The sequence below is a fragment of the Halictus rubicundus genome, chromosome 1, assembly GCF_050948215.1.
Source record: "Halictus rubicundus isolate RS-2024b chromosome 1, iyHalRubi1_principal, whole genome shotgun sequence".
NCBI classification, from domain to species: Eukaryota; Metazoa; Arthropoda; class Insecta; order Hymenoptera; family Halictidae; genus Halictus; species Halictus rubicundus.
In genome coordinates this window covers 31,151,046-31,439,403 of record NC_135149.1, presented here as the reverse complement: position 1 = coordinate 31,439,403, position 288,358 = coordinate 31,151,046, and the positions used below count along the sequence as shown (strand labels likewise).

Here is a 288,358-nt window from a genome sequence, read left to right as displayed (position 1 = left end):
CAGACTCCGGCGGTTAGCTACATCCTCGTACGGCCCAGCGCGGGTTTGCTGTTCCCGGCGGTGGACTACCTGAGGATATACTTGATAGAGCACCTGGCTAACAATCAGCAGAAGCTACTGAAAACCTTCAAGAACTCGAGAATCGTCGTGCTAGACTGCAAGCATATCGATAAAATTGATTTCACCGCGGCGCAAGTGCGTAGAACATTAATTATTGATCCTGCGTGTTCGTCCCTGGATCTTCTGTTCGGAAACTTGTCTACGATCTTCTCTGATAAGAACGAGAGATCGATGATAGAAATAAGCGTATCGTTTCTCCGCGGTATCGTTGTCGAATTCGACCGCCATTAGACAGAAGATTCAGGATCGATTTCGAACATGTTTCCGGTGGTATCGTCGACTATATTCTGTCCTCGGTGATGTTCGCAGGGATTGAACACTGTGATAAGCGACTTCAAGGAGAAAAACCATAAGCTGATCATGCTGCGCCCGTCCGCGGAGATCCTGAAGAGCGTCCAATCGCTGTCCGACGAGATCATTCGAGTGGCGCAGACGGACGCGGAGCTTGTCGCGATTTTGAAGGAGTATAGTTTGAGCAAAAGGGTCCTGGAGTTCGACGCTGAGCTGATCGACGTGACGAACATAAAAGCCGACAACAGGCCGAGGGACGAACGCGCAAGCACGAATCTCTGAATCACGTCGGAAAAATTTAAGAAATCAATTTTGACGCTTGATCGTGCCGGACAAAAAATCCTAGAAATTCTGCGTGTCTCTTCTGTTTTTTCTTCTTCGCGTTTTCTCACTTTTTTTCTTCTTCAATACATATCGAAAATCGAGTTATAGGACTATCAACGATATCGTATAAAATCGTAATGAACATTAACACGTATTTACGATTATATATGAATTGTATAATAATTCGTACGGTTTTTTTCTGTTTTGTAACTTTTTACCGGTAATTGATATAGATCCATATGAAAAATTACTTGCTTCATCTTCTTCTTGTATTCTTATTCTTCTTTTTTTTTTTGTTTTGTTTGTTTGTTTTTATTTTGTTTTGTTTAAAGAGAACTCTATTGACGCGTGCAGTTTCTTAATATAAATCGAAGGAATAATACTGTGTTGGTTATAAATGCGTACCAGAATATGTCGAGAGAAAGAATATATATATGTATGTATGTGTGTGTATATATATATATATATATATTCTAATTAGTCTATATAACATCTACCAAGTACGGCAAGTTCAATGTTTTACTTTGTAAAAACTTGTAAGTCCTCGAAAAATAAACTATATGGTATTTCTTAACAATATACGTAATATTTGAACAAAAATAAATCGTTATATAAAATGCTTTTGCCTCCGAATCGGTAAAGAAAACTAGAGGAAACGGTAGAATACGAAAAACGAAGGAAAGAAAAAAAGTTATAGTCGTGGCTCGACGTTGGGCCACGGGGAAATTAAATACATCAGACTTGTGTGATTCGCAAACGGGTTCGAATTACAGTCGACAAATCTTTGTGTCAAATCTTTCTCCCTCTCTTCTCTCCTCTCTCGCCGATCTTGCATTTTCGGTTCCGTTTTGTCGAAAGGAAACGTTAATCAAAAGAACCAAACGAAACTTTCTTGCGTGACACGAACTAAACACTAAATCGTCGTACGATAATACTTTCGATCATAGGAACTTAAAAAATATATATATATATATGCTCCCGAGTAAATACCAAGAGTCCGGATACAATATTAAAAAGATACGCTTTTCTACGGAAATCCGAGTAACAAGTAACACTGATTTAAATCTAAGCCCATTAGACTGGCCGATAGAAATGTCCGAAGAGAATCTAGAAAATAGATCTGCTACTTTCACACTTGTTATCATAGGAAATAGAACAAGATGAGGCTATCGCGTAATTGGCAGTTACAATGTCGTAAAATCCCTTTAAAGCTTCTCAACTTTGAAAAAAGAGTCTATCGCTAAGTTGATGCCAAACATCTATGTAAGTACGATGCACGTGAAATATGTGTGTCTAAAGTAGATTAAAAAACTTTCATATCTCCCACAACTACAGGGTCAACCGTGCAACGCCGCCGCTTCGAACTATCCACTGTACGAGAAGACATCTTGAACAAAAGTTGCATTTTCAGTATCTTTAAATTCGATCAATATTCCCTTGAAAATTTCTAGAGCTGTGCGAGAACCCCGGTCGAAAGACGAGTCTGATTCTCGAAAATATTCAGAATTCCCGAGAATAATCCCAAACATTCTCGGCCGGTCCCGACGCGATAGGTGCTCGCACACCTCTACCAATTTCAATACAGTATCAAAAGTTACACAAGAGTTACCACGTGAATTAACCATAGTTAACAGTTCCTGCGGATCCTTCGCAAATATCTCCTAAAAGTCCTAAGAATTCCTCCTGGTGAATACAGAATAATATCGCATTTATGCGACACAAAGGGAGGTCCGCAGGTTACAAGTTTTCCACGCAACTCTCGTTAAAAATGTCTCCCCAGCCAACAATTTCCAACCAGTTCGAAGCGATCGCATTGTACAGTTCATACAAAGACAACGACGATGCGAAAACGGCCCGAGGGGCATATGAACGTGCAACGATTTTGTACGGTGTGACTGCAACGATCTAGCTCGTAAACAAGAAATGCATTCTGCGCCAGTGGTATGCTAGTTACTGTTGCTACAACTCTACTGCTCCATCGTTTTGCGAATGCCGCGGCTGAAGGTCGCTCTGGACGCGAGCTCCTTAGGCGACGCGTAATAATTCCCGTTCTTATGATACTGGGGGGCATAGGTTTGCGGATTAACGCCAGCCATGTACGCCATGGACTTGTTGTCCGAGTGCAGAGTAGAATTTTGAACTGCATCCAGCTTCCTGGAGTAGTTCACTCCGTAGTACATGCATTCTCTCGGCGAGACCATGGGTGGTGTGCACTCTGAATCATTTTTCGCCTCGTCCTTCCTGTTGCCGAGGTCCAAATTACTCTGGAACGATGAACAATACTCGGGCATCCTCTGGTAATTGGCAGTGGCGCGCGGCGCGTATTTCTGCCCGAGCAGGTGCACGTTCGTGGACGCATTCCTCGCTGGGTCCATGGAGACCCCGTAGGAGTACGGTCCAGTCGCCTGGGCATCTTGAGCGCAGCCTTGATAATCGTTCGCGAGAGGAACTCGATATTGGCTGGATCTAGCGCGAACGTCCACAGCGTTGTCCTTGATCTTGACGTTCGACTTGCACGCTTGCATGCTGCCGATATAGCTGTCTAGTTTAACTGGCACGGAGTAGCTGGGATTGCTCTCGAGCTGCTGCACCTGCTGGAACTGCTTGTAAGGATTGCTCTGCATCGACGTCGCCACGGAGCAATTAATCGAGTCAGCCGTGGTGCTCGAAGGCAGCACTTGATTAGGATATGCGCTGCAGTTGGTGTACGGCGCGTTCTGGAACAGAGGCGGGTACTGCATCATCGGATTCCAGCCCTGCATGCACAGCTGCGGCACGTAGAACAGAGGAGCCTGCATGTAGCCCTGCTGGATGCCGTTGTAGTCCGTGCTGCATACGTGTCTCGAGTTCTGCAGCTGCATGTTCAACGGGTGCGCCGAGTTCATCACGTTCCCGTAGAGCAACATATCTGGAAGTGACAAATTCCATTGATTATGCTGCCCGGCCGCCGGATGGCTCTGATAACCCGAGGACGCTGGCAACACCGAAGCCTGGCTGCTGTGCATGAGAATGTTCGAGGGTTCACCTTGCATTATACTCGGGTTCTCCATGGTGTAGGAGGAGGTGCTCGGCACCAGCCCGCCGTGGGACACTATGCTGCTGTCGGTGGTCTTTCGCGACGTGTTCTGAGCGTTATTGTACTGGTTCAAGTACACCGGGGACACGTTGTGGTAGGACATGCTGTTGGCCATCGCAATGCTGCAGTTGCTCTGCTGATCCGACTTCTGGTGGGACATGTCCAGCAGATACATGTTGTTCCTCTCGGGGTTCTGAACGGAGCTCGTCATCTGAGCGGCCCCGTTGTCGAAGTAACTCTTTGTTTGTACACTCTGGTGACTCTCCAGCTGTTGTTGAGCGTTGCTCACGCTAGGAGTGGATTGTAGATCGGAGTAATACGAGTTTGTAGCGAGTTTATGGTGCTGGGTTATGTTACTAGTATGCAACGATGGCGCCGAGTGAACCGCCGTATTCATCTCCTCGATGCTGTCGGAAAACTTCACCGACTTCGCCTCCGAGTTACCGATACTCGTCTTACCGCTATTATTATTATTACTAGTGTGATCTTGCTCAGTCTTTGCGAATTGTACTTCAGTTCCACTGCAAGGGGCGACTTGCAACAGGTGCGACGACTCCTGCGACATCTGAATGGGCGCGCTTATGGTTGCGGGATCTTTGGTACCGTTTGAACAAGAATTCAATGATCTCGTGGACTGCTGGTTATTTACAGTTGAATCGGATGTGTCAGTCTTATTTTTGGTAGCACCATTAACCGGCTTTAGCGGGCATATGGTTATCCTCGAGCCCACGGATTGGCTCGCCTTGTAATCCTTCGACGAGTTGTCAGGAACAGCTTTCTTGTAGTTGTCTGGCTTCTCTTTGCTCGTGTCTTTCGGGAAAGGCTGGAACGTGCCCGAAGAACGTCTGTAAATTTGGGAATCTTTCTTGAACTTTTGCGCACAGCCCTGATGATCGTCTTTCCAACTTCTGTCGCTGCTGGTTTTCGTGTGTGACAAATTTTGATAGCTTCTTCTGCATGGCACAGAACCGGATGGCTTCCCCATGGGTCTTTCGTTCGTATTGCATTCTGAAACGTACAAATTTTGTACAGTTTTCCTCGTGTTTTTTGAGAAAATTGTATATTAGGTCAGTGCAAAAGTTCGTGCCCGATTTCATACTAAAATACAATGAATAATGGGGAACGAACTTTTCCACTGACCCAATAGATCGCTCGATTTCTTACTTGTTTCACATTTTTTCTTCGATCCGGTCTCGGCTGAATTAGCTGAACTAGCGTTTTCGTTGAAACCAGTTGAATGATGAATAGAATTCTCTTCCTCCTTTGTTGTATCCCTTAAATATTGCTGCTGCGGCTTCACCAACAGTTTGTTTCTATTGTATTGAACATTATATGATTGAGTGCGATTTATTTGAACTTTGTGACATTTCTTCGGCTCGTCTGTCTCATTACTTCTTCTCTGAGACCTGTTCTTCTCGTCGAATCCTTCCGTAGATTTCCTTCTGTCACCGCTATCGTTATACGTAGAAAAATTTTGCTTATAAAACTGCTGCTCCTTCACTTGCGTCCCCTTTCCCATAATTAATTGCCTATTATATCCGTTCACTTTATTACATTTATCATACTTAGATACAGGTACAGAGATTTTTCTAGAGTCTGTACTGGAGGTTTTCTCATTTTTGTATGAATGCAATGAATCATCTTGATCTTTGGAAACCTGTTTCGTACAAGACTCCTTTATCGAATTTCCTGCGAGAAAGAAAACACGTCAGAATTATATTTGGTGATTATTAGACTGCAGATTTTGCGCATTTAAGGAATTCAAAAATGCTATTGTATTGTCCCCATATAATAGTGACTGTTAAGAAAAGAAATAATGTCTTAATATTTTGCATAAAAATCCGCAATCTAGTGTTTAGTGTGTTAGTTCATCTGAGTCTCACCTGGTTGTCTCCTGACCTTTTGATCATTAGTTTTGTTAACATTAATCTTTGAAGTTGATTTTTGCATACCTTTCTGTAACTCTGGCGCAGTTTGAGCTTTAGATTTTGCATTGTTGTTATTATTATCATGGCATTGCTTCGAATTAATTTTATTACTTTCGTCGTGCTTATCTGTCTTTGTTGAGTCAGGCGTACCATGAATAGTGTCCCTAATTATACGCATAATAAGTCACATGAATTGTAATAACAAGTCATTATCATTAAGATTACAGTTGTCTGCCTACCATTTATTAGATGCTTCATTACACGACTCGTTGGATTTAATTTTGTCTTCCTCCTCGAGTCTGAGACGCTCCAGAGGAACATTAATGATATTCTCTTGCGCATTCATCTTTTTCATCTCTTGAGAATTTGGCAATAGGGAGCTAGCTATATTAACATTTTTATTCCAAGCAGTCTCCATAATACTTTCCTCGACCTGGTCGACGACTTTTAAAGTAGGTTCAAGCGTATTGTTATTTGTAATGATATTATTGTTAACTATGTGCCGATTCATAACGCAATCATCGTTCTCTAACGGAGGATTGTTCGCAGCATCGTCAGCTGACACAACATCGGTACTGTCTTTTGATCCTTCGCTTGTTTTATTAGTTACTGGAGTACATACTAATTCATTCCCATCTGGAAATACTTTTGTGCTATAATAGAAAAGTTAATTTGTAAGATTAGAGACAACCTTTGCAAATTCATTTTCTAATATCTTATCTTTTCTTTGGGTGTAGAATATTTTACCGTAATTGGTAACGAACAATGTTCTTGTCTTTTATCGGACACATTGATTAGAATATTTACAGCGAAAGAAACGATTACCAAAGCAATGAAATGAAAGTTAACTAAAATATATAAAACAGATACAAACGTACTGGCCTGAGAACTGAGAATTACTTTTCAGCCACTGCATATTATGCATCTTGCCAATTACGGCCATCTGCTCTATATCATGTTTCTGTTTTAAATCGCTATCAGTGGAATCCATTTTACCTATTACAAATGCATTTACAGAAACTAAGCACATTTAATAACAAAAAAAAAACATAACTACTTAAAATTATCATGGACGGAAATAATATAATCTATCTCTCGAAACGATACGAAAATATAAAGCACGATTCCAAACAGCAACGATTACAACCATTTACAACGACATTGTCAAACAGAAAATGGTGAGCGTACAGCATACATTAAAAACGAAATAATATCAATTCTTCAGCCACGAGTCGGAAATTTTTCGATCGTTTCGACAAACAATTAAACGAAAATACAACGCAACGATCACTGTGCTCGATCGAGTCGTGTTTAAAGTGCACAACCAAAGCGAACGAACGAACGTAATAACCGAAAGCTATTACTACGAATAAAATATATATATTTACGACGCAATTTATATCGAATTAATACATCATTCGACCAACATGCGATCTTAGAACTGTACGGTTATCTAAAAGAATGATAATATAATTTGACCAGTTTACCGTAGGCTTAGACGTTTAACGGCGATGGCAATGTTAATTGAAAATCTGTCGCAGAAATAGTTTCTTTCTCTCGGTCAACATATAGATATTAAGAACAACCGACCACCATAAAGGTCGCCATAATACTGATGAACGAGAGGATGCGCAAGTGCAAACAGACGAAAATTCTACGGGTCGAATTGAAAAATAATGGAACCCTATTAGTGGATTCATTTATTCAGAATAGACACTGCGTAAATCGATCCTCTAGCTGCACAGAATTCACTTACTTTTTATTTTCTGTTACGTTCAGAAATTTTTCGAAAGATAAGAGCTTTAGAAAAATTAAAACCGCGTGATTACTGGGACTGCTAAGTTGGTAAAGAGAAGATGGAAAAAACCAAGATGTAAGAAAAAAATATTAATTTATTAAGTGGAAATAGGAAATTAGGAATAAGGGAAATATATGAGGCTATAGGTACGATTAATAATAAAACAAAGTGTACAAGATAAAAAAGACACAAAAGAAGAAAAATTAAATAAAGTAGAAGGGGTGCAGCCTGAGTTGAAGATAGAAAGGGGATTAAAACAAAGAAATAGAAGGAGGACGGTTTGATCAAATTCGAATAGGGCATTCTGGAAAGAATTAATTGGTCGGGGCAGGCCGAGCCCACGAACCGGATTTATTAGTTCTAAATTACCGACTGCACCGAGGAAATGCAGTCCCTCTGTTGACAAACGTGCGAACTGCACTTTCTCTCGGGACAGTCCGAAATGCCGGTTTCCAAGTTCAGTTTATGGCGAGAACCTGGTCGAGGCGCGTTTATTCATTCGATTCTTCATTCCCGTGGGACGTGCCAGGCTTTCTGGTCTTCGATTTTCGTTCACGATCCTTCAATGAAACAGTTCGAACAAGTACGGAACAGCGTACTAACTCGTAGCAGCAGGTTATGCCAGTCGACGAGCGTGATCGATATTTCCGTAAAGAAAATGACACGTACCAGCGGCGAAATTCTCCGAGCTAATTGATGGTTCGTTTTATGTGATAGTTCGCATCGGAACACCGGAAGCTCGTTATCGTATTTATGCGGTAAAAAAATGGTTGTGCATTTCCTACGGGGACGATTGTGTGAGTGGCCGAGGTTCGATCGCCAGCAGCAGGATAAGAAAAATCCTTGTCCGAAACGGTGCTGGTTTTTCTTGTTTCTCGGTGCACGCACACTGTCGTACACGCGGCGATCGTTAATGGGTCAAGTAGCCTATGGCCCTTTAATCAATTTGCTTAACAGAAACTGGAGCCTCCGAAGGTCTATTGGGAAACATGTCGTGCTTTAATGGGCCAAGTGTTCAATGATTCGTAAAGCGACAAAAAGGACTGCGTTAGATCAGCGTTGCCGTTGAAAAACACCGGCGAAATTGAACCTGGTGAATTTCACGCGTTCGGATTATGCAATTATCGAAGTGACACGAAGGTTAACACACTTGGCTAACTCACGTGTTCCCATTGCGATTTTTGTCTCGCCAAAGGGGTCGGGAATGTTGGAAAAAAATTAGAACGTCGAGCAATTATACCGAGGAATTTCAATTCGCCAACTTTTTGGTCTTTGCTCTTATTTTTTTGCTTTGCTTCCGACGATTACGTTCAACTTTCTTTTTTCGGTGTCGTTTTTTCTTTTTTATATCGTCGTAAAGATAAATATGTTTTCGCCAGTAATTTCAATTATCGAATTAGGGGAGTATCCAGATTATTTCTGCCCGCTGGTACATATATCCTTACCGTTCACGAAGAATGTATATTGTTCGCGATTCGTGCAAAAAGTATGAAGGCTAGCCGCGACTTTTCCTCCACTAACGTGCGATAAAATTCGCGCTCTACCTTAGGTATATAAGCGACCGAAAGGCTTCGGTTTCTTTCAGTTCTGCGCCGTGTCGCGAATAGCGAATGCTGTCAATTTAGACGGGTATTATCATTTATTTTTACCTTTTTTTTTAATCCATGCCACCGCAGTATAATTAAAGAGTAACACACCCGTCGAGAAGCTCCGGCGCTACGGTGAAAGTCGAGACTTTCACAGGTAAAAATATTTCGCGCTTTTGACCGACCACAGTGCGCACGAAGTTATTTCGAGAGAAATGGACGGATTAGATGTTTTATTTAACAATTGGTGAACACGCGCTAACGCAGCTCGCACTGACTTGGCACTCTTCGAGTTTTATTTATTTATTTTATATTTATTTTACGACATTCGAAAGCGGTCTGATTTTCTTAGAAAAATGCAAAGAAAAAGGCGCTCGTTTTAAAATGGTCTACTTTAAAAGTGCCTCTAAAATTAGTTCATGATCCTGCTTAAAATTTTCAACAGTTATTTTTTTTTTGGTAAAGTGTCTGACCATCTCTTTCGTGATAATTTCATGTTTTTTATTAGTGGATATTAGCGTTTCAAATTACCATTTTTTGTTTGAAAGAATATTCTATTTATTTTACGACATTCGAAAGTGGTCTAATTTTCTTATAAAAATGCAGTAACGGAAAATGGCGCTCGTTTCAAAATGGTCATTGATACTTTAAAAGTGATTCTAAAATTAGTCCATGATCCTGCTAAAAATTTTCAAGTTATTTTTTTTTGGTAAAATGTCTGACCATTTCTTTCGTGATAATTTCATGTTTTTTATTAGTGGATATTAGCGTTTCAAATTACCATTTTTTGTTTGAAAGAATATTCTATTTATTTTACGACATTCGAAAGTGGTCTAATTTTCTTATAAAAATGCAGTAACGGAAAATGGCGCTCGTTTCAAAATGGTCATTGATACTTTAAAAGTGATTCTAAAATTAGTCCATGATCCTGCTCAAAATTTTCAAGTTATTTTTTTTTGGTAAAATGTCTGACCATTTCTTTCGTGATAGTTTCATATTTTTTATTAGTGGATATCAGCGTTTCAAATTACCATTTTTTGTTTGAAAGAATATTCTATCTATTCTATTTATAATTAATAGTAATTAAACATCATTTTTTTATTCTATTTATTTTACGTCATTCGAAAGTGGTCTAATTTTCTTATAAAAATGCAGTAACGGAAAATGGCGTTCGTTTCAAAATGGTGATTAATATTTTAAAAGTGCCTCTAAAATTAGTCCATGATCCTGCTAAAAATTTTCAAGTTATTTTTTTTTGTAAAATGTCTGACCATTTCTTTCGTGATAATTTCATGTTTTTTATTAGCGGATATTAGCGTTTCAAATTACCATTTTTTGTTTGAGAGAATATTCTGCATTTTTTCTAAGGTGCATATTTCTCGATCCACAATGGCCCTGAACGCGATAGATCGAAAATGGCGGTCGAGAGATGACAAATTGAACAAATTGAGCAAATTTGTTAGGAAAAGGATACCGATCGTTCGTTGGCTGCCAACATACGATTCAGATAAATTTTTGAACGATGCTATCGCCGGCATTACCGTGGGTCTCACTGTGATGCCACAAGGGCTCGCTTATGCTACTTTGGCGGGCCTAGAACCACAGGTTCGAATTCGTTTATTATTATTTCATGTTAACACGGTCGAGTAAAATTAATAAAACCGTGACGTTGCAGTATGGACTTTACTCTGCATTTATGGGCGCTATGGTGTATATAATATTTGGATCATGCAAAGACATCACAATTGGACCAACTGCTTTAATGGCACTTATGACGCACGAATACGTCCAGGGCAGAAACGCCGACTTTGCGGTATTGCTTGCATTTCTATGTGGTTGTCTGCAAATTTTAATGGCTTTCCTACGTTTAGGTGACGATTATTCATTAAATTATTAAAATTATAACCGCTGGCTCTGATGTAATTTACTAATTAATTTGCAATATTTTGCAGGAGTTCTTATAGATTTCATATCAATACCAGTCACAGTTGGCTTCACATCCGCCACTTCCGTGATAATCGTGGCCTCCCAGCTGAAAGGACTTCTGGGACTAAAGATCTCCTCTCAAGGATTTCTAGACACTGTGACAAAAGTCTTTAAAAACATTCATAAGACTAGTCTATGGGATACTGCGATGAGTCTCTCTTGCATCATTGTTCTGTTAATGTTTAGGGTAATGTATATTGCTTTCTCCCAATGAACTATATCTGATTATCAGTTTCAATTAACGATTAATGCTTATAGTCCATTGATTTCAAAGCATTAACGAACCAATCCAATTTTATTGCACGCTTTAATCGCATCGTTTTTATTCCACAGAAAATGAAAGAAGTGAAATTCGGCTGTAACAACCAGAAGCCGAACAAGTACCACAGAACACTGACAAAAATAGTATGGCTGATCTCGACGGCTCGAAACGCTATCATTGTCATTGTGTGCTCGGCTATTGCATACAAATTCAACTCAACGGAGACCGGCTCTCCGTTTATTCTCACGGGCACCGTCAGGTCCGGTCTTCCACATTTCCGATTGCCTCCATTCTCCACGCAAATCGGGAATCGCACGCTGGGTTTCGCCGAGATGTGCTCTGAACTAGGTGCGTCCATAGCACTGGTCCCCATAATCGGGGTCCTCGGCAACGTGGCGATAGCAAAAGCTTTCGCGAACGGCGACAAAGTGGACGCCACCCAGGAACTAATCACCCTAGGCATTTGCAACGTGCTCGGCTCTTGTGCGAGCTCGATGCCGGTCACTGGCTCGTTTAGCAGGTCCGCTGTGAATCATGCTAGCTGCGTGAAAACGCCGATGGGTGGCCTGTACACGGGAATATTGATATTATTAGCTCTAAGCCTGTTGACACCTTACTTTTACTACATACCGAAGGGTAACGCCATTCTTTGCATTTATATTCTCGCGTTTAGATGACACAGGTCTGACGATATTGTATTGCTTCACCAGCTTCCCTGTCAGCAGTTATTATCTGCGCAGTGATATACATGATCGAGTATCAAGTCGTGAAATTGATATGGAAGACCAGCAAGAAAGATCTGATCCCAATGTTTGTCACATTTTTATTCTGTCTCACTGTCGGCGTGGAGTACGGCATACTGATGGGCGTAGGCACAAATCTCGTATTCTTATTGTATCCCTCGGCACGCCCGACGATACATGTTGACAAATGCACCGTGGGTATTTTATAATTGATTAGATTTAGATTAGATTTCATGCATTTACAACGACAATGAGTTCATTTTCAGACTACTTCCGGAGCCGAGTACCTCCTGGTAACGCCTGGGAACAGCCTCTACTTCCCCGCTGTCGATTTCATTAAAAAGTCAGTTGGCAAAGCGGGAATAAAACAGGGCTCCTGTCAAGTCCCCGTTGTCGTTGACTGCAGATACGTCTTGGGAGCGGATTTCACAGCTGCCAAAGTAAATGTTGCTATTAGAAAAATGTTGGAGACATCGATGTTACATTGTTCTTTCTCCGTAGGGGATCGCAACGCTGATAAACGAGTTTAACAATCGGAAACAGGGCCTGTACTTTTACAATCCTCGGTCAGACGTGATTGCAGTGTTCAAAGGAACATGCGGGGAAGAGTTCCAATATATTTCCACCCAAGAGGAATTGTCGTACTTGCTGTCAACGCACCAAGGTTTAAACACTGATTATTCTATCGTACGTTATCGCATGTGTGCTAGGTCAGTGCAAAAGTTCGCGCCCGATTTTATGTTAAAATACAATAGGGCGCGAATTTTTGCGCTGACTCAATGTCTCTGTGATGTTCATTTTGGAGCTATTTTTCAGAGAAAACGTCGCAGCAACTTCTGGAGATCGCGCGCGACAAATCGCACGAACCTTTGATGCTGGGCAGCCCGGAAGTGATCCATCGCAATGGACGCTCGTGTCAGGAGCTCAGCGAAGTGACGACCACCCTGTTGCATGCTACAGCTAGTTAGGAAACGAGAGACGGCACAGTGTTGTTACGTTCGAAAGGTTGAATTGAATATTTTTCTATCGACCGAATATTTTCCTTGTGCCTTAGATGGAACGAAGCGCGTCTTCTTTGTAGAATTTTATCGGATGTTTTACAGTATTAAGTAACTTGGTGTTCGTTGCTGCGAAATGACAAATATTTATTCAACGCAAGTTACTAGAAGCGTCAGATTGTATCATTGTCGATGAACGGTAGAGAGCGAGAAAAGAACAAACTGTAAATATGTATATGTATATTTTTGTGTACATAAATCCTATAATTGTTGTATCTCTTGTTTTTCTATATGTTTGTTGTGTTCATTGGAAATAAATACTATGGTATAATTTCAGTTTACTCGAATCGGTTCGAATGTTATTTCCCTCGTGGAGATAAGGGTAACAGCTTTTATTTGAAGAAGATAATTACAGGCTCGTTTCGCGAATACATTAGTTATGAATAAGTTAGAAGAGAGCTTGAACATATCGATAATGATTATTACAACGATGATAACTCGTAGACTGATTTCATTGCCGCCTCCTCCCGTATACTTTGTACACTCTTTTTTTTTTCCTCGGGCCGTTTATAAATTACAGTGTTCGCTCGGACCGCGATATAATTACACAGGTCTGTAATTGCGTCTGGTCAAAAATAATATTGCACAATTCGTCAATAGTGTGACACTCCATCACCGAACACCTATCATCGTAATGCGAACGGTTACATGTTCATAGTTATCGGAAACGTCGCGTATACAGGGTGACTCGAAAAATAGTTCATTAATTAATCGATTCTTCAAAATCCGCCGATATTTCTCGTGAAGAGTAACGAAGCCTATAAATAGAATCATAGTTCTTTCCGCGGTAGAGCAAAGTCATCGTGACGCGCTCGATAATAAATGCATGCTAAATCAGGACGTGCTCGGTTGCAGCAACGGAGCAGCTGATTTTCATATTAAATTACAGAATGAAAATATCATTTACTTTAAAGGTCACCCCGCGCATTGGCCACCTCCATTGTTTATAATACTTCGAAGCATCGGGCTCGATTAGCGTACTCTCCGTTGCGATAAGTGGAGCGAATTGAACGATATACAGCCCCGGACGAAATGATAGCACATGCGTGCTATTTTTAATTTCTTGAAAATTACTTAGTATTTCTGTATGTAGTACGTAATATCGTAATTGTTACGATCTGGAGAGACGAAACATGTTAGTAAATAAGGTTGACCTCGCTGGCTTTCTGAGCGAGCAGAAGAAATACACAAATGCTTAGGGTGAAATATAGTACATTTGTGCTTTGTGCTAATATCTTTCAATACTTTGCGAGTTGCCAAGCAGTTGACCCTTTGCACTCGAGTGGTGACTCTGAAGCACCACTAGAAATTATTGTGGCATTATTTCAAAGAAATTACAAAAAATATTACAAAATATTTGTTACATTACAAAATTTGTATTTAATAGATTACTAAACATTGAAATATTTTACGTGGAAATCGCATCAGTTTCGTATGAATAAAATGAAAATATTCTAAGACGGAAGAAAAATTTAGTTTTAAAATGAAAATAGCGCCGAGTGCAAAGGGTTAATAGCAAGTGTCAAGTTTTAAAACGTCGACATGGGCCGCGGAAAAAAATTAAGTCGAACTGAAATCGCAAGGATTATTGAACGAAAAAGTCAAAATGTTACTGTTTCCGAAAATTCAAAGATTGTTAAAAGAAGTCGCAAGGTAGTATATAATTTATTAAGAGATCCTGCAAATTATGGAAGGAAAAAAAGTTGTGGGGACCGCCAACATTATCAGAACGGGATAAAAGGGCTATTATTAGTATTGCTTCGAACTCAACATTGACATCATGTGAAATTGCTCGAAAAGCAGTCATCACTGCAAATGTCTGAAGTGTTCGTCGTGTTCTTCATACGTGCAAGTTTATTCAAAGATTGCAAATGAAGCAAAAACCTCCGTTAACAAAACGTCATAAGGAGCGGCGATTAACATTTGCAAAAGAACTTATTCACTGGAAGAAGAAATGGAGACATATTTTATTTACGGACGAAAAGGAGTTCAATATGGACGGCCCAGATGGATTTTCATTCTATTACCACGACTTAAGAAAAGAAAGAACTGTGAAAAAACGAAGACAAATGAGTGGGGGTGATGTGATGATCTGGGTCGGAATTGGATACAAAGGTAAAACAGATGTACAGTTTCTTGAAGGAAAAATGAATAGTCAGAAATATATAAATCTAATCTCGCAACAAATTAATGAACATGCACAACGAATTACCAAAGATAAATTTATTTTTCAACATGACAATGCTGTCATTCACCGAGCTAAAATCGTAGAACAATTTTTTCAAAGAGAAAATGTATCAGTTATGCCATGGCCTGTACACTCCCCGCACCTGAATATTATTGAAAATTGTTGGGGAGAACTCGCACGAGTTGTATACAAGAATGGAAAACAGTACGATAATATTCAACAATTAAAAGAAGCTATTAAGGTAAAATGGGGTAATTTGTCGGAAGATACAATTAAAAAGCTATATAAATCCTTACTAAATCGGATGCTCGAAGTAGTAGAAAATAAAGACGGATACACCCATTATTAATTTGCTGTTAATTATTATATAACTTTCTTTTTTGTGGAAATACATACATGTATAAATTTTGTAAGTGTGCTATTATTTCACCATTTTTATATTTCTTCTGCTTGCTCAGAAAGCTGGCGAGGTTAACCTTATTTACAAAGAGGTTTCGTGCGTCACAACTAGACTGCGGATGTTTATGCAAATGCATATTTATATAGAAAAATGATAAAGGAATGGGATTTAAACAGAAATATGTTTTGCGATTAGAGGATTCTAAAAATATGTTTTTTATTTTGCACTTTTTGCATAATGCATATGTTTTGCATATTTCTCTTGAAAAACATATGCAATATATTGTTGCATATGTTTTTCAAAGAGAAATATCTAAAACATATTATTTTCCGTGTATATGCGTATCTCATGCTCATATGAAACCTTTATCTTGTTAAATTTATCTATTAATAAGCACTCGTAATATAACCGAATAGCGTCGATAATAGTGATACGCCGATATAATACTGAAGAAGCCTCAACAAGTTATGATGATCCGACCTTATATTGCTTACTGAATCAGTTCTAAGAACACATGTAACTGTTGGTATTTAGAATTCGAACAGTTCAGTTTTATCCTCGAAGTGGTAAGGCGAATCTTGTGAGAGTGCGTGCGATCATTATTAAAATGCCGAAAGTTCGGAAAAGTAGGGTTTTACTGATGAAAAGCTGGATCGAAGGCGATCCCAATTTCATTATTGACGAAAATAATGAAAATAATATTTACCATGAAATGTGCAATAAAAGTATAAAGTGCGATAGAAAATCGCAATTAATTCAACGTATTAACACTTCCATACACACAAAAAATAGTGGTCAAGCAACACGGGCAGCATTGTACGAATTTTATGCGGAGAATTTGTACAAGATCCAACATGTACGCCACAACACGGTATAAGTAACTTTAAATATGCACCGATAACGTCGTGTGGTGGGGAGCGGTCATTTTCGGCATATAAATTAATTTTGACCGACAAACGAATCAGATTTAGAAAAAATGATTGTAATTTATTGTAATTCGAATTACGATACTCCAGTGTAACTGTGAAATGTCTGTTAATACTCAATATTGTACCTAACACTTAATGTAATATATAATTAATATCGGAAAAATTTGCATATTTTTCGTGCATATTTGCATATTTATCGTGCATAAACTTCCGCAGTCTAGCCATAACAATTATTATGTGTTACGTACAAAAATTCTAAGTGATCTTCGAGAAGTTAAAGATAGCACGCACGTGCTATCATTTTGACTGTACATTCTATTTTTTCTTGGTACACGATAAGCCAACGCGGATATCTAAACAGAGCTGAACGAATGTCGTTCATAAAGCTTTCGCATCCGAATCGTATATACAAAAATATCTCTAGATATCTGATCCTTCGAAATCTACATAGAACCGCAGTGGGGGCCTGCTTTCAGTAGAGTCCGGAGACGACGTCGGTCACTTTTCCGCGGTTTCCGGTCGCCGAGGAGGTCGTGTTTCTCCTTCCAACGGGGCTCTCCTTGATCTGCTGGTTTCCGGAGTATTTGCCAGCATTGAACCGATTCTTTCCGAGACCGAAAGTGTCGTAAGTTCGCCCGGCGAATATCCCGGAATCGTTTGGCCGGAATCTGTTCGCCATGTTCTCCTGTTGGCCGAAAGTCGACGAGCCGTGCCTGGGCCCGTTCTTGCCGATGATCGTCGGGGCGCAATCAAAATCCAATTCGTTCCTCTTGGCGGAATTCAATTCGTTTTGACAGTTCCACTCGCGGTTCCTCTGCTCCTCGTAGAGCTCGTCGCTCCTCAATTGTTTGTTATTCCCGCTGACGTTATAGAACTCGTCGTTCTTCAGATGTTTGCTTCCCTTCCTGCTCTTCGTCTCCTCGTGGTTTCTCGAGTCGTCGAGTCGGCTGGATTTGGACCTGATCAGCTGTCTCTCGTCCCTCGTCTTCTTCTTCTGATGCTTGCCGGCCGCCGCGTTCCATTGGCTCTTCTCCTCCGTGATCACTATGTCGACCATCGAGTCGAGACCCTCGTCGATTCTGTCCAGCGACTTGGTCAACAAGCTCGGGGATTTCGGAGCCTCGATCGACCGAGGTCTTCGGGTCAGCAAAGGTTCCAGATTGAAGTCGGTCACGTAGAAGAGTCCGCTGTCGCTGCCACCTCTGGACGAGCATTGCTCCTTCTTGGCCACGTGGGACACTTGATGAAAGGACTCGGACCTGCGCATCCTGTTCCTCGAGCTGTCCTCGAAGAACTGGTGCTCCTGCTTGCTCAGGTTCTCGGAGCTGCCCGGCCTCCCGTAGCTCTGCAGGCTCCGGTGCTCGTCGAACGAGTTCAGGCTCTCGAACTTCCTGATGTGGCTCTCGACCCGGCTCCTTCCCGACCTCCTCGACCTTGGACTGGACGCGCTCGACTCGAGGTAGTCGTGGCTGGTCGACCTTCGGAGCAGCTTCCTCTTCTCCACCTCGCTCCTGTACTTCGAGTTGTGCCTCTGCACGAACCCATCCTGCCTCGGCTTCGACTCGTTCTTCGACCTGCAGGAGCTCTCGTAATTCCGGATCGTCTTCTTGTCCTTCTCGTCCTCGAAGTGTCGTAGATCGTCGAAGCTCTTCTTCAATTTCCCGTCCTGCTCGTCGTCCGTGTTCCTCGACTGCTTCTGAAAATGATTGGGATCGGTGTTGCTCCTGATCTGCTCCTCGTAAGTCTGACTCTTCCCGTTGTACTTCAGCCTGGAGGCGCTCAGCAAGGAATCGCTGCCGTCCCCTAGAGTCTCCTCCTCGATCTCTTCGTCGTGGGAGTTGTAGGTCTCCTCGTGGTCCGGGAAGTCGCAGTGTCTCACCGCCAGGATGCTCGACAAACATGGCGGCGATCTTCTCGGTGGTTGAGGGTGCAGGATCGTCGGGACAATGGCGTCCTCTATGTCCGGTCCTTTGATCACGATCTTCACGCTGCCCTCGACGGAGGATTTCGAGATCCTCCTCGCGTCAGGGTTGTTCAATCGTCTCTGGCTGCCCGAATCGGTGCTGTAGTCTCGCTCGTTGCCGAAGTAGGTCACCTGCTCGCCCTTCATCACGCTCTGCGAGACGGTGGAGCCGGCGTTCGACAGCTTCGGCAGCTTCCCGTCGGACTGTTGGTCCCTCTTCAGCACCCTCTCCAGCAAGTAGGACTCCGAGCTCTTGTGCACGGAGTCCTTCGGACCGGTCTGCACCATTCGTTCCTTCTCCTCGCGATTCTTGTCGCCGAACTCCTGCTCGGCGTCCTTCACGATGATCCTCAGCTCCTCGATCACGTCGTCGATGGTCGTCTCCTGATCGTTGTCCGGCGACGAACTATGCTTCTGGTGACCCCGAAGCTGATGCTTGCCGTTCTCCGGGCTGCTCGATCTCTCCGAGGAGCTGATCCCCTCGTCCTCCGCGTTCGAGGACACCTTCGGCGACTGATTAGGCCCGAGCACCGTCACTTTCTCACGGTCCTCCAGGTTGTAGTTGTTCAGCTTCTCCACTTGGAGCTGCTGCAGCTCCGCCTGCAGGGCCGATACCTTTTTGCTGAGAATTCTACAGGTTTCCTCGGCCCGTACCACTCGCCGCTGCAGCGCGTCCACGTCGACGCAGTTGTGCGTCCACTTCTGCACCTCCTTGTGCAGAAGCTCGTTCAGGGCGTCCTCCTCTCTGCCGTCCAGCTCTTTCAGCCATTCTTGAAGGACCTGCGGCTCTAGGCCAGCTTCGCAGGCTTCGGCCTGCCGCAGAGAAACCGACTGTTAGGACAAGCGACAAGGACAAGCTCGGTTGCTCGAGCTTTCAGGACGTTCTTCAGGGTAGTTATGACTTCGGGAAGGCATTTTCTAGGTTCCAGGGAATGATGGTGTTCCGACGGGAAACGGTCCGGGAAAGTCGACACATGGTCGTCTTTCAAGGCAAGAATTGGTTAGTATGTTATACAGGGTGTCCCACGCAACTGGAACAGGCTGTACCTCCTAAACGGTTGGGAATAGAGGAAAATGTTATGAGAAAAAGTTGAATCAGACGGTGCATAATACGCAATTAATTTTATGCAGTCTTGTGCATCAGAAAAATGCAACTGGACTTTTTATTTTAATGGAAATCTACATTTTTGACTGCACCAATCGATGCAGTTTGGTGTGCTCTACGTAAAAGTACTAACATACTTATGCCCTAAACTTATTCGTTAAGAAGTTAGCGAAGCTAAAAGTTCTCTCAGTTTTTGCGGTCGGTCGGTATTCTACGTTCTTAAGAATCGCATAACTTTGTCAATATTGGACTATACTACTTCAATTTAGTAGTTACTCATATCAATTTAGTGAAAAATATGTTTCATCTAAGGTTATGTTGACTTTCGAGAATTGTAATTGTTATGTCGATCAATAAACGAAGCCAAGGCAACAACTTGCAAAATTATCCTGAATTTACGTAATTGTAACCGGTCCGCAATTATTTATGCAAATTATATTGTGCACGTTTTTAAGATTCAGTAGATGCAAATAAGAATCGCGTAGAAGCTGTTTATAGTACATGAATGAATGTCCTTTTAACCTTTGGTCGTTCTATCCGATTTCTTTTATTATTTATTATACGTTTCTATTTCTTTCTGTTATATAAAAATGAAGTACTACTTTTCGTATTTAACATACGCTCAAAGAATTTGTTCAACAACAATCTCGTTAATTTTGATCGACTATTTTCTGCCAAAGGAAAATCTTACAGTCTAAATTTGTTTTCCCTCTGGATTTTAGAAAATTCTGGTTTTCAGAAAAGCCTCAGTGCCATTTTCAGTTGCGTTTTCAAAACAAAATGAACATATCAACTAATTCGCTATTCGTAAGTGACACCATTTTGAAACTCTGATTCGACAAACGATCGCACACGCGAACTAAATGATTACCGATGGAAATCTTAATCTTAGTAGTATTAGCAGACGCTCCATGTTTACAAACATTGTAATATTACATTCTAATGGATAACGTTAGGATAACCTAACGATAATGGTACTCCGGAACACTTGCCGAGACCGAAATATTAGGTTGGCAAGAAAGTAATTTCGGTATTTTTAGGTGAAATAAAATCCAATTTTTTTATCAAAGCAATGAACTTTAATCAATAAAATATTTTCCATCTTGTTCTATGATCTTTTGCCATCTTTCTGGTAGCTTCATAATTCTTCCTTAAATAATTGATCCTTTTCGATGAAAAACTGATCCAAGTGCGATTTCAGACCATCATCATTAGTGAAAGTTTTACCATTCAAAGAGTTTTGTAAACTTCGGAATAAATGATAATCTGATGGTGCAATGTCAGGGCTATATGGTGGATGTGACATCGCTTCCCAACCAAGCTCCAATAACTTTTCACGTGATACCAAAGATGTGTGTGGCCTGTGCGTTATCATGGTGGAACACGATTCCTTTGCGATTTGCCAATTCTGGCCGTTTTTCTTTGATTGCTATGTCCAGTTTTGTTAGTTGTCGACGATAAACATCTGAATTAATCGTTTGGTTCCTTGGGAGAAGCTCTAAATACACAATACCTTTGTAATCCCACCAAACTGACAACATGATCTTCTTTTGGTGGAATTCAGCTTTCGGCGTGGTTTGGGCTGATTCATCACGCTTGGACCATGATCGTTTTCGAGTTGTGTTATTGCAAACAACCCATTTCTCATCACCAGTGATGATTCGCTTCAGAAAAGGGTCGATTTCATTTCGTTTGAGATACATATCGCATATGTCGATGCGTTGCGTTAAGTGAATTTCTTTCAATTCGCGTGGAACCCAAATATCGAGTTTCTTAACGATTCCGAGACTTTTTAAACGATATTCTATAGTTGTATGCGAGACATTTAACCTGTCTGCAATCTCTCGGACAGTTATATGACGATCCGATTCAATAATGGCTTTCATTTGGTCATCATCAACTTCAGATGGTCGACCAGAACGTTGGTCGCTTTCAAGTGAGAAATTTCTAGAACGGAATTTTTTAAACCAATTCTGGCACGTGCGTTCTGTTAAGCAATCCACACCATAAACTTCACATATATCTTTGTGAGCCTCGGCAGCTTTTTTACCTCTACGGAAATAAAAAAGCAATATGTGCCTGTAATGTTCGTTTTTGCACTCCATGTTCAAATTGACACAGAACTAACAATGTTAATCAAAATTACGTGTAATTTGCTTCAAAAGCAACCTAAAAGATGCAGTTATGAAATGTCAGAAAGAAAACAAATGCAACGTTAACAGAAGTCAATCAAACAAAACATAAAGCTATCTATTAGTGAAAACTGAAATTACTTCCTTGCCAACCTAATATTAACCCTTTGCACTCGAAGCTGTTTTAACTCCAAAACTAGTTAACTTCTTCTGACCTAGAATATTTTCCTTCTATATATATTTTTTCATGTCATACATACGAAAATGGTGCAACTTACTAGTATAACACCGAAATGTTTAGTAATTTATTAAATACAAACAAATTTAATAATGTAAAGAATATTTTTAATAAAGATCAACAATTTTTAGTGGCGCCTTACAGTCGCCATTCGAGTGCTAAGGGTTAATTCAGTGAACTTTTAGCTTCGATGACTTCTTAACGAATAAGTTTACGGCATAGGTATGTCAGTACTTTTATGAAGAGCACAACAAACTGCATCGATTGGTGCAGTCAAAAATGTCGGTTTCCGATGCACAGAAGTGCATAAAATTAGTTGCGTATTATGCACCGTCTGATTCAACTTTTTCTTATAACATTTTCCTTTATTCTCAACCGTTTAGGGGGTACAGCCTGTTCCAGTTGCGTGGGACACCCTGTACAGGACTCATTGTCAATGAAAGTTGTCAGAGGACAGAGTGGAGTGGGAGTTTAATGATTTGGAGGCATAGTTCGACTCACCTGAATGTATAGCCTGGTCTGCGTGCGCGGTGCAGACTTTAGGAAAGCGTTCAGAAAGGAGACTCCTGCGACTCTCAGCGCAATGGCCGCTCTGGGAGCGAGGAGGGCGCCGGCGAGGAATCGGAATCGTCCACCCTCGCCGTACTTGAGCCTCAAAGTGGAGACCGCTTCGGAGACAGCTGCGTGGCCACCCGGAGCCTGGCAGACCTTGGTCAGTAGCTGGAACACAATAATGAATTCGTGTGCAGGAGTTACTCGGAGGATGGGAGCCAGTAGCAGGAGGAGGATATTTTCATGGCGGTCTCCGGCCGGCAGTTAATGCCCTTCAACAGTTCCCCCGGCGGCCGGGGGACGAAGATAACGATCTCTTTATTCTCATTATATCCCCCTTCGAGACTGGCAGGTTTCTGTGATCACGTGCCGTGGAAGTAATTACCCCAGTTCGGTTAGTCAACGTCTCTGATCGTAACCGCGATGCTCGCCTGCGCTTCCTCGCTGGTAAATGGGAAACGAGTGAGAGGAAAGAGAGAGAAGAGAGAGAAGAGAGAGAGAGGCCACGTTGCATGAGTTTGCAAATGAACCCGGCCGAATAACGTTCGGATAGATGATAAAAACTGGTTCCGAGGACGGACACTCTCGAAATAACGGGGCCCGGAGGCCATCGAGCGGACCCTGCTCGCTGGACCCCCGAGTTTACGAGCCTCTCAATGGGTCAGAGATGCCCGGGATACACCGCGATCGACAAACACCGAGACTGACCCACTATAAGACCCCACTGTAACACCCGAATCGTTTCGACGACTCTTTTTAAATTAACCGTTCTGTTTACAGTTCGAAAATGCGAGTCGGGAAATCGTGCGACGTCCGCCCGAGCACCGTTGACGAAGGTCGAAATAAGAATTTACCTTTCCACGAACATAATCAAACACAGTCATATTACTCCCGATTCAAACGAACCGCTCGGTCGGACCCCTCTTCGAAAAAATTGAAATTCAAAGGAGCATTCATCCATTCTGGTTGAAGTGTTCACCGAAGAATTCTTTACTCGGTTTTATAAATATTAAAAAACGTTACATTCGCCGAATGTTCGTCCGAATACATAATTTTGGCGATTATTATAATTATATTATATTAACACTGGGTTTACGGAGCACTAGAAGTGACTGTTTTACATTACTTTATAAAAATAACAAGAACATGTGCTTCCGAAATTTCTAGCCATTTTTTAAAATAACATATACCCAAAGAAATCAATTTGTTGAATAATTCCTCATGCATGTATCTTTAGAATATTAATAATTGTAAATTAGAAATATTAGAACCCGTCGTTTTGACGGCTCCCGTAAACCTAGTGCTAACCCTTTGCACTCGGCGTTCTTTTAATTCTAAAACTAAATTTTTCTTCCGTCTTAGAATATTTTCATTTTATTCATACGAAACTGATCCGATTTCCACATATAATGTTGCAAATTTTGTAATGTAACAAATATTTTGTAATATTTTTTGTAATTTCTTTGAGATAATGCCACAACAATTTTTAGTGGTTCTTCAGAGTCACCACTCGAGTCCAAAGGGTTAATACATTCGCTCGCGTTCGTCATTTAACCCTTAGCCCTCGAATGGCGACTGTGAGGCGCTGCTAAAGATTGCTGTATCATTATTCAAAATATTTTCTATTAAATTTGTTTGTACTTAATAAATTACTAAACACTTCAGTATTGTACGAGTAAATTGCGCCATTTTCGTATGTATAAAACGAAAAAAAAAAAATATATAAAGGGTCAAATGAGCACGAATTTGGGGGCTGAACGAGCATTCGTTCGTTCGGTAGAAACGCAGCATAACGCGAGACTCGCGATTCAATCGATACAAGCGGTAAATCGTTTGTATCCGCTTCAGCTTCGATCGGATCGTTTCAGGAACTCTTTAATTAACCGCTCCGTTTGCGGTTCGCAGATACGAAGAATTTGTCACAGATACAAAAATAAAGCGGGAATCCGTAGAACAAACAAACCACGAATGGAAATTTCTGAATCAAACGGCGGTCCGAAGAATAGATAAACCTTGAATGGAAGTTTCTGAACCGAGCATGTTTCTCGATAGTACAGGCTTGTCTGTGATTCGATCGACAAACTCATTTGTATCTCAGAATCAGGGATAACGAAGTGTTTTCCGTATTTAAACAATTCTGCTCGAACTTGCGTTTCCTTGAAGAAGATATCCGCCCTCATCCTGGTTTCTCTAAAATGATCGGCGAAACTGAAAATTTGCATAAAGGTCCGCCAGTCTAATAATTACAAACGAGAAAAATAATTCATCTAATTCATCTAAATCCGACAATCTCGTCTCCAGGGATCCCGTCGCAGCGAGAGCTAATTGTTAATCGGTCTCCGGAGTGTTATGTCATGCGTGCACGCGGCATTAACGTTATTATGAATGACGAGGAAGCGATGGCGCCTCGATAAGACGACCGGCCAAGGTGTACGTACTGGTGCTACAGATATAATCGGTTTAGCGGCGTTAAAATAAAATGCGTGTTGGATCGAGTCCGCGGCGATGGGACACGATCGTCTATCTTTGCGGATCTACTGAAGCTGATGCGCGACGGGTAAAAGTGCGATAACACGCGGGAGAAAATCGTTTCTCTCTCTCTCTCTCTTTCTCTCTCCTAAGGAAGATAATCCGAGAGCATAGGCGAGATTCGTTCGCGGAGGACGACGAGTTTCTTTTTTGATTAACAGTACCGCGGCGCTCGGAGAACGGAAGTGACGATTGTTACCTGCAGAGCTAGAACCCGGGACCGGTTCAAGCTACTGGTCAGACAGACTGCCAGCGCGAGAAGACCGGGCTGCGCCTGCACCAGCAGTCTCGGCGCATCGGTGCATCTCTCGGCGCACGCAGCCAGACACTCGACGCATCCCAGCTCGTCCAGAGCTGCTCTTCTGGTGCCGACACGCGGACCCGTGTGACCGGAAGAGGGTGGAGAACTTTGAGCAAGCTGCACACCCCGGAGGGTCTCCAACAGCAGCGTGATCCCGTCGGCGGGCGGCGAGGCGAATTCCTGGACGAAGCTGCAAATTAATAGCAACGTTCGCTTTACATACAACTTTCCGTCATCGATTCGAGGTCACAAGGTCGAGACGTACAGAGAATTCTCGATACACGGTGACGAGCAAACGTGTAAACACAATATGATTAGTAGACTGCGGATGTTTATGCAAATGCATATTTATATAGAAAATTGATAAAGCAAATGGGACTTGAACAGAAATATGTTTTGCGATTAGAGGATTCTAAAAATATGTTTTTTATTTTGCACTTTTTGCGTAATGCATATGTTTTGCATATTTCTCTTGAAAAACATATGCAATATATTGTTGCATACGTTTTTCAAAGAGAAATATCTAAAACATATTATTTTCCGTGTATATGCGTATCTCATGCTCATATGAAACCTTTATCTTGTTAAATTTATCTATTAATAAGCACTCGTATTATAACCGAATAGCGTCGATAATAGTGATACGCCGATATAATACTGAAGAAGCCTCAACAAGTTATGATGATCCGACCTTATATTGCTTACTGAATCAGTTCTAAGAACACATGTAACTGTTGGTATTTAGAATTCGAACAGTTCAGTTTGATACTCGAAGTTGTAAGGCGAATCTTGTGCGAGTGCGTGCGATCATTATTAAAATGCCGATAGTTCGGAAAAGTAGGGTTTTACTGATGAAAAGCTGGATCGAAGGCGATCCCAATTTCATTATTGACGAAAGTAATGAAAATAATATTTACCATGAAATGTGCAATAAAAGTATAAAGTGCGATAGAAAATCGCAATTAATTCAACGTATTAACACTTCCATACACACAAAAAATAGTGGTCAAGCAACACGGGCAGCATTGTACGAATTTTATGCGGAGAATTTGTACAAGATCCAATATGTACGCCACAACACGGTATAAGTAACGTTAAATATGCACCGATAACGTCGTGTGGTGTGGAGCGGTCATTTTCGGCATATAAATTAATTTTGACCGACAAACGAATCAAATTTAGAAAAAATGATTGTAATTTATTGTAATTCGAATTACGATACTCCAGTGTAACTGTGAAATGTCTGTTAATACTCAATATTGTACCTAACACTTAATGTAATATATAATTAATATCGGAAAAATTTGCATATGTTTCGAGCATATTTGCCTATTTTTCGTTCATATTTGCATATTTGCATATTTTTCGTGCATGTTTGAATGTTTTTCGTGCATAAATGTCATATGCATTTTGCATATTTATCGTGCATAAACTTCCGCAGTCTAATGATTAGTGTTCCTGATTTCTCGACATTCTTCATTTCGCGAGAAATGAGAAACAAGACTACATTTCTCGATAATTCTCGATAATTCTCGATCATTTTTAATAGAATAAAAAAATATTGGGAAACTTTTACCAAACTTTTATCAAGTGAAACATTACGCTTTTCTTTTGAAATGACTTCTTTAGAAGCATAATGCGTCTAATGTAGAATCAAACAATCTATTTCTTTTTTTTTGTAACAAAATCTGTAGCCGTAGAAAAATTTCTTTCATTTTGTGTGGATGTTGGCTTTATCGTATACAGAACGTCCAAAAGTTGCTGAAGTTTGGGTGTCCTTTTTTCAGTGGACTAAAAAATTTGGAATTCCTTTGTTAGAGTCCGGAATTTATTTTCCTCTGCCGCTAAACTCTTGACACTAAATTCTTGAAGGCTATCTGCAATTTCTAATTTTAACTGTTTTTTCCAGTGATAGTTCCTCATTCTGAGAATCTGAAAGTTTTTCACTATTTTCATAAGAATCATTGTTATATTTTCCAAAAAGTCTGCTTAGAATTTGTTTTGCCATTTTATACGTATCTGCCTTGGATGTTAAATAAAAAAATGTATCTTCTGAATCTTTTTGCAGAGACTCTGGATTATGCAGATATTTTATAAGGGATACAACAATCTTGTCTCTTCTTTTAGATATTTCTTCTTTAATAATGAAACGTGCTAAACTGTAAACATTGCTTCAAATCCTTATTTTTGTAAAATATTATATATATTGTTAATATTATCTAACATGAACTGTTATGTTTTGTTTACCACATTCGCCATATAATTATTATTATCAAACTGATGCGTTCCACGGAAACCACTATAGTGGCGTATCGTTCAAACTGCTGTTTTCTACTGACGCCACTATAGTGGCGTACAGTGCTTAAGAGGTTAACAATCCGAAGAAAAACTATTATATTACATTACTGGGGATACCGTTGAAGAATTAGGAAATCATCATTAGACTGCGGATGTCTATACAAACGCATATTTTTAAGGAAAGTAGGCAAAAATTTAGATAGACACATTCTTGTTATTTTTTTAAAGTACAAAAATACAAAAATTACAGAATAGTCACTTTTAGAGCTCGGTGAATCTACTGTTTCAATTCTATCAAAATTCTACTGTGCTGTCTCGAACTACACCCATAGGTGTCTGCAAAATTTTATAGTAACCTAACAATTTGTTTATCTCATAAATCTAATGTCCTCACTTCTACCGTCCGGTCTTCATCCGTCAATTTTCATGGTAAACGCACATAAATTTAGTATGACTCTGAAGAAGGTTCCCGGTGCGAAGAAAGGAGATTGTCAGGTGCATCGGGGCGCAGGTAAGTGTAAAGAATCGTGAGTGGTTTTTTTCCGGGCGTGAGATGTCAAGTCGAAAGGGAGTCTGTCAGGACGAAGCGCGAGGTTTTTGTAATTGATTTCAAGCGGCGTTGAAATCGGCTGCCCGGTTGTCGTATGTGTTTTGCTAAGTGGCGCCGTGATTGACTTAATTCCCTAATTGTATAGAGGTGGACCGGAAGCATCTGTAACGGTACGGGAGCGCGGCCGTGACGGCCGGTGCCGTCGGAGAGGAGCCATTGAACCGCTGACAGAGAAAGAAAAAACAGTAATTACATAATTATGGGACCGGGCGATAAACAGAAAAAGGGTAATCCGGTTTTATAAGGCGCACCGGTAAGCGAGTTCCTGCGCGGTTGTCAACGGAGCGATTATGAGTGTGACGGTACAAGAACCGGGCAACTATTAACGAAGTTAATGCCGAGGAAGAGAAGAGGAAAGTACGGTTCAATTAAATTACACGGTCGCGCGGTCGCTGAAAACATCATTATTAACCAGAAAGAAAGAGAGAGCCGGAGCAAGTTTCGCCGAAATCATGGCCGAAAGTCGACAATCTTTTCTTTGTTTTAATTATTTTTATCCGTTACTACTTTAACACTAAACCTACCGAGCTTTAAAAGCAATATATGTTGTCTTATAAAAATGACAAGATTGAATTTATTTGGATTTTCTGCGGTTCGTATTGAAGTACTTGCTCTACTAAATACAGTCAGTTCTCGATATATGTCAACAACACGGGTCTTGTCAGAGTCTTGTATCGTACAGGAGATATACCCGAGCCGTGATATGTTTATCATCCAGGCCTGGGCGACATATTAATATTCATTTAATAATTTCCACGAAGTTATCTTTATAATTTCAGTAATCGTAAAATAAAAAATCTGGAACCGGTCATTTTGACCGGCGCTGGCAGGTTTAGTGTTAAACATTTGACATTCCAACATTAAAACAGTATTCCAGAGAATTGACTACGAAACTCTTTAAACTCTCTACCAATTTCTTTAAGATTCCTTCTGCAGTAAATTAATTGTTCCAACTCCAAAAAAAAAAAAAATAAAAATACGGTCCAGAATAAAAAAATTTGTCTAATTAAGACTGTACCAGCTGTGACTGTAAAAATATATTACTTTTGACGAGGATTGCGGGGAAACTTGCCGCTGTGGCGGCTGATCGGCGAAACACGAATAATCCGACGCCGATATCGATTCGCCGATCGATAAATGAAAATTCCATCGTTTGTCCGCCGCGGCGGATATCGATGCTCGATTGTCAGCGAGAGTCTCGGATGTCTATCGACGTCGTTATTGCTGTTTTATGCGCGATTGTTCGAGCAACTGAGTCTCCGCGTTACGATATCGCTTTACCAGATATATCGTATTCATCGATCGTTCGCGACCGGCAAGACGAATGACACGATCGTTTCCCCTGGTTTACCTGCGTGTACGTGTGTGCGTGCGCGCGCGCAGTACACCTGTGTGACGGGTCTTTAGGGCTTCGCGGACGGGTGCAAGGACGAGGAAATAGATATTATGACTGTCAAAGGGAGTGACGCGACCACGGAACGAAGAAGTTTGTTTCAATGCTGGCCGCGGGTTTCTTCTGCGGACAACGAGTCCGCGCCCGTAATGGACGAGTGCTATCTCCGATCGTGTCACGTTAGTTTCCTTAATTATACAGCTGAAACACGTGTAGCATGGTGCACCAGCCGGTCTGTCAGCATCGTACGACTCGCAGCAATCTCTCTCTGATCGGAGCCGTGAGAATCTTCTTGCCGAGAGGCCTTTTGTCACTTTCTAGAACCTCCTTTGTTCCCTTATGCAATCCGCTTCGCGAGCTAGTCTCGTTGTCGGCCCCGTCGTTCGTCGATTTCCTCTTTGGAAAAACTTTTCGAGTCGGACTTTGTTCGTTCAGCGTGCTTTCTTCTTGGTATGGTAGAGAGAGCAAGTAACTTTCTAACTGGGGATGACGAGTCACTTCGAGTCGCTTTTCAGAAAGATTTAATTATTTTTGTAACCCTTGACACTTTATCAAGACTCCGTAGGTTCGTGATAAGGTAGAGCGACCACGTTACCGACAAAAATAGGCGAAAAATGGTTTCACGGGCGTCAACTTTCCATCCTTGTATCAGAATATTTTTCGCTGTGAAAGGGCTCATTTGGAAGAGGAAGGTTCAATCTAGCGTCCAGTAGCTTCCCTAACAATTTTAAAAAAGCCAGCCAGTCATAAGAGCCAAGACTCCGTAGATTCGCGATAAGGTAGAGCGACCACGTTACCGACAAAAATAGGCGAAAAATGGTTTCACGCGCCTCAACTTTCCGTCCTTCTATGAGAATATTTTTCGCTGGCAAAGGGCTCATTCGAAAGGGGAAGGTTCAATCTAATCCAGTAGCTTCCGTAACAATTTTAAAAAAGCCCGTCAGTCATAAGAACCAAGACTCCCTAGATTCGCGATAAGGTAGAGCGAACACGTTACCGACAAAAATAGGCGAAAAATAGTTTCACGTGCCTCAACTTTTCGTCCTTATATGAGAATATTTTTCGCTGGGAAAGGGCTCGTTCGAAAGAGGAAGGTTCAATCTAGCGCGCGCTGGTCACGAGCTGACGAGATTATGCAGATATTTGGTAATATAAGCGTTAGAAGTAGGCCAAAAATTGACGATGTGCATGCCGTGGAATCCGAGCATTTTTATGCCATTGGATGAGTTTTCTGGATGAAATCGAGAGTAGCGCGAGCTAGAAAATATCTCCTGCTACAAATCGAGCCATATTTTGTCTTGATTCTCTGCGAAATAAAGTTAAATAATTCATATTTAACCTCTCGGCGCAATTGTACGCAACTCCATTTTCCAGGTACGGCGTGCTTGACCGCAACTGTGTCTCCCAGGGACGGCGCGCTTGGCCGCGGAAGGCACAAAAGCCACTATAGTGGTTCGTACCGTTCAGACTGTTGCGTTCCACGGAAGCCACTATAGTGGCGTATCGTTCAAACAGCTGTTTTCTACGGAAGCCACTATAGTGGCGTACAGTGCTTAATAGGTTAACAATCCGAAGAAAAACTATTATATTACATTACTGGGGATACCGTTGAAGAATTAGCAATTAATCACTAGACATGTTTATGCAAACGCATATCTTCACAGAAAGTAGGTAAAGTTGTAAGACCCGGACAGAAATACGTTTCGTCATTAGGACGATTTTATTTTGCATATTTTGGATATTGCATACGTTTTGCATATTTTATTTTAACGACACATGCACAAATATAATGCCTATTACGTGCATACGTAATGAATGTACGTCGTGAAAAATACGTTTCATTTATGGTCGACCTCTTATACGATAACATTTACTAATGCAGACAATCTTAGCAGAACAATCTACAATCTTAACATCGCACATATTAGTATAAAGTAAGGTCTTTATTTTGCCCATCGATTCGACAAACAAGTGGCACAACTATGACTCATCAACTAGGATGGGGGCCAAAGTTTTGGTCACAATATTTGTGTATTCTGTTCGCCGAAGTATTATCTAATCTACGACAGACTATATTCCGCACTATCAAACGTCTCGATAAAAGCCGATCCGGGTTTTCGGTAGATTACTCAATCTCTGACATATTATTTGTAATCTTCCATGATCCGTTTACGTGCGAGAATCGTAACAGAAAAATAACATGTAACAACGATAAGCAGTCAACGACCGATCGGGACATGTGCTTTTCCATTGTGGCGTTAAGTATTCATTCCGAATGTCGTGGTAAACGTGTCCGGATTAGTCTGTCAGTAATAACGTGTCAGACTCGTGATAAACAATTCAATCTACCAAACAATCGCTTAGAAATAAAATAAAGAAACTTGCATAGTCAAATGTTCCCATTCTCCCAGGTGGTTTCGCGTAACAAAAAACTAACGATCTCCGCAACTATAAGATAAATCATAGCGCAAGGGCTTAAGTACGAAAAATCGTTCGAGTGTCTCGAAATTTTTGCCGGCCGCTTGGACAAACAACCATAAATCATGCTTGCCTGTGTCCCGGCACGAAGAAAGGAATAGATGGAGAAAAAGTAAATGGTATTCAGAGAGACGTTCGGCCAGACGTCGACTCTATAAACACCGTGTATAAGCGCCGTGCACGCCGGTTGAATGCATGCAAATGAGTATTAAAACGTTTTCTATGTACCCGGGCCGCCTATGTACTCGTCGCCTATTTACCCGCGGGTAAACAGCCGGGGAAAGAGAAAGAGACAGAGAGAAAGAGAGAGAGAGAGAGAGAGAGAGACTTCCCTTCTAACAATAGACGCATTATGTTACCGGTCGTATTATGCATACCGTGCCAGAGGTATCGTGATGGCCGGCTGTCGATTCGCGGCTGTGTGCGTGCGCAAAATACACGACTGCGTCGCCGATTCACACCGTAGTTCGCTTTTGTTGGACGCGCCTTAAAAATCACCGTGGACTATGCTGTTAGAAAACGAAAGCTGAGGAGTGTGACGAGCATGGACCACCCTGGAAACGCTCCGGGCTCCGACGGGATTCAAACTTTGCCCCGGGAGCAATTTCAATTGCCCTCCGGGGCATTAGGCATTGGAGAAAGAAACGATACTGATCGACGACGACGACGACTTTTGATTGGAGATTATTTGGGCCCCGTCAATTCTTCATGTATGGGGGCGTGGTCCCACAAGTGGGCGTGGTCACACCAGTGGGCGTGGCTCCGTTGCTCTCGATTTTTGCAGGGCCAGAGCAATGCCTCTAATCTTCTATTCTAAATTCTTACTTTTTCGTGAATACAGTTGGATTTTGATCTTTGATGAAAATCTATTGGATAGTCGCCAGTATGTGTAGATTACGCATGAGCAGCAAGTATCTTTATTAAACTAAGAGCAGTCCAGACTACTTTTCTGGGAGAGTCCCTTGACGCACTTATCGTCAAACGAAGATAAAACTGTTGATACAACAAGCGTGGTCCTCATTTCGCAGTTTCTGTGTAACGTGGGCGTTGCCAGGACCGAGGGGGCGTGGTCCCATAAGTGGGCGTGGCTTCATTGCTCTCGATTTTTGCAGGGCCAGTGCAATGCCTCTTATCTTCTATTCTAAATTCCTACCTTTTCGTGAAGACAGTTGGATTTTGATCTTTGACGAGGATCTATTGGATAGTCGCCAGTATGTGTAGATTACGCATGAGCAGCAAGTATCTTTTTTAAACTAAGAGCAGTCCAGACTACTTGCTGAGAGAGTCCCTTGACGCGCTTATCGTCAAACGAAGATAAAACTTTGTCGATACAACAAGCGTGGTCCTCATTTCGCAGTTTCTGTGTAACGTGGGCGTGGCTAGGCCCGAGGGGGCGTGGCTCCCCGGCTCCGTTGCCATCTACAGACCTGTCCCCAGCGTTCACAGTGTAATCTAAGCTGCCTAGACTAAATTATCGTCTATTTCACAGAATTTTTAGGGGAAATCGTGAGCCGACGCATTAGCACCGCAGCTCCCAACGAATGTAAAATGCGCTCTCTGCCCGGGACAAGGGTGTAAAAAATGTAGTCTGACAGCGGACGTCTTGATTGGTGTGAAGCGGTGGCTGGTGGGATCGAACAAATAAAGCTGACCGCTCGAAGGGACCATGATCGTTTCTATTTAAATTCGACGCCCCGAGGTGTATATATAGTCCCTAGTCCGTGGCTATGAGATTTGACGGGGGGGGGGGGGATCGCGTGCGCGAACGTGTCCGTAGGCCAATGAAAAATCGCGTGCCGGATTCGAGGTGGACAAAGAGGAATTTTGTTCCAAGGCCAGCGACTCCGCTATCGAAAACACGCTTTCCTGGAGACGTCATGCGATGCCTCCACCTCGGCCTGGGCTCCGGCTGGGCTCTGACCGGCATCGGTGCATTATATTACACCCTGCATTATGCAGACCACGCGGCGCACGTAAGAATACCTTCGCCGGACGGGGCATGCATATCAAGCGTTCGTTATTGCCCGGCTCTGTGTGGGCACACCCTAAAATCCACAACGAGACGGACGACCGAAGAAAACGAAAGGACGCGACGACGACGACGACGACGACGACGATGATGATGGGCGTGTATGTTTCTCTTTCACGCGATACTTTCGGGCTCTGCCGTAAATGCATTGCATAATTTACTGCATCCGTCGCATTTTCCCGCAGTCTCGAAGCTAGCAGAACGCTCGGGTTTATCGGTCCCGTAGAGGACGCGGGACGAATTAATCCTGCATCGGGGGAAACTGCGTTTATTCGAACTATAGGCGAGGTTTATTTATTGCCGCTTTGTGTACGGTTGTTGATTTGAAAGGTAACCCTTGGATTTTTTGGTCCTGGGCATTGTAAATTATATCAAAGCCTGCAGGTTGCATATAAGGCATTTTGGGAGGAAAAAGATTGCTTTTTTGTAGGTTAGTAGACTGCGGATATTTATGCAAAAAAAAAAATCTGTGTTAATTTGCAGGGTACAGAAACTGCATACACATTTAGTTCTTTTTGTAGTAATTTGAACAAGTTGGTAGTAGACTGCGAATTTTATGCGTTTATGAGAAAAATTAGTAGGCGTAATTTTAATACTAGAACTACCGAACCAGACAAAATGACTGGTGGATGATTCCGTCTTTCACGATTACTGAAACTATGAAAACGTTTTTACGAGAAATTTTTTAATATATCTCTTCTTTGGAGTACATGTTACCATAAAAATCGCATGAAACCTGAGCAAATTCAATCTTACTGTTATTATAAAGGGATAAGTCTGAGTCACGTTTGGGGCTCGGTAGTACTAGTGTTAAGTATCAAAAATATTAGAAAAATTTAAACGTAATATTATATTATTTTCAATCTGTTGAACATAATAAGGAAGATAATACATGTTTCACTATCTATTTCACTTCATTTCGTTGGAATTCAGGTGAAAAATTTTTATTTTGCATAAAGATCTGCAGTCTACTAACAACATAACAGTGTCTTTAGATTCTTCAATGCCTTTGATCTACTCATTTTTATCATAATCGCATAAAATCCGCAGTCTATACAGGGTGTTTCACCTAACTCGAGCATCTAACATATCTCGCTTCTTTCTTATGATAGAAAAAAATTGCAGAGGAAAGCATTAGTTGGTTCAGAGGGGCAAATATTATGCAAAAAAATTGATTCAAGGTTATATTTTTCGAGATTTCAAGGTCATCGAAGTTTTTTTAAATGGAACGATATATTTTTATTATCGCTATATGATAGCCGAGGTCAAGACGAATCCAACGACCTGTAATATTATGACCTTCGCGTGACCTTGAGCACGAAAAATTCATCGTAGTATTTGCCCTCCTGAACCAACTAATGTTTTCCTCTGACATTTTTTTCTATTATAAAAAACCGGCGGTAGTTAGATGAAGCATTCTGTATTATTTTTTAAATATTGTTAAAAATGTGTGTAGCTTGTTCTTGTTATTTTTATAAATGATTGCAAAATAGTCAGTTTTAGTGCTCCGTAAACCTAGTATTAAACCTAATATTTACCCTTCAACCTTTTCCTCTGACATTTTTTTCTATTATAAAAAACAAGTGAGATATTTTAGATGCTCGAATACAATGGAATGGCAGTGTCTTTTGTTTGTGATCTCCGGCTCAATTCAATTCCGAAAGAACACAAATTATATGAACAATGTGCTAGCATCAACAGCGATTTACGTTCGAAAAAAATATACGTTTCGTTCATCTCGCGCGCCCTGTTGCAAAATTCACACAGTGTATAACTAGGTAAGACCGTTTCTAGGAATAGAAACACAGCCGCAAAAGGACAACGCCTTGATCCGCGATAATTGCGAGTTCATTACCAATCCAAACCATTAACGATTACATGTTAATCAGTGCACTAATTGCCAATGAGCAGAAACGGTGCCGGAAGCGAGCTGCGTCCGCCGCAGGAGGATCAGCCCGGGTATCGTCTCACTTTCCAATCGAGACGAATAAAAGTGAATGCTAAATGAGGATCTGACTCAATTAAAATTAATTAAACGAGCATCTCGTCTCAGGAAGGGCGGAGTCTGCTGTGTGGTGGAGTCTCCTTGCCAACTGTCATCGATCCTAGGACTCTCTTCTGAAACGTTCGGTACAGTAAAAACTTCCCATGGGAATAAAAATCATTTGAACCTAAGTGCTCGCAGAGTATAAAGCCTGACCTTTAATTTGAGCCCTGAAACGTCCAAAACTTCCCACGGTAACACATTCTAAAATGGTGCCGAAGAGTCCCCTCGAGACGGAGTCGATTTTGCCCGAGCAGACCGGTCGCGATTTGTCTCTTTTCAATCATTAAAATCGATGACTAACGAGAAAGAAGATGTAGAGTTTGATGCAAGTTTTATCCGAGGTTCTCCCGCAAAAAGGACTAATCGCGAGAAGCGCTAAGCGACCGATATCAGAAGCGTCGTTGATGGCGCAGCTAGAAACAGAAACGGGATCAGATAATCGCGCGGAAAAAGAAACGAGACTTCCTCGGTTTCCATTAGGTAGGAAGCGGTTACGCATTCGCTGTTAGGCGAAGCGGAAGCATCGTGTGGTATCGCGGGTTCGGTGGCCGGTCGAGGCTTCTTCCCCTGGCCGGTGTTGATATTCCACACCGGGGCCTGGCTGTCTATAAAATAACCGCGTTAACTCAGCAAACATGGTTTTCCGCAGTCGGCGTTGTAATTACTCGGTTCAAGGTTCACATTAATTAAAATCCGCCGTCTGTAACTGCGTCTGTCCCGCTCGACGGCGCGCCGCGAGGGACTTCATTATGCACCTTACCTCGCGAACGCATTCAGAGTTGCAGCAGACACTTTCAGACGATGCGCCGGTGATAGTCATCAACATTTGCGGTCGACAGTTATGTTATTTTCATAGCGTTATTTAGCGTCTACCTTCTCGACTCGATCTCGTACGTTGATTATACTCCATTTTGTAAGTTTCTCCCGGAGTGGACAACTAACCAATAGGAAATCGCTCGTGTGTTCGTCACTTTCTGGCAGTGTATCCTCGGATCATGCTAACGAAGAGGAAAACTGCTCTAAACGCGACGTACCTCCATTATGAAGTATTATACCGTGCGCTATCAGACGACAAGGTGAAATAAAATGAATTCGATCATCTTCGAGCACACCTGCGAGTCTGTTCGCCGTAATAGTACTCGCAAGAAAGAAGCCTCGTTGAAAGAGCAACCACCCCCACCGTAGACTATAAAAATATTTCGTTATCCTGTGGGAATGCCGGTCCATCCTGTACATTGTATCTCGGCGTGCAATAAAGAAGGTATAATAACGACGATAATGGCAAGTTCGTTTCGTTACGTGTTCCATAGCTCCCATTGTGAGTCAGGTGAAATTCGTTCCGGGCATACAAAGCTGCTCAGGTGAATGGAGGCAGGGATCCATTGAGGCGGGCGCGTCAATCGAGGGCGAGCAGATTTTAAAGGGGCAATGATTGACAAAAGACACGGGCCGACGTGGAATATCAACGAAAGCGACGCATGATTCGCATGACAAGGACCGAGCGCATAACACGCTCACGTGCGAGCAGCACACGTACACTACCGGCCAAAAGTTTCGGTACATCAGTGAATTATTCTTAATTTATCGTTAACACTAGGTTTACGGAGCGCTAAAAGTGACTATTTTGCATTGCTTCATAAAAATGGCAAGAATGACCAAATTTTTAGCCGCCATTTTTTCTTCTTTGATATCATATACCCAAAGAAATAATAATTTTGTTGAGTACAGCGAATTCTCGATATAAGTCCCTACAACAATTTGTTAAATAAGCATTGTATGGTTCCACTTATAGAATTTTCTGATACAACAATTTTTTCAACAATAATTTTTTTATTGTTTAAAAAAAATTTCGTTTTTGTTTTTTGTCATTTTGACATCAGATTCATATTCGCCGGCCCGAAAAATATGGGAATACTAATTTTCAAGAAAGTCCAATCATTTTTGTACGCATCCGCGATACTGAATCCGCCATTTTGTTTTTTGTAATTTTTACATCAGATTCATATTCGTCGGCCCGAAAAATATGGGAATACTAATTTTCAAGAAAGTCCAATAATTTTTTTGGTTACGCATCGGCCAAATTGAATCCGCCATTTTGGTTTTTGTAATTCTGACACCAGATTCATATTCGCCGGCTCGAAAAATATGGGAATACTAATTTTCAAGGATGTCCAATAATTTTTTTGGTTACGCATTCCCCATATTGAACCCGCCATTTTGTTTTTTGTAATTTTGACATCAGATTCATATTCGCCGGCTCGAAAAATATGGGAATACTAATTTTCGAGGATGTCCAATAATTTTTTTGGTTACGGATCCGCTATATTGAATCCGCCATTTTGTTTTTTGTAATTTTGACATCAGATTCATATTCGCCGGCACGAAAAATATGGGAATACTAATTTTCAAGAAAGTCCAATCATTTTTTTACTCATCCGCCATATTGAATCCGCCATTTTGTTTTTTGTAATTTTGACATCAGATTCAAATTCGCCGGCTCGAAAAATATGGGAATACTAATTTTCAAGGATGTCCAATAATTTTTTTGGTTACGCATCCGCTATATTGAATCCGCCATTTTGTTTTTTGTAATTTTGACACCAGATTCATATTCGCCGGCACGAAAAATATGGGAATACTAATTTTTAGAAAAGTCCAATAATTTTTTTGGTTACGCATCCGCCATATTGAATCCGCCATTTTGTTTTTTGTGAGTTTGACATCAGATTTATAATCAGCGACCCGAGAAACCTACGAGTATCAATTTTGAACTAAATTGAAGTCCTCCTTCCTAATTTGGCCACGTTTTGGCGCTTTTGGCCCACAAAAGTTGGTCGACAAAAATAGGTTGAAAATAATTATAACAATATTTTCAAATTCTTTTAATGGTTCTACTCTTTTAAATTACTCGTTTTTGTTGTAGACCCGGCGAAAAGTTAAACAGTTTGCATTCGCGTGTGAGATAAAAGTGCAGCAAGTGCACCGAAACTTTCAGCCGGTAGTGTATAACACGCCTAACACGAGCATAACAGAATCCTCGGGACGTCACGGAGGGAACGTGCTCGCGTGCTGCAGTTTCCGTAATTCTTTCGACACCTCCCCGCGGAGCACGAATCGTTTCCCCGGGTGAATCCGCGAAGCTTTAATTCGAAAGGCACACGAGTGTCTAATTAAATGTGCCCGGCATTAATAGTCGATAACGACTCGGCGGTGTTCCTTTCGTTGTTTCTTGCTTCGCTGGATCGGCGCACGGTTTAATAGCACGTCAGTTTTCATCGACCGTCTAGTCACTCTGGGTCCCAGGTGGGCACGCGAATGCGAAGATGAGCGATCCAAAGGATCGAGATCGATCCTCGTCCCGAAGAAAGTGCGCCGAGGGAAAGCGACTTAACTCGCCGCTGCTTCGCCGACGATTTCGTGTAATTGACGGCCATCACCGGGAATTACAGATTTCAGGATCTGTCATTATTTCCTTCTTCGATTGCAATCGACGATGCTGCAATTTCCGATTCGATCGTTCGGGGTCTCTGGGTCGCCAATTACTCGAAATCTTCAGGTTTCGTTTTGCAACGGTATCCTTTGATGCGGGTAATGCATGCTCGTGGTGCAGTTTGCAGTTTCTACGATTGTCGGGAACAATAAACGAAAGAAAAGTGTGTAAACGTTCCTAAATGCCTCCGACGTGTTTGCAATTTCGTGTCCTGCCCGCTCATTCGTCAGAAATGCACGAGATCCTCAGGCTAGCAAGTATTATAAATGCCACTGGCGTTCGTTTGTGTTGAGCACGGTGGCTTTTGAATTAGTTTGCACGAGGAAATTGTTCATCAAAAGTTCCACAGACTGGAAAAGAAATTTCGTACCAATGACGTCTAGTTCCCTATTCATTTCTGCTGTAAATGAGAATCCTTGGACTAAGTAAATTCCACTTGCAATCGTTCGCGCGAGGTGGTGCAGATTATCTCTCGAATTATTTACACAGGAGATGGTTTGCAAAAGCAGTTTGCGTGACTAAATTCTGGATCCTAAGCTGTGTACATACAGTGACGAGCAAAACACACTTCGCCGGTGTGTAAACACGCTTCGCTAGTTTTACACAAAACGTGGTAATACAAACTATTTTTCAAGTGAATGATACAGCTTAGGTAATAATAATTATATGGCGAACGTGATAAACAAAACATAACAGTTCATGGTAGATAATATTAACAATATATATAAGACAGAAGATAATATTGAGGACTTTCCAGGAAAATAACCAAAATGTGTTGCTCTAAAAGAAAGATGTTATAATTTACATATGATGTATATACAATATTTACAAATATGCAAAATGGTTTATTAATTACCCAAAAGAAAGAGAAACGACAATTAAAGTCTATTCTCCACAATTACTCCTAGATCTATTATTTTATTTATCACTAATTATTTCATCATCTCTCTATATTTTGATCTCTCTCGTTGAGCATCGATATATATCGATTAGAGGGCGCGCTGAGCAAATAAAGCGCGGCTAATTTGAATGAAAGAAACTATCCTTTCTTTACATGTATATAATATTTTATAAAAATAAGGATTTGAAGCAACGTTTACAGTTTTGCATCATCATGTTAAGATAGTACACAAATGCTAGGGAAAACAAAGTAAAGGAAAATGAAAAAAATATTAATTTAAAGCTTTATTTCGACGAGCACAATTAAAGTGCAAAACTGTAAAAATTGTCTTCAATCCCTATTTTCGATAAATATTCCGTATATTATTAATATTAACGAAAATAAACTGCTGTGTTTTGTTTATCCTTTTCACTTTGTAATTATTAGTAATCTTTATCATTCAATTGAAAAATGGGTTGTATTATCACGTTTTATGTAAAACTAGCGAAGTGTGTTTACACTTTTGCTCGCCACTGTAGATTCGAAAAGAAATTTCGTTACAATACCGTCTAGTTTCCCATTCATTTCTGCCGTAAATGCACCAAATCCTCAGATTAGTAAGTAAATTTCACTTGCATTCGTTGCTGCGAAGTGGTGCAGTTTATCTCTCGAATTATTTACACAGAAGATGGTTTTTAGAAGCAGTTTGCGTGACTAAATTCTGGATTTAAAGCCGCACGATTTAGAAACGAATCATTCTACTTTCCCAGACATTCAAAACAAAAAGAAAAACAGAACGCGCTAACCTTCGGCGATTGTTCCGGTTTGTCACGACTTGGTGTCAATAAAAATGTGAATGCAGAATACGTTTCTGAGAATATTCGTGGCTCTGGCAAAAATTTCCAGCCAGTCGCATAAAGGTTCGACGTAGAGACAGAGCGGCATTCGAAAGCGTCGAATCTCGTCGGTTCTCATATTTGTTCTCCGGATCGCGTGCACCAGTTTTCAAGGCGCAGAGGCACTCGGTGCTATTTGTATTATTTGCGGGTTTATCATCTCCTAATGGCGAATGCGCGCGGTAAAGACGATTTGTTATTATGATCACTATTATTTCGTCTGGCCGCGCCTCGGCGAGCCCGTTTTTCTACAAGTCGAATCCACGTGCATCCGCTCCAGATACCAGCAGCGATCCGCTCGAGCCCTGCTCGATGTGATCGTTCGACGACGTAATCAATCCCGACAGGCAATTATTAGCCTCGGCTCGAAAATAAATCGATTCCGTCAGGTGGCACGGAGGCGGGCAGAAGACGGCGGCCGGCAAAAAACCGCCTCTAAACGGTCTAATAAGATCTCGGCGAGTGATACACGGCCCCTGGATCGCCTGGGATCGAGGATACGCCTCGTACAGATCGATTTGCACATCGTATACAGTTATCCGCTGTATCGGGGTTCGTTTATCCCGGACCGGTGGTTTTTAGCTTCGAGAGGTGTTCCGAGAAGTGTCCTCAGCTTTTAGAGACGTGCGATTCCCTCCTACTGAGTGATATTGAGAGCTGCGAGGCCACGCCCACAATGCACGCCACTCCCATTATACGCAGAGCGACTTGTTTTACTCTGAGCTTTGAAAGTTTGCTGTGAGGAATATCTACAACGAGGGTCAAAAGCATTATTGACTGCACTGGCGTCCTCACCCTCATAGTATCACGCCCACTCGGAGCAGGCCACGCCCATTCAGAGCACCCTACGCCCATTATACGCAGAGCGACTTTTTTTACTCTGAGATTTGAAAGTTTGCTGTAAGGAATATCTACGACGAGGGTCAAAAAAGATTATTGACTGCGCTGGCTTCCTCACCCTCATAGGGAGTAGCAGTACCACGCCCACTCGGAGCAGGCGACGCCCATTGAGAGCATGCCACGCCCATTATACGCAGAGCGACTTGTTTTTCTCTGAGATTTGAAAGTTTGCTGTGTGGAACATCTACGACGAGGGTGAAAAAAGTTTATTGAACTGGCATCCTCACGAAGGACGAAGCCACGCCCATTGTACGGAGATAGAGCGAGATAGTCTCGAAATTCCCGAGAAAAATCTGAAGAAGTTCGCGGCGAGTGATACACGGCCTCTGAATCTTTCGTGATGGAGGATGCGCTACATCCAGATCGATTTGCAGATCGGGAACGCACGCCGGCCGGGCCGAGACAGTTATCCGCGATACATCGGTGTTCGTTTATCCGTAGACCGGTGGTTTGCCCGGTTTACCGGTCTCCACGCGTTATAAACTGTGATCGTCCGTATGTGGGACAATCGCATTTGCCATATGGCGGCGCGTTGCCGGACACCTGGGATCGTAGAAAATCCCCGGGACGAGGTGATGAGTCGCGAAAGAAACGATCGTCGAGCGTCAAACGGTCGTCCTTAATCGTTCGTCGCGTGTATAACGGCGCCGCGAGATCTTCCACCTAGATCGGGCTCTCTCTCTCTCTCTCTCTCTCTCTCTCTAAACCGTTTATAATGCGCTCTCGTAGCGAAATCGCCTCGGGCAGCGATTGCAACTTTAATTTTAGAACGGCCGCCGACCAACGGCTCACAAATTACGCGGCGGTCGCGTGGTTCAGCGCATTCAACGCGCTGTTATCCCTGCGCATCCATTTTGCGAGCATGACGAGACACACGTTTTTATACTCTCCTTTTTTGCTCCTCGTTCCCTGCAATTCTCTTACCCGGGGAAAAATTCGGAGCTGCGAAGCCCCGCCTACTCTGCAGGCCACACCCACTTCACATAGAGCGAGGTTGATTCGTGTTTTCGATGAAAGTGCTCAAGATCAGGATTTCCTTATTTGACTTATGAGATTCTTTTGAGATTTTGAGAAGCTAAGAGTTTATTGACCCTTTGCGCTTGGATGTCCCCTCTAAGGGGACATTATGAGTCTAGGATCGATGGCTCCGAGTGCAAGGGGCTAAAAGTAGATTAGGATTGTTCTAATTGGGAGAGAAAAATTTAAAGTGGACGACCGCAGTGACCTTCAGAGCTGAATTTTTAGAGAGCCGAGAAGCCACGCCTATTCGGACCACGCCACGCCCACCTGGACCACGCCACGCCTACTCGAAACGCGAAAAGCAAGCGGACAGGCTTCCAACGCCCACTAAATCGAGCGAAAGAGAGTATTTCACGTCCGATGCAGTTTTTGGGTTGCGATTTCTTGCGGCTCAGACTGGAACGCATCCCGTTCACCGCAAATTGTTCGCCGATGCGTCCGCTCGCGACTAAATTGCGCTTAATAAGAGCGAACGAGCGCACCGATCGAGCTGGAATTAATTCGAGGGCATCGGCTCTGATCCGTGGTTTCTGGTCCCTGGAATTTCGTTCGGGCTCCCTCGGCCCGTCGAATCGAATCGCCTATTTTCGTAACCGATCGCGGTTAAACGGCTTGCGGCGAGGGGATTTTCGATCGAGGTTTATCGCGAGGTTGCGTGAGATCGGCAGCTTTTCAGCTGGGTGGTCCGAGTTAGGTTAGACGTGCCGCCCGTGCACCGTGGAAATTTATTTAATTTAAAATTCCTGCCTCGAACCAGCCACCGTACAATTAGTTCGCCTCGGATCTGTTTAGTTTCGCAGAAACGGCATTTTGTTCGATCGTCGAGGAAATGAACGTTCTCGCCGGCGTGCAAGATCGGCGATCGGTTTTGCGTTCTCATTTTACGGATCGTTCCCCGATCTCTTGCCGATTCGAACAATTTATCCATACACTTTGATTTAAGATAACGACAGGTAAAGACAGGTCTTGCAGTTTTTACCGAGTAACAGTTCTGAAAAAAAAATCTGCAGAAGTTCATATGAGACCTCCGAACATTCTGAATCGCCACGGTCACAATTTTGACGTGGAAAATAATTTACTAAAATATTTGATGTAGTAAATAGTACGAAGCAAAATACGCGAATTATTTACAGTTCAAGGGTCAGCTCAGAGTTGATGTACACATGTCAAAATTGATGTGCGTATGTGTATAGTGACGTAACGAGTGATCAAAGTTTCATTGAGGCCTAACAAGGTGTGAAAAAGTTAAATGATGACTGCAATAAATCTCGACTCTCCAGTTCCCGTTGAAACAAATGAAGAATCTACGACAGATTTTCGTCTGAATCGTTTACAATTCTTCAAGTACGAAGGTTTTCGGCAAGGTAACGAGCGAAGAAAATTTTGCGAGGATCACCCAGGTGCAGGGCGATTATTCGCGAGAGCGTTCATTAAGCGAGCAGTTTGTGGGACTTCAATGGTTCCTGGCAGTTAAGCGTCGATAAATTGCGAAATTCGATCCCGACACGTCGCACAGTGTGACGAATGGCCTTTTTAGCTGGACAAAATTAACTTTCAAATAAACGAGAACTAACTGTGACAATATAATCTAAAATAACCACGTATTAAAACCCTTGAATATTGAAACTTAAAATTCTTTTGTTGTATGTTTACAGAGCGTGTAAACTTCACCTAAAAGACGAACACCTAACCTATAAATGAATGGGCACATTTCCATACGCGCTAGAAATATGTTAAAATGTACTAAGGATTGTTTAAATTTCCTATATATGATGGATATAACATCTCAAAACATGTATTTTCACTTTAGTAATTCCAAATTGTCGATAACATTCCTCTATTTTTGTAAATTAAGTGTCAAAGACGGTACTTATTTTTCCACAGAAACGCCCATGTTACTACTCTTCGTTAATGAATTAGTATATGGTCCACGTCGGTCCACGCGATGATTTTTACATATAATAAAGTAGAGATTCTCGACTTTATTTCAATACCAAGATTGGCTTGCAGAACGTTGCAGAACTATACTAATTTTTACAATGAAGTTACGTCGTTTTACGTACACGCTCGTGACAATCACGCCGATGCCGATGGCCGTCGCCATTTAGCGGTTTGTTTAGTCTACTCGTTGAAACCTATGGATTGGTCTCATTCATTGTATATTGAAGGAATAAACAATGATAAGATCCCCGAGTTTTCCTCTGAACTTTCTTCGTATGAAAATTCGTTTCTTCAGTCTCAGAGCGATCAGCGTGCAGTGTACATCTCCCTTGCGTTTTCCTTATATCTTTCAGTTTCGTTCTTTTTATTGTTGTTGTTGTTGTATTGTTATTGTTATAATTACTGTGACTGTTGTTAGTGTTTGATTTGTTACGTTATCACTTTATACGTGAAAACGTTATAACAAAATCTTCCTTAGATATAATCAGGTACGTTGAATCAAAACATTTCATCCCTTATAAAAATTATGAAAATTTTAAATAGGAAATACAAATTTTTAGATTAATCCAAACAAATTGGTATAAACAACACAAGCTTATACTAAACCAAAGAATAATTCTTTCCCGTTCGAATATGTCTGAATCTCCAAAAAGTAACATTTACTATAATTTTTCCATAATTACATTCTTCTTGTCCATAATTAAAAATGACGTCTTCTTCGATAATATCTAGTACTTGTTAAATCATTCTGTGTTACATAGGTCCTAAATTAAAGTTTAGGTACTAAACCAAAGAATAATTCTTTCCCGTTCGAATATGTCTGAATCTCCAAAAAGTAACATTTACTATAATTTTTCCAAAATTACATTCTTCTTGTCCATAATTAAAAATGACGTCTTCTTCGATAATATCTAGTACTTGTTAAATCATTCTCTGTTACATAGGTCCATTACTAACTTTGTTGTATTTTATATTTAATTATAAATCGCTTAAAATATATTGTTCAATTAACAAAAACCAACTAAATGTTGTGAAAAATTAATAATTATTCATATTTTATAGAACTGTAAGCATATTAATCGATAAATATAGAAAAATGGGCGATTTAGAATTTTGTCCAGCTAAAAAGGCCATTCGTCACACTGTGCGTCGGTCAATTAGCGGCGTGTCTAACGATCGCGATTTTACGCGTCATGAATAAACAGCAACGGGCCCGAGGGCGATCCGAGAGACAAACAGCGTCGATCTCTGGCCGGTGGTCAGCCGGCAATCGAAACTGCGCGTTTACGTGTCTCGATCCTTAATCATCCCGGCGCCTAACGGGGACGAGGGACTATCATTTTGCCCTTGGTCGGACGTGATACCCGAGGAACTCGCCTGCGATCGGTCCGATCGGTGACCGGTCTCGGTTTTTGCCCGGTACAGAGTCACCGGGGCCGATCTAGTTTCTTTGTTACCTCGATCGCCAGCCAACGAGAAGAAATCTTATTACAGGAAATGGAGATCGGTTTTTGCGAATCGCCTCGGATTACCGATCGGAACGCGCGCGAGCACGGATTTGAAACGCGTCTTTCGCCTTTTATCACCGCTAAAGAGTTAATGCGATCGCCGACGTGTGGACAGGCAGATTGAAACGCACCGGAAGCCAACGGCACTCTAAGACGATCCCCCGGTCCAGCGAGAGGGCGAACATGTTTAATGCAACAGGTCGGACGCGCCGCAATTAAGAAAGTTTAGCGTGGCGGGAGAGCCGTGGATAACATCTTTCCCGATCGTGCGCTTACGCCGTGAAATTTTTCCTCTCCGGGATCCGCTCGCTGCGAAAAACTGGAATCGAGCGCAGCGCTCGATGCAAACTGCAGCGGATCGATAATAGCGAGTCGGTTGGCTCGATTTTATGCGTTTCCGACGGAAATCGGCAGGCACGATTTAAAATGGGATCGAGAGAATTTAGGCACACTACACTAGACAATTTAGGTGAAAATTTCAGCCTCCTATGCGCACAACAGTCAAACACCACGCCATTGTGAAGCGCGCAGTTCCACAAAAATATTTTTGTATCTTTTTATTATATTAAATCTTACGAAAATTATTGACCCTCATCCGTCCCTCATTTTCAAACACGAAGAAAGAATTTACAGTGACGGGCAAAAGTGTAAACACACTTCGCTAGTTTTACATAAAACGTGATGACACAACCTATTCTTCAATTGAATGATAATGCTTAGGTAGTAATAATTATACAGTGAATATGATAAACAAAAACATAACAGTTTATGTTGGATAATATTAACAATATACAGGGTCCTTCCGTTGAGTTATGTCACCATTTTTTAGGCATTTCCGGTAGTGCAATTAGAAAATGTTTTAGACAAAAGTTTGTCAGTACTTGACGAGCTACATGTTCGCATATTCTTAAATCTCAAAAAATGCTTTTTACGCAAAACAGTAAAGGTCACCTTGACTTTTTTAAATGGCAACACATGTTTTAGGCGTCATAGGATTGTTGCTGACGTTAAACTCAAACATGTTGTGCGAACGTAACTTTAATGAAAAATTATTTCTTACAAAACAAAGCAAATTACATTAGATGTTCGAACTGTGATCCACCTAACTTGAAGTTGTACACGTAATCACGGGCAACAACAAATAATTGACAAACTGACTTAGGCCACTTTTAAAATAAACGGCTCACTTACGTTCTTCAACATATTTCTTAACTTTTTACACTCGAACGACTCTGGGACGGTATTAACCCTTTGCGCTCGGCGCTTTTTTCATTTTAAAACTAAATTTTTCTTCCGTCTTAGAATATTTTCATTTTATTCATACGAAACTGATGCGATTTCCACATAAAATATTTCAATGTTTAGTAATCTATTAGATACAAATTTTGTAATATTTTTTGTAATTTCTTTGAAATAATGCCACAATAATTTCTAGTGGTGCTTCGGAGTCACCACTCGAGTGCAAAGGGTTAAAAATTGTGATAGCATTATTTAACACGTGACTATCCTTGGCTCTTAAGAGTGACGTTTTCAAGACGTCATTGGAGGACAATAGGTGAATACCCTTCGGTGAATTTAGAGAGAATCCGGCAATAACGAGCGATTATCCTGAGTCGAGTAGGGAAATAATTTTTTTACGAGCCCAACCGACGAGCATCTTTCGGCCACGTTCTCTCGTAAAAAGTAACTGTACAAGCCGGCCCGATAGGCCCGATATTCCCGTCCGATTAGCATCGGGGACTTTCGAGGTGTACCGGTCGTTAGTTCCGACGGGAGAGCGTAAATTCTACTGGGCCGATCACTTGCTCTAATTGTTCACGGATAATCAAGTATGGTTGCTCTTCCGGGTGGCCGTCGATACGCCCCCGTTTGGTCTCCTTCGAAAGTGAAGCGTTGAGTGCAACACTCTTTCCGCTGTTATTACGCAACGGAGAAATTTCGAAATTCCTAGCATGCTGTCGGGAATTAGCCCTTTGTTATTTAAAACAATTTTTACATTACCTTGTACCTGAAGAATGACTAAAAATCGACCGTGTTGTAAGTGCGAATAATAATAACAAACAGGCTGAGGATTTTATGCGTTTATGACAAAAATTGGGTGCAATTTAAAAGAGCAGAACGATTAACAAAATTTAAGAAAATCGATGAATTATTGAAGTCGTCAAAGAAAGAATGAAATCTTGGTCCGTGTTTCTTGCAATTGTTTTAGAAAATTCTTGTATAAATTATACAACACAGGAGTCGAATAGAAATGCCATTATTTTTCTAATGATTTTAATCAGCTGAAAAGAATACATAAATAGTTCAGAATTGATCTGCCCACTGCTTTAAATTACTCGTGCGAATTATAAATGCGTAAAATCCACGGTGTGGTAATAGACTTCAATATATAAAAGGAAGTGAATCACGAACAATCGGAATAGGAGAAATATCTTGTTTTTATCCCATTAAACAAATAACGGGAGAATGTTCGTCTCGGAGTATTTGTGTGGTTTCCGAATCGTTAGCGAACGTGTTTAGTGAGCTTTCAAACGGGTAATTAGTATTCTAATTTGATAGAGTTATGGCCGCCACGATTGTCCAGTTAGGACAATCTTTATACCGCAAAATGATTAGGTCACGAGGCGGAAATACCTTTCTACAGATAATGGTAGTGTCACGGTTCACCAACCTTGGAAACGCTAGCCTGAGGTCGGTTCTAAGCTTGTTCAGTAGCTCGCTGACCGAGGTGAATTGTCTCAAGGTCATCTCGCCGCTTCCGGAAGCATAACCGGAACTGGAGCTGGTCGTCGAGGGCAGGGTGCCTTGGGAATCCTGGACGCTTCCTAATGGACGCCTTCCCCATCGTCTGAGCGCGATAGCATAATCCTCCGCGTTGTACGTAGGTGGTCTTAATCGCTCCTGCGAACAGAACAAGGACACTCAGTGGTAATGGCCTCGCTATCGCTGTGAATACATTAACGAAACAGCATGGAGAACCTGGAACGTCACTATACAAGCGAACAGGCAGAGATTCTGTTACACATTCAGCTTAGTAAATATATTATTCCTCTAAATTTTTGAAAAATCGCTATTCAAATCAAATTTCGTTTAGTGCCTGAAGCGTTTTCTAGTCGTCAAAGAGTCCCGACGAAGAACCCGGGAACCTATGCGACTTTAAACAATAATAACGCGTGATATCGGACGAAATTGGAAATAATTCTTGCACGATTATATAGAAGAAAGCGTGCCGAACATACTCCATTTTGTACAATTCCATGATCTCTTCTGTCTCAGAAGATATACTGAACTAATGGACAAAGTATACCGAGGTGTCCGAGGACCTATGCACATGGCCGCACGGACGCGGGCGACTTTAAACAATAATAACTTGTGATATTGGACAAAATTGGAAATAATTTTTGCACGGTTATATAGAAGAAAGTGTACCGAACATACTCCATTTTGTACAATTCCATGATCTCTTCTGTCTCAGAAGATATACTGAACTAATGGACAAGGTATACTCCTGTATCTGAGGACCTATGCACATGGCCGCACAGACACGGGCGACTTTAAACAATAATAACGCTTGATATCGGACAAGATTGGAAATAATTCTTGCACGATTATATAGAAGAAAGTGTGCTGAACATACTCCATTTTGTACAATTCCATGATCTCTTCTGTCTCAGAAGATATACTGAACTAATGGACAAAGTATACTGATGTATCTGAGGACCTACGCACATGGCCGCACGGACCCGGGCGACTTTAAACAATAATAACGCGTGATATCGGACGAGATTGGAAATAATTCTTACATGATTGTGTGGAAGAAAGTATGCTGAAAATACTCCATTTTGTGAAATTCTATGATCTCGTATGATACAGAAGATATTCCTTGCGAAGTCTTAAGAATTTTGAAAATTTTCTACATTGCATTTGGCGTAACATGTTTGATACATTATGAATAGTAATTTTTAATCGACGATGGTAATTTACAGCTTAAAGATAAACCTTTCTATTAAAAAAAAATTGGAAGGAAAATATTGAAAAGGATCGTCAGGGCATCTCAAAGAAGAAAAGCAATTTTTTCCGTGAGAAAGGCTGTCTTCAAAACTGCCAACTTTAACCGTTTATTACAGTAATGGTGTTTATTAAATTTTATTAATTTTTTCATTTTCAAGCTTGATGGACATTTCGAAAGCAATAAGCATTCAACATGAGTCAATATGGGACAGTTGATGGTTTGGCAAAATGTCACTAAACGCGTTTTAGACCTCTCGTCACGACGAATCGACAGCTTAGACTACATTTATAAAATTCTCGCTTCGCTTCACGCAGAGCTACAATTACGAAAAATATTGCTGCGTCAGAATGAACCTTCCCGATTGCAACAAAAAAAGAATCGTCTCGATACGATTCATAGTTCCCGAGATAAAAATTATTAAAGACGATACTGCATTGCACTTTCCCGTGAAATCGATAAAAATATGCAAAAATTGTAACGTTCCTAGCTCTCTATTTAACAAACACGTGAAGAATCAGCAAAGCGATGACTTAAACCCCTCCCAATTCTGTACAAACTACAATATATCTTATTTAAAAAATATCCCTCAAGCAACCCTGAACACTATAAAAAGCGGCGATGCAGCAGAAGATTATTCTTCCGCCGATAAAAGTGTTTTGTAATGAAAATCCGAGAGGAACGGGTGCCGCGCTTCCTGGTTACCGTAGAAGGAAGTATCAATTTGATGAAAAAGGTTCGGGAACGGTTCGGCAAAAACACCGATTCGCACCGGGGCATGGCAAGAAGTATGAAAAATCGATCGGCGGATACCGCAGCCGAGTCCGCTCGGCTCATAACGTTCCGTATCGGTTGAATCGCGTGAATTACAGTCGCACCGGACTATGAAATATGCACGTCGATAGAGTGGGAGGTAGCACGAAGTTAATTTCACGGCGCTTCCTACCATAAATCGACAGGATTATAGTGCTTATCGCGTGGCGGTCCGGTTCGCGCGCGCGCGCGCGATTTCGCAGCATCCCGTCGCGTCGATTGATTCCACGTTGAAATATCCCGACCGATCCTGGAAACTAATTGATCGGCTTGTTTAACGATTTTATGGGAACACAGAAGCCGGAACGGTTATCGGAGAAACGGGTCCGCTGGCTGTTTAATCGGCGAATCGTTGCCGATCTGGGACGAGCAGGGGATGATTTATCGCGTCTCTTGTTGTTCGACGGAATTCAGGAATTTAACGATCCACTTACCACCGAGGTCCCGTAACCGCTTTCTAAACTGATCAAGAATACCACGAATATCCGACGCAGGATCGCTTAGGCTTGGACGATTTTGCGGTTTCATCGCGGCGTGGTTTAATCAGTCGCAAGAAACCGAGTTTTCTTGTTTTGTTTACATTAAAAGTTAAAGAAAGCTTCGTCGAAAGGAAGGATGTATTGGCTGCCTTTCTAGATGTCCAAGCAGCTTTTGATAATATTAACTTAAATATCTTGCTTTCCAGACTTGCTGCCGTAGGTTGTTCAATTACTGTACTGAAAATACACTTCATAACTTATGAAAGATTGATATTCTCAGCTCTTTCTTGTGATAACCCAAGACTTTCATTTGAAGGAGTACCTCAGGGAGGGGTTCTTAGTCCTCTATTATATTTATTAGGTTGGCAAGAAAGTAATTTCGGTTTTCACTAATAGATGGCTTTATGTTTTGTTTGATTGACTTCTGTTAACGTTGCATTTGTTTTCTTTCTGACATTTCATAACTGCATCTTTTAGGTTACTTTTGAAGCAAATTACACGCAATTTTGATTAAAATTATTAGTTCTGTGTCAATTTGAACATGGAGTGCAAAAACGAACATTATAGGCACATATTGCTTTTTTATTTCCGTAGAGGTAAACAAGCTGCCGAGGCTCACAAAGATACATGTGAAGTTTATGGTGTGGATTGCTTAACAGAACGCACGTGCCAGAATTGGTTTAAAAAATTCCGTTCTGGAAATTTCTCACTTGAAGGCGACCAACGTTCTGGTCCACCATCTGAAGTTGAGGATGACCAAATGAAAGCCATTATCGAATCGGATCGTCATATAACTATCCGAGAGATTGCAGACAGGTTAAATGTCTCGCATACAACTATAGAATATCGATTAAAAAGTCTCGGAATCGTTAAGAAGCTCGATATTTGGGTTCCACGCGAATTGAAAGAAATTCACTTAACGCAACGCATCGACATATGCGATATGTATCTCAAACGAAATGAAATCGACCCTTTTCTGAAGCGAATCATCACTGGTGATGAGAAATGGGTTGTTTGCAATAACACAACTCGAAAACGATCATGGTCCAAGCGTGATGAATCAGCCCAAACCACGCCGAAAGCTGAATTCCACCAAAAGAAGATCATGTTGTCAGTTTGGTGGGATTACAAAGGTATTGTGTATTTTGAGCTTCTCCCAAGGAACCAAACCATCAATTCAGATGTTTATTGTCGACAACTAACAAAACTGGACATAGCAATCAAAGAAAAACGGCCAGAATTGGCAAATCGCAAAGGAATCGTGTTCCACCATGATAACGCTAGGCCACACACATCTTTGGTAACACGTGAAAAGTTATTGGAGCTTGGTTGGGAAGTGATGTCACATCCACCGTATAGCCCTGACATTGCACCATCAGATTATCATTTATTCCGAAGTTTACAAAACTCTTTGAATGGTAAAACTTTCGCTAATGATGATGGTCTGAAATCGCACTTGGATCAGTTTTTCACCGAAAAGGATCAGAAGTTTTATGAGCGCGGAATTATGAAGCTACCAGAAGCATGGCAAAAGATCATAGAACAAGATGGAAAATATTTTATTGATTAAAGTTCATTGCTTTGATAAAAAAATTGGATTTTATTTCACCTAAAAATACCGAAATTACTTTCTTGCCGACCTAATAATAGCCTTTCTAAATACATGTAACCTACGTGCCTAAGAATCTTTGTTTCTTTTTATACGGTTACTAACGTTTTCGTTATACCATACCATATACTTTGTAATACTCCGTACTAAGCATTATGTAATAATAAATCTCATAAGAGATTTCCTAATAATAAGAAAACAGAAACCGAGTTTCTGTGTCGCGGACGCTCATCCTGCGATCGCACGAAAAAGTTGAACCACACAGGGCCTTCTTCTTCGTGAAACAAGCCTAACAGTTTAGCCTAAAGCCTAGAGTCTAGTCAGACTGGACTGCGGATTATAAAGGGTGTCCTAAAATGACCTGACACTTTGACCGCAGCATCTCTGATTTCTCTGATTTTTCATTGTGCAGCAACCATAGCCGAATAATGTTTGCAACCGAGGGTTTTGAAGTCTTCGTGGTGTCCAGTATCGACAGAAGGAAGTGACCCGACACCATCGTCGGTTAACGGTTTTCCCCTAGAAAAGGACAAAGTAATTAGAGTTCCTTTCCGGGATGTGCGATATCGCGGACACGTAAATTGTCTAATGGCGTGGATAGAGTGGACTCGCGCACAGATCAATCATGTTTCGTAGCCCGGCGGTTTTTCATTCGCGGAACGGTATCCCTCGCTACAGGAAATCGTTAGGTCGAGAAGGGTTCGGACGTAACCGTTGTAATTATGCAGGTAATTAGGCAGCCTGTCGACGAAAATAACGTTGCTCGCGATCCGTGGCCAGAAGAGACGAGGAGGAAGAGCCCGAAGAGGAGATCCACCCAGATCCACCGTCGAAGAGGATTCATGCGAAACAAAACAAACAAACTCACGGGCAACCTACATACACGTGAACGTCACGCTTTCGTGCGTTGCTCGCGAGCGGTCATCGATTTGTCACCGTTGGTGTCGTTTATCCGTGAAAAACGAGCATCCAACGTCCACGGAAAAGAAGAGATTATTTGTTTTGAAATCGGGAACGCGGCCAGGATACACCGTGCTGATACCGTTGATCTAATTTCGTACCGGTGTTCGCGCCTACTTCGGCTCAATTAAACCAAAGAATTCGGTAAAAGTAGCGACTTTCACGGACGATCGGGATCAAGAACCGGTGTCGCTTGTCAACGCGCATTCCGTTTCGTTAACCGCGAGCATAAATCTGTCGGCGATTTCTTTCCTCCTGTCCGCGAAAATTCCTGAGAGTTTCAAATATTTTAACATTTTTACGGCGTCGAGATTATTTTTTTAGTGATCAGGAGAGAAACAAAGTCTGAAGAGGAGAAGTAACGAAGCTGAATGCTTGTCTAGAAAGTTTTTGATTGAACAATCCGAAAATCCTACGAAATCAAAATAATACGCTTGAATTAAAGATGTAAAGTTGAAGCTTGTCATAGTAAATTAATTCTTGAACCATTTTAGGTTCAAAATTAGCTTGAAAATTCTTTTGCCAATCCAATCAAATTCTCCTGAACCAACTAATGTTTTCCTCTGCCATTTTCTTCTATTATAAAAAACAAGCGAGATATTGTAGATGCTCGAGTTAGGTTGAATACACTATATATGTCGTCAAGGCGTGGATGATAAACGTCGCGTAATTATCCCCACTACCGCGGGGTATAGCCCGTGAGGGGTCACGAAGCTCGAGTGGTCTCGGTAGACATAACACGGCTCGAATATGTCTCCTGGACCATATATGTCGTTGGCATGACCCGTTGTTATTGACATATATCGAGAATTCACTGTAACGAGAAAAGTTAAGTTTGAACATTAGACGAAAAATTGCGTCACCCTCATATGGCCGACGTAGCGGGCAACGTGTGAATAAGAATGGTGCAATTTACAAAAAAAGGTGCAATAAAGGGTTCCAAAAAATTGTATGACTGTCGCGATGTGCTATTTTAACACTACGTTTACGGAGCACTAACAGAGATTATTTTGCATTACTTTGTAAAAATAACAAGAACCTGCTACCCACATTTTTAGCAACATTTTTACAATAATGTATACCCAAAGAAATAGATTTGCTAAATAATTTCTCATGTATGCATCGTTGGAATCTTAATAATTTTAAGTTAAAAATATTAGAATCCGTCATATTGACGGGTTCCGTAAATCTAGTGTTAAATTTTCTAGGATTATTCAAGAGAGGAAGAAGCTACTAAACGACTACTTTGTCTTGCACTTGATGCAGACAATTTTTATTTTGCATGCGGTTGTTCTTCAGAAAACGAAAAAGAATTGTTTCAGAAACGAAACGGCAACGTGTCCTTCCTAGGACGTTTCGGACATGAAAGAAGTCACAATCGGCGCGCCCATGAAACAAATGACAGTGCAAGGGGTTAATAGTCTGCACCGTGGATGATTCGCGGGTGTTAATCACCGGGCCGTTGACAAATCGCCTCCCTCGCAGGCCGGCGACTTGTACAAATGCGTTCAGGGCGATCGAGGGCCGCAGAATTCGATGCATCCTCGGATGCACGTTAATGCACGTCCGGATATTAAATCCGTACAGTCGGTTTAAACGTCCCGGACAACACGCGATTCTTTCCGTAGGGCCTGCGAGACAGCGCTGGGACAAAACAGCGGTTTATAAATTGAGCGGTCGAATGGTATGCGGCATGCATAATTAATCGGCGGAATTATGCGAACAGGTATTCATGAGTTGGTCAGCCGCGGATCGTTTCATTTGTGCGCCGCGCTCTACCCGGAGCAAATTCCTAAATGCTTCGAAGAATTTCGATTCCTCCTTTTTTCCGCTCTTTTTTCTTCTCCTTCTTCTTCTTCTTGTTGTTGTTGCTCGCGCGAGGAATCGAACACGATTCGTTTGGTAAGTGGATCGACGAGTTCCTTCCTGGAAGTTCCGCTGCCGGAGGAAATTACCGGCGGCAAAACTTCGAGGAATCCCGGCCGATTCGCTTCTAACGACGTGGACAATTCATTTGGTAACTAGATCGCCGGCTGATTTTCAGGATCGGGATCCCTTCTTGGGATCGATGGCGAAGCGATTGCTTCCGACGACGGAAGATATTGCCGTGGCAACACTCCGAGGAATTTTAATCCTCTGTTTTCCGATGTCTCGGACGATTTATTCGGCACGCGAACCGAGTGGCTCGCGATCGGGAATTTTCTTCTCGAACGAAATCGCCGAATGCTTACCGATTTTTCCCTCGGAGGAGTCGAGCTCGAGCTATTTATTTCGTGGATAGATTGAAGAACGATTTCCAGAAGATTCTTCCTGGAATTGTCGGCGTGCTAATTCTTTCCGCGAAGGAAGCTGACGCGGCAGCGCTTCGAACAGTTTCAGTTACTTTCTTCTGAAGGAAAATGATCCTGAAGCATTAATTTGGGGACAGTTTTTGAGAACTCTAAGAGTTTTAGTTGCATTCTTCTGAAGGAAAATGATCCTGAAGGATTAATTTGGGAAGCGATTTTTGAGAACTCTAAGAGTCTTACCTGCTTTCTACTAAAGGAAAATGATCCTGAAGAGTTAATTTGGGAAGCGATATTTGAGAACTCTAAGAGTTTTACTTGCTTTCTTCTGAAGGAAAATGATCCTGAAAGATTAATTTGGGAAGCGATTTTTGAGAACTCTAAGAGTTTTACTTGCTTTCTACTAAAGTAAAATGATCCTGAAGGATTAATTTGGGAAGCGATCTTTGAGAACTCTAAGAGTTTTACTTGCTTTCTACTAAAGGAAAATGATCCTGAAGAGTTAATTTGGGAAGCGATTTTTGAGAACTCTAAGAGTTTTACTTGCTTTCTACTAAAGGAAAATGATCCTGAAGAGTTAATTTGGGAAGCGATTTTTGAGAACTCTAAGAGTTTTACTTGCTTTCTACTAAAGTAAAATGATCCTGAAGGATTAATTTGGGAAGCGATCTTTGAGAACTCTAAGAGTTTTACTTGCTTTCTACTAAAGGAAAATGATCCTGAAGAGTTAATTTGGGAAGCGATTTTTGAGAACTCTAAGAGTTTTACTTGCTTTCTACTAAAGGAAAATGATCCTGAAGGATTAATTTGGGGACAGTTTTTGAGAACTCTAAGAGTTTTAGTTGCATTCTTCTGAAGGAAAATGATCCTGAAGGATTAATTTGGGAAGCGATTTTTGAGAACTCTAAGAGTTTTACTTGCTTTCTACTAAAGTAAAATGATCCTGAAGGATTAATTTGGGAAGCGATCTTTGAGAACTCTAAGAGTTTTACTTGCTTTCTTCTGAAGGAAAATGATCCTGAAAGATTAATTTGGGAAGCGATTTTTGAGAACTCTAAGAGTTTTACTTGCTTTCTACTAAAGTAAAATGATCCTGAAGGATTAATTTGGGAAGCGATCTTTGAGAACTCTAAGAGTTTTACTTGCTTTCTACTAAAGGAAAATGATCCTGAAGAGTTAATTTGGGAAGCGATTTTTGAGAACTCTAAGAGTTTTACTTGCTTTCTACTAAAGGAAAATGATCCTGAAGAGTTAATTTGGGAAGCGATTTTTGAGAACTCTTAGAGTTTTACTTGCTTTCTACTAAAGGAAAATGATGCTGAAGGATTAATTTGGGAAGCGATATTTGAGAACTCTAAGAGTTTTAGTTGCTTTCTTCTAAAGGAAAATGATCCTGAAGAGTTAATTTGGGAAGCGATATTTGAGAACTCTAAGAGTTTTACTTGTTTTCTTCTGAAGGAAAATGATCCTGAAGAGTTAATTTGGGAAGCGATTTTTGAGAACTCTAAGAGTTTTACTTGCTTTCTACTAAAGGAAAATGATCCTGAAGGATTAATTTGGGAAGCGATATTTGAGAATTCTAAGAGTTTTAGTTGCTTTCTACTAAAGTAAAATGATCCTAAAGGATTAATTGGGGAAGCGATCTTTGAGAACTCTAAGAGTTTTCTTGCTTTCTTCTGAAGGAAAATGATCCTGAAAGATTAATTTGGGAAGCGATTTTTGAGAACTCTAAGAGTTTTACTTGCTTTCTACTAAAGTAAAATGATCCTGAAGGATTAATTTGGGAAGCGATCTTTGAGAACTCTAAGAGTTTTACTTGCTTTCTTCTGAAGGAAAATGATCCTGAAGGATTAATTTGGGGACAGTTTTTGAGAACTCTAAGAGTTTTAGTTGCATTCTTCTGAAGGAAAATGATCCTGAAGGATTAATTTGGGAAGCGATTTTTGAGAACTCTAAGAGTTTTACTTGCTTTCTACTAAAGTAAAATGATCCTGAAGGATTAATTTGGGAAGCGATCTTTGAGAACTCTAAGAGTTTTACTTGCTTTCTTCTGAAGGAAAATGATCCTGAAAGATTAATTTGGGAAGCGATTTTTGAGAACTCTAAGAGTTTTACTTGCTTTCTACTAAAGTAAAATGATCCTGAAGGATTAATTTGGGAAGCGATCTTTGAGAACTCTAAGAGTTTTACTTGCTTTCTACTAAAGGAAAATGATCCTGAAGAGTTAATTTGGGAAGCGATTTTTGAGAACTCTAAGAGTTTTACTTGCTTTCTACTAAAGGAAAATGATCCTGAAGGATTAATTTGGGGACAGTTTTTGAGAACTCTAAGAGTTTTAGTTGCATTCTTCTGAAGGAAAATGATCCTGAAGGATTAATTTGGGAAGCGATTTTTGAGAACTCTAAGAGTTTTACTTGCTTTCTACTAAAGTAAAATGATCCTGAAGGATTAATTTGGGAAGCGATCTTTGAGAACTCTAAGAGTTTTACTTGCTTTCTTCTGAAGGAAAATGATCCTGAAAGATTAATTTGGGAAGCGATTTTTGAGAACTCTAAGAGTTTTACTTGCTTTCTACTAAAGTAAAATGATCCTGAAGGATTAATTTGGGAAGCGATCTTTGAGAACTCTAAGAGTTTTACTTGCTTTCTACTAAAGGAAAATGATCCTGAAGAGTTAATTTGGGAAGCGATTTTTGAGAACTCTAAGAGTTTTACTTGCTTTCTACTAAAGGAAAATGATCCTGAAGAGTTAATTTGGGAAGCGATTTTTGAGAACTCTTAGAGTTTTACTTGCTTTCTACTAAAGGAAAATGATGCTGAAGGATTAATTTGGGAAGCGATATTTGAGAACTCTAAGAGTTTTAGTTGCTTTCTTCTAAAGGAAAATGATCCTGAAGAGTTAATTTGGGAAGCGATATTTGAGAACTCTAAGAGTTTTACTTGTTTTCTTCTGAAGGAAAATGATCCTGAAGAGTTAATTTGGGAAGCGATTTTTGAGAACTCTAAGAGTTTTACTTGCTTTCTACTAAAGGAAAATGATCCTGAAGGATTAATTTGGGAAGCGATATTTGAGAATTCTAAGAGTTTTAGTTGCTTTCTACTAAAGTAAAATGATCCTAAAGGATTAATTGGGGAAGCGATCTTTGAGAACTCTAAGAGTTTTCTTGCTTTCTTCTGAAGGAAAATGATCCTGAAAGATTAATTTGGGAAGCGATTTTTGAGAACTCTAAGAGTTTTACTTGCTTTCTACTAAAGTAAAATGATCCTGAAGGATTAATTTGGGAAGCGATCTTTGAGAACTCTAAGAGTTTTACTTGCTTTCTTCTGAAGGAAAATGATCCTGAAGCATTAATTTGGAAAGCGATATTTGAGAACTCTAAGAGTTTTACTTGTTTTCTTCTGAAGGAAAATGATCCTGAAGAGTTAATTTGGGAAGCGATTTTTGAGAACTCTAAGAGGTTTACTTGCTTTCTACTAAAGGAAAATGATCCTGAAGGATTAATTTGGGAAGCGATCTTTGAGAACTCTAAGAGTTTTACTTGTTTTCTTCTGAAGGAAAATGATCCTGAAGAGTTAATTTGGGAAGCGATTTTTGAGAACTCTAAGAGTTTTACTTGCTTTCTTCTGAAGGAAAATGATGCTGAAGGATTAATTTGGGAAGCGATTTTTGCGATTCTAAGCTCTTTGTTATTCCAAGTGTTGCCTCTAAGGTAGGTAAGCGTGAAGCGAGGATCGGTTTGGTAAATAGCATGATGCAGCAGGGATATTGCAGATCCTTCCCGGAACGTAGCGATGCTGGTCGCGGCGTAGGACGTGTTCGCGGCGCAAAATAGCGCAAATCGATCCGATCGCATAATGCGACGATTTTCGCGGCGGTTACGACAAATAGATTAGAACTGCCGGGATTATGATAGAGAACAAGCCTATTCTAGGCGGATAACTGCCTGTAATCTTCTTCCTTTAACACATTTCTGGCCCGTTTATCGAACCTCCTTGGTTCTCACGACATCGTCCTCGACAAAAACGACTAGCCGGACACTTATACACCTACCTGACCGCCTCTGTACACCCTATATTGACTGAATGCTGGAAGATATGCTAATCGAAAACATCCTGGCTGAGCTTGAACACCCCGCGCGACTCGCTTGTCTCGCCGCCATCTAACTTAACGCGATTTCCCTTCTTTTCCTAGGTTTTTTATTTTCTCTCTCTCTCTCTCTCTCTCTCTCTCTCTCCTATCGTGGGATGAGGATAGGAGAGGAACTTCTATCGTGCAACGATCCTTTCGGTATCGCCTCTGCCTCCGCCATCAGTGTACTGACCTTTTCCGGTTGCAATCCCCACGGCTTCACTACCAGCAGCTCCTCCTCCGCGTTCGGCGCCATGTCCGACTCGCTGAAAGACAAAAACGAACGGATTTAATAATGATTAATGAGCCGGCGCTCTATGAATATTCAATCCGAGGCGAGAGCAAGCGTCGGGCCAACGCGTGTGAAGCCACTGAATGATTCAACAGCGATTAGGCGCTGTTCCTGTCGCCTCGCTCGCTCGTCTCGTCCTCGATTAAAAACGCTTTCGTACACACAACTGGGAATACTTTTGTCCTGACGCAGATAAGCGCTGCGTCGGTCCCGGGGGACCGACATTATACTTTTAGTTTAGGCGGCGTCGGTCCCAGGGGACCGACATTAGACTTTTAGTTTAGGCGATGCGACCTCTGTGACCTCTGTTTGTGTACAAACTTCCGGTTACTCGAAGCGTGAACGGAAAGTCCATAGATACAACATTTTGTCATATAAGGACGAAAAGTCGAGGCACGTGAAACCATTTTTCGCCTATTTATGTCGGTAACTTGGTCACTCTACCTTATCTACAGAATCTTGACTCGTTAAACAATTGGTTCGGCGTGCGATACAATGATGATTCTAATGTGGATCAGAAGGGACCCTTTTGTAGCAATTTATTGAATACAGACAAATTTAATGAAAACTTAATGAAATACAAGGACATGATGCACTTACTACGACACATACCATCGGGACAACATGACTTCTTCAAATCCCTCCCGCACACACAAGATGTAGATGAGCAATAAATTATTATGTAATTTATGTAGCTAGAAAATGTCCTGAATCGCATAAATTGTGTGTTTGAAGTGTTGCAAAGATATACAAAGTAAATCGAGTATTATAAATTTTATAACGAATCCGGTTGTTAACTTTGAAAGTGGTTTGACTCCATTTTTGGTAAGAAAACACATATTATTCACTTAACACTAAACCTACTATGGTCAAAATGACCGGTTTTCTATTTAACAATTACTGAAATTATATACACCGTTTTATAGGAAACTACTGAATTGACTTCTTTATTTAAGCACATATTATAATGAAAATCGTACAGAGTTTAAGTAAATTCAATCTTCTTCCTTCTATAAGACGTTTCACTTTTATAAGTTTCGTGTTTGGTAGGTTTAGTGTTAATAATTGTTATTATTTTAACAGGAACTGTAAATTGAACTCTTTTACATACACTGAAGCAGTATGACACATTGGTATCCTATACGTATATTTTTAATTTTATTGAAACACAAATCCTTAAATATCTCAGTTTATGGACTTCGATGTCCTTTTTCAATTTCTATAAAAAAACATTTGTGGAATTTTTACGTGTCATTAATTTTCAACCACTTTCGAAATAAACGGCTCAAGTGATGTGTTCATTTTATTTTCACTGTAAGGAATCTTCCAGTTTGTGAAAGAAATTCATCTTTCATTCTGATGCTTATATGGCATAAAAATATTTTAGAAGTGTTGCTTGCGAAATAAAATTGTCTTTTATTTTATTTTATACAAAATGATCTAAAAGAATTGAGATAAAATTATTTTTATAATAAACCCGTCCTTTCTCTTCGCAAGAGGTCCAAGAATGCAGCAGGACCCTCTCAGTTTGCAAAAAGGAACAAGTCCTTTATCTCGACTTTTGTAACGAGTTTGCACAGATTCGAACAAAATGATTTCTGCGGTAAACAAATGCTTCTGTAACGAGTTCGCGAAGATTCGAACAAAATGATTTTCGCAGTAAACAAATGCTTCTGTGACGAGTTTGCGAAGATTCGAACAAAATGATTTTCGCGATAAACAAATGCTTCTGTCGATGAAGAATCAGGATGTTAAAAAGGCACCTGGGGACCGTGACCATCGTGCAAAAAGAGCGACCGGCGAAACGGAGCATTAAAATCAGTGTGCGAGTTTTTGGTCCGGATTCCAGCGATTAATCGCTCGACGCCTCGCCGATATTCAGCGACGCGCCGCAAGAAGAAGAAGAAGAAGAAGAAGAAGACGAAGAAGAAGCAGAAAACAAGAAGAACAAGAAGAAGAAGAAGCTCGTGCGTGGCCAGTGTGTTTCGTGGTCGAAACGCTGCGCGGTGGCGCAACGATGCAGTTAATTAGGAAGTTGCACGCGTCGCATCTTGTCGCATCGCGTCAGGTGCGCTCGTCCAGTTTGTGGAACGACTCCGGGGAATTTCCTGCGTGGAATTTTCAAACGGTACCTTCTCGGTGCTCGCTCGTTTCGTTCCGGCGCAACGGAGACGAGCGTGGCCGGTTGCTTACAAGGTGTTTCGTCTTTCATTCGATACGTCCCGATAGGATCGAGAGCTGTACGGAGAAGGTGGTTAGGCGAGAGGGCCTAAAATTCAGTTTCCGGAGATTACACGGTCCGAGTAAAGCCGGCATACTTGTGAGAAGGGTATAATGCCGAGAATCCTTATCTCCTGGTTGCGCACGGGTACCGTCACGTTCGAGCCTCTCCGCACGATCATGCGCCGCGGCGCTTTAAACACCGCCAATTAGCCTAACGAGTTTACAATAACAATTTTATTAATTAATGACTTTCACACCTGGCCCTGGGTATACTCGCCGGCTGATTAGGCGCCGGCTGCGTTAAACCGTGCAACGTTGCGACGGAATATTCATGCTGGCCGGACGGGATGCAAATGAACGTAATGCCGCGATACGAGGAACCAGAAACGTTTCCCCGGAACGAGTAATGGCTGGGCAACTGTGTAATTAATAGTCGCGTTAAAGGAGAACTCGGAATTCCTACGCCGATGCGAGCAGGAAGGTCGCTTCTTCCATTCGAACCCCGGGGGAAAAAAAAGAAAGAAACAAAGAGAACGCTGCTTTACACTTTTCCCTTCTAACATTGAATCCCCGTCACGGTCTGCTCAATCATCGCGGAAATATTGTTTCCAGCACAACGAGAAATTACAGTATCTCGCCGATCTGCTCGGCAATTAACAGGAAACACTCGTTAGACTTGCATACGCTCGCGATACTCCCTGATTGATCTCGGATCCCTATCGTTCCACCCAGTGTACTTTTTAATTATTTTTAGGACGTTGATGTGCGCAATATTTCTCCCGGAAGGAATTTGTACATCTTTCACGGCTTAAATTAGAAGCGCAAGAGCGTGCTTCAGGGAAAACTAGAAATTTAACTGGATTTCAAAGGGACTCTTGGCGGCAATTTTAGAAAATGTTCCTGCAGGAATTTGTTCACGTTCGAGGGCTAAAAACGAAGCTCAGAGATAGCACATTGTAACAAATAAAAACGAGAACGATTGGACTTTGCTTCGGACGAATTTCAAATCCCCACGGGAATTTTTCCGAGGGCACAAACTACTCGCTGACGTTCTCCAGCAAAGTGCCAGTATCGATGGTACAATTAGCGGAGCGGCTATCGCGGCATAATTATTTAATAAACGTCATCACCGATGCTCCAGTGAGTGATACGATCGGTCACGTCCCGGTCCGGTTAATCTGTCGGGTTTTTCACGGCTGGACGAGATGCACCGAAGGGACTTGCATCGTTGCATCAGCTTGAGGACAGAAGAGAGCAGCGTGGCCGGCTTGGCAAAAGTCGATTTCGTGGCCAGGCTCGTGTAATAATAGGAGTCACGAACACCGAGCCGGTCACGACTCGCCGCGCCGCGTCGCGTCGGCGTGTATGATCGTGTATCGACTGATCGAAAAGGGGGCCTGCTACTCCTTCTCGATCTCGCCGGCTCTCGATCGGAAATATTCTGGTAATGCTCGGCTCTCTCGGCTCGTGACCTTACCCGGGGGCCCCTTCGACGAATCCCTGTCGATTCAGGTAATCCCCCGAAGGCTGGTAAGTACGGCCATCAGCGATAATGACTCGAAAATATTATAATCCGGCCGGTAGGAATTGGTTTTCGATGACTACGGGACCGGGGCATGTGTGTCGCGTCCCCGCGGCTTATTGCCGCTGTTCTCCCTCACTTTCCTGCTCGACGAGAAGGCTCTTCATAGGCATAGTTATTCCTTGAAATACCCTAACAGCTGGATCGTGTAGCCTGTGTTTCGCCGAACGGGTAAATAGGACAAATTTACGGCTACGGGCTCTCGCGCGCCGGCTCGTTTAAACGTTTTTCAGGGGCGTAATCCCGCTGAAAGAGTTGTAACCGGGAACAAGCCGAGGGAAACCGAAGACAATAACGAGGGAATCGGACGCAACATTAATTGCCGGTTCATCGTACGCGCCGCACAGTGGGCAATTTGGACAAAATCGGATTCAAAATCAAGGGACTTTCGATAGGAATGAGGTAGAGCGATGAAATCTTTTTTTAAATGAAAGCTGCAACTTTGTAGAATATGGGAAAAATAGAGAGACTGTGGTACGAACGTTTGTTAACCTCGAGAAAATTCGTTAAACGCGCACAAATTCAAGAAAATTTTAGTTTTTCCAATACGACGCGCGGAAAATTTTTTTTTTTAATATGCTATACGTCATTTCCCATAGATTTTTTCACGCCGATTTCAAATCTGGTCTCAAAATTTGTCTACGACCTCAGGATTTTGCGAAAAATAGATTTTTGTGACAAAAAGTAATGAAGTCATTTTTTCGTTGTAATGATTGGATGGTAATAATCTCCCTATTTTTACCATATTCTAAAAAGGTTCAGCTTTAATTTAAAAAAAATTTCATCGCTCTACCTCATTCCTATCGAAAGTTCCTTGATTTTGAATCCGATTTTGTCCAAATTGCCCACTGTGCGCCGGTCAAAATGACCGTTTCAGTTTTGTTATTTTACAATTACTGAAATTGTAAAAGTGCTTTCGTGGGAAATGATTAAATAGATATATTTAGGAGAGAATGTAAATTCAATCTCGTCATTTTTATAAGACAACATATATTAGTTGCTTTTAAGGTTTAGTGTTAAAGATTTATATATTGCATTTTACTTGCGAATGACTAAATCATGATTTAACACTAAACCTACCACGGTCAAAATGACCGGTTTTATATTTTACAATTATTGAAACTAGAAATTCATTTATGGAAAATAGTGGAATTAAATTTAGTGGAATATTGAAAATGAAAATTAAATTAATGAAAATTAAATAGTGGAATAAATTTCCTTGTCCAAGCATTTATTACATTGAAAATTACGGACAATATCAATAAAAGGGTTGCCATTTTTACAAGGCAATATTTACCAGATACTGTTCATGCTTGGTAGGTTTAGTTGTTAAAATTGTTGGCATCGATTGCAGGAAACAGTGACCATACTTTCTTCTTTAACACTAGGTTTAATATTTTTAACTGAAAATGATTAAGATTCTAAGGATGCATACGTGAGAAATTATTTAGCGAATTTATTTCTTTGGGTATATACAGGGTGTTTCGCCTAACTCGAGCATCCAAAATATCTCGCTTGTTTTTTTATGATGGAAGAAAATTTCAGACGAAAACATAAGTTGGTTCAGAGAGGCAAATGTAAAAATTTGTAATAAAATAAAATAAAATAAAAATCAAGGTTCAAGAACATTTCTTGAAACCCTAGGGGGATCGTGTCATCGTTATCTCACTGTTTACATCAAGTGTCCTACTTTTATGAATTTCTCGTACTCAAGGTCACGTGAAGGTCATAATATTACAGGTCGTCGGATTCGTCTTGACCTCGGCTATCATATAGCAATAAAAAAAAATATATCGTTCCATTTAGAAAAACTTCGATGACCTTGAAATCTCAAACAATATAACCTTGAAGAAATTCTTTTACCTATCATAATATTTGCCCTCCTGAACCAACTAATGTTCTCCTCTGCCATTTTTTTCTATTATAAAAAGCAAGCGTTAGTTAGGTGAAGCACTCTATAATATTTTAAAAATATTGTTAAAAATGTGGGTAGCTTGTTCTTGTTATTTTTATAAATTGATGCAAAATGGTCACTTTTAGTGCTCCGTAAAGCTAGTGTTAACATTTGTAATACCCGATTTAAATTGCCCGTGTTTGTCATGAATGCGTAAAATCCGCGGTCTAGTGCAATTTACTCCAATAATTTACGGCGGTATAAAAATATTATTTTCGGTCAGGATTACAGGGAAACTGGGCACTGCGCAGCGCGCGATTCGAGAAGAGCAACTACGGGCCATTTAACGCGGCATACAGGAACAGCAGGAGCATAAACCGGAGTCCGAGAGTTCGGAGAAAACGCGTCGAGAAAAAGTTTCGCGGGTATTATATTAAATTTTCCTTCCGTGATCTAGGCTCCCGCTAGATCAGGATAAGCGATCGGCCATAATTCAGAGGGAATAGCCGGCGCATACCACGGATCAACGTCTGCCAATCAGAGCCGCCTTTGCTGTTGCTCGCGCTTTAATTCCGCACGGACGCGTTTGATCGGTCAATTAACACGTCAGAAATGACCCGGCCGAGGAAACGCAGATTGCGCAGTTAGCTGAAATTTATTGGACGTAAATCGCGCCATTGGCAGCGCCAGGAAAACGTCCGGTTTCGCTGTGAAGTCAGTCCTCTTGATTATAGACCACCGTTAACAGATTTCATATTTTTCAAAGTTTTTAACGCACCTTTGGAAATTTTAGAGAACAATTGAAACGGAATAAAACGAAAATGTAAAAGTCGCAATAGGTATACATGAAATCGCGGTAGAATTAATGTTAAGAAGGAAGAGAATACATTGTACAGTGTTTTCTCTGTATATGTCGCCAAGGCCTCTATGATAAATGTCGCGGAATTATCCCCACTACCGTGTACCTCGGTAGGGGTCGCCAAGCATGATAGGCCTCGGACGCCGAGGGTTATAAGCATAACATGTCTCCTGCACGATACATGACGCTGGTAAGATCCGCGTCGTTGACATATATCGAGAATTCACTGTACATTTCTAACATGAGTGCAATTTTACATAGAATAAACGTTGAAAGAATTGAGTAGCAACAATATATTGACCTGGTAAAATTATTAAGGAAAGACAGAAAATCTTCAGTTTGCATAAAGATCCACAGTCCATACATTAGACGTTAGGATAGTTTCCGGAATAAATATTCCAGTGTCCCGAGAACGGTGGCGTGACCCTAAATTAAAGCAGAACGATATCGACCGTGTCGCGCCCATAATAACGCTAATAAAATGTCGCGACTGTTTGCACAGCGTTTAGCAATAATTGTCGCGCGTTACAGTAACGGGGTGGAAATTATTTATCCACCTCGAAGCACCTCGTTTAAGGCCAACATAAACGCGTAACGTAAAAGCCATCCAAGTAGCTGGCTGTTTAACGTATTTTAAGAGCTGGCAGTCGTCGGTGGTGCCATTAATGAACGCCGTTTTACCATTTATTGCGCGGGCAGACTCTCCGCTTCGAGGAACGGAGCCGGCGATCCAAGCGATTAACCAGATTCACAAAGCGAGGGTACCAACCTATCAAACGATCCTCGTTTTTCCATATATTATACACGAGTGGTCGTCAAACCTTTAACTGCCAGATCCACCGGGATCCAGTGACTTTTTTGCTTCGAACCATCCCCTCTTTCTTTCTCGTTTTTATCACACTGAAATATAGTTAGATATCTGGGAGGTATGGGCAACATGCTTTGTTCTGGGAGCGCTTGAATATTCTCTCTGGGGCAACAGTTCAGGAACGAGGGCGTGGTTTACACTTGGAGGCGGGGCCACGGTGCTCTACGGGGCAAGTTGACTGGCCTAAAACATTACATCTTCTCTCGTTCTCTCACTTTTATTAACCTATCACATAATTAACTATTTAGGAGGTGTATCCTTGCTCTGAGATCGCTTTCGATTGCCTCCAAGGGCAAGAATTGGAGGAGGAGGGCGTGGTTTACACTTGGAGGCGGGGCCACGGTGCTCTAGGGGGCAAGTTGACTGGCCTAAAACATTACATCTTCTCACTTTTATTAATCCATCACATAATTAACTATTTAGGAGATGTATCCTTGCTCTGGGATCGCTTTCGATTGCCTCCAAGGGCAAGAATTGGAGGAAGAGGGCGTGGTTTACACTTGGAGGCGGGGCCACGGTGCTCTACGGGGCAAGTTGACTGGCCTAAAACATTACAACTTCTCTCTTTCTCTCACTTTTATTAATCCTTCATATAATTAAATATTTAGGAGGTGTATCCTTGCTCTGAGATCGCTTTCGATTGCCTCCAAGGGCAAGAATTGGAGGAAGAGGGCGTGGTTTACACTTGGAGGCGGGGCCACGGTGCTCCAGGCGGCAAGTTGACTGGCCTAAAACATCACATTTTCTCTCTTCCTCTCACTTTTATTAATCCATCACATAATCAACTATTTAGGAGGTGTATCCTTGCTCTGGGGTCGCTTTCGATTGCCTCCAAGGGCAAGAATTGGAGGAAGAGGGCGTGGTTTACACTTGGAGGCGGGGCCACGGTGCTCGAGATTGCTCGGAGCTCCACGGAGCAATTTGAGTGGTCAGAAAATTTGTATCTCCTAAAAATCTAAATTCAGTGAGTGGTAATGCTCTGTACTCCTTGAACTACAATGACGACTTAGAGGCGCCACTAAAAATGGCTATTATTAACTTTGTTTGTACTTAATAAATTATTAACTATTTAGATATTGTATCAGTAACTTGGATCGGTTTCTAGGTCGGAAGGAATGTTTGATTTCGAAGCTGAAACAGCACGAATGCAAAGGGTCAAAATTTTTTCAACATTCTTATCGGTGAAAAGCAGAATTGTTATACACTTTCTCGTTTCAAGTACTCGTGGAAACTATGAAGTGCAACGTTATCCAGCGCCGTGGAACGTTTCGGATGCTCGGGGACATGCACCGATCAAATTCTAATTTCGAATCAGTATAAACAAGATAACTACCTGTAAGCAACAGGTGGTCTCGACCCTGGGGCAACTCCGAGGCCCATAAACCCAGAGAAAGGCTCCCTCGAGCCGAAGAATCCGCCATCGTCATCGACAGAAGATCTCCTTTACTTTCATCGGCCGTAATAGGCGTGGTCGGCCGTCAGTGGGCGTGTCTTCTCGGCTCTCGCTTTCGACGGAGCCGGTACATAACAATAATACCACGAACAAGTGTCTACCTCGAAGACAAACCGCGACAAGAAGAAGAGGGAAGGGGAAGAAACCTAAAGGGGAGTCCCAAGGGATCCTCCTACGATCTCGATCGAGGGCCCCGGCCATTAGAATCCTGTTGGGGTACGCAACGCGAATCGCACCGAATCGAATGTGTCCCGGTCATCAGCATTAATCTCGCGGAACGTCTTGCGGCCGATCGGGCCGAGCGGTCACGGTGATTCCTCGCGTGTCAAAGAGGGCCGCCTCGCGGAAATGTCAAGCGTGCGCGGATGTGGATACGGGACGGTTGCGGCCGGCGACTGGGGGACTCGCCAGAGAGAGAGAGAGAGAGAGAGAGAGAGAGAGAGAGAGAGACTTGCGCTCATCAGATCCGCGATCTCTCGAGGAGCGCGGCATGAGCATAACGTAGTAGCAGCGAACGTAGAAAAAGGTAGCCGGCCGGCCGGAGTAGGTAGATACTTACTCGAGGAGGACAGCCGAGGCATTGACCCGCGCGCGAGCGGTTAGTCACGCGTGCACACGCACTTTTGCGCGCCTCGCGCCGCGCACCTATACGTACCTGTGCGCGGTGCAAACGCGGTGCAAACGCGGTGCACCGCGATGCAACGCAGATCGGTGCAACTCGCCGCGCGCCCGCTCAGCTGTCCTTTGAGGAATCCTAACCGTTTTAGTGCCACGCGGCGCGATCTTCTTCTATTCGGCGCCGAACAATGAAACAAACCATCATACAGTCAAACCACATTCAGACTTTGCTGATCACATTCAGAGTGACCTTCATCGTTACTGCTTAACCCTTTGCGCACAGGGTCTACAGGCGATCAATGAAAGGTTCCATCTCGGTGTGCACGGTGCCTAAAGGCAGCAGCAATTGCAACAAAAGTCTGCCTTTCAACTGCAAAATTCCTACGCCTCTGGGTCAGCATTTTTCATAACATTGTCTCTCCCTAACAGAGCTCTCCCAAAATCTAGAGCGAAGAAAGCTGTTTCGAAGAAGCTGAGAGCGGCAGAATATGAGTACTTTTGCGCCACGCGGTAGACTCACGATGACCATTAACCCATTTTCATCATTAGCGTGTATACACGATCAATTTTCCTGGTCTCTATCAGCGGAGCGTACACAGGGTCTCCCCGTTAGGTTATGTCACCATTTTGTAGGCATTTCCGATAGTGCAATTAAAAAGTGTTTTAGACAAAAGTTTGTCAGTACTTGGCGAGCTACATGTTCGCATATTCTTCAATCTAAAAGAATGCTTTTTACGTAAAAAAGTAAAGGTCACCTTGACTTTTTTAAACAGCACCACATGTTTTGGACATCATAGGATTGACGTCGAGACGAATTCAATAGTGTATTATACCATGACCTTGAAATGACCTCAAACTCGAAAATTTTGTGCAAGCGTAACTTTAATGAAAAATTATTTCTTGCAAAACAAAGCAAATTACATTAGACGTTCGAACTGTGATCCACCTTCTGTCTGGTCTCGTAGAAATGGAGGGTGTTGTTGGAGATGAAAGTAGTAATTCTGATTTCTTTTTTTTTTCATATTTCCTTATAATGCAAATGGGTCAAACGCTCTCTCGAAAAGAATCGTAGATCTAATGACCATTCCGCGCATCTGTATGGTAATGTTTGCGTCCGTTGATTTTTCAATAAAATCTGGAGCAAGGAAAGCACTCGGCCGGCTAGGAGACTGTTCATGCTAAAATGACATCTGCTGATTGCTGGTACACATATAGTTTTTATATGTATCTCGCTATTTAGAAAGTGGCGTGAATGCATAAACAGCTGCACTCCAGTTGTGTTTTTCTAAAATGCGATGGGAAAGTCGTCGGAATGAGAACGTATCAGAAAAAGTGATCTCATCTTCAACTTCTTCTGGATGCTGACACCGGAATGCCGTTGTTAAACTTCATTTCCCGTCTTTACACTTCATTTTCCGCTTGAATCGCTATCGAGATGGATTGTCGCCATCCGAAGAGGATGAGGCAAAGCAGGATTCCGGTTGGTAATTATAATTTATTGGACTCTGAAGCAAGATTCTCCCCGGAGATAGCAAACGGGCATTTTCAACGTCTTTCCCAAAGATCCCCCGCATCACAATGGTCCCCTACGAGGAATGCGCAGGACTGCGACGCATCCAAGGATAAAAACTTCTCACCGCTCGCTGAGAAAAAAAAAACCGGCGCTGAATGATTCAGTGATCTCAGCCACTTCGCAACTTGACCCGATTTCCAGGAACGTTCCGCGAACAGACGAGCGCGCCGCCGGATGGCGTACACCGGAGCGATGCAACATTGGCTGCGCGGTGCAGTCGTTGCATCGAACGTGTCCCGACCGAACTTGGGCCAGTTCGAGGAGCTGGATGTCATTGAACCTGACACGGCGTCGTGTCGCAATTTCGCCGCGGATCGAATTGCACGGCTACTTTCTCCAATTTTGCGTCTCGCGAGGGATGCACTCTCCAGATGCACTCTGGTGCGGCCACCTGGTCGCTTCAGTGCTGGGGGTCTGCAAAAATCCTGGCTGAAAGTGCCAGGGACGTTGCAGTATTAGGTTGCAGCATGCGAAGTGTGCAGACTGTGATAGTACGTCTCGATTCATAACATTTGCACGCTAAAATCTGACGCTTCACATGTAGCAACCTAATACAACAGAAGGTTAACAAAAGTTTCCTTAATGCTCAAGCCGGCCCGATTGGGTTTGACCTTGACTTGATCGTCACGCTACAGTCGTGCGAACGACTACGAACGTCATACTCTATCGTGTCGCGCAGTTTTTGCTTGGAAAGCGACAGTGGCGCCACTAGCGGAAAATGTCGGAACCTCGAGGTGCTGTTTCATGAAGGCTCGTTTTTCGTGGGTAAATAAGTAAGTAATCAACTGAAAATACACAGCGCCGTCATTGTACATGTCCTGGCTAGGACTGTATGGTCTTACTTTTTCGACAGGAATGCTACATCTCGCGATATTTAAGAAAATCTGTCAGCGACGGCCATCTTGTGACGTCACGCTTGCTTCGAATGCCTAATATTACAAATTACTCCACGGTAACGTGGAAATATGCATTTTGGAGACCATACAGTCCTAGATTGGACTTTTAGGAAACCAAATTGACCAGTTTTGAATTTCTCGTTGCGATATTGAAGCGTCAGTTTGATTTCCCGTGGACCCAAGTTTCGTGTACGTACATATATGGGTGCACAGAGAAAATTAGAATTTTCATAGATCCCAATTGAGATTCTCAAGGCGAGTCTGATCGAATATTATATTTTACACAGCAAGGGGTTAACGTTCGAATGTTTGGAAGTATAGCAACCGCAGCCAGCCCAGTGGAAAAGACTGTCGCCGGGCATACCTCGGCTATTGTGGTCTCGCGTAAAATTGCATCGCATCGGCGCGGCGCATCGGTGTGCGCACGGTTGCGCAGTGGAAGAGGGTCGCGTGCAGACGGGACCGCGGCGAACAGCGCGCGTTCCGCCCGTGAATAGGTAATGCAATGCTCGAACAGGCGCCATGACTCGTTGCAGCCGGTGTCCCTCCTGCTTTGCCGAGGGTTTCGCACCGCGAAAAATCCACCGATCGCCGATGCTGCGCCGTTGATCTTCGAGCAGGCCATTAGTGGGATATGCGAGAGCATGGAATTTCTGCCGTTCCGTGGGCTACATCCCCTCCCGCCTGTCTTCATGATAGTATATGCGCACCGATTGCGCTCGCGAAACCGCCGCTCGCGAGGACGACTAGCCACCGAATCTTCCGCCAATTATGCCATTACACGACCTTCCCCTACCCACGCCGCCCCAGTTCTGCGATCATTCGCCATTTTTACCAAATCAAGAGAAGCCTCAGAGTTCTCTTGTCCGATCTTCGCCGCCCTTCGATCAGAATCGGCGGTCAGCCGGAGAGAAGATAATTACGCAATTTGCGGCTGAACGCATCGCGCGATTCGTCGGACTACCATGATGGACCTCCTCAAGATGCTCCCCGGGTTTGAAGCCATGGGTTCCAAGGGGCTTTTGGATGATTTTGGACTGGGGCGGTCAAATATCACCAAAGTTTCCTGCGTCAATTACAATTACATCAATTACTCTTCTCCAAATAGCTCCTGAAGCAAGTGGTCGTTTATTTCTTGAATAGATCCTTTTTGCTCTTCGTAGGGAGTGTGCTTGTTCATCTCTGTCATAGCTGCATAAAATCCACAGTTCATATTGATTAAATAAAAATTGTGCGCAACAATCGAAAGAAACAGGACTCAAATAAAATTTGCTACTCCTCCTTTAATAATCCTAATACGCTGAAGAATTTAGATATTCTTAAATCCTTGCAATCCCTTTGCTCTTCGTATTTAGGCTACGGAGCCAGTTTCCTTACACTTTCGTTTCAGCTTTTCCAAATCCACTATACAATTTACTTCATTCATTGTAGGTCACGGTTCCGATCAAGCTCTGCCTGGCCACCACAATCTTGCAATACCGTATAATTAACCCGATGAAGATGCCGATACCAGAATTTTAAACAAATGTAGCACACAGATAAGTAACCAGACGCCGAGCAACTTTAACGCATGATTGCCGTTTCCCAAGGATGGAAACGCGCGCGTGAGTCGCACAACGCGGACAGGTAGCTTGTATTTACAACGTGGGCTGCGCAACCTTGGCACAATAAAGATACAATAATAATAAGACGCGTATGTGGGGGGGGGGGGGGGCTTGCGGAATAAAGTAACTCCGTCAAAACAGCGTAGCATGTTCTGGGTGCCGCGTCGGTGTTATTAGCCGGGGTACTTGTAGCTGTCGAGCGGCGCGTCTGAGCGTTTCGAGCGATTTCCAGCAATTACATCGCGAAATGAAGTCCACTCGGTGCCTGTTCCCTGTTCCCTGTTCCCTGTTCCCCTGGGGGCTATTACGGCGAAGGTCGCACGAACTGGGGAAGTACAGTTGAATCCATAGCGCGGCGCGAGCATTGTAAGCATCACGGTACACGTAATGCTTCCCGTCGAGCTGTTTGCTCGAGGTGTATCGGTTATCTTGCCACACGGACGAAGAGAGAACGCCTCTACGCGCTCTGCTCCGCTTTGCTTCGCTTCCCTCCGCTTTGCTTCGCTTCTCTTCGCTTTGCTCCGCTTCGCGGCCGGCCGGAGCACGGTGGGAGGTTCGCTCGTTGCCTAATTTCGTTAGATTCGCTCGTGTAATATTGTACATTGGATCTCAAATCTGATTTTCGTATCCTTATGCAAAATATATTTTTATTAATTGTGATTCTAACCAACAGGGTAGGATCCCGAACCAAGAAATCCAGAAAATTATGAATTATGAAATTTACTTTACGGGGTTGAAATCGACCCTTGAAAATTGTCCACTATTTTTCCATATTTCCTTATAATTCGCAAGCTACAGGCTGTTTCACCTAACTCGAGCATCAACTGCAAGACACAGTAGTCATTTACAAGCTTTTTCATAAATTTCATAAATTTTTTGGAACTCTTTATTGTTTTAAATTGAACAATTATTAACCTTTATTATTTTTTTTTCTTTATTTTTTTCATATGTAGTCAGCTACGTCGGTTATATGTGGGAGATGCATTTTTTCGTCCAATGTTCAAATTTAATTTTTCTCATTACAATTTTCGATATATGTCACGGGTCTTACCAACGACATATATCGTCCAGGAGACATACCCGAGCCGTGTTATGTTTACCGAGGCCTCTCGAGCTTCGTCACCCCTCACGGGGAATACGGTTGTGGGGACAATTATGCGACGTTTATCATCCACGCCTTGGCGACATATACAGGGTGTTTCACCTAACTAGAGCATCTACAATATCTCGTTTGCTTTTATAATAGAAAAAAATTTCAGAGGAAAAGATTAGTTAGTTCAGGAGGGCAAATATTTTGATAGGAAATAAATTTGTTCAAGGTTATATTTTTTGAGATTTCAAGGCCATCGAAGTTTTTTTTAAATGGAATGATATATTCTTATTATCGCTATATGATAGCCAAGGTCAAGACGAATCCAACGACCTGTTATATTATGACCTTCACGTGACCTTGAGTTTGTTATCACCAACGATTCCACACCGTACATTTACACTCCATGGACGCTGGTGTTCAATTTGGTAAAAGTTGAGTTATAAACGATTAAAAGCGCGATTTTAAGTCGAAAATCGTGAACAATGGCAATTTTCCCACTTTTAATCTTCAGCATGGATATAATTTTTTTTTAATTTTCATTTTTTGAAATTTTCAGCATGGATATAATTTATTCGAGCGAATCAAACACATTCTTTAAATTTTCAATACAGACTCGGATAAAAAAGCCGAGAAAACCAACTTTTACTATTTCTTTTGCGATTCCGACCAATTCAAATTTTCTTAAAAAATTGTTTACACCTCGTCTAATAAACTAATCCTTCTAACTTCTCAATAACATTCAAGTCATTTGATCTAATTTTTAAAAAGTTATGTTGTTTCAAATAGTGTGTAATCAGTTTTGCTCTCTACTGTACATAGGTTCATATATTAGTACATTAATTGGGTGGAAGACTTCCAGCATTGACTCTCATAATACGCATGATTTCAACGAGTGCGTGGCAGCTATGGCTAAATCCATTTGTCAATGTTTACTCGTCAATGTTATTTAATTTTACAAATAAGGGTATGAATTGTCTACTAGAAAATTAGAATTTAGATGCAACGCTTGTGACTCTGGGTCGAGATGGACCCAGAATATTTTTGCCTATCATAATATTTGCCCTTCTGAACCACCTAGTTTTCCTTTGCAATTGTTTTCTATCATAAAAAACAAGCGAGATATTTTAGATGCTACAGTTAGCTGAAACACCCTGTACAAGGGATAGGAAGAAAGTTTCCAGACAAAATTTGTTCCCTATAATAGTGACTATCATCCGGTAAAACATTTACCAATTGTTTATACAATTACGGGAAAAATCCCTTGTATGTTTCAAAAGTCTCATCTGAGGAACTGCCATCATGCTCGGAGACTAGCCCTGACCGGCTCCCGAGTCAATTTACCGTACAAATCAGTAGAGATTGGATCGTAAGCGATTGTTCCTGCGTTCGAACACTCGTGTCCGCCTAATTAGTTCGGCGAGCGCATAAAGGTCGAGAAGTTATGGATTCTCTTTGGGAAAACGAGCTTCCACCTTGAACCGGGATCGTCGGATAGGCGCCACGACTCGGCTGCCTATCCGCTTTGAATCCCGCCGGTTGAAAAATGGCGACGATCGAGAGCCCCGGATCGTCGATCTTGACGACCATTAGCGGACTACACGGGACTCCTCCGGAGGAGGAGATTTTTCCGCCGTTGGCTTTCTGCCGGCTGCTCCCCAAGGCCGGGTGGAATGCTAACCGACGCCCGGAAGTGCAGTTGATCTTCCATACCTGATCCTCCGGGCGACCGAGAAAGAAGTGAATTCGCATTCCCCCTAGGCCCCCTCGCCGCACGCAGCCCGGAAAAACTCTCCTCTCAGATGTTCACCGAGCCGTTTTGCGCGCTGTGTTGTTTCGTGAAACTCCTCGCGCTTCTTGCGCAACTTCTCCCGTTTTTTTTTCTTTTATGTCTTCTTCGTCTTCTTCTTCTTCGTCTTCGTCTTCGTCTCATCCTGCGCGAGCACGCGATTTTTCCCAGTCTGGCCGATAGTGGCGCGCTTTTCGTGAGAAGCGATTCGTCGCCGATCAACGGACCCATTCTATGCTAATGCCGCGTTAATAACCGGTACCACGTGACGAAACACCTAACTGGCATTCGGGGGAAACGTGACAGCGATTGGTCGGATCTGCTATTGTTATCCCACGGGGAAGTACGCTGATGTTGAAGTTCGTTGTTGTCTCGGATCGCACGAACGCTAGACGCGTCTTCATCTTGAATAAAAATTTAATTTATTCAGTAAGTGAGGTGGTCACAGAGGTGAGCCACTAAATAACATATAAACCTTGTTAAACTTCGGCACACTTTGTATGGATTATTCAATCTATATAGAGTCGGTCACGAAGATATTCGGACACCACTATAGTTTATGAAATTTATGCAATAAAAATAAAAAGAGGTTTCACGTGTGTTACTATGCAGTGTATGGCTAACAAAAACATAAGAGATATTTATTTACGATAACTGATTACATAAATAATATGAGAAAAATAAATTATTCGATAATATCTAGTACTTGTTAAATCATTCTGTGTTACATAGGTCCATTGCTAACTTTGTTGTATTTCATATTTAATTATAAATCACTTAAAATATATTGTTTATGTTGGAATATAAGCTTTTCATATTCTATGCCATGACAATAGCCAATGAGAAGGCGCCCACCGATTTGATTAATCGGCTGTGCTCTCTTCGAGCTTTCCATACTCTATGCCATGGCAATAGCCAATGAGAAGGCGCCCACCGATTTGATTAATCGACTGTGCTCTCTTCGTTACAGTTTTGTGTTTGTATTTTGTGTTTTGTATTTTACACTCTGACCAGGCAACCGACACGACGTGTTCGTTTTGCTACTCTATCTAACATTTTTTGTAAAGCGGAAGATAAACTATATTATTAAAATATAGACGCGTTATTTTCAATAGTTTAATTAACAAAAACCAACTAAATGTCGTAAAAAATTCATCATTATTCATATTTCATACAACCGTAAACATATTGATCGATAAATATAGAAAAATAGGCGATTTAGAATTTTGTCCAGCTAAAAAGGCCATTCGTCACACTGTGCGACGGACTGGTAGCATGATCGCGCTTATGCGGCTGGTCCGTTGAAGTCTCCGGCGCTCGTGCCGCTCATCCGTTGAAATCGCTGGCGCTTCCGGAGCGTGATTTAACGGGATCGTTGGATCGAACGTTTCGCGATCGAGATATCGGCCAATCCGAAATTCTCCGTTCGAGCGATCGGTTTTGCACGGGTAAGGAACGGTGAAAACCGCGAAAGAATTCCGCGGCAATTGTCGGGAGACAATTAAAGAAATCATAATACCAGTCCGAAGAATGGACATATACGAACGTGAGATTTTTCCATAGAGGACGGACGAATGGCTCGTTCCGCGGAACACGATAATTGCTGGAATTAAGTAAACTGTAAACAGAGGAGGCCGAGAGAGCCTACCGCGTCGAGCTCCATTCTCTCCCGGAGGGAGACCAAAATGGCGCGGAGAAGTGTTCGTTCGTTCGCGTCCCAGCAAGAAAAGAACAAGCAGATCCTTCCTGGATGATAATTAGCCCGGCAACAACTCTCTTTCGCGTAAAAGGCTAATCCACGCGATTAACCCAGCGATTTTTTTACTTACGGCCGCGAGCATAATACACGCGCTGCGCCCGCGGTAATTGTTAGCATTTTTTTGCGGATCCGCTATCTGCGAATCCAGATCTTGCTTCTACGTACCGACCACCGTGTACGAGTTGCGCATCTTCGTTACCGTAATTTCCGCTTTCTACCGATCATTCGGTCCAGTCGTGACCGGCTAACCGCCTCCGCAATCTCCTTAACCCTTTGCACCGAACCTAATCAAACTCGTGATGAACGTTTCACACGGAATCCTTCTCTTTCGTTTCAGGATTTGTTCCAGGACGTTATCAAAGATGAAGAGAACAGGCAATGAAACATTTTCTTCGTGGACGCACGGGGCTCCATTTTTGCTAGTTTAAAATTAGGTTAACGGAGCACTAAAAATCACTATTTTATCCACGAGGAATTACTCAACATATTTATTATGAAAGAAATTACAACGTAATCAGAAAATTATTTCTCGTATACAGGTTCTCATAAACAGTCACATATCTCAGCAACGGTAAGTTTTAGGACAAATAGACTTTAGTAGTTTTATACTCAGAATAATCTATCGAAATCGAGCATAAAAAATTGGACACTCCATTTAAAAAACCACTTGCAAAAACATCATTTATACCATATTATGTAGTTTCTTAAACCCTACAAATTCTGTAAATAACATTTCCTCGTATTGTTTGAAATAACCAAGAGATTCAAGTGGACAGAGCTCGTGGGACACACTGTATATTATGAAAGAAATGGCTGAGTAATGAGAACATTATTTCTCATACGCATTATAACCATTTAGTGCGCATTATAAAAGAAGAAGGACAAGAGAAAATTATTTCTCATATATATATATATTATTATAATATATGTGTTGTATAATTCCTCGCGGACGCATCTTTGCAACAACCACAAATTAAAAACATTAGACTGCGCCATGTTCGCACATCTATACTGTTAAGTGATGTTACATTACACAAAACGACCATTAGACTTGTTGAATCAAATTAAACTGACTCAGTGTCACATCTTGGGAACAGTTCAGGCCGAAGCGGAAATCCCGGCGTTCCGGAAACGAGCCATTAAATTATTTTCTAATCGTCGCACCGGATTGCGTTCTCGCTAGTTTATGCGATATTATATCATATAAAACGAGAATTTATTGGGCTTGTCGAATCAGGTCAGACAGCTGTTATGCGACTTGTCGGAGTCTCCTAGATTTCTAGAAGCAGATGTTAGATTCTCGGACGACGTTGAGACATTTTCTTTGCGAGCGCATAATGGAGTCTCTACGGCTTCTCAACTAGTCCCGGATAGGTTGCGGTGGTCGTGCAACATTAACAGTAAACGTCTCGCAATTTCGCGTGATTAATCCGAAAATAGGATGCCGCGCGGGCATCGCAATCTGTCAAAGGCTGATTAAAAAGCCGAGGCTCGCAGCGGATGAGACATCCGAGGATATAACTGCTCGGAGGTATGAGATCTTACTCGACCGTGCCTTCGTATCAGCCATCGCAATAGATACCGTTTAATTGCACGGCTTCTTAAAACGTGCTGTTCCAATCTACGAGCTTCGTTTATTAAATGTCACAATCGTGAAAAAAAAAATCGTACACCAAATTTTTCGGTCTCGATCTGCAGGAGAGACTTCAATCTTGAGATCCTTATCGATTAGGGTCAACAAAATTTTTTCTAGGCACGTTCGAAGTGTCAAAGTTCAGTGGAATCACATAATACGGCACAGTTTTCGCTTGGAGTGTCATAAGACGGCGAAAAAAAATCGTACATCAATTTTCATGGCGTCGTTGTATAGGGAATACTTCAATCTTCAAATCTATGGTGATTAGAACCGCGAGAAAAATTTGGTATCGCTGCTGGAGATTTTTAAATGTATATTTTGGATATAAAAATTCCACCGGGGAGTGCCATAACTCGTCTGAATCCTGCTTAACGTCCTCGCTCGTCGGAAAAATGTTATGCTGCTGATATCTCGGCGTGATTATGCTCGTGGCTGGTTTTCACGGAGCCGTCACGCGTGACGGGCCCGTTGAAAAAGTCTCGATGACCTCGATCTAGGATGAACACGAGCCTGAGGATCCAGGGGGTATGGAACGTGGATCCCGCGGCTTCCATGAGTTCGCCAGGGTCGTTCGCGAATTGTTATGGCTCGAGCACACGGCTGTGAACATTGTGAGGAGAAGAAAACAGACGGGGGCTCGTAGAGATCAGGGGAAAAACGGTTCGGGCTGCCGCCGTTGATAATAAATGCGAAATTGGATCTCCCCGGTGATTTTACTGCCTCCGACTCGCTCGAGCGAGCAACCGCTCGAGATTATTTGCGAATCGTCCCGCGAATGCTCGCTCTGACTAGAAATGACAATATTAAACAGTCGTAACGCGGCTGACGATTAGAAACAACCGAGGTCGCCGAGAACCGTGATTCTCCACACGGGGATAGCTTGTTATCAAGGTAACTCGTGGCAACGAAACTTCTTGGAGGATATTCTAGAAGCACGGAGGAGTATTCAGGAATTTTTTGGAATTTTTTAAACCCCGAAATGCTAAAGAAAAAATTGCGTAGATGTTCAATTTCGCTTTGCTGAAGAAAATTGAGGTAACAGGTGACAATTTCGCTCTGTTCAAGAGAATTGAGGTAATTCATGGGAATGAAAATTATTGGAGGATATTCTAGAAGCATAGAAGAGTATCCAAGAATTTTTTGGAATTTTTAGAACTCCGGAGACCTAAAGAAAAAATTGCGTACATGTTCAATTTCGCTTTGCTGAAGAGAATTGAGATCAAAGGTGGCAGTTTCGCACCGTTCAAGAGAATTGAGGTAATCCATGGCAATGAAAATTATTGGAGGATATTCTACAAGGATGGAGGAGTATTCAAGAATTTTTTGGAATTTTTTAAAGCCCAAAAACCTAAAGAAAGAATTGCGTACATGTTCAATTTCGCTTTGCTAAAGAAAATTGAGATAGGTGGCAATTTCGCTCTGCTCAAAAGAATTGAGGTAATTCATGGCGACGCAAATTATTGGGCGATATTCTAGAAGCATGGAGGAGTATTTAGGAATTTTTTTCGAATTTTTTTAACCCCGAAAAGACCCCCAAAGGACATTGAGATAACAGGTGGCAATTTCGCTCTGTTCAAGAGAGTTGAAGTAATTCATAGCAATGAAAATTAGTGTACAATATTCTAAGAGGATGGAAGAGTATCCAAGAATTTTTTGGAATTTTTAGAACCCCGAAAAGCTAAAGAAAAAATTGCATAGATGTTCAATTTCGCTTTGTCAAAGAACATTGAGGTAACAGGTGGCAATTCTGCTCTGCTCAATAAAAATTAGGTAATTCCCGGCAATGAAAATTATTGGAGGATATTGTAGTAATACGGAAGAGTATTCAGGAATTTTTTTGGAATTTTGTAAACCCCAGAAACCTAAGGAAAAAATTGTGTAGACTTTAGATATCGTTCTGCTCAAGAAAATTGAGGTAACTCGCAGAATGTGAAATTATGAAAGAATCTGTGATTTAGCGGGAATAACAGTTTTCTTCTGAACACATTATTTGCCTAATTATGAGCGGTACTCTATTCCCGTTACTTCTCCCTCGCCATGGAAAAAGTTTCGACGGTCCGATAGCGATTGTGCGCGTGCACCGGATGTAATCGAAAGTGTACACGCCGAGCCCCCATAATTTGCATGCTGACGAGAGAGGCGCTGGCACACCAAAACCACGCGAACGTATCCAGGTGAAAATAATGCCTGGAGGATCTCCTTGGAATTAGCACGAGCGGTCTCAAACTTTTTTGCATGCCGCTCGCGCGATATCTCCGATCTCCTTTCGTACCGTTTTTCCTCGAAACGGGTCTACAAACGTAACTACAATTTATTGTCTCCGGGGACTTTCAAAAATTTCTCCGACGCGAAATGTGTTCCGTAACGTTGTACCCTTCTGCTTCGTATAGTAATTTTTATTTTTGGAATTATTACAACACCGCCAAAATATTCCCTTAGCACTCACTTTATTCCGTTAAACTTTGCTCTGCTAAATAAAGAAATTCAGGTAACTCACGACGATAAAAATTATTGGAGGATGTTCTAGAAGGATGGGGCAGTTTACAGAAATTTTTTGAAATTTTTAGAACCCCGGAAACCTAAAGAAAAAATTGCGCACATGTTCAATTTCGCTTTGCTGAAGAAAATTGAGGTAACAGGTGGCAATTTCGCTCTGTTCAACAGATTTGCGGTAATTAATGGCAATGGAAATTATTGGACGATATTCTACAAGGATGGGGGATGGGTTCAAGAATTTTTTGGTATTTTTAGAACCCCGGAAACCTAAAGAAAAAATTGCGTAGATGTTCAATTTCGCTTTGCTGAAGAAAATTGTGGTAACAGGTGGCAATTTCGCTATATTTAAGAGAATTGAGGTAATTAATGGCAATGCAAATTATTGGTGGACATTCTAGAAGGATGGGGGAATATCCAAGAATTTTTTGGAATTTTTAGAACCCCGCAAACCTAAAGAAAAAATTGCGTACACGTTCAATTTCGCTTCGCCAAAGAATATTGAAGTAACAGGTGTTAATTTCGCTCTGCTCAATAAAAATTAGGTAATTCACGGCAACGAAAATTATTGGACGATATTCTAGAAGGACGGAGGAGTACCCAAGAATTTTTTGAAATTTTTAGAACCCCGGGAACACAAAGAAAAAAATTGCGTAAATGGTTAGGTTCGTTTCGCGTAAGCAAAATAAAGGTAGCACGTGGCAATAAAAATTGCTGTGTTCTAGAAGATTACTCAAGGATATTTTTCGACCCTTCATGACCTTGAAAACCTGAAGAAAAGTTGTACAGTCTTGACCGACCCAGTGCGCAAAAGGATGTTAGCACAGAAATGCGCTGGTTTGCGGACGGATGGTTCAGAAACGGATTTGTTTCGAGACCGGGATGGTTGTCGAAGCGATTCCGGCACTGGAGGCGCAATTCCACGTAGCCGGCAAGGTGAGGCAAGGTAAAGGAAGGTACGGCAAGGTAAGGCAACAGTTTCCTCGCCGGTGATTTTCATACGCGCGTGCGTAGACCCACCCGGCTGATTGTTAGTTGTTATCGCATTAAACATGACGCGGGCAAGAGTCCGCGCAACGCGAAATGATACGTTGTTCGTCAGCGTGCAACAGAGACACGAGAAGAATTACGGCCGTGGTTAGAACCGTGGACCCGTCTAAACATAGACCGGAGCGCTAACTGGATTTTTACCATGGTAATGCTGTCGAGTCGACGCTGAACCCGCGTAAACACTCCCCTTCGCCCTGATAAATTATGCATTCCAAAACGGTGATCTCGCCTCCTTTTGAATATTCCTGGTTCATTAACCCCAGCCCGTATATTATTTGAATATCCTGGCTTATTTATTTGCTGCTCGTCTAGCGTGTGATTAGTGCCATTGACACTGAGCCTCGTCAACGACGACGGGGCCGTCATCATCTCTGTCGTTTTTCTATATTCTCTCATTATTACCCATTAGCGATCCTCCGAGAGCCTTAAACGACGTGCTTCATTTTTTGCCCAGTAAATTAATGCTCTATTATTTCGATCAATAAGGCCGGGAATAAATTATAAAATCACAGCGTTCGGAAATAATTACTCCATTTAAATGGAATTTCACGGGAAACTGTAATGGCACGAATTTTAGACCTTGTAAGCACCGTAATTACCCGCAGCGTTCCCCTCTGCAGGGGACAGTTGAATCGATGGTTATACTAATTTTAGTGAGTAGATCGCGCCTAAAATTCCATTGGAAGTGATCCTAAATCCCTCCTAAGCACGTTTGATTTGTCAAAGTTAATCAAATCGCTCAATAATGGCACACTGGTCGGTCAAAGTGCCATAAATCCGGGAAGAAAAATCGTACGTAAATTTTTATAGTGTCTTTGCATAGGGGACACTCTAATCTTCGAGTTCGAGGGGATCAGAGTCACAAAAAAATTCTTCCTGAAGATGCTATGTAGATTCTTCTCCGATTAAAATTCCCTTTTTGGAGATATAGTTCTCCTCGAAGAATAATTTCACCCTGCAAAATCACGCTAATCAAAAAATACCTTCAAATCAAGAATATCTTGCTCTACTTACACAAAAAGTTTCACAATATTCCGACGCTCCTCACCAATACAATCGAATTGACAGACATCCGGTAACAGATAAAAGCGAAAACTTGATTCACCGACAGATAAAAGTGAAAACCGAACAGACTCCGTCAGTCCCCAAGGGCACCGAGATCTCCGCGATCCTTCCAGAATACTCGAACACGATCCCAGTCCACCCACCGATCGCCATAGATCAGCGCAGCTTCCAGGAACCGAGCGAATCTCGTTAGAAACGAGTTCGTTAGATCGCCGGTTAAAAGTCGCCGGGAGATTTGATTTACAATAGCGATCGAGTCACGCGAGGATCCTGGCGGGACATGATCCGAGGCTGTTTAAACAGTCCGTCAGCATTCCAGGACCGGGGGAAAAACTGCGGAACAGCGTTCGAATGAATTGTGTCCGCGGCGTGACCGGTTTGCGCCGTCAATTAAGTCAACGTCCTGGGCGTTATCATCGACCTGGCTTTACGTAATTCTCTTTGCGGGGAGAACGAGTCCTCGCATGCGTATCGGCTCGGCAAAGATTGCTATTGCTTTCTTTTTTTTTAAGTGAAAATATTTAAATTTGTACGAGTTACATATGCTTTTATGGAGTATTTTTGGGAAATATGATGGAAAACAAAAAGACGAGCCAGTTCGAACTGTTCGAGAGGATTGAGATAATTCATGGCAGTGCAAATTAGTGGAGAATATTCTAGAAGGATGGAGGAGTATTCAGGAATTTTTTGAAATTTTTCGAACCCCGGAAAAGTAAAGAAAAAATTGCGTAGATGTTCAATTTCGCTTTGCTGAAGAAAATTGTGGTAACAGTTGGCAATTTTGATGTGTACAACAGATTTGAGGTAATTAATGGCAATGAAAATTAGTGGACAAAATTCTAGAAGGATGGAGGAGTATTCAGGAATTTTTTTGGAATTTTTAGAACTCCGAAAAGCTAAAGAAAAAATTGCATAGATGTTCAATTTCGCAAGAAGATTTTGAAGAAAATTGAGATAACTGGTGGCAGTTTCGCTCTGTTCAAGAGAGTTGAGGTAATTCATGGCAATGCAAATCAGTGGACAATATTCTAGAAGGATGGAAGAGTATCCAAGAATTTTTTGGAATTTTTAGAACCCCGAAAAGCTAAAGAAAAAATTGCGTACATGTTCAATTTCGCTTTCCTAAAGAAAATTGAGATAGGTGGCAACTTCGCTCTGTTCAAGAGAATTGAGGTAATTCATGGCAATGCAAATTAGTGGACAATATTCTAGAAGGATGGAGGAGTATCCAAGAATTTTTTGGAATTTTTAGAACCCCGAAAAGCTAAAGAAAAAATTGCATACATGTTCATTTTCGCTTTGCTAAAGAAAAGTAAAAACTAAAAAGTAAAAATACTGTACGTAATTCTCTTTGTGAAGAGAACGAGTTCTCGCGTGAATATTAGTTCGGCAAAGATTACTATTGACAATCCCCCCTCCTGTTGTTGTACAATGTTATCTTATATATGTATAAATATTCAAGTCTATCAGGATTATCCTATTCCATTTTCTCTCCCAGAACTTCTGGTTCTCAAGGCTTCCCACTAATTTTTAGAAATTTTTTTCAAGAGAACTATTGAACCTTTTGCATTAGAATTTTGCACGCACATTGATGGGTATTTGAAGTAGCTATTTCTTTTTTTTTAAGTGAAAATATTTAAATTTGCACGAGTTACATATGCTTTTATGGAGTATTTTTAGGAAATATGATGGAAAACAAAAAGACGAGCCAGTTCGAACTGTTCGAGAGGATTGAGATAATTCATGGCAGTGCAAATTAGTGGAGAATATTCTAGAAGGATGGAGGAGTATTCAGGAATTTTTTGAAATTTTTCGAACCCCGGAAAAGTAAAGAAAAAATTGCGTAGATGTTCAATTTCGCTTTGCTAAAGAAAATTGAGATAGGTGGCAGTTTCGCTCTGTTCAAGAGAATTGAGGTAATTCATGGCAATGAAAATTATTGGAGGATATTCTAGAAGCATAGAACAGTATCCAAGAATTTTTTGGAATTTTTAGAACCCCGAAAAGCTAAAGAAAAAATTGCGTACATGTTCAATTTCGCTTTGCTCAAGAAAATTGAGATAGGTGGCAGTTTCGCTCTGTTCAAGAGAATTGAGGTAATTCATGGCAATGAAAATTATTGGAGGATATTCTAGAAGCATAGAACAGTATCCAAGAATTTTTTGGAATTTTTAGTACTCCGGAAACCTAAAGAAAAAATTGCGTAGATCTTCAATTTCGCTTTGCCGAAGAAAATTGAGATAACAGGTGGCAGTTTCGCTCTGTTGAACAGAATTGAGATAACTCGCGGCAACAAAACTTTTTGGAGGATATTCTAGAAGCATGGAGGAGTGTTCAGGAATTTTTTGGAATTTTTTAAACACCGAAAAGCTAAAGAAAAAATTGCGTACATGTTCAATTTCGCTTTGCTAAAGAAAATTGAGATAGGTGGCAGTTTCGCTCTGTTCAAGAGAGTTGAAGTAATTCATAGCAATGCAAAAATAAAGGAAGATGATTTAGTAGAAAATGGCAGTTTTGCAGAAAGTGCAAGGAGCCCGACAACGTCCATTAGAGGCTGTCGCTCGTGAAAACGATTTTCCCGGTTTCCAGTGCATCCGTGAACCGCAATGCCGGCTGCGATCGGTGTCGCGATGACTTCGCCGTTGTATCAACAGGAAATTAGAGTCATTAATGCTCGGCCAAGAAGACGAGCTACGCCCCATTGGTCGTCGCTTCTTTCCACACGCATCGTCGCACCGCACCGTGCACTTTCTAGCCGACGGGGTCGAAATGCGTTTCCATTGCGAGCCGACCGCTGCGGAAGGCGTTACCATTTTTTCGCGGCGGGTATCGTCGATCGAGGAGGATGGCCCGTTTCAGGGATTATCGTTATTAACCCATTAAGATGCGTGAAACCACCGCTTTCTACCCTAAGCCTGTCCCTCCGCGCCGCATAGAACGCGATCGTGTTTCAACGGAGTTTCTAACGGAAGGCATTCTACCTCTGCGTTTTCCACAAAAAGAGACCGACCGACCGCTGGATTATCATTCTTTCCACTCGGCGAGACGACTCTCGCAGTCATCGTACTCTCATTACCTTCGCGAACGAGCCCACTGGCTCGGAAATGTTGGTGAAATTCTGGAAATTCTTCCTTTCCCAAGAGTGAAAACGTATTTCTGTATTTTTACTCCGTTTCTACCGTTTTCTGCAACAAAAATACTACGATCTCAATCGAGTCAGTTATAAATCATTTACAATTGTAATTGAACTTCAAACTTCGTTTACTACGAGTTACAATCGTTGCTGAAGTGGCCTTACAAATCTGCAATACAGAAGAACGACTCGAGCGAGCGTAGAATAAATTAAAATCAGTTTAACGAAGACCCGGAGAGACGAGTAATAAAATCTTTGATATAACGTCCAGCTTCTTTTACACATCCTCGAGATTTTATTCGATACTTGTTAAAACAGTAAATTTTGACTTACTGTTGATGGTTTTCAATCGTAAAGTGTCCGAGCATAGCAACTGAAATCTTTTTCATGCGCGTCACTCGTTACCGCTAATTGGCGATTACCACGACGACACGATCGCCATTACCGATATCGTAACACCGACAGGGAACGATTCAACTTCCCGTATTATCTGTTCGCATCTGTTTATCCTCTCTTTCTCCGTGCCCTAACCGTTGATATAATAAATTCTACCTAAAGACGAGCGATCCCGTTGCTCATCGCGAACGATCAACGCACATTCGAGGTGTTCATCCGATAATATCGAAAGCGTATTAATAATACTATTATCTAGCAGATTACCGAGTCCCGTTACACAACCGAATTAATACACGGCGTTTAGCGTGCGAGCCGTTCAATGATAATTAATCGTCCTCGCAGCAGTTTTTCTAATTCTCGAGACGTATTAGGGGTACCCATCAATTATTTCCAAAGTATTTGTTGTGCCTTTAGCTCTGTCTGATCGTTGAACAGGAAACACGTATTATTTTACAGTTTTCGATAAAGCGAAGACGAACCCTGGATTGCTATAATATTCTCCAAGAAATTTCATTTCAAACAATTTTGTTTGCAACTACTCCCCGTTATTTTGACAGTTTAGTACAGTGGATTCTCGTTACGAGTCAGTTGCGCCGTTCTGGTGACTGACTCTTAGACGAAATCTGAGGTTGTCGCCGGGCGTCGCATTTGAAATACACAGGGCACGCTGGAAACCTAAGAGTCATATCCGTCTACAAGTCACAAAAGCCTATGACTACTAACAAGGGAACATATTCAAGTGCGAATTTCCGATTTTGATGAAACTTATGTGACATATAGTTCTTTGAAAAATATTTGACACGTATTTTTTTTTATCGGCAACCATCCACTTTGAAGGGGTGAAAACAGCCCTCAAAGTTGGGGGTCAAAACCATATTTTTTGAAATACCTCGGAAACCAGAGGTCGAAAAAATTTGAATTTTTTTTTAAATTGTGTGTTTTTCAATGAGAAATGTAGTCGCGCAAGAAAAATTTAACAAAAGTCTTTTGTTTAAACAATATATTGAAAATTTGATTTTTTTTTGCAGTTTCTCTTATTTATTGTTAGTTCATTTTAATGTAAACTTGGGTGTGTGATCTTTGATCAAAATTAGGGTTTACATGTTTCAGGATTTTTTTTTTTTTTGCCATTTAACAATAATTATGCATTATGGAAGATAGTCTTGCATCTGCCGTGCGTAGGAAGGAATTGTGGCTTGTTTTATCGAAATATAAGTATTTACTATAAACGTGTATAGTATTTTAAACAATACCACTGGGTTATGTGTCGTTTATTGTTTTATTAGTAGCTAAAGAAGGTGGCGCAGGTAGCAGCGTGACGCGGTGCTAATTACCGCGGCGGAGTAAGGGTACCGACTTTTATAGCCAATTCGCCTGTGAATTTCTGCAATCGTTGGGCCTTCGGTCAAAATATCCCTGCAGCCTTTTTAAACTGTGAATCCTCGAACCTGGAGTTTCCCTCGTCATTTATGGTAGCTCTAAAAAGAGCTGATTTTGAAAGAAGTGCTGTCCACAAAGATTATTCTACATAATTCTGGCAATATTGATGTCCTGTGATTGTTGGGCCTTCGGTCAAAATATCCCTGCAGCCTTTTTAAACTATGAATCCTCGAACCTGGAGTTTCCCTCGTCATTTATGGTAGCTCTGAAAAGAGCTGGTGCCAATGCCGCACATCAGTTTTACCTCGGTTATATACAGCATTTAAGAAGGACCCAAATATTTTCAAACAATTCCATTGGTTGTTAGAGTGAGAGAGGGGGAAACGTAAAACAGTCTTCAGAATGTATAAATATGGGCACTTTGCTGTATGTGCTATTAGTCTTTCTGCATTACGGTTTGTAAAGCAACGTACATATCAAGAAGTTAAGGCTACTTCTTTCGGATTTTTAAAACGGTGCCACATATATCAAATAATTTCTGGCAATAATAAAGTTCGAACATTATATTAATTTTGCTTTTGCTTATTGTTTATTTGTATTGTTAGATTCGTTTTTACAAACATGAAGGTCAATCCGGTGAACGTTATAAATATTTTGATGGCAACATATAGCAGTAACAATAACGAGGGAACACCCACGAATGGAAAGGAAATTGAACTGGCAAACATAATTATAGACCTGATTAATAGCTACAGAGAAGCAGGGTACATGAATTTCGAAACGCAACAGGAATTAATATTCGATGACCTAACAGACGAACCGACTTCATTTAATGTTCCCGAAGATGAAGAAGATTTGGAATCAGCGTCAACATCTAAACCGTCGTCTTCAAGTTCTCCAGACGAGAGTCCAGAAGAAATAGAATTTGGAGGCATTGATTTAGATTATAAGAAGAAAGCTGTAGATTTTTGGAAGAGTGGAAGAAAAAGACCACTAAACTTCGAAACTGTGAAGAACAAATACAAGAAATTGAAGAGAAAATCAGATTTATACAGATGGGAAGAGCAAATTAATACAGGCGGATCTCGTTACGATAAACTTACAGCAATTGCACATGCTACACTTGAAAAATTTATTGTAGCGAGAAATAATAAAATTTTGGTACACGACGTAGATTTGAGACGGTGGGCAATGCACGAAAATTTATCAATAAATTTAGAAGGATTCCAGGCATCGTCCTTTTGGTTGTGGAAGTTTAAAGAAAACTATAATATAGTATCGAGAAAAACGACGAAACTCGTTACCCGCCATCATACTAACCATTTAACAGATTTGACCGCAGCAGCAGAAGATTTTGTGCATCATGTGAAAGGGTATTTTGAAAATTATGGCGCAAGCAATATTTTCAACAGTGATCAAAGTGGGTTCCAGTTGGAATTGCACTCTGGTCGAACACTTTCACACAAAGGTGAAAAAGAAACGGGTGCTCTTGTCCAATCGATATCTTCAACAACGCACAGCTACACTATCCAGCCCACAATTTCAGCTGACGGACAGTTGCTATCGCCATTATATATTGTTTTGAAAGAAGTCAAAGGGCAGTTAGGACCTCGTGTACGAAGAAGTGTGTTCACGGCACCTAATGTACATATTGAAGCTTCCACATCGGGAAAACTAACGAAGGAGTTATTTAGAACGTGGTTGATTGAAGTATTTCTCCCATCTGCTCCAGAAAATTCTGTTTTACTTCTTGACTCGTGGAATGGATACAACGACGAGATCATACGTAACGCCCTGCCAGAAGACAAACAATTAGAGGTATTGACGATACCAAAAAATACGACGCCATTAATCCAACCACTTGACGTGTATGGATTCCGCATTTGGAAGAATTTTGCAAGAAAACTTTCCGATCTTGCAATATTGTTAAATATTGATTTTAATCTACACGCAAGAAATAATATTATTAAATTACAGTCATTAATCCACAACCAATTATCAGCTGCGCGTTATAAACGGCTGTTTCAATATGCTTGGTTCCGCAGTGGATATATAGAAGAACGGCCAGGAGAATTTGAAAATCCCGTAGAGTTCTGCTTTACAAAATTAGATGGTTTAACGTGTTTCCATTGTTCAAATGTAGTCGTACTGAAATGTTCTTGGTGCAAAGAACATTTATGTTTTTCTCATTTTATCATCGAGTATCATTATTGCCAGAATTATGTAGAATAATCTTTGTGGACACCACTTCTTTCAAAATCAGCTCTTTTCAGAGCTACCATAAATGACGAGGGAAACTCCAGGTTCGAGGATTCATAGTTTAAAAAGGCTGCAGGGATATTTTGACCGAAGGCCCAACAATCACAGGACATCAATATTGCCAGAATTATGTAGAATAATCTTTGTGGACAGCACTTCTTTCAAAATCAGCTCTTTTTAGAGCTACCATAAATGACGAGGGAAACTCCAGGTTCGAGGATTCACAGTTTAAAAAGGCTGCAGGGATATTTTGACCGAAGGCCCAACGATTGCAGAAATTCACAGGCGAATTGGCTATAAAAGTCGGTACCCTTACTCCGCCGCGGTAATTAGCACCGCGTCACGCTGCTACCTGCGCCACCTTCTTTAGCTACTAATAAAACAATAAACGACACATAACCCAGTGGTATTGTTTAAAATACTATACACGTTTATAGTAAATACTTATATTTCGATAAAACAAGCCACAATTCCTTCCTACGCACGGCAGATGCAAGACTATCTTCCATAATGCATAATTATTGTTAAATGGCAAAAAAAAAAAAAATCCTGAAACATGTAAACCCTAATTTTGATCAAAGATCACACACCCAAGTTTACATTAAAATGAACTAACAATAAATAAGAGAAACTGCAAAAAAAAATCAAATTTTCAATATATTGTTTAAACAAAAGACTTTTGTTAAATTTTTCTTGCGCGACTACATTTCTCATTGAAAAACACACAATTTAAAAAAAAATTCAAATTTTTTCGACCTCTGGTTTCCGAGGTATTTCAAAAAATATGGTTTTGACCCCCAACTTTGAGGGCTGTTTTCACCCCTTCAAAGTGGATGGTTGCCGATAAAAAAAAATACGTGTCAAATATTTTTCAAAGAACTATATGTCACATAAGTTTCATCAAAATCGGAAATTCGCACTTGAATATGTTCCCTTGTAAGCGATAGTGACAAGAAGACTGAGAAAATGTCTTTCCCCGATACAATGTTGCACGTAGGAGAGACAGCTCAAATCGTAAGGTTGGCACTGACTCCTAATGAGAGTTCACTCTACTTCTTTTATAGTCTTGTGAGTCTTTTATATTAGGGGTACCCATAAGTAATCAATTATTTTGAAATCTAAAACAAACTTTGGAGTAAATTCAAGTTTTTATTTCTTAATTCATTATATAATCTCCATCATTATCAAGGACAGTTTGCCATATTTCCTGCAAATTTTCAATCCCCCTCTCATAGAAATCCAGGGTTCGTCAAGCAAAATATGACTCAAGGTGCTTCCTTACATCTTCTACAGAAGATAATATATATATTATTATTATATATAATATATTAATATATATATTAAGTTATTATGGTCCCAACTTGTTAGTCTTGTTAATATTTGGATTGGGAACAATTTCCTGCACATTTGAGTATGTTAAAATCCGCCAACGGTCATATCGCGCTGCAGTAAACCGATTCTCGTCCGATCATCGAAGTTAAACAGCGCTGAGCGTGGTCAGTACTTGGATGGGTGACCGCCTGGGAACACCACGTGCTGTTGGCTCTCTTTTTTTTATTTCTATCAACTAAAATTAATAAAAAGGCAGCCTTGTTAATGCGTATCAGGAGTTCCCATTAATCAATTATTTGCAAAGAATTTGTTTTGCCTTTAGCTCTGTACCGATCGTTGAAGAGGAAACGCGTATTCTTTTACAGTTTTCGGTAAAGCAACCTGTATTCAAAATATTCTAATAATTTTTTTACAACCCTGTAATAAAATGGCGGCGTCCGTACCTTCCGAGGATCATATAAGAGGGGGATTGAAAATTTGCAGGAAAGATGGCGAACTGTCCTCGACAACGATGGAGATTACACAATAAATTAAGAAATAAAAACTTGAACTTACTACAAAGTTTGTTTCAGATTTCAAAATAATTGATTACTTATGGGTCCCCCTTTATTCCATAATTATCGGCCATGGCTTCCAGAAACCGGTCTAGCACCTGGGATTCCAGACACTTGGACACGTGTGGTTCCCTGACGAAATTTCGATTATGTGCTTTCACTGAACCTTGAAAATTTTGCCAAAAATTATTAACGAAATTTCCGGGGATTTCTGACTGTTATCGCAGGAGGATGAAGATTTTGTTTAAAATTATTAACCAAATTTTGAAACAAGCCTGACTGTGTTCTCTTAGAGTCTCGAAGATTTCGGTGAAGATTGTCAATGAAATTTGCAAAGAATTCTGATTAAATGCAGTTGTATGGAATTAAATGGAATTAAATGGAATTAAGCGAATGCTCGTTGCATGACACCCGTCTGTAAAAAGCGAGGCAAGATTGCAGAACGGAGCGCGATTTACCGGTGTCCGAGTCGAGATCTACGGTACCATAATTTAGACGTTATTTCGGTTAATTGTGCCTCGCCCGCGAGCTGCGAGAAACTTCGAGTGAAACGTACCACGTAGGAAATCACTCTATTCTGCGACGTGGTCTCGCCTTCGTCTGTATCACTATACTGGGTGACTTGCATAACTGGATTAATAGTAAGTTGCAGTGGAAATGGTCCTTACGTTCGTTCCCAAGGTGGAAGCGTTGTGAACATTCCAGGATCGGTATTAATTTTTTTAGTGCAAGTGTGTAGGTACTCTCTTACAATTTTTACTTTTAAAATTAATTTGCTTGTAGTATATATTGTTAAAGATGGAATGATGGATCACAACTGCTTCATTCTTTTAAGTGGAACTATCTTTGACCATTTTTATTCTCAATTTGATTCACACTAAACCAAGCATCAAATATTGCTTTATGAAAATGGCAACTCTAAATTTATTGAGATTGTCTTCAATTTTCGATACAATAAATGCTTGAACAAGTAAATTCCCCTATCTTCCATAAATGAATTTTTATAGTTCCAATAATTGTCAAATATAAAACCCGTCATTTTGACCGTGGTAGGTTTAGTGTTAACCTACTTCTGCCATTTATGTTAAAAATCTGTTCTCACGGATGTAAGCTTCTAGAGATGTTCCAACCATTCGTAAGGTGTTCCAAGCATCTCCATTTCATAATGAACCATAACTCTTTCAAGCCTATCTACGATTCTTTTACCATTTTTATCTTAAAAATGATCGACCCACTTCCGGCACCAATTTAAAAAATGTCTCCCAACCGATACCACCCCGCCAGGGTTCAATAAATAATTACCATTCGCACGACCCAAACTAACAAACAAAAACGTCCCGCTGACTTGACTTAACGTGAAGCTAATTTCCATAAATTGTCCCCGTGGTGTACAGTTTCACGGAAGCGACGTAAACCGGCAATTAGGCTAGCATAATAGCGGAGGGTGAGGGTCGCGTGGGACACCGGGTATGCATGATTCTTGGCGGCCAGTGGTTCGTGAAAGACATCGATTCGTTTGGCCGTAGCCATTGGGCCTGTCTCCGGCTGGCAGCTAGTGTCCATTGTAAGATCGTGGTGCCGTTATGAATCTCTAGTTATAAAACGGATCCCTCGTCTCCGGCTGGGTCCCATCTCTCTCCGTAAAGCGCATAACTGTACCCTTTCGACGAGCACACGTGCACCAGGACGTGTCGTCGTCGTCGTTGTCGTCCGGAGCGAAGAAATAAGTGCCGCGGCGAGGAATAAAGGGTACCGCGACGAGAAAAAAGAAAAAGACAAGAAACTAACGCGCCCAGTGGCCCAGAGTTGCAAAACTCTAGACAAAATTAATTATAAATCGCTAAGATTTTTCCATCTTTCGGTGGCTTCACATTTTATTTATACTGCGGACTGCATACTTAGAATTATAATGCTAACACTTTGAATGCCGTCGGCCATGTATGACAATATTTCCACTTAATTATTTTTAATTATTATAATATTTCTTTCTCGATTGCAATCTGTTAAATCAAATTTTATTAGGATCCACGAATTGTGAAAATGTCACGGCAATCATAGGTACGATTAGACAGCGAATCTTTATGCGAAATAAGAATTGTCTACCTGAGTTGCAACAAACTGTAGTGACACGGAAATTTATTTTCTTTCTTGACGTGTTTAACCCTCTGCACTCGAAGCCATTTTAACTAAAAAACGAAACATTTTTTCCGACCTAGAATATTTTCCTTCTATAGATATTTTTTCATGCTATACATACGAAAATGGTGCTATTTACTCGTAAAGTATTGAAATGTTTAATAATTTATTAAGTACAAACAAATTTGATAATGTAAACAATATTTTGAATAATGATTCGAGTGCTGAGGGTTAATAGGTTGAAAATAATGTAACTGTATTTTTAACCTCTTAACTTAAAAGCTCAAAACTACTCGAGTATTATACACACTTTTATAAAATAATTGTTTAGTTAAGAGGTTAAATTCTCTTAATTTTGTTTATGTTTTAAATTACAGCTACTCGTTCTTGTTATATTTGCATAAAATCCGCTGTGCAGTTATGATAAACTTGGTATTTTCTACTCCTGCATTATTAAACATGTTGTTTAATTGTGACTTTTACGAGCATCAACGTGGCAACATATTAATTAGCGAAATAGAATGCTATTAGGCCGTTGCATATGTAAACGTCCGATTCATAACAGTAAATTTAAGCGAACATAATTTTCTCTAAACAAAACTTACTGTTTAAAGTAAGCAAATAAAACTTATTGATGACGAGTTTTTCGATTATAAAAAAAAAGATAAATATTGAATTTTTTGGTTGTTCACCTTCCCCGTTTGTTACATTATTATCTACATTTTTGTGCTTTTTCTGTCACTGACTACTAGTGCGTTTATTTACTATCACACTTTGACCAATTATTGCATAATGTTTTCGTCAATATGTTTATTCTTTCGCTCATATCAACAGAACACACGTGGGTCACATTGACCGATATTGAAATAAAATTCATTTAAAAAATGGTATACACAATAAATAAATTAAATGGTATACATACTAAACTAAACTTGTAGGTTATAATAATATTTCTTGACTAAATCATGTTAGAAAATTTGCATTCTGAAATCGGTCAATTCATGTGCAACGACCTAATATATTCTTTCTGTCGATGTACAGGGTGTAAAGAAATGTTTGGCCTTGGCTGCCATAGATGTATTCTACACCGTCGGATCGATGAACATCAGTAAAAAAAAATTGTCCTTGACCTTCAATTTCACGATCAAATTTTTTTCATTGCATTGTATTCCACGCGTCATGGGCAATAAATAAGAATTTGACCTTGAAATTCAAGGTCAAAGATAATTCTGCGGCAACCTTTTTGTTAAAGATCTTCATCGACCGGAAGATGTAGAATACGCCTATGGCAGTCCAGACCCAAACATTTCTTTACACTCTGTACAGCCATTGGAGACCACATAGGCATATAATATACACTACCGGCCAAAAGTAATCGACCACATATAAAAATCGCATAATTTTCTTAAACTTGAACCAAATGGGTTGAGATTTCTTGACACGTTAAATGACAAAGTTTACTAAGTAACGGGTAAACGAAATGTTGAAAAAATTGGTATTGGTCGAAATTGCGAAGAAAAAAGTTAAAGTAAATTTTTTCAACTTTTTTATCCAAGCCTGTAATAAAACTTTAATCAATACGTTTTGTAGATCTACGTTAATTATGTGTACGGTGAAAATTTCATCTAAATCGGTGAACGTTGCTATGAGCAATAAACATTTCAAGATAAGTCGCAGATATTCGGCATTGTCAAGGAATTTCACCCTTATGTGATCACAGTTAAATGTTTACAACTCATAACGATGTTAACCGATTTGGATGAAATTTTCACCGTATATATAAATGACGTAGATCTACGAAACGTAATGATTAAAGTTTCATTACAGGCTTAGATAAAAAAGTTGAAAAAATTTACTTTTTTCTTCGCAATTTCGACCAATACCAATTTTTGCAACATTTCGTTCACCCGTTACTTAGTAAACTTACTTAGTAAACTCAACCCATTTGGTTCAATTTTAAGAAAATTATGCGATTTTTATATGTGGTCAATTACTTTTGGCCGGTAGCGTACATAAATTCCCTTCTGATTCTAGGAAAAGTTATGAACTAAAATCAATTCGAATTACTGCACCGGAGAATAAATCGTAGTGCTCGATAATATTTGAATTAATTCCATCTGTTTTCTAGAAACGGTCCACTGCGAGACGAGGACGAAGAAGAAGAAGAAGGAGAAGGAGAAGAAGAAGAAGAAGAAGAAGAAGAAGAAGAAGCAGAACAGAGCGGAGGAAGGGAACGAATCCGGAATGACGTTCGCCGGTCTCGGGACCACAGAGAAATCTAATTTACAGCTCTCTATAAAATGCCCCGCAGCCGGCGTACGACTGTTGCACCGTTACGTGCTTCGATTCCCGGGCGTTTCGCACGGCGAACGTTTATTTCCGCGGCGGCAGCTCTGTCTCCTCCTCGAGAGAAAGAGAACAGAAAGAGAGAGAGAGAGAGAGAGAGAGAGAGAGAGAAGAAAAAGAGAGAAAGAGAGAGAGGGAGAGGGAGAGTCGAGTATTCCCGCATGATTCGACTCGCCTGAACGGAGGAAACTCGCGTGGAGAGGACGCGAAAGGGGAATCTTCCCAAGGGTTCGATGGATTCGACGATTCCGTTCGGCGGACGACAGGTGTCCGAGTTATTAGACTTCCGTCCGCGTTTACTTCTCTCTCTCTCTCTTCCCCGCGACTTTTTGCACGCTTCCACCGGCTTCCTAGAAATAATGGGAAGTCATTCCACGGCTTCCTCCTCTCTGTCGGCGCACAGTGGTCCAAATCGAGAAATTCAGTGACTTTTTGTTATAACTTTTGTACCATAAGAGTTATCGGGATGAAATTTGCACTAAAATTCATTAAAAAAAATAGTCAATTTGAACTAAAGAAAAATTAATATTTTTTAAATTTGTTAAACAATAATTCCTTATTAATTTTCATTGATATCTTTCACTAAAAAAAACAATTGTTTAAATACAATCTTCCAAACCATTCTTTCTTTCTAAGTGTGTATTTTATATTTGTTTCACGCATGCAATGTTCAATGAATTGGGAAAAATGTAAATTTGAGGAGTCGGGTAAGGTAAAAACGTCACATAACTGTGTCAAAAGATATTTTTTATAATAATTGATAATATTTGTAATATTGTATATAATATAAAATAATTTAGTAACATTTTTGTAAATCTTTTGTGATAAAAATGTGATAACAATGATGGTTTTATAATATAATAATAATAACATGAAATATGAAAAAATAATATTTGTTTATACTTTGTCAGTCTTCATTCTCAAATGGTTTTGTCTAGCATTATTTTTTGTAGTCCATCCATTTCAAAGCCTGCCTTTTCTATTATTTAATTATTAATAATTCAGCTTCTGGTTCTAAATTTTGTATTCTTTTCTTACATGATTTCACTCGCATTGCTGACGTGTGCGGGTCCGATGTCAATAAAAGTCTATAAAATACATCTTCATTTGTTAATATTCTGTCTGATTTTCTTGTATGTTCGTATCTAAATTGTTTAAAGTCTTTGTGACGTGTTTCTTGAGCCTCCTCCGATAATTGTCCGATTGGTTATAATGCGTGTTTTATTACATCTGCACCATGCATTAATAACTTATGAACTGAAGCAGGCATGGGATACCAATCATATAGCGCTACAAATTGTTCCGCAGTACTTCGTGTATATATTCGAAATTAAACATAAACATTTCAAGCAACTCTAATCCAAACAGTTCGTTGAAAAGAACTCCGTATCGCTTTGGAAGTTTGGTCGGAGAATACAAGTGTTGCTGCTATAATTTGCAAAGGCGGAAGAGTGCGGAAATAATTTTTCTACCATCATATAGAGGAAGGTGTACTGAAAATAGTCCAATTTGTTAGAAACTGGGACTTCCTGGGACTTTAAAGATATCTCTTACCGAATATAAAAAATTTTTTTCATTTTCTCCATTTAGTCCAGCATTAACTTTTAATACATTGTGCAGACTAATTAATAATGTAAGACACGATTTCTTATCGCAAAAATCTGCTCTTTAATTTAAAAAAAAAAAAGCGCGAGAAAATATTAAATAGGAACGTCAGGGCATCGCATCAGAGTGAAGCAATTTTTCTCGTGAAAAATACTCTTCTTAAAATGTCCAACTTTCAATATTTATTACAACTATAATATTTAATAAATTGTACTAATTTCTCCATTTCCGAGGTCTATGGACATTTGGGAAGCAATGTTAATTGATCAGGTATCGATACATGAAAGTTCATTTTCGGGCCAAAAGTCACTGAATTTCTCGATTTGGACCACTGTGCGGCGGGACGCGTCCCCTGCGATCGCGAAATTTTGCTCGAAGATCGGAGATGCTCGTTGGCAACGATCGCGCGTGTGTGTGTGTCCCTCGGTAAATTGCTCACGAACAGCTCGCCGTGAGAAACTCGCCGCGGGAGGATACGATTTTCCGAACAAAATCGACACTTCCGCCTAGCGAGCCACGCACGATATGTGTCGTACCATTGTCTCGGGTCGCAGACAAAGGAATAGGAGACGAAATGGCGTACGTTGTCGCTGGCAGGGCGGCTGACGGGTTTCGGAGTTCTGTGGTCTGCGGGTATCTGTCTAGAGACGTTCCGATCTTTGTTCGGCAATTTTTTGGTTGGTTTAACACTGGATTTACCGGACCCGTCAAAATGGCGGGTTTTATGTTCTTTAATTTACAATTATTGTGACTGTAAAAATGCATTTATAGGAAATTTATTTAACACGTTTATTCCTTGGAACATATATTATAGTAAAAGCCTGCTAAACATCTGGTTGAATATATTCTTGGTATTTTTATAGAATAATCCAAACTGGCCACTTTTCCGTAAATCTAGTGTTAACACTTAACGGTCCCCGGAAGTATTTCCAGTTTACTTCCGACCAGGCTATTTTTAGGAAGAGAAACGAAGAGTGGACTCGACAGTTTTATATCAAGTATAGAAAGAGAAATATTTGTATTATAAATTTAAGTATTTATGTTATTAACACTTACCGAGCATTAAATGCGACTGACGTATATTGCTTTGTAACAGTGAGAAGAACTTTGTAACTGTGCCCATTCAGACTTCGTACAACTTTTATTGTGATATGTGCTTCGATGAAGAGGTTCATTGAAATATTTCCGATGAAAATATTTTTACAATTTCAGTAATTGTAAAAGACAAAATTAGGAACCAGTCATTTTCACTGGTCCGGTAATTCTAGTGAAATGGTGGGTAGTTAATTTGATTTTTGCCGCCATATATGCGGCATTGGAACCAGTAAAAGTGCCATGCCGCTTATATGGCGGCATTGATCCGTTAAGGGTTAGTATGTTTCTAGCACGTTATATCTTATATAGCTTACGAAAGAAATGATTGAATATAAATAGCTTTAGTAGAGTATACGTATACTACATTCAAAACCGCACAGCGTCTAAATAAATTCAGCCTTGTGATTTTTATAAGGCAATATGTGTTACTTTTAAGGCTCGGTAGGTTTAGCGTTAATTGGAGAGGACTATTGTAAACGCCACAGAGGAATTAACAAATTTTGACGTCTTGAATGTGACTCGCCCCGTACAAATGTATTACAGTGATTTCTCTGTACAGGCTGTTTCACCTAACTCGAGCACGGTACACGTATTTTCTTCTTTAACACTAGGTCTAATATTTTCAAGTAAAAACTATTAAGATTCTAAGGATGCATACACGAGAAATTATTTAGCAAATTTATCTCTTTGGGTATATACAGGGTGTTTCGCCTAACTCGAGCATCTAAAATATCTCGCTTGTTTTTTATGACAGAACAAAATTGCAGAGGAAAACATTAGTTGGTTCAGAAGTGCAAATATTATGATAGGCAAAAAAAATTTGTTCAAGGTCACGGAAGGTCATAATATTATAGGTCGTTGGATTCGTCTTGACCTCGGCTACCATACAAAATTATAAATTCTTTGGCCCATCATAATATTTGCCCTCCTGAACCAACTAATGTTTTCCTCTGACATTTTTTTCCATTATAAAAAGCAAGCGAGATATTGTAGATGCTCGAGTTAAATGAATTTCTTTATTGAAAAACGTAAGAGACGTTCCAAAGTAAATTCCTCTTTTCCTAAGAAGCGTGAAGAATGTTTTAAAATGTATTTTTTTCTTGGAGAACGTAACAGATGCACCAAAATAAATTCCTGTTTTCCTAAAAAGCGTGAAGAATGTTTTAAAATGAATTTCTTTATTGAAAAACGTAAGAGACGTTCCAAAATAAATTTCTCTTTTCCTAAAAAGCGTAAAGAATGTTTTAAAATGAATTTCGTTATTGAAAAAAGGTAGGAGACGTTCCAAAATCAATTCGTCGTTCGTGAAAAGCGTAAAGAATTTTTTAAAATGAGTTTCTTTCTTGGAAAATGTAAGAGACGTTCCAAAATAAATGCCTCTTTTCCTAAAAAGCGTAAAGAATATTCCAAAATGAATTTGTCTCTCGAAAAACATAAGAGACGTTCCAAAATAAATTCCCCTTTCCCTAAAAAGCGTAAAGAATGTTTTAAAATGAATTTCTTACTTGGAGAACGTAAGAGACGTTCCAAAATAAGTTCCTCTTTTCCTAAAAAGCGTAAAGAATGTTCTAAAATGAATTTCTTTCTCGAAAAACATAAGAGACGTTCCAAAATAAATTCCTCTTTCCCTGAAAAGCGTACAGAATTTTTTTAAATGAATTTCTTTCTTGGAAAACGTAAGTGACTTCCCAAGTAAATTACTTTTTTTTCTTGAAGTCTGCGTAATCCAGAAATTCCGAAAAGAAACCTGAAAGTCGAAATGGGACGTTTAGGAACGCATAGAGGACTATGAGACGCATAGAGGAACTTCGGGAATCAGATTAAGAATTAATCCAGAAATTCGAAAGAAGCAACAGGCCGGAGACAAAAAGGGGACAGTTTGACTCCCAAGGTTTTTCCACCGTGAAGAGTAGCAATAACCACGCATTTTCCTAACAGTAATGGAGGAACAAAGGACGCGGCGCAATGCCGGGGCCAAAAGTTGCGAAACCGTGCACAGTTTTCCCCCAGTTTACGGTACACGGGGCGCTGTGTACGGGGCTTAAGAAACTCCTGTGTGTCTTGGAATGCCGAGTCGCCGTGTGTAACGGGCATGGAATGCGCGAGAGAGGAAGTCAAGTCGGTGGCTTGCTCGCCAGAAATTCACGTTCGATCCGAGAGGCTGAAATTCAGACACGCTGCTGCATTCGGACGTGCAGCCTGATTCCCAATGCGGCAAGAACGAGAGGAGGACCAGCGGCGGACATCGCAACACGTGCTTACACCCACGTGACGCGTTTACACGCCGCACCGTGCCCCCGAGACTATGGGACTTATGGCTTATGGGACCCCGTCCGGTACCGTCAGGAGGTGGTCCCCGTTCCATGATTAATCGTCGTTCGGGTCGATTCCCCTTTGGTCTAGCTACGACCTACTCGATGGCATACTTCAATCTCCGCGATGTCTTTTTAACATCTCTATGGAACGAGCTTCGGGGGATCCCCGGCTTGCTTAGGATCGTTATGCTCTGAGCGCAAGTAGGGTACTGAAACGCTGTTTGCCTTTATGCCTCGAATTCTCGAGACGGCTCCCATCTTTCTGCTCGATCTACGATGGAGTTATGGCTGGCTGCGAGGAGCCTTTTTTTATTAGGTTTAGTTTTTTTTTTTTAAAAGTACGTTCATGAGTCTCTTGAAAGTGGACGAGTTTGATTAAATAGTTTCTGTGGGACGTAAGAGGGAACATTTTTCTACTGCAGGAACAAGGATTTTGTGATTAAGAATTAGTTCTGTCTTTTTTATAGAGACTTTCTTAAGTACGAATATTGTAAAATGATTCGCTTCCTTGAAGAGCGTGAGGTAGGTTATAAAGTGAATTTCTTTCTTGGAAGACGTAAGAGACGTTCCAAAATAAATTTCTCCTTTCCTAAAAAGCGTAAAGAATGTTTTAAGATGAATTTCTTTCTTGGAAAATTTAAGAGATCCAACAAAATAAGTTCCTCTTTTCCTAAAAAGCGTGAAGAATATTCTATAATGAATTTCTTTCTTGGAAAACTTAAGCGCCGTTCCAAAATAAATTTCTCTTTTCCTAAAAAGCGTAAAGAATGTTCTAAAATAAATTTCTTTCCTGGAAAACGCGAGATAGGTTCTAAGATGAATTTCTTTCCTGGAAAACGTAAGAGACATTTCAAAATAAGTTCCTCTTTTCGTAAAAAGTGTAAACAATGTTCTAAAATGAATTTCTTTCTTCGAAAATGTAAAAGACGTTCCAAAATAAATACCTCTTTTCCTAAAAAGCGTGAAGAATATTCTAAAATGAATTTCTTTCTTGGAAAACTTAAGCGCCGTTCCAAAATAAATTTCTCTTTTCCTAAAAAGCGTAAAGAATGTTCTAAAATAAATTTCTTTCCTGGAAAACGCGAGATAGGTTCTAAAATGAATTTCTTTCCTGGAAAATGTAAGAGACATTTCAAAATAAGTTCCTCTTTTCGTAAAAAGTGTAAAGAATGTTCTAAAATGAATTTCTTTCTTGGAAAATGTAAGAGACGTTCCAAAATAAATTTCTCCTTTCCTAAAAAGCGTAAAGAATGTTTTAAGATGAATTTCTTTCTTGGAAAATTTAAGAGATCCAACAAAATAAGTTCCTCTTTTCCTAAAAAGCGTGAAGAATATTCTATAATGAATTTCTTTCTTGGAAAACTTAAGCGCCGTTCCAAAATAAATTTCTCTTTTCCTAAAAAGCGTAAAGAATGTTCTAAAATAAATTTCTTTCCTGGAAAACGCGAGATAGGTTCTAAAATGAATTTCTTTCCTGGAAAACGTAAGAGACATTTCAAAATAAGTTCCTCTTTTCGTAAAAAGTGTAAACAATGTTCTAAAATGAATTTCTTTCTTCGAAAATGTAAAAGACGTTCCAAAATAAATACCTCTTTTCCTAAAAAGCGTAAAGAATATTCTAAAATGAATTTCTTTCTTGGAAAACTTAAGCGCCGTTCCAAAATAAATTTCTCTTTTCCTAAAAAGCGTAAAGAATGTTCTAAAATAAATTTCTTTCCTGGAAAACGCGAGATAGGTTCTAAAATGAATTTCTTTCCTGGAAAACGTAAGAGACATTTCAAAATAAGTTCCTCTTTTCGTAAAAAGTGTAAACAATGTTCTAAAATGAATTTCTTTCTTCGAAAATGTAAAAGACGTTCCAAAATAAATTTCTGCTTTCCTGAAAAGCGTAAAGAATGTTTTAAAATGAATTTCTTTATTGAAAAACGTAAGAGACGTTCCAAAGTAAATTCCTCTTTTCCTAAAAAGCGTGAAGAATATTTTAAAATGAATTTTTTCTTGGAAAACGCGAGATAGGTTCTAAAATCAATTTCTTTCTTGGAAAACGTAAGAGACATTTCAAAATAAGTTCCACTTTTCCTAAAAAGCGTGAGGAATATTCTAAAATGAATTTCTTTCTTGGAAAACTTAAGCGCCGTTCCAAAATAAATTTCTCTTTTCCTAAAAAGCGTAAAGAATTTTTTAACCCCTTGCCCTACAATATCGAGTCAGACTCGCGATGAAGAATCTGAACAGAGTCTAACAAATATGTATGTTATTAATTTCCTTTAAACCGAAATAAAATTCTATTTTGTTGCCATTGATATATATCCTTTGGAGAAAACATTGGCATACAATACATGTAAAATATCTTTATTTTCTATGAAATTCTGAGCGATGAAGAATTTCTAATCACTATAATCACAAAATAAATAGTAGTGCAAGGTGTTAAAATGAATTTCTTTCTTGAAAAACGTAAGGGCCGTTCCCAAATAAATTCCTCTTTCCCTAAGAAGCGTGAAGAATATTCTAAAATGAATTCCTTTCTCGAAAAACGTAAGAGACGACCCGAGTAAATTATTATTTTTTTTTTCTTGAAAAGCGTGAGGAATGTCCTAAAATGATTTATTTTCTTAAACACCGTAAGAAACGATCTTAAAGAATTAGTTTCTGTAGAATTTGTCTGAATGCACATTCACAAAAATATTTTATCCATAGGAAAATTTTTTGAAAAATCAAAGGTTTATTTAAAGAAAAAACAGCCTTACATTACATCAATTACAATTAAAAGAAGTACATATTTATCTAGTTTCTGCCCCGCTCGATGAACTCCGATTTAGCAAAAAGATGCACATTCTAGTGATCGACATTCGCAGATCTGGTCACCTGGATCTCTAATCTCGCGCGCCATCGTTCTCATAGTACTATGCCGAATCGAACATGCGAATCGATGGGAAACGGTACCGAGGATTGTTGTGCAACAGCAGTACAAGCAGCAGCAGCAGCAGTCTCGGCACAATGAATCGTTTATGCGGTAGCCGGCGAGTTAGCGTGAACGAATCGTTATCTCATTGCCGGTTCTCGATCGTTCACGGTTCGATTTAATGGGCCGTTCGCGGACCGTTTGCTCGGTTACTGCGAGATCGGCCATCGTCGTCCGCTTCTTGCGTTTCGTTTGCCGACAACCTCCCGGAAACTCACCGGCGCGCCGGATGAATAACGTCCCGTAAAAACGGCCCCTCTCGATTGGCCAGAGCCGTTTCGATCGTTTTACCTTCTTCGACGGAAAGAACAATGCGTTCCTGCCCGATCGGCCCGAGTTCGAACAATGTGCAACCAGCCGGTTTTTGCCCGTCGACGTCCGCGCCCGCAATTTCACGGTCAATTTTCGCATTCATTTGCGCTCGGTTTCCCCTCGAATAATTGAAATCGGCACTAAACAACTACTGAATAATTGTATTCGGCGGAATACCCGCCTTCCAAATGATCATTCTGCCCACCGAGGATCTATTCATCGCCTTTCCATTAACCTAAACGATGCTCTAACCGATCAATGACTGTGAGATATTTTTTACCACACTGTGAGTCCTTTAAGTAGTTTTTCTATTTTTCGGGGGCTTCACAGTGCTCATTTTATTTATACTGTGGTAATTATACAAATAATTTTTCCCATCTGAATTTCGAGGACCTTGGAGGAACTAACAAATTGCATAGGCACACTGGGAAGTTTATGTCGGAGCTATTTTTTACTGTTTCCGGTTAGCAATAAGCCTGAGAAAATTCTAGGTTACTTACTCAAGTCTCTAATTTAATGCTGTTGTCGATATAAGAAGAACAACGTTACTTGACCCTGTTACTGACATTGTTAATTGTAGCATTTAATGAATTGGCATTTAACACTAGATTTACGGGACCCGTCAAAATGACGGATTCTAATATTTTTAAATTGCGAATATTGAGATTGTAAAAATGCATCCATGAGCAATTACTTAACAAATTGATTTCTTTGGGTATATATTATTTAAAAAATGGCTACAAATTTTGATCGATACATTCATGTTATTTTTATAAAGTAATGTAAAATAGTCATTTTTAGTGCTCCGTAAACCTAGTGTTAATAGCATTCCTTCGCAAAGAAATAATAGTCAACTTTATGGACAATTCCTATTTAAACAGTGTAATTATTTGCAACGTTATATCATTTTACATTACACTCACTTGTAGTTACTTGCTGCTTACAATAATGTAAATCTGAATATATGAAAATAAATACATAACTACAAGAATGAGCGTAGAAAGAATAAATTTTTCCTATCCAAGTTCCTCAGAGAATAAAGATCCCAACCCTAAACGACAGGAATTCAAGTGATCAGTACCCAAAGTATTAGGTTGGCAAGAAAGTAATTTCGGTTTTCACTAATAGATGGCTTTATGTTTTGTTTGATTGAATTCTGTTAACGTTGCATTTGTTTTCTTTCCGACATTTCATAACTGTATCTTTTAGGTTACTTTTGAAGCAAATTACACGTAATTTTGATTAAAATTGTTAGTTCTGTGTCAATTTGAACATGGAGTGCAAAAACGAACATTACAGGCACATATTGCTTTTATTTCCGTAGAGGTAAAAAAGCTGCCGAGGCTCACAAAGATATATGTGAAGTTTATGGTGTGGATTGCTTGACAGAACGCACGTGCCAGAATTGGTTTAAAAAATTCCGTTCTAGAAATTTCTCACTTGAAGGCGACCAACGTTCTGGTCGACCATCTGAAGTTGATGATGACCAAATGAAAGCCATTATCGAATCGGATCGTCATATAACTGTCCGAGAGATTGCAGACAGGTTAAATGTCTCGCATACAACTTTAGAATATCGTTTAAAAAGTCTCGGAATCGTTAAGAAGCTCGATATTTGGGTTCCACGCGAATTGAAAGAAATTCACTTCACGCAACGCATCGACATATGCCATATGCATCTCAAACGAAATGAAATCGACCCTTTTCTGAAGCGAATCATCACTGGTGATGAGAAACGGGTTGTTTGCAATAACACAACTCGAAAACGATCATGGTCCAAGCGTGATGAATCAGCCCAAACCACGCCGAAAGCTGAATTGCACCAAAAGAAGATCATGTTGTCAGTTTGGTGGGATTACAAAGGTATTGTGTATTTTGAGCTTCTCCCAAGGGACCAAACCATTAATTCAGATGTTTATCGTCGACAACTAACAAAATTGGACATAGCAATCAAAGAAAAACGGCCAGAATTGGCAAAACGCAAAGAAATCGTGTACCCCCATGATAACGCTAGGCCACACACATCTTTGGTATCACGTGAAAAGTTATTGGAGCTTGGTTGGGAAGTGATGTCACATCCACCGTATAGCCCTGACATTGCACCATCAGATTATCATTTATTCCGAAGTTTACAAAACTCTTTGAATGGTAAAACTTTCACTAATGATGATGGTCCGAAATCGCACTTGGATCAGTTTTTCACCGAAAAGGATCAGAAGTTTTATGAGCGCGGAATTATGAAGCTACCAGAAAGATGGCAAAAGATCATAGAACAAGATGGAAAATATTTTATTGATTAAAGTTCATTGTTTTGATAAAAAAATTGGATTTTATTTCACCTAAAAATACCGAAATTACTTTCTTGCGCAACCTAATAGACACGGCGAGTCATACGCAGACAAGACAGACGCCTAAACTCGAGCATCGAATCGAGATCCGTTTGTGTTTGTTCGTTCGACATAAAACTAAACGACAGCATAAAGAAGTTGCAGTCGGGTGTCGATTGCAATCAAGGATCCCGGTCGCCATAAGGAAGCGGGATCCTCGGCAAACAAAATAAAGCGTTCGCATAAAACCGTGCGGTCGTAAATCGCGACGGATCGCTCCGGAACGTGTCACAGAGAACGATTTTCCGCGGCACCAGATAAATCAGTCGTTGGAGTCGCGTGTGCTAAAGCGTGCAAAAACCGCGTCGCGAATTTGCATAGGCCGGTAATCACAGGCTCGCTGAAGTAATCCCGTTTAATTAAATCATCCCGGTTGACGGACAGGGTCCCCGGACAAACGGGTGAAAGCCGTAGAGCGGCACGCTCGACTTTCTTTCCAATTAATCTGTTCGGCGGTTCTGTAGGTGCGTGTTCCTGTTTCCCGTGGATTTTCGTCCCGCGATTCCTGTTGGCAGGGAAACAAGGAAATAAATATAGTCGGAGCTCGTGCGTTTAATAATGGATCCCGTCTCGGCGGGTAGTTCGCGATATTCTCGCAACAGAAACGGGTAACGGTGAACGGAATCGAAAATAAGCGTTCCTCCCCCCTCCTTTACGCGGCGAGAGAAAAATGTAATGCTAAAAACACGGCCGCGGCCCGGTAATTGGACGCCCGGTAATTAACGAATGATAATCAGCATAATGATTACGCCGATGACGACGATAATGCCCGGGTATCGCGTACTATGCCCCAGCGGCAGGAAAGTTTACAAGCAAATCGGCCGGTGTTTCTCACATTTCTTTCAGTCAATCAACTAATTTATGACTGCCGTGTCGCGGATTCTTTTTTCTTCTTCTTCTTCTTCCTGCGCCAGAGGAATCATCTGATGGATCTGGGAACCCGTTCTACGTTCGTGAGCCCCGTGTGCGTTTTGCACCGGGAAAAGTGTACCAGCCTGCACTTGCTACCGGTAATAAATATCGCGTCAACCTGCTCGCGAACGCTAAAACGCAACGATTACCGTCCTCGATCATCCCCGACAGATCGATTCGCGATTTCACCGTGTTATCCGCGCGATCGATCAACGTCCCGTTCGACACGCCAGTCGACGAACTTACAAAACATTCCCCAAAAATTATTCCCGCTTTTAATTCATCGATGTTTTAACCATTCTCGGTGTCAATTAACGCTAGAACTACCGAGTAATATATACGACTGATGTATACTGCTTTGTAATAATGACAAGACTAGTTCTATTCAAACCTCATACCATTTTTATTCTAACGTGTGATACAATAAAGAAGTTCATTCGAACATTTCTGATGAAAACGTTTTTGTAATTTTTATAATTGTGAGAGAAAAAATTTGGAACCAGTCATTTTGACTGGATCGGTAGTTCTAGTGTTGACGAAGGGTGGTACAAATGTAAATGATGATTTTTACTCGTTGCTAATATTAATGGAAATTATATTTTATCCTAAGAGAAGCTATTTCTTTCTTTGTTTCATTCGCTTGCTCGGAAAACGAAACATTGCTTCCGACATAGAATATTTCCTTTCTATATATTTTTTGTTTCATGTTATATATACTAACATGGCGCAACTTACTCGTACAAACAAATTTAAGAATGTAAAAAATATTTTGAATAATGATACAGCAATCTTTAGTGGCGCCTTACAGTAAACACACCACTAGTTTTACATAAAAATAATAATACAGCCTATTTTTCAATTGAATGATAAAGATCAGGTACTAATAATTACAAAGTGAATAGGATAAACAAAACACAACAGTTTAGTTTCGTTAATATTAACAATGTATGGAATATTTATCGAAAATAGGGATCGAAGACAATTTTTACAGTTTTGCACTTTAATTGTGCTCGTCGAAATGGAGCTTTAAATTAATATTTTGTCCATTTTCCTTTACTTTTTTGTACTAGTTCTAGCCTGCGTAGTATATTATCTATTCAATTTTTAACCCTTTGCACTCGCAGCCATTTTAACTCCAAAACGAAACATTTCTTCCGACCTAAAATATTTCCTTTCTATAGAAATGTTTTCATGCCATACATACAAAAACGGTGCAATTTACTCGTACAGTACTAAAATGTTTAGTAATTTATTAAATACAAACAAATTTAATAATGTACAAAATATTTTGAATAACGATACAGCAATTTTTAGTGGCGCCTTACAGTCGCCATTCGAGTGCTAAGCGTTAATAATTTCCGGCTCAATGTTGTACCATTCTTGTTCTGTCCTTTTCCGCAATTCATGAACACCTGAAGGTGGATTGTCATATTTTGCTAGCCTTCTTTTCACAATTGACCACAAATTTTCGATTGGGTTCATATCTGGACTTTCTGCTGGCCACTTCATCAAAACTTTTGATTTCCTAGCCAGGTTTTTACTATCTTTGCAGTACGCTTAGAGTCCCCGTCTTGTTGAAATACTACTTCGTCTTCAGCAAATTCGATAGAATTAACAACAGAAGGTAAATTATTTTGCAAAATATTTAAATAATGCTCTTTGCGCATGATACCTTCTATCCGAACTAAGGGACCAACACCCTTACGAGTAAAACAACCCCACCACATAATTGAGCCACCCCCGAACTTCATAGTTTGTTTTATGGTACTTGCTTGATTACTATTTTCGGATGAAGTCCAGTACCAAGACCTTCCATCGGATTCAAATCTATTAATTTTTGTTTCGTCAGGCCATATAACTCTTTTCCAATCTTCTGTTGTCCACTCTTTGTATGTGTGAGCAAATTTTGTTCGTGGTTTAATATTTTTGTCTGAAACAGCTGGTTTGCGTTTTTTTTTCTTTCGCTTTGAACCCGATTCTCTTTAAGGAGCGACGAATGGTCCACTCACTTGCATTTACTCTAACGTCTTCAGCCGCGATTTTTTGAGTTTTATGACTTTCGAAGACGATGCGCAATTTCATGCGCAGCTCTGTCAGAAAGAAGTCGCGGTCTACCGTTTCTTGAAGAAGTTGACACACTACCTTCCTTTATTCTTGCAACCATCGTATGACTTACACCAGATTTTACTGCAATTTGCCGTAGTGAAAACCTTTATCGCTCAATGAAATGATACTGTTTCTTTTATCTGCACTAAGTGGTTTCGTCTTGACTTAGGCGAGTCAACTAACTTTCAAATAGGAGAGAAACTGTGTAAACACCAGTCTAAACGTGTCTTACTACAGTTGGCTATCAGCGTTTGTCGACAATTTCATTTCCCTAGCATCTGTGTACTATCTTAACCGTTTCCGATGAAACGTGCAAAACTATAAACTAGGGATGGGATTAAGTACCTCGCAAACAGGTTCGAACTCTCTATACGTACTTCGAAAAAAAATGGTACTCCCAAGTATACTCGAGCCTTTGCCAGACAGTGTCGAACTCTTTGCAAGTATTGTGGTAAACGTAAATAATACTTGCAAGTATACTGGAATCTTGGTCGAACAGTTTCGAAACTTTCGAAATTATTATGAATATCGTTACGAATTTCCGTATTCTTGCACGCTCGGTATAATACGATGCGTATCTCATCGTCTGCTGTGTTAGAAGTGGAAAATTATCTACAATCACAATATTTAGAACGCAAAGAAGACCCGTCATTATTTTGGCGTGAACATTCATTGAAGTACCCCATTTTATCAAAAATTGCACGTGACTATCTTTGTATAATGGCCACTTCTGTACCTTCAGAAAGAATTTTTTCAAAAGCAGGAAATATCATCGATAAAAACGGAAATAGGATAAAACCAAGTATTGTAAATGAAATATTATTCTTAAATAGTTACGAATTTAATAAAGAAAGTGCTTAAAACTTACTATGCAGTTCTGATTTCCAAGATTCGAGTACTACTTGTGAAAGATTCGATTCCTTTCAACATCGAGGTACTCATAAGTATCTTTTCGAATCTTGTAAGTACTCATTCCGAGGTTCGATAACTGTATACAAGGAATACTTTTCAAGTATAATCATTGAAACATTTATTGCTTTTAAGTAGTAATCGAAACCCATGAAATGAAAGTTGGTGATTGAACTTGACTCGGATTCGTGAGTAAATATTGAACTTGATCCCGTCCCTACTGTAAACATTGCTTCGAATTCTTATTTTCGTAAAATATTATATATATTGTTAATATTAACGAATTTTAAGTTAAGTTAATATTAACACTATACAATTATTATTACCAATTATTATTATCATTCAACTGAAAAATAGGTTGCATCATCACGTTTTAAAGCTAGCGAAGCGTGTTCACACTTTTGCTCGTCGCTGCAAATACAATGCGCGGCTGTTATCCAATTTTCGAGGTGTCCCGCAATTAGTCCAGGTGAACGGGCGAGTTTGTCGCGGCAATTAATGGGAAATACTTTCTTGAAGAACTTTCCTCGAATGAGGAGGAGGAGCTGCCCCCATCCAGATCCAGGTGAAACTCGTGCGCACGCACCGGCGAAGAATAGAGAGAGAAATTGTCGCGTGCCTAGCAGCGACTCGATCCTCGATCCGTCACGGTCTGGATCGTGTCGTTTTGATTTTCATTTCTGAGCGAAGCCGGCGCGACGTAATCACAGGTTCCCTTTGGTTCGCGGTCATCCTATCAAACGCTTTCGATGACTCCGACCGCCAGGCGACCGCGTCACGGAAAAGTGCTCGGGTCGTTGAATGATACCGTCGCGGATCGTTAAGCCCGCAGAATTAACCGAGCCTGAAACAGTTAATTCGACGAGATGTCCCTGAACTACTTTCTAGCACCGCACGCAATTATTGGCTCGGTCGAATCGCCGCGAAATTAACGGGACGAGCGATACTTATGTTTATCTCGACCGATAATCAACTGGCATTACGCGTCGAATGATCTTTACTGAAGAGATGCGATCTAAGAGGATTGTGTTGTTTCGCGTGCTCTAGTCGGCGAAATATAAGTTCCCTATTAATTATCCCTAATTTTGGGAGCTGTATTCATCCTCTTTAGATGCGGACCACTGTCGATAATAAAATAAATGTTCAATATTTTTTTTTTTTTTTGGGCACACGTTGATTGCCTACCAGAGTTGGGCAGTAGTTAATTACATGACTATTTAATTACATCTCCAATTACATGAGCAAAAGTGGACTATAATTTCGATAAGAAAACGTTTAAATGGCCCAAGACATAGAAATTACTGGTTTGAAAGAACAATTACACTGAAGTAATTGTTAGACTCAATTAGAATTATTGTACTCGTGTTAAGTAATTGCAATTACTCCTTTCAATAACTGTTATTGTAATTGAAGCTCTCAATTACTTCTTGGGGCTAAGTGATTGCAATTACTTGTAATTTAAATTACCTTGTAATTGTAATTTAAGTCTAAGCAATTAAAATTACATTGTAATTGTAATTTAAGTCTTAGCTATTAAAATTACACTGCAATTGTAATGTAAGTCTAAGCAATTAAAATTACAATGTAATTGTAATTTAAGTCTTAGCTATTAAAATTACCTTGTAATTGTAATTTAAGTCTAAGCAATTAAAATTACATTGTAATTGTAATTTAAGTCTTAGCTATTAAAATTACCTTGTAATTGTAATTTAAGTCTAAGCAATTAAAATTACATTGTAATTGTAATTTAAGTCTTAGCTATTAAAATTACACTGCAATTGTAATGTAAGTCTTAGCAATTAAAATTACAATGTAATTGTAATTTAAGTCTTAGCTATTAAAATTACATTGTAATTGTAATTTAAGTCTTAGCAATTAAAATTACATTGTAATTGTAATTTACGTCTTAGCAATTACAATTACATTGTAATTGTAATTTAAGTCTCGACAATTAAAATTACATTGCAACTTCTAGCATTTCTAACATTCTCGAAAAATACAAGAAAAACATACAAAATATTTTAATACAAAAATACATCATTCATAGTGTTAACGAATTATATCCCATAAAAGGAAACGCGAGCAATGGTGTTACTCGCAATTCCTCTCTCCCAAACGATCTGCAATTACAGTCGTCGTTTCCCGCTGAAATAACACTGCTCTCGCGTGTTTCAATCTACCTAAATTTTTAACAACAGATGCTTCTATGAATAATGAAAAGCTGGTTGGTATATCTTAGTGCTAAACTGGTCTAGAAGTAGAGGCAAAAGCCCATTTGTGAATGATGTAAGTGCGAAGAGATTTAATTAAGAGTCAGCGAGTGGGACTAGACAAATCGGATTTCGAAAAAGGAAGAGGCCGGTCGACAGTTTGTCCCCGGTTTAATTGCGCAAATATAATCAAGGTGATACCGCGGGAAAAGTTCAAGTTGCCTGTTAACTGATTCTAATCTAGCTCGGAACCGTCCGCAGAAATTTATCATCGTTACGCCCGTTATTTCATAACCGGATTATTATAAACGTAATCGATGCGTGTTCATTAACCGGCGCGCTATAATTTACATTCCTAGATCCCGATCGCTCCGCTAGTTGCAACACTTTAATGGAACGATGGTTCTCTCCCTCTCTCTCCCGTTCCTTTTCCATTTTCTAAGCGGACTCGTTTCGGTCGGCGCGATTAAAGTTTGTCGTACTACGTCGATCCGAATCATCATTCACGATTCCGCCGGGCTCCCGGGCCGCTTAATCAGCCCGATTGCCCCGCGATCAAAAGTAAAACATGTTTCTAGGCTTGCCACCGGTTATCTAATTAGTATCGGGGACTATTCCGCCCGGTTTTTCCGCAATTTCAATCTCTTTTGCAACCGGGCTCTCCGCGGCGTTCGTGATTAACGAGCCACGCGGCGTAGCATCGCTCTCGGTGATAAAGCAGCCGAGTTGGTTGATCCTCTAACTATGTATCTTTATTAGCACGCCAGGCGGGAGCATGCCGGAAGTTCTCAGGAAAACAATCCGACCTCTTAAAATTATTACCCGCTCGTTTTCTGCAAGCCTGGAGCTTGACATCACGGCCAAGCAGAATCTATAGCAGGTACTGATTGTTCGATCAGCGACTAACGGGCTCTGTCACTATAAGGAGCTGCAAAGACACGCCCACTTTGAGCTGGCCACGCCTACTCTATCGAAACCTGATGAGTAATCCATGATAAGATCAAGTATATGAATTCTAGAGGATGCTGTTTCTTGTTTGTTGCTAATTTAGTTCCATTAGTAGCCATCTCATAAATTCTCATCAATGAATCCCAAAGTATAGTGTTCTTGTGACTCCCGGAGTTCAATTTTTATTTACAGTGTCCTGGCTCCGTCGAAATTCGGAACAGCGTAATCATCCAGAGTTAAATACGCCTACTCGGGGATAGACACGCCTATTCCGGGGCTGGACACGCCTACTCAGCGCCTAGCCACACCCACTCTACAAACAGAAGAAGGTGGATAACTTTCTGTGGCAAGATTGAGAGTTTCTTTACACTCTTTGACGAAAAGAGCTGCTCTGTATAGTAGACTAGGGGAGTTTTAGGGATCTACTCTAGATCTCCAATCCAGGCTAGGTCCACTATCCAATTTTCGTTGCAGAGATTTAGAATGCATAGATCTTGTGATTTGCAGAGTTGAACTTTGACGAAATCCAGACTGTCCTAGGTCCAGAAAAATAAAGAGCAGCGAAACCACGCCTACTCAGGGATAGACACGCCTATTCCGGGGCTGGACACGCCTACTCAGCGCCTAGCCACACCCACTCTACAAACAGAAGAAGGTAGATAATTTTCTGTGGCAAAATTGAGAGTTTCTTCAACCTTTTTGACGGAAAAAATCGCTAGTATACTAGGGAAGATTTAGAGATCTATTCTAGATCTCCAATCCAGGCTAGGTCCACTAATGACTATCCAATTTTCGTTGCAGAGATTTAAAATGCATAGATCTTGAGATTTGCAGAGTTCAACTTTAATAAAATCCAGACTGTCCTAGGTCCAGAAAAATAAAGAGCAGCGAAACCACGCCTACTCAGATCAAGCCACGCCTCTCGAAGCCAATCCACGCCCACTGTTTCATCCCTTAGGGATTCTGAGACGCTCCCACTGAAACGAACGCTTGTTTACCAATGAGGAATGGCGGATCCAACCGCACTGGAACCGAATCGAACTGATTGAGGCCTGCTTTGCAATTCAAAGTCGTCAGTTTGTAAGACCGTTTCGATCAATGCGAGTCGCATTTCCCATTTGCTTGGCTGTAATTAGGCCCGGCATAAAGAGGTCGATTAATATTCCTTCGTTAGTCGGTGAACGGAACATGCACGTGTATTAATAGCAAACCGTTTTTACAAGCGATAACGACTGAGAGGGGAGGGGGCAGGAAGTGGTGCTGGTTGCCAGTTGGTTGGATCGTTCGTTCGAGAAGCCCTTTTTCCGCCGCGGGACTTAATGCGATTCGCCTCGGTCCCAGCTCGATCGGGGCCCTTTTAATCGATCGACCATGCCGGACGTAACCCATGGCCCGGTTCGAAGTCGTGCAGCGTCGCACGATTATCGCTCGCACCGGCCACGGAAACGGTTTATTAGCATCAGAAGGCATTAAATCGCTCGGAACATCGGATACAACGTAAATTGGTACCGAGTTACAAGTTTGCGTTTAACGACTCCCCGTCGATGAAATGGCCAAAAAGCGGCGAAAAGTCTGTAAAAACGAAACTATCCAACGAATTTGTGTGAAAATTTGTGGAGAGATTGCCACAGGTACAACGTTTATTTGGCAAACAAAATTTTTGTAAAAAGTTGTTAACATTAATGAGCTAATTGAAAATCTCTGTTTTCTGCCCATTTTTTATTTATGAAAGCATACAACAAATACTTTAATAGATTTTGGTCTGGAACTAATCGTTTTGGCAAGGTGTAATATTGATCTAACCTTGTGCAAAAAATCATGAGACCCTTCGAGACCCTTTCGCCGCAATTTAAGTTTAAATATCAACTTTCAGAATTTCCAAGAGTGAATCGTGCGGAAGTTACGATTATTTGATGTTCCAGGTGAAATTTTTTAGGAATATTTCTAAATAATAAATAAAAATGTGAAGTGCACATGATTTATTAAGTTTTTATGTATAAAAAAATATTTAATAACAATTTTTTTATCTTACATAAATTATTTTTGTAGCGTTCATTGGAGCACTACCAAAAAATACCTGTTGCATTTTTGCGACAGTTGTCCAGTGAACAAAAACTTTGTTCATTTAACATAAAAAATTGATATTAAATATTTCTTTATATGTACGAATGTCACATTTTTTTTTTATTATCTGATATGTAACCCTTAAAAATTTCACCTGAAACATCAAATAATCGTGACTTCCGTGCGAATTCATTCTCGGAAATTCCGAAAGTTGATATTTAAACTTAAATTGCGGCGAAAGCATCTCGCAGTATCTCATGAAATTTTGCACAAAGCTAGATCAATATTATAACTTGCCAAAACGATTAGTTCCGGATCGAAGCTATTCAAAGGATTTGTTGTATTCCTCCATAAATAAAAAATACGCGTAACGCAAAGGGGCTTCAGGTTAGTCCATATTACTTAATGTTAAACAATTTTTTTTGGAAAATTTTTTTTTGCCACTTAATAGTTGAAGCCATTTGCAATAACTCATATGATTTGTAGACCCCTAAGTATTCAATTATAGGCGGAGTAATTACATAACTATCGCAACTGAAAACTGATGAATTCCCAGGAGCGAGGAAATGGTTATTTACCATGCGTATATCTCCGTGAAAAAATGTTTTTCAAAAGTCTGACTTTGGCACATCATGCGCGCACTATTAGGCTATACAAAAATTATTTTTTTTTATCAAAATCGAAAATTTATAAAATGGATTTCCCAAGGAAACAGAGAAGACCGAGGAAAAAGAAGCTCGCGATCTCTCGCGAGTATTTACGTAAATTGGCGCGTATACGGCGCAGATAATAAAATCATTACGCCGAGACGGAGAATCTATGGGCACGAAATCCAAGCACCGTTACGTCCATCGGGAGCGAGAGCCGAACGAACAGGGGCTGATTTACCTCGCCGAACGAATGGCAACCGTGCCCATTATCGGCAACTTTATACCTCCATCGAACGACCGACCAAATTTTAAACTACACCGATCCTCGTTTCATCCTTCCTCGCAATTTAACCCTTTACTGGAGACTGGATGAACCTCCGCTCAATCGGGAGAACTTTATGTTCAATTTCATGAAATAATGGCCCCTGCTTCCAACAAACGCTGTGCCGAGGAGAACGCGTTAACCCTTTGCACTCGGAACTATTTTCACTGGAAAACGAAACATTTCTTTCGACCCGGAATATTTCCGATTCATTCAATTTGCTCGTGCAATCCTCGAATTTTTAGTAATTTATTAGCGGCACCCATAAGCAATCAATTATAGGGCACGCTGGAAACCTAAGAGTCATATCCGTCTACAAGTCATAAAAACCTATGACTACTAAGCGATAGTGACAAGAAGACTGAGAAAATGTCTTCCTCTGATACAATATTGCACGTAACTCGAGAGACAGCTCAAATTGTAAGGTTGGCACTGACTCGTAATGAGAATTCACTGTACTTCTCTTATAGTCTTATGAGTCTTTTATATTATGGGTACCCATAAGTAATCAATTATTTGCAAAGAATCTGTACCGATCGTTGAAGAGGAAACATGTATTCTTTTACGGTTTTCGGTAAAGCAGTGTTAAAAATATTCTAAAAAGTATAATTTTCTTTTACACCCCAGTAACAAAATGGCGGCGTCCGTACCTTCCCAGGATCGTATTCGTCATTGCATACTTTTTGATTTTCATGCGGGATTTAATGCAACGGTAACAACAAAGAAAATTTGCTAATATTTAGTAATATAAAATAATATTTTAATATATAGAAATTTGCTCTAATATTAAATAATTGCTGTTAGAACCTTCGATAGCATCGTTTCGAAAAAGAAAGAATTATTCGATTAAGGATTAAACGTGATTCAGTGTACAATTTTTTCCAGACGAGAGATGAAACTTGAAATTTTTGCTACGGCCAATAGACAACCAGATGTGCTTCTTAATTTATGATAATCTTCCACCTTGTTCTGCCTAGCCGTTATTCTAGATTTATTTGATTACCATTCCTTGAACTAGCATGTTCCAAAATACGCAACAAGTCCGACTACACTAGTCCGACGACCGAAATAAGAGAATTTTACAGTTCTAGCGAATAAAGAATGATTTCGATTAATCATCCGCACCGGAGGAAATAAAAGTTGGCTCGTTCCAGCCTGACAGGGAGAATGTTCGACCACGTGTACTCGTCTACAACATGTTTCTATTAAAATCCGCCTCGAAAAACGACGAAGGTTAATGCCACGGTCTAAAGGATGGACCTCGTTCTTCATCGCTGTTAGCTCCGCAATTAATCTTCCGTTCGAATATATTATTCTTTGGCGAAATGCTGTCGCGGTCATGTGTATAAAGCATCGTAACCAGGAGTACTACGTAACACGTGCCGTACGCGAGTCGAAGTTGCTATTACACGCATAGTTTGATACGCGCTGCGAAATGGCCATGACACGGATCAACGTTACACGAAAATTTCACTTGATGATTGATCGGCTCTCGCTGCCGCTGCACACTGAGCTGGAAACCCGTTTTTCTGTTTTATTTATGTTGCCTATATTAATGGCATTTTTCTTGAAAAATGTCGATACAAAGCTGTTTTTAATTTTGGCCATTTTCTCTGGCCAAAAGCACTGTTACCACGGTTTTTCTGCCAAGAAATGGTTTCAACAGACGTTGAAAAGAACTTTGAAGAAGTTGATCAGTACTTTCCTACAAAAAAAAAAATTTCTATAAAAATCGGAGGTCACTCCGATTTTCTAAATGTTATATTTTTGACTACATAATATTCTAGCTGAGGTCCAGATGAATTCAACGACCTACTATACTACAATCTTAACACTAGATTTACGGGACCCGTCAAAACGACGGATTCTAATATATTTAATTTACAAATATTGAGATTGCAAACATGGATCCATGAGGAATTATCTAACACACTGATTTCTCTAGGTATATGTTATTTAAAAAATGGCTACAGATTTTGATAGATATATTCATGTTATTCTTATAAGGAAAACAGTCATTTTTAGTGCTCCGTAAACCTACTGTTAAACACCGATACCATTGTTGCAATTCTCATTTTTCAAATGAAATGTACCATTTTCTACGTACATACTGTGTACTCGTCGTGCTACTATCCTCCCTCAACAAAGAGGACACGATTAATTCTAAAAGAAGTTATTTTTATAAGGAAATGTAAAACAGTAATTTTTAGTGCTAGACCTTGAAATAACGCTAGAACAATTTTAAAAATCCATAAAAATCGGGTTTTCAGTGGTCCACTGTGCGCCGCTGTTACCGCAAAAAGATAGGGCAACGCTCGACCCGAGAGAGCGATCGCTTGAGAAACGCCTAATTTATTACGGGCGGCGCGGCGGTCGCTCGCGGATCATTAATTTCAACGGGCCCTAAATAATTGCACGCGGGGCCGGCGTTACTGGTTCGCGCGACTCTTGCACGCCCACGCTGTTACGCAATCCTCGTTCGTTCAATTAGAAATCGCTCCCCGCCGACTAATAGAGGGATTATCGATCACCGGAAGGTGTCGCGAGATCGTCGATCGAAATACCCCGCGGCGAAACTGACGCGGTTATAGTTAGCGGGACCGGAATACGCACACATGCCTACGCTGACGCTCGTAAATATTTGTGCTACTGCTCGGGCCGTAGTGTAATTGCTATTCGAATGTGCTGCGGAAAACGTTTTCAAAAATAACTAGTCCGGATGAGTACTTAATAGATAGTATCAGCAAATGTTCTTCGACAATGTACTGCAGGAAAACGTCTTCACAAATAACAAGCTAAGATGAGTATCCAGTAGGATATTAGAAATTGACTGTAATATTAGAAATTCTTTTCTAACATTTATCTTTATACAACTTCAATTTTTCTTGGTACTACTCGCTTCGTTACAGTAAAAGAGGGTCCAATTTTATGCTTTAGTATCATCGATATCATTCTTATTTTGAGACAGTAAATGAAGCTTTAAATTTTAACACTAGTAAATTTTTATAATCCACGAATATTGAGATTTGCAAACATGCATCCGTGACGAATTATTTAACCAATTGATTTTCCTGGGTATATATTATTGAAAAAATGGCTACAGATATTTTGATAGATATATTCATGTTATTTTTATAAGGAAAATAGTCATTTTTAAGTGCTTCGTGAACCTAGTGTTCAACACTGATACCATTGTTGCAATTCTCATTTTTCGAATGAAATGTACCATTTTCTACGTACATACTGTGTACTCATCACGCTACTATCCTCCCTCAACAAAGAGGACACGATTAATTCTAAACGAAGTTAACCTAGTCTAACCGCTCAATCAGCGTATATCATTTACAAAATAACAATCAGGAGCTTGATCGAAGCTGCGAGTTTCGGAAAGAATGCGAGCAAGCGTAACGAGCGGACCGAGTTCTCCATTTTGGAAGGAATGCCAGCAAGTGTCCGAATGCTTATGAGCGGCGTTGCGTTTCTCGGCGGTTTTTCTTTCGTCTCACGGAGCGTTTCATAATTATTATTCGCCGCGGACAGGTCGTGGAAGAATAATAGTCCCGATTCCACAAACTTGTTTTTCGTACTGGTTCCCCCGTCGCGAGAGTTTTCATTCGGAGAACAATGGGCACGGCTGTGGCTGCGGCTACACCGGCGCTCGTATGCGGCCCGTGCGTGCGTATTCATACAGTATGCACATACGCAACAAACCGACGGAATAATAAACGCGGCGGGCGCAATCATGGGAGAAAGAGAGAGGGATTTTTGCATTAAAAACCGTGGCATTCTGTAATTGCCGGGGCCGGCAACGATCGGCCGTGTTTTTGCGCACGCGGGTTTATTAGCAGAAACGGTGCGCGCGGCACGCGTGCACAGCGCATACGTGCGCACTGTGCAACCCTGCGCGCCCTGATTCATCCGCGGTTCGCGTGCACTCTTTTTGCTGGCAACCGACTGTGAATGAAATTACTCGGTCTCGTTAAGCTTCCTTTTTCGCCAGGCCGAAGTGAACTCGCCGTAGGAAATCGTCGGTGCTTCGGTAGCCCGCGTTTCCAGACCTTGAGATCCGAAGAACGGCCTAGAGGACACGTCCAGGGACCTTAAACATTGATTTCGGTTCTTAGAATGATTACGAAGAATCTCCGTTCCGTGTAACTGCTGTCTGCGTTCGGCGGTCTACCTTAGTCTTGAAATGAATCAGAGGATGCTCGAGGACAACCTGGAGAACACGCCCAGGTTCTTCGAAACTGATGCAGTATCGATTTCAATTCTTGAAGCATGAAATCATCACGTTCTATTCTATCCTACACAATGTGAGCGTCTTCAAATTCTTCAACCTCTTCTATTGTACTCTCTTAACTAGATATAACAGTATTTGTGAAAGTTATTTGTCGAGCAGTAGAAGAATAAATATTAACCATTTGCACTCGATTGGCGGCTCCGAGGCGTCACTAAAAATTACCATACTTCGACACAATTCTTTGCGTTGCTTAATTTACTTATACTTAATAAGTTGCTAAATATCTCTGTGTGGTATGAGCAAATGCACGAAACAATAAAAATCATATGGAATGAAAATGTTTTAGGTGGAATAAAACGTCAGGATTTTGAAGTTAAAATAACGTCGAGTGCAAAGAGTTAGTATGCGAACGAAGAATTGGATTCTGGAGCCGGAGAAATTATTTTTGGAAGTGTCTGGAGTCCTGAAGGTAAAATCTTGCCTGAGAGAAAGACTTACTATTTTCGATGGTGTTTTCTACTGCCTAATAAAGTGTACGCTCCTGCAATTAGTCAAATCGTAGGCTCTCAACGGCACGCTGAACCGAGCAAACTCGTTAGCGCGTCTGACTTCTAGAATGCGCCAAGATCTCAAGCGTATCATAATTCATAAGCATTCGCCGATTGTTTCAGTCAACTTCTCGAACAATTTCTCCCATTGTTTCCGATCTGCCGGGTGCGAACGCGGAAAAATTCAGTGTCTCGAAGCTGCTCCTCAGTATCTATTGAATATCTCTTCACTAAAAAGATCTAGCTAGTGTCTATACTATTTCTCCGGAAAATATAGGCGTACAATCGATACAAATTTCCTTTTCTAGAAAATTACAAACCGCAAAATTACAATGTCTCTAGTTTTACTTTCCCTTTCTTCCCGAGAAGTTAAAAACCCCAAACTCACTAACGTGTGAAACAGTAGTGCTCTTAATTTTTCTTCACTAAAAAGATCTATCTAGTGCCTATAATACTTCTCCGGAAAATATAGACGTACAATCGATACAAATTTCCTTTTCTACAAAATTACTAACTTTTCACCTTGTGAAATTACAATGTCCCTAATTTTACTTTCCTTGTCTTCCTAAGAAGTTGAAAACGCCAAACTCACTACCGTGTGAAACAGTAGTGTTTTTCTTTTTTGTTTCCTTGTAGGAAACGACGAAAAATTTCTATCTTGCGGAATAACAATGCTCCCAACATTTCTTAAAGTTTGCCTAGGGAATGAAGCTCTGCATTGAAAATTGCAGTACTTGAAATGTGAATATGCAGGTCTTGAATCTGATCAGCTTTGGAGCAAGTTGTTACCTGTGTTGTTTCAGAGTCCGCACGTGATCCAAGTTCAGCTATCCCGCATGATTCGAGGCTCACATGGAATTGGATTAATACACGAACTGGCACGAGCGGACGGGATCGATTTTCATTGTAAAAAATCGAGCAGAACTGTCACGCAGGCGAGCGGGGTCTCGCGATGGAAAGGCGTGCATCCGCCGAGGCGATCCGCACCTCGAGACGACCGGAGGTTTACTGACACCGGCGCCTCCACCTGCTCGTAATGTAAGCCAGGCTTCAGTTTATCCTGCGATGCGTCACGTAGAGGGGCAGAAAGGACAAACCCGGGGAGCCCGTGGTCAATAACACTGTTCAGCAAACATTTCAATTTGTTACTACGACTATCCTTCTACGATTTCTCGGATTTCTTTAGAATTCCCCCGCGCACCTCTGAAAATATCTCGTGCTCTAACAGCGGTATTTATGCGGCTCTAATTCGCACGGTAATCGTCCTTTGGATTATCCTGAACAAGATGATATAGCTTAGTGTCATGTTATTAGGAAGGAGGAATGTTTGAAAAATACCTGACCCTCCAAGTGCTTTATTTTTCTTTGAAAGTGACCACCTGTGTGCTTAATTATTTTTAAATGATGATGAGTGATCTCGGTGAAAGTAGGGTGAGAGCAGTTGCTGTAAAATTGAAATCAAATATCAATGTACTGAATTTATGTTTCTCTTCTCTACTAAATTCCATAAATATTAGCAAAGTTCGATTTCTCGTTGTAGTTTAATCGGCCACGAGCTTTTACACTGACCTAATATTCGCGGAATTTAATATTTGACTCGTGTGTAAGCCAAAAAATATTTGGAAAAGGAGAATTAGATATTAAAATTTTAATTTCTTGATATTTTTCCGTCTTATGTGCAAATGCAACTGCATTTTGATGAAGTATTACACAAGTAATACATAGAGCACAATTATTCTTGCAATTATTGTGAGAAGGAATATAAAAAATATTGCAAAAGAATAAGCTTTATTCATAGATATACCCAAAAAGTTAATAATTTTTCTAAGAGAGCTAGAAAAAAATCTATTCTATTAAAATAGAATTCTAAAATTCTATTAAAAAACATTGTCCAAATAGAGGGACAGCATCCAAACCATTGGAAGGCCAACAATAAAATATTACCTAACTTCCTTGCATCCTATTCTTCCTGTTTGTTCGTTTATAAACCCAAGTGCCAACTCACCATAAACAAAGAGAAATAAAAATAATTTTTAGCTGCTCCTGCAGCTATTACCGTTTCTTGTTCTTCTATAATAATTTTGCGAATAATCCGCACAATAAAGTAATCTGCAGCTGCAACAGTTTCTGATATGAATAACAGAAAATAGTTGTAGATGTGGAAATAACATTTACATAAGAAACAGTTATTTTCGAAACTGTTTCAGATGAGAAATTCGAGAAAAAGGTTGAAATTTGTTGTACCATGTAATCAGCGATCTTCTTGCTTGTATGCATGTAGAATGAGCACGGAGCGGACATCAAGTGGTAGAACTAGCTTTCGGAATATTCAATCCTCAACCAGTGACGCGAGACCGCTGCAACAGTTATTGCACGGCCGTCAATGTTGCCTTTGGAAGCGTTCTAGAAATGATTTCATGGACTATAAACGTTCGAATCGGACATACATTCCAATAGCCGATCGACTGCGCACGGCAAGCATAATCCACTTTGAAATTTGATACCGGAAGTCCTCCGGGTACTACGCTGAATTACATGTTGGTCCTGTTATGCTGAACCAGACGATGACCGTTCTGAATAAACTTATGTAGCAAGGATAATTGCTGTACTTACTAGATTTAGAGCCATCGGAGATTATGGGACTAGATTTTTTTTATAAAAAGAAGCTGTCTCAAGCATACACTCTGCACATGTGTTTTGTTTTTCTGCAAAGACTAAACCTCCTAGTTGCCAAGATGGCCGCGAGGCGCTGCGCGCTGGAGGACACTATGGCGACATCTGACTCGAGAAGACTGAAGCTTCAATTATTTCATAATTATTTGAAGAACGATGTTCTTTTTTAGGAATGTCGAAAAATTATCATCGGATACCCCATGAAACCCTCTAAAATGTTTGCGTATGTTTAATGCCCCTTAGGAATGTCCCATAATCGCTAATGGACATTCATGGCTACATGACATTTTCTATAATCCCCGGTATTTCGTATTTCTTTCGCACTAACGTTTTCCCAAATTGCTCTCGTGATTAATACTTCGAAATTATTCCATTATTTAATCGTAGAAAGGAATTATTGGGCATTCAATTCGATTTGTATCTGATTCATATATCTGTCAAGAATTCAATCCTTTCCTGACGTAGATAATAGCCTACGGTGGGTAGATAAATTCCGGAAAAGTCAATTAATTAAAGTCGAAATTATTTATTCATAAGATCCCGTTATGATAAATTGAGAAGTTTCAATTTTTAATGAAATTTAGTAGAAGTTTTCTCTTTGAGTCTCGCGATGGACGCCAACGGAATATTTTCAAGCAGAGTTCAAACATCAGAATAGATTCGTTTGAATTTTGGCCAATCAGAGGCCAGCATTCTCGCGGGTCTGGCAGGTCGGTTAGGATTTCAAAGTTGTAGAGTCGCTGTCTTCTAGTTTCACAATAATTTTCAATATTTAGTTGGTTAAACTGATTGTGCATTGTTTAAGCATATAACAAAAGTAAAATTAACGCGAGAGGAACCTAGTGTATCATTTATTTTTATGAATTTTGTATTAGTTTCATCTCTCAGTTTCCTTCTTGGCACATTAGCAGCCTTTTTCACGCAATACTAACAATGTTATAAGAACAATTAAAACTAGTTTTCAAGAATATTCCACTAATTTATTCATATCTTCTGAATTTTCATATTCTTTTATTGTTTATTGGGCCTATTCGATTTTTCAGGGATTCACTCCAATCATTTGCTCGGGAAGACAGACATTATGCAACAACATCGAGACGACAATGTAAGTTAATTATTTATAACATAAGAAAATTGTTTAAATAAATGTATTTTTTAAATACATTTTTAAATAATCAAATATTTTTATAAATACGATTTTTCAGGTAAAAAAAATGGTTCAAACAAATAAATTTTTTGTAATAAATGTATTGTCTTATAGACATAATTTTGTAATTAAATTAAATTGTTTAAGCAAATAAACAATTTTTATAACTTCTGTACTGCATAACAACTATTCTTCATTTTTTCATTGTTTTATAAATCAGCATGATTCAGACAAGTAAACTGCATTTTCCTATTTACAGAATCTTAACTTTGGCTCTGAAAATCATCTTCAACATGAGGAGCAGTGAAACAGTCATGTCGTCGCTATCATTGAGGTCCACTACTGACGAGATCCGCTGCCAACAAGGTTCACTGCCATGAGTCAGTGAATCCAACGTTTTCTTATTTCCTAAAAGCGAGCATAGCGACTCACGAGAGGATGTGCACTCTCAGAATAGACTAGGCTTCTTTATCTCCTTTTTCAATTAATGTTTAGTGTAGAAAACGGATGAATCACCGGTTTCATATGAAATATTTTTCTTAGGAATTTAATTTCGACTATAAACGATACACTACAATTGATTACAAATAGATATAGATCTATTTTATTAAAATTAAAACGTTTTATAATGGTTCTAATGCATATCACTATTTTATTATATACATTTTTCAAATATGTATATATTATGACATAATATTAATGTTAATTTAACATGTTTATGAGATAGCTTCGAAGTACAATACATGCTTGCGTATTTCTTGAACTATCGCTATGCTCACATTATTCATTTTTCCTTGTTGATGCAGCAACCACTTATTAGGTGTGACTGTAACCTAATTGAAAGCAACGAAGGCCGATTGAACGATTTGCTTCGTTCAAGTATGTCGGTTTATAAGGTCTTGTTTTTATATTTGTAATCATGTCGGAAAGCTGGGCCAACTCTTCGTGGATCGTTAGCCATCGAGCATAGAAAACATAAAAAGATCAAGATAGTATTTTCAGTGTCACATATCTTAACCTTCCATCTTTTATTTCATTGAATAAATTGCTTTTATGGTATTTTTTAGGCTAAGCTGGCACTCGAGATGTTACCGCTAATAGATCATCTTCTACATACCTGTCGAAGGTAAGGCTGTCCTGTCGGTAATCGCATCCATTGCACCCGCTGCACCTCGACGATAACTCAGTCTCTGGATCGGTATCGTAGGAACGATCATGATCTTTCCGATGCTCCGCCACGATGCTCCACGTTCTATGGATAAGGTAGAACAGGTAGAGCTGTTTGCCTCGTCGGCACGGTTGGGATTTCGCATTCCCCATCTTCCGTCTTCCAATTAAGCCTTCGGAGCACCTAATCTTCTGAAGCACCGTTTCAAAACGCGTCCCGGCCGTTAATCACTCCTCTAATTAGCTTCTGTCCACGCGGGAGGCTTAAAATTCGCTGCAATCCCGGAAAATCTGTTGATCATATTTGCATCGCTAGATCCGTTTCGCCGATTAGAAAACGGCCATAATTCGTATCGTTCAGACAGCGTTCGCAATCTCGTTCTAACCGCGATATCTCATTATCGTGCAGATATCTGGCTCGATACGCCCACATTCCTCGGACAATGAGGAATTTTTCTCGCGCGATGTCTCACCGATATCGCCGTATCTCCGGCATTGTCTTTTGCCCCCGCGATTGTCTTTAAGGCTTGCGTAATTACGGGTCCGCGGCGACGTCCCGAACGGAACGGAACGGAACGGAACGGAGCGTTTATTATAAAAGCGGGGCCCCGGGAAAACGTGCACGGGGTCCGTGTGCTTCCTCGAGTGGCGAAAGGATTAAAACCGAGCCGAGGCCTTTACGACGCGGCTTTATTAAGATATCGCGGCTCGCGCAGATTCATAAATTGTCCTTAAGGCCTCTCCACGTGGGTTCGTTTTATCGTCCGTTGCCGTTCCACCGATGTCGTTTATTTGCGGGCCGCATTTTCATTTTCCAACACCGTTTCGATGCAAACGCGCCGCGGAGCTCGGCTTTTCCTCCGTCGCCACGATCATTAGAGAAGCTCGACTGCGGTTTCGCGATTAAAATCGAGTTAGAGGATCCGTTCTCTCTTCTGACAGCCGCAGTCGCCTGGTTACACGCGACTTATCGCATCTCTCTCTCTTCGTTTGCAGGATGGTCGTTGATGTCGCCGGCGTCCCGAGAGTTCCCACACTCGTTCCCGGTGTCCTGCGACCGTTCGCGCACTCGCATGGAAAAGAACTGCCTTCGAAACGCTCCTGCGCGCATCCTGTCTCGAATGTCAGCGGCTGTTGTCGTCTAACAGCGATCCATCATGTCCTCGGGACGGCGAAAATCTGTTCCCGTGACAAGAGCACCGGCCTGACGGCTGTCTTCAACAACTTCTGTCTTCTCGAACGCCTAATCGTTGGAACGACTCATCTGGTGGCAACAGGCGCAACTCTTCATTCGGACGCGGTTCGAGCAGCGGAATTAGGATGGATCCGTGCGAACCGTCGGGAAAAAACTGAGCCAGACGTCGCGTCGGCGCGCGGTTAGAAAACCCAGTGATCCACTGACACGTGAAAAATTCTCGAAACCGTTATTACGCTGCGTTACGAGAGCTCTCGCCGTCTACCTCCTCCGCCTGTCTCTGTTTTCCTCCCGTTTATGGCAGTCGGATTTCTTGCCGCCTTTCGTGGCACTGTTACGCGCGGTCCCGCCGCCTGATTTTCACTTAAATTGCCCGGCCGATTCTATAATTCCACCCGGCGAGGGAATCGCTGATGTTGTACAATTTGCCGAGCGAAGTTTCACAAGTTTCGGAGAGGCGACTGACGGACGATGATTGATCACGGTTTCACGGCGTGGCGGTGGCTCTGTTATTTACAAATTGAACATCGACAGGAAAGTCGAACGGACGGCGCTCGGCTCGATGTAAACAGAGTGTTTGGCGCGCGCTCGCGAGGGCACACGAAATTTCCATTCGATACTGTTTCCACGAAATCGGATCGCTTCCCTGCGACCGGGTGGGAGCCGTCGTGAAACCTCGGTGAAATCTCCGAGCGATTTCGTAGCAATTAATCAACTTCCTGGCTGGTTCGGTGGACGTCGTCGCATTTCACTTTCTTCGGAGTGTCTGTCACGCGTGAACGGTGCTCGGACGGCGCGCACAACACACAGGTAGAAGAGAGAAGGCACAACAGAGGAGGCACAGGTACGCGAAATGTATCGGGGAAAGAGCGTCGCGTGACAGCAGCGACGCGAAACGAACCCAACCCAACCCAACCCAACCCAGCGGAACCCGCGTAGACCGCGAGACGAAGCAAATTTTCTTAAGATAATGCGGCCCTAAGCGCGAAATTCCTGCGTGCACACGAACCCCCTTCGGTGCATTGAAAGGTCGGTAAAAACGCGTGTACGAGAGCCTCGAGAGGCATTCACCGGGCGGGTTTCAAGAGCCGACTGCCAACTCGTGAATGCCCCGAGGTGCACGTGTGAGCATCGCCTCTCTCCCAGCCGACGACTCTTCTCCTCTAGATCTCGCCTCGCGGTTGGCTCTCCTCGAACACCCGTCCGAGAGAGGATTCTGAGACTATCCGAGGAGACTCTGGGTCAAGCCACGACCTACGTTGCTACCCCCGGGTGTCCTATCAGCCCCACACCAAATACGAGAGACCCGACCGACGGATTAATTCAGTAGGTCAGGTTCGAGTGTCTGGATCCTGAACTGAACCTGTCTAGATGATCGATTCGCGAGCGGATCGTGTGCTCGATTACGATCTAGAAGACCGTTTCAGCTACGCCGAACGTACCCGGCGTCTCCGCAACGCGTACACAACGCAAAAAGGGAGAAATGGGTGTGTCCGGCAACGCCCACTAATCTGGAGATCCTATCATTGGTCTACGACTAAGGTCAATGCTTTTCTCTCCAGGCGATTAAATCTTTTGCAAAAGTCCCGCGACTGTTGGCTGCGGAAGCTGAGTCACTGTTCGCGCGATTTAATTGGCTCTGCTTACTACATCGCTTTTCTATCCCCTCCATACTTCTTTGGCCAGTCCCACCTATTTTCATTGATTTTCATTGATTTTTCCTGGATCTTTGCACACATTTCTTGGCTCTGCGAATTTTCTTTGATTTCTGTTTCAAATCTTTTTTTATATCCTCTAGAAATTATTATAATTCTTTCTAGAAACTGCCGTTGGCTCCTCCCACATTTTGGCTCCACCTACATACTTTCTTTTGGTTTAGTCAGTACATTTTTTAACCTTCTCTCGTTGAAACCCGCCGATTTTCGATTCTTCTCTTTGACAATTTTTTAAAGCTCTTCCTACAATTTTTGATCGGTCTTTCTCAAAACTTTTTGGCCCCTCCTCCGCTTAGACTCCTCCCACATTTTGAATCAATAATTCAACTTTCGTAGGACACTTGTACAATTTTTCTGAACAGTTTCTTTTATTGAATGAACCTCAGATTTTCATTTCTCGTTAATAGAAATTCTGCTCGACTCCGCCCACAATTTTAGAAATCACCCATTATGTTTTAACATGTCCTACACTTCTTTTTTAGCCTCGGTTTACAATCTTCCGAGGCTCTTTGTGGACACCTTTTTCCGTCCTGGGTTTATTACCTTTCTCCACAAACTTTCTCAGTTCCATAAATTCTCGGCTCCGCCCACAAATTATGACACCTCCCACGATATTTTGAACAACCCATCATTTAATTAAGCTATTCTACAAATTTCCTAAGGCTCTCCATGCAAACCATTTTTGCCTTCCGTACCTATTACTCTTTTCCACAAACTTTTTCTAGTTTCATAAATTCTCGGCTCCGCCCACAAATTTTGTTAGCCTCTCCCACACTATTTTGAACCGCCCATTATTTGATTAACCTATCCTACAAATTTTCTAGAGCTCTTTGTGCACACCATTTTTGTCTCCTGTTCTCATTACCTTTTTCCACAAACTTTCTCTAGTTCCATAAATCCTCGGCTCCGCCCACAAAATATTTTAGCCTCTCCCACACCTTGGCACCTCCCACGATATTTCGAACCGCCCATTATTTGATTAACCTATCCAAAAAATTGTCTAGCCTCGGTTTAAAATGCTTCGAGGCTCTCAGTGCAAACGATTTTCGCCTCCCGTTCCCATTACCCTTTTCCACAAACTTTCTCTGGTTCCATAAATTCTCGGCTCCGCCCACAATTTTTGTTCGCCTCTCCTACGCTATTTTGAACCGCCCATTATTTGATTAACCTACCCTAAAAATTTTCTAAGGCTCTCTGTGCAAACGATTTTCGCCTCCCGTTCCCATTACCTGTTTCCACAAACTTTCTCTAGTTCCATAAATTCTCGGCTCCGCCCACAAATTTTGTTAGCCTCCCCCACACCTTGGCAACTCCCACGATATTTCGAACCGCCCATTATTTTATTAATCTATCCTAAAAATTGTCTACAGCTCTCTGTGCAAACCATTTTTGCCTGCCGTTCCCATTACCTTTTTCCACAAACTTTCTCTAGTTCCATAAATTCTCTTGGCTCCGCCCACAATTTTTGTTACCCTCTCCCACACTATTTTGAACCGCCCACTATTTGATTCCCTATCCTAAATATTTTCTAAGGCTCTCATTGCAAACGATTTTCGCTCCGCATTACCTTTTTCGACAAACTTTCTCTAGTTCCATAAATTCTCTAAGCTCCGCCCAATGATTCTTTTCGCTCCTCGAATGAGCTCCCAGTTCTCTCGTGGCTGGCTCGCACGATGATAGACGCCGGACGATAAATTATCTCATTTCGCCTGGTGGTAATCTTCGGTCGAACCGGGATGAACGCCCGTTGATTTTCATCGAACAAGACGTTTCCGACTCGAACACGAGCTTTGTTGGCTGCCACTTATTTAAACGGGAAGTCGTTTCGATTTTACACGCGTCCCACGGTGCCGGATGAAGTTCTCCTGGCCGATCCACGGGCTCCGCCTGGATCGCCTCAGTCATCGGAGGTAAAAGGTGAAATACCAGACAAGCCTTCTTCGTAAAACCTCCATCCGTGGCATTAATAAGACGCCTCGCAAAATAGATACTTCCCTTCGCCTGTAATCTGCATCCTGAGCCCCGGCTCCTCGCACTCTGGTGGAGAGACGCGGGTTCGTTCGCTTTATTCGGATCTCGTTTAATAAGCGAGGCGATTATTCGACGAGAACGTAGCTCCACCGCGCAAAACGCTTTTCACCGGGACTCTCTTCTCATTCAGTTTTTTTTTTTTTCGCCTGGTTCGCGCCGATTTTTCACCGCGCCGCGCAAATACAAACGCCGTTAGCTCGGTTCACTCATTTCACTGTGATTCCATAATGAAAGGTAATCAAGTACCGCTGTGCTGCTGGCGGCGCGGGACTCGCAAGAAACCACGGTTTTCGTGTCTGAAAATGGGTCTGCAGTTCTCCGCGCGGCGCAACAGACGCACGTCAAGACCCGTTTAATCAGCGGACCAGGGAAAACCGAAGGAAAACCTTTCTTCCCGCCGACAATTTATTGTTACACTTTTGTCGCCGTTGCCGCTCTACGGCTGTTGCTGCTGCTGGCTCTACAGGTTTATAAGCGCGCTATATGCCATCCATCATAGTCATTCCCCTTTCACGAGGCCCGTTGATGAACCGCCGGTAATATACCGTTTAATCTGCGAATGATCCTCGTGACTTTTAACGAGTTAATCTTTCATCGTTCATCATCGGATCGGCTATAACGTTGCCGTCGAACGAACCGAGACAACCGAGTCTTTTGAAAGTTTCTAACGATGATTTGTTTTTTTTTTTTGCTTTCAGACGACGCGTTAATCACTCACAGTCGAGGACACATTTTTTCCTAGGGGAACGGCTGCATTGTATGGCGGCAATCGCGGCTAATAAAATTAACGTCATCGCTCAAGACGCGGAGACTCGTGCAGCCAGTCACACCGGTGGGTCATGTTTCGCGTCTGACCTATGACATAAACGAGCGCTAATGGCCACTGTAAATTCTCTGCTCGCACAGTGGGATGTCTATGTGACAAACACGAAAAAACTTGCATTCTTCTTCTTGCGAAAGAGGAGAGCCTCTCCTAGTTCGATGAGGAGAGCCTCGATCGCGTGGAGATTATAGCAAGCGGTCGAATGAAGGATAAAACATTTAATTCCGTATGGAATAACCGTCGTTTTATGGACTATTATCTTTTGTACGCTGAGATAATTATTGCGAAACGCAGTCGATGCACGTTTACTACTAAACAATTCTCGTATATTCTCTAAAAGATCGCCTCCACCGAACCCTTATTTTTAGTATATACAGTCCCGGACAAAATGCTAACGTGCTGTCTTTAATTTCTTCAGGATTACTTAGTATTTCTGAATTTCGTACATAATATCGTAATTGTTACGATCTGGAGAGACGAAACGTGTTAGTAAATAAGGTTGACCTTGCCAGCTTTCTGAGCGAGCAGAAGAAATACACAAATGCTTAGGGTGAAATATAGTACATTTGTGCTTTGTGCTGATATCTTTCAATAGTTTGCGAGTTGCCAAGCAGTTAACCCTTTGCACTCGAGTGGTCACTCTGAAGCACCACTAGAAATTATTGTGGCATTATTTCAAAGAAATTACAAAAAATATTACAAAATATTTGTTACATTACAAAATTTGTATTTAATAGATTACTAAACATTGAAATATTTTATGTGGAAATCGCATCAGTTTCGTATGAATAAAATGAAAATATTCTAAGACGGTAGAAAAATTTAGTTTTAAAATGAAAATAGCGCCGAGTGTAAAGGGTTAATAGCGAGTGTCAAGTTTTAAAGTTAAACGTCGACATGGGCCGCGGAAAAGAATTAAGTCGAACTGAAATCGCAAGGATTATTGAACGAAAAAGTCAAAATGTTACTGTTTCCGAAATTTCAAACATTGTTAAAAGGTGTCGCAAGGTAGTATATAATTTATTAAGAGATCCTGCAAATTATGGAAGGAAAAAAGTTGTGGGAGACCGCCAACATTATCAGAACCGGATAAAAGGGCTATTATTCGTATTGCTTCGAACTCAACATTGACATCATGTGAAATTGCTCGAAAAGCCGGCATCACTGCAAATGTCTGAAGTGTTCGTCGTGTTCTTCAGACGTGCAAGTTTATTCAAAGATTGAAAATGAAGCAAAAACCTCCGTTAACAAAACGTCATAAGGAGCGGCGATTAACATTTGCAAAAGAACGTATTCACTGGAAGAAGAAATGAAGACGTATTTTATTTACGGACGAAAAGAAGTTCAATATGGACGGCCCAGATGGATTTTCATTCTACTACCACGACTCAAGAAAAGAAAGAACTGTGAAAAAACGAAGACAAATGGGTGGGGGTGGTGTGATGATCTGGGCCGGAATTCGATACAAAGGTAAAACAGATGTACAGTTTCTTGAAAGAAAAATGAATAGTCAGAAATATATAAATCTAATCTCGCAACAAATTAACGAACATGCACAACGAATTACCAAAGGTAAATTTATTTTTCAACATGACAATGCTGCCATTCACCGAGCTAAAATCGTAGAACAATTTTTTCAAAGAGAAAATGTATCAGTTATGCCATGGCCTGTACACTCCCCACACCTGAATATTATTGAAAATTGTTGGGGAGAACTCGCACGAGCTGTATACAAGAATGGAAAACAGTACAATAATATTCAACAATTAAAAGAAGCTATTAAGGTAAAATGGGGTAATTTGTCGCAAGATACAATTAAAAAGGCTATATAAGTCCTTACTAAATCGGATGCTCGAAGTAGTAGAAAATAAAGGCGGAAACACCCATTATTAATTTGCTGTTAATTATTATGTAACTTTCTTTTTTGTGGAAATATATGTATAAATTTTGTAAGTGTGCTATCATTTCGCTAGCATTTGTATATTTCTTCTGCTTACTCAGAAAGCTAGCGAGGTCAACCTTATTTACAAAGAGATTTCGTCTCTGTGCGTCATAACAATTATGATATGTTGCACGCACGTGCTATCATTTTGTCCGGGACTGTAAGTTTCAGAACAGAAAATGGAAATTCTATGTTCATAGTGTGGAAGTGGAAATGGACCCAACACCGAGCAGAAATATTATACCAAACAACAAAACCACAAACAGAGGATCTCGACCGTGAAACAATTGAAAAATTAATAGCAGCATAGAATCCGACAGGATAACAAAAAATAATGAAACAAGTGTAAGTCTTAAAATCCATTTCAAACTAATTGTGAGCCATGTTATACCAGATGTTATCTGTAATGAAATCGCATGTGCAATTTCCTCACGGCATGATGGATAAAGATTCAACTCGATTCTACGAATGCCTGAGAATAGAATAAACAGACGTACTTTCAACAAACCTAATCTATTTTAGAACCATCACTGGTGTTAAACGCCATTACTCGATTCGTTAAAATCGTAGACCATAGTTTCTGGATTTGTGTCGGTAAAGATCTCTCCTCCGATGATTTCGTTTGTATAACACGCCACTTAAGATTTTTAATGCACGCTGAGTGCACGCTGCGGTTCAGTTTAATGCACCTGCCAAGCAAAACCTCTAAAACTCCAGTGCTTGGCAATATTCCGTATTTCTCTTCCGATTTTTTCCTGCTGATTAGCCGGATAAATTACACGCCATTGCAGATACAAAGCGGCTCGCTACTTTTGTCATTAACGTTGTAAAGTTCAAATTTGTAGATCTTCAAATTGTGAAATTGTGTTCAATTGTTTTAGCGCGGCGCACAGTGGGCCAAAAGCGCCAAAACGTGGCCAAAATACGAAGGAGTACTTCAATTTAGTTCAAAATTGATACTCACAGGTTTCTCGGGTCGCTGATTATAAATCTGATGTCAAAATTACAAAAGAAAACAAAATGGCGGATTCAATATGGCGGATGCGAAACCAAAAGAGTGATTGGACTTCCTTGAAAATTGGTATTTCCATATTTTTCGGGCCGGCGAATATGAATCTGATGTCAAAATTACAAAAAACAAAATGGTGGATTCAATATGGCGGATGCGTAACCAAAAGAATGATTGGACTTCCTTGAAAATTAGTATTCCCATATTTTTCGGGCCGGCGAATATGAATCTGATGTCAAAAATGCAAAAAAAAAACAAAATGGCGGATTGAATATCGCGGATGCGTAAAAAAAATTATTGGACTTTCCTGAAAATTAGTATTCCCATATTTTTCGGGCCGGCGAATATGAATCTGATGTCAAAACTGCAAAAAACAAAATGGCGGATTCAATATAGCGGATGCGTAACCAAAAAAATTATTGGACATTCCTGAAAATTAGTATTCCCATATTTTTCGGGCCGGCGAATATGAATCTGATGTCAAAATTACAAAAAACAAAAATAAAATCTTTTTTAAACAATAAAAAAATTATTGTTAAAAAAGAAATTGTTGTATCGGAAAACTCTATAAGTGGAACCATACAATGCTCATTTAACAAATTTTATTATAGCTTCTAAATTTCTCGAGAACACATGCTTGTAACTAGTACTATGACTACCTCTGCGTCACAAAAATGGATCGCATTACGAAAGGGTCAGTTTTGGGCAGCTACTTTTTCAAAATAATGTTAAATAATAGTGTCTACTACAAGACTCGACAAGAATCTCCGTGGAATATTGTGGAATGTACAACTTTTAGTATACATTTGTAAACTCTGTGCACTAAGTTTTATCGTTCACTTCATACATTCCAAACATTAATTAATATAAATCCAATGTTATTATTATGTATAGTATTTACTTCCAGGAACAGCATCCATCGTACACGGACAAAAAAAAATTCAATTTCCGTAAAATTGTAAGCTTGACACCTTTTTTTTCGCAACGTAGTTCACTGCACGAAAACTGCGAGACGACTGTATGGGATATTTGAACTCCCACCATTTAGCAGTTATAGGTAGTAAGACCTTTTTACCTTCGGCTTCTTATGCAGTCATTACCTGAGAATCCAATACGGCAAGAGCCATACCCCTAACGTGAAATTCATTTTTTGCATTTTGGCCACGTTTTGGCCGCTTTTGGCCCACTGTGCGGCGTTTCGCAGCACGGGAGCTCGCCTAACGTCTGAACAAATTAAAGGTCGAGTATGGTGCTCGGCTGCTAGGTTGTTTGTGGGAATTGTGGGTCGGATCGTCGGCGGTGCGGCGTGTTAGCTCGCAAATCTCCTCAGCCAAAACGGATTAGGTGTACGCAGCGGCGAGAGATAAGTGATTGCACTCGTGCATCATACTCTCTCGGAAAGAAACCAAGGTTGCTTCCGGCTTCTTGCGCAACATCGGGAACAAGGAAACGGTACGATAGGCTGGCGCCCGATAGCCGAGTAAATTCTTCCTAGTTTTAAACCTCTCCGGCGATCGGAGATATCTTCCAGAGAAATTCAGTTAGCCGAGTTTGCTTAAAACCCCGCGAAGATCGGATCATCTTCAATTCGCGCGAGTACGATTTTCCTAATCGCACGATACGACCCGCGATTCCTGCGCCGGCTTTAATTTTGTTGCTAGGATAATAATTTAGGATCATGGTGTTGGTGGTGGCAGTTTTTCTTTTCTCCTGCTGGCAATTAGAGTCCGCGCGCGCTCGGGATACGGGAGTCGTAGAATTTCTGCTACCACGGACGATAAAATCACAGTGTAGCATTTGATCCCTCGGGAGAGGAAGAGCCTCGCCGTTAAATAACCAGCTAGATCGGTAATTTAACAAATTCAAATCGTGCAGATCTGCGGCAAGTACCTGTTCGGGTAATGCATAGTTGAAGTAGAATGCCGGCTGCGTTTCCACTCGGAGAGAGCAACGAATGTTGTTGATCGGTGGCTGGGTCAAGGATATTTACGCGGATATTTCTTAAACTGTTTATACAAGTTGGCGTCGAAGTGGAATTTGTTTGCTCCTCATAGAGGCAGAGAGCTGATTGGCTCAGCTTCCCCAGCACTTTGCAACACTGATTTCTATTAAATCCGCCATGTCTGAATTGACTCTAAATCAATTTTCACTCTACAACACATTTTTATTAAAATTATTCGACATCTACACGAATAGGATCTATAGTCTTGATGTCCATAATTGTCATTTACTTTGAGTAGTTGATTCATCGAATTAGAGTTAATTCAGTTTTTTAAGAAAATAAGAAAAGGATTCCAAAATAAGATGCTAAAGCGGAATGTAAATTGATTTCAGTTGTGCTAAACATAAATATAAAAATATAAACAGGAGTGAAAATCCACCCAGTCAATGCTAATGGCCAGACAGCAGATTTTTATACGGCTGCAGTTTAAAAAAATTCTCTGAATGTATCACAGCATTCGATGTATAATTGACCTCCTACAAAAATAATTATTAGACTGCGAACGTTGCATTCCACAAATTCGAATAAACCACAAGCGCACGAAGGCTCGCAGTCTAATAACTAGACTGTGGATTTTATGCATTTATGAGAAGAATGATAACGTGAAGCACAAAATAGTAGAATCGTCAGAAGAAAACAAGTACTATATATATATATATATATATATATATATATATATATATATATATATATATATATATATATATATATATATATATATATATATATATATATATATATATATATATATATATATATATATATATATATATATATATATATATATATATATATATATATATATATATATATATATATATATATATATATATATATATATATATATATATATATATATATATATATATATATATATATATATGCAGAATTTGCAGCCTCTCTCTCTCAATTTTCCTCCATTTCTACACGACATACTAACTACGTCACCACTCGATAATAAAGCGCTAGACACATCGACGGCAGGCAAAACACTTTGCAAAAAGACGGAAGACATAACCGTTACAATTCATTATGCATGGACGATTGAAAAGGACTAAATTTTTTTGCATACACGCCTAATCTATAATCATGTTCGAGAAGCGAGCACCTTCTGGCTGAATTCCCGTTCCCCGCAACTGATGCGTAAAATTCGCTCAGTCTACTTAATCATCATCGACGAAAACGAAACTCCATCTGATTTCGATTTCTCCGAGCTCGCGCTCGCGCTCGCGCGTGGCTATAAAAATCTAAATCACCATGAAGATACTCTATCCATTAAACCGCGAGTGTAGCGCGCGCGCACGGACGCGTCTCGATATCACCTCGCATTACAGTAACCTTTGCGTAATAGCGTAATGAATGAAAGCGCGATCCTTTCACGCGAGGCAGTGACCTTTCGATGGACGCGGAGGATCGTCGATCGATCCTCACTCGATCTTCTTAGTCTCTCGATCTTCTCTCGGTCCCTCCGTATGTATCCGAGATTATGTTCGCGCACACGTGTGTGCGTGTGTGTGTGTGTGTGTGTGTGTGTGTGTGGCGAGCGCGCGAAACGATGGGCTGCCGGTTAATCCGTGGGTTAGAGGATGGATATCCATCCGAGCGCCGCGATTCCACTGGGTCAGATTCACGCTTGACCTGGGCCGAACGGATACCTGGTGTAACCGTGTATCAGCAAGACCGGCAAGAATACCGATGCTTCCGGATGCTTGCGCAACGCCCGGGAACCAGGAAGCCATCGCAAAAAAGTGATAATTATTCGACTGTTTCCCTACAAAGAAATCGCGGCCGTTCGGGGCTCGGTGGACCGTGGACACCGCGTCCGATTTAACACTAAACCTGCCATAGCTGGTCAAAATGACCGTTCCAGATTTTTTATTTTACAATTACTGAAATTGTAAAAGTGCTTTCGTGGGAAGTGATTAGATAAATATATTTAGGAGAGAACGTATTATAATACGAACCGCACAAAACCCAAATCAATTCAATCTCGTCATTTTTTATAAGACAATATGTGGTAGTTGCTTTTAAGGCTCGGTAGGTTTAGTGTTGATACGGGTACCACTAGCAAAATTCCTCTCTTTTCATCTTCTTCTTCCTGCTTATAATATTCTCCAAGAAATTCCATTCCAAACAATTTTGTTTGCAACTACTCCCCGTTATTTTGACAGTTTAGTACAGTGGATTCTCGTTGCGAGTCAGTTGCGCCGTTCTGGTGGCTGACTCTTAGACGAAATCTGAGGTTGTCGCCGAGCGTCGCATTTGAAATACACAGGGCACGCTGGAAACCTAAGAGTCATATCCGTCTACAAGTCATAAAAGCCTATGACTAGTAAGCGATATTGCCAAGAATGAGAAAATGTCTTTCTCCGATACAATGTTGCACGTAGGAGAGACAGCCCAAATCGTAAGATTGGCACTGACTCGTAATGAGAGTTCACTGTACTTCTTTTATAGTCTTGTGAGTCTTTTATATTAGGGGTACCCATAAAGTAATCAATTATTTTGAAATCTAAAACAAACTTTGTAGTAAATTCAAGTTTTTATTTCTTAATTCATTATATAATCTTCATCATTATCAAGGACAGTTTGCCATATTTCCTGCAAATTTTCAATCCCCCTCTCATAGAAATCCAGGGTTCGTCAAGCAAAATATGACTCAAGGTGCTTCCTTACATCTTCTACAGAAGATAATATATATATAATTATTATATATAATATATTAATATAAATATTAAGTTATTATGGTCCCAACTTGTTAGTCTTGTTAAAATTTGGATTGGGAACAATTTCCTGCACATTTGAGTATGTTAAAATCAGCCAACGGTCATATCGCGCTGCAGTAAACCGATTCTCGTCCGATCATCGAAGTTAAACAGCGCTGAGCGTGGTCAGTACTTGGATGGGTGACCGCCTGGGAACACCGCGTGCTGTTGGCTCTCTTTTTTTTATTTCTTTCCACTAAAATTAATAAAAAGGCAGCCTTGTTAATACGTATCAGAAGTTCCCATTAATCAATTATTTGCAAAGAATTTGTTTTGCCTTTAGTTCTGTACCGATCGTTGAAGAGGAAACACGTATTCTTTTACAGTTTTCGGTAAAGCAGCCTGTATTCAAAATATTCTAATAATTTTTTTTACAATCCTGTAATAAAATGGCGGCGTCCGTACCTTCCGAGGATCGTATTCGTCATTGCACACTTTTTCATTTTCATGCGGGATTTAATGCAACGGTGACAACAAAGAGAATTTGCGATGTTTATGGAGATGTATTGAAGGTCAACAAGTGTCAACGTTGGTTCGGAAGGTTTGCTGCTGGTGATTATGATCTCTCTGACAGGCCTCGGACGATCAGTTGAATTTGATAATGACACCCTAAAATCTCTAGTGGAAGCCGATCCGAAATTAAGTATACAAGAATTATCGAGAAGCCATGGGTCCGCATGGTCAACTATACGAAGGCACCTACACGAAATGAGAAAGGCATGTAGGCAAGGAATATGGGTGCCGCATCGATTATCTGAGACCAACAAGAATATTCGTCGATCAATTTGCACTTCATTGCTATCCAGATTTCGTAGAGATCCATTTCTTAGCAGAATCGTTACCGGAGATGAAAAATGGATTCTTCATGATAACATAAAGCGTTCCAAGCAATGACTTTCTGCAAATCAAACCGCAATATCAACCCCTAAACCTATCTTATCAATTGGAAAGGTGTTACTGTGCATTTGGTGGGACTGTCGTGGCATAATTCACTTTGAGTTGTTGAAACCTGGAGAAACAGTTACTGCTCAGTTGTATTGTCAGCAATTACAACGGCTGTATTCAGAACTGTTGAAAAAGAGGGCATCTTTGGTCCACAGAAAAGGTGTAATACTGCAAATTGACAATGCCCGGTCCCATGCAGCGAAACTCACTCAGGAAAAGATCAAAGAATTGCAATGGGAAGTTTGACCGCACCCCCCGTACTCACCGGATATTGCTCCCTCTGATCTTTTCAGATTGGAGCATTATTTAAGAAATAAAACATTCGGTAGAAGATGCAAGGAGGCACCTCGAGTCATATTTTGCTCGACGAACCCTGGATTTCTATAAGAGAGGGATTGAAAATTTGCAGGAAAGATGGCAAACTGTCCTTGACATTGATGGAGATTATATAACAAATTAAGAATTAAAAACTTGTTTGCGACTTCAAAATAATTGATTACTTATGGGTCCCCCTAATATGACCGTCAGCAGCACAGCACTAGATTTTGACGCAGCTGCGTCCTCGGTTACGTTCAGCTTTACAACTTCCCCGACTGTTCGAACGTCTTAATGAAATTTATTCTCAAACTATTCACAAAGAGCAGGACTCTCAAGTCCCACAATAAAGAAACCTCTCGAGTCTATCCGATAGACTCCTTCTTGCTCTCCAGAATGTGAATACGTCGGCTTATTATACCGGTTCGCTTGCGATGCGGCCGGGTGCTGGATCGGTGATCGATCGAGCGTCGATCCGCCGTCTCTGGCGTATCGGAACGAGCGATTAAGGCGTTTCACGGATGTTTCGTGTATTCCCGGGGCACCGGATCGTGCAACCTCTCTGGAAACGCTCGCGATTATTACGAGTGGCATAGGTGGATCGCGCGCACGCCGGGAATTCGAAGATTACAAGCTTCCCCGTACACCGGAAGAAGCAGCGGGAGCAAGAGAGAGACGGCTGGGGGCCGCATAAAAAGATATTGTTCTGAAATTACAGTGCTCGGAGCCGGAGTAGGTTCGGTTCGATAGACGGTGTGTGTATGTGTATTCGTTGTATGTACTTCCCTCGGCGATCGCGTAGAGAGCACACCGAGGCGATCTTACACGTGAACCGGGCAGAACGTTCCATGAGAAAAGCAGATGCGAGCAGATTCGTGGCAAAAAGGAAAAATCGTCGGGGAGGGGATGCGTAAACCGTGCGTAATACCTATAATACTCGTGTGACCGCGGTTTTCGCATCGAGAAAGAGAGATATAGAGACACGTTGTGTGCCCCTCTGTGCCTACTGTCCGCGACGAGGCCCCGTGGTCGGCGATTACGCAAGCCTCGCGAAGGAGAAAGATCGTCTAGTAGAAAGCATGTCAATGTGGCAATCCGACTGTGTTTTTGCCTCCCTTTTTCTGAGACCGGTGAACCGAGGCCCTGGGACTGCGCGAAACTCCGCGAAAGAATCGGATTCGCGATGCATCCGTTCCCCAGATGCCCAGAGTTACTTTTATTATGCTTGCTCGCCAAGATATCTTACCTCGGGATTATCGTGCTTGATAGATAAAAGCGTTAGAGTACTTTGATACGCTACAGTGTCTCTTGATTAACACTCTGAGCGCCCCGTCTCCGAGAAAAGGGAATTACAGTCTTTTCTAGATATATGTCGCAATTACCTGGCTGATAAAAGTCGCAAAAATATCCCCACTACCGCGGGGTATACCCCGTGAGGGACCACGAAGCTCCTGGACAATATTTGTCGCTGACGAGACCCGTGTTTATGACATATATCGAGAAAACACTGTATTTGTCCAGATTTATAACAATTTATTCCATTCCATAAATTACTCTGATTCTGCGCAATATTGTTGAGAAAGTTCTGCGAGCTAATTAATGTACCGAATGAAATAGTTCTACGAGGTGGTCTTACCTAATTAATCTTCGTTTGAGTCTGCCACCAGTTCGCTCCAGTTTGCACTGAAGAAGCAGTGATACAGCATGTTGTGCACTAATTCTTTATTTTCGCGGAGAGAAATTGCCGTATTAATTATGTATCTCTCGATCGTATTGATTCTTTTTGCCGCAGTCTGCCAATCGGGTATCGGTAAAAAAAAATACAGCTAATAAAATCGAGGGCGGATGAGGGATAATTATTCGTTACATTATCATGTCATTCCGTTGCCTCTCGTTTTACGATCCAGCTCGATCTTTCTCCTCCGCAGGAAGCGAGGCTCGGTCTTTTACTATTTTACTGGTCTCATAACGGTTTTAATAGAGTTAAGCCTATGCAATCAGAACACGCGTAATTATAACTATTGCGCCGAAAGAATTTTAATACTTTATCTGACGTCGGCGACGCTGGCAGACTTCGATCTTAATAATCGCGGGCTTCTCAATAAATTTTCACTAACGATGGCTGTTTCGTTCGTAAACGAACAAGCTATCTTCTAGTGCTATAGTCTATTAAACCTCAATGGGACTTTTGTATGTATCAAAGAAAGGAGCCACTTTTAGACGTAACACAGTCATTAGACAATTTATTAGCAGGCTTCCAGTGGCCAGTTGAAGACCGTAAGCAATTGTATTTTTGTCGTTCGGATAGTTATAACTGGGCGCGTTAATTATTAGGTTGGCAAGAAAGTAATTTCGGTATTTTTAGGTGAAATAAAATCCAATTTTTTTATCACAGCAATGAACTTTAATCAATAAAATATTTTCCATCTTGTTCTATGATCTTTTGCCATGTTTCTGGTAGGTTCATAATTCCGCGCTCATAAAACTTCTGATCCTTTTCGGTGAAAAACTGATCCAAGTGCGATTTCGGACCATCATCATTAGTGAAAGTTTTACCATTCAAAGAGTTTTGTAAACTTCGGAATAAATGATAATCTGATGGTGCTATGTCAGGGCTATATGGTGGATGTGACATCACTTCCCAACCAAGCTCCAATAACTTTTCACGTGATACCAAAGATGTGTGTGGCCTAGCGTTATCATGGTGGTACACGATTCCTTTGCGATTTGCCAATTCTGGCCGTTTTTCTTTGATTGCTATGTCCAATTTTGTTAGTTGTCGACGATAAACATCTGAATTAATGGTTTGGTCCCTTAGGAGAAGCTCAAAATACACAATACCTTTGTAATCCCACCAAACTGACAACATGATCTTCTTTTGGTGCAATTCAGCTTTCGGCGTGGTTTGGGCTGATTCATCACGCTTGGACCATGATCGTTTTCGAGTTGTGTTATTGCAAACAACCCGTTTCTCATCACCAGTGATGATTCGCTTCAGAAAAGGGTCGATTTCATTTCGTTTGAGATGCATATCGAATATGTTGATGCGTTGCGTGAAGTGAATTTCTTTCAATTCGTGTGGAACCCAAATATCGAGCTTCTTAACGATTCCGAGACTTTTTAAACGATATTCTATAGTTGTATGCGAGACATTTAACCTGTCTGCAATCTCTCGGACAGTTCTATGACGATCCGATTCAATAATGGCTTTCATTTGGTCATCATCAACTTCAGATGGTCGACCAGAACGTTGGTCGCCTTTAACTGAGAAATTTCCAGAACGGAATTTTTTAAACCAATTCTGGCACGTGCGTTCTGTTAAGCAATCCACACCATAAAGTTCATATATATCTTTGTAAGCCTCGGCAGCTTTTTTACCTCTACGGAAATAAAAAAGCAATATGTGCCTATAATGTTCGTTTTTGCACTCCATGTTCAAATTGACACAGAACTAACAATTTTAATCAAAATTGCGTGTAATTTGCTTCAAAAGTAACCTAAAAGATGCAGTTATGAAATGCCAGAAAGAAAACAAATGCAACGTTGACAGAAATCAATGAAACAAAACATAAAGCCATCTATTAGTGAAAACCGAAATTACTTTCTTGCCAACCTAATAGAAGATAACTCCGGAGAGGCATAAATTTCGTGTTGGAATTGTTCAAATAAACCTCGATGAAAGTTCCAAAGCTTAATTAAAAGTAGAGTGAGAGGGCGGTAAAGAAGCTCGGGAGCTTGCAGCGAGCGAGGAATTGAGCAATTGCGCAATGCCTAATCAATTTCCAGTTTATCGGTTATGCTAGTGGTTTCTGGTGGGACTGGGTAACTCGACGACCAGACGAGCGAACGGTTAACGTGTCGTCCTTCGCCGAAGGCGACTAATTAGACAGAGTTAAAAAGTGGACGGACCAGTGATCGCCGGTTAAGTGGCACAAGGTGTCGCCCCGCATCACTCACCGACTGACCCATAAAACCCGGCGGCGGGCTCAAAAATTCTATGAGATTTTCTGTGCCTTCGACCGATAATACTTGACCTCACGAAAACGTGAAACGGTCCCGTAGAATGTTTCATGGTAATCCGTATACCCCGTTAACGCCTCGAACCTTTCATCGTGCGGTCCGGAATCGAGCGTGCGTTGAAACCACCGCTCCGATAAAAGTGGATCACCTCTCAACCTTCGCGTAAACAATCCCAGACCTCGATACCGGTTCGTGCGGCTTCCGTTCGATGACAATCCCGCACGAAATATTCGATATTCGATGGCGATCCACTCGAGTCCTCCTCGTTTCTCACCTGGAATAATTTTCGACACATAAGTTTTCGCAGTTAGCTCAATTATTAAAACCATCGCTTTGAAAGTGGCCCAAATCCATTATTGATAATGTCCGAAGGCAATGACCAAGGTAATTTTAATGAATTAATTTTGTTTTTTGGCATCGTAGAAATGTTATTAAAGAAAAATAATTTACTGTTTGTCTCACAAGATTATTATGTTATCGAAAAGTGCCGGAAAGGTAATAACTTTATTCTAGATGAAATGGAACGAGAGGATTTTATATGAACAAAATGTTGGGGGGACGCAATTTTTAAAAGGGTAGAGAATTCTAACAATAAATTGGTTAAAAATATGCGAGACGCGTTTTTTGAGAGATGAATTGTATAAAATTTTCTATAAGATGTCAATGGATGAGAATGCAAAGTTTAAAATCCTGGATTTTTAATTTTATTGAAACACAAACCCTTAAATATCTCAATTTAAGTATAAGTGGAGTTAGGCCACTTTCAAAATAAACGGCTCAATTCTCTTTTAACATTCGTCGATTTTGTGGTAGAGTATTCCTTCATCTTGCTGAAAATTGTAGAAAAATTTTAGTGGGTTTGTCATCACAACAGAATTTTCGTATCAACTTTAAATGATTTTAAAAATATTTTTACATTGTCCAGTAAAGTTCATAAATCAGCTTTAATTAATGTATCAGATTACCGCTTCATTCTGTTGAAATTTAAGTGTTTTCTATCTTGATCGCCATCGAATTTTGATATAGATTGATTACTATTGATTGGCTATTGAACTAATATATTGAACTAATACTAATACTATACTAATATTTAAGATTGACTATTGACTATTGATTTAGAATGTGCTGCTGATATTAATTGCAGCAGAAACGTTGTATCAATTTTAATTGACTTAGAATATTCCTGCACTGAAATTAATTGCAGTTGGATTTTCATACCAATTTTAGCTGATTGAGATTGATTCTTGCGCTATGTTCAAATGTATACCAGCTCTTCTTCTATCAGTTTTTCTTCATCTACCGCAATATCTTCGCATTCTTCTGAAGTTAATTGCAGCATAATTCCTATTATTCAACCTTCTATTATTCTCGTTAGAATTGATTTTGTCTGTTCATACCGTGACAACGAAAACTGTTTGCCAGCCTCTCCACGCTTTTCAAACCACCTAAATAAGATGTCTGATCTCAGAACGAATAATTACCTAAATAAAAAGAAATTCTTAATGTAACACGTTTTTAAGACAGACTAAAAAGTGAGAAAAAATTCCTCTTTAGGGGTCAGATTATGCTAGGCAGATAACGCTCTATAGGGTCTATAAGGGTCTATAAACCTAGAATGATCTAGTATAATCTGACCCTAGAGGGAAATTATTCTTTACTTTTTGGTCCGTCTTAAAACCGTGGTATATTAAAAATTTCATTTCATTAAAATAATTATTTTCTACTTTTTAGTCTCGTGAGTATTGTCATCCAGTTCTGAGCTATGTTTAAAGTTTCAAGTCCCTAGCTCATCGGGAAATTAGTTTAAAGTCAATTGCAAAATTCGCACCGAACAGACAAGAAAGCGAGCTAATAAAAACGTGGTAGGAAGAACTGTTACTGCGTTCGATTCTTTTCTCTAGCCGTCGAGAACGCGCACCTAACGACCACTCACACAGATCTCCGTCTATTTCCCGTTCCCATCGATCTATTCTCAAAATCGCGTTCTCGCGCAAATATCCGCGCTCCAATCACCGGAATTACCATACTCGAGCGTTGCCCTCGATCGCAGTTGTGTAATTTATTTTTCATCGTAGCGCGCGCACACACACGCGCGCGCGGAGAATCAGTCAGTCCACTAGAACACACGCGTTACAACAGAATCACGGCTAAACATTTCTCATCACCCACTTAGGTGTCTGGAAATTACCGTTGATGTAGAAAAGCTGTGACTGCCGCGTCGCGTCGCGTCGCCTCACGGAGTTACATTTCATCGAAAGAAAGTCCAGAGGTCTCTCTCTCGCGTTTCCTGTTACGCGACCGAGCATCGTCCCAAAAAGATGTCTGATGTCTCAATCGTTCAGCAGAACGCGGAATCACCGTGTTATTAGGTGATAACTGTACACGGTCTTTTTTGTTCACGCGAGCGTGTCTACCCGGGCGTCGATATCTGCAAATTACTTACTTAAGCGAATTCCACGGCCGATTCGCCTTTATTCGCTAGACGAGGGGTGAACGGTCGTCGAGCGGCTGCCAGGGAATTGATCAAAGAAAATTAATGTTATTAGTATCCGTGAAGCGTTCGAAATCGACGAGAAAGGCAGACGAACGCCGTCGGGAGATGGAGAACGCTGCGCGGCGCGATTGAAAACGCTAGGTGGATCCCTCGGTGATAAAACACGTTTTCCCGATAAGTACCGACAGACGCAATTACGGTTATCTACAGTTAGGGTCACGAAAAAGCCGGCGAGCGGCACTCGCCGGTCTAGTTCGCCATATGAGATCGGTGCAGATCTCTCGATCCCTCTCTCTCTCTCTCGAGAGAGAGAGAGAGAGAGACGCGTGCATCGCCGAGTGCACGAGGCTCGCGTCGCTGCAAAATGCGGTTCTTGCCAAAAATTCCAGTGTCGAGTCAAAATACTGTGAACAAAATTAGAATCGATTACATATGCATAAACTACAAGAAAATAATTCAGAATTTAAATATTCTGGATCGGAAAAATTCCCTCGGTGTCGATGTTAAAATAGCACCGAGTGCAAAGGGTTAATTAATTATATACAGGGTGTTCCACCTAACTCGAGCATCTAAAATATCTCGCTTGTTTTTTATGATAGAAAAAAATTGCAGAGGAAGAACATTAGTTGGTTCAGAGGGGCAAAAATGATAGGCAAAAAAATTTGTTCAAGGTTATATTTTTTGAGATTTCAAGGTCATCGAAGATTTTTTAAATGGAACGATGTATTTTTATTATCGCTATATGATAGCCGAGGTCAAGACGAATCCAACGATCTGTAATATTATGACCTTCGCGTGACCTTGAGTTTGTTATCACCAACGATTCCACACCATACATTTACACTCCATGGACGCTGGTGTTCAACTTGACGAAGTCATTTCGAGTTTTAAGTGCACCAATAATGCGTATTATGTGTGTTCAGTTGTCCATGGTTAGAAAAAGTAGCTTCGTCGGTAAAGAGAACGTCAGAAAAGAAATGTTCATTTCTTTGTATTTGCTGCAATGTCCATGTACAAAAAGCAACACGATTCTCAAAGTCGTTGCCATGAAGCTCCTGATGCACAGAAATATAGTATGGATGAAATTGATAACATTGTAATATTCGGAACACTCTTGCTTTGGAAATGCCTAAAGAACGTCCAATTTTTCGACAAATTGTAGTAGAATCAATATTGACTGTAGCCAATAGAAAAGTTTGGGCATCTTCTCCAGTAGCACGCTTTGATCGTTTTCTGTTCAGTGATTTAATGCTCCCTGTTTTACAAAACAATTAAACTACGCGGTCCAAACTTTGTAGAGAAGAATGATTTCTCTCAGGGTATTTTTCTGCGTACAGCTGGGATGCTTGTACCGAGTTATTTTTTGCCTCACCATAAACTAAAAACATGTCTATCTTTTCTGCATCACTGTACACCATCGTTTCAGAGAAGTCACGTTATCTTTCACAATCGAATAAATCCCGATGAATTTCTGAAACGTACTGATTGGAGTCACCGAAACGAGAAGAATTTGTATCAGTGTTTACAATTTATTGTGAGCGAGTTTACAGTCATTAATCAGGGTTCAAGAACATTTCTTGAAACCCTAGCGGGATCGTGTCATCGTTATTTCACTGTTTACATCAAGTGTCCTACTTTTATGAATTTCTCGTACTCAAGGTCACGCGTAAGTCATAATATTACAGGTCGTTGGATTCGTCTTGACCCCGGCTATCATAAACTGATAAATAAAATATATCGTTCCATTTAAAGAAACTTCGATGATCTTGAAATCTCAAAAAATATAACCTTGAACAAATTTTTTTGCCTATCATAATATTTTCCCCTCTGAACCAACTAATGTTTTCCTCTGACATTTTTTTCTATTATAAAAAAAAGCCAAATATTCTAGATGCTCGAGTTAGGTGAAACACCCTACAGTGCTTATCGTAAATATACCAACTTGTAAATATTCGGATGGTTTGACTCTTAATTGATGGAACCTTGATTCTTAAGGGGTTCGTTAATTTTGCACGGGCAGAATCGCATGTTAAAGCACTGTGAAACGGCTGGAAAGAGCCTACGCCCATCTATTACATACCGTTATATTATACATATGCCGCGGAAACATATTTTGCCTACGCTCATGCCGATTCCCACTTACCTCGCCGCGAACTTTTCTTTTCCATTCATCGATGTTCGTTGCGGATAATGTCTCCGGGCTCTACGGTGCGGACTTAATATTCACGAAGCCGCGTAGAAAGCGGTGTCTAGATCGGCCGGTTTATGAAGTTATTAGGCTCATTAAAGGCCTTTCACGATCCCGCCGTTTAATTTGAGCCAACTACTTTATCGACGCTTTGATTAATTGTTAAGATTCTTGCTTGATAAGTTGGTCTGCCGAAGACTCTCACGTGACACTTACCTTTTATGATGAAGATTGGTTCTAACAGAACTTAATTCTCGGTTGCGGATTTTGATTGATGAATTCAGAATTAACGAGTGGAATGCGCGACTTGAATTTGTGTTGCAATGCTACCGCAACATCTGCACGGTAGATTATTTATTGTGATGGTATGCTTTGACTGTGCTGCTTCTTAATAGAAAACGTATGGTGTGGACAGGATGGTAAATGACATTGTTATCGGCTGTGCTGCAGTTGACAGTATTTCTTTTCGCTGCAAGATGACTGCCCTCGAGGGTTCGACTCTGCACCAGGTAATTTATAGACTGCGGATTTTTATGCAAAATTATCTGCATTACTTGCAAGATACAGGACTTATATAAACATTGATTTCTTTTTTAGAGAAAGATGGAGTAGCAAAAAACGGTCCAAAAAATGGAATAAAAGGCAAGTTTGCTTTTAAAAGTGCGTTTGTACAAAAATTGAAAATGGAAGATAATGGAGCGAGACGAAAGAACAGAAATGAGTGACAATAAAGGAGTAAAAGTAAATGAAAGAAATGAAAGAAGAGAATAAAAATGAAGAGAAAAATCAAGTAGCAAAAGACGGTCCAAGAAATGGAGTAGAAGGTTCTCCCATGAGAGTGCGCTGACGCATTTCGCACCAGGTCGATAATACAGAGCAACGGACAGAGAACGCCGCTGCAGTTGGCACTCTTCGATGATCGCAGCTCCGTGGCAGAGAGGAAATGAGAGTGCTCACGCCCGGGATTTTAGTGTCCTCGGTATAGTGCTGCCCCCTAGTCTAATTTTCAGCTTGGACTAGAACCTGCATCATCTTTTTAGCCTGGACTAGAACCTGCATCATCTTACCTGCATCATTAGCAGCGGATTCCATATAATGCCAGAGTGGATGCTACTTCTATGTTAAAAGAGGCTCTTCTTTAGGCTCTGATCCAGCCTAAAAGATGATGCATGTTCTAATACAGGCTAAAAAGATGTTGCAGATTCTGGTCCGGGCTAAAAAGTTGATGCAGGTTCTGTTCCAGGCTAAAAAGATGATGCAGGTTCTGTTCCGGGCTACAAAGATGATGCAGAAAAGTAGGGACACGAAAACCCCGATCGTGAACACTCTCATTTCCTCTCTGTCCGTGGCATAACACTTCAGCTGACGGCTTGCATGTAGTCAAGATGGCGTCCGCGGAACAGGTCGGGCTGAACAAAACTTGGGAATTATCGTTGTACGAGCTGCATCGCACTCCTCAGGATGTGATCACGGATAACACGGAGATCGCGGTGAGCCCGCGGAGCCTGCATAGTGAACTCATGTGCCCAATATGCTTGGACATGCTCAAAAAGACCATGACCACAAAGGAGTGTCTGCATCGTTTCTGTTCCGATTGTATCATTACGGCACTTCGGAGCGGTAATAAGGTACATGATGCTAATTAAACAACCTTGTCACACAGGAAACTACCGCTCTTTGCTCGTCAACGATGCATAATTCATCTACGAGCTTCCACTTTCGGAAGTAAACAGCAATCAGCGCCAGCACAGTTTCTTTTTTTCTTCTTCGGTGTTTTCTGTTTTCTGTCACTGTTCTATCGATGTAAATATGTATAAATTAATTGCATAATTGTACGCTATCGGTACTGGAAGATTAGAGATTCAGAGTTTCTTTGAATCGAACGTGTTTTCCTCGAGTGTTGTGATTTTAGCGCGCTTTTCGAACAGGCGGCGTAAATGCGGCGATTTATTGCAACGTTGCACTTTTGTCACTTGTTTTCCAATTGTTGGGTTATGTGTTGAACGTAAACAATGCGAATAGAGTTCATTTTCATTTTTATAATGAAAGTAGCTACATACACTCGCCGTTCCGTTAGAATTAAATAAATTTTCTATAACAGTATTCTCTTCTCATTGATTTACACTTTGCATAAAATCTTGCAGAATATTTCTAACTGGGTCAGAAAGCAGTAATTTCACTCTGTAATTACTTTTAATCAGAGACTATAGGAAGAATTTATACTAACTACAACTTTTTCCACAGGAATGTCCGACATGCAGGAAGAAGCTAGTGTCGAAAAGGTCTCTAAGACCAGACCCTAATTTCGACTTGTTAATCTCGAAGATATATCCAAGCCGTGACGAGTACGAGGCTCACCAAGAAAGAGTGCTGGCCAAACTGAACAAATCCCATTCCCAAGCCGCACTGGTGAACTCGATAACAGAAGGCATAAAATTGCAAAGCCAGAACCGGCCTCAGAGGTCCAGGAAAAACGCGAATGAGTCTGAGAATGCGAGCAATGCCACGCCGTACAATAATTCACAGAACGCCAGTGCGCCGGCCACACCAAACGCAGCGAACTCTGCTAACCAAAGCGACTCGTCGCAGAGCGCTACTGGGCCTCTGAATAATAGTAGCGGTGGTAACTCTCAAACTTCCAATAGCGTCTCCCAACCAGCCAGTAGTCCTGCCGTTTCTGGTAACGTCGCTAGCCGAGACTCGAACGATAGCAACCGGGCAGACGTAAGTGGAACTGATCGTTTCTATGCTTCAGGAACTACGTCCAGAAACTCGACTACGCCCTCGCCTAACCCGGCAAATCAGATACCTAAACCTCCTAAGAGGCAAAAAAGCTTACAGAACTCGGAGAACGATTCCTCGAGCGCGGAGGCTGAAACTGGTGGCGGTGATTCGATGGTAGACACAGAGGGCGAAGGGCCTAGCGAGCCCTTGATGCTCAATGAAATAGAGCTGGTTTTTAAGCCACATCCTACGGAGATGGCTGGGGATAATTCGCTGATCAAGGCGCTCAAGGAGAACAGCATCAGATACATCAAGACCACCGCGAACGCGACAGGTAGCTTGGCTGATTGTAGGATGTTTCGTAGGGTGATGTTCTACCCTGCTGTAATTTTCTATTCAACTACGGGCACTAACGTCTAGACGGATTTTATGTATTTGTGACAAAAGTGGGGTGGATGCAATTTGGGAGAGATTTCTTTAATTGACGCTGAACATTTTTATTTTGTAATAGTCTTTCTATACAGTCAATTACAAATGACTCTGTACATGCTTTAGAACGGAACTGATATTTTTCAATTTCATTTACTGCTCGAACAATTGCTTTTGATCTTGCTCTAAAAATGAATATACCCTAACGATGCAACTGTGCATAAATACGAGGATAGTTTCTAATTTCTTATCTTTGCAGTGGACCACCTAAGCAAGTACCTGGCAATGAGACTGACCCTGGACCTGGACACAGAACTGTCAGAGTCGGACAGGCTACTGAATTTTTGTATCTACATAGCGCCTTCGCCTGGTCAATTGGTAGTGCTTAGCGGATCGCAAACGTTGCGGCAGGTGAACGACAAATTTTGGCGGGTCAATCGACCACTGGAAATGTATTATTCATGGAAGAAGACCTAGGGAAGGCCTCGAAAGTATCAGTCTGATGGGAGCTAGTCGCATCGGGCTCCGGAACCAGCGACAAACCATTTTGTACTACGTGGTGTACAGATTGTGTACGAACAAACGAGCGAACGCTGTTACTATATCACCAGAGGACCGATATATATATATATAAATATATTATATATATATTTTACTGTACTTCAATAGCCTTGATTTAGTTCAAGGACGGGTAAATGCGTACGGAAGACGAGTGTCCTCCGTATGCGAACAACAGTGGTGCAATTTTTAATCTTCTTGGGACTGGTTGTTTGTACAGATTCTGAATTAAAGACGAGGATTGGAATTTCGTCGTCGAAACACACCTGAAGAAAGACAGAGAGAGTTCAAAAAGGAGAAATAGAGAAGTTGGAACAAGTTGAAACTGCCATTCACACCAGACATTGCATTAAGAACGAAGATGTATTTGTTTGATTATGGGGGAGAGAGAGATACGTCGCCGAAAATAGTGCGGCAATTACAGCGTGTAGTATTTATCTGGCCACGGCCCCTCTTCCGACAGGTATAAGTTCATCCGGTGCGCCCAGTTATACATATATCTCCACGAACCGATGGCCTCGATGGTTGAACTAACTTACTCAAGTAAGCTCCGACTCGCTGTGGACCATTCTGTATAGTTTCACGAAGAAATAAACCAATGTATATAACGAGAGTCTGTCTCATCTTCACTGTTCGAATCAGAGACCGGATACTTTTCATTGTTCCGAAAACATTTCACTGAAAGCTGCTAATGATGCTTGAATAGGCGGGCAAAATTTGTTCTGAAATACTAGAGTGCAAAGAAATTGTCCTTGGAAATGAAATTTTCTGCTAACACGTTGACTGCCACGTCGGAGACACTTTTTTCATCAGGTTCAGAAATGAATTCTTACCGTGATATATTGGAGAAAATTAATTTTTATTGTGGAAGGGTAATATGCTTTATCTTTTCAGTTTTGGTTTGCAACTAAATTACTTTGATCTTTCTGAATTTTCTGGGGTTGAAAATGTTATGCACAGCACAGCACTCCCCTAATTGATTAATCAATGCTCTGAATAAGCTACAAAGCTTGTGACAGCACACATTTCAGTTTGGTACAACTTCTATGAACGGCGACAGTGGAAACACGCATTGAAAAAATTCCAAACGTCGATTCAATTTCGCTTTATGAACTGATAGATTCTTTTAGGGACTGAATAGCTGAATAGACGATTGCCCGAGAGCTTTGTTAATTTTTTTTCTGAATATTTACTAGTATTAAACCAACATACTATTTTATGCATTTATGACAAAGTGCAATTGAAAGAATTGGAAAAGAAGTGATTAGAGAAAGAAGGAAATTTCTACTTGCAATTTTTATTTTGCACAAAGATCGGTATAGAGTTCTGTTTCTTTTAGGGTAATTAAATGAATACTCGATCTCTGGTTCGAATAGTCCACGAGTTTTCCTTCTGTCCTTTCGACTCCGAGCAATTTCTAGCTTTTTATTTCCTTCCGAGCGGTCCGACGAGATTTATTAGTTCCTCCCCTTGTCAGTTGTTCCCCGTAGCCGGTCTTTGATACAAAAATCCAATTTTCGATCTCGCCGAAGATACACGGAAAGCGTCTTCGCCGCGACGGGCGAAATAATCGATACGAGCCGAGAGACCAGACCCTATCCCGCGCCCTCTCGCATTTCCACTGAACCGAAAACAATGCGAACGCTCCAGCTCTCGGATAATGCCACCCTCTTTTAGTAAACGGGAAACCACGTTAGACCCCCCTGATGCCGCCTCGCACAGTATACGATTACCAGCTCCTTTATATTCTCGGTTATACGTCAACGTTTCGTTTTTAATATCCGCTCGCTCTTAGTTTCTCCTCCTTGAACGACTACCGAAGTTGGAAAACGATTCGTGATGTAATCCAGCCTGTAAAGCGATATTTTAAACCTTGGCAATGCGTTTGCAATTTTTTTTAGACCTGCATTAAATCAAAATTCAGCTTGCTTTAGGCAGATTTAAATATGTAAGACCACGTGGTTTTAGGTGCTGAAACAGGAATTTTATTTCCTGAGTCAAGGGTTTCATTGTATCCTTCAAGATGCATATACGTTATTACCAGAGTGTGGATTTTATGCCAAAAATGATTAAAGCAAATTCACATCAGGAACATCATTTGTTTTAAAAATGCATTATTTTCAGGAAAAGATGTAAATGTCTACGTAGCAGGGACATCTATATAGAAGACACAACTTTAGTTTCTTATTTAGTGCAAATCTGGCTGTACCCAGTACAACAAACACAAAGAAAAATGAAGAATTTAGAGGACTACGATTCAAAGATTGCATATGGATTTTTGTCTATATCCAGCACTTTCGTTGCTTATCAAATTAGAAAAAAAATTAAGTAATTATGGTACTTCTCCTTAGAGACAAGTATACTGAAGATACACACCGATTTTGAAGTCAATTAATCTAGCAAATCTCGAGATACAGTCCACAATGTGACACAAAACACGGTTTCCTACAGTCCCAATTTTGAAATCACGCTCTCTTCGATATTCAGATTGTTCTAACTTTTTCAATTTTGGAATTTCAGGGATGTATTTCTATAGGCTGGTAGCGGAAACTCCGTTCGATCGAATGCAGAAAGGATGGATTTTTTTAAGTTAAATGGGTCGGAAGCAAAGCCGGAAACACAGGGCGCAGAAGTTTCCGGTAATCCTTACTCATCCTGGTCTCTCGTCCTCTCGTCAAGTTCTTTACCTCTCTCTCTCTCTTTCTCTCTCTCCCTGGATTAATTAATGTATCCGAAAGCAGCGTTAGATTCACAGCACAGTCTAGCAGCGCCTAATTACAGGCCGCGCAACCGCGTAATAACCGGCGCTCCTAATTAGCGCACCTAGTGAATCTTGCGCGGTGGATCTCTGTATTCCGGCGCGGCACTTGATAACGGCTGATCCATTAATAAGCATCGTGTTAATTGCCGTATTCTCGGGCTTAAAGGAAAAAACGAAGAAAGAGAAGGGTGGAGAATCGTGGTAACGAGCAAAGCCGTTAAAAGTTCGAGCACACTGGCCACGTGATTCTCGATTTGGCTCTCTCAATTAGCTTCATTAATTCAGAGGAAGATTCGCGTTGGTACAATTTCGATTCTAAACGTGTTGCACAGGAGCTGTTCGAGGTGTGCAACATGTTCAGAGTAATTTAACACGCTACCATCGTTTCTCGCGTTGCTTACCATTGTTAAAATATTTTATTAGAATACAGCACATCTGTACTTCACGAAATACTAAAATAATTTAACGCGTTCGCTGCCAGTGTCACAGATTTGTGACGTCCACTGTCTTTACTGAGTCGAATTAATTGTGTACACTTTATTGTATCAAATCATAGTATACAGCACAATGTTTCAGAGACTCTATGACTTTCTTCTTCGAAATCGTTTCGATATTTAATGAATAAAACATTTCAGCAACAGAATAAATGCCGATAGCGAAAGTGTTAACAGAACATAGTCTTAGAGTCTCTGTGCTGTATACTACAACTTTACATATAGCAATGTGTGTAAAATTAATTCGACTAAATTGTAAGATTGCGAACGCCACGTATGTGCGACTATGCCAGCGAAAGTGTTGATCACCTGACGTAAAACCGTTTTATCTGGAGTCCGAGGAGGTGTAGTCGGACTCTTTTGTTTCCGTGGCTGAACTCGAGACGCTTGATAGCAAATTTGCGACCGACTCCGGTGCCTTTATTGTCTGTTCCGTCCCGGGATCATTATTGTCCTCTTCATCGGTGACGTACACTGTAGAGCCTTTTTCAGACAGTTCCTCGTCAAAGATGTCTTTGCTGTTCCCCAAAGCCTGTTCGCTCTTCAAAAGCTTGCAAATTTCTGCCTGGGCGAGTCTGAAAATTCATTGTTCAATTAGAATCCTGTTGCACTTCGTTCATACAAACCGTTCAATGCAAGTGCCGTAAGTCAACATTCATCTCTTTCGTTTAATACCACGTCTCAAGGGTTTAATCGTCATTAAATGAAATAATTGTATTATAATTTCAGCGCTGGCATGCACAAGACAAACGTGACATCCTTCGGCATTATGGTGTTCTTTAGAACTTTTATTTACACTCATAGGAACCTAAATCTTTTGTAGAAAATTAATTTTGGGCAGCCTTTACGAAGTTAGAGAGGACGGTACAGGCATTGCACAATGACGATGAGAGAATAAAATTGTTGAATTAAAATTGAATGGTGCAACAATGTCCAATATCAAAAGGTAGACTAAAAGCTCTGAAGGAGCCAGAAAGTTTGTTCGTGCACAATTTCAAGTCAGATTCTGAATACACCAGGAATTAAAACTGAACGTAATTGTAATAATGTTTGCATTTAAATTATAGAAGGAGGCGACTGAAGAGATGATCTGATCTAATAGATGATGACCTGATTCTCTCGAGTCCTTCTGTCTGATCCTGTTACCGACAACGAGACAGGGTCAATGGTTATTCTTCGCCTGACCGACAAGAAACCCATTTGCGCTATCCTATTTACGAGTGACGCGGCCATGACGAAATCCCATGACGGAATAGATCGAATCACGTAACCAGGAATACTAACGGTGTCTTATAGGGCTCCTTGTACCAGAGTGGATACCCCGAGGGATTCTGCCTACCACCCTCGGGAATCGAATTCTCGGTTGGCAGAGAATGCAGCCTGAAATGCGCCGGCTCCACCGTCTCCTCTAATAAAGCGGACACTTGTCGCGCGTACTCCTCCGTTCCCGCTGTTCGCTCTAATCTGCGAAACGTTCGCGCATTATGCTTCCTCGTTTCTAGCTCATTCAGCGAGTCCAGTTCTCATTCATACGGATCCGTGAGCGCTTCGAGTCGAAACAGTTCATTCATTTATTCGGTCGGAAAATGTCTTCTACAAAATATACTGTTTCACGTGGTTCGTCACATTTTGCTAAGCTTTTGGGTAGAATATTTGTTAAAGTACCAAAGTTGTATTAAGCATTTTTCATAGAACCTTGCATTCTTTTATTTACGAACTGCACACAAAATGGATCGCAGTCCATATTCTAAATAATTTGTTATTCGTTTATTTAATTTTTGGATCAATTCCTGAAAGAGAATACAGTAAGGAGCAAAACTGAACACACATACGACATTTTAACAAAAATAATTTTTTATTCAATATTTGTATGTAGAATACAAAAGAAACAAAATACTTGGTATTGTCTACAATCTTTTGGCTTTTCAAAACAAACTTAACATTTGTGATATTATTATTGCTTCGCTTCATACAATTTTTTTCGTGTTTCTTTTGTATTCTACACGCAAATATTGAATAAAAAATTATTTTTGTTAAAATGTCGTATGTGTGTTCCGTTTTGCTCCTTACTGTATATTGTTTAGAGTAGTTCTTCATTTAAGCATTTTTATGGGGACCTTTAATTGTATATTATAATCGATAAACGGTCTAGTGGTTATAATCGATTGGGTTTAGACATTTGAATTCCCATAGCTTGTTGAGCTTCTTTATTTGTCGACCATAATGTAGCAATAAGGTGGGACGTGAAGTGCCACTCGAAAAGCTCAGTGTCATCTTGGTATCTCAGAAAATGTGCAACATAACTGCGTTCGCCTGAAGGGTCGACTGAATGGAATCAATTTTGTATAGGACATTTTCCGATCACACGAATAGGTGACGAGTTATTTTAATTAGAAGTTTGTCAATTTAGGGACTAAGCGAACAGCAGCATCATGTGCTTCCAAAACGCCACTTAAATGTTGCATAAACAGCGAACACATTAATTAATTTGTGGTCTACCACGGTCCCCAATTAAGTATAAAGGCAGCTCTTCAAGCTGACCATAAATTGACACTAATTCGACAAGCATGGAACGTTATCGAGCCACGGGTATATGCAAAAATCCAATTAGCGAATCTACGATATTCCGGACGTCATAATGCGATCAGGTAATGACCATTATTCGTTTTACAGCGGCCATAACTCGACTCGACTCGCTGAATTCTAGATTGGTATCGTCCCAGAGAGAATCCTGTTTCTTTACTTGTGAACCATCTGTCGGGTGAACTCCAATCTCGGCGTGGTCCGCGTGGGTTCCGAGCCGTGGTTCGATGACCCCTCAATTTTTCCTGGCCTGGGTTTACTCGTGCTTTCATGGACACCGTAGAAATTCCCAAAATGAACGGCAGCGTCCTTCGGAAGGTTCGAGGTCAGCCTCGCATCCTTCGAGCCTGTCTTGCTCGCGTTATCCTCGGTGTTCACCGAGGTTTTCGAAAAGTGAGACTTCTGCTTCCGAGCCGCGATCCTTGGAAGGTAATAATCGTACATTAAGGTAATGACGGCTCGATAGGGAGAGCCGTCCGACCGGCAACGAGCCTGCGTGTAGCAGCTGCTCGATATTCCCTCAACTGGCTCGTTTGTTCTCCGAGGAGCTCGTCGAATGCCTCTTTGCTGGAATCTCTAGCGCGTCGGTCACCTATGACCGGCCCTCGAACCGCACCGTGGGAGACGTCGGTGACCGTCGCCAATTTAATTAATTGCAGCCGGAAACCCTGCGCACAGTCTACCCAGTCGCCATTCTGAGATTCCTCGGAGAACCTGGCGAATCACGACTTTTTAACCATTTTCTCTAGGAGACTCCTCTTTGCTCACCTGACAACAATTTGCACGAATTTATTTATTCGTGGAAACGATTGCTCCAAATGGGAAATTTTATTGATTTAGATTGTATGAGTAAAGTAGGAATTTTCTGGGTCAATCGTAGACAGCAGGGAATGGTTAAAAATACATTTCTGTCTCCTAATATTATGTTTTGTTTGTCACATTTTTCTGCATAAAATCCACAGTCTGGTGACTGTATCTCATACAAAATTTGGTTAAAATGATTGTGATAGTTCTACAGAACTTATAACATTACATAGATATGGAGACATTGCAGAGTTTAATTATTTTTTAGTAAAAAGGTGGAGTGTTTGTACTAGGAATTAAAAATACATTTCTGTCTCCTAATATTATGTTCTGTTTGTTACATTTTTCTGCATAAAATCCACAGTCTGACGATGACTATCTCCTATAAAATTTGGTGAAAATGATTTTGATAGTTCTACAGAACTTATAACATTACATAGATATGGAGACATTGCAGAGTTTAATTATTTTTTAGTAAAAAGGTGGAGTGTTTGTACTAGGAATTAAAAATACATTTCTGTCTCCTAATATTATGTTCTGTTTGTCACATTTTTCTGCATAAAATCCACAGTCTGACGATGACTATCTCCTATAAAATTTGGTGAAAATGATTTTGATAGTTCTACAGAACTTATAACATCACATAGATAAGGAGACATTGCAGAGTTTAATTATTTTTTAGTAAAAAGGTGGAGTGTTTGTACTAGGAATTAAAAATACATTTCTGTCTCCTAATATTATGTTTTGTTTGTCACATTTTTCTGCATAAAATCCACAGTCTGACGATGACTGTATCTCCTACAAAATTTGGTTAAAATGATTGTGATAGTTCTACAGAATTTATAACATTACATAGATAAGGAGACATTGCAGAGTTTAATTATTTTTTAGTAAAAAGGTGGAGTGTTTGTACTAGGAATTGAAAGATCAATTTTGACAGACTCTAATTAAGATATGACTGCTGAAATGAGAATATAACATATCTTTTCTGACTGCAGTGTGTGTTAATTGGTAAAGTAGGCTGCAGGCTATAATTCAGGTTAATTTGTCCCATGATACTTGTCGTCCTCGATTACACCTGACACACTAATTTTTTTCCAGAGACTCATCAAGGCTAGTTCATGCAGATTTGCATTTTTACGATCAAAGATCGAGGCTTCGGACCAGAATAGAACGTTTTTCTGGCGGTGTTGTCATCGACAGGTTAAAACGTACAACAAGGAAGAAGGAAATTGTATCACGCATGACTGAACAGTGTTATGCAGATCTCGACGCATTTATAGATTACGAAGGTTCCACGAAATTAATAAATTCCTCGGAGGAAAACGTTCTGAATCACTTCTCTCGCTCAGCGAAGCAATTACCACGGAAATTAAATTTCACTTTGCTTACGCTTCCTTGAAATATTCGTCTATAAAAATCGGAATTCGCATAAACAACCGTGTGGCCTAATGGATAACGCAGACCCTCGGTTAAGTAATTTCACGTAATATTCTGCCATTATACGCCGTCCCGTACCGGATATTTCGTTCTAACATGAGAAAACGATAGGAAAACCGGCCTGCATTCATCGCATTAACTAATTCACGCCTAAGGATTCCGCGCAATCTTCTCTGGATACTTTAGAAACGCATGATCCGTAGGCAGTTACGATCGGTTAACAAGAATAATGGTCTCGTCCTAATAGCGCATTCAAATTTCCAGCCGCAAATCTACCGCTATCAATTAAACACCAGAAACTCGGGAATTGTTCCCCGCTGCTGAGAAATCTCTTCATGCGTGCGCTAATCGATTCTCGGTAACAATTCGCTGATAATTAACGCTGGAAATGCATTAGGCTTCGAATTTTTCTGTAGATTCCATTTAGAATATTTTTCAGAAAACGTCCTCCCGTTATAAATTCCAACGAGAACAGAAAAATTCTTGGAAGTAAAATCCGTAAAATAAAATTTATATTGCGCGACCGTATCCCCCAAAAATTAATTTCCGAGGCCAGCGAAAAAATCGTGTCACCCACGTAAGCCTAATGTTGCAGTCGCCTAGTGTTACGGTTGGCTCGAGCCGCGCGAGAATGATCCAGGCCGCGGAGAAATGAGCGATTGCCTGGCAAATGGATCGAAAAATCGCGGGCTGTCGAACGAGGCTCTAATCGAGCGTCGCCATTCGTGTCTGTACCGTTACGGAGCGTTTATTTCCGTTACGTTCCCGGAAAAACCGCGTTAGCTGACGGCCTGTGTCGCCCGATTCATCGTGACAGGCAATTTGCGCGGGATTACAGGTGAATGGGGAGCACCTGAAGACCGTCGGGCGTCCCCGAAGAACCTTATGAAAGTCGTCCGTCGTGTATCACCTGTCGACGACAATCGTCGCCGATGAATTATTCATCATTCGCGCAGAATTACGCGCTCGCGGACCCTGGCCCGTTGCTGCTGCCACCAGCGAACGGATTATGCAAAAGTTTACAATTTCCTGTCCGTCCGGAGATGCTAATGGACGAACGAAAGGGCCGACGGTAATTGACAACCATTGTCAACCACTTTTACGGATCGACGTAACTCTATGGAAAACGAACACGCCCTGCGACCGAGGGTTATTGCACTTTTCTTTTTTTTTTTTTTTAGTAACCTGCGGCATTTTTTCCGGATTTATTCTCCGGGCTCGAGAGGTAAGCCTTTGAAGCGAATCTGGTAATTCTTTCGTTGGAAAATATTGATTATTGTCGTAGATATCAATTTTTAATCGCGGGTATCAATTTTTATCGAACGAGACGTTAGATTTTCGGCGATTAAAAAAGAACTAGGTTTTGGAAAAGGAAATCCTGCGGTGAAAGCATAGATTTTTGTGTCTGGAACGAGCCTAGAAAATTTGGAGTAAATCGGTACAGTGGTTTTCGAGATACATTGCAAACGAAATGCACTCGCTGGGTTTTCAATTAGATTTTTAGAAAGAGAGACTAGTTAAAAATGAAAATCCTTCGGTGAATGTCTAGGTTTTCATCTGTATAATAATCGCACAAAATTTGGAAAAAGATTTCGAGAATTTTCGAGGTACAGTGAATTCCCGATATAAGTCATTTGAGCGGTTCTGGCGAGTGACATTTAGACGAAATCTGTGGTTCTTGCGGAACGTTTTGAAATACACACTGGAAATGTACAAGTCACTGTCCGCGATGGTGTGGGTAGTCCCAGTGACCTGTAAACGCGAGGGTCGCAGTGACTTATATCGGGAATTCACTGTAGTTGGATCCCATCAATGTAATTTTAAAAAGCAGAAAAAGAAAGTTAATAGAATTGATTTGCAGCTTTCAGAAAATATTCCCAAGAGGATATGATACTATCCAGAGTAAAACAGCTGTAGAAAATTTCCCTTTCGAAGTTCAACTGCAGTCTCAAAGCATACTCCAGCCATCTGCACCTAAAAGCAACACAGCCCGGACCCCACGACCGCAAAAATCCCAATTTCCTGTCCCCGAAACATCGAACAGCAATCGAATTTCGTCGGACGTCGTACCACAGACATTTCGGTCACCCCTACGGCCATGACCGTGACCACTATTCCAACTCCGCAGACACGCAACAAATCGAATTTCCCCAATTCCGTCACTAACTTGTTCTTTCTCCCGAGAGAAGGCGACTCGTGCAGGTTATTCGTTGTTCCCCGAAGCTCCTGCGAAATCTTGGTCGCGGATTTCACCTTGGTCTTCTTGAACATGTTTTCTCGCAGCGCCGAAACCCCTTTTCGGAAAATGATTTTCCCCCGGTTCGAGGGGGTTCACTTCGAAAACTGACTTTCCCGGAAATTTATGGTCGTTCGCGTCTCCCCGGACCCGAGGTACGTTCCGACCGATGCAATCGCGTTGATTTACTCGAGGAGCGGGTTCTCGGCCCGCAAAGATTTCCGGTGGCCGAACACTGCCACCAACGGAGTCATGGTTGCGAGATTAATCCCGGGACACGCGTCCACCCGCGGACGTTTCAACGGAATTAGATCGGTAGGTTCAATCGTTCTAATGGCGTCACATCGATGGGGGGATATACACGCAACGATTTTCTTCTTTTTCTCCGCGCCACGGCCAGCAATCGCGGCTCACCGCCATTAATTAGTATTCAGATGTCCACAAATTTCAATACATAAAATTTCAGAAATAAATTTTCTTTTATAAAAAGTGAGGATCAATTTAATGTTTTAACTGTTAAGATATATTTTTGATTTCATAATGTTATTGCTGATGTTAAGACGAATTCAACGACCTACTACATTATGGCATTGAGCCGATATACAGGGTGGTCCACGCAATTGTTTCAAGTCATAACTCCGTTATTATTGCGTTTACGAAAACATAATACAGGAGAAAGATGAAACGTTCGAAGAGCATTACATCTGTAGGCCTTTAAATTTGTTTTTAGATGCAGCAGCGCATGTGCAATTAACAATTGCATCATTTCTTTAAATAGAAATGCATTTTTTTTTGGCACAGTTCGATTCTTCCGTTCATTCTACGTAAAAAATGATTAGGGTACCATGGCAAAAAAATGATTAGATCTCGAGATATTTTCAAAAAATGTCTTTATTGAAGAAGATACTCAAACGCTTCATGACTAGTTTGTAAAGGTAAACACCCTTTCGACATTGTTGTCATAACAGAAACCGATTTGTACGAGTAAGCATTTCATCATTCGGTAGCAATTCACGTATCGTAACTCGAGCACGAAAACTAAGATTTTGAAAAAGTGTAGCTGTATTCCACTAAATACAAGAAAATGTATGACATTTTTTTGAAAATAATTTCTGAATTATTGATCATATACAAATATTAATAACTTTATAAATAAGTATAATAAAAAAAATGAAAACAGTCTGAAAGTGTAGTCCATACTTACCTAAAAGATATTCATAATGCAAACAATTACACAGCTTTTTTAAAGCATGTAAAAATCACTCATAAATGTACGATATGTTATAGCATGATTGGAAAGGCAACACAAGTCTTAGAATCTCTTGACTTTCGATTAAGTTTAGAGATTCATAAACTTACAAATGAATGATAAAAATTTAGTACACTGTTCTCCACATATTCAACAACTTCGAGCAATAAAAAAATTACTGTTTACGTTAAATTTTTGAAATTGACTTTTTTCCGGCTTTTCCGGAATTACCAGGAAGTTCATTCTGTCCGGGAATCCGATACAAAATGGTCAAATCTTCGTTTTCTCCGGCGAACCGCCCCGAGCCCGATTTTTCTGTAATTTAATGTACGACTTAGAATTTTTCGCCGCTCGGCCAACATAGTTGTTCGACTGGATTTCATACATTTAATCTCCTCTTCATCGCTTATCTTTCCTTTGATAACGCAGATTCGAAAGAAACTGGTCTGGGCGCAGCATCCTAGAACGATATACGGAGTCGTGTTCGATCATCTTTTTTTTTTTTGGAGGTGTTATGTGCGGACTATGCAAAAATCTGTATCATCTAATTTGCTTATAGATGCATGGTATATTGGTACACTTGATACTGTAATTGGTAGGTTGCGGGTATTTATGCAAATACGTTTTGATACTCGCTTTGTAGAAATCGGTCTGGGTCTTTAACGCCATTCTGTATTTTTAGTAATGTCATTAGCAACTTTGTACGAATTTGCACGTGTTACAAACGAATGAAGTTCCGAGAAATTTTTACAAAAATCGTAGAAATTGAACATTGAAGTTTCCTAATAGTATACTGGGTGTTTCACCTAACTCGTTTTATGATAGGCAAAAAAATTTGTTCAAGGTTATATTTCTGAGATTTCAAGGTGATCAAAGTTTTTTTAAATGGAACGATATATTTTTATTATTCCTATATGATAGCCGAGATCAAGACGAATCCAACGACCCGTAATATTATGACCTTCGCGTGACCTTGAGTATTTCAAGCGCCACTATTTGCTACTTCTAAAGTTATACAAATTTTGAGGAACAGATTTGTACAATTTCAGACTTCTACAATTTTCAGTTACTGTTTTGGATATTTTTGATTCTATTTGCGTGACCTTCGATGATCTTGAAGTCTCAAAAAGTATAACCTTGAACAGATTTTTTTGCCTATCATAATATTTGCCCCTATGAACCAACTAATGTTTTCCTCTGCAATTTTTTTCTGTCATAACAAACGAGTTAGGTGAAACACCCTGTACATATTGTATAGGTGACCGAATTTTTATTGAATTCCGAATACTGGATTTTTATTGTTCTTATAAAAGGTGTTGGTGCGTAGGAATTGTGTAAATACATTTAGCAAAATATATTAATTGCAGACAATATTATTCGTCGCGTATAAGTAATTTTTCGTACTCTGGCTCCAATAATTATTCACATGCTGTTAAAAAAATTAGCAATTAACACTTGAACCACCGAGTAATAAATACAACTGATGTATATTGTTTTGAAACAATGACAGCATGTGCGCCATGTGAGCTAACATGTGCTCCAATAAAGAAGTTCATTAAAAAAATTCTGATGAATACATTTTTATAATTTCAGTAATCGTGAAAGAAAAAATTAGGAACCAGTCAAAATGGCTGGTAGTTCTAGCGTTAAGAATACTACAACGAACTCGATCAGAAGATGCATTTGCCTGCATGTGCCATGCAAATGCTTTCGCTGGCTGTTGCACACAGATGTTGGCAGAAACGGTGTACTCGTTGAACCGTGTTTGCGAATGTAATCGTTTGTTTTTCTCGGTGTTTCTGATTTATTCCAATCTTCGGGCCTTTGAGACCTCGTTCGGGATAAATTATGTTCGCGAGAAGATGAATGTTGGCAAACGCGTGTAAATACGAACGCGCATACGGTGCGTTCGAACGCGTGTCGCGAGGAGATTCGCGAGGGGTAAAGAAAAAGAATCGTCGTCGTAAAATACGTTGTCTCGTTTTTATGACGTATCAAGAAGCAAAAGAAGAGGAGTGGTGGAAAGAGTGGACACGTACCACCACCAGGCACAGTCGAATACACCGCAGATAAAGGGGATAGAAGAGCGGTGGCAGTGCTTATTTACGATCGAAGGAGAGAGAGAGAGAGAGAGAGGAGAGAGAAGGCTCGAATTCGTGCGCGGCGCGAGAAAACCGAGCAAAACAGCTCTGCCGGACGCAGACCGATGCATATCTTATGCACGTGCCGAGAAAAAGAAAGGGGGCTCCTGACGCGCGGCTACCAAATTATTTATTGGCCACGCTGCATCGAGAAATGCTAAATATTTCAGAGGGTCAAATGGCCCTCGTGATTCCTGCCACTCTTTGCCGGCGTTCGATCCTGGTACATTCTCGCTTCGCTCGGTTATCTTTTCTTTTAACCACCGGACCAATGTTTTGAACGTTCGGTAAAAAATTCTCTGCAATATGCTCGGTGGTCTGAACATTATTTACCACTTCCGGGCATCAATGTAAAATTTTTCTCGTTGTTGTAATAAAATTTCCTTTCTTTTTGTTGTAATTCTAGGTTTCACGCAGTAACTTGAATCTCCTTTTTCGGTCTATATATACAGGGTGTCCCACGTAACGGTTTTCACGATTTTCTAAGTACTTGCGATAATCTGACGAAAAATATTTTCAACAAAAGTTGATCAGTTTTCGATTGGCTATATATTGCAATAAAAAGAAGTTCGAAAAACATTTGTTTTTTATGGTATTGTCAAGGTCAACTTCATTTTTTTTAATCGAATGTCCCAGTTTTTGTACCATAGATCGATAGAGTATCAAAATCTGAGTGTAAAAGCGTTGACCTTCGTATGTCCTACACCTAATAGTTAACGAGATATTGTCCAAAGAAGAAAGAAAATTATTTCGATAATATCTCGTTAGCTATTAGATTTAGGACGATAGTCTATCGATAGTCTATCGATTCATGATACAAAAAGTAGGTCTTTCCATTTACAAAAAAAATTAAGGTGACCTTGAAATCTCCTCTATGCCTCCACCCATGCAGAGAATGTTTGTGTCACAATATGCCCCCTCCCCCCTATACCGTTTAAGTTTTGTATACAACATTTTTTCATATTATCACAAATAACGGCAATATTCAAAGTGGTCATAGTTATAGGGGGGCACGGGGGGAACTTACACAGAGTGAGAGATTCTCGGTTCCCTCACGTACGCTTTATTGCATATGTTGTTCCTTCATACAAACGGAGATGTCGCGATTACGATTACGATCGGTAACGCAGATTCCTAGTTTCCAACAATAGTTTTCTACTGTAATTGCAAGGAACGGAATTCTTTGGGAATACATACCTTGCAATGAAAAGAGAAAGCTAAAACAGAAAATATCCTGGAAAACTGGAGCAGATGGACATCTTAACAATCCAGCGTCTAATTATCCAATTTGCACAGATCACCACTCTTCCTAGTGAAAACGATTGCAGTCCCCTACGTTCCCTGGAACATCTGAACCGATTAGTTCAACGCCAAACTAGAAACCTAAAAGATTCCGTAAAATCAAAGTAAGTTATTTAATGAAACAAAACTTGAACAAAAATTGAACGTATGATATTGAATTGACCTCCAACTTTCTTGCTTTTTACAGATCCGGTGCAACGAATACATTGACGTAAAAATTCATTTTCAAACCTGGACAAACAATTCCGTCACATGGGTGACATGGCGGCCAACGTGGCGTTCATTTAACACTAGATTTGCGGGACCCGTCAAAATGACGGATTCTAATATTTTTAATTTACGAATATTGAGATTGTAAAGATGCATCCATAAGGAATTATTTAACAAATTGATATCTTTGGATATATATATATTATTAAAAAGATGACCACAAATTTTAATAAATACAATCATGTTATTTTTGTAAAGTAATGTAAAATAGTAATTTTTAGTGCTCCGTAAACCTAGTGTTAACAAAGTTAGGCTGACGCACCTCGTGGCCCAGTTTTGCACAGTATCTTTAATTAAGTTGACGCAAGGTATAAACATAATATTTCAGTAATATTACTATTTTCATCTCCAACAACACCCTCCATTTCTATTTTTCAGCTAACGAATAATGATAGCGACCAGGCAAATTGAGCTGATGATGCAAATGGGTTAATTAAGTAGATGCAACGCACAAATATTTCAATAAAACAGTATTTGCATCGTACCATTCAACAATTTGAGCAGAGAACAGCCACTTCCAGCGAAGCCGAGTTCCCTGCATTCTTGGAAGCTTCTTCTAGTTCGACGAGCAGGTTTCCCACAGCAAAGTTGAACGCAATAGCAACTTCAACAGCGTCTCTTTGACAGAGCCTCGACAGCGTAGCGCCTTGTGGCCCGGTTTTTCTCGGCATCTTTGATTCCCCGTTACGCAAACTCGTTTTTTCAGAGTCGCCGTACGGAATTTGCACATAAAAGGATCGCGTGTTCGCATGAAAGCGCACTCGGGTCCGGGTGGCCCCCGCGCGATGGTGCTTCCTGCTGTCAGTAGGTTTTAATTACTCGCGCGGTGCCCGGTGTAGCGCAGCTGCGCGCGAAAATTATACGCGCGAGCAATAAAAGCGCCTGGTCGTGCGCGCACACTTCGAAAAACGATTAAGCAATCGACAAAGGTTTTCTGTTGTACTATATAATACCGTTCGAAGGACCCGCGCGAACACGTATAGGGAGGTCCCTCGATCACGATGAAATTCCTCGGGCACTTTTGTAGGCGATACACCTTGAAAAAGGAATGACACCGAATGCGCGCTGATTGGATTTGTGATTGACCGGCTTCGGCTCGGTTCCTCCCGCTTGAAAAACTATAAAAACCGTTCGATTTTTTCGTGGGCCCCACCTCTCGCCGAGTTTAATTAAACTTCCAACGGCCACGGCCCACTCCCCTCCCGGGAAGCTTCATCTTTCTTCCCCCATCGCGCTTTTCAGCTTGTAACCCCCGTGTTACAACGTCGCGCGAGCAAATGCAACACGAATCTTCCTCCTGCTTCTTTAATGCCCGCCGAGATCTAGGGAGCTCTTTGCTTTTTGTCCTCGACGGGAGCCCGAGCCCCATGGCCTCTCTCCATCATGCGTCGTTTCAATAGATGCTTCAAAGAAACAATAAACAATTTTGTTGTACCTGTGCTGCTTACCTGTGTCGATCAGAAATTCTCTGCTTCCGAATAGTTGCAATTTAAAACTGAAAGGTGGAAAAAGGCATTGCTATCGATTAACTGTACAGCTCGCGGAATTTTTATAAGCCACCGTACTTAATATCCAAATAAAAATCTCCTAACTCAAGGAGATATCGTAGAGCCTTATAAACATTTCAAACCCTGCGCTCCATTAATAAATTAACTCACCACTTTGCAATAAAACCCGTCAAGGAGCTGATGTTTCTCTAATTGATCAATTAAAGATAAAATCGATAGTAATTTCCCCAAGGAGTCGTACGTGTCACCGACACCGAGAGTCAATCGCAGAGAATTCTCGGCGTCTAGAATCTGTGTCAGGGTGCGGACCGTAGAGAACTATGAATAATATTACGGTGCACCGATTTGTGCAGCACCGATCGAAGCCGATAGATAAAATCCGAATCGTTTTGCATATTCGAACTCGACGCGGTCAGAATGCAAGGTGCGTTTGTGGCGTCGATGCTATCGAACACGATAGAGATATCGTTGAATAGCACGCCGCACGTATTATTCATGTTCTTGACTCCGTTACAGATGCACACGGATCTGCGCAGCGAGAATGCACCGTGCACTGTGGGAATCTCTCCGTTCTCGTTTCGTGTATTCCGAAGCTGCATCGGCAACGGGAGAAACTGAGGATGCGATCTTTTTATGATGCGGACACCCTCGATTTTCTTTCATTCGAAAATCCCTCCAACTACACAGCAAGGAGCAAAACTGAACACACATACGACATTTTAACAAAAATAATTGTTTATTCAATGTTTGCATGTAGAATACAAAAGAAACAAAATACTTGGTATTATCTACGATCTTTTGGCTTTTCAAAACAAACTTAACATTTGTGATATTTTTATTATTTCGCTTCATACCATTTTTTTTCGTGTAGTCTATTATACAGGGTCATCCGAAAACAACTTTCACCCCTAACACTTTTCTTGATTCGGTCTTGATTTTTAGATAATTCCAAAACCCCGTCATTTTTTGCGTTCACTTAAGATTAAATATATTAGGACTGCAATTATGTATCTTGATGATTTTTCCTTTGTTTGGTTTAAAATAAATAGGGGCATCTTTTTTATTCAGTCAACTTTTTTGTATGACCTTTGGATCTTGGTTTTTTGACATGGGGCACGCCGTGGAGACTGAATGAAATAACTTCGAATCAAAAAAAGTGTTAGGGGTGAAAGTTGTTCCATTTGGGGTCCTCTATAGCTGGTTGACGTTTGGCCGTTTAAAAACGGATGACCCTGTATATAATATATGTACGTGTAGTTTATTATGATGTCAAAAAGGTGGTATCCACTAAATTCAGCTTTTTATTGTCTATCATGCTATCGTAAAAAAATATACTATTCCATTTAAAAAAACATCGGTGACCTTGGAATTTCATTAAAAAACACGACATAAAAAATTTTTTTCTTCACCATTGTAATTGCCACCTGCAATAGTGTCACTTTGTCCTCTGAAGTTTTCTGATAGGACTGTAAATACGAAAGATATTTAGGTGTTCCCATTTATGTGGGACACCCTGTATAATAAATTAAGAAATGGAAACTTGAATTTACTACAAAGTTTGTTTTAGATTCCAAAATAATTTATTACTTATGGGTCCTCCTAATATTTATATTAGTAATTCCTTGCTACTTCGTCACACTTCTAATGTTATATAAACTATTTCATTCTAGAACAATAACTTCCAGAACTTGGACTCATCTTGACGCAGGGTTAGAAACGTCCACAGTGATATCTCTATATATGTCGCCAAGGCCTGGATGATATACGTCGCGGAATTATCCCCACTAGCGTGGAGTATACCCCGTGAAGGGCAAAGAAGGTCGGGAGTAAACATAACACGACGCGGGTAAAATTGTTAAGTTCTGACTGGAATTGTCGCTTTTGGACAACATACAGTGATTTCTCTATATATGTCGCCAAGGTCTCGATGATAAACGTCGCGGAATTATCCGCACTACCGCGGGTTATACGCCGAGGACACATAATATGTCTCCTGGACGATATATGTCGCTGGCAAGACCCGTGCTGTTGACATATATCGAGAATTCACTGTATATTGTAACGCCATATCAAGCTGTTTAAATTATTACCTTTTAATATTAAATCCAACTAGGAAAATCAAGGTTGATCTCAAATGGAAAATTATTACTCTATCACGTGAGAGAAAATTATGCAAAATAAATAGACCTGCCATGGTCACCATGAGATCCTAAGAAACGAGGGTAACAGTTTAATTGACTCTACAAAATCCACAAAGTTCCAGACTGCCCGCCCAGCGATTAAATCTCCATTGAAAGAGAACTCCCGGTTATTATCTTTCCATTACGTCGATGCCTCCGATAACAATGTACCTCATTTCCTCGGAGCGCTGTTCTCGCATTTCAAGAATAATCAAATGAAAATCTGTGCGCCGGGGGAGGGGGGAGGGGAAGGTGACGTTTCGACGAGGTGCGTGTCTACAAGGCACTCGAAATCTTTTGACAGTGTTGTTCGAGCAAACATCGCTCGAGGCTCGTATTTGCCAATCTTAATTAGGGATAAAACGGGCATATAAGGGTTGGAAACGGTCTGGGGTCGCGGGCTGACAAGAATCGGCTTTTCGAACGCTGCTTCGGGCGTCTTCGGCGGTTACCGACGCTCTTCGTGCTACTCTTAACTCGTGCTCGTGCTGCCTCGAGTCAGTCGTTGACGCGCGCTCGTTTCGATTGCATCGGGTATTAAATGGTGCTCGGACCTCCGCAACAAACCATTCTCGGTTCTCCCATGTAAAACTGTGCTTGACCTTCAACAACGCAACGCCTCTGCAACATGTGTGCGATCACAAGGTAAGCAAAGTTAAATTTCTCTCGAAAAAATAAAATCTTTCCAAATCTGTTCCGAACTTTACACTTACACTTTCTTCAGGATTACTTCAGACCGCAGATTTTACGCATTTATAGCAAAAATGAATAGGAGAAATACAAAAGAGGAGAAACATCACAGGGATTTATTATTACCAGTATATTATTTACAACCTTTGAAAATTATTAAGAGGGAGAATAAATTTTTATGTGACTCCCTTCCTTGTTATTCGTGCAGACAATGTTTATTTTGTATAAAGATCCGCAGTCATCTCTGTTGCTTCAGATGGTCCCCCACGATTTTCCTCGGACTAGCACCAGATCTTCTTCCGTGGAATTTGTAAACAGTTATGCCACACTACCATAAGCCTCGTTTCCTGTATATCTTCCAAAATCACTATACCGGGACTGGTGCCTCGTACTGACTCTGAGGAATTTTTCAAAATTGATTACGAATGAATTATTGCCCACTTTCTAGAATTTAAAGATAGCTAGAAAAATAGTGAAAGTTCTAAATCATGAAGAAATTATTATAATAACATGGTATAACGTCGATCATACAGAAGCAAACTGACAATCCGTCGTCGTCCCTCGCTTTTCTCGAGGCTTCTATAGCAGCAAGGTCGAGTAGTTCATCCCTTTAAGGATGAATGTCGCCATAGTGATTAGGCCCACGTATTTAATCCTTAAAGCTGCGGACAAATAGTTTAACCCTTTTCCCTCGACTGCTCCCTCTGAGGAACTGCTACAAAGACTGTATTACAATTCAAAATTGATGACAAATTATTACAAATTACTAAATATCTTTGTGTTTAACACTAAACCTACCCAGCATTAACAGTATCTGGTAAATATTGCCTTATAAAAATGGCAACCCTAAATTCATTACATGTAATTTTAAATATAATAAATGCCTGGACAACGAAATTTATTTAACTATTTTCCATAAATGAATTTTTATAGTTTCAATAATTGTAAAATATAAAGTGGTAAATTTAGTGTTAATAAGTTGAACATCTCGACTAACACAAAATATTGTGCATAAGATGAAACGTCCGAGTTCTGCAGTAAAAATAACTTCGAGTAGAGAGAGTTAATTATTGTAGTCACTTTATCCTGAACTTTTCGTAGAGTTTAGCTTTCTAAAGAAACTATATTTTGGGAGTTAATCTTCAGTATGATTCGGACGAGCATTTAGCTGATACTTGGTCCGGTTTTAGCGTTTGTAAACAGTTATGTCACATCCTCCAAAATCGCTTTCTCCACTGTTTGACTTCAGATAAGATTAAGACTCTCGTTTCTCGAGGAAGGATTCGATGGACTCTGTCGAGTTTAATCCTCTGCGACACTTGGACGAGCATTAGGCTGATGCTTGCTCCGGGTTAGGTTGACGAGTTCGCAAACAGTTATGCCAGCGAGATACTGTTGCCGCGAGCCTCGTCGTTTCCTTTACATGCTCCAAAATCTCTTTCTCCATAGTTTGACTTCCGATAAGATTAAGAGCCCGGTCTTCGTAGATTCGCGATAAGGTAGAGTCACTACATTACCGTCAAAAAATGATTTTACGTGCCACAAGTTTCCTTCCTTATACAAGAATATTTTGTCGCTGGTCACGGGCTCATTCGAAAGTTCAATCTAGCGTCCAGTATCTTCCCTAACAATTCTAAAAAAGCCGGCCAGTATAAGAGTCAAGACTCCGTAGATTCGCGATAAGGTAGAGTGACCAAGTTACCGACAAAAATAGGCGAAAAATGGTTTCACGTGCCTCAACTTTTCGTTCTTGTATGAGAATATTTCTCGCTGGGAAAGGGGTCGTTCGAAAGAGGAAGGTTGAATCTAGAGTGCGCTGGTCACGAGCTGACGAGATTATGCGGATATTTGGTAATATAAGTGTTAGAAGTAGGCCTAAAATTGACGATGCGCGTGCCGTGGAATCCAAGCATTTTTACGCCGTTGGATGAGTTTTCTGGATGAAATCGAGAGCAGCGCGCGCTAGAAAATATCTCCGGCTACAAATTGAGCTATAGAAGTTGGAGAGTTTAGAAATTGGGGAGCTCAGAAATTTGGGGTCCTAAATATTTGAAGTTCTTGAAATTTGGGAGCTTAGAAGTTTGGGGTCCTAGAAATTGGGGAGCTCAGAAATTTGGGGTCTTAGAAATTGGGGAGCTCAGAAATTTGGGGTCCTAGAAATTGGGGAGCTCAGAAATTTGGGGACCCAGAAATTGGGGAGCTCAGAAATTTGGGGTCCTAGAAATTGGGGAGCTTAGAAATTTGGGGTCCTAGAATTTGGGAAGCTTAGAAATTTGGAAGCCTAGAAATTGAGGAGCTTAGAAATTTGGGGTTCTAGAAATTGGGGAGCTTAGAAATTTGGGAGCTTAGAAGTTTGGGGTCCTAAAAAGTAGGGAGCTCCGTTTGGGGTCCTAGAAAGTAGGGAGCTCCGTTTGGGGTCCTAGAAATGCATCCTATCATTTCTAGTCTATCCTAGCATTTTGTTTATGCTAGCCATTGGATGAGTTTTCTGGATGAAGTCGAGAGTAGCGCGTGCTAGTTAAGACGGATCTTAAGTCGGCGGCTGAAGGCTGTGAATGGAAATTATTAATTAAAAAGTCAGGCGACTACCATGGGCCCTTAACACTCGCTTTTTCCATTCGAAACGAAGGACTCCGTCGATTAGTTTAATCCTCGGTGACACGTTGACGAGCATTCCGCTGATACTTGGTCCATTCGTAGCCGAGCAGGGAAGTAGTTTTATCCTGGCCGAAGCGGCAAGTATCGAAAATCCATAACGGCCTGGCCACATAATAAATCGTCCGGGACGCGCGGTGTACGGCTCCCAATAAAATTTCATTCGCCCGTTCAATGGTCCCGAGCTGTGTATCGACCACCCTTCTCGACCATTTTATTTTGTTCACGTTGTAGCGGTAACGGAGAAATCTGTAGCAAATATTTGCCGGAAAGAAATCGACGATTGAATTTGTTATACTCGAACGGCGCCGCAGATACTCTCCCTGTTCGAAGCGCGGTCAATATTGACTCTCGCTCGCTCGCTCGCTCGCGAGCCAAAGCCCATCGTAATAAATTATTGACTTCATGGAACCAGACGTGCGAGAGAGAGAGAGAGAGAGAGAGAGAGAGAGAGAGAGAGAGAGATCATGAAAGTCCTGCAGTGATCTGCATTAACTGTACGAGACCTATCCGCCCCGTATATACGGACTCCGCTATTTGCCATAAGGCTCGGAAATTATGCGGCCCATAAATCACCTTTATGCAGGGATTATCGTCGCCGGGGACGCACGAGACCCGCGAGTATCGATGCTCGGGAATCGACGGATCCTAACGCATGAACGGAACGCATTACGCACCTTCTTATTTGCGGTCGGGCTGTAATTTAAAGGACTTTATCCAGCCAAGGATGCTCCGCTTCGCCCTTTATCTTTTAAATGGTTTTTAACTGGCCAAAATGCTCGCGTGTAGGTACTTTTTAGCTGCAAGACGTTCGAAAAGGTGGAGGATTTTTGCGACCATTTTGTCCATTTTTTATGTTAGACAAGCAGTATTGTAGAGGTATGGGTAATAACTAGAATTTTATGTATTATGCATAAACTACACTGTACTGTTATGCATTTATGATTTAAAAAATGAGCAGATCAAATGCAAAACGCAGAGAGAATTTTGGGGTCCTAGGGAGTTGGGGACTAGAATTCTAGAATCTTAGAAACCTGGGGACTAGAATCCTAGAATTTTAGATATTTGGGGTTTGAAATTTAAGAGCTTAGAAATTTTGGTGCTTAGAAATTTGGGAACAGAAATTTGGGGTTCTAGAAACTTGAGAAACCTGGAAATTTGGATCCTAGAAATGTGGGAGCTTAGCAATTTGGGTCCTGAAATGTGGGAGATGAAAAATTTCGGTTCTTAGGAATTTGGGAGCTTAGAAATTTGGGAGCAGAAATTTGGGGTTCTAGAAACTTGAGAAACTTGGAAATTTGGGTCCTACAAATGTGGGAGCTTAGAAATTTGGGTCCTAGAAATGTGGGAGCTCAAAATTTTGAGGTCTTAGGAATTTGGGAGCTTAGAAATTTGGGTCCTAGAAATGTTGGGAGCTCAAAAATCTGGGGTCTTAGGAATTTGGGAGCTTATAAATTCGGGATCCTAAAAATTTGGCAGCTTAGGAATTTGAGATTCCAGAAAATAGGGAGCTTAGAAATTTGGGGTGCTGGAAATTTGGAAGCTTACAAGTTTAGGTTCAAAAAATGCGAGAGCTTAGAAATTTGGGTCAAAGAATACTGGAGAAAATGTCTGCAGTACAGTGAAAGCATTTAAATAATTTGGAAGGACTGTTGAGTTATATCCAACTCATTAAAATAATTAAGAAAAAAAAAATAAATGTCTATGTGACTCCTGTATCTTGAAATGAATGCAGACAATTTTTATTTTGCACAAATATCGGCAGTCAAATAACCACGGCCAAAAATCGTGGATTTAGAAACGGACGGGTGTTGGTACGCACCTCTCTCGTTGACAAGAGTACAAATTTCCATAAGTGTATCGTAATTTGACGCCTACCTTTGCCGTGCAAGTGCACTGTGCACTTTTCCGTCGGTCCGACGGCACTCGATGTGGTGTTCGGAAGGGTCGCCCACGCAGTAACACACACACATAAGCGCAGATTTTACACGCTCGTCACGTATACTGGTTCCTCTACGGTGTGTTAGTAACGTGCGATTTACGGTAAGGGCACCGTCTGCTTTGTGTGTTAGTCACCGACCATGGGGGGTGCGAGAGACTGGCAGGACTCTGTCAGAGGGGAGGCGAAAAGAGAGAGAGAAAGAGAGAGAGAGAGAGAGAGAGAGAGAGAGAGACGGACGTGAAAAAAGAAGCAGAAAGACCAGAGGAAGAAAAGGTGGCACGCAGACACGCACACACGCGCGCCAGGCACGATCGAACGAACCCGCGTGTGCACTCGTGTTAAACAGGCTCGACGTGTTTACTTTTGCATACACGGACCTACCTCTGCGTGTTAAGAGCGTAAGCATCACTGTCGCGGATTATTACACCGTCGATACAGACTCGTCGGTTGTCGCGAATTCTCCGACCTTTCTGCACGGGGCACTTTGCCCTGATCGAATTTTGCAACGTGCTCCCTCAACGGCCTTCTGCACCGTGAAATTATTGCGCCATTTTTGCAATTTTTCGACTCTAAGCTCCTCGGAATTGTGATCACAGTTTTCAAATTTTTTCAAAATTGTCTAGGCACCCGCCGAACAGAAATACATGATTAAACTGCAGATTTTTACGCGGAACAAAAATTGCATCGGAAACGTGAATAAGTTTTATTAAGTCCCAAATAGTACAATCGAATTCTTAAAATCCTCGTAGTGTTTCCCTCCTTTGAACTTGACATACTGATTCTCGTCTTGAACGCATAAACCGGATCTTCCAAACGTAGATTCGCGATAAGGTAGAGTGACCACGTTACCGACAAAAATAGGCGAAAAATGGTTTCACGCGCCTCAACTTTTCGTCCTTGTATGAGAATATTTGGGGTCCTACAAATTGGGGAGCTTAGAAATTTGGGGTCCTAGAAATTGGGGAGCTCAGAAATTTGGGGTCCTAGATATTCGGGAACTAGAAATTTGGAAACTTAGAAATTGGGGAGCTCAGAAATTTGGGGCCCTAGAAATTGGGGAGCTTAGAAATTTGTGGTCCTAGATATCGGGGAGCTCAGAAATTTGGGGTCCTAGACATCGGGGAGCCCAGAATTTTGGGGTCCTAAAAATTCGGAAGCTTGGAAATTTGGGAGCTTAGAAATTGCGGAGCTCAGAAATTTGGGGCCCTAGAAATTGGGGAGCTCAGTTTGTGGTCCTAGAAATTGGGGAGCTCAGAAATTTGGGGTCCTAGAAATTCGGGAGCTTAGAAATTTGAGGTCTTAGCAATTTAGGAGCTCAGAAATTTAGGTTTTTAGATATTGGGGAGCTTAGAAATTTGGGGTCCTAGAAATCGGGGAGCTCAGAAATTTGGGGTCCTAGAAATAGGGAAGCTTAGAAATTTGGGAGTTTAGAAGTTTGGGGTCCTTGAAATTGTGGAGCTGAAAAATTTGGGGTCCTAGACATTGGTGAGCTCAGCAATTTTATGGCATACAAGATATTTTGTTTGACACCATTAAAATCGTTCCTTTGGAATTTCCACTTGAACTGCAATGATTAAATTCCTTCTTAACACAGTCAATAATCCTCCAATAAATAGATGGCAATTAATTATGGACTTCATAGTAAGTCGCTCAATATTATATCAAAATTGTTGACTCTGCAAAAGTCACGTGACTGCCATTGGCTCTTAAATGGTCCAGTCAGTGTAGAAAACTTAAATCACGGAAGAAATCCACCGGCCACAAGTGCAAAATTTATTCAGAAAATAACTACATAGCCAGAGAAACTCGAAATTAAATTTTAAATCAAATTCAGATTGACCCAAACATCCGACGAGGGGCGAACTCGTGAAAGTGATCCACGGTCCCGTGCAAAATTCATTAAAAGATAAACACGCCGCGTAAAATTCCGAATTAAATTTTAAAGTAGATTCAGATTGACCCAGACAACGACCGAGGGTCGCATCCCTAGGGAGACACCGGGACACTCGTGACTGCCAACAGTAAACCGCAGGTCGTTTCGTATTTCTTGAACCACGAAAACGCCGTTCTTCCCGGAACGATATCCTTGAAATCGACTCGGCCGACGAGGGACGACAGGTGACTGCAATTAGGAGCCTCTTCGCATTGTTTTCGGTCCGATTTTCGCAATCGACAAACGAACTTTGACTCAACGACGCGGTCGGCTCGTAACACGATGCAATTCTTCCGAGAGTGATGCACACACAACGGATGGGGTCTTAGGAATTTGGGAGCTTAGAAATTTAGGATTCTAGATATTGGGGAGCTTAGAAATTTGGGGTCCTAGAAATTGGGGAGCTTAGAAATTTGGGGTCCTGGAAATTGGGGAGCTTAGAAATTTTGGGCCCTAAATATTTGAAGTTCTTGAAATTTGGGACCATAGAAGTTTGGGATCCTAGAAATTGGGAAGCTCAGAAATTTGGGGTCCTAGAAACTGGGGAGCTCAGAAATTTGGGGTCCTAGAAATTGGGGAGCTTAGAAATTTGGAAGCTTAGAAACTGGAGGGCTCAGAAATATGGGGCCCTAAATATTTGAAGTTCTAGAAATTTGGGAACTTAGAAGTTTGGGATCCTAGAAATTGGGAAGCTCAGAAATTTGGGGTCCTAGAAACTGGGGAGCTCAGAAATTTGGGGTCCTAGAAATTGGGGAGCTTAGAAATTTGGAAGCTTAGAAACTGGAGGGCTCAGAAATATGGGGCCCTAAATATTTGAAGTTCTAGAAATTTGGGAACTTAGAAGTTTGGGATCCTAGAAATTGGGAAGCTCAGAAATTTGGGGTCCTAGAAACTGGGGAGCTCAGAAATTTGGGGTCCTAGAAATTGGGGAGCTTAGAAATTTGGAAGCTTAGAAACTGGAGGGCTCAGAAATATGGGGCCCTAAATATTTGAAGTTCTAGAAATTTGGGAACTTAGAAGTTTGGGATCCTAGAAATTGGGGAGCTCAGAAATTTGGGGGCCTAGAAGCTGGGGAGCTCAGAAATTTTGGGTCCTAGAAATTGGGGAGCTTAGAAATTTGAGGTCCTAGAAATAGGGGAGCTTAGAAATTTGGGAGCTTAGAAATTTGGGTGCTTACAAATTGAGGAGGTTAGAAATTTGAGAGCTTAGAAGTTTGGGGTCCTAGGAATTAGGGAGCTCAGAAATTTGGGATCCTAGAAATGCATCCTAGCATTTTTATGCCATTGGATGAGATGGGATTGGATGATTTTGCATGGGTGGTCCACCACGGATTTCGACCTAACTGTCCACCTAATCTAAAAATCCAATCAGTCTATTTCGAATTTATTTCAGCATTTTTATTTCTTAGCTCGAAACTGTACTCGTTACGAGAATTCCCAAATGAATTTTACATGGCTGATCTATAGATCTCAGCTACAATGTACAACAACCAAGTGTATAATTTCCATCTGACCCAAATCTAAAATTTGACTCATTATAAAGGCTCCGATATGAATTTTTCATGCACGGTGTCCATACATTCTGGGCAGAATAATGGACTTCCTCAATTAAACTTTAATAGAAATCCGCCTTGCTTTCGAATATCAAAGGAACAATTAACCTGCTAATCTTTGCCTACCTGTTAGCTCGAGACTGACAATAGGACCAACGACCTTGCATTTATTTATGATCCGGTAAATTGAATGAGCGAATAGATTTTTAAAAATTCCAAATCGATCGGACGAATAGATATCCTTAATATGGAAGCCGGCGCGCATATTCCGAATCTTTTTGCGCGATGCGTTTCAGCGTGGATTTGATTTTTAAATCATGCTGATCTCATGTGCCTAGCCAGGAGTTAACCGGTTGATTTTCCGGCCAATAACACTCGCACGGCTTAATGCGAACGAAAATCATGTGCTTCCTTAATTAAATTAATATGAAATCCGTGCATGCTCGAGAACGTTAAAGAAATCTTTGAGCTCAGCATGATGGAGGCACGGAAGAGAAACGTCAGAAAATAAACGTACATTTCCTCTCAATATCATGCTAACAGTTGTAATATTGAATCATGATGAATGCAAAATTTTTTAAATATACGCCATTGATATAATATTGCTGTACAATAATGATAAGATTGCATTCATCTTGTGATAGGTGTTTCGATGAAGAAGTTGTAGAGGAAGAGATCAGAAACCAGTCATTCTGACTCGTCCAGTGTTAAAGACCTTCTTTTGCAACGAGGGCAGTCAAATAAAGCGGAATAAAGCGTTATTGTCAATTTATACTCCATGAATTTCTAAAGAACGCTTCAAGACTTCTTCATCGACAGGGCAAACACTTGTGGTCTTCTGGTAGTGTACATAAATCTAAAAAAATCCTAACCGTAAAGCTATCAGTGTACAAAAATTAATTATAGATGCTGAATCTTCAATATTCGGTAGACAAAATTACCAAAAATTACCAAAGAAACTTTGGACACTTCAGAACTTTTCAGAACATTTATGGTCTCCTTGTAGTGTACATAAATCTTAAAAAATCCTAACCTTAAACCTATCAGTGTGTAAGAATTAATTATAGATGCTGAATCTACAATATCCGATAGACAAAATTACCAAAAATCACCAAACAATGGACACTTCAGAACTTTTGGACTTTCAGAACACTTATGGTCTTCTTGTACTGTACATAAATCTTAAAAAATCCTAACCTTAAACCTATCAGTGTGTAAGAATTAATTATAGATGCTGAATCTTCAATATCCGGTAGACAAAATTACCAAAAATGACCAAATCAACTTTCTACACTTCAGAACTTATGGCAGCGTGCTCAGGCCGTAAAAAATCTTCGCAGTACTCAAACCAGAGACCAAGAATTAACGCAATCAATCGCCAAGACTCGACGCAATCAAAACAAATCTGTTCGCAAAGCGGTTTGCGTGAAGTAGGCCAGGACGATTTAAAATCCGACTTGCCGCGATCCAGGATCGATCGATCTGCAGCCGTGTCCGAGTAGCTGAGCCTCTCTCAGTGAGCTAACTGTAAACCGACTGGCCGGGAATTTGCGCGTGCACGCTAATACAACAGACAAACGGCCTCGGCCGGACGGCTACCATTTTATCACGGGGTCCGGCGGATTTATTTATCCAGGGACGTGGAAAAGGAGCGTACGACCATGGTCACCGTCGAGAAAAAGAAATTCCCCGTCGTCTTCGAACCGCCTGGGTACGTGTTTGCTCTCGCCGGTTACGACCATTTCCAGGCGGCAGGTCTATTTGTTGAGAGGCCCTCCGCCTTTCGATGGCGCGGCGAAGGGAACGGGGGGAGTATGGCAGTTCGATTGGGACACGCGATATATTACGTGCTCGGCACGTACGTGCTGACTGGTTCGCACATAAGTAGACACTGGCATAAATAGCCGAGCGAATGCGTGTGGAAATCGTGTGCGAAACGCAACGAAAGAGCCGCATCGGTTGGGTCAGAGGGTTCAAAAGAGAAAGAGAGGGGAAAAGGAGGATGATCGGCACGTGAGCAATGCGAGCACGCGCGTTTTAACGATTTCTGATGTTTCTAATTCTTCTATTTCTTCCGCTTCTCTCTCTCTCTCTCTCTCTCTCTCTCTCTCTCGAGCGCGCGCGCGCGCTCGTTGACTTCCTGGTTAGCAGCAGTCAAAAGAGCTCTCGACCGACTATAAACGGCCTTTAGAGACCCGAGAGCGATCCCACCCTTTGATTCTCGGAACCTCTCGTGTCCCGTTTGCCAATTCTTTTTTACCCGGGAGTAGTCGAGCTCTTCTCGACGAGCCTAGCTCGATTAGCATGAAGGAACGCGTCTTCTGATGCAACGTTGCCTTACATGGAGGAGGCCTTTTTTTGGCGACCCGGGAGAGACTATAGACGAGGATTGTGGTGTAGTGTCCTAGGGAGCATGGAGTGTAGAATCTTGGAGGTCTAGGGCATGGAATTTTTGGGGTCCCAGGGTTTTGGTGATTAGAATCTTAGAACTTTAGAGGGCCAGAGTGTGGAGTCTTGGGACTAGAATACTTCTTAGAAATTTGGGAGCTTAGAAATTTGGGGTCTTAGAAAGGGTGCTTAGAAATTTGGGGTCCTAAAAATTTGGGAGCTCAGAAATTTAGAATTTTAGATATTAGAGAGCTTAGAAGTTTGGGGTCCCAGAAATCGGGGAGCTCAGAAATTTGGGGGCCTAGAAATTTGGAAGCTTAGAATTTTGGGGTCCTAGAAATTTGGGAGCTCAGAAATTTAGAATTTTAGATATTAGGGAGCTTAGAAGTTTGGGGTCCCAGAAATCGGGGAGCTCAGAAATTTGGGGTCCTAGAAAATGGGGAGCTTAGAAATTCGGGAGCTCAGAAATTTGGGGTCCTAGAAATTGGGGAGCTTAGAAATTTGAAAGCTTAGAAATTTGGGAGCTTAGAAATTTGGGAGCTCAGAAATTTAGAATTTTATATATTAGGGAGCTTAGAAGTTTGGAGTCCCAGAAATCGGGGAGCTCAGAAATTTGGGGTCTTAGAAATTGGGAAGCTTAGAAATTTGGGAGCTTAGAAATTCGGGAGCTCAGAAATTTGGGGTTCTAGAAATTGGGGAGTTTAGAAATTGGGGAGCTCAGAAATTTGGGGTCCTACAAATTGGGAAGCTTAGCAATTGGGGAGCTTAGAAATTTGAAAGCTTAGAAATTTGGGGTCTTAGAAATTGGGGAGCTTAGAAATTTGGAAGCTTAGAAACTTGGGGTTCTAGAAATTGGGGAGCTCAGAAATTTGGGATCCTAGAAATTTGGAAGCTTAGAAATTGAGGGCCCTAAGTGTTTGAATTTCTAGAAATTTGGGAGCTGAGAAATGTGAGGTCTTAGGAATTTGGGGACTAGAATCGTCTACAGTTTTAGAAGTCCAGTGACCATAGTCAAGAATCTCAGATATCTAAGGTCTAAACTTGAGAACCTGAAGATTCTAAGGTCATAGCTCCACAGTGTAAATACTAGGATCCCAGAGTCTATAATCTAGAACCCAAGTCCAGAATCCATAGATCTGTAGCCTCCAGCAACCGTTTTTCCCGGTTCTTCTTCCGCAGCTTGTAAACATATCGACAGGCCTGAGAGATTGATATTTTTTTCTAGAGGATCGATGCTAATATTTCATGTTACAAGGTGAACGTGACCGATAAAAAGATTCCCTCGGTCCACGTGTTCATCTCGGGGAGCATGTATTGTGATACATTGGTAGCAGAATGCGCCAAAGAAATTGTTTCTTCGTGAGTCTACACGACTGCGATCGAGAACTGGTTGTTTTGCCCTATAACCGCAGATGTAGCATCTAGTATAATTCGAGATCGCAAAAACGATCTTAGGATATTGCGCGCGTTAAGTGATAATGACTGGATTACACGCGTGATGCCTTTATGAATTCGTTATGCGCGCGGGAATTATTTAAGACGACTCGTCCAGGCTGCGATCATGCGGCAAATGGTGCTCGTAACATCGTGATTTTTTTTACCGAGCGAGAGTACTCGAATAACTTTGCTTGGCGACGTGTTGCATTACTATTCATCTCTTTCTAAATACTTCATAATTCATAATCCTGCGACTTTACGAGCAGGCACAATCATGCGATATCATTAATAAATCATAATAAATTTCACGAACTGCGTCTGTCAGTGCATCAGTAAATCTGCCAATCGTTCTCGGTAACGTCTCGCCATTAATAATAGAAGCTAATTGCGATAGAACTGCAGTTGTCTGGACCCGTGTCATCTGTTTATTGTCACAGTACTTTCTCTAAATAAATATATCAATGTAAAATGATATATGACTCGTTGTGCAAGTCAGCGAGGATCTAGTTCAATACTGAACTTAATTATTTTACTATCGAAAAACTTATGTTCCACTGATTAGTAGATTGTCTACTCTACTTTCTCAATAACTAGGAATAGAAAACTCCAGAAAATTCCACTCTCATTAATTTTAATGTGTCCAAAATAATGCGACGATGGTTCTTGGATTTTTCAAACATTTTGACTCCACTCTATTTCATCTACTTTTTTGTCACAAATCTTAACTCGAATAAGATACACGTATGCAGATACAATGTGACAAAGATTCACACAATGAACGCAGAAGACTTTGAATGGTAATCAATTTTTGGTCAGAGTACGCAGTACCGAGGTAGACAATAGGCTAGTCCGTGATCGAATTCTCAATTAACGTTCCCCAATAAAAACAATTGACGTGGCACACCGATTCGGTAAAAATCGGTATCCGAGTCTCAGATTCTGAGAGCGGCAGGCTCTCAAAGCAGAGACGGTTCCCCCGGCAGCAATTATTAATGCGCCGACCTAATAGACAGTCTGGAGATCTCGAACGAATCGGAGAAATAATTTCCAGGGTTTCCAGCACGCGTCAACCCGAGCATAAGCGTCCCGCCCCGTTCCTCGAAGGGATTATGCATTCCCCGGGTTCCTTCTTCCAGTGGACGCGGCGCTCGGCCGCGTTTCCCGTGGAATCGTGTCGAGTCGTAATTAGTGCCAATTAGTTCAAGTGAAATAAACCAGCGAGTACGCGAGACACCGCGACCATGCAAATAGAGAAGATATATATTCTGACCGGTTCGAAGCGAATCGCAAATAACAGGCCGCCACGGTGGATTCCTCGACAATTAAGAAAGAAACGAGACACGCCACGGTTGTATAGTTGCTACAGCTGTGTGCATAGTGATCGCGTCGAATCGTCCCGCCACGATCAATGGGGATGTATGCAAACAAAATATTAGTGGGGCCCATAAGTAATCAATTATTTTGAAATCTGAAACAAACTTTGTAGTAAATTCAAGTTTTTATTCCTTAATTTATTATACAGGCTGTTCCAGCTAACTTGACTACCTTGAATATCTCGGTTAGTGTTAGTGATAGAAAAGAACGTTATAGGACAATGTTAACCTAACCGAAGGGGCAATATAATGATTTGGGAAGAACTTTTTTCAAGGTCATTTTTTTCTAGATATCAAGGTCAACAATTTTTTTTAATGGAACTTTGTGTTTTTTTTTATCGTCAGGTAATAGTAGGGATGAAGACCTCTTCAATGACATATTATACAATGACCTTCGTGTGACCTTGAGTATGAAAAATCCAAAAGGCATTATTATCAGTGATTAATTTACTACCCTAATTGGTTCGGTGTGAATGATACACTAAATGGTAACAAATACGCCAATTTTTTAACTGAAGATTTGCCTCACCTGTTGGAAGAAATACCATCAGCTCGAAGGATCGAGATGTGGTATCAGCATGATTGATGTCCGGCACATAACTCAAGAATAGCCCGTCAAATATTAGGCGAAAAGTTTCCTCAACGTTGGATTGGGCGAGGCGCAAACCTAACTCCGTTAGATTTCTTTTTATGGGGAACACTTAAGAGTATTGTTCATGAACATGTTCCAACAACAGCCGAAGATATGGAGATGCGTATCAGAACTGCATGTTCCAATATTAGCAATTAGAATTAGCTATTAGAAGAGCCAGAGAATCATTTATTTTCCATATACAACAATGTATTGCAAACAATGGTCATCATTTCGAACATTTATTGAAATAGAGTAGTTCAATCAAACCAATTACTGTAGTAAATTAATCACTGATAATACCTATGATGCTTTCTGGATTTTTCATATCCAAGGTCACACGAAGGTCATTGCATAACACGTCATTGAAGAGGTCTTCACCCCTACTATTACATCGCGATAAAAAGAATACATAGTTCCATTAAAAAAAAAAGGATGACATTGATATCTAGAAAAAAATGACCTTGAAAAAAGTTTTTTCCGAATTTTATTACAGGGTTGTAAAAAGAAATTATACTTTTTGGAATATTTTGAACACTGGCTGCTTTACCGACAACTGTAAAAGTGTACGTGTTTCCTCTTCAACGATCGGTACAAATATTTTGCAAATAATTGATTACTTATGGGTACCGCTAAAATATTTCGCTCGGATCGATTGAAACGCGTGGAACAGCGATCCGTCGATCCGTCCTGATCGATTTCTCTCGTTTTATCGAGCAGACCGTTATCTCTGACCATACGACCGCTAATAAACGGAAAACAGCTATCACGTACTACCAGGTAATACAATACATCTATAGTGTTTGTTGCGCTTGGTGTTTGCCAATCTGTAATCCGCAGGCTTTTTTAATAAGCGGCCTCGCTGGAAAAATTATGCAGACGCAAAAACGAATAGGATAATGGCGAGACCATCTACACGATCATCTCTGCCGCGTATTTGCATAATGCTGCACGCTTGCGTTTTATTAAACAATTGGGACGCTCCAGCTGGATATTATCCGCGGGACGACTGTGGAGAAATTAATAGGAGCACGGTCTAATCGAATTATGAATATTTACGGCTCCGGGAAAATTATAAAATGAGCACTGATTTTCGAGACGAGATAAACATTGAAGCTAAGTAATTGGGCATGTATTTAGAAAAATAATTGAGCACTGGTCTCTGAGCTATGATAGAGATTAGAATAATTGGAGACTGAATTCAATTCTGCCGATAATGGGACGAAGCTTAGGTTTATGTTGATAGACATGTTTCACTCGATTACTGTGCTTGTGGATGACGGAATTATTTGTCCAGATTTTTAAAATGAATTTTAACGGTAATATATTCATCGTACCAAATTTGATTGGAATCTGTAAAATGCAAGGAAAAGTTGGAGGACTACTCAATGTCATACATTCAATTGTTTTCAATGTTTACTTCACTAAATAACTTTCTTTGATTTTATGGAATTTTTGAGGTCAGGCAAAGTGTTAAATATGCATTACATTTTATAATATTGCACTTCTGTTTACTCAGACTAGGAATACAAAATTAATCGGTAGCATCCAAGAATCTGTCTATTAAAGTAAATTTTAAATAAAACGCTTGAAACGATGAAGAGCAAAGACGAAAAAAATGTTCGAAGGGTTAAATCGACAGGTTTCGAATCGTTGAATAATCGCAAAAAAAAATCGACCAAAATTTTAGGCAATCGCACGGTTAAAAATATCCGGCATTTCCGGTGAGGAAATCGAGTTGCAGCTCGCGGTGCACTCGGCACGCAGATTGCAGCTCGGGATCGCGGGATAATTGCACGGACAGCTGCGCGGGAATCCGATCGAAAGATGCATTGTTCGGAGCGGAAAAGGTCGAATATGTTTCGCATGGTGCAGCTCTCGCACATCAGTTCGAATATTCCGGAGCTGGCTCGCCCGGCCGAACGAGCATATCCGATGCGCTCCGAACGAACGAACGCACCAACAAAATGCAACGCAACGCAACGCATCCCATGCGCATACACAGCCTCCGCTTCTTTCCCTCCCATCCGCGCCGGCTCTTTGACCTCAGCACCATTCTGCATAACGGTGCATCGGCCTGGACGTTTGCCTATTATGTCACTATATTCGCGAAAGGATGCTGTGTACCGTAATCGCAGCCTGGATTCAGAGGCACCGCGGGCTTTCCGAATCCGCGCACGATCGTCGTGTCGCAACCCTAAGCGACGGTAAACCGAAGAAAAACGAGCATCGTGATCGGTTTGATAAGGCTCGGACACGATCGCATATGCAACAGCCCGCGGACATCGTCAGCCGAGAACCTATTTATGCCCCGATAAACGCGTTCTGATGCTTTTCCGATGCATTCGGGTGCGTTTATGTATACTGGATCCCTGCCACTGGAACCTGCTTTCACGCCGATCACACGTGGAACTACCGTTTGTCCACTTGCAATTTTCCACGGGATCCGGGGAATATTAGATCATGCTGTAGATTGCGTTGTTTGATGCACTTTCCTCGGTACGAGTGTCTGTATTTTGTTTAAGCGTGCGCTCTGTTCAGAATCTAGGCATTTTAAACCAATTTTGCAATTTTACCAATGTGTCTGTAATTTCTTCAAGTGTTCGGCATCCCCTTTTATTTATCAATGAACTACGGAATTTTATTCGATCAATCGCGCTGTTTAAAAGTGCTCGCGTCTTTTCAATCACAGTTACAATGTTTTTACAGGATGTTATTGCAAAAATGAGGGGACCAGAGATGGAACAGTTTAGAAATTAACTGCACCGAAGAGTAGTAATAATTCTGGAAGAATGAAGAAATTGATTAGTGGATGGGAACGATGGTTGAACCATCAGCGATTAAAATGAAGTATTATCGTTTTACGCTTGAAGGCAGTGTCAAAAAAAAAAAAAAAGATATGATCCAATATTTGCACGGCGATGAAATTTTACCTCCGGAGATTCTCACTCGCCAAATATTGAAAGATAACTCGCGGAAATTAACGAGTCTTGTTAGCTTTGCGAGTTTCCTGCTACCGAGCACGTAATTAATTTATTACATTTCCTCAGGTTAAAGAGGAAGCTCTCCTAGCACTGAACATTATTAGCTCTGTTTCGAATATATAAAATTCTACAATAATTCCTAGCCGTTTACATCTCACTTGAGGACCAAGCTTTGCTCACCAAGGGCCAGAGCAATTTTCATGGGCCACTTGTCGAAGACATAAATAAGAAACAAAATTTGTTTCGACGATTCAAAGATTCGTATCATACATGCAGATCGATAAAGTGTAGCACTGTTTGTGGCTAATTATTAAGAGGAATTCTAGGACTCCAAATTTCTAAGCTTCCCAATTTCTAGGACCCCAAATTTCTGAACTCCCCAATTTCTAGGGCCCCAAATTACTGAGCTTCCCAATTTCTAAGCTCCCCAATTTCTAGGACCCCAAATTTTTGAGCTCCCCGATTTCTAAGCTTCCAAATTTCTAAGCTCCCTAATTTCTAGGACCCCAAATTTCTAAGCTCCTCAATTTCTAGGACCCCAAATTTCTGAGCTCCCCAAGTTCTAGGTCCCCAAATTTCTGAGCTTCCCAGTCTCTAGGACCCCAAATTTCTGAGCACCCCAATTTCTAGGGCTCCAAATTTCTGAGCTCCCCAATTTCTAGGTCTCCAAATTTCTGAGCTCCCCCATTTCTAAGCTTCCAAATTTCTAAGCTCCCCAATTTCTAGGACCCCAAATTTCTGAGCTCCCCAATTTCTAGGACCCCAAACTTCTAAGCTCCCAAATTTCTAGATCTACAAATATTTAGGGCCCCAAATTTCTGGGCTCCCCAATTTCTAAGCTGCCCAACTTCTATAGCTCAATTTGTAGCCGGAGATATTTTCTAGCGCGCGCTCCTCTCGATTTCATCCAGAAAACTCATCCAACGGCGTAAAAATGCTTGGATTCCACAGCACGCGCACCGTCAATTTTTGGCCTACTTCCAACGCTTATATTACCAAATATCCGCATAATCTCGTCAGCTGGTGACCAGCGCGCGCTAGATTGAACCTTCCTCTTTCGAACGAGCCCTTTCCCGACGAAAAATATTCTCATACAAGGACGAAAAGTTGGGGCACGTGAAACCATTTTTCGCCTATTTTTGTCGGTAACGTAGTCTCTCTACCTTATCACGAATTTATGGAGTCTTGGTTCTTATGACTGGCCGGCTTTTTTGAAATTGTTAGGGAAGCTACTGAACTAGATTGAACCTTCCTCTTTCGAACGAGCCCGTTCCCAGCGAAAAATATTCTCATGCAAGGACGAAAAGTTGTAGCGCGTGAAACCATTTTTCGCCTATTTTAGTCGGTAACGTGGTCACTCTACCTTATCGCAAATCTACGAAAATGTCGTGTCACATGTAGGACTAAAATGACAAGGGTTAAAATAAAATATAAATCTCGCTTTACTTTTTCCAGATAATGGTGTGATATTTTGGCAACATGGGAGCAATAGCAACAATTTTATAAACACATGTGAGACTACAGAAATTTCTCAAACCTCAATATTTCAACTGAAAAAATTCCGCCTCTGAAAACCGACGTACCCGATCACACTAAAAATGATCTCGCAGACTATTAATCTTGCGTTCGGAAATGAGCCTGGTTTCAAACGTGAACTGGCACCGTGTACGCTGCAATTAGTCGAGTGACGTACAGATTCAGATGCTTCTGCTAAAAAACATTTAGCATCGTGAATATTTGATAAACGTTTACACGATGTTCGTATTCGTCAGATCGACGAGCGAGCCCCATTAAATCAATCCCGTTAGCATCGATCGGGTTTCCCGATCGTGTTCGACAAGCGATCGGCAATATTTTCTGGATTTCCCTTTCACGGTCGAGCGACAAATGTAGTTACAAGACACGTTCGCGACGTGATTTATCGGTACACGGTGTGCGCGCACCGCACCGGTCCGATTACTTTGTACCTGCGACGGGTTATGCAATTACCAGTGCGCGCGTTTGCGTTAAATAATGCGCATTTCTAGTGGCCGCTCGAGAGCAGCGGAATAGCCAGGGTTCTCCGGGCAAGAGCGGAGGCCGGTCGATCGCGAAACTCGTTTCAATCTTGGCCATTGACACTGACCTAATAAGGGTTAAATGGATTGTTCCTGACCGTCGCTCGGACGCAGCACGCGTCTCCATCCCGCATGCACGCATTTAAATCGAGCTCTCGGGTAACCGTCTACACACGTACGTACGCATTTAACCGTGTGTAACCGTGTGTCTGTCGGTGTGTCCGGGTATTCGATAAATCCCCGAACGAGATATCCCGGCCGGATTGTTAACGATTTATCGATAAATTTCTGTCGTCGACACGTGCTCGAACGCTCCCCATAAAACGCAGCTCTCTCGCTCGCTTTATCGCTTCTCTCCTCTCCGTAGCTTCCCTATCTGCATACTGTGGATACTTGGTGCTTGTCACGTCGACCTACCCGGTGTCCCAGATCCATTCGACATCTCTATTCACACTTTCCATCAACAATTTAATCCGAAATTGTTGGAATTCGAATTACCTCCTCAATTCGCCATCGAAAGATTAGTTAAATCTAAAGATTAGACATTCAAACTGTGGAAGATAGGCAGGTGGATCACGACACTGGTTTTGTTACTAACAACGTTTAATCACACAGTACATACGCGCGTGGCACATGGAACGAAAACAGAACCGCGTAAAAGTAAGGTTATATACATGGAACGTAAATAGTATCGAACGGAGATCGAATGGAACGAAAAGATGGCGCAAGGTGTGCGATCTTAGGGCAAATTTCCAACACAAACTGTTGTAGTTTCTAGTCTACCCATGTTTATTTCGAAGCACAAATCCTCTACTTTCGCACGCCCCAACTCGTTTTCCCCTTAAACATTTCTTTTGTATTCGAAAGATACAGAAATGCGTATTCTCCATGCCAGCAAAAATTTGCTCGCTTCTCAAAAAAATGTTGTTCATGTCCTAAAACAATTTGGATCTGTAAATTAAAGTCTCCCGTATGCACAGACTGCATAAAATTCAATGAACGATTTTTTTGTCGCCGTATGGCGCTACTTCGAATGAAATTGCCCTGGTTGTAGCAATTTGTGGTGTTCTAAAGTTCGAACCGTTGCATCTGGATGCACAACATTTAATTAATTTGTATTAGTATGGATCTGGTTGCGTCCCAGTGGACTCTAAACGGTAAAATTATCGGTATATGTTCCCCAGGGCGATATCTGTCGTCGCCGAGCGTGGATAATTACAAATGCGAGGCTCGTCGGTAGCTGGCGATCGACGTTTTCCTTTTCACTTACCGGTATACGCGGTTACTTTTACGCATAATCAGCTGCGGCCTGCATCCTTTTCATTATTCCGTCGAAGCGTCGTAAACTACCTAAAAAGGAGTAAACGCGACTCGGTTATACCGCGTTTTAACACGCCCAGCGCGAGGAGAAACAGCATCTTTACGGGAAACCTCGTAAAAGCTAATTGCATTGTTTCTCGCGGCTAAATATACCTCGACATTGATCGAACATCTCGCGTGTGGCCCTTATAAATCTCCGTTCGAGAACCCTGCTTCGAAAGATCACGAGGATCCAAAATTTGCTACTATTACTTTAGAAATCGAAATTGGAAAACTCCATAATTTTGATTCTGAGTAACACAGTGATTTCTCTGTACATGTCGCCAAGGCCTGGATGATAAACGTCGCGGAATTATCCCTACCAGCTCGAGAGCTGGTATCTCTCGGATCCCTCCTCCACGATACATGACGCTGCTAAGACCCGTCTTGTTGACATATATCGAGAACTCACTGTAGTTATTTGGAGCAGACGTTCTTCGGAACTGGTTTAATTGGAGTTTTTGCAATTAACAGTCTTGAATAAAGTTATTTTCGGAACCGGTTCGAGCCCCGGTTTGCCTTTTCACCCCGTGATCCCGTTTTCGACAACGTGAAATCGTTTTTTTTTTCGCTGGCCCCTCTGCCTCCCTCTCTCGAGGAACCGCTCGTAATTGGGACGTTTTGTTCGAGAGGGTGGTACATCTCCACGAGGGTGAAACGAAGGGAGAGATTAGGGGAGTCACGCGGGGAGCACTTGAGAAAACAATTGATCCTCGTTTGCGGTCGTCTGTGGAACATTCACGCAGCTATCTCTCATAACATCGCTGGTATTTAATAATATTTTACGAGCTCGAGGGTGTATCGAAATCGTCCGTCCATTTATTTATTCCTGGCCTGCGAACCGCGCACTGTGCAAAATAATTATTTGCTTCAATTTCTAGAAGCCACATACAAATTTTGTTAATCTCTGGATTTTTGTATATTTCTACATAAAAATGCGAATTTAGTATAATAAGTATATTATACAATACTTACAGAAATGTTATTATGTCATTGTAAATTGGTATGACTCTCTAGATTATACGGGTCAAGTTTCAAGTGAATCGAAATATCTATACAATAGTTAGGAATTATTTCTTACAAACATAAACTATGCTGATGCCACAAAAGTATTCGAACAGGTAACTTTTAAATTGCATAAATTGTGTTTTCGAAGTGTTGTAAAGATATATAAAGTAAATTGAGTACTGTTTTCTCAATTTGAAGCATTTTAAATTATGTCGAATGGACTTGGGCTCTTTCAAATTGTATAACGAATCTGGTTGTTAACTTTGAAACAAGTGGCTTAACTCCATTTTTGGTAAAAAAAAAACACATATTATTCACTGAATAATTCCTATTATTTTAATAGGAACTGTAAATTTAACTCTATTAGATACACTTAAGCAGTATGACACATTGGTATGCTATACGTATATTTTTAATTTTATTGAAACACAAACCCTGAAATATCTCAATTTAAGTATAAGTGGACTTAGGCCACATTCAAAATAAACGGCTCAATTCATAACTATTGTATACATACATATTTCGATTCGCTTGAAACTTGACCTGTATAATCTAGAGAGTCCAATTTACAACGTTGATAAAATATCTGTAAGTATTGTATAATATACTTATTATAGTAGATAAAGTATTTCACGGTAAGCGTTCGAATGCTTTGGTGAGTCACTGTACATCCGGATTTTTAAATCATTGTTTCCGGAACGACATTCCAAGCCGTAGAAAAACGCGTTCCGGTCCCGTTGCGTTTTCGGGCGACGGTCGGACAATCGTTTCGGCGGTTCTCCTAATTAAGTACAAACTGGCATGAAATCGTGATTAGAAAGGTGGCTGGCACGAGGGTCGAATTACACGGGTGCGCAACCGGTCAATTTCCACGAGCCCCGTATCGATCCTAACGGGTCCGTTCCCAGCGGTGTCTCGGGGTCTGTTGGTCTCCAGCTGCGGCACCGTTAATTAACCGACGAAAGTGATTAGTCCCGTCGATTGTGTCGGGGAAGGTTCTCGGGTTCGCACGTACTTGCGAGTCGTGTGCGTGCTCGATCGCCGGCCAGATTAATGGCGTCGATGCCATTACGGGAGATTGACGAGCGAAGCTTAACGGGAAACGGTTTCGCGTGGAAACCGCCCGTGAAATAAATAAATAAAAGGGACCAGAGAGAGAATAATAATAAAAAAAAAAAAAAAGAACAGGCACGAATAGGTAGAGGGAGAGCGAGCCAATGGGCTGCGAGACAGGAGAATCGCGCGTTACTCGACGGGAAAATTAACCAGTTGCCTGTTTCTCCGTTCCGTTCGGTCGTGTACGCCATTCCCGCTCGGAAACCCCCCGCGTTTCGCCGTGATAACGCAATAAAAAGCTGGCGATCGTTTCCTCGACGCGAGCAAACGTGTCGGACGCTCGTTACAATCGCGCTTTCGACGTTGACGCGTGTTTGCACGGGCCCCGTTTAATGACTCCGTCAGTCACGAGACGAGGGCAACAGGCGCGCGTGCACTCGGCGAATGCGTTTGCTCCGGCACGATCCTTCCGACGAGACTGTCGATACCGACACTATTTTCCTGAGCCGGGAAATTGTTGAAGGGAAATAACAATATTTGGAAATGAAAGTACAGGATTCGCTCTTTCAAACGAGCCTAGATAGATCACCGTCTGATTTTTTCTCACAAAATTACCAAAGGTCGAACTTCTACAATTTTTCGTGTGAGATGCTTTTCGCTTTTCACGTTCTAGAAATTTTTACAGTATCCAAAAAATGCGTACATCAAGTTTTATAAGGTGGTTACCCAGGGAAAGCTTTAATCTTCAAACTCACAGTGTTCTAACCCGCAAAAAATTCTTGAAGCCCTAGAAACCCATGGAAACTTCAAAATGGCGAAATTTTGTCTGTGAGCAGACATACTTAGTTTCCGATTATTTCCCTGAGGGAAAGAAATATTTTAAGAAAAAAGGAATTCAGGGAGATGAGAGTACAAGATTTGCCCTTTTAATTGATCCCAGGGAGATTGCCGTACGATTTTTTTTCCCAAAGTTATAACAATTTGAATATACACAATGTTTCGATGCTCGCATGTCGATTGGCCACTCCTTTCCACACAGTGTAACATTTGCATTTTCTAAAAGCAATAAGTTGTGGATTAAAAAGAAAAAACGTCGACTGGGATCTTGGACAAACATCCGCAGTTTATGTGCTTGAGTTGCGTTAAAAAAAGTCTCGTCATCTGTAGGACATCTGTTCATAGTTAAATTGCCCTCGCGAGACCGATCGTCTGGAACGATCACGGCCGGAGACCGTTAATCTACTAGCTCATAGAGCGTTAATTTTCTGATCATTTTCTAGGCTAATAATTCTCCGATCAGCTCCTATTTACTCGTCGCGTGGTATCATTGAGAGATTTCACGGTGCTCGATCGGGATCGGCTAGCCCGAGTTTACGATGCTCGTAAAACGCCATGGTACGACTCGGAGAGAATTCATGAAGCCAATCTGCCATTCCTCTGCGAACAGATCGAAGAGTTATGGATCTTAAAATGTGAGCCGTAAAAACCATTTTCAGAAAGTGTCTTCGCATTATAAATTCCCACGAGAACGGCTGAAGAAACGTTCTTGAAAATAGGAGCTTCGCTGTAATAAAAATCTCGATCACTACAATTAGTACTGATCAGGTGCTGAACAGGTTCAATAAGCAGTACTAAGATAGTATTAAGTAGGTAATTATTACAGCAAGGCACGTTCGTGTATCTTTCACAGAACCTTCCTTAATAAATGTTCCTAGGTAATTTATTTTAATGGCATCTTAATTCCACAGATTCTAAAATATTTGTTCCATGAGAACATTTTGTTAAAGCAGTACCTTGCTTTATTCCTTTCTATAAAAACCTCGCAAGAACAATACAATCTTCTCATCGTTGTATCAATTACTAAAAGTTCGTGTTGCCTCATAAAAATGGGAACATGGTATTTATTTAGATTGCGTGCGTCTCTTATTATAATTAGACTGCGGATCCTTATGCAGAATGAACATTGTCACATTATACTTCTTTTACCATAGAAAACGTTACCTCTGTCTTTATTGTTTCAACAATTATAAAATAGAAAGCCTATTATTTCAAGACTCCGTAGATTCGCGATAAGGTAGAGCGACCACGTTACCGACAAAAATAGGCGAAAAATTGTTTCACGCGCCCCAACTTTTGGTTCTTGTATGAGAATATTTTTCGCTGGGAAAGGGCTCGTTCGAAAGAGGAAGGTTCAATCTAGCGTCCAGTAGCTTCCCTAACAGTTTTAAAAAAACCGGCCAGACATAAGAGCCAAGACTCCATAGATTCGTGATAAGGTAGAGTGACTACGTTACCGACAAAAATAGGCGAAAAATGGTTTCACGCGCATCAACTTTTCGTCCTTGTATGAGAATATTTTTCGCTGGGAAAGGGCTCGTTCGAAACAGGAAGGTTCGATCTAGCACGCGCTGGTCACGAGCTGACGAGACTATGCGGATATTTGGTAATATAAGCGTTGGAAGTAGGCCAAAAATTGACGATGCGCGTGCCGCGGAATCCAAGCATTTTTATGCCGTTGGATGAGTTTTCTGGATGAAATCGAGAGCAGCGCGCGCTAGAAAATATCTCCGGCTACAAATTGAGCTATAGAAGTTGGGGAGGTTAGAAATTGGGGAGTTCAGAAATTTGGGGCCCTAAATATTTGAAGTTCTTGAAATTTGGGAGCTTAGAAGTTTGGGGTCCTAGAAATTGGGGAGCTTAGAAATTTGGAAGCTTAGAAATTGGGGAGCTCAGAAATTTGGGGCCCTAGAAATTGGGGAGCTTAGAAATTTGGGGTCCTAGAAATTGGGGAGCTTAGAAAGGAAGCTTAGCAATTGGGGAACTCAGAAATTTGGAACCCTAGAAATTGGGGAGCTCAGAAATTTGGGGTCCCAGAAATTGGGGAGCTTAGAAATTTGGAAGCTTAGAAATTGTGGAGCTCAGTAATTTGGGGCCCTAGAAATTGGGGAGTTCATAAATTTGGGGCCCTAGAAATTGGGGAGCTCAGAAATTTGGGGTCCTAGAAATTGGGAAGCTCAGAAATTTGGGGTCCTAGAAATTGGGGAGCTTAGAAATTTGGAAGCTTAGAAATTGGGAAGCTCAGTAATTTGGAGCTCTAGAAATTGGGGAACTTAGAAATATGGAAGCTTAGAATTTGGGGAGCTCAGAAATTTGGGGCCCTAGAAATTGGGGAGCTCAGAAATTTGGGGCCCTAGAAATTGGGGAGCTCAGAAATTTGGGGTCCTAGAAATTGGAAAACTCAGAAATTTGGGGTCCTAGAAATTGGGGAGCTTAGAAATTTGGGGTCCTAGAAATTTGGGAGCTTAGAAGTTGGGTGTCCTAGAAATGCATCCTAACATTTCTAGTCTATCCTAGCACTTTTATGGTATTGGATGAGTTTTCTGGATGAAATCGAGAGAAGCACACGCTAGAAAATATCTTCGGCTACAAATTGAACTATATTTTGTCTTGATTCTCTGCAGAAATAAAGTCAAAAACTTAAAGCACGTTTCTGGCGTCAGAGTTCATGATATCGATAAGACAGAGGAAAAAATGTGACAAGTTTAGTCACAGACTTAGGACCCGTCGGATCGAGACCAAGACGGATCTTAAGTTAGCGGCTGAAGGCTGTAAACGGAAATTATACAGCAATTACCGACCTGCTGGCTCTGCAAAAGTCACGTGACTACCCTTGGAACGTGTAAGTGTCTGTATAGAATTATTTTGGGAACCAACGACAGCCCTTTATGTCGATCCCAGGAACAAAGTGCCACGTAACTTTTTGCCATCCTCCACAAAGATAATTTCCATGAAGTTAAGTTCGTGTCTAATACGCAGAAAATTCGCCGTCGAAAGAAAGGGGGTCGTTTACGAGGAGCACAGACTATCGTACACGCGTGTCCAATTATCGGTGATAACGTCACGGACCCCCATGTCCATGCTTTCTTTTCACCGAATTTCTCGTCGGCGTTTCGCACGCAACGTGTAATCAAAGCTCACTGGCCGAAGATACGTAATGACAGGGTTAGGTCTAGCGCGGTATTAACGATCTGGGAATGGAGCTTTGGGCAGCAAGGAAATTTTCGAGGCCTTGCAATTACGTTTCACGTGCCCTTCCGCCATAAACCCGGGGACCGGCTGACGTAATTCGCGAGCTTTTACGCCCGTCTCTTATCCCGTAATGACCCCCTATCAATCTTTAAGGCTCCCACAGCCCGACATCGCTGTTCCGCGGTCGCTACAAACGATCTGCCGACCATTTTCGACAGTACCAACTCCGAGACCACTTACTGGACATTTTTTAGTTCATTAAAACAGCTATGAAACGCTCGAGATGCTGCAAACTGCAATTGCCATCTTCTTTTTGGCGCGGTGACTGCGAATATATTTTTGTAACTTTCGTTCCGGTGAACTTTTCTAACAAATTTTTACATGGGCATTTCCAGCAGTGTCTGGGGAACATTTCTGCACAAGTTTCATCCTGATATCTTTCGAATTATGTTTTCCACAAATTTTTGAAGGAGACTGTGACTAAAGAAACTCTGACATAAAATAGAAGATCTTTTCGAAGAATATATTTCTAAAAAGATATAGCGTATGAATCTCTCTGTTATATTAAATGTACCCACGGCTAAAAAGGTGAACTTTGACCCTGTTCAGTTAATTTTACTCGATTCCTCACCCACGGAAAAATATATTAAATCAAAGTGCACCGATTTCAGAGAAAGCCCTTTTCTTCTTAATGCTCTGGCAGAAATAGTTGGCAGACTTTGAGCAGATTTTGCGTGTGCCAAGAGAGCTAGATCATTGCTCATTCCGCGCCGGAATGGCCCACAATTTTCAGCCATGAGTGCCGTTTATCGACTTCGCGTAATCCGGTCGTCGGAAGGTAACGGGAGCCGGCGGTTTCCGTTTCGCGAGCTTTATAATCGGATCGGGAGGGGGGGGATCGACAGGAAGTATCCGGACGATGCCGAGTGGATCCTCGGATCCAGACAGGACATAATGGGTTTTGTTAATCGCGATTGGCCGAGGAACCGTGGGCTGGTTCAGCTCTGGTTCGGCCTGTGCGGGGCGAGTTTCGACTTGATTCTGCGTCCTTTTTTCTCGGACGCGGCGCTTGAATGGGACCCGCGTCAGGTCCTGCGGCAGGAAGAGGGACCGGAGGAGAAAAGAAAGCAAAAGGGGATCCTTGAGACAAATGGCGGAGGCCCCTCGGAGGGTGCCACGAAAAAAACAGCCAGCGGATGCTTCTCTTAGACTCCACGTAGCTCTTTCTCTCTCTCTCTCTCTCTCTCTTCATCTCTGTTCCTTTCTTTCTTCTGCACCGCGGTTCTGCTCTCTTCCCTTCGCTTTGCCTCGCCTCGCTTTTCGGCCCCAGCATTCCTTTCGATTCTTCGCGGCTTTTCATTGTTTACGTGTCTTTCACGATCGCTTTTACCACCTCGGAAACCCGGTTCGCAGAACCGTCTTCCTGGCAAGTCACCTGCATCGTGATTAGCCGACCGTTTACCTGCCAGAGGTTGTTTAACACTTCGACTGCCATGCTAGAAACCTGAAAAATTCCGTAAAATGAAAGTAAGTTATTATTTAACCCTTAGCACTCGAGTGGCGACTCTGAAGCACCACTAGAAATTGTTGTGGCATTATTTCAACGAAATTACAAGAAATATTACAAAATATTTGTTACAAAATTTGTATTCAATAGATCACTGAACGTTTAAATATTATATGTGAGAATCGGATCAGTTTCGTACGAATAAAGTGAAAATATTCTAAGACGGAAGAAAAATTTAGTTTTAGAATGAAAATAGCGCCGAGTGCAAAGGGTTAATGAAATAAAAATTGAAGAATATTAAACGGATGATATATTGAGTAGCCCTCCAACTTTCTTGCATTTTGGTACAGTGAATATATCAACGTACAAAATTCATGCTAAAACCTGGACAAATAATTCCGTCATCCACGTATGGGTAACATGGCAGTCGAAGTGTTAAACATTTTCTTTTTTGTGCATGCTGAGACTAGAGATTGCAATAGCTTAAATTAGGAAAGATTTAAGTATCTAGTTTAAGTGTTGGATTTTTCTGCAAATTTTTCTATGTCCCTTTTTGAGTGTTTATTTGTAAATTCCGAACTTTATTGAAGATTACATGGAACGTTTATTGCGTTTTTATTAAAATGTACATATATTCTATTTATGTGATGAGGGATAATATACAGCATCCACGGTGCATTTACGGCTCTGAAAGAGCTTCTGTAATTAATAGACTGTGGATCGTTACATTAATTAATGTTTTCATCGCTTCGATTAACGTCGAAACGATCCATTTCATACACTTGATTCTATTTTTAATGGTGTTGTTGAGATAGTTAGTACAAGATTTATATTTTCCTCTCACGTTTGCCGAAGTGTATAAACGCACCGGAATTCGTAGTCCAACAAAAAACTCCGTAGCTAACAATTTTCTTTAACACTTGCCAAGCAACAATTCTCGGATGAAACTAATTTATTTAATGAAATAAAAATCGAAAAGTTAGAATGATGCATCTTTCCTGTAGAATTTTGCAGATCACAATCAAATTTGCTGCTGTCGATAAATTAACGCCAAAATTCATTTAAACATGTGGCACAAAAAGAATTAACCCTTTGTTAAGACATCTTTTATGACTACTCTGCGGATTTTGTGCATTCATGACAAAAATAGGTAAGCACAGTTTTAAAAGATTTAAAGCCACCATCGTGTTGGTTTCAGCTTAATAAAATAATTAAAAGAATAGAGAAATTTTTATTTTAGTAAGCTAAAACTCCTGTGTCTTGCAAACAATGCAAATATTTTTTATTTCGCATGAAGATCGGCAGTCTACTGATGACCTAGAGTATTTCCATTGTAAATAACAATTTATTATCTTAACTCTTACTTGCAACACTTCAACTTTTCTCAATGTATTCGACAGAAATATGATAATGTCAAAATTGTTATTAAATATTGTGGAACTGTTTCCACAAAAATCCAAATAAAAATTCCTCTACCACCCACGATGCTCCAATACGTCAACGAGGCTTCTCAAAACCATTAACTGCCACGCGTTTAGGGAGATTAAATAAATTCCTCAGACTCAAAAACGAGGCACAGGGCACTTCCCTGATAAAAGTTGGTCGATAGATCGCACAGTGTGACGAATGGCCTTTTTAGCTGGACAAAATTCTAAATCGCCTATTTTTCTATATCTATCGATTAATATGTTTACGTTTGTATAAAATATGAATAATTATTAATTTTTTACAACATTTAGTTGATTTTTGTTAATTAAACAATATATTTTAAGCGATTTATAATTAAATATAAAATACAACAAAGTTAGTAATGGACCTATGTAACACAGAATGATTTAACAAGTACGAGATATTATCAAAGAAGACGTCATTTTTAATTATGGACAAAAAGAATGTAATTTTGGAAAAATTATAGTAAATGTTACTTTTTGGAGATTCAGACATATTCTAACGGGAAAGAATTATTCTTCGGTTTAGTATAAGCTTGTGTTGTTTTTACCAATTTGTTTAGATTAATCGAAAAATTTGTATTTCCTATTTAAACTTTTCATAATTTTTATAAGGGATGAAATGTTTTGATTCAACGTACCCGATTATATCTAAGGAAGATTTTGTTATAACGTTATCACGTATAAAGTGATAACGTAACAAATAAAACACTAACAACAATCACAGTAATTATAACAATAACAATACAACAACAACAACGATAAAAATAACGAAACTGAAAGATATAAGAAAAACGCAAGGGAGATGTATACTGCACGCTGATCGTTCTGAGACTGAAGAAACGAATTTTCATACGAAGAAAGTTCAGAGGAAAACTCGGGGATCTTCTCATTGTTTATTCCTTCAATATACAATGAATGAGACCAATCCATAGGTTTCAACGAGTATACTAAACAAACCGCTAACAATAAGTGGCGACGGCAATCGGCATCGGCTGCGTTCGAAACGCCCGGCCCGAGCTATGATTGTCACGAGCGTGTACGTAAAACGACGTAACTTCATTGTAAAAATTAGTATAGTTCTGCAACGTTCTGCAAGCCAATTTTGGTATTAAAATAAAGTAGAGAATCTCTACTTTATTATATGTAAAAATCATCGCGTGGACCGACGTGGCGCATATACTAATTCATTAACGAATAGTAGTAACATGGGCGTTTCTGTGGAAAAATAAGTACCGTCTTTGACACTTAATTTACAAAAATAGAGGAATGATATCGATAATTTGGAATTACTAAAGTGAAAATACATGTTTTGAGATGTTATATCCATCATATATAGGAAATTTAAACACTCCTTAGTACATTTTAACATATTTCTAGCGCGTATGGAAATGTGCCCGTTCATTTATAGGTTAGGTGTTCGTCTTTTAGATGAAGTTTACACGCTCTGTAAACATACAACGAAAGAATTTTAAGTTTCAATATTCAAGGGTTTTAATACATGGTTATTTTAGATTATATTAGCACAGTTAGTTTTCGTTTATTTGCAAGTTAATTTTGTCCAGCTAAAAAGGCCATTCGTCACACTGTGGATCGCCTCAAATCGTTGGAATTCCTACCGTACCTTCTATCTCTCGTCTGCGCGGGTGTTAAGGGGAGGGAACCGAACCTGACCAGGGCAAGCTCCGAATGCCCCGACACAATAATGATCGTCACGCTATGAAAGAACGAACGGCCGCTAGAGGAAGCTAAATAGTAACATTTCTGTCCAGTAGGGGAGCTAGGAACGTTTTCCAAAGTTCAGTATCGAGCAACACACTGTATTGGTAAAACAGAGGAAGAGAGAATGTACGGACGTACGACAACGTGGATGGCGCTGTCGTAGCTTCGTTCGAATAGCCGTGCCGCGGCACACTCACACACCGCCTGATCAGCGTGTACGTGTGACGACGGCGATCGCAAGGGTCAGGGATGCTTGGAAATATTTCCCAATAATGCAGTCACGGGACTTGTCAATGGTGAAAAGAGCTAGATGAAAGTTCTATCTAGGGTGGAAAGGTCCTCAGAAGTCGTACTTTTGCATCATCGAGAAATGGTTAGCAATATTCGGCAGCACGTCGTTTCTCAGGGAGGCTATGGGAACTGACATGGCGGCACACTCACACACCGCCTGGTCGGCGTGTACGTGTGCCTACGAGGGCTGGAAGGGTCTGGAATTCCGCAACCCATTTCTCTATAATACAGGGATGTGAATTTTCAGTAATGATTCGCACTAGATAAAAGGATCAACCTAACATGCTGAATCCCTCGAAAATCCGTAAAAATTATTGTTTGCGAAATGTAACAAATGGTTTGACAAACTATATTTAAATAAATGATTCTTTTCTAGTTTTTATCTCTAGATACAAGTGAACGCATTCTAAATATTTTCAGTAAAAATTTGCTTTCTATAACTCCGTGCCGTGACATTGACACTGGAGGGTGTCATAAATTAGCCCTCCCACGACACTGTCCCGCCGAAGACGAAAGAACTTTCCTGTAACCTCGGTGCAAAACACAGTCATTCTCTAAAGTCTGAAACATCACCGCTTCGCACGAATGTACGATTGCCTAGTAAATATGATCCAAATTATATCATGTTTGGTGTCAATTTTATCAGGAAAATGACGCGAATGTGTTGAGAGAAGTTTCATGAATATATTATGAAAAACAAAAGAATTGGGACATTGCATTAGTATTGTCTCACCGATATACCTGACCCCGCATAATGTTACACTCTTCGGCGGTCTAGCTTCTGGCCCCTTTGAAGGGTAGACACTTGGGGGCGTCATAAATTACCCGTTCTCCGATAGTGTCCTGCCGAAGACGAAAGAGCTGGCATGTAGCCTCGGTGCGAAACACAGTCATTCTCTGAAATCTGAAACATCGTCGCTTCGAACAAATGTACGAATGCGTAGTAAATATGATACAAATTATACCATGTTTGGTGTCATTTTTATCAGAAACATTCCACAAATGTGTTGAGAGAGGTTTCATGAAAAAATAATGGAAAACAAAAAAGATTATGACATTCCATCGGGATTGTCTTACCGATATACCTGACCTTGCACAATGTTACACCCTTCGGCGGTCTAGCTTCTGGGTCTTTCGACAGGTACACGCTTGAGGGTGTCAGAAACTAGCCCTCCCAATATAACCCCAGATAAAAGAGCTAAGGGGCACAGAATGCCTGTGGGATTAGGACAAGTTTCACCGATACGTAATGTTACGATAAAAATTACAATCTCATTAAAGACAGTCCAAATGATGCTTCATGTTTTTAATCTATTTATTAATACATGCTTTTATTTTTTTATGCTTTTATGTTTTTAATGAGAACAATATTGTTAATACGAATGACTTCTAGAGCTTATCTAGAGCATTTGGACCGTCTTTAATGAGATTGTAATTTTAACTTTCAAATTTTAATACAAATTTTTTTATCTTTCATTCGTTATTCGAAATTTTTATTTCGATAACTATTTTGCCCAACTCTGCGTATTGATAATATCATAAAAATATACTTACGAAGTTACATACGCCTAGAAGGTATGACAAGAAGGTAAATTATGACAATTTTTTGAGGAGTGCGGTAACTTCGTGAGGATATTTTAATGATATTATCGATACGTATGCAACTTCATTCGAAACAAATTCGTCGGAATTCCAGAAATATTTAATTTAATTTAATTTAATTTAATTTAATTTAATTTAATTTAATTTAATTTAATACAAAATTTAATGCAAATAAAGATTATGCACATGTTTGCTAAATATACCTACTGTAATTATAAAAAAAACCAAGTACATTAAAAGTTACGTTATAAGTTATGAATGAAGTACCGTTATTACCATTATGTATTTCATAAAAACGCAGAAACTCTCGGACCCCGCGTACCGTCAGGCCGGCCAGACAATGCATACAGAAATCCATATAAAATGCGGAACATTGCAAGCATAGTCGGCCTGGCCGTTCGGTGTGCCGGTCGTTGGGTGTAACATGGGTCAGGTACATCGGTGAGACAATACTAATGCAATGTCATCATTTTTTTTGTTTTTCCTTATTTTTTCCTGAAACCTCTCTCAACACATTCGTGGAATGTTTCTGATAAAAATGATACCAAACATGGTATAATTTGTATCATATTTACTACGCATTCGTACATTTGTTCGGAGCGACGATGTTTCAGATTTCAGAGAATGACTGTGTTTCGCACCGAGGCTGCATGCCAGCTCTTTCGTCTTTGGCTGGACACTATCGGAGAAGGGCCAATTTATGATGCGCCCAAGTGTCTACCCTTCGAAGGGGCTAGAAGCTAGACCGCCGAAGAGTGTAACATTATGCGGGGTCAGGTATATCGGTGAAACAATACTAATGCAATGTCCCAATTCTTTTGTTTTTCATAATATATTCATGAAACTTCTCTCAACACATTCGCGTCATTTTCCTGATAAAATTGACACCAAACATGATATAATTTGGATCATATTTACTAGGCAATCGTACATTCGTGCGAAGCGGTGATGTTTCAGACTTTAGAGAATGACTGTGTTTTGCACCGAGGTTACAGGAAAGTTCTTTCGTCTTCGGCGAGACAGTGTCGTGGGAGGGCTAATTTATGACACCCTCCAGTGTCAATGTTATGGAGCGGGCCATCGACGCAAGATACTAATTCGCAACAGGTTGCGTTCAAACCATTAGAGATATTGAAATCAAATTTTTACAGAAAATATTTAGAATATATTCATTTTTATCTGGAGATAAAAACTAGAAAAAATCAATTGATAAATATAGTTTGCCCAACTATTTGTTACATTTCGCGAACAATAATTTTTAGGGATTTTTGAGGGATTCAGCATGTCAGGTTGATCTTTTTATCTAGTGCCATTACTGAAAATTCACATCCTTGTATTATCCAACCTTCCAAGATGCTAATTGGCTAAAGCGCTTTTCACTATGAAAAAGTCCCGTCTCTGCATTATTGGGAAATGGTTAGTGGCATCCTAGACCCTTGCGATCGCCGTCGGCACACGTACACGCCGACCAGGCGGTGTGTGAGTGTGCCGCCATGTCAGTTCCCATAGCCTCCCTGAGAAACGACGTGCTGCCGAATATTGCTAACCGTTTCTCAATGATGCAAAAGTACGACTTCTGAGGACCTTTCCACCCTAGATAGAACTTTCATCTAGCTCTTTTCACCATTGACAAGTCCCGTGACTGCATTATTGGGAAATATTTCCAGGCATCCCTGACCCTTGCGATCGCCGTCGGCACACGTACACGCTGATCAGGCGGTGTGTGAGTGTGCCGCCGCACGGCTATTCGAACGAAGCTACGACAGCGCCATCCACGTTGACGCGCCGCTCATGCTCCTACAGCCCTCTCTGGCGGACAACATGCTGCCGAATATAGCTAATCATTTCTCGATGACGCAAAAGTAGGACTTCTGAGGACCTTTTCACCCTAGATTGAACCTTTATCTAGCTCTTTTCACTATGGAAAAGTCCCGTCGCTGCATTATTGGGAAATATTTCCAGGCATCCCGGACCCTTGCGATCGCCGTCGGCACACGTACACGCCGACCAGGCGGTGTGTGAGTGTGCCGCCATGTCAGTTCCCATAGCTTCCCTGAGAAACGACGTGCTGCCGAATATTGCTAACCGTTTCTCAATGAGGCAAAAGTACGACTTCTGAGGACCTTTCCACCCTAGATAGAACTTTCATCTAGCCCTTTCCACCATTGACAAGTCCCGTGACTGCATTATTGGGAAATATTTCCAGGCATCCCTGACCCTTGCGATCGCCGTCGGCACACGTACACGCTGATCAGGCGGTGTGTGAGTGTGCCACGGCACGGCTATTCGAACGAAGCTACGACAGCGCCATCCACGTTGACGCGCCGCTCATGCTCCTACAGCCCTCTCTGGCGGACAACATGCTGCCGAATATAGCTAATCATTTCTCGATGACGCAAAAGTAGGACTTCTGAGGACCTTTTCACCCTAGATTGAACCTTTATCTAGCTCTTTTCACTATGGAAAAGTCCCGTCGCTGCATTATTGGGAAATATTTCCAGGCATCCCGGACCCTTGCGATCGCCGTCGGCACACGTACACGCCGACCAGGCGGTGTGTGAGTGTGCCGCCATGTCAGTTCCCATAGCTTCCCTGAGAAACGACGTGCTGCCGAATATTGCTAACCGTTTCTCAATGATGCAAAAGTACGACTTCTGAGGACCTTTCCACCCTAGATAGAACTTTCATCTAGCCCTTTCCACCATTGACAAGTCCCGTGACTGCATTATTGGGAAATATTTCCAGGCATCCCTGACCCTTGCGATCGCCGTCGGCACACGTACACGCTGATCAGGCGGTGTGTGAGTGTGCCACGGCACGGCTATTCGAACGAAGCTACGACAGCGCCATCCACGTTGACGCGCCGCTCATGCTCCTACAGGCCTCTCTGGCGGACAACATGCTGCCGAATATAGCTAATCATTTCTCGATGACGCAAAAGTAGGACTTCTGAGGACCTTTCCACCCTAGATTGAACCTTTATCTAGCTCTTTTCACTATGGAAAAGTCCCGTCTCTGCATTATTGGGAAATATTTCCAGGCATCCCGGACCCTTGCGATCGCCGTCGCACACGTACACGCCATCCACGCTTTCGCGCCGCGCATGCTCCTATAGGCCTCTGTTTTACCGATACAGTGACTACTGACGATGAGACAGATCGGGAACATAGTACAGCGCTCGTAGCGAAAAATGTCGGAACTATATTTTGATGAAATACTCAATGATCTAATTTTTCTGGGTGCCCGCTTTCATTTGTTTGATACGTAAGCATACAACGTGATCGGCGTGGCATTGAGTTCCTATATGTTCCCGCTAGGGTGGAAAGGTCCAACGAACTCCATACGAGCTCTGAATCTCTCGATATTTACGATAATGTCACTCGACAAGCAGTATGCTGCTGAATATTGCAAATTACGGCTAAAAAACGCAAAAGTACGACTTCTGAGGACCTTTTCACCCTAGATTGAACTTTTATCTAGCGATTTTGACTACAGAACAGTACTATTTTTGCATTGTTAACAAATGAGAGCGGGCCTCCCGTACCCTTGCAAAACTCGGGTACGTGTGCGGAACTAGGGAGGGGATGCACTCACACAATCTTGAGCCGTGCCCACCGCCTTAAGTGTCGGATCAGGTGGCCAGGAAGTGGATGTACTAATACTAGCCTAACCGGTGATCCCGAGATCACCGATGGGGAACCGTTCGTAAAGAAGTTGGAGCACGTCGCACGTGTCTAATGTTCAATAAGGAAGTATCGCTACGGGCCCTAGCAGCGGCCGTAATAGAATAGACCCGGTTTATTGGCCGGAGAATTGGATTTTCGAGAGTAATCTACCAGCATCTCGGGCTCGGTTAACAGGTGCGTCTATTGTCGGGTCCCTCCCATCCCGGTTTCGGTTGTCTAAGAACCCCGGGGACAATATTTCCCAGCCCAAAACCTGGAACGTCGTTGTACAGAAACGAGGGTCAGGTAGCAGAGAGAGAGAGAGAGAGAGAGAGAGAGACCGGCGCGCGTGCTATTCGGGATCCTCGAGCATTATAGCGATCTCGGGAGGGTGTAATTTTCGAAGTTTGATGGAGAACTCCCGGGCAACCTACCAATTGATATCTCACTCGGCTGACAGCGCCAGCTCGACGCGTTTAACAACTCCAATTACAAATTGATACAGTGTTTGCGCTGCGAGATTGCAACTCGGCGCTAACTACGGTCCTGCTTCGTCTCGAGTCGAATAAATCAATCGCGAAAAATTCCTCGTCGAGTTTTATGGGGTGGGTTGCGCGGGGGAGGCTTCAATCCTCGAGTCCATGGCGTTTTTGAGCTGAAAAAAATATTCTTGAAGAGGTAGAAGCTCATGGAAACTTCAGAATGGTAATATTTTGTTGGTGAGCAGGTTTTCTTGGATTCTGACTATTCTCCTGAACGGAGGAAATTTTCAAGGGTGAAGGCAATCCAGAGAGGTGAAAGTAGATGATTTACTCTTTCAAATGAGCTTAGGTAGACCACTGTGCGATTTTTTTTCATAAAGTTACAATAGGTTAAACATGGACAATTTTTCTCGTGAGACATATGTGCTCTTTTTGTTCATACTTGCGTACTGTAGATTTTGGGGGAAAAAATGGAACATCAACTTTCATGAGGTCGTTGCATAGGGGAGACTTCAATCTTAAAATTCGTGGCGTTTTTGAGCAGAGAAAAAATGTTTTAAACCACAAAATTCTATGGGAACTTCAAAATTTTACACATTTTGTAGACCAGAAGCTATTTCTACAAAGCCTTCTACGGATCCTCCAGAACTAAATTTTTATGGGAAAAACAGTTTAAGGCGGTAAAAGCAGAGTGTTTTCCTCTTCAAAGTAGCCTAAAGAAATTGTCGTCAGATTTTTTTCCGCGAAGTTACAATTCGAAAATCTTCAATTTGTCATCGGATCTTCTGTCTCCCCTCTCTCACATTCTTTCCCCTAGCTCCAGAGTCTTCCGCAGAGGAATTCCCTGGAGTGCAGCATAGTTCCCTCTTTCCCTGGATTGCACTGGTCTGTTCGTTTTCGTTCGATTAAATCGCCGGAGTCGATCTCGGTTCTCCCGACACTTCTCCGCTCGATCCGAGCGCGTGCTTTTAATTCCCGTCGCGTAATGGGACGGGATTAATTGCGGAGCAGGAGCGAGCATCGCTCGGCTCTTCAAAACTCGGATGGTATTTCATTCATGCCGCAGCGGGGGAAAGTGATCGCGCCTCGGCCTCCTAGACGGGCCCGTTGAAATTCTCCGGTTCGTCGGACGAGAGTGCATTCCTGCTCTCTTCGTGTTCGCTTTCGGCATTCCTATCGATACCTCGTTCTGTCACTCGTCAAAGCCCAGGCTCCCGCCACCACTCAGAGAACCCCGAGCAACTTGATATCCCGTGAAAACGGAAGCTGCGGGGCAACAACGAAAAATAGAAGCAACACGGGAACGAGATTCCTCGGAGCGTTTACGCTTCCTCGTTTTACCGAGGAAGGTTCCGTTAACAGTCTTGCATCGCCGCGCTCCGCGCTTGCAACATCTTATCATTTTAATCGCGAGTTAACCGCTTTCCAGTCCCGTCGTACCCTCACCCGACGGGGATTTTCCACTGCAATTTATGGCGTTTAGCGCGACGAATTTTTCTCGACGCATTTTTCAAAATACTTCCTGCTGTCTTTCTGTTGTTTTCCATGGTGCAGCAAAGTTACTAATTTTATTTAACCGTCGGAATTGTGGTATTTTGAATTACTTATCATTTGTTTGGTTGTCGAGGAGGAGCCTGACTCCTATGGCGCGGGCTGGGAGCATGGTTGCGCAGCGTGGGCGCTAAAAGAGCGTATTTTGAGAGCCACTGTTTCCCCCGTTACTCGAGTAGGAAGACACTTCCTCGGCAGTGGCAGAGCCGAACCGAAGCGGAGCCAATTACACGATGCTTGTGCCGACAGTCTGGTCGTGTTCGAGGTTCAAGGTTCGAGAATCGAGGTTTTCGAAAGGATCGGGTGCGCGTTGCACGGGCACAGAGGCTTGCCAATCGCCGTTCGGTCTCTTTGACAAATTCCCATGGCGACCGGGATTATGTTGTTCGCGGGTCAGCGGGACGGGGGATCGATCGTGCACGGTTTTCGAACGGGTCCGAGGAAATTAATAGCAGTTTCTCGCGGGGCACGATGTCAGTTCGCGAGCCACGCACGGGTTCGGCGCTATCATTATCCTCCGTTAATTGCCGGAGTTCGAGACTTTCGTTTATCATCGAAACGCACTAATCCAATTAGCTAATTAGCGGTTCGTGGCCCTATAAATACTTAACCGCGCCAATTAACGTGCTCACCGGTGCAACCAGCGAAAGAGAGAGAGAGAGAGAGAGAGAGAGAGAGACCGAACGCCGGATGGGAGAGAACAGATAGAAAAGAAAAAAGAGATGGACAGAAGAAGGGGGAAAAATAAGAAACGGGGGCCCCCACGGTATCTGGTATCTGGCTAAGTAACAGGTTCCGCGGAACGTTCAGAATCTTCAGGATGTTACACGCCGGATGAATGCACGAGATATACGGGCGTAGAAGACACTCCAAGTCTATTATAGGCCGAAACCGAGGGAAAGGGCGGCTACGTGACCAAAACAATGGCCCATCGACTCGCATTCTACTCAGATACAGCCGCATTGTTTGACGTTCGCTGCCATCCCTTTCCTTGCCCGTCTCTCGCCCTTCGCATTCCTCGTACCCCCGCCCTCCTCTTCCGCACACTTTTTCCGCCGGGACTCTCATTTTCTTCTCCACATTTTTCTATCCACGTTGACTCTACAATTTTTCTACGCCATTTCCACTACGTCCAATTTTTCTACATTTTTCTACGTATTTTCCTCACATTTTCTCTCTATACATCTGTTCTACATATCCTTTATACAGGGAATTCTCGTTACTAGTCAGCGCCAACCTTACGATTTGTAGTCAGCGGAACTAGCCACACCACCGCGGTGAGGGGCCGAAGCTCGAGAGTCGTGTTTCTAGCTACGTGCAACATTATATCAGAGAAAGACTTCCTGTCACTATCGGTTAGTAGTCATAGGCTGATGACTTATACAGGGTGTTTCAGCTAACTCGAGCATCTAAAATAACTCGCTTGTTTTCTATGACAGAAGAAGATTGCAGAGGAAAACATTAGTTGGTTCAGAGGAGCGAATATTATGATAGGCAAAAAAATTTGTTCAAGGTTATATTTTTTGAGATTTCAAGGTCATCGAAGTTTTTTTAAATGAAACGATATATTTTTATCAGTTTAAGGCGAATCCAACGACCTGTAATATTATGACCTTCGCGTGACCTTGAGTCTGTTATCAACAACGACTCCACACCGTACACTTACACTCCATAGACGCTGGTGTTCAACTTGTCGAAGTCATTTCGGGTTTTCAGTGCACCAATAATGCGTATTATGTGTGTTCAGTTGTCCATGGTTAGAAACCGTAGCTTCGTCGGTAAAGAGAACGTCACAAAAGAAATGTTCGTTTCTTTGTATTTGCTGCAATGTCCATGTACAAAAAGCAACACGATTCTCAAAACGTTGCCATGAAGCTCCTGATGTAAGGAAATATGGTATGGATTAGTGATGGGTACCATCGACTAAAAACTATCGACTAAATCGATAGTAGCCAACTACTATTTTCAGTCGACTGATTTTTTAAACTATCGACTGAATTTAGTAGTGATTGGGTCACTATTTTCAGTCGACTGTTTTACACGTCGCCATCTTGAAATTTCAAATGTCAGTGTCACACGATGAAACGAAAAGGTTAGAAATACATGATTATGACAGGACGTGCAAATATGCAAGTAATGAAATATGTAATAGATATTTCAATACTTTAATTCATATTAGATGTTAAAATCTTATTGCTACTTATGCGAAATACTTTAATTCATATCAGATGTTAAAATCTTATTGCTATTTATGCGATATAAACTATATATGTGATATACGTAGGCATAGACTATAGCCCGCAATCTAGACGTAACCACTAAAACGAAATTTCAATCGACTAAACTATCGACTAAATATTCGATAGTATGTAGTAACTAAATAGTAATTAGTCGATAGTTGAATTTAGTCGATAATGCCCATCACTAGTATGGATGAAATTTATAACATGGTAATATTCGGAACACACTTGCTTTGGAAATGCCTAAAGAACGTCCAATTTTTCGACAACTTGTAGTAGGATCAATATTTACTGTAGCCGATAGAAAAGTTTCGGCATCTTCTTCAGTAGCACGCTTTGATCGTTTTCCGTCCAGTGATTTAATACTCCCCGTTTTACAAAACAATTGAACAACGCGGTCAAAACTTTGTAGAGAAGATTGATTTTTCTCAGGGTATTTTTCTGCGTACAGTTGAGACGCTTGTACCGAGTTATTTTTTGCCTCGCCATAAACTAAAAACATGTCTATCTTTCCTGCATCACTGTACACCATCGTTTCAGAGAAGTCACGTTATCTTTCACAATCGAATAAATCCCGACGAATTTCTGAAACGTACCGATTAGAGTCACCGAAACGAGAAGAATTTGTATCAGTGTTTACAATTTATTGCGAGCGTGTTTACAGTCATTAATCAAGATTCAAGAACATTTCTTAAAACCCTAGGGGGATCGTGTCATCGTTATATCACTGTTTACATCAAGTGTCCTACTTTTATGAATTTCTCGTTCTCAAGGTCACGTGAAGGTCATAATATTACAGGTCGTCGGATTCGTCTTGACCTCTGCTATTATTTAAAAAACTTCGACGACCTTGAAATCTCCAAAAATATAACCTCCCGAACCAACTAATCTCTTCCTCTGATATTTTTTCTATTATAAACTACAAGCGAGATATTGTAGATGCTCGAGTTAGGTGAAAACCCTGTATATTAATATTTCACAAATCGAGGTGAGGTTTTTATATTGAAATCTGAGAAAACGGAATACCGATCAACTTTTGTTGCAAACATTTCTTCGCCAGATAATCGGAAATATTTTAAAAATTGTTGCAATAGTGTTAAGTGGTCCGGAAAGTGACTTTTTCTGGCCAAAATTAAAAATACATTTGTACCATTTTATTATCGACAAAAATGCCATTAATGTAACTGACACAAATAGAATAAAAAATATCCAAAACAGTAACTGAAAATTGTACAAATCTGTTCCTTAAAATTTGTATAACTTTAGAAGTAGCGGATAGTGGCGTTTGAAATTCTATTTTCCCTCCTGAACCAACTAATGTTTTCCTCTGACATTTTTTTCTATTATAAAAATATTGTAGATGCTCGAGGTAGACGAAACACCCTACAGACGAATGTGACTCTTACTTTGCCAGTGTGCCCTGCGTATTTTAAGTTCGACGCTCGGCGAGAACCTCAGATTTCGTCTAAGAGTCAGTCGCCAGAACCGCGCAACTGACTCGTAACGAGAATTCACTGTATTGTCTGTACATTTGTCTCTGTGCATTACTCTTTACATTCTCAATATATCTCCTCCCTTTTCCTTTTTCACCGCACACTTTATCAGCACGTTCTTCCTCCGCGCCAGGACCAACTTTCATAAATGTATTGCAGAATTTAAAGAGACCGGCGATACGAAATGATATTGTCAGAGCGAAGGGTTCTCGAGGAGCACCGCGAAGAAGGGCCATTTCCAAGGAAGCAATATCGACACTGTATTTTCCTCGGACAACCACTTTACCCGGGGTTGCTTTCCACCCTCTTTGAAGTCCTGGAAGCCGTAGTTTCGCGTCCGAATTCTCGATACGACGTCGACAGACCCTCGAACAGCTCTATTGTGCACAGTCGGGGTGAACGGTTGCTCCGCACTGCTCCGCACTGCTCCGCGCCGCTCCGCTCCGCTCCGGCTAAATTACCTTCAGGGGTTTCCTCTTCGAGGAACTCGTGTTTCTTAATGGTGGCTCGATTCCGTTTCGGCCGGGGCGCATTTTCGCCGGGGGACCACGCGACCGGAGGGTAGTAGATCATGTTGTGTATTATATTTCATTTCGGAGAATTATTCTCGACGAGTGTATAGGGTCTCTGGTTGCGGCCCGGGGAACCGCTCTGAATATTCAGAGCCTTAATAAGCCGGTCGAATCTCGTACAATTAGCGGGTAACCCACTTGATCAAATTTCCAAAGTTGTTATTCGATTACGTGGTCCCGCGGATGACCAAACTCCACAGATTAAATACACGGTATAATTTATCGGATTACCGCGATTAAAGTCTGATTTATACGATGACCCGTTAAGCTACTTGACACGCTCGGACTTCCCATTCTCTCTGAATTATATAGGGAAATATGCTCGGCTACGATACATCGTTTCGTCGTAATTCATTATCATTATCCATATGGATTTCATATAATAATTTTATAATTCTCCGGGGTTGGGTAATCGGACGTTTACACGCGCTGGATCGCGTCCATTACTCACGATCGTTATTCGTATCGTATTTCATACGAGCTTGTGTTGGTCCGTAAGTATTAGGTACTTACACCGTCCACATAATACTTATACATAGTGTGTAGTTAATCTTATTAACCAGCTTCTATCAGACAATGCAGTAAAGTACCGAGAGTGAAACAATCAGAGCTGAATAACATAGTCGTTCAATGTTGATATAAATGAAATTTTAATCAGATGTATTCATCCACGACATTTACATTTCGAGAATTAAGTTGAAGCTAACATTCAAGGAAATCTAATTCTAAAATAGAAAATAGTTCTAATGCGACGTATATTTTATAAGTCCAATGCACTTTAAATGCGCTTCAGTGCACAACTAATAATTCCAACTTACATTTTTTTGCTCATCCACCGGAGACATATAAATGAACTTCACTCTCCCATTCTACAGTGAAAAGTCCATCTTTGAAAGAGTATACTCATTGAAAAAATGAGACTTACAATTCTTTCTCCATGGCATAAAATAAATAAACATAGACAATGATCAAAATTGTTCAATAAGTATTCAACGTTCCTCTTCATATATGAACAAAGTACAGACTTACATCCAACAAATTATACGACGTTCATCATTAGATTGCGGCTGAAGAACATCATTAGAATGTTTATGCACAATAAACAATATTTGCATCGATTGCAAGACTCGGAAGTTGAACTAAAATTTCTTTCTTCTTTTAATCTCAAGCTGGAATTAATACATTGATGTTCTCAAATATTCTTAGTATGACCACTGCTTTAAATTGTACGTACAAATTTTTGTTGCAAAAAGTCCTGCAATCGTAATTGTTCATGGCGGTTTTCCAAGTCTTTGCGGCAACTCTCAACGAAATCCTCGCAACAATAACACATTATGAAACGCCGTTATGACAAGCCACATCCAGCCCAGACCCTTCGCGTGACCTCCAAAAGGGTGGCCCTTCGATTTCCCGGGGCCGAGCAGCCGCACCCATCAGTCTCCCAGAAATTTCTCGTGCGAGTCGCCGAGATCCTCCTCGTCTGCCACAAATCTCGAGCGTGCAGGTGTCAAGCGATAGTAATTGATGTCAGTGGAAACCCTTCCATATAACCGAAGTATAGTCGGCCGACGCGGGTGGCGGGCACGGTGCCTAACAGCGAGAGATACACGTTTATGGCTGGTGAATTTACGATCGATGGAAAATGCGAAGGGTGCGAGAGAAGAAGAAGAAGACGGTGTCCCTCTTCGCCGCTTCGGGATCGTTGTTCGCGATTGCACGCGCGTCACTTCCACGCCCCGAGGAGCCGAAGGCTCCTTTATCGGGCTCGATGCTTCTTAGATATACTCGGCGATCTTATCGGCGACTATATCGCCTAGCTTGCTCTAATCGAATCATCCGATCCAGTCGCTCGATACCGCTCTCCAACTTGTAACGCCGGCTAAGTGATTTTACATTTTCATTAACGCGTCCGCGATAAATCCATGGCGAAAAGAAGTTTGTCGCGACAGGAATGCTTTTTCAGCTTCTTCCTCTTCGTCTTCTTCATATCCCCTTGCTTTTTCTTTTTCTTCTTTCTACTCGTTTGCTTCTTCTGCATCTTCTTCCTACCCCCCTTGCTTCTTCTTCTTCTTCTTTCCACCTCTTTTGAAGGTTTTCTACGGGAAAAGAAGTGTATTATAATCTGACAATTTTTACTCTGCATAAGGATCCGCAGTGTAATTGTAATAAGAGACCTTTACAATCTAAATAAATTCCATGTTTTTGTGGTAATTATAGGTTATTGTAAACCGAGTCCAATTCTTGGCCGTAAGGCTGAATAAAGCAATATTATTATTAAATAAATTCCATGTTCCCATGTTTAACACGAACCGGCTACTTTAAAACCATTTTTCGACTATTTTTGTCGGTAACCTGGTCGCTCTACCTTATCGCGAATCTACGGAGCCTTTGGAATAATTGGCTATCTATTTTATAATTGTTGAAGCAATAAAGACAGAGGTAACGACAATTTTTACTCTGCATAAGGATCCGCAATCTAATTGTAATAAGAGACATTCACAATCTAAATAAATTCCCCATTTTTATAAGACAACACGAACCAGCCACTTTAAAACCATCTTTTCCCTATTTGTGTCGGTAACCTGGTCACTCTACCTTATCGCGAATCTAGCATGGTGAAATAATGGACTACCTATTTTATAATTGTTCAAGCAATAAAGACAAAGGTAACGACAATTTTTACTCTGCATAAGGATCCACAGTCTAATTGTAATGAGAGACGTTCACAATCTAAGTAAATTCCCCATTTTTGTAAGGCAACAAGAACCAACCACTGTAAAACCATTTTTCCCCTATTTGTGTCGGTAACCTGGTCGCTCTACCTTACCGCCAATCTACGGAGTCTTAGAAAAATGAACTCGTTGGAAGTCGATCTGATGAATTCCTGCGCAGAAAAATGTATCGATTCGTCTCGAGGGACGGTCGAGGTTTAAACAGGGGCCGAATCAACAATTATCGCGAGCTCCCAAGAGAGTGTTTCCTTCGGTTTTGCAGCGAGTATGAATAATTCAAGTAGAGTAGCCGAAACCGCGACAGAGAGTGCACCGGGGCGGAAGAGATTTTCGGTCGTCCGATTCGCCGGGCATTTTTCCGTGGAATTCAACGGGCGGTTCTCGGATTCTGGTCACGTCGCTGGAAGCGCAATCCGTGGCCGTCGGACGGTTTCAGACGGTTTTCCACGTAGCGATTTTACATATCGAACGAGTCCTCTGGTCGGAGACTGAAATTGCAATAGCCGTTTCCGTGGAGCGTGTCCCATCGGATCGACCGGAAACAAGAAGAAAAGAGTTGGTCCTCCCCCGTGTCTTCTCGATCAAACGGCACGCGCGGCTAATTTGTCTTGCGAGTCGAACGAATGAAATTTCGACGAACATGAAAAAGGCGGTGACTGCTTCCTGATCGGTGGGATCGGCACTTTACGAGACGCAGGGGTCCCTGTGTCTCTCCTCTCTCTTGTCAGCGGGGAATACCAGCGGCTGTTAAAGGCGTGCTGCCCGGCAGAAAGACGATCGACTATCGTGTCTCTTCCTATTCCCCGTGCTGGTTTTTGTCTCTATCTTTCTACGATTTCTTGGCAGCGCGTGTGGATTTAATGGGCCGTAAGGGAGGGTAGCGCGAGCTCTCTATAAGGCAGTGTCCGCCGCTACGCGGAATCGATGATGCTCTCCCACGGTGTTCCTCGTTCCTTCTTCTGTCTTTTCCTCGGTGTGTTTTTTCCCTCCCTTTTCTTCCCCGTCGGTCGTACCCGCTCGCTGCTACTTTCGGTTTCCCTTCGCCGAGCCATTAATCAACGCAACCTGCCGTAAAGATCGCTCTTCATCTCCGATCACGACCTTGGCAAATAGTAAGCGGCAACGATCGATCAGCGGATCGTCACCTGATCAGCGATACAAGGTAACTACACCGGCCGTGTTCTTCGGGAAGCATGTCCTAATGGCTTTCCTGGATCACAACGATGCCTTTTCCCGAGGATAATCACTGGCGGGATACCTTTCTCGGATAGCTGGAGCATCCTTTCGTGATATACGGAAGGTGGTTCTCTTCTAGATCGGTAAAAAACCACGTCGACTATTTCTCTCTCTCTCCCTCTCCCTGTCTTGGTTTTCTTGGTTCTTCAACCAAGTCGCTGCCCACGGTAAATGAGTTTCAGCTGGAACAGAGGAGAAGAGTCGTAGTCAGCGAAATTTATGTCCCCGTGGTAGGATCGGTACAGCAATTGTTATTTCGTGAACGAGCAGGAATCGCGTTCGGCCACGAGCTATTCCAATTACCCGGCGGCGAGTCCGGAATCGGCTGGGTTCGCCGATTCCCCATCAATTGTCACGCGGCGCATTAGCCGATCGGTGTGCCTTTACGCTTCGCGATCCTCGTTAATGCATTTTCTTGAAAAGGGATGCCCTTTCCTTGCAACGATAACCGTACACCACCGGTGCCGGGGGACCACCTTTCTTGGCTGGTCCCTGTCCAACGAGCTACGTGGAAATCCCCCCGGATTCTCGACTAGAACCTTCGAACCGGTTACCGACCGGTTCCCGTCCCGCTCGGACCTCCCGCTCTCGCTCTATGAACATACGAGAACGATCCTACGCGGTCACGTTCGGCAGGTGACGAGAACGTACACTGAACTCGTGACATACTTCGGTCACGGTCACGGCTTCCACGTATCCCGCGGCCAATCATCATTTCCAGAAGAATGCGAACCCGCGGAGGCGTTTCCGCGCATGGTTCGCGGTGGTATAATCGACTAGGTATTCGCTGCGGGCGTTCTTTGCCCCGAGTACACTCCGGATTGCCCCGGGGAGCAGATATTTACGATCGAACCTTTCGATGGTATCAGGAAAAAAAAGCCACTTTCGATCTCGTGGTAGAAGATTCTCGGTTCTGTTCTGCATGCGTGAAGAAGGCGTGGCGTACACCGTGTGGGCGTGGCTTCGTTGCCCCTGCAACTCCAAGGAGCACTAGTAACCCCTGAAAATCTAGCTTTGGAGAGGATCTACCTCGTCCTGTCCATGTTAAATAGGCGTGACTTGCTCTAGTGGGCGTGGCTACCACGTACCCTCCGGTCAATTATTATTTCCAGAAGCATGCGAATCTGCGAAGGCGTTTCTGCGCACGGTTCGCGGTGCTATAATCGACTAGGTATTTGCTACAGGCGGCTTTTGCCCTGGGAACGCTCTAATTGCCCTCGGGAGCAGAACTTCAAGACCGAACTCTTCAATGTATCAGAAGAGGAAGAAGCTTTCGATCTGGTGGCAGAATATTCTTGTTCTGTATGTAAAATAGGCGTAGTATAACTTGGTGCGCGTGGCATCTTCGCTCTTGGCTTCGAAAGAGTCCAGAACAAGTGCACCGAAGAACAATCAGAAATCACTTCTGTCTTTCAAATCAACGTTCCCTAAAACTCCATCTTGAAAAGCTACAATAACTCTCTGTTCTACATTTGTTTATGTTTCAAGTGTTTGCGAAGCTTTCACCCTGAGAACACTCTAAACTGCTCTAGGGGCAAGCTATCTAAGACGAAACTGTGGATCTAGCACCGGAAGATTGCCCGTCTCGTTCCGTCTACGTATAGTAGGCGTGGTCTAACCTGGTGGGCGTGGCATCTACGCTCCTGCTTCCGAAGTAGCCATGCCGGGTGGCCCTAGAGCGGTCTACGGGTTAGTTGGTTGAATATAGAGCGCTGTAGGTGCGATATTCAAGTGAATTCCTCGAGAAGGAATTGCTGACGTCTCAGGTAACTCACGGAGACCGACCTCGAGCGTCGTAGTGATCGTGTGGGCGTAAACTATCGCGAGCATCGTATCACGACCAGAGAGAGTGAGAGAGAGGACTGGTGCGTGCCTCGACCCCGACGCCAGAGACATAATTGAAAAGTGATGAAACGACGGCCAAGAATTTGCATGATAATTCACTCCGCCCTTTCTGATTTATGAACGCCGTTTAAGCGGAGAATGTTCGCGTGGGCTTTGTACGCCCGGAAAGTGACGCGACTCTCGCGAGGCGATGCCGGCGAGCGATTTCAATGGGTACCTTGCGGGGTGAACTATGGCCAGAGTCCGGGAACAATTCGTTTGTAGTGGGACGGACAGGTATTCCGGGGAAAGTTAACGCGGCAGTTACTTTCTCGGCCCAGGGAGATTCGCTTTGTAACCCCGACTTTTCGGAGAAATTTACTGACGGAGCTTTTCTGAAATCTTCCTAGAGTCTCGGTGAACTATCCGCGGATTTCACCTCAAGTGGGATATGGGGAACTGGTATCCCTGAAACGTATAAAATATTCAACTACGCATTTTCCGATTGTGTTTTATAAAATCAGCAATCTTAAGTTCTTGGAATTTTTTAAAAATGCACTATGCAGTAAAAAATTAAAAATAAATTCGTAATTTTGTGTTGAGCAAAATAGAAGATATGGGGGATAATTAATTAATACCGCGTTCACCCTATAACTGCCCTCGTGGTGAGGGTACCGACATGAAACTTGTCACACAGTGTTTTCTTTTGGGAGCACTAACGAATGATGAAGGATCAATTTGGTTTGGGGACTCACTGGAACCTGTTATCCGAGTGTAGACCTCTAACAGGATACTTGTGCTTTGTTCGCTGTTTCTTCCTCGGTTTGCAACCGTTGAGCACCTACAAAGAACAGATAGATTTTCTAGTTAGAAGACTTCGTTGTGCAAAAGCCTCCGTTTCCGAGTGCAGGCGAGGCCCGATCGGAAGGAAGAAGTTAATTGCCCTAAATGTTAGTCTGGCGTGGGCCAAGCGAATTCGGCCGCATTGAGATTTATGGACGGGCACGTCCGCCAGGCGTGTTTCTCTAGCTGGCGTTGCACGAACCTTGCAACTCTTGCGCGCACACCGGCTGATGCAGCAACATACAGAGTCGGTTTATGAGCGACGTGCGGTTCGTGTGTACACCGAACCGCGCGCGTGTTCACGACGGAAATCAATAAATTATTTCAGTCACGTCGAACAGCTGAATTCCACGGCACCGCGCCGCGTTTACCGATCACTGTCATTTCGCCGGTCGCGGCTCCGCGCGCGCCTCTCCTCTCGGACATCTATCAGGCTCGATTGCAATTAACTTTTTTACAAGATTCATCCGTGATTACCGGTCGCGGTGATAGCAGGTTGTCCAGGGGAATCGCGTGTGAGTCACTCCGGCGATGGAGGAGGCTCGATCGTGTCCGGACAACGCCAAACGAGGACTACAGCCAACGTCGGAGGATGTTGGCAGTTTCGATACTTTGTGCGGCGGAATTGAAGCTTCGGAGTAGATCTTCGATTCCTCGGCGAGCTCGTTTATGCCAGGCGAGGTCCGTTTATCTTCATCGGGAATTGGATGGATCGGGTTCGGGTCCGGGATCGCGCGAGATCTTTCTCGCGCGGGATCGTTTCCTCCGCCTATACGTTTCATCAGCTCTTATTGCCCCCGTCGATCTGGTTATATCGTAAATCGTTGCCAGATGAGATGGCATAAAATCGCTGTTGCCGTTGCTGTTACTGCTGCTGCGGCCTCTCGTAAGTTTTGCGGCCTCGGACGAAATCGTGACTGGTTTGCGACGACGGGGAGAGGAGGGGAGGGGAGGTCCGTCGTCGCCCCTGGAACGAGGTAAGAACTAAACGATCGGCGAACAGACGGATTAGAGTAATTTATAACAATCAGCGGAGCGCGCGAAACTGGTCGTCCCGCGTGTATTACTCACGCGATTCCCAACGACTTTTTGCCGATTCACGACGCGTGTTCTCGTTACGCCGTTTCGCATTCTTACTCTTGCTCGGCCGAGCACTCGCTGCAATCTCCCAGATGGATATTATTGTTTTATACGAGCCACGCCGACTCTCCGATACAAACGGTAGCTGCATCCTGACTGAAATCATTAGGTACATGGGAATTGTATTGCTACCTCGACGAGTTACCTTATTAGAACGTTTATGGGAACCTCTCACTTTGTCTTTGTTGTTCTAAAATTTTTGCATCGCTTATACAGGATCGGGCCATGTTTCGTAATTTTTTAAAAATTCCTTGATCATCCAATATTCAGAGGAAAAATCCACATGAGCAGAAATCTTCATCGGTTCAAGAATAATATAGCATGCTTATAATGTAGCATGCTATGACGTAACAATAATGCGTGTGTCACGTGGACGAGAGTCAGTATGCAAGAAGAGGTTACAAAATATAGTACGTTTATGAGTACAGTAGATGGCGCAAGGGGTGCGAATGCTTAGGGCAAATTTCCAACAATCCCGTCTTTGATGTACGTTGACAACTTTGAGTTGTCTTCAATGATTTTTTAAAAGTTCTATCTCAGACGAGGTATAAGGATAGACCTATCATTTTATGGGACTTCATGTCTCATTAGAGTGGTGAGTTTAGGATTTATATTGAATCACAGGTATCGAAGGCGTAGTTGCCAAATCACATCCGTGAATATCATCCTAATTATGTCATCCTATAACAGTAACAATACAGTTCTAAACAATGAATTTACTCGCGTATACATTACATTTATAAAGTACATATTAATATTTGGCTGTTTACAACATTTCGAATTTTGCTGATGAACATATTCCTTATTCTACGCACAGTTTCATTCATTTATTATTTATACCCAACATAAAGTTTAACTAATCATATTCGAAATTAGTATTTGGAATCGTTGAAGCATTTTAGAAAACAATATTCTATTGTATTCGCGAGACTGCAGTGACTATATATAGCTATTTTTAATTTTAATTCCTACCACTGAGGACGCTGTCAGCAGATTTTAGTTCCAGCTGGTAATGCAGGATGCGACACGAAAATGGTAATGGGGTTATGGGACCCCAAAAAAGGTGGGCCACAAAAATACATTGGAAGGTCTATCCTATACCTCGTCTGTGGTTCCATAATGATCCGATATTGTCCGAAAAATTGACAGTGTAGGATCAGGGTGTCCACACCTGAAGAGATGAAATTTTGTGCAAAAATCGCGAGGGTCAGGAATGATCGCACCAATAGCGTTTGGCGGCGCAGATTAGCCATGACAGGCGTGTCGCAGTCAGCGGCTGCGAAAACCGTTCGAAATCGGTTCTAATCTCGGTTCGTGGGACCGTGGCCGTGGTGTAGAGTATGTTTCAGCGTTTCCTGTTGGGATAATACACACGTGAAGGAGGGGCCCGTCTACCCGTCGCCGCGACACGTGTAATTGTGTGCGCGAGAGCACGTGTGGCGTTCGCACGGCTTTGGCGACAAGGGTGCAGGTTCTCGATTCCCGCCTGTGGACACATAGAGCGAGAGAGCTACAGTGTTCCTCGGCACTACTATCACTATAGTCGGCCTAGCGCTACGGCGGATCACCAAGGTGAACAAACTCCTTCGCCCTAGACCCCTGCCACGGTTTAATCTCCCGGCGTCTCGAGAGTCGACCTAGAATGATCTCCAGCGAGCATCTCGGGATTAACGCTAGGACTCCACGAGCTCTCCTCATGCTCCTAGGTTAGCATCTTTGACCGTGAAAGCTCCCGTTGCCAGGCCATTTCCATTTTGATACACGGCGCGCCGAATCGCCGCCTGAAATCTGTTTCATGTTTCTCCCGTGGAATTCCCCGCGGATTATGCGTCAGCTCCTCGGTCTTCTTCCTCCGACGACCATAATCGCGCCACCGCCGCTGCTCAACGCATTAATTTTATAGCCTGACAACCGGAGATATTCGAGAATGTACGAGGGCGAGCGAATTCTACTGCTGTATGGCGTTGCCCTTCAGGTCGAAGAAAAACAGGAACCTTATCGCGGAAAAATGTCTCCTTCAAAGCCCGATGCATCTGGAATGCCAGCTTATAGTTTGTGGGAATACGTCGTCCAACGTCCTCACGCGCGCATATTCGCCCGGAGGAAGACACTCGCGAGAAATCTCTCGCCAGGGATCTATGACAAAGGTTTCCTTCCCCCGTGGAAATGGAAATCGTTAGATCGCGCCGTTGGATAGAGATGACTTCGGTAAAGCGGCTTCTGTCGATGCGACCGCTGTTTAGTTAGCCGAAGGATGCTCGTTACCGAACGCAATTAGGCAAAGCGTCCGGTGGACAAGGGGACGCGGGACGCGGGACGCTGCATATTTGCATGCGAATTACCCGGATCTTCCGACGCATTGTAGTCAATGTCCTTCGTCTGCCAGCATGCTCTAGGCCGGGCGCCATAGCCCTTGTCTCCTGAGAGGACAAGCTCGGGTCTGTGGCGCCTAAACATTGCCTAGAATTTCTATGCAGACAGTAGGCTAAATATTTGGACTGTAATTATTGTTGTTCACACTCGTCCATTTTGGACGTCGCTACTCGAGCTTATGGACCTAGACATGATTCGTATTAACACTTTACCGGCCGGTAGCCTATTTACCGACTTTCTGCCCCCGACGCTTACCGACCGGTAGTCTATTAGCTTATTAGTCTATGCCGACAAGATGTGGTTACCCTGTTTTCGTATCTAGCGTTTATACACCTTCGGCGTCAGACCTGCCGAGTATAATGTGACGTAAGAAGAAGTATAATCTGACGGTGAAGTGTTCCGTAAAACCATTTTGGATGGAATTAGGTGGACTAGGTAAGCTCGTCAATATTTGCTTGCGAGGCGTCTCGGTGAAAAATAACATGATGTCTATTAAAATAGCATGATTCTCGAGCCCGTTGCTCGAATGACGCACTGACTAGCTACCGGAGAGCCTGGAGTCTCTAAAGACGTCGGAATATGCCCGAAGAGGATGCGTCAACCTGTTAAATCGCACATCTCGGATGAGTCACGTCGGGAATCTCGCCCTGAGTGGCCTGGGTGGTTTTTCCCGCTCCCTCCCCGCTGTCTCTCTCTCCCAGCGGCTTTGGTCGAATGTTAACTCGACCAGGACAGAAATTACAGACTTCGCGGGCCATTACAACCCCGCGGCCAACCACCGACGTCTCGTCGGACCAACCTGTTCCTCTCGCCCTCGACGAGACGAGACGAGACGAGACTCGCTGTTTCACCTCACGGTGGAACGAACCACCTTGCGTCCGTGTTATTCCCTCGTTTAAGCTTTCACGTGATCGTAACCAATTTGCAGTGAGAAGTGGCTCGAGAACGCGACGCTAACCGTGAGGCGATCGCGCTCCAACACGCCGCGCCGCTTTGCAACGGTTAGGGGGCACCGTGGACGCGTTATTGAATCAATCGTCGCCGCCTTCCTTCGCTTCTTCTTCCTACCCGGGACGAGTTATTAAATTTACATTCGGTAAGAAGGGAACGCAGTGTGCTACACGTTGCGCACGATCGGTTTGCGGAACGATGGGCCGGTAATTATCGAGGCAAATTACCGAGAACGCAACAGATACGACGAAAGGATCCGCGTTGGCTGGACCTGCTCGTCAACGGGCTAACAAGTTGCCTGGTGTCTCGCGTGATGGACACGTCGCGGGTTCTGCGGGGATAGCCCTAGGAAATGATTTCGGTCTGACTTTTTCCAGGTTGCTCCCCCCCCCCCCCGCCATTCAATTTGTAAACGGAGGGGAAGAGAGATTGGAAATGTTCGAGGACGTTATTGAAGCATAACTCGCTCGGAGTATTATTCTTTCTGGTTTTCCGTGGAGCGAAGATTGCGTAGGAGCAGGAAGCTAGCATTGCTTGTAGACACGAATACCATGTTATTAGCCGGTAGACCATCTCTCCTTCAATTATTAAATACTATAAGTCAGGATTCTTCCACGGCTGGACGAGGCTTTCCATTATGACTTGTTTAACGTACACTCCCTTCAATTATCAAAGTGAAGTGCAGGCAAAAGATGAAACTAGAACCGCCGGAGGACTCGAGGAGACCTTCCTGTATAATTCAAGCTATCTCTCCAATTCAATTCTAGGGGAAGCGGACGGAATTGGAAATGCTTGAGGTTTCGTGGAGAACGATACTCCGTCTTTGAAACTGTGCAGGTGTATCCTGTTTCCAGCGATGGTCCCCGCAGTGAAACGGTTCGATTCTCGACCACCGACAGCTCCGAAAAATCTCGGCGTATCGTCTTACGGTTTTCCATCATCGATAATTGAAATATCTCTGGCGAGGCGCGGCGATCTCTCTCGCGTTCTCGCGTTCCGATCAAGGTGCGCGGATACTCGGTGTCCAGAAGACTGGAGGGCAGCGCGCACGCGAGATCGGAATCGCGTTAAACCGTCTGACAGAGCACAAGTCATTAGATCAGGTTAAAGCGAGAGCCCGAGCAGGATAGCCCCGCAAAACGTTGATCCGTCCGACGATGATCACCGAGATTAATCTCGGCTCACCGCAACACGCCAACGTAGCTAGCCCCTTTCATCTTTCATTCCATCGGTGCGACGACGTTGCCCCTTGTCTCCCGGTGCGTTGCTGACGCGTCTTCGAGACCGTCAGTAGTCTTTCTCACGCGTACTCGTATGCACACGCACGTGCTCTCTCCGTTCCCCTCGCGCTGCTCTGCCTATTACTCTCTGTTTCCACCTCTCTGCTGCCTATTCTCCTTCTTCGTCTTCTTCTTCTACTTCTTCTTCATCCAACGCACTCTCTCTCTCTCTCTCTCTCTCTCTCTCTCTCTCTCTGTCTCTGTCTTCGTTTTCTTTTCTATCTTGGTTCGCCTCGCCCCCTTCGGGTCGCAGCCTCGTCCCGCGTTGCTGTTCCCCGAGCCTTCTTCTTCCGCGTTCTTCTAACCTGCCAATCGTGTGCTTTCGACGAATACGTCCGAGCGGTAATGGACTACCGATAGGCGCACGGCCATCGTCTTTCGCTTACCTCTTCTATCCGGAATCGTAATCGCGAGCCCTTTTTGCGGGGAGTTGTCCGGCGAGAGCCGCGTCGAACACTTAGACCGCCATTCTAGAGGTTGTGTACCCCCATTGTACAGTCAACACTCTCAAAGTGCCTTAGAACCACCATGTGCACCGCTCAAAATTAAAAAGTCTGCAGACCACGTCGGTTTGGAGCAAAGCGAAAACAGAATCTGTTGAAACAACACTGGTAACATTTATTCACGATGTGATGACAGAAGATTGTCCATTTGGCTGTCTCTTTGTACAGTATTCGTGACATTATAAGAAAAAGCGTAATTAGATCTAAATAGATGCTGTCTGACCTAAACAGGCATGGTTTCATCCATCTGGGCGTGGTCTGACTCAATTAGGTGTATCCTCTTTTAAGTAGGTGTGGCTTGAGTTAAGTAGATGCGGCCTGCTTTGGATAGGCGTGGTCTGATTTACGGTCTGAGTAATGGTCTGATTTAAATAGGCGTAGAATAGGCGTGGACTGGTCCAAATAGACCTGGTCTCACATAAACAGGCGTGGTCTAGCTTGAGTAGGCGTGCTCTAGTTTGAATAGACATGGTCTAGTTTAAATAGGCGCAGTCTAGCCTGAAGTGGCGTGGTCTAGCTAGAATAGGCGTGGTCTAGCTTGAATAGGCGTGGTCTAGCCTGGATAAGCGTGGTATAGCTTGAATGGTCTAGTTTGCATAGGCGCAGTCTAGCCTGAATAGGCGTGACCTAACCTGAATAGGCGTGGCTTCTATGCCCTCGCATTTACATAAATAGCTTCCGGAGCTCTGAAATTTCATCGCTCTAGAGTTTGTCCAATTGAGAACTATTTTTTCGAAATAAATTTTTGTACTGCATAATTTTCTGCAAGAGTAACAATCTGTTGTGCGCGCCAGTTTACGGTGCCCGGATCCCGGGAACATTTACGTCCACTTACTGTTAGTTGCCGGCACGATGGGAGGACGTGTCGCTTCTTCCTATTTATGGTGTGCGACGCTCGCTGTCGTTGACATTTAAACCGGGCGAGTGCGATTCTTTTCTTCCACTCTGGTGCCGCGTGAGATTTTCAAGCCCGTTCAGGAACAATCGCGGCGTAAATCGCCGCAACAAGGTCTCCGGGACAATGAGTTCATTCAGGACGACAGCACACGTTGCCACTCTATGTGTATCGTGTGCGTTGTCGACGCGGTTTTGTTGCGCCGATGATCCGCGCAGATACGACTAATAGCGGCAAGAAATTCCGGGGAACTCGCGTGAATGAGCCATTGTGGCCTGCTGCCGGAGAGAGAGAGATTCGATCGAATCTTCGGAGTCGGATAAGCATTTTTTTTTTTAACGAAGAGTGCAGCCGCAGAAAAAGGGCGAAAGTGCCCTTGAACCTGCGATGGACCCGATAGCTGTGAGGAAACATGTTGCGAGTTTTAATTTCGTATCCTCACCAGACAGATTCTTCACATTCGAAAATTCTAAAATAATTCTGACGCATCGTAAACAGCAACATGTGTATTGCATAATTTTTTCAAATTTTTTGGTTGGGAATTGTAGGATCTGGAGCGTTTTCGATTTTTCAGAGTTAATTAGAGGAACAATTGGGGTTACTTATTCCTCTCATTTTGTCAGTTACATCGCGTGCGAAAATTCTAAAATAATTCTGACGCATCGTAAACAGCAACATGTGTATTGCATAATTTTTTCAAATTTTTTGGTTGAGAATTGTAGGATCTGAAGCATTTTTTATTTTCCAGAATTAATTACAGGAATAATTCGGGTTATCTATTCCTCTAATTTTGTCGGTTAAATCGCGTGCGAAAATTCTGAAATAATTCTGACGTATTACAGCTACCATGGTACGTATTCCAGAATTTTTCTGTCTCACGGCATTGTATATTTTTTCTATCCGACTGCGAAGTCTTGTAAGCATACTTCGGAAGTTTTATTTTTGTTCAGCGTTGGGTTTCGCAGTTTCATGTCGCCTGTCCAGGAGGCTCGCTACGAAATGCTCGCCGAGTATCATTACTCCTGACCGTCGTTTTCATTCTCCGGCTCTCGGACCTCGTGAATCTCCCTTCTTATTTTTTCCGTCCGACACGCACGCCGTCCCGCACAACCACGCGAAGAGACTCGACGGACGGACGGAGGAATAATTTTGCAACGAGGGAGACGCCCGGCTGGCGTATTAATTTATGTGCATTGCGTGACGGACGTTCCAGGACCGCTTTGCTCATCGTCGAAAACTCGTCTTTCTCCGAAACGTGGACGCTTCGGAACGGATATTTAATTATTCCACTCGTACATATCCCATACGCAGAACATCCTTCCGGCCCGTGACTCTTATGACTCACAGGACTCTCCCATCTGATTTTAATTAAAATCATCCACTCGTACTCGTTAGACATCCTCCACTTAATCGTTTGATTTTCATTCGATTCTTTTCGTTCATCTAGCCATTCTGATTTTTACTACGCCTTCTTTGGTCCTCCATAATTCCCTAGGAATAAAAGAATATTGATTGGATTCTTGTATTTTCACTGTTGGTTAAACAGCCATAAATATTTAATGTTGTAGGAGGGCAAGGAGTTCCAGAAGACGTTTCAATTAATTTAGAAATTTTTTCTCCGTTAAATTGTAAAATCTTTTGCACAAGGGCCTCACTATACATTTTAGCAATGCCCATAAATTTATAGGTTCAAAATTGTAGGATCCGGAACAATTTTCATTTTTCAGAGTTAATTACAGGAACTATTCTGCTTATCCCTCTCATTTTGTCAGTTAAATCGCGTGCGAAAATTCTGAAATAATTCTGACGTATCGTAAACATCAAGACATGTATTGCATAATTTTTCCAAATTTTTTGGACAGAGGAAAAGTCCGAATTTGGAAAATGGAGGTAATCTATAAGCGTTTCACAGGATTCCCCGATTTCCGTTCGGCGGACGAATAAAGCCGAATTGATCGTTTGATATAGTGGGATTATTTCGGGCCTGCTGGACCAGAATAACGCATGAAGTCTGACGGATTCGCCGTCGATAGTCATTGAATAAAACATGAGTCGCGGCGACGATGTCGTCGTCCGAAATAATAACACGGCGTTTACAGGTTATGGCGGTGGTACGCGCTGTGTAAATATGGCGTTCCATTTAATATGAACGTAACGACGTAACGGTGTGCCAGCTAGAGATTCGCCGTATTGCTTTTTTCCCCGGCTCCTCGAAGAGCGAATAATCGCGTCGGGAGCTCTCCACAGTGTTCCGTGCTTTTTCATCGAAACCGGGAATTAACGGCCGGGACGCTGTTAATGGAATGGAACTCACGTTCCGCGGCATTATGCATGAGGCGTCACCTGGAGGGAAGAAAGAAAAAACAGAAAAAAGGTGGAAAAACGATCCGCGAATAATTAGCGAAGGTTCGGGGCCGCACCGGGTAATTAACCGGGAGAACAGGTGATTTATCGTTCGTCGAGGGCATTTACGTAACGAACCGACGGGAAGACCGTGCGGACGAGTAAAGGATGCGTCGTGTCCAGGAGCAAATGATTCCTAAACCGTCGCATCGGTTCAAATCAGCTCGGAACCTCACCGCGAGGAACATCCGCGCGAGAATCACAAGGCGGTTTTTGTCCCGGCCCTGCTCCGCTCGTAAAATTCCCAGTCGTCTCGTTGGCAGAGTCGTCACTTTTACGGTCAATGATATTTTTCTTTGCCGCGTTTCTTTGAGCTACGCTGTCTGCTTTACGAGCCACCAGGTGGTTTCGCTCGCTTCGTTCTCTGTCCGCGAGAGGATACTTCCCTCCGAGTTTCGTCACTTTGTTCTCTTCTTTCTCCTCTTTCCAATCGCGATGAATAGCTGCAGAGGTGTCGGTTCCTCAAGATTACAGAAGACAGGACATTTTTGTGAAGACTTCTTTTATAGGAAACATCGCTATGCTGACAGCACTGTGCGTCAGACGTTACAGTGTCTTAATTGAAGTTTGGAGAATCAGTGTCTTCTTCAAAATCTTGTTCTACATCAATTCTTTAATATCATAATCAGTGGGAAAACTTCCATAATATTCACACTTCCTCTGAAATTCTTCCACGTATATTTACTTAACACTAAACCTACCACCGCCGGTCAAAATGGCCGGTTCCAGATTTTCTATTCTACAATTATTGAAATTATAAAGATTAAATACATATATTTAGTAGAGTATTTATTATAACACGAACAGTAGAAAATCCAAATAAATTCGATCTGGTTATTTTTTTAAGACAACATGTATTAGTTGCTTCTAAATCTTGGTAGGTTTAAAGAAAATTACTATTTAACCCACCGACACCTGGGTCCATTTTGACCCAGGACGTCAAAATCAAATGGTCAGCTGTTGCATTAGGATCAATGATAAGACTGGCATGTCTACAAAGCGTGCCTTCAAAAATATGTTTCCAAAAATTCATAAATAAAGGAGTGAATAGTCCTAAACATAATCATACTGTTAACTATGCATTGAATGTGCCTTTATTACAAGGATTCAAGAATATAGTTAAAACAGGAAATATGTTATTTAACTTGTGTTTCTTACAACCAACTTCGAAAATTCTTGTTTAGTATAAGCATCCTCGGACTAATAATCGTAATCAAATTTGATATACTCGAGAGCATGATCCAACAAGTCTGGCTCTGTTCCTTGGTAATAAACATCTCTCTCTCTCGGAGCAGGCGGCTCTCGGTTTTAATCAGTCGCGTGTAATTATTGCCGGAGCATCACTCCAGAGACCCTGCGTATATCTGTCTTTGATTTGAACAGTCCCGAAGACTCTCAGTATACAGAGCTTAGACAATTATGAAGAGCAACATGCGAATTTCAAGCGCCACTATTTGCTACTTGTAAATTTATACAAATTTTAAGGAACAGATTTGTACAATTTCAGATTTCTGAAATTGTCAGTTACCGTTTTGGATATTTTTTATTCTATTTGTGTCGGTTACATTAATGGCATTTTGGCGATAATAAATCGGTACAAATGTATTTTTAATCTTGGCCAGAAAAAGTCACTTTCCGGACCACTTAACACTATTGGAACAATTTTAAAAATATTTCCGATTGTCTGGCGAAGAAATGTTTGCAACAAAAATTGATCAGTATTCCCTTTTCTCAGATTTCGATATAAAAACCTCACCTTGATTTGTGAAATATTAATATACAGGGTGTTTCACCTAACTCGAGCATCTACAATATCTCGCTTGTATTTTATGATAGAAAAAAATGTCAGAGGAAAACATTAGTTGGTTCAGAGGGGCAAATATTATGATAGGCAAAAAAATTTGTTCAAGGTTATATTTTTTGAATCAAATGAAGGTCACGTGAAGGTCATAATATTACAGGTCGTTGGATTCGTCTTGACCTCGGCTATCATATAGCGACAATAAAAATATATCGTTTCATTTAAAAAAAACCTTGATGACCTTGAAATCTCAAAAAATTTAACCTTGAACAAACTTTTTGCCCTATCATAATATTTGTCCTCCTGAACCAACTAATGTTTTCGTCTGACGCTCGAGTTAGGTGAAACACCCTGTATATATTTTTGACTTCATAATACTCCAGCTAACTAATTAAACCCCGAAATAATGTCCACATAAAAAAAGAACGGGTTGCCAACCGACTGCGCAGCGTAACAGTCGCCTCCACTAACATTCCACGTTCGTTCTCTGTTTCAGATTACTCAGCTACACGCTCCCATTGTTGCTGCCGGTGGTGGCTTCGATCGGCGTCGAGCAATCCGCCTCGAGTTTCGAGACGGTTCACACCAGCAACGCGGCGATCCTGAACCGTCTGGGCCTGGCTCCGCTCCAGATCCCCGATGGTCACCATAAGAAACGATTGGCGGGTCCGGAGCCGCCTGGGTTAAGCTCGCAGACACGAATCCATCAACCGTACAGTCGTCGTCACGGTCACCGGGACAGCCACGTGTACATCGTCAAGCTCCCAGCTAGTCCTCCGTACTACACCATCACGAAACCCCATAAATCTCTGAAAGACGAGAAGATCACGAAGACCGGGCCCAGCTTCCCTGTAGGATTCCAAGGAAACGGGAAACCGGCAAAAATTTATCACTGGAACTTGCCTGTGGTGAAGAAGATGAACGAGAAGAAGAGACTCCAGACGCAGCTGAAGAAGCACCAGGGATCCAAGACTTTCCACGAGGATGGCCTGAAAGGTGTCTCGACGAAAACTGGCCACGAAGTCGCGCCGGAGAACAAGAGATACTTCAGCGCGGACAACAATAGAATCACCGTCCGTCCGAAACAGCCCGCAGCGAAACATGTTCGAAACAACGATAAGCGACTCAGCTATCCCGATCTTGAGGACAAGACCGGCGAGACAGCGAAGAAGAGTATCGCAAGGGAAGGGAACAAGACGTACAGGTTGAGCGATTCCGGCATTCACAGGATCCACCTGACCAACGAGCTTCACGGCTCGAGGAACACCGCCAAGGTGAAGAAGCACCGGAAGAAGGCGGCCATGTCCTACTACGCGCCGATCACCAGCAAATCCGGGTCCACGAGCATCCACAAGAACTTCTCCGGGAACGGGAAACCGAAAGCGTTCTACGTGATGGAGAAGAGCCGCAAGCCCGTCTACTATCATCCCCTTTTACCTTAATCGCAACCCACCGTCGTACTGTGAACACATGTGCGCGATCGAGTCCCACACGTGTGAACAGACCCGTGAACTCTCTGTTAGCCTAAGTAGTATCGACATGGCCGGACTATGGCCGTCAACACGATCGGAATCCTTTCGGAGAAACGGAGAGATAGATAGACGAAGCAAAAGAGAGAAAGAGAGAAAGAGTGCATGAGAGAGGGTGTAAGCGCGCGAGAGAGAGAGAGAGAGAGAGAGAGAGAGAGAGAAAGAGAGAAAGAGAGCGTGACAGGGAGAGAGAAAAACAGAGACTACGATCTCTCGGTTAGTCGTCGTCCTCGCTTCGAGGCTCATCCTGCTGCAAGCCGCTCCACTTCCGTTTTACAGTTGTTAGGAGGTTATAGTCTTAGGTCGCCGGATACTCTCTCTCGACAAGGAGAACTTAAATTACGGATAGATTAAGGGATTTTGCAGAGACTGCGCCGGGTTTCGCGATACGGTGTTCCCTCGGTGTGTGCACGATTTTTAGAACTTGATTTTTTCATTGCAAGTTGGGTCGGATTTGTGCAATGCAATTTGGCTAGGAAGCCCATAGACTGCGGATCTTTGTGCAAAATAAACATCTCCTCCACCGAATTACTGAAACCAAACGACAATTTGTTTTGCCATTTTATTATTTTACTACGTTTATATGTCGGCCTTTATTCAATTAAATTGAATTCATTTAATTCAATTCCTCTCGTCTTTCTGGCGTTTTATGCTTCACTCATTTTTCATGTAAACGCATAAAATCCGCAGTCTACCCGTAACTATAGGAGCACTAACGTCAAAATAGAATGAATGTAGAGTTTGTTAGGCAAGTACAATGATCGTTAAGCCTTAGGATATTTCCATACGGTTTTTTTCATTTTATTTTGGATACAAACAGATTTTACAATGCAAACGATATTTTGAAGAAGGGCATAGCAATTTTTAGTGGCGCCTCAGACCTGCCACTCGAGAGCTTATATTTGATATAAAAATGATTTTAGATGTGGCGATTCATATATGGAATTAGTAATTTTGACTCGAAATATTTCTCCCCACCTAGAATATTTTCATACGATTTTTTAAATTTTATTTTAGATGCTAACAGATATAACAATGCAAACGATATTTTGAATAATGGCATAGCAATTTTTAGTGGCGCCTCAGACCTGCCACTCGAGTGCTTATATTTGATATAAAAATGATTTTACAAATGGCGATTCATATATGGAATTAGTAATTTTCCTTAGAACAGAAAAACTCTGTTATTACTTGATCGCGGATTTTTATGTAAATTAAAGCTTGTCTGAATTATTTACAAGATGAAAGTGCTGCAAACGATATAACAGTATTTTTAAATGTATCAAATATTTCCAGGTTTTTGATATTCAATCTATTTTATCATAAGACCAACAGTAATCGTAAGAGTAGATTCTATCAATTTAATACTAACATGATCTTCTGACTGCACAGGGCCAGTCGCATTATATTTAACACTAAACCTACCACGGTCAAAGTGTCCGGTTTTCTATTTCACAATTATTGAAATTATAAAAACGTTTTCACAGGAAATTACTGACTTATTCATTTAAGTACATATTACAATGAAAATCGTTCAAAGTTTAACTAAACTCGACAATTATTACAATTCACAATTATTGAAATTATAAAAACGTTTTCATAGGAAATTACTGAATTGACTTCTTCATTTAAGTACATATTATAATGAAAATCGTTTAAACTTTAACTTGTAAATTCAATCTTTTCCCTTCTATAAGATGTTTCACTTTTATATGTTTTGTGCTTGGTAGGTTCAGTGTTGAACCTAAAATGTCGTCGTTATTTTTACCGATGAGAGCCACTGTCTGAACAAAAAAAGATGCTAGTATCGTACGAGTAATTTCAACGAGCATAACTGCACAAAAGTCTGCTCACAAAGTCAAGAGTTCAATAAGCTTTTGATGGAGCGTTAACAAACATTGGAAAAATAATTCAAGCTCGGTACACTCAGGAATTGTCTTGATCTAAAGAATTGCTTAAAAAAAAAATTGCACCGATCCGATTCCCGTTTGGATGCTCGATGAATCGACGATCATGTACAGAGGGAATACTGTGCTCGGTGTTAGGTTTCGGGGAAGGAGGCGACGTTCGACCTTCGTTCGACCTTGGACCTGGTTGTCGACTGTCGCCTCCGGTCGCTACGTTTAACTTGTACAATATATTTTTATAAGTTCAACAGATACTTTTCTATCGTGCGATGTACCGTTTCAAGATCGCGCGTTGCCAACGGTCCCTCCGAAACGTGAACCGAGACGGGAACGAGATGAGACGAGATACGAGACAAGATGGGTCGAGATGGGCGCTGGCTATGTCATAGTTATGCGCGCGGAAGAGTAATGATCCCGGCCTCTCCATCGGAGCGATCGTTCACGAGCGAATTCTTAAGAAAGACTGGACAATATAACTTCTCGACAGGATGTACATGCCTTTTCTACACGTATAGCCGCCGCGCAAGGATTTCTACTGGTTCTTTTCTCTTTTTTCTACCCGCTAAATTTTGCATACCGCGAGAGCAGCATTTTTTATATTCTTATATATTATATATATATATGTATACACACGTTATAGGAGGAAAGCTCAATTGTATCGAACCATGGCATTCAGTGTAGCGAATAAAAGTATTTATAGTACTTTCTACAACGAGCATCCGTCTGCGTGTTCCTCGCGTTTGCCGGCCCGCAGTTCGGCAAAGTGCGATCCAATTAATCCCGCGATCCAATTAACCGATTGCCGTGTAGCTGGAGCAATTACACGTCGGAATTACCGAGCGATCGGCAATTATGTTTTTCTCGGTGACCGATCCTGTGAAACGATCAGATTAACGTCATTCATCTCGAGCCGATACGATCGCATTATTGAATGATCGGGCGATATTTTGTGTCAGCGGTATTTTTCGAATTCTGTGGATATCGGTTTTGTATTTTTGATCGTAGAATTAAGAATGCGCAGAGTTCCAGAAGACCTGCCTCGCTGAAAATGAATTGAGAACCGCTTGTAACCCGTTAGGACGGTTTTTCGATGATATCAAGCGGCGTGCCCTGGGCCCCGGGGCCCGGGGCCCACATTTTTCGGTAATTGACCGTACGTAACTTGAAAATGACACGGAAGAACGTCTTCCTTGCTGGGATACACGTCTCCATTAACCCGACGCGCTCAGGGCATTTATTATTCCCGAAAGGACTGTTTAATCTTCTAGCTGCAAACAGAAATCGGTGTACAACGATCATAGGAACTCACCTTGATTTGTTCCGTTGATTAACAAATTTCTAGGTGTGGAGAGATCCTATCTGAAAATCTACAGCGAGTGCAGGAAGTATTTGAACACGATTTTAAACAAAAAAATAAATACACAAATACCCCGAGATGAAAATCTTAAAAATCGGGGCACTGCAAAATTGACAATACCAATATAAATTCCATTTTTTAAAGATGTATTAATATTCTGTAGACAGTTACGCATTTGTAGCATTTATAAATTTGCACAGTACGAGAGACAGTTAAAGCTTGCACAAAAATGTTTCTCAGTCAATGAAAGAAATTTTTCTATCGTTGTGGTGATCATACAAGAAATCAAGAATTTATATAAAAATTTATATGAGAAATTCGAACGTAGTAGAAATTGCCTTTGCTATTTAATAAATTCGATCAGCTGTAATTAAATTCTTTTAATCATTGAAGTCTTTCAAATCGCTATCCATTTTTGCTGTCTATGCAAAGAATTCGCAGTATTGTTATGTTATGTTTCGCATAAGGATCCGGAGTCTAGTGATCACCACCTAAAATGTGATTTCGAGGAATCGAATAAGCAAATGCTTCCCGCACCGGGGGCGAGCTATAGCAGAGCACGCGGATTGATCAGCGTATAACGGTTTCCAAACAGATTCTAAAGTAGATTTTCCCGGTGGAAAATTCGTCTGCGGTCTCTCCCCCTTGTCCAATTTAATCCGAACGGATCAAATTCTTATTCAACAACGACGGGGAAGCAATCCTGGAGACGGTTTTCTCTCTCCCCTCTCTCCAGACGCTGCTGCTGCCAGTATTATCGTTGAGATCTCGCCAGTTGGACTCCCTTTCGTGTAAGTAGCATGGATCGCGAAGTATTCCCGTAACCAGACAGGATATAATCCTGGGCGGACTGCTCGCGTCCCGAGTCAATATTTGTGTTACGTGAGTGGGGGGAGAAACATATGAAACACGTTTTCCCGTCGACGAACCACGGGGAATCGAGAAAACCGTCGGGAGCTTCTCGGGGAAAAAGAAGGTAAGGCTTTCACGGAATAAAGCTCTCTCCTCGAAGCTTGTATTTTTCTTCACATATGTACAACGTAGGAAAAACTCGGGGTTCTTGCACGACGTTACTCCGGTAACAGGGAACGGTATAAATATGACTCGGATCTGCAAATAAATACGCCGTTAACTCTGCCGTCCTCCGGAAAACGCAATCATGACGTTTAGACGTCATATATCCTGCGACTAGTAAAATAACCAAGACTCCGTAGATTCGCGATAAGGTAGAGCGACCACCTTACCGACAAAAATAGATGAAAAATGGTTTTATGTGTCACAACTTTTCGTCCTTATATGAGAATATTTTTCGCTGGGAAAGGGCTCGTTCGAAAGGGGAACATTCAATCTCGAGTCCAGTAGCTTCCCTAACAATTTTAAAAAAGCCGGCCAATCCCGTAGATTCGCGATAAGGTAGAGCGACCACGTTACCGACAAAAATAGGCGAAAAATGGTTTCACGCGCCTCAACTTTTCGTCCTTATATCAGAATATTTTTCGCTGGGAAAGGGCTCGTTCCAAAGAGGAAGGTTCAATCCAGCGCACCCTGATCATGAACTGACGAGATTATGCAGATATTTGGTAATATTAAGGCGACCCAAAAGTAACCAATTATTTTGAAATCTAAAACAAACTTTGTAGTAAATTCAAGTTATTATATCATCTCCATCATTATCAAGGACAGTTTGCCATCTTTCCTGCAAATTTTTAATCCCCCACTTATAGAAATCCCACTTATAGAAGTATAGTTGACCATGTGGACCCAAGGACCCAAAACATTTCTTCCATCCTAAAAAATTACCCTTCTACATATTTTTTTTCGTCTTATACATACGAAAATGGCGCGATTTACTCCTGCAACACTGAAATGTTTAGTAATTTATTAAATACACTCAAATTTAATAAAAATATTTTGAATAATGATACAGCAATTTTTAGTGGCGCCTTACAGTCGCCATTCGAGTGCTAAGAGTTAACTGTGTTTGACGAGTATACTCGTCATGAAGAAATGACAACAAGAAACAAAACAGCTATAATTCAAACAGCGGTTAATTTTTGCGACGCAACTTAGGTACACATTTTTCAAAGAGGTCGCAACAGCTAACTGGTTAATTTTGGATCAGCTCCCAGTAGAGATTTTAGGGTGTCATTATCAAATTCAACTTATCGTCCGAGGCCTGTCAGAGAGATCATAATCGCCAGCAGCAAACCTTCCGAACCAACGTTGACACTTGTTGACCTTCGATACATCTCCATAAACATCGCAAATTTTCTTTGTTGTCACCGTTGCGTTAAAAGTATGCAATGACGAATACGATCCTCGGAAGGTACGAACGCCGCCATTTTATTACAGGGTTGTAAAAAAAGTTATTAGAATATTTTGAATACAGGCTGCTTTACCGAAAACTGTAAAAGAATATGTGTTTCAACGATCGGTACAGAACTAAAGGCAAAACAAATTCTTTGCAAATAATTGATTACTTATAGGTACCCCTAATAGTATGGAACTATATTTCAAACAATTTCTTTATTGCCTGTGTCGCACGACAAAAGTTACCTGTTCGTATGCTGGCATAATCGACTTCAGTCTTTGAAACTCATCCTTAGCCCTCCAAACGTTTTGTGATTCCCAATTGTTACAGGCCTTTGAGAAGCAAAAATGAGAAAATTATGATTCACACGTGGAGGGGTAAATCTACGCATAATTTTTCATAACCGGAGAAAAAGCGTGCGGTCCTGCTGGCTCTGTAAAAGTCACGTGACTACCCTTGGCTCCTAATCATCCTACAGTTCCACCATTGTACTGCGTGCCGTATACTCGGATTTTATATTAGACAGTATATTATCACTAGACTGGGGACCTTCACGCAAAATAAAATTGTTCTCAGTCGACTGCAGAAAGCAGAAATCAAATAAATATATATTTTCTCTCTTCACAATTCCAAGTCAAAAATTGACAATAATAAAATTGCAGGAACAATTGCGGAGAACAGCAGATTCGGTCGCTGATGCTAGAGTCTTGTTCTCGGTAAAACAGAACAGTGGAAAACAACGTGTTAGGCTAGACGGTTGAGCAAACAGCCATCGTATCGTGTCGATACGTGCTCGTGTTTTATCGTCGAGACGGTGGCCGCGCGAAAACCACGGGGCCCCGTTAATTAATTGACGTATAAGTAGGCGTGTAAGTATCTATACTTTATAAATAACAGCTACACATTTAGAGAAATAATTACAGGTCTCGCCGACCTCGCTCGGGAACGGGGCTTAATGACACGCTCTAATTAAGGACGGCCAATTAATATCGTACCGCAGAAACGACACACACGAGCCGGGGAACAGTGTCCGACCGACTTCGGGGACGATAAATTTCATGCTCGATCCGCTTTGGTGCGCATTGTAGAGCATTCCGACGTGAGTTCTGCTCGTTCGCGAGCTCCGTTTTGCTATCATAAATCCATTCATAAAAAACGGATAATCGTTTTCCCATTTGTAAACGGACCGGGAACGCTCGGACGTGTGAATTCGCTTTCGTGGCAGGCGAGCGTAATTAAAACGCTGTTACGCCTCTCGTGAAACGAGAAATACTTCTACGCCGAACCGTGCGAATTCTGAAAATCGTTTCTCGGTGAAAAATCTGTACAATATGAAGAGACAGTTGCAGCAGATGGTACAGTGTCTCGGACGCTCGGTGCTGGTGTCTCGTGGTAATGGACGGGTTAATAGACGTTTAATTACACCTGCGCGAAACGATTAGGCGGATAAATACGCGAGCTAATACGCTAACCGTTTACAAACGACTCTTCAACTATCCGTGAATGATAAATGGCATTTCCAATCGCACTCGTAAACGGATTACATACACGTAGCGCCGCTAGTGACGCGCGGTACACGCGTGCCGAGAGCAGGCGTCTTTTCACGAAGCATAGTAATTCTGTATGGCAGACCGGTTCGCATCCTGGGAGAAAAAAAAATGGTCCGAAACGCGAGCGGCCCGTTTAAGGGAGGATTAATTATGCTAACGATAGTTCCCGTCGAATTTTTCTCTGTCGGCTCACCGACGGTCCTCCCCCGGTCATCTGTAATAATCTATCTTACACGATAATCGTCCCACGGTACAGCGAGTCAAAAAAGCATTGGCACCGTCATTTTTCTCGTAACTGCTTTATGTACAAGAACTGCATATCAATGTGCTCCTTTATATTTTGCTCTGCAAGGGAAAATATTCTGGTTTGGAGACGAAAACACGCCTGCTTGGAACAGGCCACGCCCTCTTGATACCCACAACATATGATAAGCAGAGTAATGTTGTTGTCTAACTTGTAAACTCGAGAGGAAAATTTATTTTGTGTTTTAAAGCCCTCTGGAGCCTTGTTCCGGGTCTGTCGGAAGCAAGAGCAACGAAACCACGCCTACTCGGAGCAGGCCACGCTTACTTGATGCTCACAACATATGATAAGTAGCGTGATATTGTTGTCTAACTTGTAAACTCGAGAGGAAATTTTATTTTGTGTTTTAAAGCCCCCTGGAGCTCTGTCGGAAGCAAGAGCAACGAAACCACGCCTACTCGTAGTAGGCCACACTTACTCCAATACCTATAAAGCGTGATGAGTAGTCTTCCATCGTTGTCTAGCTTATAGACTCAAAAGAGGAAACTACTGTGGTTTTCGAAGGCAAATTTTTAGAGGCAACAGAGTTCAGGGCAGTTGTAGACACTGAGTGTCTTCTCGAACATAATTCTGGCTCCGTTGAAAGTAAGAGCAACAAGGCCACGCCCACTTGGGATCTGCCACGCCCACTTAGAGTCCGCCACGCCCACTGAAACGCCTATTTTCGTCTCTAAACCAGCATACAATTTCCGCGTACAACAAAATCCTAAAAAGTCTTTCGCACACGTACATACAATTTTGTGCACGCAAAGTCTCGCCAGTTTTTTGACCCCCTGGTCCCATAATTATCCGAGGCCACGATGATCGCACTGCACAACCCACCAGCCCTAATCGTCCACGTTCCACGAGGTCGTTCGTGTTCAGCGTCGAGTTTTTCGACGTCGATTCGCACATTCAGGCACTTTCGCGTCCCGACGACCCTGCGCGCGCGCGCGCGATTCGAGGCAAGTATTCGGTCTCCGGCCATCGAGTCGAGTCCCTCCAAGCAGCCAGTGATTTCGAATCGACAATTCCTAGGATCTGCGTCCTGTCCGTGGCACGTTTCGGTAGCCACGATCGCCTCTCGATCGCCTCAATAGTACGAATTATCCTGTTGGTAGTCTGGGTACTGGAGCTGCTGGCGGGCGGAGGTGGTGCCGTCGGGTTTCAGCAGGAAGAAGCTGGTCGGCTTGCCGTTGAACGTGTACGGGCCTTTGTCCAGGTTGTTGACCAGGTCGTCGGGTCTCTTGGCCGGCTTCAGGTTCGTCTGCCACTGATAGATGGACGTCGGTTTCCCGTTGCTCACGAACTCCGTCGACAGGCTGTCCAGATTGGTGATGGGACTGTCGGCCGGTTTCTTCTGCTTCTTCTGCCATTGGTAGACGGACGTGGGCTTGCCGTTGCTCACGAAATCGATGGGCAGCTTGATGAACGGGTTGCCCGGCTTCTGGTAGACCGGCTTGGGCCTGGTCGGCTTGTGATGACCGATCTGTGGTCGCAGATTCGAGGTAGAGTACTTCGGAGGCTGTGAGATGTAGCCTAATCCCGGGACGAACATGTACGGCGTGGGAGGCAGGCGAATGTAAAATATATTGCTCTCCTGTCGCCTCTTGGACTCCGCGTCCGCGGTGTCCTCGGCGTTGTAGTTGTTCCTAGCGTAATCGTCGTAAGGCACGCCGGGGAATGGTAGTTGAGGGACCACAGGGTAGTTGACGAAGATTGCCTTGTGCCTTCGATTCTTCGATACTTTGTCCTTATTGTCGCCAGGACGCCTCTCAACCTGGCTCGAGTCAGGCTTGCCCTCCGCTTTATTCTCGATAGGAGACTGTAACGAGCTCCTCGAGTCTTTCGTTCCACTGTCGGGCTTCTCTGATTGCTTTTTTGCCGGGCGATTCGTCGCGTCTCTGATGGTGACAATCTCGGCCTCCACGGGGACCTCGTCCTCGCTCCTCGACAAGGAGTTTCGTCCTCCCACTGGGGCCACAGGTGCTGCTAGGCTGGACGCTGCGAGAGACACCAGTAGAACCAGCGAGAGCCTCATGGTGACTGAAAAAAAAACAAAACGGAACAGTCATCTCTCGGGGATTTTCTTTGGGCACTTAGGCTGTTTCTCGTTGCTTTGACCCCTCGGCAGGAGCACTCATTCTCAGACGATAACTATCAAAACTGGGGATACTGATCTACTTGGTTTATCGGCAAAGTCGCTGGACCCCATCCGAGAAATTGGGAGTGATTGAACTCTTATAACTGTGGCGGAAGCAATCGGATAGTGGTCTAATTAGGCCCATTTCAAACAGCGGAGCTTCTACTTTATTCGCCCGGAATCTTGTTAATATAGAAAATTTTTTAGGCAGGTGACAATAGTAAATCCACCTCATCTCCCAGGATATGCTAGTAGGGAACAATTGATGAAAAATTGTCTACATTCAAACTGCTATAACTTTGTGAAAAAAAATCGTAGAATGATCTACCTAAGCTTATTTGAAAGGGTGAACACTCTACTTTCACACCCATAAATTAATTTTCTCTGAGATTCCTCCCCGCTAAGAAGCTAAGAAACAGAAGTACAACTGTCTGGGTTAGGTTTCGTTTGCTTTGAAAGTTTTACAAATTGAGACGTGTGTACGGAGCTGAATAAATTTTTTCCGCGACTGAAATTGCATTGGACTTCGAGATTGAAGTCTGCCGTGTACGACGAGTACACGAAGATCCCCGTACGATTTTTTGTGGCGATTTGATTGCAGTCCGAATGGAAATGTGACGAATAAAATTACAGAGCTCGAAGTTCCACTGATGCTAATACAAATTCATCCCGTATTAAAACGATTTCCGATGCGGTCTCGTCGGGAACCGATGATATACGCGCAGGATGCGTGCAGTATTCTCGAAGGAACCTTGTAATTTACTTCCACGGCCGGTTAATCGGTGAAGATGTACGAATTATCGGTATCGCTGGATTACGCGACTGTCCGCCGAGCAACGATACGTGCGCACTCATGTAAGCCGGCTTAGAGAGGAGTATTTACGACGCTTATGAACCCCTTGCAGCCGCACCATTCAGATTAAGTTATTAACAGCTTTAAGAGCGAGACAAATGATGCGCGGATGGTGGAATATTATTGGTAGCTGGATACTTTCGCACTTTTCGCCTTCTCGCAATCTTTCCAGTGGCGTATAATCGTTCTGTCGGGACGTTATTTACGAATTAAGACTGGCCTGCTTTTTTATAATTATTAGCGAAGCCACTGGACGCTAGATTGAACCTTCCTCTTTCGAACGAGCCCTTTCCCAGCGAAAAATATTCTCATATAAGGACGAAAAGTTGTGACACATAAAACCATTTTTCGCCTATTTTTGTCGGTAAGGTGGTCGCTCTACCTTATCCCGAATCTACTGAGTCTTGGGTTTTAATATCTTTCACTGTTCGGAAAATATATGACGTCTAAACGTGACGATTGCGTTTTCCGGAGAATGGCAGAGTTAATGAGCCCTTTCCCAGCGAAAAATTTCATACAAGGATGAAAAGTTGAGGCACGTAAAACCACAGACGAGGTATAGGATAGACCTATCATCCAATGTATTTTTGTGGCCCACGTTTTTGGGGTCACGTAACCCCATTATCATTTTCGTGTCACATCTTGTATTACCAATTGCAACTAAAATTTGCTGGCAGCATCCTCAGTGATAGGAATTAAAAACGAAAATAGCTATATATAGTCTCGCTGTAGTCTCGCGAATACGAGAAAATAAACGAATAATTCTAAACACCTCTGATTTTTTGAACAGTCGATATTTCAGAATATGAGACATGAAGTCCCATAAGACGATAGGTCTATCCTTATACCTCGTCTGTGGTAAAACCATTTTTCGCCTATTTTTGTCGGTAACTTGGTCGCTCTACCTTACCCTGAATCTACTGAGTCTTGGCTTTTAATATCTTTCACTGTTCGGAAAATATATGACGTCTAAACGTGAGAATTGTATTTTCCGGAGGGCGGCAGAGTTAATGACCCTTTTCCCGGCGAAAAATATGCTCACACAAGGACGAAAAGTTGAGGAACGTAAAACCATTTTTCGCCTATTTTTGTCGGTAACTTGGTCGCTCTACCTTATCGCGAATCTACGGAACGAATCTACCATGGTGAAACAATTGGCTATCTATTTTATAATTGTTGAAATAATAAAAACGGAGGTAACGTTTTCTACAGGAAAGGAAGTATATCGTTCACAATCTAAATAAATTCCATGTTCTCATTTCATAAGACAACACGAACCAGCCACTTTAAAACTATTTTTCGCCTATTTTAGTCGGTAACTTGGTCACTCTACCTTATCGCGATTCTACGGAGCCTTGGCTCTTAGGCCTGTTTTATTACTGACAGGTGCTTTGTTGCTGCGCCAAGTCAATTGTAAAATGCTTATCCCTCTTTCCACCGTTACAGGTATGAAACTTTGCACATTGTAACTGCGCCGAGCTGCGCCACTGCGCAACCCGCAGTTTCTGTTGTTTCCGCATTGCGTTCATTTGTTGGTTCATGATTAAAGTTTTCGTTCGAAGGATCTCTCAAAAAATCCTCAGCCATGGGCTGTAGACTTTCAAAAACTATTCCATACAACTAGCCAATAATTTGAGGCGTAGAAAATTAGAATTTAGATCGAACATTTGGAACTTTGGGTGAAGATAGAAATGAATGGTACACATATCTGTATACACAAGCCGGATTTAATACTACAGCGCAGGGGGGAGAAGGTGTTTAAACATCGTCTGTCAATTCCAGGAAACGAATTATCCAGACAACGAGCAGCCAGCGCATCGTAAAGTGTTAATCAAATAAACTGGCTCGGTGAGCAGGTGGGTCGTGGACAGAAGCGTATCACCGCGCAACGATCCAAAACAAATTGTCGTCGATCGAGGCCGGACGTCCTTAAGGATAACTCGTTTTCTCGGTACCGCTGTCTCTCCTCTTTCCCCTTTCATCCCCTCCCGGCCCCACCGTCTTCTATTCTCCGGCGGGACGACATCGAATAAATCACGTTGCCGGTGGCAGCATAAGCGAAAAACGAGGAAAGAGAGAATTGTCGCGCGTGGTGCCGCTCGAAAGGGAGTTAGCTCGGCGGCGGAGGAGGAGGGGGGTGGTTGAAAGTAGGCGGCAAAGGGATAGGGCAGAGAGATGGTTGATAGAACGCAGGGGGGAGGAGGAGGGGAGACAAACTCGGCGGATCCGGGCGACATTTAGACGACGACGGGCGAGAAGAGAGGCGCGTGCATTCCGCGCGTCGAGTTTTCTTCTGGAGCTAGCGGCACGAACACCCCCGGGGAAACAAGAGCACCAGGAATGGTAATTGAAAGCGGGTTATAAAATCGTCGAGTCACGCATTCCTTGCCCGCGAACTTCTCGCCGGGGGAAGACCTTGCAGAAGGTCGAACGCGGGAGGGTAAAGAAACCTCGGGAAACGGAGAGCGAGAGACAAAGAGAGAGACGGGGAGAGAGAGAGAGAGAGAGAGAGAGAGAGAGTAAATCTGAGAAGAAGAGAGCGAGATTTCGTAACAGCTGCCTCGGTTTTATCAAGGTGTCGTTAATGGTACCGGTCGATCGTTAATTGGACCGCCTCCTACGAGGGTGGCCTCGAGCCTCTCCTCTTCTCTCGCTGCTCCACGCACACACTATGCAATTTGCATGATCGAGTCCGGGTGTGTGTAGCTGGCGCCTCGGATCTCCGTAAAAAGTTCGGCCGGCTCCCACCGATCGGTAACCAACCCCCATAATCAACCGGTAATATCTGACAGGCCCCTGTCCATAGATCGCAACGATGACAGCGGACACTTGCTTTTCTATACCTCTCGGAGTAATTAAAAGCGTGGCTCGATTAACAGCCCCCCTCGTTATATGAAAACACGATTCTCGTTTGAACGGACCTTCCCTCTGCTGTTCGGGGCCTCGCGGGTGTAATTGGAGATAATAACAAGGGGGGAGGAGATAATCGTGGGCCATCATCATTACGATTAAATACTGAAGGATTGTTACGCGATAACCCGTTATTAACGTCGCGAAGCTCGTTTTGCCCGTTCGCTCTCAGCCTCGCCGCTGTCAGTAAGGTAAACCGACTGCCTTTTCGCCCGACGGTGAGCAGTATCGTTGCAGGGACCTGCGTTATCGGCCACTGGTCTTATTGCTGTCTCGCGCCTCTCCGATCGGAGTGACAGGCCGCCTTTCCAGCACGCGACGAGCTGATACACTGTGCACACAATTTGCGATAAACCTTCGCCGCGATGGTAATTGCCGAGTTTACTTTCGACGGGTTTTTGCTCGTACACTTGCTCGAAACTCGGTGGAGGTCTTCGTAACTCGTGCACCTCTAACAATACGTGTTACGTCGTCACGCGAATTAATTCTGTTGCACTCGATATTTCTTTTTCAACCCCTTGCACTGCAATTTATTTCATGATTACAGTGACTGGAGCTTCTCCGATGCCTATAATCTACTGGGAAAAATAGAAAATTTATATTTGTTGTATAACCAAGTGTTCTGTAATGGCTGAATATTGACCACGATAAAGTAGAATTTCATTTCAATTCGAAGGGAATTAATAATACACATGTTTAGAAAATTCTGTTCCAAGTCTTTGTCACGAGTCTTACTATAGTATAAGGGGTTAATTGAATGATCTTACTCAATTGGAAATAATTATTGATGTTCTTAGAGTCTTTGAATTTCTTCATTGTTTTAAATTGCACTAAATCATTTTTGACAATGTTCAATTTCTGCCGTCCTACAATCAAGAAACTTGTAATTCGTTGACAGAATATATTGTTTACAATAGTGTCTGCTTGTCTGAATAAGACTGGTTTAGAGGGAAGTTGTATTTGTTTACCGTTACTGTTAAAAGACCGATATTTCATATGCAGCAACCTAATAATTCGTACGATAAATCGTGTTATACGTGGGCGGTTTTAAACAATGTTTTTATACATTCTTCTAATATTTTTCGTTTTTCTTTATTAGCTCACTGTTCTTTACAATGCGAACGGGTTAACGATTAACCAGATTTCCCAACGGGTAAAGAGAGGTTTTATTCGATCCCAGTAATTCTCAATTACCTCGGAGCGCGATCATGTCGAGGAAATGATACCGCGGCTAATGGCAGCGTGGCTTTGTTTGCAACGTGTGTTCATACGTGCTCGAGCGATGAATGAATCAGAGTATGAAAAGCCTCGAGAAACGTCTCGATGCAGGCGTTCCGTGAATATTTGCGTTGTACGGTACAGAACGAGAGAGCGCGGCACCGTAAAATTGGCTAATTAGAGATACACGAGCGATTATAGCCGCGGAATGATCAGCCGCTACACCTCGATCGCGATCGAGCCGGCGCGATGGCCGACGAATCGGAAATGAGGTATAGCAATCGGATCGACGGGATCGTTGCGCTGCCAGCAGGGGAAAACACGCCTTTTCCCTTTTCGAACGAGGAAAAACGTAATAAAAGTCGTGTCGCCTATTAAAAATGACCAGGCTCAATTATTTACCGTTACGAGGCGTCGATGTCTAATTAACGGGCTCGGGAGCCGCGCGAAAATCCGTATTAGGCGTAAAATCAAACCGAAATGGAGTATAATCGTCTCTCGGGCCCCGGAGAACGAGAAGGAGTCGCTCTCGGAATAGAATTTTATGGATTCCTCCGAAAGACCGTTAAAGCAGGAATATTCGTTGCCTTTCATGTTCGCTGCCAATGCGAAACTTCGCCGTTCTGCGGCGGTTTCCGCGTTCGTTTCATTTGGTAATGAGCAACGCTGCATGCATGTGCCATACCGATTTCACCGGACGTGCATAAATGTTTACTGTCGAAATCGATCGATAAGGTAGAGTGACCAGGTTACCGACAAAAATAGGCGAAAAATAGTTTTACGCGCCACAACTTTTCGTCCGTATACGAGAATAGTTTTCCCTGGGAAAGGCCTCGTTCGAAAGAGGAAGGTTCAATCTACAGTCCTGTAGCTTCCTTAACAATTTTAAAAAAGCCGGCCAGTTTTAACAGCCAAGACCCCGTAGATTCGTGATAAGGTAGAGTGACCAGGTTACCGACAAAAATAGGCGAAAAATGGTTTCACACGCCTCAACTTTTCGTCCTTATATGAGAATATTTTTCGCTGGGAAAGGGCACGTTCGAAAGAGGAAGGTTCAATCTGGCGCGCGCTGGTCACGAGCTGACGAGATTATGCGGATATTTGGTAACATAAGCGTTAGAAGTAGGCCGAAAATTGATCATGCGCGTGCCGTGGAATCCAAGCATTTTTATGCCGTTGGATGAGTTTTCTGGATGAAATCGAGAGCAGCGCGCGCTAGAAAATATCTCCGGCTACAAATTGAGCTATAGAAGTTGGGCAGCTTAGAAATTTGGGGAGCTCAGAAATTAGGGGGCCCTAAATATTTGAAGTTCTAGAAATTTGGGAGCTTAAAAGTTTGGGGTCCTAGAAATTAGGGAGCTCAGAAATTTGGGGTCCTAGAAATTGGGGAGCTTAGAAATTTGGAAGCTTAGAAATGAGGGAGCTCAGAAATTTGGAGCCCTAGAAATAGAGGAGCTCAGAAACTTGAGGCCCTAGAAATTGGGGAGCTCAGAAATTTGGGGTCCTAGAAATTGGGAAGCTCAGAAATTTGGGGTCCTAGAAGTTGGGGAGCTTAGAAATTTGGTAGCTTAGAAATTGGGGCGCTCAGTAATTTGGGGCCCTAGAAATTGGAGAGTTCAGAAATTTGGGGTCCTAGAAATTGGGAAGCTCAGAAATTTGGGGTCCTAGAAGTTGGGGAGCTTAGAAATTTGGTAGCTTAGAAATTGGGGCGCTCAGTAATTTGGGGCCCTAGAAATTGGAGAGTTCAGAAATTTGGGGTCCTAGAAATTGGGAAGCTCAGAAATTTGGGGTCCTAGAAGTTGGGGAGCTTAGAAATTTGGTAGCTTAGAAATTGGGGAGCTCAGAAATTTGGGGTCCTAGAAATTGGGAAGCTCAGAAATTTGGGGTCCTAGAAGTTGGGGAGCTTAGAAATTTGGTAGCTTAGAAATTGGGGAGCTCAGTAATTTGGGGCCCTAGAAATTGGAGAGTTCAGAAATTTGGGGTCCTAGAAATTGGGAAGCTTAGAAATTCGGGGTCCTAGAAAGTCGGGAGCTTAGAAATTTGGGAGCTTAGAAAAGGGTCCTAGAAATTTGGGAGCTCAGAAATTTAGGATTTTAGATATTGGGGAGCTTAGAAATTTGGGGTCCTAGAAATTGGGAAGCTCAGAAATTTGGGGTCCTAGAAATTGGGGAGCTTAGTTTGGGATCCTAGAAATTTGGGAGCTTAGAAGTTTGGGGTCCTAGAAATGCATCCTAGCATTTTGTTTCTCATTTACGTCTTCGAGAAATGGCCCATGGAAATGGAACCTTGCGGAACGACTTTATCAAGCTGCATATAATTGAAATCTTTGAATCGTCGAAAGAAATTCTATTCTTGTGTCTTGTTTTGAAAGAATGGCACATGAAAATTGCCATGTATGTTTCTGTGTAAGAAACAGTCGACATCGTGGCGAAAGAGAAATTAATTGGTGTGATTCCTGGATCTGCAAACGAAATGGACCTCGATTTTCAATTCCGTGTAATCGACTCTCATTTGCTAACGATCTGGTGCACCTGTTACTCAGATTTCTCGAGTACATCTCAATGCAATTAACGTAGGCTACATCAACCTTGCAGGATACCTTTTCTACAGTGATTTTGTCGACTGGATAGTTGAGTTGTTACGTAGAAATGGTAATGCAGGAGTATGCCTGCCATTACGAGTCGTGGAAAAAGATGTGTACCTTGTGATGGCACTGTTGGCATTTCAGAAGAAAATGCGAATTTAATATACAATTTTTCTTCGGTAAAAACAATGAAATTCTTGGGTGCGGTGAAACTTTTATTTTCTTCTGTGACTTGATTGACTGGTGAAAGATGTGACTGTGAACCTGCGACCATAAGCAAGAAAATATTGCATTTAGAAAAATTGGAATTAAGAAATACTGTGGATACAATGCGGAGCTTATAGTAAATGTGATAAATATAAATCTAATAAATATGAAAAATAAAAATTGTATGCGTGCATTGTAAGAAACAGGAACCAAATTTTCATTCTTTCTGCAAACATTTCAACAAGATGAAAATGGTATATCTCTATTTTTAAACTGTTTTAATCCCTGTATCATTTTAATTTTCATCTACTCACTTTTGTCATAAATAGACTGCGGATCTTTATGCGAAATACAAATGTTCTACCTGAATTGCAACAGACAGGTGTGAAATAGATTTTCTTTCTTAATATGTTTAACAGGTTGGAAATAATGTAACAGTAATTTAAAATTTCTCTAACGTTTTTACAGTTTTAAAACACGCCTACCCATTCTTGTCATAAACGCATAAAATCCGCAGTCATAAATGATAATTTGACATTCCCGTTGATAGTGCACCATATGAAGAGAGCACAATAGTCCAACAAGCATAATAAGAAGATAACAACGAACCCAATACCATTTTTCATTGCAAATATAAACAGTTCCCGTTAGCTCGAACTTCCTCAAACCGCACAACTGATCAAAAAATCGTTAATTCATCCTCATCAACCGTATAAATAGACTCGACTTAATCGAGGAATAACCAATTTCTGGTCCAAAGGTTAAATCATCGAGCCCGAACACCTGATCCAGCAAAGAACGGTCCGAAAATCGAGACGCGAATACGTTTTACAAACTCCTCTCCAATTAAGCATAATTATGGACACAGGTAGCGAAGCGTTGTCGAGGCAGAACGGTATACCGGAAGATCCTAATGACACGTGATGAAGCATCGTTCCACGCGACCCATCCACCAATCCTTATCCCAGAAACGTCCCGTTCGAGCCTCCCGATTCTCCTCTCGTCTTTCCTGTCACGATCCGTGGCACTGTGGGCTTCCTGACAAAGCTGTCCGACGAAAGAAGGCGGCGTTGCACGCTGCACATACGCACCGGGGCCTTTTATTTCGGCGAAGTAACGGTGCACCATGGATCTCGTTTCGCGACGTTGAAAAACGACCATAGGAACCGGACCGAGCACCGAAAAGAGGCTAAGAGGACGTTTTTAAGGAGGACCTTCTGACGAGGGATCGTCGACGGGGCGAGAGCTCGATTATGGTTGCTCCGATCGATGCGATCTTCACCTTAACGTGGTCCCCGAATAGTGTTCCTCCTCGAGAATTCTCGAGAAATTTTATAATTGATTGTTTCTGATTTCTCGAGGAATTCCAGTATTTCTCGAGAATTTTAAATCTAGGAAAATTCTTATGTCTCATTTGTTTTATAACATATTTTCGGAAATGAAGTTTCGGTTAACTCAAATTGCATGTTACTAATCAATCGCGTACGTATAAGCATATCTACATATCAATGCCTACGTATGTATTTTTGCAATGTGAAAATTTATAATAATTGTTGCGAGTGCATGTCGACGTGAGGTAATGCACACCCAAAAGGACGCCCAATTTTCAGCAACTTTTGGTTGTTCTGTATACGATAAAGCCAACATCCACAGAAAATGAAAGAAATTTTTCTACGGCTACAGATTTTGTTACAAATAAAGAAGTAGATTGTCTGATTCTACATTAGACGCATTATGCTTCTTAAGAAGTCATTTCAAAAGAAAAGCGTAATGTTTCACTTTGTAAGAGTTTGGTTTTAAATAAATCAATTTATTGGTTATATTTGGCGTCTATTTTTTCCTTGTTTTTAAAGTTATGTACATATTGAACAGGAATAAACACTGAGTTAAAGTTTCTTGCCCTTTCGATAAATATTATTAACGATATTCCAAATATTATATGTTTCCTAATATTTTTTCATTTTATTAAAAATTCTCGAGAATTTTCGAGAAATATCGTCTTATTTCTCATTTCTCGAGAAATGAAAAATGTTGAGAAATCAGGAACACTATCCCCGAACCCGGGAATTTTAGCGCCATCTTTCTCGGTAAAATTTTCTGATGAATAGATTGTACATTAAGTGAAAGATTAGCAGAAGCTGCGTAGACATTTATTTATTTTTGTACGGGATGCAATCAGTTTAATCCCCCACTGCAGGGGTCAAGTAGGGGTCGACTTCTTAATTAACATTTCTTTTGGTAACTAAACTCAATTATTCGCAAGGGAAAAGATTCTTTAAACAGCCGCCATTTTCTAACGATTTTGATTTATTAAAAAATCCCGTTTTTGTACGGGATGCAATCAGTTTAATCCCCCACTGCAGGGGTCAAGTAGGAGTCGACTTCTTAATTAACATTTCTTTTGGTAACTAAACTTAATTATTCGCAGGGGAAAAGATTCTTTAAACAGCCGCCATTTTCTAACGTTCTTGATTTATTAAAAAATCGTACGCTACCTTGAAAAATATTTATTCCCGATTAAGTTCACATAAAAATTTCTTGCCTTGCATGTTCCAGTAAGTTTTGGTGCTGTGCTAGATAATATTTTATAACGTGCCCTTTTCGTAATTGTAAATAAAAAAAATATGGAAGTGAAGTCAAGGTATTGCTGAATATTCCCCTCCAAAAAAGTTTTCATTTTATTCGACAATTAGCGAAGAAAAAAAATTGTATTTTACCAATAATTTCAAACTTAAATAGTGTATACACGCCTGAAAACAGAAATTCAATTCATGGATCTCACCGATCCACACATTGGAGGATTAATAAACGAAAATGCTTTCCTAGATATAGAATATTTCAGGATTTTTGTTTTTAACGAGTTTTTGGAAGTTGCTATTTTTGGGATTTCGAGGTTAGGTTTGTGGAATTCGCTCTAGTGTCCGGATCTGGAAGGATTTTTGTTTTTAACGAGCTTTTGGAAGTTGCTATTTTTGGAATTTTGAGGTTAGGTTTGTGGAATTCACTGTAGTGTCTGGATCTGGAAGGATTTTTGTTTTTAACGAGCTTTTGGAAGTTGCTATTTTTGCTATTTTGAGGTTAGGTTCGTGGAATTCACTGTAGTGTCTGGATCTGGAAGGATTTTTGTTCTCAACGAGTTTTTGGAAGATATAGAATATTTCCGACTTTCATGAAACAATCTTTTCCCCCTTTATCCTCGTTTTAATCTTTCAGGTGCGAATTGTATCGAGTATCGAGAGCTCAAAGGATTCGTCGGTCGATCGGGAGCAGAGGAGGCGGTGCGAATAATGAATGAGCTGCGGAGAAAAATGATCGAGGAAAAGGAGTTCAGTTCGTGAACGATAGAGCTATTATAAATCGGAATTAGCAGCGTAGTTAGTGGGCCGCGGGCACGCGAAACCGGTATCGGCGATCCCGCGAATCGAATTACACGTGCAGTGGACAAGCATCTTAATCGCGGTTATCTCTAATCGCTGCTGGAACTGTCAGGCCAGATTCGGGAAATTGTTTACGACCTGCCACGTGGATATTATATGCGCATAACATTTTCTTATCGGCGCGCTGACAAGCGGTCCTCGATTTTCCGCGTAGCAATCTGTTTATTCAGACGGAAAAACGTCGAGATTCAACCGACTTGCAACGATTCAAACCGACTTGTCTTTCGACGTCTGCGTATATCACTCTGATTAGATCATTTCAATCGGACAAATATGGACGTATAAGCACATACAGAAAATCGAAATGATCAGATTTTTTGAGAAAGCTGAGCTCAGAATTTATCTGTCCTTGAACGTCACAGTAAGTGGAACTGGCATGCAGTGAACGGGCACGTTATTCCTGTTAGTGTCCAGCGTCCGATACTCAAAATATACTAAATTAATCTGGAACATATGCGTGCACAGATCCAGGAAAATCTTCAGGAAAAATAAGTGTACTATTTACGTTGAAATTTGATCGAACGAGATTGAACTTTTTGAATATTTATTTTCCCTGCTTCGATTCTTTTTTCAGCAAGTAGAATCGGTCCGCAGCGGACAGACATTTTAATAAAATCCTGTTACCTCGATTAAGCGACTTGGTTGCGCTCGAGATACTCAAAGTTTATTATCTCGAAAATATCAGGAAATTTCAATACGCGTTTCCTATGGATTTCTCCGGTGGTGGGTTCGACTTGATCATTTTATTAATATTAACCATAATAATCACCGTGCGGGGCCCCGGTTAAGAATACGCTCATAGTAATCCCTGCTTGTCGTAACAGGCGACTAAAAGGGAGACTTTGTAACGACTTGCTGCAATTTGCGAAGCATGCAGCGTCTAGTTAAACGTTTTATGTTATATTGCGGAAGATGCTGAGGGATTTTTATTCCTTCGAGAACAACCACTGTTCCTATTGCATTTTTGAGATGCATTTAAAGTAACCATCTCCTTTATGAAACATAATTAAGGATTATAATATATCAAGAAAAATGTACCATGTTTAATGGAGCTTCGCGCGACATTATTTGAGAATAATTAATTTTTATTGCTTATTTAACAACGTTCTCTCTTGGACGATTAATTCTAAATCGATCACACGATAAACAATCATTTTTCACTGGTTACCAGATTGCGGATCTTTATGCAAAATAAAAACCTTCTGCGTCTGTCACAACAAACAAGGGTCACTTCGAAATTCCTGTCCTTCTTGAACAATTTTAGTAGGTCCTTTTAATCCTTGCTTGTTTCAAATTGCAGCTACCAAATATTGTCTTAAACAAAATGACACGAACTAATGACAAATGCTTAAAATTCACAGTGTACCGACCATATCTTACTATTATATACACATGGTGTTCATTTGAAAACTTTCCAGCCGAATATCTCGAAAAGTATGAAAGATATTAAAAAAGTGTAAAACACGTGGCCAAGGATTCCGAGGGGGAAAGAGGGGGGCAGTATCAGTGTTTTATTTGGGTGGCGTTTTCAAGGTCATTTGAAGGTCAACTTTGTTTTTTCAAATGGAAACCTATATTTTTTATTACGGGATCTTATTGTATGTAAACAGACCAGCAATTTTCGTAGGATACTTTTTTTTTATCTGCGCACTAGTTTCGGAGATATTAAAGAGAAGTAGAGCGAGTCGTACTTACGCGAGAAAGTTTGTAATTTCTTTATAACTATAATAAATTTTCAAAACGTTCTCCGTTGTTTTCTAAACAATAATACAGGCGATTCTCAAATTCTGAACGAACATTTTCGAAGGTATCTGTTGGAATACATTCCTGTACAATTCTGCGACGCGAATCGTTGACGCTTTCTGGTTGTGTTTTATAAACAACAGAATTTAAGTGTCCCCACAAAAAGAAGTCGACTGGAGTTAGATCTGGTGATCTTCTAGCGATCCATCTTAGCGGGAATCGATTGTTTAACCACTGGCGAACTGGTAACGTGTAATGCGGGTGAGCACCGCCATGTTGGAAGTACAAAAGTTCTTTATTTAACAAAAAATTGCTGTTTTCATCTCTTTGGTTTTCAGGACTTCCTGTTACAAGTGGATCAATGATGTCGTCAGTAAATTTAAATACAGATTGCCATTCAAATTCTCTTGGAAAAACAAAGAACCTATAATAGCGTTTCCCAAAATGTCTGCCCAAACATTTATTTTTTCCGGCCATTGAGTATTACTTTCTCCAATAAGATGTGCATTTTCGTCACTCCAATAAAGACAGTAATGACAATTTACAGCACCGTTTAAGAAAAAAGTGCATTCGTCGCTAAACAAATGTTTTTAATTAGATTAGGAGTGACGTTGATTTGTTAATTCCTCACAAGACTCAATCCGCCTGTCAATGCCATCTTCCAATAACTTTTGATGCAACTGCATTTTATAAGAATGAAACTTGTTATGTTTAAAAAATGTATGCACATATCTGATACACCAGTTACCATTGAAACTTGTATAATTAAACTAGTAGAATTCACAGAGTAAACTGTCCTATAATTTCGATTTGATCGGCTTCTTTCATGAATCTTGGCTGGTTTCTTTTTAAATTTGTTTCTTTTTAAATTTGCGCGGCTAAAAATGTTAACACAAAATCCAACACTGGGGTACTTTGCGGACCCCACTCATGCATTTAAGGGTTAAACTTTGCAACTAATTGTAACACGTACGTACGAGAAACATGTGTATCAGGATGTCGTTAAACGTAGCAGCAGTTCGACGAGTATACTCATCGGCTCTATAAATAAAAATTATTTCTACTCGTTCTTCCAAAGAATACACCATTTTATACAATTAATTACGATATAGTATCTCTTATTACGATGACTCACTCTTGACTAAATAGTACAATCTTATATTGAAAGACGGACAACATAATCAAGAGATCAATAGAGGACAATTTTGTTTTGGAACGGTATGTGCAACTGGAAAACATCAACGATTTGCGTAAAAGAATTTTTAATACTATGCCTCGCTCTACTTCTCTTTAAATATCTCCTAAACTAGTGCGCCGATAAAAAAAAGTATCCTACGAGAATTGCTGGTCCTTTTACGCACAATAAGATCCCACAACAAAAGATATAGGTTTCCATTTGAAAAAACAAAGTTGACCTTCGAGTGACCTTGAAAACGCCACCCAAATATAAAACTGATACTGGCCCTCACTTTCCCCCACCAAATTCTTGGATTTACTATTATATAATAGTAAATATCTTACTATTATATAAATATCAGCAACAATTGTTAATCTTTTTGAAACAGAAGATCCGTCTAATTGAACGGTTTTGCCAACAGGAAAAATCTAATAAAAATCTGCTCGCAACGAAAAATGTATAGTTTGGAGAGACATAGTGATTCGAAAAGCGTTCGCAGCGAGGTTAAGAGCCGCAAGAGGAGAAGGAAGTCGGTGGCAGCGCGAGCCGAAGGCGCCCCAGACACGAAAGCACTAATTTAAGTATCGCCAATTTGAGCGCCATCGAAGGTCGCACGTGGCTGTCGGAGCGAGTCAGCTCTCCGCTGGACTTTCTCATAATTGCACCGGCAGTCACGAAGGTCGGTACGACTGCAGCTCGGTTCGTTCTCAAGCGATTCCAATCGGTTTTCTTAGCCAAGGTGTTCTAACAACGTACGATCGCCTCTTCCGGTCGTTATTATTATACCAGAAGCGGCGAGATCTTGAATTAGAAGGATTCGGCGCGATTCCCTAACTGTACAACAAGCATGATTCTTTTCGGTGTCCTGAGAACCTCGACTCGGCAAAAACTGTGCCCGTTAGAAAGAGCCGAGCTCTTCCGGAAGAAAGTTTAGCGGGAACCGCGCGGATTTAATTGTTTCGGTCACCGCGATTCCCATTAACGCGCCAGGTAATCAGAGAGGATAGAAAATTCGATCTCTGAAACAAAGGGGATTCTAGTCTCTGTAATTTTTATTTTTCTTGTTCGCGAATTTAATTGTTTCGGCGACGGTCCGCAACAATGTGCCAGGTAATCAGAAATGATGTCGACCTCGGAAATAAAGAGGATTCAATATTTTTTATCCGTTTCTATTTCCTGTAATTTTAATGTTCTTTATTCGCGAATTTAATTTTTCGCTGTCCACGATCCTTATTAATACACTACATAATTAGACAGATTAGAGAATTCGAGAATTCAATTCTGCAGCCTCTTACCTATTAATCATAAATACACCGGGGATTTTTATGCAAAATAAAAATGTTCCACATCGATCACAGGGGTTAAATAAAAATGTATTTTCTATCGTGATCACTTTAATAGGTCGGAAAGAACCTAACAGAATCTTCTGATGCGTTGATCGTTTTATAGTTCACCTACTTATCACTGCAATAAATGCATAAAATCCGCAGTCAAGTAATAAATTACTATTAGACCTGATCGGTCCACTTTTCTCCGTTATTTATTTCTCTGCGTAAAAGCTCGATCGCCTGACGCGGTAAAGATCGATCGAAATAGTGCAAAGATCACGATTGCGGATGTTTTTAACGTCAGACAATCGATCGATAAATCCGTGACCCAGTGAGAAAGATCCCGAACTGCCTCGAATTAGAAGATCGATGATCTGGGAATTACATCGGCCGGTGTATCATTAACTAAACGCCCATCATTGTTTCGTTTCGGTAGCGAACAAAGGTACCGTAACAAGCCGGCATTCTACAAAAACCGTAACAAGCATCGTCCACATCTCCGACGTAATAACACGTCGGCTCTTTCGGTCCGATCACGCGTTACGAAAATCGAATTAACCTCTTTCGAGACTCCGATCGTTTTCTTTTCTCTCGAACGATCTACGGATCTACCTCCGCAGAAAATCGATCGGACGACCAACGTGCTCACAGTTTTATAACGTGAACCATTTGTGTCTGAAGATGCAGCTCTGATACTGCAAATGTCATCAAGTATTTGAATTAAAGACATTCCGTCTTTTGGTAACTCTAACTAAACTTAATTATTCGTAGGGAAAAAGATTCTTTAAACAGCCGCCATTTTCTAACGTTCTCGATTTATTACAAAATCGTATTCAATTACCAGCTTTCAACCGGTTACACAGAGCTCACTTTAACTGAAAAACAAATATTTTTTCCCACCTAGAATATCTGCAATGTGTGTGATTTTTTACATTTTATGTAAAACTGATATACAGTGAATTCTCGATATATGTCGCCGAGGCCTGGATGATAAACGTCGCGAAATTATCTCCAATAGTGCGGAGTGTGTCCCGTGAAGGGCCACGAAGCTCGGTGGCCTCGATAGTGGGGACAATTCCGCGACGTTTATCACCGAGGCCTTGGCGACATATATCGAGAATTCACTGTAATACCTCACACAATATTTAAACGTTTAGTAATTTGTTAAATGCAGCGATAATGTAAAACATACTTTGAATAATGGTACAGCAATTTTCGTAAGGATTTAATTTTTTTAAGGATTAATTCGTCGGTATTAAATGTTGTTGTTGGTTTATCAGCAAGATAAAATAAAACCTTTTAAAAATTTGGAAAGCTACCTTTGACCCTCTCTTTTTAAGAGAAATTTTTCAAATGGCGCCTTTGATCAATTACAAATTCTTACCAATCATTTCTTATGAAATAATTTCTACTCTTTCAATAATCGTAAAATAAAAAATCTGGAGCCGGTCAATTTGACCGATGGTGGTCGGTTTAGTCTTCGCCTAATCACTGTAGGGTCACCGTGCGATCTCCTCAGAACTCCATACTTCTAGAAAGCCGGTCTCATCTGCGTCGATTTTATCAATTAGAAAATTAAAGACAGGTGTTAGAAAGCGAGCCGTCAGGTTTCTCGCATCATCGAGAAGTCTATCGCGGACAGATCGGCGGCCTTGACACTCGAAAGCAAATCGATCGAGCGGATCAACATCGGGAGATTCGCGATCGACGAGGACGTGGCGCTCGCGATCGAATTTACGGTGAAAGCCGCTGTCCCAGTACCCGCGTCCCCGTGAAATTCGTAATTGCAGGTGTGTCGGGTATTAATTCAATGAAAAAGCTCTCGCGATCGATTGAACAGGCTCGATTTCTAACAACGTGACAGACTGGAAAAGAGATTCCGCGAGAATGGGAAGACCGGATCCCGTCTTCGGCGCGCAATGGCGGCGCGTTCGCCGAGAGGTTAGGGCTGCGGTGAAAAAGTGTCGTGTCTAACGACGCGATTAAGGCGAGATTTCATGGAAATAAAGTGGTTCCAGCAAGAAACCGCCATCCGGCTTCGATCGGGAACGAAACGTGTATAGTGTGCCACCGTGTGCCACCGCTCGCGATTAGATACGCAAATTCGGGACGATTAGAGCGGCCTTTGTCGAGCGTATTAGGCGGCGGCTCGCTTCTTCTTTCGTTACACGGGCAAAACAGACCTGTCGAACAAGGACCGTTAGGGTTCACGGAAAAATCGGCCGGTTTCTTTCAAAAGTTACATCGACTCGGGAACAACGGTACACTCGCGAATCGTGTGCAAACCAGGCGGACGACGATTAACCTGAATTCGAGTGTGTTTAGGCTAAACCGCCGTTTCCAGGTGTCTTGTTTCGCCGTGTAATTGCGAGCACCCTTTCTGCTCGCCTCCCTCCATTTTATTCCTATTCCCACGAACGATTTTACTCGCGGAAATTGATTCTGGAAAAATTGGTAATCAAGACTTCGTAGATTCCCGGTAAGGTAGAGTGACCAGGTTACCGACAAAAATGGTTTCACGTGCCTCAGCTTTTCATCCTTGCAATATTTTTCGCTGGGAAAGGACTCTGTAACTGTTTAAAATATAAAAATACCGTTACATTATTATCTGCCTGTTAAACATATTAAAAAAATTTCTATTTCACTTCGGTTTGTTACAATTTAGGTAGAAAATGTTTGCACAAAGATCCGCTGGTTAGTGATAGCGTGAACACCCTGTACGAAAGAAAAGTGAATGCTGGTGAAATTATTTCATAACTGCCGTGGAAAATTTTCGTTCCGCTAGAAAATCGGCAGATTAAAAAGAGTTTCCAGCGAGTTTTCCACGGATCGATTTGTTCAGTTCGCTGTTGGTTTTCACGTTGCCTAGGCACCGCGGCGGTCGATCCCTGATTCACCGAGCGGCATCCTCTCGTTTTCCAGAGAGTGCACCAGATAATTCACGAATCGCGACTCGTTTCCTCCTGGTCGGTGCTCGTCTTTCGCACGCATCGACACGCCGCTATTTGCTCCGCTGGTTGCTCGCGATTTGTATTCGGAACCGCTCGGGAAGTGAAATCCCAAAACCGGTCGGAAGCGTTGTCAGGCTATGCGTGCGAAAATCTTCCGCGTTATGCGAGCCAGCCGATATCGGCAGGCATCTCACGGACGATCGACACCGTAAATAGAAATGAACTTTTTCACGACGCTCCTTGTTCCATCGGAAGAAGACCGCTTTCGAATTTTTCGGAGCTCGTCGCGACGCACAGTGTGACGAATGGCCATTTTAGCTGGACAAAATTAACTTTCGAATAAACAAAAACTAACTGTGCTAATATAATCTGTAATAACCATGTATCAAAACCCTTGAATATTAAAACTTAAAATTCTTTTGTTGTATGTTTACAGAGCGCGTAAACTTCACCTAAAAGACGAACACCTAACCTATAAATGAATGGGCATATTTCCATACGCGCTAGAAATATGTTAAAATGTACTAAGGAGTGTTTAAATTTCCTATATATGATGGATATAACATCTCAAAACATGTATTTTCACTTTAGTAATTCCAAATTATCGATAACATTCCTCTATTTTTGTAAATTAAGTGTCAAAGACGGTACTTATTTTTCCACAGAAACGCCCATGTTACTACTCTTCGTTAAGGAATTAGTATATGCGCCACGTCGGTCCACGCGATGATTTTTACATATAATAAAGTAGAGATTCTCTACTTTATTTTAATACCAAAATTGGCTTGCAGAACGTTGCAGAACTATACTAATTTTTACAATGAAGTTACGTCGTTTTACGTACACGCTCGTGACAATCATAGCTCGGGCCGGGCGTTTCGAACGCAGCCGATGCCGATTGCCGTCGCCATTTATTGTTAGCGGTTTGTTTAGTATACTCGTTGAAACTTATGGATTGGTCTCATTCATTGTATATTGAAGGAATAAACAATGATAAGATCCCCGAGTTTTCCTCTGAACTTTCTTCGTATGAAAATTCGTTTCTTCAGTCTCAGAGCGATCAGCGTGCACTATATACCTCTCCCTTGCGTTTTTCTTATATCTTTCAGTTTCGTTATTTTTATCGTTGTTGTTGTTGTATTGTTATTGTTATAATTACTGTGACTGTTGTTACTGTTTTATTTGTTACGTTATCACTTTATACGTGAAAACGTTCTAACAAAATCTTCCTTAGATATAATCAGGTACGTTGAATCAAAACATTTCATCCCTTATAAAAATTATGAAAAGTTTAAATAGGAAATACAAATTTTTCGATTAATCTAAACAAATTGGTATAAACAACACAAGCGTATACTAAACCAAAGAATAATTCTTTCCCGTTCGAATATGTCCGAATCCCCAAAAAGTAACATTTACTATAATTTTTCCAAAATTACATTCTTTTTGTCCACAATTAAAAATGACGTCTTCTTCGATAATATCTAGTACTTGTTAAATCATTCTGTGTTACATAGGTCCATTACTAACTTTGTTGTATTTTATATTTAATTATAAATCGCTTAAAATATATTGTTTAATTAACAAAAACCAACTAAATGTTGTAAAAAATTAATAATTATTCATATTTTATACAACTGTAAACATATTAATCGATAGATATAGAAAAATAGGCGATTTAGAATTTTGTCCAGCTAAAAAGGCCATTCGGAAGAAACGGTGGAATCGATAGTCATCGCCTGTGCGACTATGCGCGCGTTCAAATCTCCGCCGAAGCGGCAGCTCGCGTTTCGTCGCACGGGAACCGGTAGTCTTATCAATTTCAGGCCTTCGCGTGGCTTTCCCTGGGACTATAGTTATCTCCGGACACCTAGCGTCCATTAACAATCTTAATCGACGCGGGACCTGTACACTGCCCGCCAAAAGTTTCGGTCCCTTGATTTTTAAACGTTCCCGGTCCTAACTAGACCAGGACTTGTTAGTAGTTAGGACTTACTTTAGTCTCTTTTCGACAATAGCCCTGGAAATAAAGTAAATTAAAATTAAATAAATAGACATTTCGTTTTTTCTTGAATACGCGACCTCAAAAGTTTCTGACTAGTATTGCACAGGCTTAATTTCTTTAATACTGTAACTGCCAAACTAGAAACCTCAAAAATTCCATAAAATCGAAGTAAGTTATTAGGGATACCCATAAGTAACCAATTATTTGCAAAGAATTTGTTTTGTACAGCGATAATAAAAATACATCGTTCCATTAAAAAAACTTCGATGACCTTGAAATCTCACTTCAGATTTCAAATCGAACATTTGATGTGACTGTTTCACGAAATCGTTTGCGTTCATTTAGTCAAGGTTTCTGAATTGAATGTAATTTCGAGTCTTAATAATAAACACAAGTTATTATCGCTCATTCAAGCAGATTGTCACGTTTTGTTGAAATTTTCATTTCTTCGCCTTCAAGGTCATCCCAAGGTCATGGTATACTAGGTCATTGAATTCGTCTTGACACGGGCTGTAATACTGTTAAGTCAAAAGTGCAAAGTGCCATTTAAAAAAATGATGGTGACCTTGACAATACTATAAAAAAAATGTTTTTCGAACTTTTTTATTGCAATATATAGCCAATCGAAAACTGATCAACTTTTGTTGAAAATATTTTTTATCAGATTATCGCAAGTACTTAAAAAATCGTGAAAACTGTTACGCGGGACACCCTGTATAATAAATTAAGAAATAAAAACTTGAATTTACTGCAAAGTTTGTTTTAGATTTCAAAATAATTGATTACTTATGGGTCCCCCTAATATTATTACAGCCATTGTGCACGAAGAAAAATCTGATTGCACACACCCTGCATCTACTATGTATAATAAATTAAGAAATAAAAACTCGAACAAAGTTTCTTTCAGATTTCAAATTAATTGATTACTTATGCCCCCCCCCCCTAATATTTAATGGAATAAAAATTGAAAGAAATTAAATGTACGTACAGATCCCAATCGAATTTGGTGGAATGAGTATATTAACTCTAAAAATTGAGTTAATCGCGCCGAAAGATGGCAAAATTGAACTGTTATGATGTGAAAAGTATAGAATTGATCGAGTTAGCACCGTGGAAGATACGTTCGCACAGAAGACTCGGTACAGTCGTGTCTTGGCAGGAATAAAATGTGGAACGTGTCAAGAATTTTCGAGGATCGAATGGTATTGCCGTGTACAGTTGTCGAATAGGAACAACAGTTACTTTTGTTGCTTAGAGATATGGTATGCTCGGTAGGTGTCGATTGCCTAGCGAACCAAACAGATTCTTCGCGATTTTCCCATGCCATACTCGCTGCTCGAATAACGTTCGCCGTCGCAGCCGGTATCGGAATACCAATTAGCAGCGGCGATAAAGATCGTGATCGTCCCATAGGATCAGTTCGATTCATACCCGACAATCTCGATTTGCTTTGGAACTTCTTCCTCGCCTTTTCAAAAGAGATCCTGTAGATTTCTTTTTTTCTTTTTTTTTTTTGAGGGGGATTCGGTTTCCTGTATAGCTGCAAAATTGAGACATCGCCTCGCGATCGTATCTATCTTCTGGATCTCTCTCTCTCTCTCTCTCTCTCGGAGAGCGCCGGTGATCGACGGAGAACTCGCAAATAAATGATTCAGCAGGTTGAGCCTTATATAGATCTCCCGGCAGACGATTCGATCAGCCGTATGTATTATTCTTCGAGGAAGTGAGCGATCTTTAGTCACGGTCGCTGCGAGGGAATCGTCTCGATTCTATTGCCTTTAAACGATCCTCGGGGTTCAGTTGCGCGTCGATCGCTCGATCGCGAATAAAATCACGCTTTCCGTCAGTTTTTCACCTGCACGCCAGCCTGGAATTATTCTCTCGCGTCTACCACCTTCCGGGAGAACTCCGAAAATTTTCTAACCACGGTCTTTTCACTCTCCGCAAGCCCTGTATATTTAAAAGCGACGTTCCGAAGAGATTTGACCATTTTTGCACACTCTATCCAGCTTGCGAATGATCTGGAAAAATTCAAGCAGTCTTTTGAGGCGATTTCGAGTCATCCAAGAGGCCTCCAGAAATTTTACTCCCCTTTTGAGACAGTAATATTTTTACACACTTTTTTGTCTATTTCGAGGTCACCAGAAACGAGGACCATTTTCTCGGGTGTCCTGAAAATATTTTTACGTGTTTTCTACAGTCCACTTTTAAAAAATGAAAACGATATTCTAGGGCGTCTAACAAATATTCCTCTACAGTCTGAACGCTTCCTAGAAATTAGGACAATGTTCCTAGATGTCTTAAAAATATTTCTATGCATCTCCCAGCTTCAGAGAGGTGTCCAAAAATTCCGCAAGCCCTGTATATTTAAAAGCGACGGTCCGAAGAGATTTGACCATTTTTGCACACTCTATCCAGCTTGCGAATGATCTGGAAAAATTCAAGCAGTCTTTTGAGATGATTTCGAGTCATCCGAGAGGTCTCCAGAAATTTTACTCCGCTTTTGAGACAGTAATATTTTTATACACTTTTTTGTCCATTTCGAGGTCACCAGAAACGAGGACGATTTTCTCGGGCGTCTTGAAAATATTTTTACGCGTTTTCTACAGTCCACTTTTAAAAAATGAAAACGATATTCTAGAGCGTCGAACAAATATTCCTCTACAGTCTGAACGAATCCTAGAAATTAGGACAATGTTCCTAGATGAGTTACAAATATTTCTATGCATCTCCCAGCTTCCAAAAATTCCAGTTGCAGTGTAAAGTAATCTAAAAATATTTCCTCTTGCTTTCCACCGTCTGACAAGTCAGCAAAAATTCCAATGGTGTTCCAAGACAATATAAAATTTGTCCGCGCATCTCTCAGTCTTCAAGTCGCCTCCAAAAATTCTGGTAACGTTCCCATGCCAATGTCTAGCCATTATCATGTTCCTAAAAATTAGAGCAGCATAGCGAATCACCTTGAGCATACTTTCACATGTTGCCCAGCTCTCTAGAAGGTCTCCAAAAATTCTGCTAATGTTCTCAGACCACTTCCTAGTCATTGTTCCGTCCCAAAAAATTAGATCAACCTACGTAGGTGCTCGGTTGGTGCGCGGTTAGGCGCGTTTTCAGGCCCCGGAGAGGTCTCCAAAAATTCCCGGCGTGTCCCGCGATGCACAGAAGCCAGCTGGTACTGGTTTACACGGGTTTTCAATTAGTCATTAATCCTTGCGCCGGGTTCAATGTAAATGGGACCGTTATACTGTCGTCCCGCATACGGGCCCGAGAGTCTCTCTCTCCTCGTGAAACAGATAAACTGCACGAACCGACGATCCTAAGCATCGGGCCATCGATATTCCTACGGTTGTCCGTCGAGGTTGCGTGTTTTTCCACGATTTTCTACCAGCAGGAAAATATTCAACCGGAACGAGCGTCCGAGGTGCATTCTTCAGGGTCCCCTCGAGCCTCGAGGCACGTTATAGGGGTGAAACGAGACCGCGCGGACTGGCGTTTGACCAAGGAAGAAGCGGTAACCAGCCGGACCCCTCTTACATTTCAATTAGCCGGCAGATTATAAACGCCGCTACCGTGTACGATAATCGACGCGTCTCGATGAACAGACCACCGTGTTACGTGCGCTCGCCTCTTCTTCCTCGACGCTGCAACTCGCGAACAAGCATACGTGCATCCACGTACCGCTACAACATTCCACCTTGCGCAACATCACACCCATCGCGCATTTTTCTCGTTCCTCGATCACGAAAAAAAGCGAGTCGGAAAATTGATATGATCTCCGCGAAATTATACGGGAACAGCTTGAACGGCTTCTGCGAACGAATTTGTCCTGTTTATTAGTAAATAAAACGATGCAGATTTTATGGAGACTCTGGTAGACGTTGGTGTTTTCTTTCAAATCGAAGTCACATTCTATTTCCTCGCTGTCGATTTCTATCCGTTAAATGAGACAGGTATTGCACCGTTGATGAGCATTTGCAAAATTAAACAGCACAGGGAGACTTCGATTGCTGGAATATCAAAAGATTGTTGTACTCATTGACAAATCACTTGGGACACGTTAAACAAATTTTCGGAGAGGAATAATCATCGAAGATGTATTAGGTGTACCCATAACTAGTCAATTATTTTGAAATTTAAAACGAACTTTGTAGTAAAAATAAAGAGAGGTTTATACTTTCTTAACGATCTTCTTCTTCTTTGTACGTGTTTCCTGTTCAACGATCGGTACAGAACTAAAGGCAAAAAATTTCTTTCTGGGATCTTTATGCAAAATAAAAATTTTCCATCTGAGCTGCAGCAAAGTGGAACGAAGCAGAAAGTTATTTTCTTTTTTTTAAATGTTTAGTAGGCTGAATATAATGCAACAGCATTATTAAAGATATCTAATTTTTAGTGGTTGAAATTACGCCCACTCATTTTTCTCATAAATGCATAAAATCCGCTGTCTATTGATTACTTATGGGTTCCCCTAATATTTCCAAAGGGATCAATAACATCGAAGACTTGCTCCTGATCGTGCTCACTATATTAACCTTCGAATGGCAGGATTTGTGGGTCCATCTCGACCCAGAGTCACAAGTATTGCATCTAAATTCTAATTTTCTAGTGGCCAATTCCTACCTTTATTTGTATAATTAAATAACATTGACGAGTAAAGATTGATGAATGGATTTAACCATATCTCCCACGAAGTCGTTAAAATCATGCGTATTAGGAGAGTTAATGGTAGAAGTTTTCGACCCAATTAATGTACCAATATATGAACCTACATATATACAGGGTGTCCCGGGTTTTAATGGACAAACTTGGGGAGCATATCCTACAAGTGGAAATAAGAAAAAAATGTTAAACAAATAAACAAATAAAGTTAAAATTGATGACGGTGGATTTTACTTTACTGAACATTGAAAGGTCGTCCTTTGGCGCAAATACAAGCTTGACATCGATTTTTTATGGAGCTTATTACAGAATAAATTTCTTCCTTATTTTGTTGCATTTCAGCAACGGAGATATTAATCCGTTGCTTCGATTCTTCACACGAAGTAACTTCTGCACAAAATCCGTAGATAAATTGAATATTAGCGTATTCCTCATTTGAAAACACTCCAGGCATTTTCACCACGTACTCTTGATCTAACTGGTCGTTGACACAAACAGCAAATCATATCAAAATAGTAAACATGACACGAATAGACAAATAAGATAAACACGTTCGACCTTTCAATGTTCAGTAAAGTAAAATCCGCCGTCATGAATTCCAACTTTATTTGCTTATAACTTTGTAATAAAGCGTTTCCGAGCAAACTTCAACTAACATTTTTTTCTTACTTCCACTTGTAGGACATGCTCCCCAAGTTTGTCCATTCAAACCCGGGACACCCTGTATAGGGTGTTTCACCTAACTCGAGCATCTAAAATATCTCGCTTGTTTCTTATGATAGAAAACAATTGCAGAGGAAAAACAAGGTCACGTGAAGGTCATAATATTACAGGTCGTTGGATTCGTCTAGACCCCGGCTATCATATAGCGATAATTAAAATACATCGTTCCATTTAAGAAAACTTCGATGACCTTGAAATCTCAAAAAATATAACCTTGAACAAATTTTTTTGCCTATCATAATACCCTTCTGAACCAACTAACGTTTTCCTCTGCAATTTCTTTCTAGTATAAAATAACAAGCGAAATATTTTATAGATCGAGAAGTTACGAGGCCTTCTGCAATCTGTCTTAATGGATCCATCGCAAATGAACATTCCCTAGAAATCGGAGTGTTCGGTTTAATCGCCCCAGCAAATTATACAGGGTGGCCCACATAACTCTGAACAGCTCAATATCTCGAAAACTATGCCATCGATTTTAAAGTTCTTAGTCTTAAATTGCATGGAACTGAAGGGCCTTTCTGACTACATAAACGTGAAGTGGCCTCCCTTCCCCTTTAACGGGGGAGGGGAGGTACCTTTGTAATTTTAAATAGAACCCCCTATAAAATGTTACATATTTAGATTCTACCGGAAAAAACAAGTCAATTTTGTCTGAAACATTTTTTTGTCAGATACTTCCATGATGAGATATAACAGTTTGAAGTTTCGAGTTGTAGGTACTTGAAGCGCTCGGAAATAGCGTTATGGAATTATACGCGCTCGAGTCCTTTGCTTATTCGTGAAGAAATAAAATGTACTTTAAATTAAATGTTCAAAATGTCCACCACGGGCTTGTAAACATTTATTTACTCGAAACATCAAAGTTGTTCTAACATTTTTTAACATTTCGGGAGTCACTGAAGCGCAAGCGTCACGTATTCTTTGTTTCATATCCTCTTTTGTCGTCGGTGGTTCAAACGTAACTTTGTCCTTTACATATCCCCCTAAGAAAAAATCTAATGGTGTTAGATCGGGGGATCGAGGAGGCCATTGACGAGGTCCCCCACGACCTACCCATTTGTTCCCAAATTTTTCGTTCAAAAATTGCCTGGTGATGATTGCAAAATGTGGAGGAGCGCCGTCTTGTTGGAACCACATTTCTCTTCTAACGTGCAGTGGCACATCTTCCAAAAGCGCAGGCAAATGATTTTTTAAGAAATCACAATAACTTGAAGATGTTACAGTTTCTTGAAAAAAATAAGGTCCAGTCACAAAATCTCCTATTAGGCCACAGGAAACATTTAAAGACCATCGATGTTGAAAGGGAACACATCGCATCCAATTTGGGTTTTCCACGGCCCAATAATGCAGATTATGCCTATTTACATGCCCTGAATTCATAAAAGTGGCCTCATCGGAAAAAAAGTATTTTCCACAAAAAGTCATTTTCCACAACACCCTGCAGCCACTCACAAAATCTTACGCGGTGATCGTAATCTGCTATCGAAAGCTCTTGTGATAAAACCATGTGATATGGATGATACTTTTGCCGTTTCAAAATTCGTTGAATTGATGAACGACTAATATGTGATGTTTGTGCAAGTGTACGTTGACTAATATGAGGATTTAATGTAATTGCAGCAAGAATACTGGCACTATTATTTTCATTAGTGACAGCTTTACTAAGCCGCTTTTCTAAATTATGAAATGTTGCATGACATTTTTTGATCCCATAACGTTCAAAAAACATCACTGCTGCGCGCCGATAATTTTTTTGGCATTCACCTAACGTTAATAACATATTCACTTCTGTGTCAAAAGTAGCCATAATCACAATGTTACTGCTTGAATAACAGCTCTAAACTGAAAACGTTTTCATAGATAAGTGAGTCAAACTCAAGAATTGTAAATATTATTGTTTGTGTTTCTTCATGAATAAGCAAAGGACTCAAGCGCGTATAATTCCATAACGCTATTTCCGAGCGCTTCAAGTACCTACAACTCGAAACTTCAAACTGTTATATCTCATCATGGAAGTATCTGACAAAAAAATGTTTCAGACAAAATTGACTTGTTTTTTCCGGTAGAATCTAAATATGTAACATTTTATAGGGGGTTCCATTTAAAATTATAAAGGTACCTCCCCTCCCCCGTTAAAAGGGAAGGGAGGCCACTTCACGTTTATGTAGTCAGAAAGGCCCTTCAGTTCCATGCAATTTAAGACTAAGAACTTTAAAATCGATGGCATAGTTTTCGAGATATTGAGCTGTTCAGAGTTATGTGGGCCACCCTGTATATCGCAATTAGAAGAACCAAACACTGTAATAGGAGGCTCGGTGATACGCTCTCGCAGAATTTGCCCGAAACCGTGCATAGCAAGAACGCGAACGCTGGCTCGCATATAATTAAACCTCGCCTGAGCTCGGATCGGTAAAAACCGATGATTGCCGGGTGCAAACGAGCTATTCACGATCAAGAGGTGAAAAACGGTATCGGCCGGGCGGGCGGGCGGGCGGCAGTTCCGCGGATCTGCATCGAACTCGGCAGAGCCGGTTCATTGGTTATTCAGGAAAAATGTCGTTCGGTTTGGTCGTGTGTTGGTCTAATCGGTAACTAACTACTCCCGCGCGGCGGCGTCGGATCGAAGGAGAAAGTCAAAAATCGGTTGGCGGGTTGCGCAACCGCGAGACCGCGGGATCCTCGATATCCGCTAAACGGCGTGCCGGCGTGCATACGTGCATACACAGCGCGGAGAGAGTCCAGTTAGGCGTGCTCGGCTCCGCGAGAAGAAAAACGTCGTAAAAGGCGGACGATTTTAATGTTTCCGCGCTCGGAGCATCCCGCCGATTTGCATACGGATGGCTGGACTCGCCGTCGCTGCTACCGCTTCATTAAAATCGCATCGAAACGGGCCCAGGAACTCGATGTTTGCGCGCGACCATTCCAGTTTGAGAATCGGCCCCGCTCTGCTCGCGCATCCCCGTCGAGCCGATCTGCGAAAATTACAGACTCGCGGATATTTTCGTTTGTTTATGGACTATCCTGGTTTTCCTTTGGGATAGATCTCCACGCGAAACCGGCCCGAGGATCTCCAAGCCTGGAGAGAGAGAAGCCGTGTTCACCGATCGTTCAGCGATCGTTCAGCGATCTGCACGGGTTTTTGCTCCGGTAATCGATCGTGGCCGCCGATACAATCGAGCGTACAAAGTCAGCGGCGGCCGGGACCCCGGTAATTTCGTGTTGTTAATTGCGGGAGGGCTTCCTAGATCCGTGCGACCGTAATCCTGTCCCATTATCGTCCTCTACGCGGGACACACGTCGTCGTCTTCGTCTTCGTCTTCGTCTTCGTCGTCGTCCACTCTCCACAGAGATTCTTAGCGCGTTTCGAGGCGCGTCCAACTGGTTTACTATCCGAGAGAGAGACCGCGCGGATAAGTTTAGACAACGACGATCGTTAATGTTAGAGTCGAGAGCGCTTTCCGTGACGCGCAAGTAGCGCAAAACGGGCCGCTACAGATGCAACCGCTCTGTTCGCCAACGATGCACCGGTTGGGCCCTGCGATCGGTTCGCAAAACGCATTCTTAAGCCGATCGATCGGTGCCGTTCTTTCCGCTGCGCAGCTCCTCTGCGCTCGAGCTACGGGACCCGAAGAAACGATTCCATGGTTTTTCCATTCGCGATTTTTCTAACAGAGAGATACGCTGCTCGAGAATTTATTCTATTTTATTCTCTTTTCATTAACACTAAACCTACTCTACTAAACTTTTACTGTACAATTATTCAAATTATAAAAATCTTTTCAGAAGGAATCGGTGAATACATTTATTTTTTATTTAAGTACGATGATAAAAATCGCGCAAAATGTAGAGGAATTCAGTTTTGCAATTTTTATTAGGCAACACGCGGCAATTTCTTTTTTTTTTTTGGCCAATTCTGACCCTTGGCACTCGAATGGCGACTATGAGGCGTCTCTAAAAATTGCTATATCATTATTCAAAATATTCTTGAGATTATTCAATTTTTTTGTATTTAACCCTTAGCGGACCAATGCCGCCATGCCCAATATCAAAAATCAAATTTAAATCATCTTGTTATCCTATTACTCTGAATATATATTAACAAATATATATCACTAAAATATAAATATTTTCCTTGCTATACTTGATATAAAAATGTTGAGTCCACAGTTTCTCTTCGTCTGAAACCTGATGGAAAACTCGAAATACTTCCGGACCGTTAAGGGTTAATAAATCACTGAACATTTCAGTATTGTACGAGTAAATTCCACCATTTTTGTATGTATAAAAAAAATATATGGAAGGGAAAATATTCTAGGACGGAAGAAACGTTTTGGAGTCGATATAATTTCGAGTGCGAAGGGTTAACCTATTCTTAACCAAGTGCGAGATCAATTTATCTCCGTTCCGCGTAGCAATCACAGTTTTTCAAAAAATACTTTTTGGAGGCGCATATTAGATTCGAAAGTTTCCTGCAATTATCCTCGCGTTCTATATAGGATCATTCGTGGCTATGTTCACAGGTCATAAATCTGACTGGAGGCGTGTCCGTCTAAAGGCTGTCTGTTTCTACTGCGTGAAAACGCGACTAGTAGACTGTGTCTTTTTATTCGCCACGATCCAGCTAAACAAACATGCAAAAATGTCTCCTATTTAAATATTAACACGTTCAACTGCACAATTGAATTACATTGTATTTCAATTATATAATAATTCAACTACGTTGTAACCGATTTACACAATTCAAACCTTTCAATTCATTCAATTACTAATTATTTTACCGAATTTTTGAGGTTTCCTGTTTGCCAGTCAAAGTGTCAAAATTATAAAATCAATTTTCGCGCCTGCATATTAATTTTAAAAATCCCTCACGGGTGCGGAATTAAAATCAAAGACGAGTATACACGTCGAACATTATGCCAAATGCCGCAATTATAAATTCTACGAAAAAAGTCAATCAAAACGAGAAAGAATCACATGTTTAACAAATGAAATTCGAAATTAACAATTCGTTAACACCAACCGCGCCGCAATAGAGATTTGTTCCGACGCGTATACGCGTCAAACGACGCGCCTAACCGGTTAAGTTTGATTAAAATCCTCGGAACGATGCTAAATTGAGATAAATTTTACGGCCAGGTATATCGAGAGCGTTAGGTTCGATTGGGATCTTTGTAACTCGAGAAACAAATTCAAACGTTTTTTTATTGTACGGCGTTTACAGACGCGTTGAGCGCGTTAATGAATTTCGATGTAAGTTCTCGTTGGCCTGCGCGAACGATTTGTAAAGGCAATGCGAAGCGATACGATAAATTACCGCTCGGGAACCGGAATCGTAACCGGAAGGCGTAAAGGTTCGCAGTTCCAGTAGTGTAAATAGCCGAACGACACGGCGCCGCGTCGCGGCGTGCGTTCGACATCGAATAAAACTCGAAATACTCGCTATTCCACGGCGACCAGAGACATCGAGAGTAATTTCACCGGTGGCAGGGAGACCCGGCATGCTAAACGGTTACATTCCCCGGGCCGATGTTCCACGAAACGCACGGGACAGTGCTGCAACCGTGTAACGCGTGAACCAACGTTACACCGCTCACGATTTTAGAACTGTTACTCGAGCGAGCGTTATCAACGCGAGCCGACGTCGTCCAAATTCCAGAACCTGACCAGATGTAATCTACGGGCGGAATAAAGATCACTGGGTTTCCAGGACAAAAATATACTCGACTCGAAAAACGTGCCTTAACCCTTTGCGATAATTCCCCCTTCACTTCAGAACTTGCTACGAAATCACGTAATTCAATTATTAGGTCGGCCCATATGTTCGTGCCGTTTACTCTTGTACCATTTAAATCCTAAAAATAAAATAAGTTCGTGCCGTTTGCTCTTGTACCATTTGAATCCTAAAAATAAAATAAGTTCGTGCCGTTTACTCTTGTATCATTTAAATCCTAAAAATAAAATAAGTTCGTGCCGTTTGCTCTTGTACCATTTAAATCCTAAAAATAAAATAAGTTCGTGCCGTTTACTCTTGTACCATTTGAATCCTAAAAGTAAAATATGAAACCACCCTTTCACTCCACAACCTCTTCTGACCTTTCTGGCAAAGACATCGCTATAAAATTTCTGCGGTTTTTCATTAAAATACTTTTCAGTGGTGAATAATATAAACATATCCACGGCACGAACTTATGGGACGACCTAATATATTTCCGTAGGGTACTAACCTATTTGGAACTATCGTCTACCCGCGGTAATTATTTCGTAATTTTTTAATCCTAAGAGTCCTAAGGATTCTTTTGTAGATCCTTCCGGTAGCAATGTGTTTGCAGTAACTAATAAGTAGACTGCGGATTTTATGCATTTATGACAAAAATGGGTAAGCAATGGACATATTAAAAAGATTTAAGGGCACCAGCGTATTGGTTTAAGCTTAATGAAATAAATAACCCTTAGCACTCGAATGGCGACTGCAGGCGCCACTTAAAACTGCTGTATCATTATTCAAAATATTTTTTACTTTATTAAGTTTGTATGTATTTAATAAATTACTAAACATTTCAGTACAGTACGACTAAATTGCACTATTTTCGTATGTATAGCATGAAAAAATATATATAGAAGGTAAATATTCTAGTTCGGAAGAAATGTTTCGTTTTGGAGTTAAAATGGCTTCGAGTGCAAAGAGTTAAAGGAAGAAAGAAATTTTTATTTCGCTCGAGTGTCTTGTAATCAATATTTTTTAGCTTGCATAAAGATCCATAGTCTACTAGCAAGCTAGTAACATAATCTAGTCATTTCGTTTGGGATTATTCTATTAAAAAAAATTATTAAACTTCCCGTTGGTGCAGCGCAATTATTGAAAATCCTTTTAATAGGCTTCCGGTAGATCAATTGTGACGTTGTTGAATATAGATGCAAAAGTCAATGTCGAATCTAGCTCGACATAGCGTAAGGTTTCGTACAATGTTCGTTCTGATCTACACGGTAAAATTGTACTCTGATTTGTTAGGTATAGTAATTCGGAGCCGTTTCCTCGCACGTTTGTCTACCATTTGTAAACAGCTAAAATGCCGAAATCGTACACGAATTCCACGGAACCAGCCCAGATATGATCAAAGAGGAATAAAGTTCACTGGGTTTCCAGGGCAAAAATGTAACTGGCCTACTCGAGAAAACGGGCCCTAAGCACCGCTCTGCCAGGATATACGATTTTTATCATCACCTAATTACGCTTCGCGGTTCAGTGTTTTTATCGCCGCTCTACCATCCTCTTACTAATGTTCGGATAATCAATTTATGATAATTTGTTCGAGTCCTCGGTGAGTTAACTGTTCACCAAAGGAATCCCAAAGGCCAAGCTGTTCGTCGAACTGTAAAGTGGAAATGAAAATTCTATCTTGCCTCTAGAATTCGAAAGTTTCACGTGGGTCCGGTCGCAAAATTAATTACAATTTTTCTGATAAAAAAGCAACTTTTTCCTTGTGATAAATCAATGTTTCGGATTGCTGATAAAAATTCCAGTCGTCTGGTCGAATTTCAAAAAGGTTATTCCGATTTCAACGGCGGTCGAATACAACCGGTTCGAAAGTGATACTGCGCACAAAAATTTGCAGGAAAGTCAAAAGTCAAGAAATCCGGTCGGATGCTGAATCATATGCACGAAGTAGATTCGGTAGATCATGACCAGACGCATCAACCGATTCCGAGCGGCGCGCGTGTTCGCTGAATTTTCAACCTCGATTTACTCGCAAACGATGGGTGAAATGAACAAATTTTATTTTATTATACTTTTTGCGCGTAGAATCACGGGACCCCAAATTTCTGAGCTCCCCAATTTCTAGGACCCCAAATTTCTAAGCTCCCGAATTTCTAGGACCCCAAATTTCTGAGCTCCCCAATTTCTAGGACCCCAAATTTCTAAGCTCCCGAATTTCTAGGACCCCAAATTTCTAAGGTCCCCAATTTCTAGGACCCCAAATTTCTGAACTCCCCAATTTCTAGGGCCCCAAATTTCTGAGCTCCTCAATTTCTAGGACCCCAAATTTCTGAGCTCCCCAATTTCTAAGCTTCCAAATTTCTAAGCTCCCCAATTTCTAAGCTTCCCAATTTCTAGGACCCCAAATTTCTAAGCTCCCCAATTTCTAGGGCCCCAAATTTCTAAGCTCCCCAATTTATAGGGCCCCAAATTTCTGAGCTCCCCAATTTCTAAGCTTCCAAATTTCTAAGCTCCCCAATTTCTAGGACCCCAAATTTCTAAGCTCCCAAATTTCTAGAACTTCAAATATTTAGGCCCCCAAATTTCTGAGCTTCCCAATTTCTAAGCTCCCCAACTTCTATAGCTCAATTTGTAGGCGGAGATATTTTCTAGCGCGCGCTGCTCTCGATTTCATCCAGAAAACTCATCCAACGGCATAAAAATGCTTGGATTCAATCAATTTTTGGCCTACTTCTAACGCTTATATCACCAAATATCCGCATAATCTCGTCAGCTCGTGACCAGCGCGCGCCAGATTGAACCTTCCTCTTTCGAACGAGCCCTTTCCCAGCGAAAAATATTCTCATACAAGGACGAACAGTTGAGGCGCGTGAAAACATTTTTCGCCTATTTTTGTCGGTAACGTGGTCACTCTACCTTATCGCGAATCTATGGAGTCTTGGGAACGGATAACGATCGTGGTAAAAATCGCATCGCTTGTAATTCCACAGTGTGACCATCGCCCGTATTTTCGATTAATACACACCGAGAGAGACACAGACCTGTTGAAATCACAGACACGTCGCCGGGACCGAGACACGTCGCCTTACATTGTTTACGACGCGAAATTACGAGGCGTGCTGCTTGCAGGAGACTGTCTACCGGATAATTGAAAATTAGGTGGGAACCTGTTGCCAGGCTCTTTCTTATTTATTATGCGAGTAATGACATAACGAGCGTGATTTGTTCTTAGATTTTATGCTCGGTGAACACAATGTTTCAGAGATCGTCGATGAATCTCGCTCGGTGGCAGATCCCTTTGGTTGCGGGGACTGAAACGCTGGGTCTTCGGAGACCCTTGAGTGCTGTGGATATTTTTATCGGTGGAGAATACGTTGTTCGAGATCGTAATCAATTTTATATTCGGTCTGGGCTCTTGTATCTTGGTTTGGGCTGCGAAGGATTTTTTAGTATTTTGTATTTATGGCAGATAGTTTTTAATTTTTTTAATAAAGGGACATTGTCGAGGGATATTGTTCAAGATTATTTTGAGTGGATCGGCTTCGTTCAAGATTATCTTATGTGAGAGATTGCGTTAATTTCTACGTTTTTGTTAACTCGCTTTCTTCTCTGTCTGTTTGTCTGTTCGGTACAAATTTTGCAATTGATTTTAAACTTCCCGATGAACTAGAGACTTGGAACTTTAAACATAGCTCAAGATGACAACACATACAAGACTAAAAAGCAGAAAATAATTATTTGAATATAAAAAAAATTTGTAATATACTGGGTTTTTAAGACGGACTAGAGAGTATAAAATAATTTTTCCCAGCCCTATATGGATAGTCCTGAAAATTTGTGATTGTGAATTTTGAATAGCTATGAAAATACTTGTAAGGTTTAAAACGAAAAACGTGGGGCACAAGATAATAGTAAGTAGTGCAGAGAGTAGCTGTCGTTGAGAAAACTCACGTTCATATCGTTTGCATTGCAATAAAATTATTAGTGACTTAGGTGAACTAAGACTTAGGTGAAACATTACGTGAAACATGCGTCAATTATCTATTGCGTGCGCCCCACGTTTTGCGTTGTAAATCTTACAAGTATTTTCACAGCTATTCAAAATTCACAATCACAAATTTTCAGCACTATCTGTATGGGGTTAAAAAGTTATACGGGGCTAGGACAAATTACTTTATACATTTTAGTCCGTCTTAAGAACGTGGTACATTGAACATTTCTTTTTATTTAAATAATTTCTTTATACTAGGTCTGCTTCTTCAAAATCATTTTGTGTAGAGATTTTCAGCTTCCCACTAACTAATTTTCGGCTAAACCGTTTCAATATTTTCTGAAGGAGGAATATTGCATTTATTCAATTATTTTAACACTAAACCTACCGAGCCTTAAAAGTAACTGCTACATGTTGTCTCACAAAAATGACGAGATTAAATTTCTTTGGATTTTATTAATCGTTTCTCACGGAAGCATCTTTATAATTTCAGTAATTGTAAAATAAAAAATTTGGAACCTGTCATTCTGACCGGCGGTGGTAGGTTTAGTGTCGATAGCGGAGCTGAGCAACGAAAAATTGCCGGTCGATTCCACAGCGGCGGTCGCCGGTGACCGGCGAGCGCCGTTGTACGCTTTTAAAAGTCGTCGCTTCTGTCGAAAATAAAATTTCCGGGCGTGTGTGTACACGCGCCAGCTTCCCACCAAGTTTCTCACGAAGTTTCACACCCCCGCGCGTTTCTCTGAATCGGAAGATCCAAACAGTGTCCTTCTGGGAGGCAACCGGCGCGGCCTTCGGCTTACGTAAACGAGCAAACGAGCAAACGAACGTGTGCACAGTCCGAGCACCGGCTTTCAGCTCTGTGTTTCCTCGTCCTTCGCGTCGTTTACGATTTCGCGGTGTGAAGCGATTACGACCGTTTTCTGTTCGCTCTACCCACCTCGTCGGTCGTCACGTTCTGCAGGATCCACGGAGGCGGTCGTCTCTCACACTACCTCTGTTCCCTCCGAAGTTGAAAAGAAGGATCCCCGGTGGTATCCGCCAGGAAAATTAGCGTGGTTTTCCTGTTTACCGTAGCTGTTCACCGGATCCGTCGAGATTCGAAAATGATTTTTTTCCCCGTGGACTCGCGACCGGTGGTCCCTTCTTCTCGCGACTCCTGTACGTACACACGGCCGCGTTTTACGAGTTCACCGACTCCGTGAATCGCGATCTGCTATCAGAATGAAGGCTTTTCTTAAGGCCGTCTCGTACTTATGTCGCTGCCCCCACCTACGGGGCAACGCGCCGCGAGCTCTCCTCAAGTTCTTGAGCGTTCGAGCCCGAACAACTATGCCCCCCTCTGAACATAGAAAAGGAAATACGTGCCAGGACAGACGACACACTTTCGTTCGTTCGGCCGTGCTGTTCGGTTCGCCTCTTTCGGACCGTTCTTTTCTTTCCCTCGGTTCACCACCTCGCTCTGCAGGGTTCACTCTCTTCCTTCGTCTTCACTCTTCGACACTTTTCCTACCGCCTCCATCGATCTCTCTATCTCGTCCTAGGGTCTCTTCTGGGTTGTTTTGTTCGCGGTTCTACCCTCTTCTTGGTGATTTTGCAACTCGTCTGCGACCTGGGTTGCTTATGTCCCGGACTTCATGCATTTATGAGAAAAATTGGTGAGCACAAAGCAGTGGACATATTGAAAACATCGAAATGCGTATCGGTTTTAGCTTACTAAAATAAAAATTTCTTCTTTTCGTTATTTTAGCAAGCTAAATACGCTGGTGCATTTCAATGTTTTCAATATGCCCACTGCTTTGTGCTTACCCATTTTCGTCATAAATGCAAATAAAAATGTCTTTCTTCTTTGAATTATTTCGCTCCTGTGTCTTGCAATCGAAATATGTCATATTTCTTCATATTTTTATAGTAGGACATATGTTTTCAATATGTCCACTCCTTTGTGCTTACCCATTCTTGTCATAAATGCAAATAAAAATTTCCTTCTTCTTTTAACTATTTCGCTCCTGTCTCTTGCAATCGAAATATGTCATATTTCTTCATATTTTTATATTAGGACATATGTTCTCAATATGTCCACTCCTTTGTGCTTACCCATTCGTGTCATAAATGCAAATAAAAATTTCTTTCTTCTTTTAATTATTTCGCTCCTGTGTCTTGCAATCGAAATATTTCTTATTTAGCATAAATACCCGCAGTCTACTCTTAGATGTCTCTCTTTTAAATATTTATATTTCTTCCCATTAAATTGTCTACACGTCTGGCGTGTTCGAACGATTATATATTAAAACAGTAGCTTCAGTACGTATCCCAGAATTTTTGTCGACTTTCCTGAAACCTGGAACAGTAAAAGAATTAACCATTTTTAAATTACTGAAATGTCATCACCGTTTTAAATAAAATCCGCAGGCTAATCCCCGATGGTTGAATCTTGAGTTTCACGGATAATGACACGGAATATGTTTCTTATTGGCGTTTTTTTAAACCGAAATAAACTTTGTCTGGTACCGGCAATATTTGCCCATTAGAGAAAATGTAGTCATTCAGGTGAATTTTTATGAACATCGCGTACCTCGTAAAAATGTCATAGTTACCGGACGCATTAGCCTAGTTTCGATTTGATGCATTCATTTACGAGCTCCGTTATTTTTCATTGTTCTAATTAGATTGCGGCGCGAAGTTGTTCTTTTGCATAGACAGCGTGCAAAACAAACGTGAACGTTCTGGGGACGCAAGAAGCTCAGTATCAATTCATCCACGATTTGCATCGCGTGCGACGATTCGGTTAAAATCGTTCGTTTCATCGCGTTCCACATTCCCGTGACTATTCGAGATGCATAAAATCCGTAATCTTCCTTGGCAAAAAGTTAATGAGTCATTGGCAGAAATGGTTCCGCTACGGGGACTCCGTCCCGTCGCTCGAGGGTTATGCGAAAAGCCCGTATAAGTCAAACCTACTTGGCAGTGACTCTCTTTCAGCTTCCAATTAGTCATTAGAAAACCGTGTTTCTCAGAATTGCGCGCAGCATTTCGCCTTAATTGCAAGGCGCGTGCGAATCGGCGAACTTCTTCGATGATCTTTCTAATGAACAATTCCTTCATGTCCTAGCGAGAGAAAAGATAAATCGGTTGATTAGACGCAGTTGAGCAGCATATTTGAAGCGCGATACGAAACCAGGTGTTAAACTTTACCTGCGGACTTCGTCGTGCGATTTCCTGTTTCTTCTAATAAAAAATCAGCGGCCTGTCCATGGCAATTTTTAATTTCCCTAAAAGTCCACGGTCTGTCCACGACTTAACACTAGAACTACCGAGCAATAAATGCGAGTGATGTATATTGTAACAGTGACAAGACTGTGTCCATTCAGACTTGACACAACTTTTATTGTAATTGTACTATTGTAATTTATTTCAGTAATTGTAAAAGAAAAAATTAGGAACCAGTCATTTTGACTGGTCCGGTAGTTCTAGCGTTAAAGAATAGTCCGGAAAAATTGTAAATTGCTTTTCTTGTACTCTCGTCCGATCATGGCAGCTTGGAGCGTGTGATTTCATAGTTTTACTGTTATGTATATAATTATCCCGGAGAGCAGCGGTGGTTCTTTGTCCGGTGCAAAATCGGAGTATTCGGTACAGGCACGAGCACAGACATAAGGAAAGTGAACGTGTCAATCGAAGCTTTTAATCGTTCGACGCCGCGAGTTCTATGCTCGCAACCCTAACGGCAAAAACGGATCCGCCGGGGGACATTCTCCTCGACAAAGGCGTCGCTTTAGCACGCTGCTCTCCTCCAGTGGATTCCCAATCCCAAGAAAGTCGTTGTATTTGTTCCGCGAGCGATTCAGTTTCCTCGGACCGTGGCTAA

General features: G+C 41.4%; 8 protein-coding genes, 1 long non-coding RNA gene and 2 other non-coding genes across 22 annotated transcripts in view; 7 read left to right on the top strand and 4 right to left on the bottom strand.

Annotated features, from left to right (window-relative positions):
* LOC143360572 (sodium-independent sulfate anion transporter) overlaps nt 1–1,312 on the top strand; it is an 11,659-nt gene extending 10,347 nt beyond the window's left edge. For all 4 annotated transcript variants that reach the window (XM_076799572.1, XM_076799563.1, XM_076799580.1 and 1 more), the window contains 2 exons: nt 4–195; nt 430–1,312. In XM_076799572.1, coding sequence (XP_076655687.1) covers nt 4–195; nt 430–693 — 456 coding nt within the window. In that variant the 3' untranslated portion in view covers nt 694–1,312. The remainder of the gene's footprint in view (nt 1–3; nt 196–429) is intronic.
* On the bottom strand, nt 1,148–7,415 carry LOC143360535 (uncharacterized). 3 transcript variants are annotated; one of them, XM_076799478.1, is made up of 6 exons: nt 7,227–7,415; nt 6,618–6,735; nt 5,979–6,392; nt 5,695–5,903; nt 4,976–5,500; nt 1,148–4,819 (listed from the first exon to the last, which is right to left on the bottom strand). In XM_076799478.1, exons 2-6 carry the CDS (start codon nt 6,728–6,730, stop codon nt 2,703–2,705), a joined length of 3,378 nt encoding a protein of 1,125 aa, XP_076655593.1. In that variant the 5' UTR covers nt 6,731–6,735; nt 7,227–7,415; the 3' UTR covers nt 1,148–2,702. The 3 variants fall into 3 exon arrangements, with proteins under 3 accessions (XP_076655593.1, XP_076655603.1, XP_076655613.1); XM_076799488.1 differs by having other exon boundaries at nt 5,764–5,903; XM_076799498.1 differs by lacking the exon at nt 6,618–6,735.
* A 582-nt stretch (nt 7,416–7,997) lies between these two features.
* Nucleotides 7,998–13,459, top strand: LOC143360549 (sodium-independent sulfate anion transporter). 5 transcript variants are annotated; one of them, XM_076799536.1, is made up of 10 exons: nt 7,998–8,236; nt 9,214–9,280; nt 10,492–10,728; nt 10,799–10,994; nt 11,076–11,296; nt 11,443–12,007; nt 12,082–12,308; nt 12,381–12,554; nt 12,616–12,778; nt 12,931–13,459. In XM_076799536.1, exons 3-10 carry the CDS (start codon nt 10,513–10,515, stop codon nt 13,080–13,082), a joined length of 1,914 nt encoding a protein of 637 aa, XP_076655651.1. In that variant the 5' UTR covers nt 7,998–8,236; nt 9,214–9,280; nt 10,492–10,512; the 3' UTR covers nt 13,083–13,459. The 5 variants fall into 5 exon arrangements, with proteins under 5 accessions (XP_076655651.1, XP_076655623.1, XP_076655632.1 ...); XM_076799517.1 differs by lacking the exon at nt 7,998–8,236 and adding an exon at nt 8,923–9,166; XM_076799508.1 differs by lacking the exon at nt 9,214–9,280.
* Nucleotides 13,460–16,906: 3,447 nt separating this feature from the next.
* Nucleotides 16,907–130,351, bottom strand: Mwh (multiple wing hairs). 2 transcript variants are annotated; one of them, XM_076799627.1, is made up of 6 exons: nt 130,085–130,351; nt 61,476–61,548; nt 49,671–49,900; nt 25,408–25,699; nt 22,629–22,847; nt 16,907–19,465 (listed from the first exon to the last, which is right to left on the bottom strand). In XM_076799627.1, the coding sequence occupies exons 1-6, from the start codon at nt 130,285–130,287 to the stop codon at nt 17,162–17,164; spliced, it is 3,321 nt and encodes a 1,106-aa protein (XP_076655742.1). In that variant the 5' UTR covers nt 130,288–130,351; the 3' UTR covers nt 16,907–17,161. The 2 variants fall into 2 exon arrangements, with proteins under 2 accessions (XP_076655742.1, XP_076655751.1); XM_076799636.1 differs by lacking the exon at nt 130,085–130,351 and adding an exon at nt 125,937–126,134.
* On the top strand, nt 68,573–70,099 carry LOC143361985 (uncharacterized). The gene is made up of 2 exons (XR_013083567.1): nt 68,573–69,971; nt 70,011–70,099. It is a non-coding gene; the product is annotated as an uncharacterized LOC143361985 (long non-coding RNA).
* On the top strand, nt 94,620–94,739 carry LOC143361799 (5S ribosomal RNA). The gene has a single exon (XR_013083523.1). It is a non-coding gene; the product is annotated as a 5S ribosomal RNA (ribosomal RNA).
* A 13,319-nt stretch (nt 130,352–143,670) lies between the features above and the next one.
* Nucleotides 143,671–143,790, top strand: LOC143361822 (5S ribosomal RNA). Its single transcript, XR_013083531.1, has one exon. It is a non-coding gene; the product is annotated as a 5S ribosomal RNA (ribosomal RNA).
* Nucleotides 143,791–154,869: 11,079 nt separating this feature from the next.
* Sce (E3 ubiquitin-protein ligase Sce) lies at nt 154,870–157,902 on the top strand. 2 transcript variants are annotated; one of them, XM_076799466.1, is made up of 4 exons: nt 154,886–155,206; nt 155,823–156,258; nt 156,334–156,636; nt 156,991–157,902. In XM_076799466.1, exons 1-4 carry the CDS (start codon nt 154,964–154,966, stop codon nt 157,206–157,208), a joined length of 1,200 nt encoding a protein of 399 aa, XP_076655581.1. In that variant the 5' UTR covers nt 154,886–154,963; the 3' UTR covers nt 157,209–157,902. The 2 variants fall into 2 exon arrangements, with proteins under 2 accessions (XP_076655573.1, XP_076655581.1); XM_076799458.1 differs by having other exon boundaries at nt 154,870–155,206; nt 155,823–156,636.
* A 3,900-nt stretch (nt 157,903–161,802) lies between these two features.
* Nucleotides 161,803–167,642, bottom strand: LOC143361702 (uncharacterized). Its single transcript, XM_076801293.1, has 4 exons — nt 167,449–167,642; nt 163,720–163,841; nt 163,288–163,651; nt 161,803–162,008 (listed from the first exon to the last, which is right to left on the bottom strand). The coding sequence occupies exons 1-4, from the start codon at nt 167,640–167,642 to the stop codon at nt 161,807–161,809; spliced, it is 882 nt and encodes a 293-aa protein (XP_076657408.1). The 3' UTR covers nt 161,803–161,806.
* A 9,122-nt stretch (nt 167,643–176,764) lies between these two features.
* LOC143360511 (uncharacterized) lies at nt 176,765–242,051 on the top strand. Its single transcript, XM_076799446.1, has 2 exons — nt 176,765–176,902; nt 238,402–242,051. Exons 1-2 carry the CDS (start codon nt 176,886–176,888, stop codon nt 239,345–239,347), a joined length of 963 nt encoding a protein of 320 aa, XP_076655561.1. The 5' UTR covers nt 176,765–176,885; the 3' UTR covers nt 239,348–242,051.
* Nucleotides 242,052–247,850: 5,799 nt separating this feature from the next.
* LOC143361914 (uncharacterized) lies at nt 247,851–285,487 on the bottom strand. The gene is made up of 2 exons (XM_076801666.1): nt 285,431–285,487; nt 247,851–248,888 (listed from the first exon to the last, which is right to left on the bottom strand). The coding sequence occupies exon 2, from the start codon at nt 248,881–248,883 to the stop codon at nt 247,936–247,938; it is 948 nt and encodes a 315-aa protein (XP_076657781.1). The 5' UTR covers nt 248,884–248,888; nt 285,431–285,487; the 3' UTR covers nt 247,851–247,935.
* Nucleotides 285,488–288,358: the final 2,871 nt, after the last annotated feature.

Bases quoted from the DNA above. Each gene is read 5' to 3' on its own strand.
- Sce (XM_076799458.1), top strand. From the start codon at position 154,964: ATGGCGTCCGCGGAACAGGTCGGGCTGAACAAAACTTGGGAATTATCG. The intron at 155,207-155,822 runs GTACATGATGCT...CTTTTTCCACAG, and splicing joins CACTTCGGAGCGGTAATAAG to GAATGTCCGACATGCAGGAA. The intron at 156,637-156,990 runs GTAGCTTGGCTG...TTATCTTTGCAG, and splicing joins GACCACCGCGAACGCGACAG to TGGACCACCTAAGCAAGTAC.
- LOC143360535 (XM_076799478.1), bottom strand. From the start codon at position 6,730: ATGGATTCCACTGATAGCGATTTAAAACAGAAACATGATATAGAGCAG. The intron at 5,501-5,694 runs GTGAGACTCAGA...TCTTTCTCGCAG, and splicing joins AAAGGTCAGGAGACAACCAG to GAAATTCGATAAAGGAGTCT. The intron at 4,820-4,975 runs GTAAGAAATCGA...TGTACGTTTCAG, and splicing joins GAAGAAAAAATGTGAAACAA to AATGCAATACGAACGAAAGA.
- LOC143361914 (XM_076801666.1), bottom strand. From the start codon at position 248,883: ATGAGGCTCTCGCTGGTTCTACTGGTGTCTCTCGCAGCGTCCAGCCTA.
- Mwh (XM_076799627.1), bottom strand. From the start codon at position 130,287: ATGGGGAATGCGAAATCCCAACCGTGCCGACGAGGCAAACAGCTCTAC. The intron at 49,901-61,475 runs GTCAGTACACTG...TTCTGTTCGCAG, and splicing joins GGGGATTGCAACCGGAAAAG to GAGCGATTAAGACCACCTAC. The intron at 25,700-49,670 runs GTTGGTGAACCG...ATTAATTTGCAG, and splicing joins CTCAGGCTAGCGTTTCCAAG to CTTCGTCCAGGAATTCGCCT.
- LOC143361702 (XM_076801293.1), bottom strand. From the start codon at position 167,642: ATGTTCAAGAAGACCAAGGTGAAATCCGCGACCAAGATTTCGCAGGAG. The intron at 163,842-167,448 runs GTCTGTGGTACG...GTGATTCGCCAG, and splicing joins GCCGTAGGGGTGACCGAAAT to GTTCTCCGAGGAATCTCAGA. The intron at 162,009-163,287 runs GTAAAGAAACAG...AACGTTTCGCAG, and splicing joins ACCCGACAGATGGTTCACAA to ATTAGAGCGAACAGCGGGAA.
- LOC143360549 (XM_076799508.1), top strand. The intron at 12,008-12,081 runs GTAACGCCATTC...TTGCTTCACCAG, and splicing joins CTTTTACTACATACCGAAGG to CTTCCCTGTCAGCAGTTATT. The intron at 12,779-12,930 runs GTTTAAACACTG...GCTATTTTTCAG, and splicing joins CTTGCTGTCAACGCACCAAG to AGAAAACGTCGCAGCAACTT.